Source organism: Aulonocara sp. 'chitande type north' Nkhata Bay, linkage group LG14 (assembly GCF_057382095.1).
Source record: "Aulonocara sp. 'chitande type north' Nkhata Bay isolate Kocher_YH1m ecotype deep benthic linkage group LG14, A_spYH_male_GT1.1, whole genome shotgun sequence".
Taxonomy (NCBI): domain Eukaryota; kingdom Metazoa; phylum Chordata; class Actinopteri; order Cichliformes; family Cichlidae; genus Aulonocara; species Aulonocara sp. 'chitande type north' Nkhata Bay.
This window is the reverse complement of record NC_141357.1, coordinates 32,178,355-32,439,778: the sequence shown is the minus strand read 5'-3', so window position 1 is coordinate 32,439,778 and position 261,424 is coordinate 32,178,355. Positions and strand designations below refer to the sequence as shown.

General features: G+C 38.5%; 2 protein-coding genes across 6 annotated transcripts in view; one reads left to right on the top strand and one right to left on the bottom strand.

Moving 5' to 3' along the window:
- The window catches only part of gbe1b (glucan (1,4-alpha-), branching enzyme 1b), a 99,849-nt gene extending 25,895 nt beyond the window's left edge, over positions 1–73,954 (bottom strand). Inside the window, exons 1-13 of the mRNA XM_086262123.1 lie at positions 73,754–73,954; positions 60,723–60,892; positions 53,737–53,852; positions 51,388–51,513; positions 50,309–50,444; positions 47,384–47,474; positions 44,763–44,972; positions 33,339–33,454; positions 31,450–31,577; positions 31,057–31,155; positions 20,016–20,126; positions 19,750–19,921; positions 4,861–5,045 (exon numbers count right to left, since the gene is read on the bottom strand). Of these exons, the coding sequence (XP_086118249.1) occupies positions 4,861–5,045; positions 19,750–19,921; positions 20,016–20,126; positions 31,057–31,155; positions 31,450–31,577; positions 33,339–33,454; positions 44,763–44,972; positions 47,384–47,474; positions 50,309–50,444; positions 51,388–51,513; positions 53,737–53,852; positions 60,723–60,892; positions 73,754–73,935 (1,842 nt within the window). The 5' untranslated portion in view covers positions 73,936–73,954. The remainder of the gene's footprint in view (positions 1–4,860; positions 5,046–19,749; positions 19,922–20,015; positions 20,127–31,056; positions 31,156–31,449; positions 31,578–33,338; positions 33,455–44,762; positions 44,973–47,383; positions 47,475–50,308; positions 50,445–51,387; positions 51,514–53,736; positions 53,853–60,722; positions 60,893–73,753) is intronic.
- A 23,949-nt stretch (positions 73,955–97,903) lies between these two features.
- On the top strand, positions 97,904–249,776 carry LOC147314987 (cell adhesion molecule 2-like). Of its 5 annotated transcripts, none has more exons than XM_086262120.1 (11): positions 97,904–98,210; positions 202,817–202,843; positions 221,236–221,385; positions 231,191–231,343; positions 231,644–231,781; positions 240,570–240,728; positions 241,001–241,091; positions 241,304–241,482; positions 246,027–246,053; positions 247,644–247,766; positions 247,875–249,776. In XM_086262120.1, the coding sequence occupies exons 1-11, from the start codon at positions 98,150–98,152 to the stop codon at positions 247,991–247,993; spliced, it is 1,227 nt and encodes a 408-aa protein (XP_086118246.1). In that variant the 5' UTR covers positions 97,904–98,149; the 3' UTR covers positions 247,994–249,776. The 5 variants fall into 5 exon arrangements, with proteins under 5 accessions (XP_086118246.1, XP_086118243.1, XP_086118245.1 ...); XM_086262117.1 differs by having other exon boundaries at positions 231,191–231,376; XM_086262119.1 differs by lacking the exon at positions 202,817–202,843 and having other exon boundaries at positions 231,191–231,376.
- Positions 249,777–261,424: the final 11,648 nt, after the last annotated feature.

The following is a 261,424-nucleotide window of genomic DNA, read 5'->3' as shown; positions in this document are numbered from 1 at the left end:
TCATGGAAAAATAAAAATTATAATGTAATAATTTTCAAGTGTGGAACAAGAAAAATACCTATTTAGGAGGCCAATAAATGGTCCCCCGATATGAAAGCAAAACCCTCTAGTATGACATTAGGTCACAGTCTGTCAAATTTCTGTCACTGCCAGCAGGATCCCCCTGATTGGGAGCTGTTTTGACTGAAACTTAGCCAGGCAATAAGAGCTTATTTTTGAAGTCAGCAATCTGAATGAGTAAATTTTTGCTAGTCCACTGCTAAAATCCAATATTTGCACAAAATGCTATCCTCTTCTCTGCTCCCTTTTCTTCGTTAGAACTTATATTAAGTCAGCTGCAGTCCAGCGCACCCAGCGCAGTTGGCAGAAAAATTGGATTTAACTTTGGATATGCCACAGGCAAACATTTTCCGTTTCCGGAGAGATAGGAGACATCGAAAATACATTTGAAGATGTAACCTGCTGCTGGAAAAGGCAAAAATAATGATTTGACTTTTGCCCCCAAGGTTTTCTATTGAAAACTATGTGAATGAATCACTGCCTCACGTCCAAACTGCTGATTCCAATGACCTTATTATTAGGAAAAAACTATGCAAAGTGCATTTTTTCTGATTTGCTGGATTTATAGACCATTTTTACGATTTCCATCAAAAACTGACTAAAGTTTCATTGCAAGCGATTAAAAGCATCTTGGGTATTTCTAATGGTTGGTGTCAGAGCTATAAATTATTTTTGCTTTATTTGCTAGTGAGTGCTGCTTTATCGTAAAATACATTCAGAGCTGCACACCTCAAGGAAGAGGAGTTTTAGTTCAAGCCCAAAAACTTTGGCCTTTTAAAACTCACAGATGCACATCTTCAAAGACACATGCACAAATCTCACTTTTCAGCAAAGTCCCTGCATGTTTCCATTTCTGCTTAGTTCATTTACACCAGGGACAAAAAGGAGAACTGCTGACATATCAGCTTATGCTTCTTGTTTTAACTACAAAATGCCCTTGGATCCTTCCACTACAGTGAAATAGTGAACTAACCGAGCTATAGAATTTTCCCCACTAAGAACAATTACCTTGGCAATGTCACTGATGAGCCATACAAAGGATTTCGCCTCATCTGGTTATTATAGCAGAATCTCTGAACACTTATTGGCCTTATCTGCGAGTGATGTTCTGATGTTCTTTTTGTGATATTGTTTCATTCTGTGAATAAGAATTTCTTGTCTCAGCTGTTTCTGTGTGCACAGACACTGGAACACAGGGTCAGCCACACAAACCACTAGAGCTGATTTATTATCTCTTGTCTGGTCTTCAGGGCACTTACTCAATATCTTATGAGTAGCTTAAGTTTTACATAATGCCTATATTGATTAACGCCTCTACTTAGAAACTTCTTTTTTTTAGAGATAATATCTGTGTGTACCATTTTATCCAAGTACTGACTAACTGATGTAATGCTACATGCTATTACAAGTAAAAGACAGGCATACATACATATGTATATAAGGCAGCATCCATGAAGGCATAGGGATGCATTCGTGCATAGAGTATTGGTTACTTTGAAGATTTTAATGCTATATTAATTAAATGTATTAATGTTAAACCACATGTTTATATTTTGGAGCAACATACGCTGCTTTTTCTACACAAGTACTTGCTTATTTCAGCAGGATAGTGCTAAACTGCATTTTGCATGCACTACAAAAGCACAGCTCCATATTAAGATCTGAAATTCATACCTGTCACTCAGTGACAAATATTTTGATATTATCCAGAGCCAACAAAGGATGCCTCAAATCCAATAATAAAAACTTTGAAAACAAGTGGTCTCCTCATATTTCGAACAGCTTCCTGTACAAGTAGTAAGAAAAGAAGACGTGATACAACACAGTGATAAACATGCCCCATTTCCCCATACTATTTTTAATGTATTTCTGGCATCAAATTCATGAGTATATATTGCTAAAAACAAGAACATTGTATTATTGAGAAATATAGGGCTTATATGGACTCAATGGTGGCCAATCTGAAAACGATGTCTCGTATATCTTCAAACGCATGATGTCTGCTGGTTTATTTGTTAGTACATATTCTGATTAGTTGATTTATAGACTTAGATTATAGCAGCAGAGACAGGCTATCATTTCTCACCAAATCTGTCAGTTTGCTGCCAGTGGACGTGTTTCGCAGTATCAGGATCACCCGTTTGATAAACCAGACTAAAACGGACAGTGAGGATTAAAAATTTGCTAACATCCTGCCCTCCGTTCAAGAGTTAAACAAATCCAAAATCAGATATCTGTAGAGTTTCTTTCTGCAACCTACAACTCAAGACATCATGTAAATACTGTATATACAGTAACCAGTTATCCATCCCTTATTTATTCCATAATGATTCTAGCAGTTTTGCACCATTGCATGTATAAATCTGGTAATATTCTGTATTGGTGTTGTTATATTCAATGTTTGTCCTTATTATATTATGTGCATTGAGAGCAATGAAAAAGTCCAAGACATTTTTCCCCAAGATAATATTGCTATAGTATGTCTGTGAAGGTTCTCAGTCATCCAGGTCATCGTAGTCAAAGGAGCTTGCAAAGAAAAGCGTCTGGACTTCTTTAAGTTGCTTGAAGACGTTTCACCTCTCATCCGAGAAGCTTCTTCAGTTCTAAGGTCAAATGGTGGAGAGTCCCAGATATAAACCTAGTGGGAGTATCCCCCCACAGAGGGACAAAAGGACCCCCTGATGATCCTCTAATCGCCTGAGCCAAGGTGTGAAACTGGGTGTGGGTCCCAATCAGCCAGAGTTTCGGGTGTGTTCATTGTGAAACCTGGCCCCACCTTATCATGCGAATTCCTGAGATCAGATGTGAGTGGGCGTTAAGGCGTCTGGGAAGGGATCTCAAAACTGGATTATAGATGGTAGAGAGTTGGTGTCGTAAACCACCGCCTCTGTTCAAAGAAGGTCGCTCACAGTGGACATAGATGGCTTCTTTCACTCCTCTTTCAAACCATCTGTCCTCTCTGTCCAAAATGTGAACATTGGCATCCTCGAAAGAGTGTCCTTTATCCTTAAGATGCAGATGGACAGCTGAGTCTTGTCCTGTGGAGGTGGCTCTTCTGTGTTGTGCCATGCGCTTGTGAAGTGGCTGTTTGGTCTCTCCAATGTAGAGGTCTGAGCATTCCTCGCTGCACTGTACAGCATACGCCACATTGTTAAGTCTGTGTTTTGGAGTTTTGTCTTTCGGGTGAACCAGTTTTTGTCTGAGCGTGTTGCTGGGTCTGAAATAAACTGGGATGTCGTGCAGGGAGAAAACTCTTCTGAGTTTTTCTGATACACCGGCTACATAGGGGATGACAATGTTGTTGCGTCTGTCTTTCTTATCCTCCCTCGCTGGTGTCTGATCTTCTTTTCTGTGCCTCTTTGCTGACTTTAAGAACGCCCGTTTAGGATAGCCGCACGTTTTGAGTGCTTCCTTTACATGTGTGTGTTCCTTCTTTTTTCCTTCAGGCTTAGAGGGAACATGTTCTGCCCGGTGGTGTAGGGTCCTAATTACTTCAAGTTTGTGTTCCAGAGGGTGATGGGAGTCGAACAGGACCTTAGAACTGAAGAAGCTTCTCGGATGAGAGGTGAAACGTCTTCAAGTAACTTAAAGAAGTCCAGACGCTTTTCTTTGCAAGCTCCTTTGATTGCTATAGTATGTTGAGACACTCAAATGACTATTTAAAGATCAGATGAAAGCCAGATTGTTCCTTAGTGTTCTTGACATAAATACATCTCAACAACCTTTCAGATATTTGTTTGGCAACAAAACGCACAAAGTGAAAGTCTAATCACATATACATGCTCTTTGACCCTCCATAAGACACATACTGCTAAATCTGGCTGTAGAGCACAGCACAACTGCTATTACAGAACATCATTTATGTTCGAGATGTCTTAAGTGTACATTATATAGCTGTGACCTACTGTATGATTTTACATTAAATGCACAGAACCAAGAAAAACAGCACTCACAGTATGCCGCAGGTCAGCTCTCGTGCCAAATGTATTCACTTTCCCTGCCAGTAGCATCATTTACGATCAGCATTCCTTCTCATTTACCCAGCAGGCAGCACACAAATCAGTAAGGCTGTGCTTTTCCTTTGCCTTACCTCCAAAGCTCTGTCTCTCATCTACTTCTAAAGGATGTAGGAGCCTCCAGTAACTCAGAACACACTTTTGACTGATAGGCCAATATGCAGAAATTATCCGTGTGAACCAGGCATGTCTCTAATTATGCCCTCTGATATTTTTTTCTACTCTGCTGCATTTGTATGTCTGTCGAGCAGCACTCCGCAGGACAGAGTGTAACATAGCAAGGTGAAGTAGCTTTAATCTGGGGACTGATTCCCAGGGATGTGAGGGAAGGTATTTTTGAATCAATTACACACACTCACTTCTAATCCCTGTCAATTTAGCCAAAGTCTCCATTTGCATTATCCCATTACTTTGCTACCAGCACCTCAAGAGAAAAAAAAACATTTTTTTTCCTTCTCCCAGAGGCTTCAAACGCAGGCAAAGACACAAGCTTCAGGAAATCTATTACTGTTCAACCTGACAGCAGCCAGAAAAACAAGACATTTACAAAATGAACTCTAATGTGTGCAGGGAAACTTTACAGGTATGTGAAGATAGTGAGCTGAGACTACATTTAATCTTGAAGAAAATAAACCTTTATCAGACTTATAAACAGCTGGTTGAGAAACGACGGGCTATTATTGTATATGTGTTTGAAAAGTTGCTGCAGCGATTTCTTTTTTTTGCCGTTTCATCACATTGCGTGCATAAAGCCTACTGTACAGTCAACGTGTGACGTTCTTACAGGTGGAGCTGCCAGCCAGCCGTACTTGTCTTCAGTACGGTTCATGTCCCGGTCAAAGGCATAGAGCTGACAGTAGCGCAGGTGATCCATATCTACCAGGTTAAACTGCCGCCGGGCATAGTGGTAACTCTGATTGTTGCCCTCTCTGGGGAAATCCAACCACTCAGGATGGCCAAACTCATTTCCTGCAACACAGAAAGTTTTATTAAAAAAGGTACATAATGAACGGAAAGGCACAGTCTTTGAATCAAAAGACCCTATTATACTGTCCTATATAAGGTGCATTTAGGGTTTTGTGCAATTTTTAACAAGATAGAAAAATAAAAAGATAGAGATCACACTTTTTTCATAACCTGACCAGAAGATACTTACTTTCCTGTTTTAAAGAGAGCTAAATTTCACCAAGTGACAATCATCTTATAACCCAAGAATCTGCCCCAAATCCAGTAGCTTTCATTTGAGCTTCGCCCTTTCAATTTGTGCAAAATGAATTCACCAGGATACATTTTCATCATTAGAATTTAAATCTCAGTTCTTCATAACAACATGAATGTTTCAACTTGGTGTTAGAACCAATACCAAGAGCTATTCAACTCGCACACAAATGAGACTATAATAAACAGATTCATCACTCGCTCATCGCTGTTTAATTCGTGTTTGTGAAAACAATATCTAAATTACTGTCTTATTCTGCCACCTTTCAAATGCCTGTTTGTTCATTTCATCTTTTCCTCATCTTTCACTTAATTAGGAGAAACAAGCTGGAATCTTCGGACTGCGCGCATTTAGCAAAACAGAACACACTCGGTGGAACTTTTCTGATAACAGACCTGATGCTACTATCAAGACACGCCAGAAAGGAGATGAGATAATGAATCCGTCACTGGGTGTCATGACAACATCATAAAACAACAGCCAGGATAATTGAATTCCTGGCAGTAAAAGAAAGACAAACCAGAGACGGAAGATGATGGCAACAAAAATAAATAAATAAAAACGAATAAATAAGGGGGGGGGGGGGGGGGGTGATGGGATGAAGTGGAACAGACAGGGACTGACAGCAGATTTTAATGAAATACATTATGTAGGTGTTAAAGTAGTAGCAAACAATAAGACATGAACTGCCAACAGAACAAGCACACTGCAGCACTTGCCTAGGAATTAGGGCAGCAGAGAGAGAGAGAGAGAGAGCGAGAGAAAGTGAGAGAGTGCTTTTTCTTCTGACATCTGCATGAATAACAAGCCTCCCACACAAGTGAACTTGAAATGTTAAGGAGAGAATTACACCTCAGCACCACCAGTCAAAAACAGACTTTCTTCCCTGCACTCAACCAAGAGGATTGTGTACACTACTTTATTGAATTGTACTAATATTTCATATATTAAAAGCACAAAACCTATACTTCATTTAGTTGGAGATTAGTGAGAAAGTCAAACATTGCACACTGCATGGATTTGACTTTAAGTGTTTATTGTGCAAAAAGTGCACAAACCAAAGTTGAAACCTTTTATTTCCCACATGTTAATGCTGAATACTGTAATGAAAATGGTGACTACAGTTTTAGTATTCAATGAGATTTAGTTACTGCTAATTGTTTTAATTCATTTATTTTTCTCAGTATTATTGTACAGGGTGTGTATCAAAACCTTTAATTTTACACCAGTTGACCAGTCCATTTTTCAGATCTCATGGTCACAAATTACAATAGTAAGTAGGTGGAACATATAACACTATAAGGGTGCAGAAGTGCTAGTTAATTTTGTGGCAAACAAGTATAGTGTGCCACCTTGGACACCAAGGTCCTGTAAACTTCTTCAGAGATTTTGGTCCATATTGACATGCTGATATTCTCAAAGTCACTGCAGGCTGACCATTTGTACATTCTTGATTATGCAAATTTCCAATTCTACAAAGATCCTCTATTGGATTTAGTTCTGATAACTGTGGAGGCCATTTGAGTAGAGGCTGTGCTGTTTAAATAATGTTCAGTTAGTACTAAGGGACCCAAAGGAAAATATAGAAAATATCCACCACAGGCAGCTTAAACTCTTTTTGGACACCAAACTCTGACCCTGCTATCCAAATGTTACAGCAGAAACTGACTCATCAGACCAGGAAACATTGTTTCAGTCTTTTGTTGTCCAATTTTTGCTCAGCTAGTGTGAGTTGTAGCCTAAGTTCCATGTTCTTAGCTCACAGGAATGACACCTGCTGTGGTCTTCTGCTGTTGTAGCCCATCAGCTCTGACTTCACGTGTTGTGCATTCAGAGATAGCTTGATTGTATGGCCCAGAGAACTGAAACTCACTGGATACTTTCTCTTTTTTGGACCACTCTCTGCAAACACTAGAGATAGTTGTGTGTGAAAATCCCAAGAGAGCAGTCGTTTCTGAAATAATCAGATCACCTCATTCAATACCACATTTTCTTTCAAATTGTGATGCTTGGTTTGAACTTCACAAGGTCATTGTAATACTCACACCCCTAAATACATTGAGTTTCTACCATGTGATTGGTTGATTACAGTAGATATCTGTGTTAATGAGCAGCTTTGTGAGGATCTATTCTGTACCTCATTAGGTGGCCAGAAATTGTATACAGGTGATGGCTTAGTTTCTTTTGGTGTTGATCTTGATTCTGTTTACTGATTAATGAACAGATCCTGCATTGTAGATCTACTGAGATAGGTTTCTCCACTGTTTGAAACGCCACTCCTGTTTTCACAAACTGAAATTTGCCTACACTGTGTGAGCTATAGACTATAAAACCCTTCTGGAAGGCCATGATGTTGATATCATCTGACTTTGTTTACTCATGTTCATTGCTGATATTGATAATGTCAGTCTTGTTCCAGTCTTGTCCTTACATCACTGGGAATTTTGTATGTGGGTGCGAAAAGTTCCCGAGTGCTCTGAAGTTTAAGAGAATAAACAGCAAAATTTATCCTTGCCACCTTCTTGAGTTTATTTATAACACACCTGAAGCCAGTTTTCATCAGCCTGTGAGCTAAAGAAATCTAGGACTGTGTGAAGGCACTAATACAGGAAGTAAAGGCTCTCCTCTGGACATCATCTTTGGTTTTTTTTTCCTCCTGTCTGTTTTATCAAGACAGCTGGGCAATTCCTCCACTGATGTTACAGCTGCTGTAGGCTATGTCTTGGCCCTGGCCACAGGTGGCAATGGATATGTCAGTTGGCATTAACTGCCCCTAAGCAAAAGGACAAGTTCTTCTGAGTGTTCTTCCTCCACTAGGGAGGCTACCTAAAATGCCAATCTCCCCAGTGATCAGGTGTCGTATGAGTCTTAGGGAAGAAATTGACAGTTTTAAGACCATTCTTAATGCATCAACACAATCGTTTTTCTTTGCTCAATAGTTACACGCCATACGTTTCAAAAACAAACAAAAACAAACCAAAGACACTAACGAGCATTTAACTGAAAGGCTCGGACTAAGTGATGCAAAATGATATAATGCTTTTTGGAAGTGCTCCCACGCAGTAATTTCCACTACAGGATTATTGCTGTGCTGCTAGAAGGCTCGAAGATCACGGTCATTTACTATTGAGTCCTTCCCTTGTCCCTTATTCTTACTCTTTTGATGATATTATGTACTACTGATCATAAGACATCCCAACATATTTGCAGTTTTATGCAAGAGATGTTATTCTTTTCCCATTTGTGGCATTCAGTATGTTGTATTTTCACTATTTGAGTAATTGAAAGATTACAATACACATGAAGATATAGTGCTATCCCCATGCTTTGTAAGTGGAGTTGTTTTAAATAAGCATATTAATGCATTTTCAGTGTAAAGAATGTATGACTTGTATACCGAGAACTGGAATAACATAAAAAAAAAAAATTACATTGTAACTGAGCTGACAATGTAAACTATGGAAGAGAAGACTGTGCGGAATGAAATATATCATTCCCTCATGAAAAGATACATATTTTATTGTACAAATATCATCACAGTAAGCATATAGTAATCTCTGAGCCAATACATGTAAAAAGGCACAAAGCAATACTCTCAAATGTTTTAAACCCCTCAAGGAACTCCTTCGTCAGAAAGAAAGAAAGAAAAAAAAAATCTAAATTTAGATGTTATTTCACTGTCAAACGTCAATATTTTATGTCTGATGCATAATGTACTATTTTGCTGTATCCACCCTCAGCCTGGCTCGTTAACATCTACAGCACTTTTGAGTTCCTACATGTCCCACAATGATTTTCAACACGCCCAAGGGAAATGGCTCTGTGTTGCAGTATGTTGCATACAGTATGGGTAGGTGTTGGGAGTGAAAGCACCAAAAGAATCATTGTACATTTTTCTGGTGTAGAAAGGGAGAGGAATGGATCAATGCAGTGGCATGCAATGCACAGTTCAGACTGCAAAAAGCCAAAGAACCTGTTGTAATTCATATACCACTGAGAACACATCCACAAAGATACAAGCTACAAATGCTTTACACAGGTATTCCACCATGGGCAATGTGTATCACAGTCACAGTTCAAAGCCAGTTTTGAGTATGTAGTGTACTCACGGTTGCGAAATTATTATCAAAGACCATGCATTATTGAGGGTCCTCCATAAAACATTAGGGCCCTGCAGGCCAAGGCAGAGACACTGGTAGCTCTACTGCACCTTTACAGACTATTTCTAAATGTGACGTTTTTAGCTTCGTGTCAAGACACTAAACCATAAAAAAATAAATAAAATATTGACACTTTTGCAATACATTGCAATTAAAATGAAAGAAAGGAGGAAAAAAGTATTCTAAAGGCATTAACGGCCTCTAAAGCATGATCTCTACTGTCATTTTTGTATTGTAAAGAAACCTCAGTGGCTTTTATTCATTATATAGCACCAATGCAGGTTTACGCAGGATGAAAGTAACAAATATTGATTTTTTGGTAACACCATTATAATTAAAAACAACAACAAAAATATTCCCAGAATATCTGTACACAAGATATCCACGTCTCTTAAAGGAAACATCAAAGAATGCAGTGTGCCATAGATAGCCATCTGAAAAAAGGTTTCTGTATATGTACATGTAAATAGAACAGCTAATGTCATCATATACGATATACTGTATGCACAGGCCAAAATGCATAAATGAAACAATTTTAGTATTGTACTATTTGCTGTTTAGGGAAATGACGACTCAATCAAACTGAAATATGAATAATTTCCCCAATTTCAGTGGGTTTTCCAATAGTTTTTCGATGTTTACAGACTCACAAACAATGTGAGTCAGTAAATACGATGTTGAAGTTAATGCAAAAAATATATATTTGGTTTTCGCATTATCAGCAAAGATGTACCATACAGTACATGATGCACAACAGATCACCAAAACTGTGAAATGAATGATAACTTTGTGTGTACACCTCTTGGTCTGCTTATAAGAAATAACAGTGAACTCTAAATGGAATAGAACCCAAAGGAAACAATGGATTAAATTTCTGTTTCAGACAGAAAGAACTTAACCATAGCTCTCAGGACTCATTCTCATCCCTGGGGTATAATACCAAGGTGACTTAATCTCTATACCCTTATAAGGTAGCTGTCTAATGCCTAAACCTGATAAGCGAGTCAATGTGAAAGTAAAAAGCAAGTAAAAATAAAGCATATAAAGCCCCAAACACGAAGGTCCCAATAGGAAGGGGACCACAGTCAATTGCAACTTAGACCACTGACACCACTTTTCCACCCTTCTAACTTAGGTATCTTAAATAGCACCGTTATCGCTAAGCAGCCAATACTGCTGATGCATCAAGGCACCAACGCCAAAGGACACCTTGCGCGTAATGGGGAGACGCAGGAGGCATCTGGCAAGATGGCATTATATTACATGCTGGGATGAGAAAGCATTAGTGAAAGCACAAGTAGAAAAAAATAATTTAAAGAAGCGCTTACACCAGGCTGCACTTGCAATATTTCAGCATCATGTGACTTAATTTATTGCCACAAACTGCACAAATACAACATACAACAGAAATCTTCCCAGAAATGCATAATATTTTACTAACTTTGAGAAAATGTTTCGGTATGAATTGCTTTTTATTTATAAGCCAGCAGCATTAAGCTTTTCTTTGTCATACTTTTTTCCTCTGGCAGCGTGGGTGCCATATGGAAGCAGCGAGGGCACGTTCAAACACCTGCATGCACAAAACACCAGGGTCCGAGAAAGAGGGAAAAAAAACGTGATCTGCCTGCTAAGCTCTGTCCTAGACAGCAAAAGCCGGGATACTGGCTGGTGCTTTGATAAAAACTCTTGAAAGAGCTACATTCATTAACGGGATAAGTGCACATGCCTCTTTTGCCTATTTACTTTCAGTTTTCCAGTGTTATTATTTTATAAAGTCTAGTGGAGATGATTGGTTTCCTGGAGAAATTGATTCAGTAACCTGTGGAAGCTTTTGACTCTTCTTTGATTTCAGCTTTAAAGAAACACATTAGACACACCTCCATTAGGTAATCATTTTCCTCTCTTCTACGATAACACGGCAAAGTTCCTCCCATATGCCCGCATTAATCACCATGATAATCACCTTCCTCTACCTCCTCACAGCTGAAATAAACCAGATAGCACATTCTGTTCAAGGATGAAATATGATGGATTCTCACCCTAATAAGCCACAATGTAGCTTGCCATCACTAGTGTGTGAATGTGTGTGTGAATGGGTGGATGACTGGATGTGTAAAGCGCTTTGGGGTACTTAGGGACTAGTAAAGCGCTATACAAATACATGCCATTTACCATTTAATACACAGATAAACAAAATCCTAATAACGTATGAAAGGCACGCTGTCTCATATAAAATATGGAGACGTGTTTTAGTATTATATAGATGGATTACCTACAAGGATAATACCACAAAGCAAATCTAGATTTGTTGGGTAAACTTCGCAATACCCTTTAATACTCTGAAAAATATAGAAAGCTGGTTCAGTGTTCCACAACTGGGACAATAACTGTATTGGTCCTGCTGCATGCAAGGTTCAACTAATGGATAGACTCTACTTTCCGGTACCCTGCCGTAGACCATCCCAGGGAGGCTAAAGAGTGGGATACAACTAAATTTGGAACATACCGTCCAGCCCTCTTTCTTGAAAAGGAAAATTGCCATCCCAGAACTGAATTCCCACACCCAACTCCAGAACCACAAGCCATCCAAGCTTCACAGGACTCCTCCTGCAGCCTGCTGGCTCCCTTTACCTCTGGTTTCCACCTGGCTCTGGCTCAGTTGCCACCACATCAGGTGCCAATCATCTTACGTCAATAACTGTTTGGGTGTGCCATCAATGCTGACATCCTCCCCCGCCATCTGATGCAACTCACCATAAGGTAATGAGCAGAGATAGGGAGTAACGCCTTGCAAGTAATGGGTTACCGTAATCTGATTACTTTTTTCAAGTAACGAGTAAAGTAAGGGATAACTATTGCAAAAAAGTAATAGATTAGAAAAAGTAATAGAAAAATACATTTAAGAGCGACAGGACTTAGTGGCGCAGAGTCTTTGATTTTATTTATTTTCTGCTGTGTTTTACTTGCATTTATTTGAAAGAGTGAGTGTAAAAACAAAAAATGTTATTTTATATGCTGGAATATGCAGAAAATAGGTTTAAATGTTAAACAAATTTCTTCAAGTCAAAGTCTGTTGCATATAATTACATTTTTGCTTGATGCAGTGTCCATAAAGTTAAAAGATTAAAACTAATAAAACAAGTTTTAAAAAGAGACTTTTTCATTTGATTGCAATTTATATGATGGATTATGCAGAGAAAGTAGAATTGGTCTCAAAGGTCTATTGCTTTATTACCTATTCAGGTTGTGTATCGTGTTTTTAAAAAGTAACTAAGAAACTACTTACTTTTGAAATAAGTAGTTACTTAGTTATCAGTAAAGTAGCGGAATTACTTTTTGAAGAAGTAATAAGTAATTTGTTACTAATGACTTTTTTCAAGTAACTTAACCAACACTGGTAACGAGCACATAAGTGCTCTGTTCCTGTCTTCCCCAGTGTCATTTATATGTATTTTTCTGTTACAACACTTGCATGGTTGAAGGGTGTTTCTCCTGTTTCTTCTTGACCATTACATTTTTCATTTATTAGATATTATAAATGCTAATGGCAATAGATAGACTTTACTAGATGCAGCTGGAATAAGCTTCAGTCTCATGCAACCCTGAATGGGATAAGTGGGTTGATGGAAATTTATAAATATCTAATACTTAAATATTTTTATATTATAACCTTTAAATGTTTTAAGAAAAGGTATATGTAAGCAGTTGTACTAAGGCAAGACTTTATACACATACTTAATGCTGGAACAGTGTCAGAAAGCTCATGGAGGCCCTAACAATGATATGATTAATTGAGGGCAACTATGTTTACACAAGGTTATGTCTCAGGCAGCTTTTCAGGTGGCACGTTCCATTACTCCTCTACACAGCTCTGCATCAGATAAGGGCTTGACAGTGACACAGTCCCCTCAGTAATTAGCAGCCCAAGAAGCAGCCAAGGATCAATCTGTTTTCCATTGGAGGGATTCTGGCAAAGTAAGATCAATGAGTGAATCAGAAGAGATCAGAAGGCGAGTCACAGAAGGTTTTAGATGCAGTACAATAAAATAAATAAATAAAACAAAGCTAGACATGATGCAATGATTATTTGCACCTGCTAGATTGATTTCTTGTTACTGTGTTAATATGCACTCCTGCTCCAAGTTTGCACATTAAATAAGCTTTACTGGTCCAACAGCAGGGATGGGACTGGCACATTCATCCCGAACCACAGGCCTCAAAGCACATTTAGCTCTCAGTGGGATTATGTATTTGAAATGTATGAGGAGAAAGAGCTGGTTTTCAATTCATTGTCCAAGGCTGCAGTATAATAGTTGCCTGTTGCATTGTAGCTCTCTATGAATGCAAAGTGCTCGGAGAAGTTTTAGCTCAATAATTTAGACTGTAAATCTGCAAGGTTATCTTAAGTCTCTGTGAGCACTGAAAGTCAGGAAGTTAGAGCACTTCCATTTTGTCCCTGCTGATGTAATGATAAAACCACTGAAGCGTTTCATTACTGCCACGCCACTTGGTGCTTTAATGTCACTCACACTCCAACATCCTTTACAGTATCCGTCTCTGAGCCCCTCAAATGCGGATGCTCCCTTTGTCCTCTTGCTGTGTAGTGTTTGCTTTTGGTCATGAGTAAATAAATGGGTTTTTCTAGTCTAGGCACTTCAAATTGATTTGCTTGCTCAAACAATTTGCTCTTGCTCAGCACTGGCTAAATGACTCTGCCATCATTGATCCATTGACACGGTGTGTCATCTCAGATTTACTTGATATTTTTTGTCCCGAGCATTTTCTACCACTCGTCTACTGGTCTGAACTTGGAAAAGTTCGTAATAATCAACTTCAGCGTCTTGTGTTTTTGTAGACTTTCATGTTTCATCAGCTCCCTCATTTTATGTTCTTTTGAAAACACTTTCACCCACTATTACTTATCATAATGTGATAGCAGAATTATTTTAGTCAGCCTGACAGCAGTTTTCAAAAGAGAACAATATTTCTTTCTCTGCTTCCTTTATACTGGCCTTCTTTCATATATCTGCTCTTCAAACCACTGAGTTTTACTTGACTGGATTGTCTCGACTTGACAGAATGGTTTACATTTAAGTTTGAATTCTGGGTTTGTCTCACTTGTCTAATTCTGCAAACTCTAAATTTAGAAAATCAAATAACTAACAATTTTCAATAGGGAGATTTCATTTTTATCTTTAAGCATGTGCATTTACGTAAATGACTCTTTTGAAGCCTTTTGCCGGGTTGAGAATACTCAATGGTACATGGTATGAGCTCCACTTATATACAGGTCATTTAAATGTGGATGACTTCAACCTTCTTTGAAAATACTCTTGAACCTCCTGCCTTTATGAAAACCGTCAGATCTCAGTAATAAGTCTCCTAAGACGATTTTCTTTTTCAGTCCAGTCACATCCGCCTCTTATGAACAGAAGACTGGTTTAGCTATATTTATATCCAATTCTAACTTTCACCTTCAATGTTGATTTACTGACTGAACTCCAGATTTGCGAACTTGTGACTTCAATTATTAAGATTGTCATTTTTAGTCTAGAGCTAGAGTAATTTTATTCCAACATACACTGTAAATGTTTGCATAATGTAATCAATATAGAGGACAACAAAATAATGACTTGTGTATCATTAATTCAGCCCGACTGTTTTCAGTTGAAGATGTGGCTAACGTTCATGACGGATTTATACAGAGCTTCAAATGCCAATATCTATGTTAAAATGCCACAGAGAAAAAAAAAAAAGTAAATAAATAAAAATAGTTTACTGTCTGGTGACTGTTTTGATGTCTACAGCCATTTCTTTCCTCATTGTATAAGCATATTTTATTGTTTTTAAATCACCCATATAAAATGTATTAAGGCCCAATGTTATAGGTGTAGCTTCTGGGACACAGTCAAAACAGATATAGCCAGCTAGCTTTGTGTTTCCCATCATTTCTGAAAATTCCTGTCAAAAGGATTTCTGGACTCGTTACCTTTTGAGCAATTGTAATGCAATTATGTGACAACCAAATTGACTCCCTGTGTGGGGTTAATTGGACATATAGACCATCCAACTAGTGTGAGCCAGTGCTGGTGAAAGTAATTATGTTATGGACATATACAGTTAGGTTAATAGGTTTTTGTAATTTTGCCTATGTAAACAATTACTTACCATACATTTTTTTTTTTTTTTTTTTAAATGAATAATGTGTGAAGTGTAGACTTCCAGGTTCAAATCAAGGGGTTAAATAATTAGGAATTACAGTTCCCCATTTTCAGATAATGAAAACTATTTCGTCAGGTGGGTTGTAAACAGTTTTATGGCCAGGTGAGATCTGTTCTATGGACTGACATTTGTGTCAAAAGAAAACATAGTCACAAGAAAATAATTTCCTTTCACAGGTGAGAGTGTTCTTTGAAACTTGTACAATTAAATTCCAGGTAGATTTAACAATATGCATGTGTGGAACTCAGCAGCCAAGCTCACAAAGAAGCAGTCACACAGGGCAGATTGCCTGGTTGGCAAGTGCTACAGCAGATTAACACTGCCGCATACAGCTCAACCCTTCAAGAGGAATTCCACTTGCTTGGTTGGTTAAAAAAAATAAAACAAAATAAAACAAAAAACCTCCACTATTGTGCTTGGTCACTTTCAAAGCAGTGATGCTACAACCTCTGTGGCTGACAGATTAGCATGACAAATGGAATCAAAGTTGCACCAATTTTATAGCAACAATTATAACAATTTGGAAAATGAAGTTTGTCAAATTATCTATCAACAGTGATTAATTTAATTGTGTGCAACACAACAAATATCTGTGATATGAAATTATTTGCTTGAGGTTATGATTTTCTGGCGTGCCACTTTTAACACAAATGAAATTCCAGTTCCCTTAATATTGGCATGTCATCTCAAAGACCTTAAGTCGATTCAAGGTGTTAAACTTGTATCTGGTAGCTTTCCACTGGAACTTTCAATATGAGCTAAAAACGAATTTTGATGTAATAAGGTACATTATTATTATTATTATTATTATTATTATTATTATTATTATTAATAATAATAATAATAATAATAATAATAAGCAACACAAAAAGGCCAGAAAGACCAATGAAAACAACTAAAGTGCATGGCGATAGATTTATTTCAATGGTTGAGAAATCACCCTTCACAACATCTAGCCCACTCAAGAACACTCTCAGGTGGTAAGTCAATCTTTGAAAACAAGAGATGTTTTCATGAATGAAAATACAGTGAGTTTATAACAAGGTGCAAACCCACTGGTTACACTTAAGCTTAAGAAGTCCAATTTAAAGTTCACCAAAAAAATCTCTAAAAGAGCCTGCACAGTTCTGAAAAAATGCCTTGTAAAGATGAAACCCAGATTAACTAGAATGATGGGAAGAGAAAAATATGGAGAAGGAAAGGAAAAAGTCATGATGTGACTCATACTGGATCATCTGTCAAACATGGAGGAAGCAGTGTGCCGGCATGGGCTGTATGGCTGCCAGCAGAACTGGGTCACTATTGCTTATTAATGATGGGACTGCTGAAGTAGCAGAAATCTTACATTCATCAGTACAAGTGCAACACTGATACCCAGGAAAATACTCTATACCATACATACCAAAAATTAAGAGGCATTATTCATTTTATTTTTATTAGAACAATACAAACAATAACTTAAATGATGATGCTATTTTTTAAGTTAACTGACATAGTGCAAAGATATGAAAGCTCTTTAGTACTACAATGAACTGGGAGCACTGACTTCTCAAAATTCCTTCTAAAGCATTGTTAAGTGTCAGTGAATGTGAACTACTTCTGCTGCTACTGAGTGGAAGAGCCACGTACCTGCCTGAATGCAGGTGCTGTGTGAAGCTGTGTATCAGCTGGAGGAGGCGAAGACTGCGCTGTTCAAATCGATACTGTTGCAAATGAGTCCATCTAATCCGATATCAATTTTTAGTAATGATTTGTATCTGAGAGTCAATTTCTTGACCGCTGTAGTCCTGGCTCAGATTCAGCCAAATGCAACAAACATGGGTTCTAGACTTAGGGCAGACTTTCATTCAAGGATTAAATCCAGTCCTTATACTTAAAACACTGTAAGTTTGTTGAATTACTTTTGAGCCTCTGAAAACAGAGGTCTGTGTATAAAAAACAGATCTAACTCCTAAACTGTTGTAAAATCCTTTGAATATAAATTATTCTTTGAATAATTTATTGTTATTGTACATGTACAACAAAATAATGGGTGCTCCACACCATCTCTCTCTATATATCTATATCTCTTACTATTTATCTAATTTCAACCCACAACCTTGTTGCTGTGAGGCAACAGTGTTTCAATGTAAAGCTGTTGAAATTGTGTTCACACAACAGCTAGGTGTGATTTAGATGTCTGCTAAACTTTCCCTTTTGAACTAAAATTTAACCCACTTTGAGTCCACACATTGATGCACCATTCCGACCTCTAATCAATGGAAAATTGCTCCGTGGGTGGGTTTAGGCCGGGATAGCAAGTGAGCAAATTTTGTAGTATTTGCCACAAAAGAGTGATTGAATTAATGAAATCACTGTCAAATCGACTTTTCAAGTATTGTTTTGTCTCATCAACTCACCGTGATTCTGAAACTGCCAGAGTGGTTGAAAGTAAACGTGGCAGCAAAATCCATGCGAGACAAGCGCCAAGAGTGCAGCAACGAGTGCCTCTGAGCTATACTTTAGCCAGAGAATCAGATATAATTACTATCAACTGTCCTGCAGTTGTCTTTTCTGACATCCTAATCATTATGGACTGCCCTGTTATGATTGTCCATTGAGAACAGCTGTTTTGACTGTGCTTCTTTTCAACAAGCACATCAATCCACTTATCAGAAGTCGACAGTCTTTTCCCGAGGTAAAAATTGGACATCTTGGTGAACAGGGATTGATAACAAATTCAAATGGTCAGCACAGGAATTGTTTTATTGTTTGACCTGAGCACCTGGTCACCAGGTGGAGCTAAAATGCTTTGGATCACACGTACAAGCAGTATTTACATTAAGTTAGTGAGTGGCACGTTCAAGGAAATCCTTTCCTTTGAACCAAGGTCAACTTCCATCATCATTAATTATCACTTTATTATCTTTACCAGCAGGCCTTGACAAAGTCATGCCCCTGGCTCAGACGATGAGTTGAAAATGAAGAGCATTTCAGCAATGACTGAGAACCGACTCCATTTGAGCAAAGGGGAGGGGACCTGTTTGACGGCTTTTGCCCTGTATTTTATGATCAAGTCAGCAAAGCGATGTCAGCCCCACTTCAAAATGGCCCTTTGATGCTTATCATCGGCCTTGACTTATTGGCAGCAAGCTACTTCAGCTCCATGAAAGAAATACAACAAACCATATAAATGAGCACTTTCCCCGAATGAAAAATTCATCGAGTTATTTTTAGCCTTGATGAATTTGCATTTTCATTATTGAAATGGTAAAAAGAATTCATTTATTTATTTATTTTCTATTTCACGCTCAAACAAAAAAGCACAGTATGCTACAAGGGTATACAGAAAATAACTGTAGCTAGAGTAATAACAGCACTAGGTAGGGATAACCTTATCAATTAAATATTTATCCTAAAGCCTCTTACTGCTTGTTGCCTGCGTAACACTTGGATGGACAGGAGAATAAATGAATATTTATATCAGTTCAGTGAACACTAAGGGATTGTTGTGTCTGCCTGAGGGAAGAAGTTCAAATTCAGGAAGAATGCGGTGCATGAGGGGGATCTGAAATGATTCTCCTCGCCGTTTTAATAAAAAATGAGCCAAACAGAGGGGTGCTGCCTCACAATCATGACCTTCATCACCTCTTGACTGTTCAGCATTTCAATGTTAGCTGAACCATGTTGTTATGTGGTATGATTATCTAACAACATTGCCTAATCAAATAGCAAGAAGTCATGTAGTCTGTTTTATTTTATCTTATGTAAAAATGAGAATTTATGACATACATATTGTATTTAGTTATGCAAAATCACTCTCATATTACCTGCAAAGCATATTAGAAATCTTTAAGCTGTCATGTTTGAATAAACGGCAAGGAATATTTGAAGATTTTAAAGGTTTGAATTTGCTATGATTGTTATAAAAAAAGTACAATAAAAATAACAGAACTATACTACATGACACGAAAAAGAATCTTGTTAAAGATAACAAGTTCAATGCAATATTTCTTAAAGCCTGCTTAAAATATAAATCTGGCATATAAAATCCATGAAATGTTAGATTTTATGGATTAGCATGGTGACTCACCCATGAAGTTGAGGTAGCCTTCTCCACCCAGGCCATGAGTGATGAGGCGGATCATCTTATGCAGCTGCATGCCACGGTCTATGATGGCTGTCATGGGGATCAGGAAGCTCATGTTGGTGTACATCTCCTTGTCCATCAGCCAGAAGGCCAGGCTCTTATCGCCAACCAGAGCCTGCAAAGGCAGTCCGTGTTTCATTATTCATACGTTCACGCTGAACTAATGCAGACTTCACTGGCACAACACAAGACGTTGTAGAAAAGTTTACCTGATCGTGACTTTCGGCATAAGCTATGCACTTCTCTCCGTATCGCCTGTTGGTCAGTGTGTGGACGATATTGCCTATGTTCCAGTCCTCATCCTTTAACTCCTTCAGGATCTAAACAGTGACAGAGACGGGTTATTGAAAAAGGGTGTGATAGATGTGTAGCTGAGAGAGCTGTTCTGGCCCTGACTGATGCCTAAAGCTCAGTGTTTCAGTTCAGTCTTTCTTCCTTTCCTGAGTTTTCTCTGGGTTACACTTCTCTCTCAGATCAATCTCTGTTTTGACATCTCTATATCCGCACTGTGAGTTATGTCTATCTTTGAATGGTGGTAATGGAGTTTTTAATAACTTCACTACAGCCCATGGGTAGTAAGGCATCAGCTCTCTCCACCTGAGATGGGCAAGGTCAGAGCCTCTCATCCAAACGGAGGGATTCAACAATAAATCCAAACATGGAATCAATGCCCCTCCGCTAGCCTGCCTACATGCACACTTTCTGCCAAAGGAGTCATTTACAGAGGTCAGAAGCAAACACGGAGGTCACCAAAACATGCACCCAAAGCCTATCCTCCCACAGAATGTTGCTATACAGTCGTACTAACTGGCTGTAATTGCCATTCCATTAACAAATAATAGTAGAGCTGAAATAATTATATGTACCGCAGTTGGCAGAGAGTGGGTTTAATAAATAAGAAATGCTAGAAAGCTACAGTAACATTATCATTTCTAAAAGTGCCCTCCAAGAACCCTTGGCAATAGACATACAGCCTGTCTGACTGGTGGGGGAGTTGGAAAACCCATTTCAGTGACAGGCTGAGGTCTGCTCTGTGGAATTGGCAGTGACAGCTGATTGACATGTCAGGAAACCTTTATATTACTCTACAGAGCCATAATCCTCTGAGTAAAGAGAGTAAATTGTGCCGATCAATATGTCTGAGATGAACTGGCTGGTCCACCTAAATAGAGGCTATCCCGCTCTATATATCACCATCTGTTCACATTCACTTCTCCTCACCTTAGCCTTGTGTGGCCATATTAGTCATTGCCAGTGCTACCAGAAAACCTCAGTAAGGTGCTTATTATCTACATGTACTACAAATTCTCAGATGTTTTAACTGCTCGTGGCTTGCCTTGATCCTCGAGCTAAGCCTTGTCCACTACTCTCTGGATTGAGGTCAGCCGCAAAACTGAGCAAATAGCACATCTAAAAGTCACTTACAGTTACAAACAATATCTAATATTTTTATCACCTAAGCTTCCCACTGATCAATGTATATTAAAGATGACAAAACAAATTAGTTATTAGTAGTTCATTTAGAGTTTCTGTTTAGTACTTTTGACTCTTAAACTACTGTATTTTTCGGACTATAAGGCGCACTTAAAAATCCTTTGATTTTCTCAAAAATTGGACCTTATAATCCGGTGCGCCTTATGCATTAAAAATGTTTTAGTACGACTTTGGTAAGCTATGATGCTTACGAAGCGGGCAAGTTAAGCCACTATCTGCCAATGGATCGTGGATGCCTGGGCTAAGGTATCAGTCTCAAGTGTCGTCCGAGCTTTCACGAAGGCCGGAATCATCGTTGAACAGCTGAGTAACGGTAACGAGACTTACTCGGATAATGACAAGACGGATCCGGGCATGCGTGATGCCGAAATCGCCCAACTGTTAAACTCAGACACTGAAGATGAAGAATTTGATGGATTTGTGGAAGAGGAATGAACTGAAAAAGTGAGTGTAATGTTCTCTATTTTATGTGTTACAACAATGTTGAGTGTTGTTGTGAATGAGTTGAATAAAGTTCGACTTATCTGACTGTTATGTTTCACTTAATGCGCCTTATAGTCTGAAAACTACGGTACTCTTTGGTCTTGAATATTTAGGCAGAAAAGAGAACAACTTCCGTCATAATATTTAAAAGGTAACATCTAGAATCAAAGTAAGTAAGTTTTTCTTGTTTTTTTTAATCCCAGTTCTATTTGTAAAATAATGTCACAAAATAAACGGCTTTATAATGGAAAACATAATGGTAATAATAATTGTAAGGCAAACAGTCATTTCAGGGAGAAGTGGAAGTCAACCTAAGAAAAACATATCACATGTTGAGGTGAGTATAAAAAAAAAAGATTAAATACAAACCGTTAATTTAATTCAAAGTGTCTTGTTAGGGAGGACGGTTTGGTCTAATAACACAACATGCAGATAAATTCAACTATAAATTACACATTAAACATCAGCTAAATGAAAATCTAAAAGATTGGCATCTTTTTGTTCACCTCCAGCTCGAGTATCACAGCTAGAGAATCGAATCTACAGGATATGCCCCAGAGATCATCCTAGTTGCCTCCACATCCACGTACAATCAGACATTTTACACTTCCTTATGAATCATTACAATTCAATTCAACCACAAAAGTGGTCTGGGAGCAATTAATCTGGGAGTGGGACTGTTGGAGCAGAGACAGAAGTGAATGGGTTGACGACTTCTCTACCACCAGCTCACCCACATCAGCCCCGACCAGCCGAGCTTCCTGGCACCACTGACACTCCACTTCATCAATGATAATGAGCAGTGCACAAATCTTACTTTACAAGCCTGCTGTCAGGAGCCAACCAGAGTGCCCAGATTAATTAGGCAGAGCCAAAAATAAAATTTAAAAAAAAAAAAAAATCTTGCAGCGCAGGATGAGGTCATCTCACTGTCACAGACATGCTGTGACTGATTCAAGAGGCTCTCTTCCACCATCACATAGTGCTGGCAAGGACTTGGTGGGGAATGTGAGTCTAAAGCTCTTGTTTTACATTTTGTGGCTGGCCTGAGCATCCTGCCTCTGCTCTCTCTGCAATCACATTTGCTGAAAGTGTGTTTGAGTTTGCGTTGCTATGGGCACATCCTCTCTTTGCACATACAGTGCCGCCCCCAGAGGTGAAAAGGGAACAAAGGTGTGCAGTTCTCAATCCAGTGGATCAAGCTAATTTCATCCCATCTTTATATGTTCCCTGTTTTGAAAATTAATGAACTTTTCTGCCCACATCGGCAGGCTTCTCTCAGCTGAAAAACACTTGTTAGCTCACCTCACAGTTTTCCTGCAAAAGCCCTCGCTAAAGAAATCCTGCACCGCCAGTTAACACCACACAAGGGTGGCCTCAGAGTGCAATTAGCTAATAAAATAAAGCAGGACGAACCTGAAATGGTGCTGTCATTAAAGCAGGCAAGCAGAGTGTGACACTGGCAGAGGGGGTCAGACAGAGTGGGTGCCCTTTTAAGGCCGGCAAAGAAATCGCTGACATGTTTACATAAACAGGCTGAACAACATCTTTGCTTTCTGGCAGTCTGAATTTTATTAAGCCATTGTAATTGAAAGTGTTTCTGCTATGATGGGCAGAGCAAAGTATGTGGTCTAGAAATAGATTTTCCCCCTGAAACTAATAAGGACAGAGGTGTGCGGACTGATATTTTCATTCAATTAAAATAAATGGAGGAACAGAAACAAGAATTGGAACAATTGACTCAGAGGTCATTCGAGTTGAACAGCTGAGAGAAGCAGAGGGCTGCTGGAGAATTCTCCGTGTCACCTTCTTTTATCCGAGCTGCAACCATGGAGCCCTCTACCTCTGTCGCCTCTAATTGTTTCAATTACATCTCAATCCACTGTAGCTGGAGGGAAGGGTGCTTGTTAAATTAAAGGGCTTTTGTAACATTATCCATTAGGAGTGACAGCATTTTATGGTGATAATCAGATCGAATCATCCAAACTTGTGCTGCGCGCCTTATCTGGTCCTCTCATTAGGATATCTTAATTTTTCACAGTCTGTTGGTCCTAACAGCCTTGTGCAGCCAAGTAAATGAGTCATATCAATCAGTCATGCTGAGGACGAAACACAGCGTGAGGTCCCAGCCAAAGAACTGAGAGAAATTCATCCGTGCACACATGTGAATCTATAAATAAGCTCACGGTTCTGTTGCTCTGCGTCTTTGTCTCCCTTTCCCTCTCTTTCTTCCTGCCTGTCTGTCTCTCGCCGTCTGTCTGAATGCCTGCCCTCCGCGCTTCACGTCTTCCTTCTCTGCAACACACACCTCACTGGAGGCTCCACTTCAGTCCATTCAAATCCCTCCCTAATTGACACTCTGTGAGAAGAGGCAAGGCTAGCCCTGAGTGCACTCCACTGACTATACCAAGGCATGTTCATATGAATGCTTCCCTGCACAGAAATACAAAAAATAAAAAAATTTGTTGCTCACTTGCTCTCCTCCAGCTTCAAGTCTCCTGAGGGAGGGAACAAATTTAATTGAAAATTGCAACCAGGAGAAGAATCTAAACAAATATTGCATTGCCAGCAATATTGTTTGGAAAGTAAAAGCAGCAAGAACCTCTCCAGAGGCATCCTGAGGATAATCCTGTGAAACCTCGGTGGTACAGCACTGCCTGCTGCACGCCTATTGCAAGTATCACAGAGGAAGGTCAAGTCTGGGACGATCTCTCTCTCTCTCTCCCTCTTCCCCTCTCCTCTACCTCCACATCCCTACTACTGAGTAAAACCCACTGCTGTGAGAGACAGACTTGATTAACGATGCGTTGACTTCCCCCACTGAGAAACACAAGAAACCATAGAGCAAGAGGATGCATGCGGTGCCGAGGTCAGACTCTTTATATTTTGCTTTTTCTCACCAAAATATGAGTAAATAAAACTTCTAGTGTGGGCTAGTGGATACATTTAAAAAGGCACAGTTTTACATGAATTTTAAATCAGACAACCTCTTTAGGCATTCTGCATACAGACATTTTCCTCAAATGGAAAAAAAAAAGCCTCTACTTTCTCTGAAAATGCTCAAGTGCACCAGTAAAAAAATAAAACATTACTTTTAAAAACAGTCTACGTTCATCTACTGGCTGAACCCGACAGACAGACACATCCCCAGAGAAAACTCACTGCAACTGTACTTTCTAAAGTAATAATTGCTGATTTCATCAAAACACATTCTGTCATCAAGCACAAATGGGGTCAGGAAAATATATTAGAAGTTGCGTGCTGGTTCCAAGTACTGTAAAGTTATCCAAGTCCTCCAGATGACAGACAGACAGACAGACAGACAGACAGACAGACAGAGACACACACACACACACACACACACACACACACACACACACACACACACAGAGCTCCAAAGCAGAAATAGCTGCTTGAACCTGTCCATGTTCATTGGGATGCTGGTGCTGTCACTGTGGCTAAAAAACTAAAAAAAGAAAATTATTTAATAAAATCCATAATAACCTTATTTTGTCTCTGGGTGGATGGTGGGGCGGGTATGTGCTTTCTGCTACTTGGCTTCAATATTATATAGTTATGGACTTCCATACCTGATGGCTGAACAAATATAAACAATGTTTTTCCAGTGTGGGCCATCAAGCACTTTCACAGTGGCAGTTTGGGCTGGAGTGCCAAACTAAAGGGTGCTTCAGCAGTTGTTGTGGAAGAAATGAGAATATTTGGTGCCCAGAATTTTCCATCCAGTCTGAAGCAGTGTTGTATGATAATACGTCGTTAACACCCAACACTGTGATACTGTTATCAGTTATGCCCATAATGAAGAGTTATTGGAAGCACTCATGAAGCTGCTTTTGTTAAGTAAAAAATTCGAGTTACTGGTTGTGTACTCATCAGGAGTATTAGCATACTAAATATATACAGTACATAAGTCTTGTTGACCGATACCTATAGACATACAGCACAACGCAGCTCCTTTTGTAGCGTCATCTGCCAGACAGGAAGCTAATGAATGCCTTTCCTCCAGCAGGTTTTTCTCTGCATGCTTTTTGTTTGAGCTTCCTTCCCTGAGCAAAGAGCTGTGCATCATGCTGTATTGGATAACTGATGGTGGGCTTCACCAAAAACGAAAAAAGTAAAACCTCTTCAGTCAACATGAAGACTGTTTTACAAAAAAAAGGAAAAAAAAGGTAAAGGGTATAGGCTTTTCTCAATGCAGCATAAACAAAAATAGACCAAAGCCTGCAAGCTAGTTCTCCCAGACAGCTCAGGCTCTGCTGTATCATACACATGTAACATGCCTGGTTTTGTTTAGGGCTGCTCAATTAATCGAATTTTAATCACGATTACGATCTGGGCTTTCAACGATCATTAAAAATGACTGAGCCGATTATTAGCCCCTCCCTCATTTATCCGCGACACCTTAAAGGCCGGTCCGTGAAAATATTGTCGGGCATAAACCGGTCCGTGGCGCAAAAAAGGGTGGAGACCGCTGATTAAGAGGACCCGAGGGAAGCTCGGAAAGCTATAGTTATTTGGAGAAGAGAGTGACTGCCGTTGGTTGAAAAGAGTTTAAAAAAAAAAAAACTTCAGTGGTGTTGCACACTATTTTATATTATTTTTTTAAAGTCATTGTTAACCCTTTAAAGCCGGTCAGAGCAGCACGCTCCGTTTTGCGTAACTATTTTTAAATCCCTGTAGAACCTGAACCGTGTAAGCTAGCACAATAATTTGTTTTGCATATGAAACCGGAGGAGTTGTACTTACATCTTATGCCATCAGCTTGTCCTCGGTCACGGTTTCGTTCCACATATAGCTTTGCAAAAATTGCATAAAAAGTGCTTGCAGGAACAAAAACATAATATTCCAGAAACACGCTTTGCCGTTCCTATCAGCTGTTCGTAACACTTCCCACAGTGAAATGATGCACATGCTGTTTTCTTTGCAAATTTGCATCATAGGATTGTTTTTTGTTTTTCCTGCAGTATATAAAAATTGCTGTATCTCCAAAATAAAACTATGAAGACACTCAAAATAAATTTCCTGTGGTGGGAAACTATTTTTTGCAACTTTATTGTATTTAAAGTTTTGAGGGATAAACCTCTTAAACTTCTCCAAGTAGAAATATATGTAAACAAAACAAAAGCGATTTTCATTTTTTTTTTGTAGTTTATTGCACTTTTTTGCAATTTATGTAATTACTATGCACTTAATGCATACATATTATTAAAATATGGGCTATAACAGTTGTATTGATGTATAGCAACTTGAAATGCTCCCACAAATGGCACTACAGCATGTAAAAAAAATAAATAAAAATAATATAAGCTCTGGTGGACTTGGTTCTATAGTAGGTCTTAAAGGGTTAAATAAATATCGTCAAATAATCGTGATCTCAATTTCAGTGAAAATAATCGTGATTATCATTTTTGCCATAATCGAGCAGCCCTAGTTTTGTTCATGTCATATACCAAACAAACTTACCCAATTTGGTTGCCTATGCTGCAAATTCCTTCTCTCTCCCCCTGACATCTCAGTGATGCTGCAGCCCTGTATCACTTCCTGCTGATTCAACCCTGCCATCACCCCAGCATCCCCCTGCATGTTCTTCTCAATTTTGTGTGTGTATCATATATGTGGTGAGTGAAGATATGTGTAGCAGAGATACCAAACTCTAACAATGATCATCTGGTGCAATATTTGTCATAATGAAAAATAAGACAGAAAACGTGGATAAATAAAAAGGTAAACAGAAATTAAGATCTTTGATGAATTCTATTCTAGTAGTGGGATTGCATTGAAATAAAAGACACGACCACAAAGCAATTAATAATCAAGAAAAAATAACTGCTTCTCATTTCGACCTCCAACTCATCAATTTCACATTTTATCTTTAAACACAGAGCTTTCATGGTAGACCAATATATTAAAACTCTACAATGAGTATATAGCTAAAGATATCTACGGTATATCAGCCGTCCCCAACCTTTTTTGTGCCACGGACCAGTTTATGTCCGACAATATTTTCACGGACCGGCCTCTAAGGTCTTGCGGTTAACAAAATAAACAAAAATAAAACCAGTACCGGTACCAAAAAAATAGACGATTTATTCACAACACACGGGAACAGACCCAGGGAAACAGAGTTAACGATAAGAAATGATTTAAAAAAAATAAACACTAAAAACAGATAAAAACCCTGAAAACCACGCGGCCCGGGGGTTGGGGGTGCACTGCTATATATAACTAAAGAAAATGTACTATGAAAAGAAAGATTTCTGTTAGACCCATTTTATTTTTAATTTCTTTAATAATAAATAGATAATCTTAAATTACACTGCAAAATATAAAAATCAATTGAAACCTGAATGGCAGAGATCCACCTGAGGAAAATATAAATGTCCAGATTTAGACACTACAAACAATCACTTCCTGCATAGTGTCATTTGAATGCCACTGTTGGAATTAAAAATGCATTTTTTGCACATCTTCACAGCACAGCTGTCTTTGGTTATAGATGACAATAAGCGTCCTCTTATTCAGCCTACCTACCCTGACAGTCAGCGATGGGTGATAAACCTTCTAGCTGAACCCTTTCTTGTGGCACTCTTTAACTATTAAGCTTGTATAATCGTTTTGGAAAAATCAAAACAGCACTGAATACAGACAGAAAAATAACCCTTGCTTTGATATCATAAGCTACGTCAAGGACAGACATTCAGAGTGAATAATGAATAATGTGAAATGTAAAGGTGACTGCCAGCCTATTTAAAGCCTCACTTAAGAAAAAGGAAAAAAAAAATAAAAAAACATCACAGAAGAAATTTCCGCCAAGATCAGTGACTAGATGACCTTCACATTATTAAATCTCATTTTTCTTCTCATTCACGGAAAAAAAAGAAAAAGAAAAAAAAGAAAAATGTGCACACATCCATGCAAAGGACTTAAAAAAAATTACTGATCTAAGAAAAAGGTCATTATGAATGAATAAGTCAAAAGCTTTTCTTTTTCAATAACAATTGTGTCGCTTCCATCATTTATTCATAGCTCAGTGTTTGCATGGATAAATACTGACCTTCCCACTTGCACAGTGGGTAGCATTAAGAAGGGGAAAAAAATAAAAAGGGTTGCACTGCTTTAGAAAAAGCAACAACAAAAAACTTTTTCAGTTTGAATACCCTTAAAACCTATGTATAAAAAAAGATTTCAGAATTAGGTTCAATGTTATCTGTTTTTTTTTTATATAACAGAAAGAATACCAGAAATATGAAAACATACATTTCATTCTCACGTTAATCCTCCTTAGGCCTTACAGTCCTGGGTTGATTTAGTGACTGTTGCCCATCTTGAGAAAGAGTTACCAAAACAAACCCTTACTAACATCAAAGCCACCTTTATCATGAAGGTATTTATAATGCACAGGCTTTAGGCTTTACTGTAAACACTGAAAGGATTTAGCCAGTGACAGTGGTTCTTATATTTTAGAAATCAGCTACTACAATCATTTCTCCAGAAAAGTTAGGATGCTATGTAAAATGTAAATAAGCTGTAAGGAAATTATATGCAAACCATTTAAAATAGTATTCAATGGGAAGTGAAAAAAGACAACATATACATTTTTTATATAATATAATTTCTATTGTAATAATAATAATAATTGTAATACTTTGAAATAAATAAGGCTTTTTCCTTAAAAAGAGCACAAAAAACTACCTATTTTAATAGTTCAAACACTAAATATATATTTTAAACTATCATACTACTGAAAATAATTAGGGAATAGTTCAGATGTGCTGTGTGAAAGAAAAATCGAAAAAAAATCAGCAAATACTTGACTGCGAGTAGGCGAGGTTTGACTGTATATCGGTCAACACTGATGGTGCCTTATGAGAGATGTGCAAAGTAACCGTGCCTTGTTCACTTAATTGCTATACCATCACCAATGCTTGTTTTGCAACTATCTGCTCTCAACAAGCCATGGTCCTTTTCTTTCCCCTTCCCCTGAGGCTCTGGTGTCCATGATATCCAAAAATAATTTAAAATTTTAAGTCATCAGAGCTAGTGTGGCGTTCCACTGTGTCTCAGTCAATCATACATTAGGACTGTAACCAGAGAAGGCATTCTTTGTGAGTCTTGTTTATCTGTTTTTTTTTCTTTTGGTATAATTTTAATCATTATATACGTGGATGCAGGGACAAACTGCATTTGCTGACAACTGTTTTCAAAAGTGTTCTTAAGCCCACGCAGTAATTTCCACAACAGGATCATGTTTTAATGCAGTGCTCCCTGAGGCCTTGAAGATCACAGTCATTCATTATTGGTTGTCAGCCTTATCCCTCGAGTACAGAGATTCATGTTTACTCTCTTAATCTTTTAATGATATTGTGTACCATAAATGACGAAATCCAGAAATTCTTTCTTTTTTGTTCTTAAATTAAACTACTTTGCCTACACAGTTTTTCACTGAATAGTAAACCCTTCTTCACGCTTTTTTTTTTTTTTAAACTGAGAAACCCTGGCTCTGTGGGATGTTCTTCTCACACCCAATCATGTTAATGACCTGTTCCTAATTAACCTAATTAGTCGTGAGAAGCTCCAACAGGTGTGTATATGTATGTGTGTACTTTTGAGCACACAACCTTTACAGTCTTGCAGGCAACTTTCTGAATTATACAGCTATTTCTGCTATTAAATTTAAAATGAATACACAGTAGAAGGCTTTTAAAAAAATAAATGTTTGTAATTTCAACATTTGAAATGCTGCCTTGAATGCCGAGTTTAAACATTTGCACTGGATGCTGTTCACATTTTTTCTATATCACAAGTTTTTTGGGGGGAATTTTTTTGTCATTTTAGGTGCATCAACTCTCCTTGTCTATAATACATAAAAGCGCAGCAGTGCACAAAATCAACCATTTTTTAAGGCTTTATTGGATAGGGACAGCGAAGATAGACAAGAAAGCGGGGAGAGAGAGAGCAAGACATGCAGGAAAGGGCCAACTGCTCTCCGGCCATACGGCATGTAGTCGCCTGCTCATCCACTGAGCTAAACTGGCACCATATCAACTGTTTCTCAAAGTTGCAAATGTTTCCCAATATGTCCAAGATAGATTTAAAGGAACCACATGTGCTTGCTCTAAGGGGGTCATCTGATTGTCAGGACTTTTCTCTATTGTAGGGTCTTTCCTTACACTTTAAACCACCCCAAGGTGACTGTTGTTGTAATTTGGTGCTATATAAATAAAAATACATTAAATCAATTTAGAATCACCTTACCTGAATCCACTTGTCAGGGACAGCCATTGCCAGTCGGTAATCAAAACCAAGTCCTCCCTCCTCCACTTTTCTGCAGAGAGCTGGCATCCCTGACACATCCTATAGGAAAGTCTTATTATTTAATATCACATTTCTACTTTGCGGGCACAGATTTCAACAAAGATTTTATCAATACCCACAACTCACATGTTAAGGGGTGAAATTCCTACACCACAGGCAAAAAAAAGGAAAGAGCGACACCCCATTTCCTTTTGCATTACCTTTTAATTACAGCAATGAATACGCAAGTAAGCTATGTCTAACTAATAAGTTCTTTTAATTAATAACAGCTCTGGGCAGTGTCATTGCAAAGTTAGTGAATGCAAAGATGTGTGTGTGGCAGTGGGTTTTTACCTCTGCAACAGTGATGCAGTCAGGATAAAGGGTATGAAGAATGTGATTGGCAAGCATCAGGTAAACCAAAGAATCTTCATCTACCTGTAGGCCAAAGTATTCACTGTAGTCCCCTGTGAAACCTGTGCCTGTAAACACCCACACAGTGAACACTCATCATGTTTTCACCCAAACTACAGATTTTTTTTTTTTAACTGATGCTACCGCTTTGCTTTCTCTTCTTGACATATTTCTAAAATGTCCTAAAATTGTGAAATAAATGTAATCTTAATGAAGGCCGAAGGCTCCTTTGGATAAGAAACTAATAAAAATGCCTCTAGAGACTAAAGAGCAGCTCTTACCAGAACTTGTAGGGTACGCGGAGAGATTTAAACTCTGGAGCAATTATTATTAAGATTAAATACAGATGAATATTCTTGATCTCACTTTATCTCACTTTTTGGCATGTTTAAAAATGTGTTTTGTTGGCATAATGAGAACTAAAGTTTTATTTTTAAAAGGTGGAAAGTATTAATCACTGAATATTATTCAAGTGCATCCAAGACAGTGTACAGTCAAAATTCTTCCAAATTAAAAGTAGTTAAACTGTACTAATTTTGAGTTGCAGAAACTGAAAATGATACTTAAAATTATTTGTTGGTTCTGGTTTTCATGAGCATGCTAGCAGAGCAGTTCTAACACCAAAAATACATTCTGACCCCTGAATTTTGGCAAAAATGAAGGTAAGCGCTAATTTTCAGACTCAGCTCAAAATATTAATCTAATTTTGCTATAATTAGGCTTGTTTGAACTGGATTTGTATCAAGTATGACACAGTTGTCAAAGTTCAGATATTATCATCTCTCCATTTGACCTTTTGCCCTCTACTCTGATCTTGGATTTGACATTTCTAGCAGAAGGAAAACTATATTGTTGCCAAGTAATGTGTTTTTCCATGAAACAACATCTCATCTAGACCTGCTCTGTCAGGCAATTTTCTAAAGACATTCAGTTGTTAAACATATATTTTTGCATATTTCTTTATTTATTTTTTTACCTTTAGTTACTGTCACTGCTACTTTGTTGCTAATACTACCATTATAACTGTTGCTGTTGCATCAAATGTTATAACATAGGAAATTCCCAAATATAGAATAAAGATTTTCTTATCTTATAACCCTGCTATATATTGTTACATAAAGAAATGTTACATGTTATCACATGAAGCAATGACATACAGATGAGAAGACATAAAACTACACATTTTATAAATTGTAGCTAATCAGATGTTTTAATTGGCCTATTTGCACTCAGCACATTAAAATCCACTATGCAGACAACTTCTGAAAATCGTTCACCAATGTTGTCTAACATTTGCTAAACAAAATGTATTGTTTACCTCCATGACAACATTTCTAATGGTCCTATCCCAACTTTTGACGGCATACAGGTTACGTTTTACACCAAGTATATTTTAATTTCGTTTATTTAAAATCTCAATTCAGACAACAGTCTTTTTGTTTTACCAGACCAAATTTCTCTAAATATAATTTGGTAAAAAAACAAAACAACCCCCCCCCCCCCCCCCCCCCCAAAAAAAAAAAAAACCCAAACAAACAAACAAACAAAAAAAAAGAAAAAAATTGTTTTGATGACGTTTTTGACCTTTCTATTAACCTTTCACCTTTATATTAAGCCTTTACATTAACACTTTGATAAAATAAAATTAAAAAAAAGTTCCCTCATGATGGATAGGATAAGTTAAACCTCTCAACAAAGCTCAAATTAATCTTTAACACTCGGGAGTGTGTGGTGTACACTCCACTGCGAGTTATAAACAAGAGCAGGATGACAGGCTTTACTCACACCACACAGCTCTGAAATATAAGGTGCACACAAACCAGTCTTACCGATGCCATGGTGATGGTACAGCATGGAAGTAACACCATCAAATCTGAAGCCGTCAAAGTGGTACTCCTCCATCCACCAGCGCAGGTTTGACAGCAGGAACCGCAACACTTCCCAGCTAGAAAAACACACACACGCGCACACAAGCACACACATTCAAGGTCAGGCAAAGCAAAAGCTGTGAATTATTCACACATCTCACTGTGCACTTTAGGCACCAGAGATTAATTTTCACCCCTACAGGACATTCACATATTGATAACCAAACTTATATTATGTCGGAGATGGAGCGCAAATGAGAGTGAACGGTGTTTTCATTAAGTACAGTGACTAAATTGAGGAGAAAACCAATTCAAATAACCAGTTGTCAAACTACAAATCAGTGGCTTACAGTGTACGGTTAAGTTTTCTGATTTCCATCACATGCTTTCACTCGATCACTGGGCAAGCGTTTTATATTACCAAGCCCATCTCTGTGTATTTGAAGTGATAGGATTTCACGCCACACTTGGGTAAACAAACACTGCGCAAGGAATGGAGTTTCCTCTCTTGAGGATGAGATAAATCCTACACTTCTACTTGCTTTGGCCTCATCTTCGTTGTTTTACAATGTCCTACAAACAAGAGGTCAAAGACTGTACTACAAAAAAAAAAAAAAAAAAAAAAAAAAAAAAGAAGCCAATAAACTATTTGAATTTGAAAGCGTTAACTGTGGTTGTAGTGTAGCCCACGGTGTGCTACAAAGCATGCAAATGCTCACTGTGTCTGTTGACTGGACTGTGTCGGTGGAGGACAGAGGAGGTGGATTCCATAAATGGCCCCAGTCTCCCCGTTCCTGACTGGGCGAGTCATCCGATTTCTAACAGCCTCTCAAGGCAAAGTACACTACACACCTCAACTCTTTCCATTGAGAGGTGTGTTGCCATGGAAACATCAGTAAAAACTCAATATTTGGTTGTCTATATGCAGTGTGTGTAATGAGGACCAAATGAAACACTGCATACATGGATGCCAAACTGGGAGGCAGCAGCAAAGCACCAGGGATGAGACACGAATGACATTCATTACACTGATTAGATGCTGCCTCTGCTTAGGCCAGGCCCAGATCTTCTCCATACTCCAACAACGGTTTGTAATAGTTTGTGACTACTATGTGTTTATAAATATAAATCTAATGAAGGTTTCTGTTTTTGCGATAAATTTGTATCCACGGAGTGTCTTTGTAGTACGTAAAATATGATTCTACTTCCTGAGCTACACTTCAGAATATACAGCATGTAAAGGGTTTGTTAACAGAAATTATTCAACTGTATGTATTCATGGTGCCAGTCGGCTGGCAGCTGTATAGGCCCACCATGAAAGACGCTCCTGTCTGACAAATGTTTTACCTCATCAAAAGTATTTTTGCTGTGTTATAGGGGGCATTTCACTGTCTAGTTAAATAGAGTGAACCACATAAGCTCCTAGTAAGGCTGATTTCCTTCATCAATTAAAATGTTAATGTATTATTGAATGACAGTATCCTGAATTACAAAGGTCAGACACAGAGTTTTCCCCCTGTCTCAAAACCACACCAAGGGCCCTTCAATTCTTTTTATTTTTTGCAATTTCATCATGTCAAAAAATTGGTGAAGCAGCAAGAAGACCCAGATTCATGCTTCAACAACACTTCAATAACATCTAAAACTGAAAAATTTCACACAAACACTAGACAGCTCATGTCCTTAATAATGCTTTATCTTTAAAATGAATTATAGGTTTATCTAACACTAAAACCTGAGGATTACACCTCTGTGGCAAAAACCCCCCACAAAATCCCAGTTTCTTTTGGCCAAGAAAGCCATGACACAAAAATACATTTAAATGCATTCCCTTCTGTGCTCCATTCCTCAGGGATGACCAACACCAGCACTGTTTGACAGGTGTGAAGCTGCATGTTACATCGGTACTTCCTCCATCCCTAGAGAAAGATCACAAGAGAGCCTGGTATGATCCGATATAGCAGGCTGGCTGGGTGGTCACGCAGACCCTGTGATAAATAGATTAGGTCCTCCACTCCACTGCGCAGAGCCAACAAAGGCTCAGACACAATGTATCCTCACGGGATGGAGATAATAGCCATTGAGAGCCAGAGGCCCAAGATGAAACCATACTGCCACATTAGGACCCACAATGCCATTTATGATCAAGTCCAATTACGGTGAGAAAGTTAGATCTCTGTACCAATGCAATGCACCACTTATCTATGCAGTTCAATGAAGTTATCACTTGGTCTGTGGTGTTAATACAAAAGCAAATTGCATATTACACTGTCCTCATAGTAAAGCTCTGCCATGACAGTGAAACCTGGTTAGGGAGCACTAATAGAGTAAAAGCCTAATATTGCTGCTTGTAGGGTAAGACAAAGTAATCTGTCATGGGTGTTTCTGTTCTACCTGCAAGTGCACACTGCCAGAATAAAATAAAATAAAATAACAAAAAAAATCATGTTTAGTTGCTCCTCATCAGAGCTTATTTGCCCCTCATGCTGGCTGTAGCTGTGCCCGGTATTACAGTGTGTATTTACACTCAGTTTCCAGCCAAAAGAAGCCATAAGTTGCCGTGTTTCTAGATTTTGCATTAGGTGACATGTCAACTTGTTAGGGTTGGCGTGGAGAGAGATTTAAGTCCCTGTTTTACCAACATCACAGGTAAGCTGCAGATAAGACCAAATCAATTTTAGAAGCTGACAGTTCATTCCACGAGAAGTGTGATGCCCAAACTGTGTCACCAGACAACCCGATGTATGGGGTGCATTTGTTAGACCAAAAAGGACAAATGAGGTGGCTCGTTTAACGCATTTCAAAACCTTCTATAATCTAACAGGGGACAGAGACACTGACAGGAGTGTCAACATCAATGAAACCACATTCTGGGCTTAAACTTGATTTATTTATCAATCACATTTCTTTCAAATTCAGATTTGCATGCATTAACTAAAGGCAATTTTGGGAGACTATGACTTACTTGGACACCTTTTTTTTTTTTTTACTTTTGAGGCTACTACAGTGTGTGCTTGAAATGTTCTCTAACAGTTTGATTTTTTATTTTCAGTTTAACCGCTCTCCAGTAAAACAGTGATTTCAGTAAGCCAAATCACACATGCCTTGATGCACACAGGTGCTGTGTTGGACTTGTGCAGAAATTACATCTTTATACTGTGTAGCAGAACATTGTAAGCAGCCATTCCACGAGTCTGATAGTACTGGCTGCCTTGCTGGGTAAATTCTCATCTAGAGGTCTGACAGACTGTCCCTGTATTGCTTTGCTTTGTGTTAGATATCTGCCATTTGTCTGGCATTCTTTATGCAGCCTGGCAGCTATCTGCTCTTGCTTGGCATCTTAGGAAGAATATTCTGCTGCCTGCGAGACTGTTTGTATGTTTAGCAACCTGTAATTAGTATCACTTTGTACACAGCAAATTCAAAAGTGTTAAATTTTTTGGTGTTAATAGTCTCCTTGCAAAAGTAGAGTTAATTTTACTCTAAGCAGAGTCACATTCTTTTAATGTAACTCTGAGGTGTAAAATGATAGTAGTTAAAATAGAGTGTTAAAAATGAGTGTTTCTCTGTCAAATCTGGAGGTGTTAAAATGGAAACATTAACTCTTGACCTCTTAACTCTGAACTCCTAGAGGGGCTATGACACCAACAGAGTAAATTCACAGACTCCGCCCCCAGCACGGCTCCAATCGAAGCTGAAGTGAAGCCGTTTCAGAACATTTTGCTCTACATATTTGAGTTGTTTGCCATGCTTGGTAAGTCATTTTTTTCAAAGATTGTTTCAATTGTTATTAGCTTTTACTTCTGTGGCTCTTTGGAGTTGAGACAAAGCTGTGTGAAAGGCATTAGCCATGTTGCTCGCTGATAGCATAATATTCTGTTTTAGCTAGCTGAAAGGTATTGTTTGCGGGCAAATACCACAGCCTTGAAAAAAAGCTTGCATGTGAATTTTCAGTCAAACTTTTGGTCAAATACACCTAAAACAATGTCTAGAATGTGAAATGTTGGTGTAATGGTGCTACTTGAAGCCTGAAAACGATCGCCCATAAAAAAAAACAACAACGAGCAAACAGCAGTAGCAGACGTCCTGACTGGATTCTACGTTAGCATAGATCCCTCCAGAGTTTTGTGCACACGGTTTAGGTAAAAATTAAAAAGGTTGAGGTTTTACATTTAGTTCAGTATTACCTGTTGCCTGTGTCCTTGTCTTTTGGGAAAATACTTTACACAAGTAATGGCTCAAAGAGGATTCCTTTTTTTTTTTTTTTTTTTTTACTGTGCTGCAATTGTTTACTGGATTATTTGTGCCATTAATTAGTGTCAACTAATTTTTATTCAATCTCCACACAGGATATGCTTGTGAAGATGGAATATGGGGGAGAGCAGAAGTGCGTTGAAGTTCCACAAAGGGATGAATGAAGGACATGCATATTGTATTGAAGAAATAAGTGATGAGAATGCTGTTATTTGCATTTACCATGTCAGACCTTTTGATAAACAAAATTCTAATGAAAGTGAGAACATGTATACTGTTACATCTTTCAGAAAATGTTTTGAAATTGTGGTGCACAGTTCAGAATAAATGTTTTTCAAAAACCATTGCATCTTTTTAGTAAATGTTTATTTCCAAAAGAAATTTCTAGAAGTTCAGAACAGTAAAATTCCCGCTTTTTAGAATGAATTAGAAGATAACTCTTACGTAGTTAAACTAAAATACTCTTTGAGAGTTAATATATAAACTCTTAACACCAAGTGTTAAATTATCAACTCCAGACAGATTTGGTGTTTAACACTAAATCAGAGTTAACGTACCAACTCTCCAAAAAGAGTTAAATTAACACTCTCTGGTGTGGACCCATATAGACACTTTAATAGTGTTGAAATCAAATCCGACAGTGTTAATTTGGACATGCTGGATTTGCTGTGTACTTGCCATCTTTCAGGAATCAGTGGCTGTCTGTAAGGCCCGTTCTAATTCTTCAGAGTTTTCTCCAGTGGACCATATTTCAGGAGTTGCAGGACATTTAGAAGTGATTTTCATAAGGAAGCCGTTAAAGTAATTTAAATAACCACAGTAACAAAAAAAAAAAAGAAAAAAAAAAGATAATAATTACTAGTCTTCAAACTTTGTTATCTAGTTAGCTAGAGATCCTGCATTACAGTTGGTAACATAAGACAGTGCTCCTGCTAGTTTTTAATTACTCCCTGTTCTGGCCATGTTGACGTCAATTTGTGCAGCAAACATCCGTTTCTATGACAAAATTGCCCATCCTTCATGTGTATTGTCATCATTGGTTAAAAATAAGAGCTTTGAATCTTGAATCTTTCAGAGTTAGGTCTCGGACTTCGACCCAGAAATCATACAGCAGTTTTCAGTGGAATAGTACGTACTGTTCAAGCATAAAGGTGGTACGTCACTTTAGGAGCATGACCAAAGGCAATCAGTGCCTTTCTGGAGATCCAGTTTTTAAAGTCACAGAGTACACAAACTCCTTCCTCCGTTCCATCCATCCATCGTTTAACCTGGACACACTAAGGGCTCCAACATGTTTACATGCTCAACATTGTAGAGGTTTACTGTCACCAAGGGGAAGAGTCACAAAAACCGGTCTGTGGGCTACTCTTGCTTGTGCTGTTGTTGGTCCTTGCCAGCTAGGAGAAGACTAAAGTTCTAACATGCAAAGAGCTGAAGTGAAACCAAGAATTAAAAACAATGAAAAAGGGCCACTGCGGCCCACCATCAGGGCTTCTCATGCTGTATTTTTCTACAAACCAGTTAGGATCTGACCCATACATAGGCTACGTTCACACTGCAGGCGAAAGCGCATCAAATCAGATTTTTTTGACCTTATGCGACCCATATCCGATCATGGTATGACAGTGTGAACGGCACAAATCCGATCTGGGTCACTTTCGTATGTGGTATTGAATCCGATACATATCCGATGTTTTAGAAAGCGACTGCTGTTTGAACGGTCATGTCGCATTAAATCCGTCTTTTATGTCACCGACACAAGACAGATGCCAATTATCAGCTCCGGAGAAGCGCCCGATAAGACATCGCGAACGCTTCCTGGCCATCCAGTGTAGATGTCAGTGAAACTGTTGGGAAGACAACGTGAACATTTTATTTGTATTTTATAATCTGCAGATTCTGACAGAAATCTGCAACTATCCTTTGAAGCACCGCTCCTCTCTAAAACAGCAATAAGGATAATTATTAGGTTATTTACATTATTATGTAAATAACAAAATAACTTAAAGCAAAAATTGGGAAACGTAAAGTCCGAAGTCTTTATATTAAGGGCCATCAGTCAAACAATATTGTTTGCTCTGGGTCTAAACAGAGCCGTTGTGTGTGACTTCTTTTGCGCATGCGGGCCGCTTTGAGCGTTCACACTAGAGAGCGTTTGCTGTTGCATTTTATTTGTAGTGTGAACAAGCAGACAAAAAAAAGAATCTGATTTGATCAAAAAATCGGAATTGAGCATTAAGACCTGCAGTGTGAACGTAGCCAAAGTGTCATCCATAACAAGCTTTGGGATTTTTTGAATAACTGCACATTAGCGTAAGATAAGAGACACTATACTATATCATAAATTAAACACAACAGGAGGAAACATTTTCACATTCACACCTCTGGTCAGTTTACTTAACAATCATGTCCTTGGACTGTGGGAGGAAGCTGAGGTACAAACAGTGAACTCACATAAGTACAGGGAGACCATGAAAATACATCAAAACCAGGACCTTCTCACTGTGAGGCACCAGTACAAACCACTGCACTACTGTGCTACCCCAGGTACAACACTCAATTTAAAAATTCACAAACTATAGATATTTTCTTCCTATTTGTCTAGTTTTCAATGGTTAAGGGGCATGAAGGTAAAGTGTTTGTATCTTATCCTATCCAGTGACTCCATGAAGCACCTACTGGTAGCAATACAGGGAGTTCCAAGAAGCCAACTTGCACACCTACTGCTAAGCTGAACTCATTAGCCGAAGCTCACTAGAGGGGAAAAACTACTTTTCCCATTGCTGTGTGACCTGATGGGATAGGGGAAATAACTCATGGGTGTTAAATACTGAAATGAATGCATTTGGATTGAGTGACTGAGTTTTCAAGTGTGGGTTTAGTGATTGATCAGACAGTACCAAAACCCCAGCTACAGCACAAAGTTGGTCCAAGTAGGAGCATTCATGTTTTTACATAAGGGAAATAGAGTTTTTGTTGTTTCTTCTGTGATGGTTTCTGCTCCATTTCTTTCAAATAAAAGCATGCCAGTTACCAGCAGGGTGATTCCTTGCTCCCCTAGATGTCTTTCCTTGGGTGTAGTTTTCTTATTCTAGAACTTCAAAATTTAAAGGGCATTTAGCTGGTAACAGCTGGAAACAGATTTTGTAGTGTCATCTCATGCTTGAGAGAAAATTGCATCATTTGTTGTGTATCTAGTTTTATTGGGCACACAGTGGAGGGTTACATGGATTCAGGTCTAATTATATAACTTGATCAGTGTCTTAGCATTATATTATACATCAAACAAACAAAAGAATGATATATGCATACATACACACACATGCACGCGTAGAATAATACTGTCAAAGTGAAAATAGTTAGTCCTCCCTTTCAACATGAACATCAACAGAGAGAAAAGCTAAAAAGCATTTTCAAAAGCCTAGCCCCAAGCCCATTTTTCATATCTTAAGAATTCACACAAAAATTGATGAAAAATTGATGCAAATGATCCTGAGAGAGGTTGGGGATATAGAATGGACCCACAGCAAGCTCTTCAGAACTCTCACTACTGATCTGCAAAAAGGCTTGGCTTCTTTGGCTGCTAACCCCCCTACAAGCACTCTACTTACCCGGTCACTGTGTCAAGGTGACTTTGACGTATTTAAAAAGGTTCATGAAGGAAACAGACACCGATGAATGATGTGGATGTCCCCAAATTAGTTTCTGTTCGACACATACCCATGCGTTTGGTGCAGCACACCTAGTACATTCACATACACCACATCTTGACAACTTATTGACCTATTATGCTACATTCCAGCTCCAAATTTGTATTCTATTAGAGCCGCTAATATAAAAAACCCATATTTATCTTATTCTCTTTAAATTGGGGAGCCTCTTATTTTGTTAACTGAAACAAACCATTTTAGCTCTTGTCACGTTCAGGCCACCACCTTACCTTCTTTAACCTCCTAATACCCGAACTCTTTCATGGCATGCTTGAAATCTTTGCTATATGGGCTGATTGGGACCTGATGAATGTAAAAACATTTTTTTTACTGATTTTTGTTTTGGAGAAAAATGAGATCCACATTCAAGGACATTCGTTTTAAATTTTGATAGAACAGTGGCAGTATAATGTCCTCGTAAGTGGATATCAGGCACTTGTAGAGCAAAAATCTTGTATTTTGGTCTAGACAACCCAAAATGTGATGTCCATATATGTGGATGCCAGGTCCTAGGAGGTTAAGCTAACTGTCTTTTGATTGGCTAGCCCCCCCAAACAGCTAATGTGGGAAGCCAGTGGATGAGACCGCTGTGTTCTCATGCATGGCTGCGCATGTTTAATATGAGTGTCCACCAAGTAATTACATGAAAGAAAAGCCATAAAAAACTTTATTATGGGGCCATGAAGTGTAAGCATTCCCTGTAGGTTTTAAGAAAATCTGAGACATCAAAGGAAATTTTCAAGCAAAAGTTGGCTGTTTTTGCCTAAAGTCGAAAAAAAATGAAAGACAATTCTAAGAAGTAGACTACTGAAAGTTAAGAATGTTTTCCTTTAAAACAAATTAATAAACACAGCCAATATCAGAATGCTGATTATACAGCATAGACCTGAAAATATGGCAGGTGGATGGATGACATTACAGCATGAATGCTTAAATATTTTTTTGTACATTTATTATTTACTTGGTTCAATTTAGCAATTATTTAAAAATGGCTTAACAACCACCAGCATATGCATGTGTCCTTATAGTTTCAATGCAGCTCGCTTCTTGGATAGCCAAGTTTGTATTCAGCAACAGCAAACCCACTTCTAGCATTCCTAGAGCCTGGAACCAATGTTTGCAAAACCAGACATTCTTAATACCGAATGCAGACACATTTGACTCAGAGGCAACTCAAGTTAACAAATTGGATAGCAGGTATCTATCTAAACAGCATTCTCTCTGGACTGTGTTGAATGTTTTATGAGGAAAAGCTGAAGTGGAACACATACAACAAAAAAGGTGTTCTTTGATAAAGATGCACAAGTGGAAGCAAAGCAAAAAAGGCAGCAACAAGGAAAATGTGCATTTGCTCTGATAGCTTGTATCAGTCAGCTTCTGTCAACCTAATAAGAACATCATGGTCAGAATGTGATGGCTGATAGCAAGGCTGCTTGATTAAAAACAGACTGTGTATCCCACAAGGTTCACGGGTAGCCTCTGAGGTTCATTTCCTTCCAAAGAAAGTAACAGAAAGCTTGACACAAACGACGTGTCCAAACATCTTGCGAGAGGCAAAGAAGACAAATGAACTGGCTATGACATTGCAGAGCTCCTTTGGGCTTTTACAAATGACTCCTCATATGCCTCCCAGTTGTGGCATATGTCTGCACCATGTCTAATGAGTGCTTCTGATACGAGGAGGGTTCAATAACTAATGAAAGAAGAACCTTGTTCTCTTATTATAGCCCCCCTGCCTGACACTAAGCATTGTATAATGTATTGGAAAGTGGTGCACACTGACACACACTTATTAAAAGCGAGTTCAAAAAGGCATTTGATAGACTCAACAGTGCCTGTTCCTCTTTAATGTGTGCTGGGATCATTTTCAGGGTACAGAGGCAAGAGAGACACCCAATTAACAGGGCGAACAACAACACCAGTCGATAGTTTTGGTGCACATTGAGCACCAGCAGAGACAGAAAAAATAACCTGCCTATTTATGGCCTTTCATCTGTTTTCTAACACTTTTGTAATTAGTTGAAACTACGAACATCACCAAATCTCTGTTACACTGTGACGATCCTAGCTGAACAAATGTACAAAAAGGTAAAAAAAAAAAAAAAAAAAGAAAAGAAAAGAAAATCAAGGCAAAAGGAGGAAACTTGAGTTTTCAGTTAACCACTCATTCACTACACTTCACCTATATATCAGTGCCTTACTTCACGGCCGTCTGGTTGAGCGATGTAATCTGCCATTTTTGAGAGCATGTCTTGGTTTTGACCTTCAACAAATCTTTCTGTACAAGGCAGTCTGAGAAACTGTAACAAGTGATATGGCAGGTTCCCATTTATCCTCATTCATCAATCTTTACACGTGTTTACATTTATATGTAGCTGATGCAGACAAAGTGTCTTTTCATCATAAGTTCAATGTCTAACAGTATGTAACATTCAAATCTCCACGGCAGGTACAGCATAATGGAGGAGTAGAAATAGCAGGGATGTGTTTGCTTTCAAATCACGCTAAAAAGATCTTGAAAAATATATAATGTCTAATCAGGACGATGTTAATCACAGTAAATTTAAATGGTATAAAGAACAAAAGTAAATTGGTTCTGTGGTTTTGGTTTATGGTTTTTAATATTACACAGCATGTCCATTTTTACTACTACTTTATATGAGTAAGTAATCACATTGTCATTTAGTTATATTGTGGAAACTCTTCAACACTTTTTTCCCCCCACCAATTGAAAATGACACTGTATCAAAGTGACTGAATAAACGTGAATTAACTATTACCTCTCAGTTTCAGACATTCACCAGCAAGTCTGTTAGGTACGCTTATTCAACTGTGTTTTAACACAAATGTCTAATTAGCCAATTACATGGCAGCAAGTCAGTGCATTTAGGGAGGGTCAGACAACCTGCTGAAGTTCAAACTGAGTATCAGGGGAGATTTGAGGGACTTTGACCGCAGCATGGCTGTCTGTGCCAGACAGCTTAGTATTTCAGAAACTGCTGATCTGCTGGGATTTTCCCACATAACCATCACTAGGGTTTACAGATAGTAATCTGAAATGATAAAAATTTTCCAGTGAGTTGTAGTTCTCTGGGGAAAAATGTGGTGTTAATGCAATAGGTTATAGGATAAGGGCTAGGAGAAAAGTCTGCAGGAGAACATTTCTGAATGCACAACACATCAAACCTTGGAGCAAATGCATTACAGCAGCAGAAGAGCACACCGGATACTACTCCTGTCAGCTAAGAACAGTAAACTGAGGCTACAATTCACACTGGCTCAACCAAGACTGGTCAATAGAAGACCAGAAAAAAGTTGTCTAATGAAACTTTATTTAATTGCTGAAACATTCAGATGACATGGTCAGAATTTGTCAAAAACCTGGATACTTATTAAAAAGTTATAAAAACTATACAAGTACCTGGAGTAGTTAAAGAGACGGCTGTCCCACAAGCTGTGCACCCCTCTGGGTGGAGAATGGAAGAAACATGAGTCGGATCCATCAAACCGATTTAAGCCATCTTCCGTGTTCTTGGACGCGTGGCTGTGAACGACATCCAGGAGCACCATAATCCCCATTGAATGAGCCACATCAATCAGCTGCTTCAGCTCATCTGGGGTCCCATAGCGGCTACAAATGAACACACACATTCAGATTCACATTAGGTTACTACACAAGCTTAACCCTGAAGTTTAGGTTGATTCAAAATTGCCACTCAATGAAAATCATCCAAGTTACAACTGGAATATGTCAGACTAACCTTTTTCCCCCCTATAATTGGACCATTTTGAGCACATAACTAACAGCATGCACATATGCAAACACAAGCTTAAAAAAAATTCAAGGACCTAAATTACATATATTTTCTGAGTTGTTTCAATTTCCCTAACAATAAACCTGTCAAGCAGATCTTAACTCCCACTCAATGGTTTTATTCTTTCTAAAATTGCTGTCACATTGACAAAAGGCCCATTTAAGACTAAGTGCAAACCAACACTGAATTTATATTTTCATTAAAATGTTTGCAATTCAAATAATCACAACAGCATTGAGCAGTATATTATTGTACAAGCATAGCCGCTTTGTCTAAAGTGAGCTTTTGTCATTTGATAGATGTTTTTATATTAACCTTTTCTACAGGACATCTACAGTAAAGTCAGTGGAATTCTCAGGACACTGAAAAACACAACTGTATGTGTACGCATCCATAACCCACACCTTATATTATCCAATCTCTAACATCCCATCCTCCCAACAATCATCATATCAGCTTCCTTTAAAAATAAAAATAAAAATAGGACACATAGTGACAGGATTATCCTGCTTTCCGGTATTCAACCACTGAGGTTTTAAATGACACTAAGCGATCAATCAAGGGTGAAATTACAATATATATAACTATGCCCTACTCTGAGCAAGGAAGGAGGATCTCTGAAAGAAGATAAAGACTCAGACTAGTCCACCTTTATCTACGACTCTCCCCACTCTGTGGATTAACAGAAAATGTATTTACAGAGAGATTATTGCTGGTGTCAGACTTCCTAACCTTGATTTGAGGTGACTGAGTTGAGGAGAAAGTTGCTCACTCAGTTTGTTTTTGTGACACTCATTCAACCCTCAAAATAAAACATCAACAACTTTAAAACATTTTGCAGCCGCTTTAAAGATAAAATACATTCAGGTGGTAAAGTGTGATACTGGATACCTTAAAGCTGAAATCTTTTAGAGTCTGTCTTTCAGATATTTTACTGGTTCACAATTTTACTCCCAGTATGATTACACTTCCTCTTTCTTTTTAATTGACAAATATATTAGAAGAAGGACTTCATTTATATATATATGTATATATATATATATATATATATATATATATATATATATATATATATATATATATATATATATATATATATATATATATATATATATATATATATATATATATATATTTGTCTATTCTTTTAATGCAGTAGTATTGCATTTGATATATACTCACTTTGGTTGTTTTTCTCCTTAAATCTGCTTTATGAAGGTAGCATGACAGAGATTTACTCCGATTACACAAACATTATGTAGGAGAAAGTAACGGAACATGGGTATTGATTTGTAAATAACTGGACATGATAATATTATACTACACTGTATTTCTAACCAACTAGGCAGCGGATTTATTTATCTTGGCAATACTTTCTTTGAAGATATAATTAATTTTGGGGTCAACTTGAAAGAGAGACAGTGTAATGTAAAATGTGCAAAAATTAGACCAGATTTTAAATAATATTTGGATGCAGACTACTGTATGATGTGATGTTTAGAATCCCCAAGACATTTTGTGAAAGTTTGACTCTATTTGACCCTGAAGAAGTGGTCAGAGGTCTAAAGTATTGTGAAATTTCAAACCCCAACATATCATTCCCTATAACACGACACTGCATCTACAGCTTTTATCAGAATTCCAGGCCAGCCGAGAGATATAATCTCTGCAGCGTGTCCTGGGGCTTCCTCCCGTTGGGACATCCCCAGAACACCTCAACCAGAAGGCACCAAGGAACATCCTTGTCAGATTCCAGAACCAACTCAACTGGCTCCTTTTGATGTGGAGGAGCAGCGACGGCTCTACTCGGAGCCCCTCCTGGATGTCCGAACCCCTTCCCCCATCTCTAAGGGAGAGGCCAGCCACCCTTCGGAGGAAACACATTTCCGCCGCTTGTATATGCGATCTCGTTCTTTCGGTCACTACCAAAAGCCCGTGACCCGAGGGTAGGGATGTAGATCGACCAGTAAATTGAGAGCACTTTTACACTCAGCTCCTTCTTCACAACGACCGACTGGTACAGCGTCCGCATCACTGCAGCCGTAGCAGCAGTCCGACTGTCGATCTCCGGCTCCCTTCTCTATTAGAATTCCTTCAAACCTCAAGCTATCATGTTTATAGACAGAATGATGACACGCTACCAAAAACATAACCTCCTTGGCAGAGACAAGTACCTTGTACAAAATACAATATATATATATAAAACTAGTGAAATGATGGCATTTACCTGGAAGCAGCAAAGAAACTTGTAATCTGATATCCAAAGCTTGCATAGTAGGCATGCTCCATGATGGCCATCAGTTGAATACAGTTGTAACCTGGACCAAGAGAGGAGACACTGCAATTATCATATTACAAATTTCATCCCCATTTCATGCCTTAAAAAGCATATTATACCAGATTAAACAGCTAACCTTATCTAGCTGTTGTGAAACTATTAAAATATTCATCAAAAAAAACATGTGTTTGGTGTGTATGGCAGTGGGATACACTGTGCTTATTTGTTCCTTATTTGTATTTGGATAGCTTAATTTCCCTGCAGTAACTAGAGGGGTTATTAATTTTGCAAATCTTCATCTTCTTTTCTAATGATTAATTTTAATAAACCCCTGCTGTTCAGCTTGTATTTCAAACATCATTTAAAAATGCAAATAATTCTTATGATGTGTGGGTTGGTTGGCCACACAGAATAAGACACGCTTAGAAAAATTCTCTGAAACGTCTCTCTTTTTGTGTTTTGGCCACTATTTGGTACAGAAACAATCTGGAAATCTTTAAGAGTTGATACTATTTGACCTGTGTCAGTCACACTGTATGTATGAGCTCCAGGCATTTCCTTTTTGACACAAGCTCCAGTATCCTAAAGACAAGCTGTGGCAACAGGGAAACACTAGCTATCAGTCAGGAGGTCATATACCACAAAACAACCTACAAAAACTGCCTCTATGAATAAGAGAACAACAGGCTTTTAAACTGCCACTGAGGACTCTAGAGGGAGGCCCTGCGGTTTTCACTGTTGTATTGAACAGATTTATTTATATATATCTCTTTTCAGGCTAGAGAGAAAGGAAACAAAACTTTGCCTTCTGAAGGATTGTGACAAAGCGCTGGGGTGAGAGGAAGTTTCTTTTTTTTTATATATATATATATATACTCTCTTTCAGTCAAGAAAATGAAATGGCAGGTAAAGTCACCGTCACTAGAGACTGTGGAGTTTAGCCTCCTGGAGAATCCTTATTGTATAGAACCCCTCAGTTGCTGCAGCAGTTACTCTGCCAGTTTCCTTATCCGCCAAACAAGATGACACAACCGAGAAATTGGACTGATCACATTTCTCTTGGTCTGCTGTGTCAGTTGTGTCTGTACTTTTAACGATGTCAGTGCAGCGTGGCGTTCCTGAATGCAAAATAACACCAACGCTCATAGGGGTAGAGAAGCAAAATGGGTACTTCTTTCATAAGGTTGCAGCAACGTTTGAACGCTACTCTTAGTTGAGATAACTTGAAAATTAACTACTTAAAAATTAGTGAAAAATATACATTTGCATGATGTTTTAGGTCATATACATAAGATCATAAGCAAAATATAGGGTTGCTCGGTGACTGCGTTTAATTTTTTTCTTTGTTGTCTTAGACCGAGTTCAAGTAGTTGCAGTGACCAACTTTCAATCGTAAGGCGATAGCACAAGTCAATTGGTGAAAGGCAACCTCTCTCCAGACACTTGCAACCTGACTACAATCACTCTTAGACAGACTGACAACAGTTTGTAAATAATTGTTGTTTAATTTATAAAAGCAGAAATTGACAGCACGTTGCAATCAATCTGAGTCAGTCTGCACCAGTGAGTGCAGATGCATATCACTGCAATAACGACATGACAGGTTGTCAACATTGTCAATATTTCTTTGTAAAATCAAGGTTGCCAAGTGCCTGTGTCATTTTGCAGTTACATCCCCGTCCTGCAAAAACCACGTTACCATCTGAATAGAAATGTTTCAATTTTGGGCTCAAATCTTTGAGATTTTAGATGGACTAACTATGAGTAGCTAATATAAAATTCTTTTCCATATAAATTTTTGTATATGTAGACAGAAACCAATTTACAACAGACCAAAGAAGATCAATTTTTGCTGATTTATCACAGTTAATCATGGTATTTTCACAGATAGGTGGCACTACTGACAGAGACTGACTCAGTCTTATTGCCGTTTTACTCCCATCTCGATGCACCAAAGTTGCTTTGCAGACAGAGACTGACTGAATGGTTAAATATCTGGTCCCTGACTTCGAAGAAACCTTCTCAAAGGCAATGAAAATGCAAGCTAATTATACACGGTGGGAATAATTTTGGACATACTGCGGTCTCCAACCACTATAGTCTCATGTGTGAATGTACCCCATTGGAATTATTTTTCCAGTTCAAGTAAATGCACATTACTTATTAGGTAAACCTGTGAGTTTTACATTGAATTAATCAGAAGCCCGAGGAATGAAACACACACACTTACACATACACTGTTAAAGAAAATCTGTCAGGGAAAAAATGCTTAGGGGCAGAGGCAGGCAGATAGCGTTTCTCTAGTATTGACTTTGTGAGTCATGAGTATGAAGAAAAAAAAAAACCCAAGTTGTCATACTTAGAGCCACAACTGCTGTGCAGTTTGGCTTGTGCTGTGGAGCCCCTTTTACAGAACACGATCCACTGGTCAGTGATCCCTTTAGGTCATACCAGTAAACAGGATGTTGACTTGCTGATGTGGTATCATCTAGACAGTGTGACAGGTCTGCCACAGAAAATACTGTTTCTGGTGGAACAGTGGTACTCACAGTTGTACGACATGTCTGCTATGTTATGGACTAGTGGTGACAGTTACTAAATAAATAGATATTAAAAACCCCTCAAATGTTTTGTTTCGCCCACGCTGTCGGCTCAGAATTGACATGTATGCAGGTATGTGACCTCTATACATTACTTTCTGTTCTTGGCTGGAGAACATACGAAATATTTTCGAGTTGAAAAGCTCTTACTGACTGTTAGAAGAATGGGATCACAGCATGATGGCTGCTGTAGACGTCTTACAGACTTAAAGAGCTGAAGGATCCGGCAAAGAATAATCTTGTAGAGCTAGGGTTTTTCCATCTCACATCTTACCCAAGTCTTTTATGCGAGGCAGCACATTGGTTGTGAAGTTGTTGTATGAGGCGATCTTCTCCTCTGGAGAGCCAATTCCCACATGAGATTCGTATATTCTCAGGCTCGTGGGCTTCCTGGGTCGAGGGTGGATATGCTGAAGAGGTAACCAAAACGTCATGCACAAAATCATAACAGAGTCTGGGGCTTTTCCCCCCTTCTAGAAACTACATCTGTTGAGCGCTTATGATCCATAAAGACAAAGTGTGGGTTTTTGCACAAATATCTCATCGCCGAGATGAATAGCTGCACACACGTAAAACAATAAAAATATTTATGATTCATGCTAGCAGTGTTACACAACAGGAGAAGCATTTCTTTTTATACATAGTGCCCATTTCCTGATGGCTACCCACCAAGCCTTGTGAACACAGCATTTCAAGTACATGATTGAACTACTTGTAAATAAAACAAATATACTGCCAGTAAGAGGGCCCCTCTAATTAAAATGGTGCCAAATAACAAGTGATAAAGAAGGCAAGGTGGCCTTTAATAGCCTCTTAGTGTTTTGCTTGTTCACTCTTGGGCTAAGGACATCAAGTAGCATTGAGACACATTCAGCCTCACTCAAATCAGCAGCATCGAGCACCCACATTAAGAATGGCCACAACAGCTTTGCATATGAGAGGCAAAGCTGATTTACAATGACTGTTCCTCATATCGAGAAGAAATGGTGAATGTAGAGGGTAGCACCACATAAACTGTGGTTTTAGTAACACAATATTCAATGATTAACATCATCTCAAAGCTTTTTTAAAAAAATAATCATAATAATTAAGGGGATGAGCTGTTTTAAAAAATGATAGACATTTAATTTTCATTTCCTGGCACTCACTATTTGTTATACTTAGTACTGCAACAAGACACTGATCATCTCTGTACATGAAAAAAAAAAAAAAAAAAGCAGCTCGAGCTCCAAAGCTGGTAGTAACTAATACAACATGGAAATGAAAAACACTGAATGTGCAGGTGGTTTTCATGCATCTATTTTTTCTTTTTTTTAGGCAAAAGTCATTTTTAAAGGATATTTTGTAACTTACAATGTAAGGCTGAGGGGGATCCCAGTGAACCCAGTCGTAGATGATGGCTTTCTCCTCCCTGGTCACATATTTTGCCCAAGGCGAGATCCGGTAAAGACGCTGTCCCTCCTTTGTGTGAACCACCACCTGGGAAAATAAGACAAATGAGTTTTACGTTACAGCAAGGGCACCTAAACAATGACAGGGCATTGAAGAAAAGAAAAAAATTGGGTGGGCATGACAGTCACTTTGCATAAGCGACATGGACATCTAATAAGCAGACAGATAACAGACACCACAATGCATGCTGAGGTGTCTACATTCTGGATTAAAAACCTACAGAAGGGGATGAAGGATATCTGTATGTAATCTAAAATGAAATGGAAAAGACAAAGCTACAGAGAAGTCAGGGGAAAAAAGTAGAAAGGATCAGCAAAGCACAGTCAGAGGCCTCAAAAGGTCTTCTTTGTTTGCTGCATGATGCAGCCCCTGGATGTATTTGATATTAAAGTCAGTATTTATTTACATCTGTTAGCCATGAAATGCTTACATCATAAAACTGTGCTGTTGCTCCCTATCCATTATAAAGAAAGATGGTGCAAACTGTTGATGAAAACTGCCTCTTTTCCAGAAAGCCAGTTCCTACTCTCCAATGCCAAATTCACAGCTTTAAAAGTGTTATGCATGGCTCTCTGGGAGCACTGCAGACATGGCACGATGTAGGGGACAGAAAGCCACAGTACAGTATTGACTAGAAAACTTGTTGCAGTAAATTTGGCTTCAGTGGTGATTTATGCCGTTGTATTTTGAGGGGTGCAGCTCTTTAATTGGTTTTAACAAAGCCACAGACCCATGTTGAGAGGGGATTTGAGCCAGGGAGCAATTTAGAAAAATAGGAAATCTAAATCATTATCCTTTGCCTCTCATCTATTATGTCTGCAATTCGGGATTGGAAGGGGGTAAAATAAATATAGTTTGGAAATCTGACAAGTTACTTTGCCTCCATCAGTCAAATAAGAAAGGAGAAAGCCAGCGTGAGAGTTGGAAAAACCCACCAAGAAATCGATCCTGTAGTGTTTCCCACAGTATGTGTTCACCCTGTTTTGTCCCCTGCAGAAACAGGCATTATAACCCAACTAATTCTGGCTACTGTTGTGAAGTAATGACTGTTCCAATGCCACCTGCCTGTGAGCTGTTGGCCAGACTCCCCTCTGGGGTTTTTTCATTATGGCCAGGCCACCTGGGGTTAGCTGCCTGGCTCCCCTTATGACATGCTTCACAGTTTATAGGATTAGGAAAAGATAGTTGGATAAATGGACTGGCATAAAGCCTGACAGAGCAGTGGTCCTTCACACAAATTGGCCAGAATTAGGCACATTAAAGAAAAATCAGATGGCTGGTAAGGCTGAGGGGTGCATAAACAGGAAAAACAACTAAGAACTGGGCAATATACAAGTTAGGTGTGGACAGAAAAGCATTTTTGATCGGTTAGATAACGCTTCTGTTCGTTCTCTACGGTCTTGCATAGTTGCATCATAAATGGCCCATGGTAAATACTGTACCCACATAAGGACACTGCTTGTTTATGGAGACAAATTGGGCACTGAACAAAGGGGATGGAAGGGCAAGCTGCTCTACATGAGAGTGATTGGAGCTAGGCTTGTGCTTCCACGAGGGAGTGCTGTGGAACTAATTCTAAAGTGGGGCTCACAGCAAGACAGCTATTCATAGGCAGCGGGGGTGCACAACGAAAGGCCAGGTGCCAGCGTTTCCATCTGCTTCTTATCGTCCTTAGACTGACCTCCGCTGACAATGGGAGCCGGGCAGCCTGTCCAGGGCGCAGGAGTTTGCCAACGATGACCCGGTCCCAAGGAGAGTGCCGCGGCGATGCCATCCACTCCATGCCTGGCATCTCATTTCTGGGTTATTTCTCATCCACGCTGTTTGTTTGGGAGACAATGCATAATGGGAGGGTGCATTTTTGCATTTAACCCTGATGAATTATTTACTAGAGCTTAAAACCAATCATGTACACCCACTGTGGACTGTGTTTTGCGCCGAACAAACGGGGCACAATGTCCTGAGGGATACCCGCAACAGATGGGAGCAGAAATAAAAGCCATCAGTTGGGCTCCTCAGGTGTGTCTACTCTCCACTGTGCAGATTGTGTACATACAGTAATCTCCCTTCTGCACTGTGAGTATGACATGTTGTTGATGGCGACACGCCAGGTTTTCACTTGGTTCATAAGACACCACACATGACAGGGAATCTCCCACGAACATTATAGTGACAAGTCCCTGTGCCACTGAGGCAAGATGACACCTACTGAAAGTGTGAAAATAAGCATGAAGATGTTTTGTTCTCTACCTTGAGTTTAGAGTTATGATCCACAGCTGGAGAGTTGTCATGCTTGGGTGGAAGAATCAGTTCCCACTTGCCAAATTCTTTCTTCGTGTAGCGGTGGGAGAATTTGTCCCAGCCATCTATAGGAGAAACAGACAGCATTTACACACATCACTCTAATTGGTTTGCAATGTGGACACAAACATGAATTCTAATAAGCTGCAGCTGGAATAAAGAAAGTTGCATACAGTGGAAAGAAAATGTATATCTGTCTTTTTTTTGGATCTCTTTGGCTTCTTTTGCCATGAACTGGTCACAGACCTGTAGGAGTAGCTGGATTTTCTTCACATTAAATTATCTGATTCCTGGATTTTTAAATGAACAAGTTTGAAAAACATGTCACAATTTTGTATGTGTCATTTGTTCCAGTGTAAAGAATTCGTTTTCAGTCTCAAATTGTTTATTTGTATAACATTAGAAGTCTTAGGAAGCTAAAAATGCATCATATTAGAGGTTAGCTTTTTTGGGAAAAAATACATTTTTTCAAATGATTGGGGAAAGTAAAAACAAGGCAAAAAGATAGTACTGTGCAAAAGTCTTGAACAACTTTTCTCACACACACACACACACACACACACACACACACACACACACACACACACACACAGAGAGCCAGCCTTTCTTGGAATCTTTTTCTTGTAATTTTTATTCTTCAGTCCCAAAACGTTGATGGGTATTTAGTTTTTTTTTAACTTAACATTTAACTATGAATCATTCAGGCCTTTTCTTTTTAAAGCACCAAACTCAACTAAAGGGATGAACAAGCATTGTGTCTGCAGACAACTTAGCAAAGAGCCAAATTTAAATATATCTTTAGACACTTTGATACTAGCTGCCTGTCTTGAAAAGACATCAGTTGTTGTGATTTCTTTAGGTGAATCTTTGAAAAACTCCAAAGATACCACAGTTTGACGTGCATAAAACAGAATTTTCGCACCAACATGGTGATTTCCAAAGAGCTGTTAGCTGTAAACATGGCATCTCTCTGGGTGGTTGCCTTGTGTCACGTTAAAAAAATATGAGCAAACAAGATGCATTTCTTGCACTCCATTTGTCTTGACAATACTTTTTAAAGATATAAAGCATTTCAGGATTAACTTAAAAGAAAGGCAGACGTGAAATATAAGAGGAGATCAGAGGTTAAATGGAACATGTTTGGATGCAAACTATAATGCGAATCCCCATACAACAGTATAATTTCCTAAGTGTCACCAATACCAACAAAGGCAGCAGAATGTAGAGCATAGTTTTAAAGATAAAAGGCCTTTTATGAAAGTTTGACCTTATTTGAGCCTGAAGAAGAGGTTAGAGGTCCAAAGTAATGTGACATTAAGAATTCCAACATGTCATAGTTTCACATATAGCATTATTATCACTTTTACCTCAAGATCATTCTATTGACCTTGAGGACAGGTCAAACGTCAAATGTGACACATTTAATCTGTATACGGTACTTTGCATTGGTTGATAACGCATACCATTATTTGTAAGACTCATAGTTTCTAATTATAAGGTTATAAACTTTATTCAACCAATAAATCGTTCAAAAATTTTCAGGCCCTCCTGTTTACAGACAGAAAAAAAATGACACCCACACATGCACATACAACCAAAAACAAGAAAAGCAGAGGGCAACACAAGAAGTGGCAGGCCTAAAATCCTATCTATGACTGGTGAGCAATATCTGAAAGTCATGTCCTTACAAAATAGGATAAAACACAGCAAAGACCTGACACAAAAAACCAGAGAGATGCAAGTGGCCTTTCAACTGATCCATCATCACAAATAGTCTCAGTGGAAGAGTGGCTGTCAAGAAGCCATTCTTAGGGAAACCCAGAGAAGAGGCTGAAGTGGGACAAATTACACAAGAACTGGACTTGACTGGAAATGTGAACTTTTTGCTTCAAATTGTGGTCAATGAACAATGACACCACACACACAGGCAACACGAAAGTGGAGCCGAACAGAGACACCAACAGACATGAGATGGCCTCAACTACTGAAGCAGTGTGGGATCCTCTTGATGGAGAACAGAACAAAAGGAAGCCAACATCCAAAGAAGGAGCTGGTGTAGTGAGTTCCTGAAGACTCCTTAAAGAAATGACAAGAAAGCTTGCCTAAGAAAGCTCAGCCTGTGCTGAAGAATAAAAGTGGTCAAACCAAATATTGATCCATTTTGCTTGTGGTCTTTTTAAAATTATTATTGTTATTATCGCTTTTGTGAAAACAGCATCTTATAGCAGACTTTTCATTCTACAGAAGAAAGACACTGAAAATCCATGTGTCCTATATGTCTGTGCTTTATTTAACCACTAGGAGGCACAATGAGAAATTTTAGTCAGACCACAGGGTGTTTCATTAATTTTAATAGTAAATATAACAATTAGCAGTTTCAGTCTTCCTTATTACTGCAGTGTGTTGCCACTTTGCCTTGTGCTAACAACAGCTTGTAGTTGTAGTCATCACTGTGGCTTTTGTTCCATTTCAATATCCCCCCCTGTGGTCCAAACACCACTTTATTTCTCTGACTTGTACAATCTGTCTTTGCACAATTTATCCCCCCCACTCCCACCCCGCCCTCCAAACTCTCTTACATAATTGTGCTTTTTTTTCCCTCCTCCCTCCCTTTTTTGTTTTGTTTTTTTCCCCCAGCACTGTTCTCCAGTATCTTGTGACTTTTGCGACACCGAGTAAAAGCAGCAGGCTCAGTCATCTAAAAGAAAAACTGATAAAACACCACTTCACTGCTCACTGAATTTTATCTCTGAGACAACAACAAAAAGGCATATTCATAATGTGCCGATTCCACACTCACAACTGCCACTGACTGAGGAACACATTAGGACACAAAACATTTATTGAAAAGTGACCACCTCGGCATGTCATTTTAGGATGTTTTATTCTGTAAACCCACATCTTCTTGTTATTCATGAGCAATAACAGTTGCAGGATAGAGAACAAATCAAAAGAGATGCTCGAGAAGTGACCGGATACTGCAGCAACACTTTCCACAGGGAGGCCAAGTCATATTTTTTTAACAATTTATTTATCTCGCTTTTCTTAAACTCCTCTGAAAAAGAACAAACAAAAAAAAAAACAGTGCATTATGCACCCAACCTGCACCATATTCATGACTAGGGCTACTGGGGTGTTTCCACATTTACTATGAAACTGAAATCAAATAATATAACTGAGCCGTGTCAAAATGTAATCTCTCACAGAATTGAATGTTGGAATTGGGCTGCTGCCCAAGGTCCTGGGAAGATAATTAAAGAAGGAAACGGAACAGAGGAACTATGGAAAGAGGGGGTGGCAGAGACAGAACTAAGTAGTAGAGCAGGGCGATATGACCAAAAATATTTATCGCGATATACATTTGAAAATTTGTGATAATGATATAACTGACGATATAATTGACACTAGACAAAATACTTTACAACTCCACAATTATATTCGTTAAAAAAAAAAAAAAAACATCAATGTATTTTCACTTAAACAAGCAGCTGTTTTTTTTCTGCATTAAAGTTGTATAAAAACGTAACAGTGCGAATGTAAATTCCTTGCTGACAGTTTAACCAAAAGGCATTTCCAGTGGAAATTGGCCGACACATCCTCAGCATAACCATGTACAGGGAGTGCAGAATTATTAGGCAAATGAGTATTTTGTCCACATCATCCTCTTCATGCATGTTGTCTTACTCCAAGCTGTATAGGCTCGAAAGCCTACTACCAATTAAGCATATTAGGTGATGTGCGTCTCTGTAATGAGAAGGGGTGTGGTCTAATGACTGGACTGATGAAATGAGAGTGAGTCTTGATGGGCCAGATGGATGGGCCCGTGGCTGGATTGGTAAAGGGCAGAGAGCTCCAGTCCGACTCAGACGCCAGCAAGGTGGAGGTGGAGTACTGGTTTGGGCTGGTATCATCAAAGATGAGCTTGTGGGGCCTTTCCGGGTTGAGGATTGAGTCAAGCTCAACTCCCAGTCCTACTGCCAGTTTCTGGAAGACACCTTCTTCAAGCAGTGGTACAGGAAGAAGTCTGCATCCTTCAAGAAAAACATGATTTTTATGCAGGACAATGCTCCATCACACGCGTCCAAGTACTCCACAGCGTGGCTGGCAAGAAAGGGTATAAAAGAAGAAAAACTAATGACATGGCCACCTTGTTCACCTGATCTGAACCCCATTGAGAACCTGTGGTCCATCATCAAATGTGAGATTTACAAGGAGGGAAAACAGTACACCTCTCTGAACAGTGTCTGGGAGGCTGTGGTTGCTGCTGCACGCAATGTTGATGGTGAACAGATCAAAACACTGACAGAATCCATGGATGGCAGGCTTTTGAGTGTCCTTGCAAAGAAAGGTGGCTATATTGGTCGCTGATTTGTTTTTGTTTTGTTTTTGAATGTCAGAAGTGTATATTTGTGAATGTGGAGATGTTATATTGGTGTCACTGGTAAAAATAAATAATTGAAATGGGTATATATTTGTTTTTTGTTAAGTTGCCTAATAATTATGCACAGTAATAGTCACCTGCACACACAGATATCCCCCTAAAATAGCTAAAACTAAAAACAAACTAAAAACTACTTCCAAAAACATTCAGCTTTGATATTAATGAGTTATTTGGGTTCATTGAGAACATGGTTGTTGTTCAATAATAAAATTATTCCTCAAAAATACAACTTGCCTAATAATTCTGCACTCCCTGTATAATATCCACAAAACTTAAAAAGAGGTTATACACACTAGGGCTGCCACAAACGATTATTTTGATAGTCGACTAGTCACCGATTATTTATGCGATTAGTCGACTAATCAGATCATCATCCACTGGACGTAAAACTACAGCTTATTGCACCAGCAGCATCTGCTCTTATATAACTATCATTAGCTTACAGCTTTAAGCTTTTAAGGTGCTAACTAAAAATAAAGACAAGATGATAGTTTATTAAATTTTAATGAAATTTGCAGATTGTTCCGGTGAAGTTTAATAAACTCCTTGCTATCTAAAATATAACAGGACAACGGAGTAAATTCTCCAGCATCTCACACTTCTGATAATCAGCTGTCTGCTTGACGTTTATTCAGCTGTGTAAAAACTACAACTTTAATCTCAGACAAACCGATTTACTCAGGAACAAATAAAATACAAAAAAAAAAAAAAAAGCCAAACAACAACATTTTTAATTTATCTAAGTGACTCATATATTTAACCTGAGTAGCGAAAGACGGCGGTGGGTTTGAAAACAATTTGCCGGGAGTCCGGTGTTCTCACCGCGCTAGTGACCTAGCCCCCGGCTAGCTATCGAGCTAGTGGGTAACAGACGTCTCCGAAAACGTCGGAGCGCTTTTGAAAATATGTGGTGTCCTGATAAACTGAGCCAATATTTGAGGTTTACACAGCTACATTCTCGCCTGAAAATATGTTAAACGTTTATTTTGTGACCCAGAAAGAATAATAAGAGTAATATTAAAACTAACTAGCTGCCGCCATTGTTGGAAACTAAGCTGGGCCGCGCTATGAATTCTGGGACACAGCTGCTTCTTCTTCTTCTTCTTCGGGGTTTAACGGCAGCTGGCATCCTTGTACATGCAGTGCTGCCATCTTCTGTTTCAGTCCGTTATTACACTCTTAAATCCTGCTACTTATTCCTGCGTCTTTTGGGATCTTACAAAGCTTCAAACGACGCGTCGACTATTAAATCAGTCGTCGACGATTTTGATAGTCGACGTAATCGTGACTAGTCGACAAATCGTGGCAGCCCTAATACACACACACAATAAGTAATATTATGTTGAAGCACAGTACGTATCACTCTGCGAGGCTCCTGCCTACGATAGCCGTAATGCTCCGACAATCCATCAAGCGGTGCGGCTTCGTAGCTTAGCAAAGTCGTACTAAAACATTTGACAGATTTTCGAGCGCCGTGTACCACATAAAATCGTTTCAAGGTCAGTAAACACAACCAGAATTCATACATAAGGCACACGGGATTATAAGGGGCACTGTCGATTTTCAGAAAAATCAAAGGATTGATTGGGGGAGAGACAGGGACCAATAATAATAATATTACTAATAATAAAAATAATGGTTGTGAAAAACACTTGAGAGACGAGAGCTTGTCTCAGTCAATCATCTTAAGGATGATACAACGAAACAATGTTGCTCTATTTTCCCACTACATCCATTAACTAAAAATAAAATCCGAAAGTCCATTAAATTACTTCCAAAGTTGGGACCAGAGGGAATAGAGATTTCAGTGCAAACACAGAGGTTGCACTCTCAACAACTTTGCAAGCGATGATGAAATAACTAGCTGCTAAAATATTAACAAACACTCCCAACATTCAAAAGCTACCCTTCAGTATGCAAGTTTATCCTGTGTAATCAATATCTTCCACATTTCCAACTCCCATGTCGGCTGTTCAAAAGTGATGATACTGTTGAAACACGGCACACTGTGTTTTCTTAATTTCTTGCCCTTTTGTGTTCAGGAGCGCAAAAATGTCAAATTTTTTATTTAATGCACTATGGAGACATGCAACCTTTCGCTCTGCACTGAAATCTCTTCTCTTTTGGGGGGAGGGGGTGTCAAACTGTTTATGCAGCTTCAAATTAATTTGCATTTTCTGTATTTTAATGTTATTTAGAAAATGATTGCTACTGTAGAAATTTACCAGCTTCACCTATGTTTTTTATTTTAAGGATAATGAGGATTTCTGCTGGGAGTAAAGCAGATTCCCCAGCACACATGAAGCACTGAAAAAGAAATAGCATTAAAGTGACAGTGACAACTTTCCACCTTAAGGGTGTCCACATCCACATTGTGTCAAGAATTATACACAGCAAGAAAGTACACTAAGCTTAAAGGAAACAAACTCTGATATCACATGCACAGCACCCTGGTGTCACAGACAGAACAGACGGTTCTTCTCAAGCTACTTACTGAAGTCGCCTGTAAGGAAGAGGGCTTCTGCAGCTGGAGCCCATTCTTTAAAATACAGGCTGTTGTCAGGCCTTCGCTGCACACCGAAGGTATTATAACTGCGTGTGAACTGGTCAAAGCCTCCCTCAGCCTCTTCCAGCAGGAAAAGTTGCTTCTGTAGCAACTCATACCTTCAAAGCACAGAGAACACATAAAAACATGCATGAATGAAAGTCCTCCAGTTAATGTACCATTTGATGATTATATCTGATATTATACAGTATATTATGCTGAATAGATTTCAGGAATTCTGCACAGAATAACTTGCAACTGATTTTTCCTCCCATTGCATCAAGCTGTCTCCTCTGCTTCTACTTCAGCGGGCATGTTCCCTTTTTTTCTCCACACTAACTTTCTCTGGATCGAATCAGCTGTGGATTTATAATAAATCTGAGGTTAATTCCTTAAAAACTTACCCATTTATCTCATTTGGGTTTTCTTTTAAAAGATTTTTCATTTTTATTAATGTTTAATCTCTGTAAGTGGAAGAATTACCGTTGTGTAACTTTTAAAATATGCAATAAAATCATTCTTGCGAAATTCATCACTGTGCAGTTATTATTTTTTATTTAACTGTGTATTCGTGTATATATTTATCTAATTATTTTTTTAGCTAGCTGTGTAACTGTGCACTAACCATGAGTAGCTCTCCTAATTTCTGCTAATTGTATTTTGAAAGGTACCATACAAAGGCTTTCTATTTCATTCTAGTGTCATAATTTACATATAAATAAAAACAAAACAAACAGAATATCATATATTATTTTATAAACATTTTCCAAGTTATATAAAGTAAAAGATCATTTGAAATTACATTGATTCAATTATTTACTTGTAAGTAGAGCAACACAAGAGCAAGGGCATGTAAACACACACAAAAAAAATCATCGCTAAGCACCAAATTATAAAATCAAAATCATACATAATTTCCTTAGTGATTGATAAAGTGTTCTGATTCTGATTCAGGTATGAGAAAATGAAGTCCCTCTGCTGTACTCTGTCGATGTTCAAAAATTCTTCTAAAAACAATCACAGTCAGAAGGTTTCACCATTCATTTGTGTTGCTCTACGCTAGATCATACATCATAACTGTTAAAACATTCTCTTATGCACTTCATGCATGTATCGATATGCATATGAAAGTCGTCCATAGAAGATATATTTGGGGGAGGGACCCAAAAAACAAGCACATTCAGCGGCTCATAATATTTCTGTGCTCACAAGGTTCCAAGGTCTACCCTCAGGATGCAAACCTGCCTCATAGCATCAAGAATGTGTGACTACAGACATATCCTGAGAGATAAACCTGTCCGTTACCTTCAACTGCAAAGGACAGACTAACTACTTTGCAATTTATCTCACTTGAGTTCCAGCAGCCAAGCCGGTGTCCATATCAGATCCCCTCCCGGTAAAGAAAGCCTCTTGCAACCAGCAGAGTTAAGTGCACTCCCTCCCCTATAGCCCTGAAGCCAAGCTCAGACTGGCCTATGAATGCCCTGGGGCTAGTGATGATGGGCTGAAGTAACAGCGCCATTTCTCAGCAGCTGCTCCCTGTGTTGAGCATAGTGGGTACAGACAGTGGTTGCCAAATGTAAACCTTTTAAGTCCAACGAACGCTGCCACATGCTTCCTTTGCCATTTTGTCACAGTTTCAAGAATATACTGAGAAAATGGACAAAGGATGGATTCACACTGTGGCAGTGCTTCAGTGCCACAGTATTAGAAGGCATGAAAGTCATGTCTGTTATCATTACTAATGGGTTCAAGGAGGTTGGAGCAGAGGGACTCAAGAGCCAAAATCCAGTAGTGTATGAATGCAGTCATCTTTTACATTGGTTCTACTTCAGATAAAAGATAGTGAGTTTGGTTGGATGGGTTAAAGGTACAGCAAAAACAAATGTTACTCTTATCAAATATAAATCAAACACATGCAGTATATCTCTCCTTTCCGCCCTGTGCATTTATCTAAAAATTGAGTTTGGATTAAGTTGTTAACTCTCCTCACCTCAATCCTCACACTGGCTTTATATTTCCATAAATATCCAAATGTTTTACATTAGTTGCAAATTCTACAGATTACTACAGTACTGGACTGCACATGGTATCCATAGTCAAAATTTGTCTGCGAAACATTCTACCATCTCCACCCACTTTTCTTCACTGTTAGCCATGAAGTCCTGAAGCTAGCAGATCAGAATCATGACTGCAAAACTAGCGGTCTCCCCACAACTTCTCTCTTCCTTCTTACATTCCCTGAAAACTAGATTATTTGTCAGACAATGAAAATATGTGTGTATTTTATATTTTCAATTGTAGTCAGATGTTTAACCTCCTAGGACCTGGCGTCCACATATGTGGACATCACATTTTGGGTTATTTAGACCAAAATACTCAATCTTGCTCTACAAGGGCCTGATATCCACTTACGAGGACATTATACTGCAACTGTTCTATCGAAATTTTAAATGAATATCTCATATGTGGCTCTCATTTTTCTTAGAAACAAAAATTAGGTTAAAAAAAAAAAAAAAAAAAAAAAAAAAAAAAAAATCGGGTAGTTCTTCGTTTTTACATTCATCAGGTCCCAATATGCCCAAATATCACAGAGAAATTAAAAATGCATGCCAAGGAAGAGTTCGGGTCTTAGGAGGTTAAAAAATATAATCATTATGCAATGTGATATATCTTATTAGTACTTGATCTCTTTGCATATTAAGAGCCATGAACCCAAATAATGCCGTTCTTAGCCCTTTGACCACAGTGGAAAGAAGCTGTACACTGTTAATATGCCCAAACTAACAAATTCTATATAATATTTAGTGAAGCTTAAAGTATGATATGAAAGAACACTGTTTACTAATCCACTCCTTTTACATAATGCTGGGGTCCATTATCAATACCAAAATATTGATTATGGACTAAGAGAGATGAGACAGACCTCTGGTACATGACTGAATTTTATAACAGGCTTCTCTATAGTGCAAAGCAATATTTCAGTTTCCGAGAGATACACCGCTGCTCATTTTGAGGTAGCAAACCACTAGAGACACTACTAATCCCTGTTGCTTGAAATTACAAAAGTGTTTTGTCCCGTCTCCCATTCAGTGGTAATAGAGCAGTGGGAGATTATAGATGTGAAGAACAGATTTCTGTCCTGGATCTCTTATCTTTTGGTTTAGATAACTTCTCTATCTACAAAGATATTGGAAAAGAAAAATATCCTGTGGCACAATTGAGAGATCACACTTACTGCAACACCACTTCATACAACAAAATTCTCATCCCCGTGTCAGATAACTGACAGTTTTAGACAGAAAACACATTTTCACTTAAAATATCAAGTTGGCCAAATATTCCTTAAAGGCTATAAGTTTGGTTTAAACTGCAAAGACAGAATATTCATTCATCAATGTTTGTTTAGAAAGTAACTATGTTGTTGCTATGTACAACTGCATAAGGACACCATAAGAATGATGTTATTTTTGTACAAGATGAGCAAATATGGATTAATTTAGAATATATGATATATGCATATCTGTGGGATATACATGGTTTAATTAACAGCAGGCATCTGTACCTAGTAGTCTTGTAGTAGTCTTCATTGGCTTTATTAAATTGCCTGCAACTTTAGAGTACTAACTGGTCACAACCAAAGTGAGTTCTAGGTATTAATCCATAACTTCATCAATCATCCATACCTAATAATGACTCCGGACACAAAGAAAAGATCAGTCAGAACCTTATGTTTAATACATTTCTGTAAATCAAATGTAATGTTTTAGAGTTATGTTCTCACTCTCACTGTCTTGGGAGGTGGTACTGACATAATGTTGCTGACAATCAGTTGACTTGGATGGTGATCACAGCCCTCCAGGGTCTTCTAGGCTACAAAAGCTTGTCAAAATAAACAGCCAAGCTTTTACTTAAATCCCATGTGGTGTCAAGTCCTCTTGGTTTATGTTTTGGTAGTTTCTATTCAATACTAAAAATCTGCATTTTCCTTTTCAGGCTTTTTTTTAACATTATTGTGCACATGGGTGTTTTACACTTTATTGGTAATTACCCCAAGTACCAAAGTACAGCAACCGACGCCAATAAACACTTAATAGTATCATTAATTAAATAAGGTCTCGCTACACATGGACAGAACTTTGTGCTTATGAAGTCATAAATTAGTAAAACTACTGTATGGCATTAATTTTATGTGTCCCTCAAATACACTGAGGTACCACTTCCTTTATGCAAGGCTGTGATTTCAAACAGTAAAAATAAAGTAAAAATATTTGCTCTTTTTCTCAAAGTTACATGCTGAGACCATGAGGACAAGAGGGAAAACGTAGACCTTTGGATAAAGCTCTGCTGAAAGCAAGACCAAAGTCCAGAAGGCACAAAAGGAAGCTAATGAGCTGGCAACAGCTCTATTGAAAATCAGAGTTAGGGTTTAGCAGGTGCTTGAGAAGGTAAGCCAGAAAAGAGCTCACCATTGAGAAATCTGAGGCTCAAATATCGTCCAAGAAAGCAGACCAGCTGGAGACACTCTCCTGAATACGAGAAATGGGGCTCAGAAACAGCTGGAAAAACTTGACTTCAACTCTGAAGCACACAGAGAAGCAGTGGAGAATCGATCATCTCCAGTGGGAGAAGATCTTCCCTCCTCTGGGCCACAAAAGAAACAAACTCTGCAGGAGACTGAAGTGGAGTGGGCAAAAAAGCAGAGCAGCATGACGTCGAGATTGGATAATCCGAAGACAAAAAGACCATAAAGAAAAGTTGAATAGTCAAGCTCTTCCCATGCCCAGCAGCAGGAATGGATGCCAACTAGAATTTCTCTCTTGGGAGCTGGGCAGGAGGGTCTCTTTGGAGATTTTGTCACATTTATATTAAGTTACAAAACTTGGGCTTGGTTGAAAACCTTTTTCAAGGAGCTGTTGTTCATCTTAACACACTTATACTTTACCATGGCACCTTTCTTTTGATTCTAGTGTCAAACGCCATTTTTTCAGTGCAACTGTACAATGACAGTTAATTTTGAAATTAAGAAAATGAACCAAGTTCAAAGAAATATCTTAGCAGTTAAAGTAAGTAAGAAATTAATAAAGCATTTAAACAAGACAGCTTAAAACAACATGCTTTGGTAGTAGGGTTTTTCTTGCCTTGGAAAACGCACTACGGTGAGCACAATCAGTACGTTTTACTTTATCTGACAGAAATCAACACAGTTTCACAGTGCTCACAGTGACAATGCTAATTTGTTAATGTTACAAGGTCTAATGTCGACCACACAACCATCTATTTTTGTGTTTTGTTGTGCTAATGAGCAGTTAACTCAAAGTACATGTGAGGGTCACCTTCACTTGATTAGACATTGCACAAACCTTTATCTTGCCTCAAAGCTCTAATTATAAAAGCATAACAATGCAGAATTTTCTTTCTGGTGTTGACCAGAAACATAATAATGATAACCAGCAGACTTTACCTAGTCTTCATTATATATATCAAATCTACCTTATGGAATGTCCTTAATGAATCTACTAACTACAATAATTGGATTATAATTGGAATCATGTGTTCATGTAGTTTCATGGCTGAGCCTGATTGTGCGTGTAGAAAAATTCTGAAACTAAGGATAAATTATTTGTTCTCCTCTCTTCTCTCTGTCTCCCCAATCATGATGGAGTAGATGGAAATAGTTCTCTGAATCATCTGTTAAAGAGCCTGATGGCCAAAGTGAAGGCCTCGGCGATGTGCATTTGTCACTACATCTCATGACAGAGCAGAATCGTGATTCTTCCATTGCCTCCTCGTATGACCTTGCTGTGCCCGAGGACGAGGTTGCAAAAAAAGCATCTGATTATTTTTGTAAATATGGCATCACTGCTGGACACTGCTGTCTGTGTCCATGCAAGAATGAATGAATGGAACATTATACTGTAGCTCAGGTCATGTTCAGATTACTGAAGACAGTCATCTTCGCATTTCTGGCACGAAGGAAGTGGTTCAGGAGTTGCTTGGCTTGAATCCAGTATGCGTGTGCGGCCTCTCAAACTGCTACAAAGAACCACAAAGTATTCTTAATCACGTCGTTGCCGTTCTGAACTTCACCAGGTGCGCAAGTTGGGAAAGAAAAATGTGTCTACAGCACAGATGATGATGAAAGGTTGGACTGACAAAAAAAAAAAAGCGCCAAAGCCAGACAATTTGAAACAGCAGATAAAGTGTCAGTTTTCTTGCCCAATTCTTTTCCAGTCTGCATGGGTGTTACAGCAGGCCCTATGCTGTGAACGGATTTAGATTATCACCACATCGGATTAGCTGTGTTGAAGCAGACAATGTCACGTGAATAAGTTAAAAGCATATCATTACCGAGAGAAGACTGTGTCTGATTCAAACTCTTGTCAAAAATAGTAAAGCTGCCTTGATGTTGTCCTCTGCTGCACTTTTGCTGTGTCGTAATCGGGTGTTGACATTTCCTTTGCTGCAACCATGTAGTTTTCCTGCATTTCTGGACTTTAGTAGTGAGGAGGTGGACTGCTTGAAACTTGTAGTACACATCCGATCAAATCCCAGTGAATACAGGTGTCTTTAGATCAGACAGTGAATCATTAACCATGTTTAATTTATTATTATCATTATTATTATTTTTAGATTTTTGTTGTGTGTTTGTTTCCCTGAGGTAAGTTTTACCCTCTCAAAAGAGATAATAGCTACTGTAACTAAAATACGGGTCAATCCTTTAAAGAGGGTTGGTGAAGATGCATGCATGAGGCCGCCTACAGGGAGGAGGTGGATCGTCTGGCTGAGTGGTGCGACAGAAACAACCTGCTGCTTAACACCGAGAAGACCAAGGAGCTCATCATGGACTACAGGAGGAATGCTGACCCACATCCACCCATCCACATTAAGGGGACGGCTGTGGAGCGTGTGAGCAGCTTCAAGTTCCTGGGAGTCCACATCTCCGAGGATCTCACCTGGATGACCAACTGCGCCAAGCTGGTCAAGAAGGCTCACCAGCGCCTCTTCTTCTTGAGGACTCTGAGGAAGAACCACCTGTCCTCAGACATCCTGGTGAACTTCTATCGTTGCACCATCGAGAGCATCCTGACCAACTGTATAACAGTCTGGTATGGGAACTGCTCTGCCTCGGACCGGAAGGCGTTGCAGAGGGTCGTGAAAACTGCCCAGCGCATCGCCGGAGCACCACTTCCTGCCATAAAAGACATCTACAGGAAGCGGTGTCTGAAAAGGGCTGGGAAAATCATCAAAGACCCCAGTCACCCATCACATGGACTCTTCACCCTCCTGCCCTCTTGGAGGCGCTACAGGAGCCTCCGGACTAAGACCACCAGGTACCGGAACAGCTTCTTCCCCACAGCTGTCAGACTCCTGAACTCTGCCTCCTGACATCTGACCCACGTTAACACACGGACTGAACATACACACACCCACAATGGACAACTGTACCCTCAAACACACAATAATAACATGGACTGAACCACCACTCACAACCACTAGCACTTTATATAGCCTCTGTAGAAACTATCTACACCCTCACTTATCTTAACTGCACTACTGTATAGCTCTGTGTAAATAATCATTCTGTACATTCAATAATTTTTAATCCTACAACTGTTTACAACTTGCATAGTTCCCATTTCTGTATAGCTGTATATTTCAGATTCTGTAGTTATTTATTTCATATTCTGTAGTTTTTCATATTTATATCCTGTTCATAGCCTGTACATAGCTTGTACTCACTACAGCCTGTACATACTTATAGTTATAGAATATTCACAACATACTTCATACCGTGTACATTATAACATACCATAATAGACCCATTTCTGTAATATACTTACATATCTATACTATTGCTAATATATATTGTAATATATCTATATCACTAAAGCACTTCTGGATGGATGCAAACTGCATTTTGTTGCCCTGTACCTGTGCATGTGCAATGACAATAAAGTTGAATTCTAATTCTAAGAAGGACTAATCATGTATCAGTTCAGTTCTTTATTTTCTGATGTGACAACCCAAACTCATATCTGCAACATGACATTCATGCCGGACACACTCCTCCTGCATGAATGTCACAGCATTCATCTCGTCTCCTGGCTGATAACTCTGAGTGGGTGTGGCTGTTTCTGTATAGGTGGCCAGTTGTGTCACAAAAGTTAAACTGTTACCCTCGTCCTTAAAATGGAAGAACATGCAGACAGTGTTGAATTGGCTTTGCAGCTTTTGTGACCAGGCCAGACATCCTGAAAGTCTATTCCATGCGCAAGTGACTCCCAAAGTGAGGTATATCTACATTTGTGAAACAAAATGCTTTCATGCAGTATACAGTCATGCCCTTTCATGTGTTCCAAACACCTGCCACATTTCAAAGAATGAGCAACACATTTTTGGCATGAATGCAAAGCGTACCTAAAATGATACTGTTATGTACCTAATGTTGTAGAATAAGCACGCTGGGTGGCTGAGGGCTGACGGCTGGTTGAGTCAAGCAACAGTGGTACATCTTAGAAAAATAAACACAAAAGGCAATCAAGATGTTTCTAGTGGCCTCCTCCAAGAGTAAGATTTAGTCCTTTTTGGAGGATGGTAGCTCTAACTGAAGTTTCTTTAAGAACTTCTGTTGCTGCTCCACTCACTCATTCCTCTGTTTGAGAGCATTAAAGCCCTCCTGAGTTGCACACCCATGTGTGCTGTGCCATTATTTTCACTGGCATTCTGGTGCAGTCCTGTTGCAAGATCGCACTGATGAGGTGATACACCACTGAAAAGTAGGTTGGTAATAATGCGTTGGATGTTGTTTTTACAGTCCTCTAATGCTGAAGACAGAAGAAAAGACAAGAGTCTTAGTGGTGTTGAATAATGGTTAATGCAACCCTGTAATTCAACACTTAAGGCTGAAGAAGTTCCACACGCCTCAATTAACTGGCACATTTAAGAAGTGGGAAGACACCTCTCCTGCGCTAGCAATGGATTTTGCTTAAGCTGCCTTTTATTAATTTTGTTTATTAATTATTAGTTCAGATGGGAATTATGGACAGTCTTGCTTTCAGTCTAGATTTCATTAGTTTTGCTTTTTGTTATTAATTTAGGGGTAAAGTCTAACCCTAACAGTCCAATGCATTGCTGGTTCAAGGTCTTCCCTTTTGTCCCCCCCCCCGAGCTGGTGCTTCCATCTTCTTTATTTGCGTTTGATTTTTGCAAGTAAATATTTTTTGTCTGATTAAAAATTCTCTGCAGCAACTTTGTGGCATCTCATGTGTCGTGTTCCTTTAAGCCATGGATTCGGGGACTATAAAAGTGGTGTTATTTTGATATCTTAACCAAATCAAGGTCCCAGTTTAATATTTTCCGTCTGATTACAAAGCACGTCTTGAAATTCTCTCCACAGATGAGCTGAACTCTGCACCCTTTTCACACACTCACTGTTATACAATTGGACATCTAAATTTAGAGTGAGTGTTAAGGTCTGTTGTGTTGTGTATGACTGATGGTGACAGCTGAAGCACAGAAGTGTCAAGAAAGTCTGCAATAGCCTGGAGAAAGACAAGAATAAGCTTTTCTGCTTTTTATCTTCGCTCACATAAAAAAGGGGCTTCCATACAGGCCAGGAGCAAGGTGACTTTCAACTAATGTCATTAACGTTCTTCTAGTGAAGCATTAATGGGGCTAAAGAGAGACCTGAACATTTGCTCAGAAGTTGATTGATGAAAGCAAAATTCCTCTGTTTAACTCACATCTTTGTCGACCCTCAGGCAAAGACAATAAATGCTTCCGAAGCCACTTTCAAAGAAGGTACATAAAACATCAATTTAATTTAAAACAACAGGCAGTGTTCCAAATCTTCTCTAGCCTTTCTTCTAATAATTCTTATTAACCAACCAAGTGTGCATGTTATCCCCTTTTCCAGCTTTAACTCCTCCTTTACATTTCCCCCAGTCAGAGCATCTGCATTCATAGTCATCCCTTCAAAGTCAATAATTAGCTTTTCTGTAAATATATTACATCACCATCACAAGCAGAAAACTGAGAATTATTCCTTTTACTTTGAGAAGAGTTCTGATGACATACGCAAATCTGTGCAGTACTAAGGAGCATTCCCAATACTCCCTACTTTCATTTGATCCAATTTAAGAGATGCATAGGGCCCAGAGCTGCAAAATCCTAGCAGCACTTCCTACAGACTTGCGCAACAGGAAGAGTAAATAATGAACGATATCAACACGGCACTGCTCACTGGGGCTGTAACCTGCGTGCAATATCAACGGCTGTTTTCACAATCAATCTGAAACTAGCATCCTGATAAAATGAGAGCTGCCTGCAACCACAGAATAACTAATTAGAATGGCAGACCTGCAAAATCTACTGGAGTCATTTCAACTGTGCACAGTATCTGTCTTGAACCACAGTTCAACAAACCACAGCCTGAGCAGCCTTGAGCAATGACATCACAGTGAAATCTAAAGCATCAGCCTCTGTGGTCATAGGTCTCTTTCTGATAAGCCAGCTAAATTCTTAGTACTGGGACACAGCGTGACACCACAGCCTGAGAAAGCTCCTGATTTCTGTGCCTGCGTTCATGATACGGTGTTTGGACTCTGGGCCTTAGAACACCAGGGGCTTATCAAGAATTAACCTTCACACAGCAGCGATCCTATATGTAAAATAATTTATGTGCAACTTTCATCAGCAGGACAGGTGTTTGAGACACGTCTAGGGCTCGGTGAAGCCTAAAAATCTCAAGCTGTGTCTGAGATGGAGCTGACACGCTCATCTCTCTGCAAGGCTAGAGCCCTGCTTACATGCTTGAAATACAAAGCAGGCGGTCCCTTACCTGCCACATTAGAAACCAGATTTGACATGGTAATGAAAATTGATAAAACTATATAGCCCCTAAGCAGAGTTTTAAAGCTTAGTTTCAGGCTCTGACCCTGCGGTGAGCAGAAATGATAGCAATCTGAGCTGTAGATCATCATCACCATTTGGCAGCAAGTTAAAAAAAGAACATAAGCATGACTCCCCCCCACCCACCGTTTTTAAATGACTGAAATGAGCCTGATGCCGTCACACCTATAAAACAGTTCATGCTATGATCATCATTGTGTAATATTCTCTCATTCTGCAGGGCTTTATTGTTTTAACAAAATCCATCCCTTCTTTGAAATCTAGTCGGATTATCAGGTTAAAAACACTTGAAAAATAAGAAGGACATTTAAGTAGCAAGCAGAAAGATTGCACAATTTATTGACTTACAGTGTCTATTTACTGTTGGAGGTTCATGTACATGAGGTCAGTGCATGTACCAATGAAGGACAAGGTTTTGTTTCCCCCTTTCCCCCACACGCCATCAGACTGTTTAACTCCTCTCTGGAGGGGAGAGGGAGGGGAAACAGGAGGACAAAGGAGGGAACAACTAAGCTGTAGTGCCTCTTCACCTCACTGTGCAATACCTTTTGTGCAATACTTTTGTAAATAGTCAACGGTGCAATAGACTCAATACTTGAAATGTGCAATTCACTTGTATTTTTATTTTTATTCCTATTTATTCTATTTATCCCCTTTGTATATTTTATTTATATTGTCTCTGTATTTATATATATGTGTGTGTGTATAACTCTGTAACTTCTGTCGGTGCTGTGCTTTTTTGGAAATCGAATTTCCCAGAGGAACCCACCCGAGGGATTAATAAAGTTCTATCTTATCTTATCTTTTACCATCTCGTGTAAAGTGCTCCAGAAATGCAAGCTTCTATTCTTTTTAACTGAGGTTTGTTTTAATTGTCACAATAAGCAAACAGTCGTTCTATAAATCCCTGTAATTTTCACTGTGTTCCCTTTCCCTTGGGTGATAAAAGTGACAGAATAAACAAAACTAGCAGTCTCTAATTAGAAAAGAAAAATGACATTAATTAGCTGAACTTTAACTTGAGCTAATTAAAGTTGAACAAATTAATCTGTTTTAGGATTTGTCAAAACTTTCCACTGATTTTTTATTTTTTATTTTTTTTGTTAAATCATAAGCATATGACTCAGTGTGGCCTGGTCATAAAACTCTAGGAGTCTTCTTCTTTGTGCATTTCAAGTAACATGATCTAAACTGCTACTGAATTCATTAACCCACTCACACTTTATACATTTACAAATACCACGCACACACACACACACACACACACACACACACAAAGGCGAGTTCTGAAGTCGTGCATTCATACTTATATATGTCCGGAGTTCAAGTCTAAGCTGGAGAAGAACATCATGCAACATAGCATAACCTAGTCCACTTTGCATGAAGGGTAACTCGTATTGTAGAACCTTTAACCTTGATAAACAAACCACTAGCTGCAGCAGCATCTTTTCTAGCCACAAGCCTCCTACGTTGCAGAGCTACTAAAGGCGGGATACTAAGACGGAGAAAGAAAAAAAAACCCCACTGTTATGAAGAGCAAGGCCAACAGAAAGAAAAAGATGCCCTGAAGATGCTGGACCCACTAAACAACAAGCACGCATCTGACAGCATCACCTCAGGAAGCAACGTGGATGTCAGCTGACTGAGAAATACGTGCCTGCTCTCGAAGTATCACGCACAGGAAGTTAGGAGACGACTTGCCCTTTATCAGCAACTTGTCATGTAAAACGAAGAGTTTCTGGTAGCGGTTCATTATTTTTGCATAAGCCGAACACCTCTTATCTCCTATGAACGCGTTTTATTCGGCTGACTGGGAGGAGAAAAGGGGGGCGGGGGTGTAAAGCTACTGCGCACGGGTGGGAAACGTAGCTCTATACGACCTCTATTCGCTTGAAGTGTCAAACCTGAAGACGAGGTTGTGTTGTAAACAACGGTTTTTTTCTAGTGTGTGTATGTTTTTAATTCAAGACACGAATGCCACTGCGAGCGTGGGTCTTGCTCGCTTGCCTGGGGACTGGTTTTGGCGACAAGCTGTTTACAAAACCGCCGTTTGAGCCGTGCTTTACCTCCTCCTGAAGTCCTTTTCGTACGGTTTGAGGTAGGGATCCATTTGGAGAAGGCAGCTGAACTCAGGAATTGTAACATTATCTCCCAGGTCTGCCATGGTTTCTCCAGACCAAGCCAATCGAGCACCGACTGCTGCTAGCCGACCGGACGGACTGACAGCTAAAGAACAGAGAGCAGGCATGCACTGTGCGCGAGGCTTTAGTATCCGGAGACAACAGCGAATCAGGGTGCCGCATGCCAAAGCCCGTCCCATCACAACGTGCTGTGTTCCAGCAGGTCAGAGAGGAGACAGCTAAACTGTGCAGTGCTGTAGTGTAACTTTAAGGTAACAGCACAGGAAGCATCTGGCGCGTCAGAAGAAAATGAGGATGTTGTATACACATGAGCAGCTTTGTAGGCTGTGGGTTTGCCTGAGTTTGTGGCTCAAAAGAAATTTCATCTGCACAGAAATCGGATTTAACACAGATGTTGAAACATGTGGTAGTCAATTGTTGGATTCACTGTTAGCCTAGAATTACTGTTACTTGGCTGATAGTATCCTGACATGTAGCCCACTGGCTGTACTTTTATCCTCACTAAATGTGGACATTTATTGTCATAAATGATCTTTCCAGAGGCTGCCACTGGCATCTATAACTAACAGGAATTGGCCAACAACTGTGTATTTGAAACAGGTTTAGCAGTCAGCTCCCAGTAACTCCTGTCTACAAGCTGTTGCAGGCAAATGTCACATTTTCCTTCACTCTCATTATCGTCCAAGTCTGTCTCGAGAATTACTGGCTAATATGATAAATATGTTTTTGTAGAGCAGCCACCAGGCTGCAATTTTTCATGAAAAATAAATTGTTTTTGTCTGTGTGTTTGTTTAATTTGCTAGCCACATTAATTTCCCACAGTGTACAGTCCTGTCTCATTTTGGACACTTAGTGAGTCTTTCACTTAAAACAGGAAAACATAAATTTCACAGATGTATCCCAATTATGCTCACTGCCTTTTTATGTCTCGAAAGAAACAAACTCTTTTGATTTGAACACTCCCTTGACTTAATCTTGCAGTTCACAAAGGATATTTTAAGTCCGTCTACTGGTAATGTCTGACAATAAAATCCACTTGTTCTTTGTTATGTCCAAGTCTTTAATGTGGGGTGCAATGAACAGCTCTCTCGGGGCCACTACTGGAGTTTTAGGCCATTTTTAGTTTTTTGTGATATGTTTTTTTCTTTCATTATGAAAATAATTTCTTAGTGACATGTATCAGTGAAATGCAGTATTATTTCACAATTAAACAGGATTTCCCTCAATTTTTGGATGCTTTGTAAATTAAAATGCTGTGCAGTGAGCCGTGCTTATAAAAACGCAGATGAAAATGCATTGCTGTGTGAAAACTTTTTTCTGTACATAACTTCATAGTAAAAGTGCAGCTTTGCATATATATATAAGTGACCTGCCAATCTTCAGTATGCGCTTCTGCATTTCATTTAAAGAGATCCCATGGTAAAAGCACATAAGCATTAGTGTATGTGAGGTGGTGGTTGAGGAGAATGTTAGGTGTTGCTGAACTCCATTGTAATGCAGTGAATGTATGCTTTTCTACAGATTCAGTATCTACTTCACCTGCACTTACTCCTGTTTTGAAGCTATCTTTCTAAAATGCAGAGCTCACACTGTTTTGATCTAATTGTGGCCTCAATAAGTTTTAGCCCAAGCTACTTCACTGAAGTGGCAGAACTAAGTTGAACTCAAGAAGGATAACCTTGCAATAATTTAGATTAAATCCCTGTTGGAAAGGGCTGATAAATATGCACGCCGACTGAAGAAATGGCACAGGTCTTGAAAGCGTTGTCCTTGTCACAAAATAAAACTGTCCCAGCTAAAGGTCATAAAGCGAGTGTCATTCTAAAGAGCCATCTGTTGGTAATAGATGGAACAAGTGTGTTGCCGTCCACCCCAGAAGGTTATGCCAATAAATGTTGTCTCTTTGATTCATAGCTAAATAACACATGTTTATAGGTATCTATGGAAAGACACTTGACTCAGTGATAAAAAAACAGACAAAAAAAATATCATTTAGCTGACAGATCTTAACTTGGCAACCTGGAGCAAGTAGTTGCAACCAGTATATGTGCACAACATCATAATACTTCATATTACAAAAATAGTTTGTTGTCTTAAGTCAAACATTGTTTTTAGCTGTAATGGGTTATTATTTTTTCATTTCCCACAATACCAAAAATGACATTTGTTTTGCCTGCAGATTTCACAAACATAATCATTTATTCTGCAAAGTTCACAACATTGTTTGTCTATGTTTTTTTGACCGTGACAAGAAACTAATGTAAGCCATCTGAGATTGGAATATTTTGTTCGATAACATCAAGATTAATGGAGATCTAACAAAAACAACAGAAAATAGCACTAAGATAGAAATACTAACTGATCTAAATGGGCATAAGCACAAATTTGGATCTAACTTGCAACAGCAGATTGTATTCCATGGTACTGTGAAAAGTTCCTGATTTTTTTTATTTTTTGCATATTTGTCACACTTAAATGTTTAAGGTTATTAAATAACTTTTAATATTAGACACAGATAACCATAGTAATACAAAATACTGTTTTTGAACGAGGATTTCATTTATAAAGGGGGAAAAGGTATCCAAACCTACCTCACTCTTCGTGACAAAGCAATTGGCTAATAACTGGTTGTGCTACGCTTGGCAACAAGAACTGCAATCAAGCTTTTGATTGGCAATGAATCTTTCACATTGCTGTGAAAGAATTTTGCTCCACTCTGCTTTGCAAAACTGTTTTACTTCAGCCATATTGGAGGGTATCTGAACAAGGCCATGCCATGCCAATAGGACTGGTAAATGGTAAATGGTCTAATATGGTGCTTTTCTACAGTACTTGAGCACTCACTGCTTTACTACATGCCTCATTCACTCATTCATACAAGCACTGTTTTTCTAAGTGTTTTCTAACATTCATCAGAGAGCAGATTGGGGTTCAGTATCTTGCCCAAGGATACTTTGGCACGCAGACTGGAGTACCATGGGACCTAACCGTCACCCTTCTGATTAGTAAATGACTTGCTCTGCCTACTCAGGTACAGCGACCCCTTTAAGTCCAGACTACTACACTGCTCCAAAATCTTCATTTTGTTTTTGGTTTTTTAGCCATTCAGGTGTGATTCAGATAATTGTCCCTGCTGCATAACCAAAATGTGCTTGAGCTCCAGGGCACAAACTAATGGCCAAATATTCTCCTTCAGCTTTCCTAGTAGAAAGCAGAATTCATGGTTCAAATAATTATGGCAAGTTTTCTGGGTCCTAAAGCAAGAAAGCAGCCTCAGCCCTCTTCATCTTGGGACTCATCAGGATGATTTTTGCAAATGTGAGACAAACCTTTATGTTTTTTTGGTCATCAGTGGTTTTTACTTTGACACTTTTCTGAGGATGCCATTTTTGTCCAGCCTCTTTCTTATTGTTGAATCAAGTACCTTAAACGAGGCAAGTGAGGCCTTCTTTAAATGCTGTTCTGGGCCTTTTGTGACCTCCTGGACTATCTTCAGTGCTCTCTTGGAGTAATTTTGGTAGCCTGGCCACGCCATGGCAGGTTCACCACTGTTCCATGTTTTCTCCTTTTGTGGATAAGGACTCAGCATGTCCCAAAGACTTAGAAATGGCTTTATAACTCTTTCCAAACAAATAGATGCCATTTACTTTTTTTCTTAGGTATTCTTGAGTTTTTTAGATAGTGAAGTGCTACTTTTTGAGATCTTTTAGCCCGCTTTACTTTGTCAGGCAGGTTCTAGTTACATGATTTCTTTGTTTGTGAAATTGAACTTAACTTTCCAAAAATGTGGTTAATCACAATAATTCCTGATTTAACAATTACTTACTACTACAAGTAGGTTTGGTGAGCTTTTTTTTTTTTTAACTTAATACAAAAAATCTTTATCTGGTCTAATATTAAAATGTGTTTGATGATCTTAAACATGTAGCTGTGACCAATATACAAACAAATGTAAGAAATCAGAAACACAAAACATCCCATTCTTGCTATTAAAGTTAAGGCCTTATAAGCATGTTTTTACTCTGTCTACAACCTGAGGATGCTTGGTTAAAGGGAGCTTTATGGATCCTCTATTCCCCTTTGATCAGTCAAAATTAATCTGATGAGTTGATGAGCTCATCTGATGAGTTTATGCATCACAAATAGCACTGCAGATTTCTGAGAAAACCCTACCTTCCATCCTGCCTCTCTTCTGGCCCAAATTTCACCCCAAGAAAATATTATTTAACTTTCCCAAGACACTTGTAACAACTCTGGGTAGTTTTAATTTATTCATTATGAAGAATTCAATTGACATCTGAAGACAAAACCCTAAATATTCTTGGGTTTTGAGCATTTCTTCCTGAGCTATATGTTCCTCTGCAGAATCATATTGAACCAGAAAGACATCACATCAGAGATTCAGAACACAACTGAAATGCCAGCTCTGTGTGACTTAATAGAAGCTGACACAAACAACCTTCTCATTCAACTAAATTGACGTGACTACGCAAGCATGCTACACTGATATCATTTGCAATGAAAAAACACAATTAGTCTTTCAAAACCTATAATTATTCATCAAAGCATTATAGTGCCTCCAAGCTGAGAGAATTACTTTGCAGGGTGTTCAACCAATATAAGACACATCCAGGGCAAAAATTATAGCTGTTAGAAGATAGAGAATTGAGCAGGGATGACACAGAATGCTAAGACTTTATTTCTAAAAGCATGGCTTTGAGAAACAATAGAAAAAAGTAGAGAAGCTGAAACGTTTTATAAACAAACAAAATGTATAAGGAGAACATCCAGGCGAAGAAACCACTGACTCGAGGAAAAAATATGTAAATTATTTTAAGTGCATCTCACAGAAACAGAAAAACCTATTCAGAGGTCTTCAGTCCTTTTTTGTATATGACAATTCACCCTTGTAAAGATTTTTTTTTATAAAATATTGCAAAATATTAAATTTTGATCAAAAGTTCCTTTGTTCAAAACATATACATATAGATTTACAGGTGAAATGTCTTATTTCATTTGCAGCTCATGTAACAGACATGACCACCTCATATGGAAATACTAAATCACATCCAATGATTGTAATGGTCATGAAAATAAACAGTACCGACAAAGCTCATGAGCACAGAAAAACAAGACAAAGAAAATCGAGATTTCTAAAGGGTTAGGGTTAGCTACTCACATGGAAATCCCAGTTTTCAATTGTCATAGCCAAGTGGCAAAGCGAAACGGACAGAGCATTTCAACATGAATATAAATGAATTTTGGATGCCTCTCATTTTCTTTGGAAGTCTCTCATTAAAATCCATATTTCGAAATTAAACACATTCTCCAAGGATTGTAGCTCTGAAACTGTCTGTGCAAGACCCGGTTAAGATTAAGATCATGTATTTTGAATAGTGAATAAGATATCTGTGTTTGTGTGTGCACTGCATCCCAACAATCGATGTGAGAAAAAACCTTTTCAGGGAGCATATTTTCAAATAAAAAATCATCTTCAAATTTTAGCTGTGAGACAAGAGCACAGTCGGCACTTGTGTTTGTGAAGAAGATTAAAAGATCTATTTTATTCGCATCGATGCAAACTACATTACTTAAAAGTAATAAAAAGATAAGTTAGTGATTCTGGAAATGCATCCATCCCACATTATAATTAGTATACATTTAGCATAGAGTCTCAAATTGGTACCAACTTCAGAGTCTGCGGAATTGACTATTACCTAATTCCTCATCAGACAATTGTGTTCAAAGTGTTTTGTGATTTATTGTCCATAAACATGCAATTAGCAGTACAGTTTCTTTGGCAACAATCCTGGGAAATCAGAGCAATACAAATTAAAGTGCTCATGCACTTATTGCAACTGATTTCAGAAACACAAAGAGGAAAAGAACAATGAAAGAAGTAAAACAGGATACAGAAATATGATTTAGACATGAGACAGACAACCCCCTTCTATTGAAAATCAAATTAGATGTCAGGGATCAGTGTGCTGAAATACTGCAACCTATATAATTCCTTTGAAAGACGGATGACGCTGCGCCATGAATGCCACCAAGTGAGAAGGTTAGCACTGAGCAATAAAGGGAACCAGAGAAATGGGGATGAAGCTAATGAGAGGTGATAAGATTCACTCCAGCCTTCAATTTCAAGGATGAAGGGATCTCAGAAAGGACCAGAGACTGACACGAGGATAGAGATCTTTAATGAGAGTCAATAGAGCAGATGGAAGCACCGATATTGGTATGTGAGGCTGAACACAAAGCATGTGCTAATGACAGTTTCGGAAACTCTGAGCTACATAAAACATTTCGCGGGGTTGAAAGCTATCCAGATGATAGAAGATTTCAAATATGTGGTGCGATGTGGTCACGGTTGCTGATGTAGGTTGAGGACACGAGGAGGCAAGCAGAACCTATATCGGCACACTCAGGGTTTTTGGCAAAACTCATTTATGAATTTCAGACTAGTCAGCCCCTGCAGCAGAAGTGAATTGTTAACACCTGACCCCACAATATAACAGGCCAAATGGCTTAAATCAAGCAGAAAGGGCTCAGGGGACACTGTCAAAGGAAGAGGGCGAAAAGGCCGAATTTCAGCTGGGCGTCAGCAAGGGGAAGTCAAGACTTCTTTAACAGAAACAATGAGACAATTGTCAAGTAAGGTTAGAGAAAAATAATTACACTGGCCTTTCGGTATTAAAGAAAACACATATCCCGATGACTAATTCAGTATGTGCTGTGTGATTATTGGCTTACATGCACAGTTTGAGAATACCATTTCCCGTCTTCCTTCCAAGCCTTGACAATTATAATCCCACCATGTCTAAAACCTGCTGTGTTTCAGATATTTTCGAATGGCAATATGCTGTGTGATTATGTTGCAAATCAAAAAGGGTTGAATTCAAGGAGTCAGTCCATCTACTGAAATGCTGAAAAGCATAAAGAAATATTCTAGATTAGATTCGAAAATCAACATAACCCATATTTTGACTCTGAGACTAAACCTTGAAACAGCACTGTATTAAATCATAAGTGTCCAATTTCCATTTCATTGCCAAGATGAATGAGGCTTCAAACAATGAATGACTGTGTTGTATTTATATCTAGTTTGCAGTGTGTATTTATGTTTCCACGGCCCTTCAAGATGAAGCAGTGAAACAAAAACAACAATTCTCAGTAAGGACAAGAAACAAAAGTAGATTCACACCTAATCTGAGCAGACATAATAGAAGATCATTTATATTCCTGCGTGATGCTGCTATTCAGGAAGACGTACCAAAAACACTGCAACAAAACGAATAGATATTCAAAGTTATGTTGTTGCGTTTCTTCTTTTGTTTCAAAGAAGACATGAACTAAAGAAAGAAACTTTGGTGTGGTCCTCTGATTTTCTTATTTGAATATTGTCTAGAAATGTTGTTTAAACTGCAACGTGATAATGAAGTAAACATTTTCACGTGAGGCTTTCAGGTTCCTTTCACACATCTTTAAGCCTTAAACAGCGATCAAACAACACTGGCATTAAAATAAGTAACTGAAAATGCACAAAGCATATCTTACATTAACTGATGTATGTACTCCCTATGCTTTAAACACATAAATCTCTAAAGTTGAAGAGCCCACGATTTAACTGAACATGCCGATGACAGCATAGGATGCAGTTCATTTCAAAGAGATCCCCAGTTCATCACAGACTTAATACAGAGACACTATCTTTAGACTGTGGGAGGAATCTGTTCTGTTAATGTAGGTCAGCTATAAACACAGAATATCTGTTCATTTTACTTTTTATTATATTTATTCATTTTAGCATTTTTCCACATAATTTACATTGGCATCAACGGGACTCACCGTTGCATCATATTTTGTATTTGCGTCAGAGTATCAGTAATACAGTATATCTAGTGTATACAGTCTGACAAAGAGAGACACCTATGGGCCATTTGGAATCCCACTCACTGCATGTCTCGAGACTGCTGGAGGAAGCCGAAGCATCTAGAGAGACACGAGAAGAACATGTAAACTCCACACAGAAAGGTCCCGGACTAGATTTGAACCCGGGACATTCTGCAGCGAGGGTGTTAAAAATGTGATGACTTTGCATCACATTATGTAAACTGCCGAGTTCCTGTTCAAAGTTACTTTATGTCGAAGTTGAGCTGAGCCATACTGACTGCCATCTGTTTCCAGTCAAACCTACATGCTGTAAAAAGGAGGAAATACTGTCTGTATACTATTTATTAATTCGATGCAAATATTAGGAGACCTGGCATAGCTGCATGGTGGTCTTGATATAGTAGTTACATGTCTCTCTCCCAGTCTATGCTGTGCAAAATTCATTGTTGGGGTGCAGCCAGAGCATACAAATCATCAGACCTGTTAGAGTTTAAAATATGGGTTAACAAAACATCACACAATATGCTCTGAATATCAACTTATAACAACAGGAGAAATCATTGCGGGAGCAAAAATCCACACACTATTTATATTGTCGATTAAAACACAGACCTCCAGATAGAACAAGCAATATTTAGTTGTGATGGTTGTGAAGGATTATTAATTATTAACATAACACTGCTTGTCATGTTTTGAAATTATTTTTCAAAAATGTCTTGTTTGGGCTGAATTGGTATTTGGTAGAAAAGATTCTGTAATTATTTGACATTACTGAGTACCCCACTGAAAAGCATGGATAACAAAGATTATTCTGCAGAGTTTAAAACTGCTTATCTTTGCAGACCATAATTACCCCACCCCTCACACACACACACACACACACACACACCCATCAGCCTTTTAATTTACCTGTTTACCCAAAGTTTTTATAAAACTTTGTTCATCCATTTCTGTCATTTCATTTCACACGTCTAACCTCACTGTGCTGTAAATCAGGCTTTAGATTTAGTTGACTTGTCCATAATTTTACAGTCACTAGAGGTATATATAAAGGGAGCTACAATTAAGAATCCCTCAGTCACACCAGCTAAATACAACATTATGTTTACAAATGTCTGAGAACAAACATATATAAGGAAGGAGACAGGACTTGAAATTGAACCCTGTGGGACCCCACAATTTATGATTGGTGAGAGGACGATAAATTGCTTGCAGCGACAGAAAAGGTTCTATAGGAAATGTAGTAACTGAGCAAGCACAGTGCTATATCTCTGATACCCACCCAGTGCTTGAGGCAGTCAATTAAAATTGCATGATCTACAGTATAAAAAGCCTCACTGAGGTTTAAAGGATTAAAATCGAACATTCCCCAGCATACACTTTTAAAAGAAGGTCATTTGTTACTTTAAGAAGGCAATTCTTGGTGCTGCATGGACATTTAAAATTTTACTAGCGCTTTAAGAACATGTTGATCTATTTCTCTAAAAGAGCAACTTATTTAAAATGTGTCTTTAAAAAAATGAAGGGGCAAAGAAATTTACTGATGTAGTACCTTAAAATATTTTAAACTCTGATCTGTGAGAGAGCTGCTGGAAAGTTTTGGTTTTAGGCCTCAAAAATAAATCCAAAGAGTCAGCCTTATACTCACTTTGAATGCAAGGATAGATTTAAAAGTTGATTGGAATACCTGAAAAAAATAATCCACCTCTAAATAGTTAGAATCTCATATTTTCAGGATTTGATTGAAAAATTAGTGAGCCCTTAGTGCCATTACTGGCACAGTGGTTAACTATGAGGTTTGTTTCTCTCAACGGGACTCAGAAAATATGACAAGGCTTTCGTTATGTGATAAAAGGCAGTTTAATAACCATCCATTCAGTATCCAACTCTTGCTCTCCCACTTTAAAGACCATCTTCTGTGGCCTCATGCTACCATTCAAATTTGCTTGGCTGCTTTGAAAGAGACCCATTACAAAGAGTGATATATGATTATCTCCACAAGTCTCAAGTTCAGGTTTGCAGAGGGTGAATTAGTTGTCATTTCCTCTTTGGCCTCTGAACTAGTGAAAGCTTGCAAGGCAGACCATTTGAAAAACTTCAATTGGTTGATGATGTCACAGGAGTTTAATTTAACAGCGCCTTCAAAATAAGAGAAGCGTGGAGCATGTGGTATAGAATGTAACAGAATCAAGGATGCAGCTTCACTGTGGGTTTATTGTCCCTCAATATTAATGCTGTGGTAAGGATATATTCACAGAGGTGCAGCAAAAATGAAAATAAAGTATTCAGATTTACAAGTATGTTCTATTTAGTATTTAGAACAAAGGTCACAACATGTCATAATGATAGTTATCATATATCTCCAAACATATTAGCCTTTTTACAGGAAATTAAGAGTTTCTAATTAATATTAACTATGAACAAAGCAAAGGGATGAGCATTAAAAAAAATAATCAGCCTGATTTTAAACTGATATTCCAACATTCGAGTACAACAACGTAAAATAAAACAATCAAAAGCTCATTTGTAGGAATTCTTTAAGGTTGTTTTTTGTGAATAAACTCTGACAATGACATGCAATTTTAGGAGAGCAGTTACAATGCAGCTGTGAAGAGATATTAAACTTCGGATTGCACAATAAATCTTTTCCATTCAAACATACAGATCCTGTGAAGGTTTCTAAGGAGATCATATCCCAGCATGCACTGTGCAATAAACACCCTTGACAGGTTGCCAGTCAAATGGACTCCCAGCATGTCTTTGGACTTGGAAGACAACAGGGAAAGAAATCCGCAAGAAAACTGTGTGAAATGCACACAGGAAAACCCAAGTTACAGCTTGATGTTGTATTAGCCATGTGAGAGATCTGAGAGATCAGATCATGGCGAAGCTGGAAACCTGGACCCTCCGTGGCCGATTACCAGGACTATGTGAAGTACCCTCTGAAGGTTTACTAGAAGATTTGAATGCAGCATTACAGATACAGATACCCTACTGCAAACATCAAAACTAATCATCTGATTCTGATCTACAACATGGCAGCAATGATTACAGAGATGCTTGGCTATAAGACGAACAGCCACAAGGAGAAGTACCCTCATTGAAGAAGGAGAGTAGACACCAAAATCAATGCAGTTTGGACGGAATTTAGCCAACTATCAGAGTTTTGTCATGAAGAAAGTGGTGCCTAGGAAGTACAAAGAGTGTTGAATACATGAGGCATTGAAAACTGCCAAGCAAAGACTCACAGTCTTGACCAGTTGTTTGAAGAGATATACAAGAGAGGTAGAACGCAGGAGACTAAACCAGCTGTACTCCACTGAACATCCAAGGTATACTCTCAGTGGCAGGGGAACAACATGATAACAGCCCCACCAAGGCTGGAGATGGAACAATACTGGTAGAGCATAAGGGATGCATCACATAGGTCAGTAATTTGCACCAGAGGTACACTTCAACTGTGAGAGACAGAATGTGAAAAAAAAATAATCCATGAATCCACATGGTAGGATTTGTAAAGAATTTATTCGTAAATCAGGGTGGAAAATAAGTATTTGGTCAATAACAAAAATACAACTCAATACTTTGTAACATAACCTTTGTTGGCAATAACAGAGGTCAAACGTTTACTATAGGTCTTTACCAGGTTTGCACACACAGTAGCTGGCATTTTGGCCCATTCCTCCATGCAGATCTTCTCGAGAGCAGTGATGTTTTGGGGCTGTCGCCGAGCAACACGGACTTTCAACTCCCGCCACAGATTTTCTATGGGGTTGAGGTCTGGAGACTGGCTAGGCCACTCCAGGACTTTCAAATGCTTCTTACGGAGCCACTCCTTTGTTGCCCGGGCGGTGTGTTTTGGATCATTGTCATGTTGGAAGACCCAGCCTCGTTTCATCTTCAAAGTTCTCACTGATGGAAGGAGGTTTTGGCTCAAAATCTCACGATACATGGCCCCATTCATTCTGTCCTTAACACAGATCAGTCGTCCTGTCCCCTTGGCAGAAAAACAGCCCCATAGCATGATGTTTCCACCCCCATGCTTCACAGTAGGTATGGTGTTCTTGGGATGCAACTCAGTATTCTTCTTCCTCCAAACACGACGAGTTGAGTTTATACCAAAAAGTTCTACTTTGGTTTCATCTGACCACATGACATTCTCCCAATCCTCTGCTGTATCATCCATGTGCTCTCTGGCAAACTTCAGACGGGCCTGGACATGCACTGGCTTCAGCAGCGGAACACGTCTGGCACTGCGGGATTTGATTCCCTGCCGTTGTAGTGTGTTACTGATGGTGACCTTTGTTACTTTGGTCCCAGCTCTCTGCAGGTCATTCACCAGGTCCCCCCGTGTGGTTCTGGGATCTTTGCTCACCGTTCTCATGATCATTTTGACCCCACGGGATGAGATCTTGCGTGGAGCCCCAGATCGAGGGAGATTATCAGTGGTCTTGTATGTCTTCCATTTTCTGATGATTGCTCCCACAGTTGATTTTTTCACACCAAGCTGCTTGCCTATTGTAGATTCACTCTTCCCAGTCTGGTGCAGGTCTACAATACTTTTCCTGGTGTCCTTCGAAAGCTCTTTGGTCTTGGCCATGGCGGAGTTTGGAGTCTGACTGTTTGAGGCTGTGGACAGGTGTCTTTTATACAGATGATGAGTTCAAACAGGTGCCATTCATACAGGTAACGAGTGGGGGACAGAAAAGCTTCTTACAGAAGACGTTACAGGTCTGTGAGAGCCAGAGATTTTCCTTGTTTGAGGTGACCAAATACTTATTTTCCACCCTAATTTACGAATAAATTCTTTACAAATCCTACCATGTGAATTCATGGATTTTTTTTTTCACATTCTGTCTCTCACAGTTGAAGTGTACCTCTGGTGCAAATTACTGACCTCTGTCATCATTTTAGGTGGGGGAACTTGCACAATCGGTGGCTGACTAAATACTTTTTTGCCCCACTGTAGATCAACAGTGCCATAGGTGCCTTCATCGGGAATTCAATAGGGATGTGGCGAACAGCACTAAAGGCCAACTTTAAGCTAATTGCACAAGCCACCGTCAAGTGCAGGATCTACCAAGGAGATCCCCTGCCCCCACTGCTGTTCTGCATTGGCCTGAAACCCCTCAGTGAGATCACTGACAAGACTGGCTACCGATACTGATTAGGGAATGGAGCAATCGTCAGCCACCTCCACAACATTGATGACATCAAGCCGTATGCCAGGAGTGAATGAGATGTTAATTTGCTGATCCACAAGATTAGGATCTACAGCAACAACATCTGAATGTTATTTGGACAGGAGAAATGTAGTTGGATTGCAACAAAGCGAGGGAAAGTAGTTAGAACTGAGGGGACTGCGCTATCAGAAGGCAACGTTGCAGACATCGAGGACAGCTACAAGTACCTGGGAATCCCTACAGGGAGCCACAAAAACCTGGAAAGGCTAGGAAACCCACAGCCACCAAATACCTGAAGAGAGCAAGGCAAGTCCTGAAGAGTCAGCTGAATGGAAAGAACAAGATCTGGGGAATCAACACCAGTGATCATATACTCTATTGGGACAATAAGTTGGCCAAAGGAGGAGATAGAAGCCATTGACATCAAGACAAGGAAGCTCCTCATCATGTATGGAGGGTTTCACCCCAAATCCAGCACCCTGAGACTGTACGGCAAACGAAAGGAAGGGGTCCGAGGACTAGTGAGTATCAAAACCACTGTCCAGCATGAGACAACAAACATCCATGAGTACATTAGGCAGATTTCCTCAACTGACCCCAATATCTCAGACAAAAGCAACACAAGAAAGAAGGGGAGCAAGAAGAACTATCATGGAAGGACAGCACCCTGCACGGTATGTACCTCTGGCAGATAAACGAAGTGGCTGACATTCAGAAATCCTAGCAGTGACTGGAGAAAACTGGACTGATAGATAGCACAGTGGCACTAATCATGGTGGGTCACTGTGGTTCAGGGGGTTTGGAAGCTCATCTTGTAACCAGAAGGTTGCTGGGTCGATCCCCAGCTCTGTCTGTCTTGGTCATTATGTCCTTGGGCAAGACACTTCACCTACCGCCTGCTGGTGATGGCCAATGGCGCGATATGGCAGCCTCGCTTCTGTCAGTCTGCCCCAGGGCAGCTGTGGCTACAACTGTAGCTTGCCTCCACCAGTGTGTGAATGTGAGAGTGAATGAATAGTGGAACTGCAAAGCGCTTTGAGGGTCTTGAAAAGCGCTATATAAATGCAATCCATTATTATTATTATTATGGCAGCACAGGAACAAGCTTTGAATGCAAGATCCACAGAGGTTGGGGTCTACCACAACAGGCAAGACTGCAGGTGCAGACTTTGTAAAGATGTCGCTGAGACAATCCAGCTGTTTAAATGATAAATTCTGTACACATGCATGTACTGCAACTGTATGCCACTTCATTACTAATCTCATTGTGAAAACGATCTAGAAGCGGTAGTAGATGTTCAAGATTTCTACCTGAACGGAGCACCTTTACTGCAAAATGTTCTATTATTGTCAGTTTAAAAAAACCCAAATTTGTCACTACCAGATGTCACTGTCAGATGTGCTGACAGTGTTTGTCAATCATAATGAGTATTTTTTGTGACAGCTGTCAGTCAAAAGTCAATCATGTTATTTTGCAGGTTTCAGAAAAAAAGGCTTCCCTTTTAAATCGCGACAAGAAGATCTTTATCTGATAAGAACTGCTGGAATTCTGTAAGTATATTGAATTTTTGTTGTCCTGTTTTTCATGTGAAACCCTTTTGGGTTGCAGTTGTTCGAATTGCATTTTGATTACAGAAATGACAGGGTTTTGAAACATTTACCGTTACTTTTGTTTCTCTTTCTTAACAACTGAATCTATGAACGCACAATATTAAAACCATTTTTTTCTTTATAAAGGCACATGAGGGCAATGTTGCTAGTGTGTGTGTGTGTGTGTGTGTGTGTGTATGTGTGTGTGTGTGAGAGAGAGAGAGTCTTTGCTAACAGCCCATAATGGCGATGACATTGTTCTGCAGATGAGGTGAGAGCAGCCCATTATATGTCAGTCTGCCTTTGCCTCCTCCTCTCAATGCCCTGATAGGACTCTTCTCAGTGCAGACCTGTTTTGGAGTAATGCCACAGATGGTGATGAGCCTGTGTAATCCCTGTAGATTTCCACGGTTTATAAACAGCAAGACAAGCAGCAGGTCCCGCCGATCTGAACAAACACTTCTAAATCAGGGGGTGTTTATCATGCCTGTTTGGGGTGGAGGTTGTAATTATTGCAAACAAGAGCAAACATGCAAAGAGAAATGGATTTCACAGATCTAATTGATTGGGGAACAGCAGTAGATTTAGCTGCTGTAACCAGCCTCCCCCCCCTCTTTCTCACTGCAATATTGCATGAGACTATTAGATTTATTATAGTTTCTATCACCTGAAGTAATCCTCATTCTAAATGAGATGTATTCAAAGCGATATGGGGTGCATTTCCTAGGGCTAAATCTGAAAAAAACTTAAACACAGTTGGAAATGGCTCATTGCTATGTACCTCACAGAAAACAACAGATTTCTGGCTCATAATAGTCAAGACCATGAATCTCACCCTGCATGCACAGACAGAGAGAGTGTATCGAGATAATTGACAAATTCCTTGGCGAAATGAAATGCTGCGCATGCTGAAAGTAACATCAGTGTTTGCTTTCTGTCTGGCAAAAGAATCACAGCATTTTGATGTATTGCCTCACCCATGCACAAAAATACATTCATTTTGTCAGGTAAATTCCTTCCCAATTTCCCAGGGAACACGGGGAACATAAAGAAATTGGTTTGATCCATGACATGTTGACATTTCATTTGGAGAAATCAATCAAAATCTACCAGCAAAAAGGGCATATTAAATGTGTCAAATGGAACTGCTGAAATCAAAAGTTTTATGTGAATGGCTTTGGAATATTCATCAGGTAAATGAGATATATCAGAGCACAGCACAAATAACAGGAAAACCTATTGAGGTTTTTTTCCCCCCCCTTCAGTGTTACAGGCGCTAATACCCAAGGGAAATTGTTATTATCTGCACGAATAAGTTTGCTTTCTGGTGCTTTATTGTAAAAATAATACAATAATAATTGTATTAAAATTACCTATTTGAAGATCTGTTTCGAAAGACAGCCTTTGACAGCCTAAACTAAAATACAATCTTTGTGTTTAGTATGCTTTTGTGTTTGTGGTTCACCTTGTTTTACATGTACAGCATCCAGAGAGTCATCTAAAATTAGCAGCACAGTTTGAGAAACAGCAGGTAGTGCTCCCTACTAATAGGCTCTAGAGGTGAATTAGCCATTAGCTAAAAAGGCTAATTCACCTCTAAACCAGATGTCTTTGTGAAAGTGAAAAAGTAAAATTGAAAATAAAACACAGGGAAGCATTCAGAGACAAATAACTTGACGGTGGCTTGTAGACATAGTCAGGAAAACCTGCTAAGGTTCAAACTGAACATCAGAATGGGAAAGAAAGGTCATTTAAGTGACTTTGAACTTAGTATTGTTCTTGGCGAGAGACGGGTTGGTCTGATTGTTTCAGAAACTGCTGATCTACTGGGATTTTCCACACATTTATCTCTGGGGTTCACAGAAAATGGCCAAAAAAGAGAGAAAATATCCAGTGAACTGCAGTTCTCTGAGCCTTCTTAATGCCAGAGGTCAGAGGAGCATGGTCAGACTGCTTTGAGCTGATAGGAAGGCAATGTTATGTCAAAAAACCTATCTCTGAACGCACAGCACGTCCAACCTAGAACCAGAAGGGCTGCAGCTGCAGAAGACCATACCGAGTGCCACAAAGAACAGAAAGCTAAGGATACAATTTGAACCAAAAATGAATGATTTCATTTGTTTGATTTGTAGTACCAAGTGTGAAATAAATAAAAATGAAATGAAATGAAATGAAATGAAATGAGGGAAGACTGGAAAAACACTGCCTCATCTGATGGATCTCTATTTCTGCTGCCAAGAATTTGGTGTAAACACCAAAAGAGCATGGTTACATCGTATTAACAGTTCAGGCTGGTGTTGGTGTAATGTATAGGAATATTTTCCTTGGCACACTGTTCCCTTAGTACCAACTAAGCATCTTTTAAACACCACAGCCTACCTGAGCATGGTTGCTAATCAAATTCATCTCTTTATGACCACAGTGCCCATCTTCTGATGGAAACAGTGATCAGAGGATGAGTCAACTGTGCTGCCATGTGACAAAGGTTAAACTTTTTTATTTTTTATTTTACAATAAGCTCACTATGCTCTAATGATCTCCATGGTCAAAAGATCCCAATTCTATAGAGCACCTGTCTACCATGCTGTCATGTCAATATGTACCGAAATCTCTACAGAAATGTTCATTTTTAATTTAGACCATAAAGAACTAAGACAGTTCTGAAAGCCTAAAAGGGGTCTAAGCCAAATTGGAAGGTGTACCTAATAAAGAGTCCAGTAAGTGGCCAGTAGAAACTGAATTTTAGCTTTTTCTATTTGAAATAATAGAAATAGCTAATAATTCTCTACCTGTCATTGCTGTCTCCTGTGTGGATGTGGCAAGATATCTCTCACATCTGCAAATGGAGCGAAACAGCACAAAAACAAACTCTAATCACCCTGCTGTGGTCTGACAACCTGTTTGAGGAACACATCTTAAAGGTTGAACCAGCTAAAACACGAGTGCACTTTCAAACTCTGGCTGGGGGTAAAAATAAATAAATAAATAAATACCAGCAGGCTGTTTTATACTGTATTAAATTGTCAGTGCGATAGTGCGCTTGACCAAAAACATCATTACACAACTTTGGCTTCTCATGGAGCATCTGAACGTATTTCCTTATGTACCATCACTTATTCATATCAGATTTTTTTTTTACTTTGATGTGAGCCAAGCTTGTAATTGCGTGTACCTCGGTCATCATGTTTCCTTGATGAAAATTTCATTTACATGTGAATTATGTATTAGCTATGCATAATGCACTGATGGAATTTCACTTTTTCTCCTCAACAAAACTCATGAAAGTTTTTTTTTCTTAAGTATTATTTTTCCTGGTTATAACTAAAGCCACGTCTGATGCTTGCAATAAATAAATTCACGCAAAACCTTTTCCAAACACCATAACAAGATTTACAAACCCTCCTGATCGGCACGATACAAAATAAGCCGACCTCTGTGAAATGTGTTGACCATAATATATTGCCTCACCCACATGCATCGCTCTGTTTAGGTTGAGATGCTTTACAGCAGTCTTTCAGTGGTTTGCAAAGAGTGTATTAGTCATTCCTTTAAAAGCCTGAGGCAGGCACTGAGATTTGACCACACTTGAGTACGCGCCAGCCGCAATCTCCAGAAGGAAGTTTGCAGTGCAGGGGGTGTAGGAACAGGTACAGTATTGTTTTCTGTGAAAGAAAGCAAGGCTGCTTATTGAATTAGACAGCGTGCAATCTTTTTTGCCAAACACACACATTTAAGTGTAGATTAATAATTGACATGAAGAAAAAGAAATCTCTTCTTAACTGATGTTAGGCTGTAGCCCAGTTCCAAGAACCCGATAAAGAGTACTGGGGAAATTTAGTTAAAAAAAGAAGGAGAAGAAGAAGAAGAAAAAAAAACCTTGACAGCAAGCAGCACTTATTACCACTGTGGGGACCATAATTTCTTTCCCCTGCATTAGGCTTGTCAGTAGTACAGTAAAAAATAACAGGAAGCTGAACCTTTTCACACTTTGTTGAAGTTTTTTCGTTCTATTAAATTACAGCTAAAAATATCAGGCTTGAAAAGTCACTCATTGAAGTAAAGTGAATAGTTTAGAGTTTTTCTTTTTTCTTTTATTTATTTTATTTTTTAATTACAGTTATGAAAGAAACCTGTGTTTCTAACATTATCGTACTAAAATGTCAAAAAGTCTGAACAATTCTTAATCCTTTCTCTGCCCATGTTTAAGATAAAAATTGCAGTTTAAGAAGGTCAGAAAGTGTGAGACATTTCATAAATGCAGTATTTTCAAACTTAGCGTGACGTCTATTTTGCAGCTCTCCCGTACGATACGTGTGAAAGAGAGAAAAAGCGAACAACGACAGAAACAGAGAGGAAAGTGGAGAGGGAGAATATGATATCAATACTAAGATTTAGCCAGCAGGGAGAGGATGTAGAGGCAGTAGCTGGCACGTTCAGAAGATTGGCAGCAGGGAACAGATGGTCAGAAGGAGAAAGGAAACATGACCAGGATGTGTAGTTATGCAAAGATAAGCAAAGGAGGTGCCGAGAGTGCTGATGAGCTATGAGACACAGGCATCCTAATTCTGTGCATAACACAGCTATCCAAGTATCAAAACTTTTCATGAGGTGCGAGACTGCTAAATAAGTTGTGCAGTGCTTGGAAAACTTGGTGCTCATTGTTTCTCATTTAGTGTGTAATGAATAAAAGCTGATAGACAACAGATGTGCCACTGTCTGTTTTGCTTTATGATTGATGGAGCTGTTTGAGCTTAGATGTAATACATCAATATATCTGACAGATATAGTCATAATATTAGGATAATAAAGGTAAACAATAGCAACACTGAGCTGCGTGTTAAGAAAACAGAGAAGGGAGCTCAAAACCTCAGTTTTAATCTTTCGCAAGTCCATAACAAAGTAATTCTGGACCCAATAAGAAGCAAGTGAGGAAATCACCACGGGCAGCTAAATCCTGAAATCAGCCCATTTTCCATGCAGTGGTCTGTGAGAACACCAGCTGCCGTGGGCTATCGTGGACGTGAGCCCTGAAATAAAGCACTTTACTCTGCATAGGGCACCAGGTTTTGTTTGTATCGGCATGGACGAAGAGACGGAGAGGGGAGCGTCTGCTTAAATGTGGCTCAGCATTGGTCCCACAGGGCAATGTGTGCCCTTGAAAAGATCCTTGGTTTGTAAAGTTAAAACGAAAGGAAAGTATTGATTCGGTTATTATAGCTCTGCGCTCCGGACCTGTGCAGTAATCATACTGTAATTACCAAGCTACTCTCCTTGCCTAAAGATGACTCTTCCATCAGTAGAAGTTTCATCAGAAAACAAGGCGGTGGTCTTTTGTTTTACAATGTTTATTTATCTTTTCATTTGGAATTAATGAGGCAGTCTAACTTTCTACTCTGTGATGTGAGGAATATGGCTTTGCGTTGTGGTGCTGTTCTCTGTATCCTCCTTCAGATTAAATGGTGATGAAATATTTCACTGAATCACAAACACTTTCACAGCCAAAACTGTAATATATCAGACTACTTGAAATCTGAGGGCATGTTAAATAACGGGGCTTTCAGGGAATAACATGTAAATCTTATTACTCTTGTTTAACCTATGAAAAAACTTCAACTCTCATTATACATGAAATACTGCTCAAGGTTTTGCCTCGTGCTTTGTCGGGTTTTATTTCAACAGTGTACTTGTACAGGTTTAATAGTTTGAATGGGGAACATGGTTATCCCAGGGCCTGTTACAGCTCTCTAACTTGCTTAGATAGAACACAGAGAAAGGGATTTAAAAAAACAAAAAAAACAACATCAATCATTGTTCAAGATGCCTTATCGTGTGCATGGGTTTTGGGTTCTGATCTCGACCACCTGTGGACTATACCTGAGTATACTTGGATGACTCTAATTCCAAGTGAAAATTTTATTACACAACTCAGTGGTGTTGCGCTCAAACTACAAATTAAAATTAGTGCTAATTTGATATTTGGAACCACAGCTGTGCAACATCTTAAAATCAATTCCTTGTAATGCAATCAAATCCAAAACCTATCCTTGCCACATTCAGACTTTCTATGCTATTTTTGATTTCTATCCATGAGCACCAAAGGGAAAAAAATTAACCAGTTATTTCTATATGTTATCCGGATGTGTATTGCTTGCCATGGCCGTGAAATTCTGTAACATTCTCAATTAACACGTACATCTGTCCAGGATTGTAAAGAAATCATTAATCAAATGCAAGAGTGCAGCAATCACTGCAATGTTGAGTCTTAACCTATGTTCAGTGATGAAAAAACCGAGTGGGATATTCTCTAAAAAAGCCCTGATGATGAAACCCTCTGCTGGATAACTTGTTTACAAAATGACTTAACCTTCTTTAAGGTTTTCTTTGCAATGCTTAGAGAGAGTGAATCATATGGAAAGCAGACAAAGACCAGCAGCCCACAAGAAAGCTTTACCTTAGTAAAGCATGAATTCTGAGATTTATGAACTGTTTAACTGCACCACAGTACAGTATTTAGTTCCTATGACTTCAGTCTCAGTTACATAGGAATTTTAATCATGTTTTTTTTTTTCACTTGCAGCCACCAATGAGTAATCACCATTCAAGGTCTAAAGTTACTCTAAAGTCATCTCTATATGAAACACAAGTCCAACTGCCATGTAAGATAACAAAAAAGTATATCAATTTGATGACATACTGTAATTGATTTGGATACGAGTAAAAGCAAAAGAAGCACACAAGGATGATTCATGAGTGTCGTGAAGGAAGACATGCAGAGGGTTGGTTTGACAAGGGGAGCATGCAAGGGATAGGGTGAGATGTAGGCATCCATGGGGATCCCTAATGAGAACACCTGAAAGAGGAGAGAGTATAAGAAGAAAATCAAATAATTGATTACACAAATATTTTCTTCTTCCATTTACTGGAAGAAGGTAATTGGAATAAAATTTGTAATATAATATACGTTCCCAGACAGGATGTTTGAATGTGTAGCTCTAATTTTGCTGCACATACTAAAGATTTCATACAGTGCTGACTTGCATGTAGTTTGCCTGGTGCAGAAAGCACATTGTTAGATGTAACTATTCCCAGTGTCCTATCAATAAGCTAATAAACAGATGGAATTGCCTTCTCACCAGCCATTAATAGCAAATGTTCTTACAGGAATAAGAAAAAGGCACAAAAGAACATAAAGCTTTCATTGTGGGCCATTTTTTTAAGTTCGAGCCAGAGAGAACAGCTGTTATTTCCCTGAGGTGCATTGATAGGGTAAAAATATGTATGTGTCTGCTGCACTGGATTATGAAATTTGATATCCAAAACTTCAGCATGAATTTTAAATATTTATCAGGATTCTGTTCTGCAGTTATATTTTTTTTCTAGTGACAAAAGCACTTACATGGTCTCTGCCCTAATCCTGGATTCAGTACTTCATCATTTAGATAAAGCATTCAAGCTTTATGACTTCTGTCATTCATATCCTCACTGAAATTGATTGTGTATACTGCATCTGGATTGGTTGCTTTTCAGTCAGTGAGATCACTGTTATCAGTGGCAGGTTCATGCAAACACTGTAATTCATCTTGGCCTAAACTTTCTTCTCCCTGGTTTTAATATCTCTTGTGGACTTTGCAGTCTTGAACATTAAACAACACAAAAGGGGGGGAAAGTGTGTTGTGTCTTAACAGGTACTTGGAATTCTCAAGTGTACGCTGGTGACCTTGTTAAATCTGACGGTACAAACACAACGGGGCATTTTAAATGGTACAAATCAAAGAATGCTATGCAATATAATGCCCGGGAGATAAATACAAAGGGGAACATGCTCCTCTGCATTACAGATCTGTGTCAGCACCGTGTGCTTTTCTGCTGAACTCACATGGTCAATAAATCCTTGCCGTTGAAAAGGTGCATGAGTAGAATTCTACTCTCAAGGATCTAATGAAATGACGAGGAACTGACCTTCAGGACTCACGGGATTGATTCTTTACCACCATCCTCATGGTAATTGTATAGGTCTGCTTTGAATTATAAGTGAGTTGTACAGAGAATGTATGTCACACAAGAGCACTCAGTCCTTCAAGGTTTACAGGTCAGAAAGGCATCAGTGATTCCCCAGGGATTAGAGATGTGAATGGCTCTAAGTTAAAAGGCTAAAGGCATCAGCATACAAAACAAAATGAGAGCACAAAGAACCGCCCCCCTCTCCATTTTAGCTATTCAGAATGAAAACTTACAATAACCACAAAAAGCTGGAAAACACTATTTAACTTCTGGTTTGCAATGAAAATGAGTGATCCAAATGACTGATTAGAGAATGAACGTGGAGCTTCCTGTATTATTTCCAGTGATTCATACTGCAAAAGGAAAAGCAATTGGTTTAAAATTGGGGGCTATGCCACATCTTTCTCAGGTGGTACAGCCAGGTCAGCAATTTGATTTGAAGTGGGAGTGGCGTAGAAGAGCACTGTGCAAAATTGAACCAAATTCGCCCAGCAGCATGTTAAACCATGTGTAAAATCCTCGCCGTCGGCTTAGAAAACGATCCCTGGCTGGAGCTGCCGTTTCCTCACACCTCTGTCTTTAGGGATGGTCACACTCATTTCTCTGCACCTCTCGTAGGGAACCTTTGAAGGAAGAGGGATGTCCGGGTGCCCATTAACCTCCCTCGTGCCTGCGCCCTGACTCCCGACATGCACCCAGACACCAGGTCACAACCTCTGCGAAAGCAAATGCATCTTCACACAACATGGGCACGTGTTTCTGTTGTTACCACACGGTGCTCTTTAAGCTGTAAAACTTTTTTCAAGTGATAATATGTGTCGCAGTGGCAGTTATTTCGAGCCCTCTGGTATTGACAACAGAGCTTGTTTGGCTGCTCATAAAGCTTTTATGGCTCTAGGGTAGCTGTTTAGAACTGTCTAAAATTGTTAAATTAGCTCTGCTAGCTGTGGGCATATTTTCATGCATTAAATCTCTGGCGTGGTCGTTTTTGCACTTTTTTAGTTCAGTCTACTGACACTAAACAGAGAGCAAGGATCCTCCACTTTAGAGCATTGGAGGCTCGGTGATGTGATGGCCAGGACTGGATCCTTATATTTTTCCCCATATGCATAAACTATAATCATATTCCTGCAGAGGCCTATTGTTCTGCTTTGGTGTTTAGAAAATGATGAGATTAACAAAAAAAAACAAAAAACTTGTCACATGACTACCGATGTCCCTTCTAGAAACTGATTTATCAAAGTAACTGCGCTCTACGGCGTAATTGTTTCGACAGTGTACCGGAGATCAGAACTATTTCTAGGTGTTCTCCATTGGTGAAGCGTCTTCATTAGTCAAAAAGCGTGGGCGGGACTCTTGCTCTCTGCAGCGAGTCAAAGAGAAAGGCAATAAAGGGAGGCAGGATCTGCACTTTGCCGACGAGCATCTCTGCCGTCCTGCTTCACTACAGTGATCACTGCCCCCTGATCTGCGAAAAATACACAGGGACTCCTCAGAAAAAGGCAAGAGTTCATCAATGTAACTCCGGTCAGTCAGAAACTGCGCCGTTCACCTGGATAAGTCCACCTTGACGAGAGAAGAGATAAAGACAGAATAAAAAGAGTCAAACGCCAGTGGAGTGTTGACGTAGAATTGCGAAGGAAAAGAGAAGAATATGATTGTCAAGCAGTACTTGATGTTCATCCTTTACAGCCTCTGTGCAAGCGTCTTTAAAGGTGAGCACTGGATGTTGCTGTGTAGACGGGCGTGGTGTGCGGGGAGGTGGTGGGTGCGTGAAGTGTAAAGATCATATGTGATCATGTCACACGTGAGTGCAAGTATTCGGTGAGGGGAGAGTTGATTTTCCCATAAAACGATGTGTTTGCGCAGCAGTTTTAGGCGCAGGACGAGCTGTCGTTGTTCACTGTCAGAGCCGAGTGTGCTGGAATGCCTGGAAGTTGAATTGTGCGGCGCAATGAGAAGCAGAATGCGGCTGCACAAGTTTTTGCATCGGCGACAACTTATATATTGCACTCCCTCCGGGATTAAGTGACAGATAAAACACCGTGCTGCGGATGAGTCGATTATTGTCGCGCATGGTTGCTTGGTTCATCCGTTTAGGCTATGCCCGCTGAAACTGACAGAGCAAGCCCAAAAAAGAGAAAAAAGAAAGAAGAATGTTACAGTAACCGGTGGCGTGTGTCTTTTTCCCTGTGAGTCCGGTGTCATTGAGCGGATCACGATGAAGTCACGCCATCGCGTTTGTTTGGGCATTTTGAATCATTCCACACATGACTTTAAATGACTGAATTCACAAAGGTGATAACAAGTCTTCGATGTGGCAAAGACTACATTTCCGTTAAGCGTTCGTTAAATGTAGCTCTGTTAAATGTAGCGAGAACTGTGCCTTGCGTGTGTGCTTGTGTGTGTGTGTTTTAGGAGGGATTCTTTAGGAGGCACAAGCCATGTAGTTACTCATTTAGAGTTGGGCGGCTGGGGACGCAGGTAAGGTTGCATGCATGACGCTTCTCTGCAGCCAGGGATCGTTGTCGCCTCATGACGAGTCCCCAACTCCCCACAGACTGTCCCGCTCTTGGACATGCTTGCGCAGCCACCGCCCTATAGGCGACCAGTGCGCATAACGCCTACCGGAAGGGGTGGCGGTGGTGGGGGGGTGCTGTCAAGGGGCTTCATATGAGAAACTACCATATCTAAGCAGTTATATCCCCGTCTTCCCCAGTTTAATAACGTGTTGTCCCACATGACATTGATGACATTGTCAGTGCTGATTCAGTACACTGTGCTGATAATAACAACGAGAATGACCTATGATCATCCTCATCACATTAACTCGGCCTGTGGTTTAATTTCCATAAGTCTGAGGCTGACTTCCTTTATTGAGCAACTCCATGAATGATGCCACTACCACCACAGACCATCAGATCATTAGAGCACCTTTAAACAATAATATATGTGTCAGGCTTACTTGCACATCACATCATTGAATTAAAAATCAGTTCTCAAATGAATCAGTTTTTCCAGTATCAGATCACGTTACTGTTAAATAGCCTTTTTCTCTCATGACTGTTATGTGTTCAATAAACTACGTAGTTGGATCGCTTTACTGGACAGCCTAATGGTGAAAAATCGTGTAAGTTTGACTTGAAATGTATCTTTAAATTGCAAAAATACTTATTTACTTTGCCCCGATGCACGTTGCCTTGTGCTATTCTTGCTGTCCTTTCCTTCAGCAGGATTTTGTCCAACACTTTTACCTGATCTCACTGAGCTGTGGAAATTGAAATTCCATTACGAGGTGTGTACAGCTGTGATCTAATCATACAGACAGCCACTTCCACTTCCCGCCATGTTGCCTTAAATGTGACCCCACTGAAGAGGAATATGAATTCGAGTTAAATGACCATGCGTGATTTAGCATGCTTTGGAGTCCATTAACTATAAACTGTGTAATGTTATATAACTGCTTATTTAAAGTGTTCTTTTTAAAAAAGCATGCCTTTTTAGCTGACTTTCCATTGTCTCTGCAACCCTTTTCATCAGTTCAAGTCAGTGTAGTTTGAAAATTAATTTGCTGACACACAAAACTTGATTTTTGTTTTAAATGCTGCCTGGTATTGCAACACCAACCACTGGGAAAACGTAGCTTTAATAGTGCATTCAGTCTGAGCATTGACATTGAAAGCATTGCTTTTATAAGCTGTGTTGTAGGAAATGTATTTACCTGTAAATATAACTATCAGTCATGTTTTTAAAGGAGGTGAAAAAGACTCGGCAAACATCCAAATGGAAGAGTTTATCAAATAGTCCTTGCTTACAGAGCCTTACAAGAACACATAAGTGGATTTAAAACTCTGTGTCCCAGATTTACTTTCTGAAGCATATTAAATATTTTTGAAGAAGATTTTCAAAGCTATATTGAAATAAATAAAAAAGGGTTCATTGGTAGAAAAAAGTACTTGGTCTAAAAACCTATGGTATGCTTTGGAAAAGAACGATGTGAATTGTAATTATTGGGATACATGGAAAACTCCTTGTAGTTAGTGTAAGCCTGTGCTGATGCTCAATTTATGAGTATTAAAAAATGTTTGTGTTGCAGGTTAATGGTGGTTTGTTTACACAGTGGACACCAATTGACTAATCATTGAACTCTCTCTTTCCTCCAAAATACATTTGCAGTTTAAGGGTTAGATGCAATTTCACAGATTATTTTTTTCTGAAATGGCACATATATCCCTTTGAAATTTTCCAGCAATTAATCAGGTACACTTCTGTCATAAACAAAGGTATCCACCTTCTACTCTCAGTCTGGATTTTGTAGATTTTTTTTTAACCATGCAGTACTGACAAACACTCTAAAATGTTGTAGTTAGCACATTCATCCAACGTGAAAATTCCTTGGTTTGAGACCAGGCGTATACACAAATCCCTGGATGCCCTTACGTCAGGAAAGGCATCTGGTGTAAAAATCTGCCAAATCAAATGTGCATCCATCTGCTGTGGCGACCCCTTGTGAATAAGGAAGCAGCTTCTTAATATTGAAAACCACTCCCACAGAAAACAATTACATAGATATGGAATCCATTTTTACAACCTATAGTAAGTTTTTAAAGTTGCCTAGCCTCTAGTGGCGATGTGAACAAGTGCATGTAAAATGCGCCGGTGTCTCACCTTTAAAAATGATAGCATGGCTACCTGTTCCAAAAATGGAGCTTTTCTCATGTGGTGAAAGTTATAAAAGGGTTTGTTTTTACCCAAACCAAAATGTTATGTGGCTAACTCTGACCAAAATGTTTCTTTGTGTATACTTAACTTCACAGCAAGAAAGTGAAACTTTGAAAAATGGTCCAAGATTCAAGTCTCATTTTTCAGTCTCCTTGTCAAAAACTTGGCTGTATTTGTATCCCCTGCTGACCAATCTCCCAAATGCTGACTTTTCCCTCTCTTTTAAAGTTTACATTCCTCTATTGTGGAAGCGCTTACTTTTAGATAGTAGAAACAATTTGATTGAATACTTAGTTTGTAGACTCAGTGTACTCTTACCTTTTCAGGAGACAGACATACTTTCGGTGGCTTTCTGGGAAAATATATCTCCCCAAAATGAAATTAAGAATTTTGTTTTCATGAATGAGAACCTGACTTTTAGGTGACAGGACTGAATTAATGGACTCGTTTTTTTTTAGAGGACAGAGGAGACAAAGTAGTTTTGTTATATTCTAATTTCACTACTTGGTAATTTCAGAGAGCCGCAAAAAAAGTATGCTTTTCACAGCCCACTTTGCATCAGATTTGGGGTAATGAATAGGCAGAGAACAGGGCACAGAGAGTTTTCTCATCTTGCCCAAGAGCTCTGACAGTGCCCACTTCAAGGGCTTCTTAAATATTGATGTTATGAGACTTAGGTTAGACTTAGATGCATCCAATGCCCAGGCCTGTGCCCCAAGACGCTAAAACCTAAAGTTCTGTCTTAGTGGAAATGTAAGAAGTCGAGAAACAAATGAAATCAACAGCTAGAAAAGACAGGGTACATTCTGGGCTGCACAGTCACCCAAATTTGTTATTTAAATAGCCAGATTTTAAAAACCAAAATGCATTGAAAAATGATTTCATGCAAAATACACACAGGTGGACAATTACAAGATACATGTGCCAGGATTTTTTAAAATTGGTTTGTAGCAGTAGTTTGTGGCAGATATTTACAGAATTTCCTATCTGGTTTTGCTAATTCTTAAATGAAATCCTGATATACTTGTACACAGAAATCTGGCGTGCATAGAAAACTGATGCTACACTCATTCATTGCTTACCCATTTAACAAATTTCACTGAACAGTTTTTGCGATATCATAGCCTGTAACAGACAAATAAACAAATGGGACTGAAAACATAACCTCCTCAGTGTAAGCAATAAGGTGCAGCATTTTCTGTGTGATCACAGTCTAATCGACAGTTAAATTGCAGTGCTCCGCATCACACACTGCAGTGATTCTGTAGACGACTTCAGCCTCAGCAGCTCTGTTCATGCTCTGTAATGCTGAGAGTTATTTCATGCAGACTCATCCTTCTAGGAACAACTACACTATTAGAATTTGCCTAAATTCATTGCTGGGCTTATTTATGGCTGCAGCCCATAAACTGCTGTACTGCCCAAATGTTTCAAATGCTTCTATGGCAGATAGATATAAAGAGTGTATGGCGCACCCTTTATTAGAGGGCCTGCCTTGTTCTCCTGCTTTGGGTGTGACAATGATGATGTTGTTCCCATACTGTATCTGCACTGGTGTTAACCTACGTAGCGATAATGGTGTATCACTGTATATTTCCCAAAGCCAGCAAATAAAGACAGACTCGTCAGAGGCAGGTAAGACGGCAGGCTAATGCTAATTAGCCATGTGGCGTCGCCATGCTTAGCCACTTTGCAGACCTTGGGCTGATTGTGTCATAGATGTACTGTAGGTCTTATGATCTTCACATTTCCTTGTTGGCCACAGCTTCTCTGGTTCGGTCTGACATTCCCTCTTCTCAAGTGTTTCATCACTTTCTTTCATACAGAGCCCAAAAAGCTCCCATACCACCAAGGGAACTTTTCTTTTGTTTGAGCACCGAGTCTTTCATCATTTCTTATCTTGTAAGACATTTGGGCAAGTACACCCCTCCAGGTGACGTTGGTATGTGTTTGACCATTGTGTGTGTCTGTGTGATGGGAGATGAAAATTGGGTTGGGGGCTTAATGAGGGCAAAGCAGAAAATAAATGAAATTTATGCATTTTATCCGCTATCAAAATGACAGTTATCAAAACTACAGATAAAAAGAGACAAGGTGATTGAGGATGAATAATTCCTTCATAATGCACAGGAAAAATCTTTTCCCTGATTAGTGAGGGAATTGAGGCTAGTCATTAAAAATGCAAAAGTTCCTTGTAAAGTCTTTGATAGCTTCTTTACCCATTGGTGAAGAGAAAGTGGAGAGTTAAGAGCTGTGTTAAAGGTTTCTTATTTGTGAGCAATATAGTGAGCTTCTGGAGGTAAAAATCCAATTCACATTCTCCATATGGATTTCCATTATGAGCCATAGCCATGTAACCATCCAAAGTAGACTTACTATGAGCTTTGATGGTATGTGCTCCTATAGAAACCACAAGTCTGTATGAAAATACTGTTTTATTCACAACTTTGTGGAATATAAGTACTCTATCCACAGTTCTAAACTGAAACATTGACACTGACATTGTTGGAGGTCGTTATTACTATAGAAATTTTTAAACCTGCAAATGTCAGCTTGCTTAGTGAGCGCAAAACTGCAGAAACCATACAACACACAACACAACCCCCCCCTCCTTCAAAATGATTACAACATTGAAATTATGCAAAGGATTGAATTTGAAAAGGTTATAGGTCACTTGGTTGGGATTTGTAATTCTTTATGGGATGAGGGTTTAATTCTTTACCCCTCGGCCGTAAAAAGGCTGATCGGGCGGGCGACATGGACATCCAAGCATGAACGAAGCAATGTAGGAGTTTTAATTTGATACCATAGGTGTATCTACTAAAAATCTCAGTGACCTTAACCTCAAGGTTAAGGGTCAGAGGTCAATATTTCTGAAAATCTTGTGACAGGTTGCCACCCTGATGCAGGAGGTGACTCCTCTGGTTGCTAAAAGAAGGAAAATACTCTTATGGTCTCATCTGTTATTGCAAGCCTTATTTACTAAAGCATGCCAGTCATTTTGTAAATTATGATATGACCAATTTGAGTAAATAGAAGATAAATTAGGGTATGCTTTAGGCTGTGCCTACAGTTGGATTGAAAGTGCACTGGAATACTGAAGGCTCATGATAATGCTGATGACTAAAATGTTTGGTTTGAGGCTTAGAGGACAGGCTTCACTGGCCACTGGCTGTTATATGTATCATGGTGGTTCTGTTGATTGTTTATATACATACAGTCTTATTGTTTCATCTGTACAACACTAGACTTGATCACAAAGACTGCCCATTACCTATAGTACCCCCACTCCCACCCCCATAAACATGCCTGAAACAACATTTATTAATTTAGTTTCTCAACTTTAGTAAATTTTTTTTTCCAATTTTGTTTCACTAGATTTTATGAAAATATAATTTATTTGTCTTAATAATTATGCAAAAATTATATAACATTAATCATTTGACAGGCTTCATATGTTTTCATTTGCACCCACCAATATGAAAAATTTCAAACACAAGCAAAATAACAAAAATTCAGTTCATTTACTATTGTTGGTCAGTGCGCAAGACTCCCACCTCTAACAATTTTGCTTGCACTAAGATAAAAATAATGCAAACAGTTCCCAAAGTATAAAGCAAAATTCTAAGCAAATGAATTTCGGAGGATATGATTCAATCAAGCGTCAAAGGCTCTGCTTTTTGCTTTCGTGTATAGCCCTGCAGTTGTCTGGGGAAACGATATTGTGTCCTATTATAGGATGCTGTGAGGAGTGTGGTTATTTCTTCCGTTAGAATGTTTGATTCCAACAGCAGCTTTCACTGCTACAACATAGATATCAATAACTCTCCTGCCTGCTGATTTATCATTTTGAGTGTAATATAGGATGGCAGTCGGTGCACCACTTCTCATTTCTTTTTTTCCCCTTTTTTCTTTTTCTGAGCATGGAGTTTTGTTCCAGCATGCACTGAAGTGTATTTAAAATCTCTTAAAAAAATACATATCAAATCAAATCAAATCAAATCACTTTTATTGTCACGTCACATGTGCAGGCACACTGGCACAGCACATGTGAGTGAAATTCTTGTGTGCGAGCCCCACAAGCAACAGAGATGTGCAAACACAACAACACAAACGAGCAAAATACAAGAATGGCCAACCTGAAACTAATAAATATATGTACAATATATAATAGTGTATGCATTTCTGGATGTGTATACTAAATATTTTCCTACGTGTGTGTGTGTGTGTGTGTGTGTGTGTGTGTATACACATTTTTACAAATTAAATAGTAAAAATAATAATAATAATAATAATAATAATAATAATAATAAAATATATAAAATGTACAGAGTTGAATATGTGCAAAACAAGTGGTATTTATATACAGTGTGGAGTGCATAATGTTGAAGTTCCAGTAGTGAAGCTGAGGTGTCTATGACGTGTTCAGCAGTCTGATGGCCTGATGGAAAAAGCTGTCTCTCAGTCTGCTGGTACGGGACCGGATGCTGCAGAACCTCCTTCCTGATGGAAGCAGTCTGAACAGTTTATGGCTGGGGTGACTGGAGTCCTTCATGATCCTCCCCACCCAGGCAAAAGTAAAGCCCTAAATGTCACACACAGGGAACCTGTGAGCGTATGCATGGGAGCATCTCCTGTGGGTTGGAATAATCAGTCAGCAGGAATAAGCTGGCTGAGCTGAAGGCGAGGTATGGCAGAGGAAGGTGGTTTACATTCACGGATACCCGTTCACCACTACTGAGGGTTAGCTTATCCCTGCAGATTGTCTCCCAGCTGCCAAGTGCTGGCTCTGATGCTGTGCTTTATGCCACTGCAAATGGTAATCCAGTAAAGGGGACAAATGTGCTCCAAAAGAGCCACTGCTGCCCTGCTTGCTTTCTGTTGACAGATATACATCTGTAGGGATAAGCCTCAAGCCAGAGGCAAATGTGCTCAGACAAGTGGGGAAGGGGCTTTAAGATTAGCAGCTCACTGCCTCAACTATATTCTGCGTGCTGTCAGTCTCTCTTTGCCAAGCTCTTTGTCATAGCACTTTTACACACCATGCCCCCTCTGAGTGGGTATAAGCTCAGCAATGAAGCTGATAGACTGAAAGGGCAATTACACTATTAAAGATTATTTTGACCTGTATTTAAACGAAAAAGGTTAAGAGATTTTTCTACTTCCCAAGGAGCCTGTTCCAAGATACTCATGATAAGTCTAATGCCACAGTTGGTCACACTGAAAATAGGTAAAAGCAGTGCTTACATCAGTCGTTGCCTTCCTGAAGAGGTGCCCGTGTTCACACATCTTAAAGGGGTATCCGATATAAAACAGAATTTACATATATTCCTATGATTTCAGACAGATGAGTCAAAACATTTCCCACTTCCCGCTAAAGCTGGGACCTATGGAGCATTTGAAGTGTTATGTCACAAATCTCAGGTTTTATACTGTGAGACTTCACAGTCGGGAGAGGATATTATATCATCATTTGCAGCCACATTGAGTATTGTATATAAAATAACTAGACGTTTACTGTGCAGGTGATGATGCTGACCCTGCAATTCACTGTAGCTATCAAGCACATAATAGAAAAAATGAGATTGTGGTGTAAACAGAACTGAATAAACACTCAAAACAAAAATCAAATGTCTTAATGTTGCAGTGTTTTCACTGTTTCTGGGATTCAGTTGTAATGCATTTACCTTTAAAGGTTTAAACATCCTTAACAAACAGCAGAATTGAGCCTAGTGGACATTTATTTAATATTGTTCTAAGTAGTTCAAGGCTCTCTAACTATTTAATGGTGAGCTACACATTCAATTTTCAGAGAAAAGGGAATGGTCGAAAAATATTCTAAAAAAATAATTCACAGACTTGAATAAAATCTTTGGAAAATATAATAAAATAGTGTTGATTTCTTTGATGAATGAGTTTCTGCTGTGCTGCTGAGAAGGTGGTAGACGTGTGTTCTGCAAGAGGTTTATACAGTCCCTACATTTTAGTATTGTGCCTGAAATGAAGCCTATACTTCATTTTATGCCAGTTTGCGGTGTTGACCTTTATCAATCTCTCTTGGCCCTCATCTCTGTTGAAGTGGGCTTTGTGCCCGACTATGGATGAGCCTGTGAATCTCATTTACCCTGTGTGATGATCTCCCCTTTCTCCTTTTGCTGCAGTCTCTATGAACAAAGTTAATATTTTTTTTGTTCAGAGATGACCGCCATATGACCAACCAGCTATATAATCCGTTTTTCCTACCTAGAAGCTATGTCAACTTTCATTCTGTTGTCCTTTGACAACATAGTAGACATCCTTTCAAAAGCAGTTGTGGTTCTGATAGTGTTTAATGCTGAGTGTTGACCATAAAATATTGTGCACATAATTATGTGTTTGCTGTGATAAATGTCCCTCTCTGCTTCTGCTGTGAACGTTTGGGAGGCTTCCAAAGAGAATGATTGACTGCCTGAAGTATGGCACTGCAACCAAACACCTGGCAGCCTGACCAGGAGTGACCATGCTTGTTTTGAGTTATGTCAGGGTCGTTTTGGAGTGTGCAAACAATGGCGGACAACAAGCTGTGGAGCCTTTGTTGGGCTCTGTGCGCATTTTATGCAGCTATGACTATTGATATGCAAGTTTAGTGCACACGAGCTTTTCTTTCCAAGTACAAAGTTTTGATCTGAATTAAGTAAGATGAGTTCTCGGTGCGTAGGCAGCTGTTGACAAGCTTTAGAGAATGCACAATGAAGTGGCAAATGTTGGCGTTTATGAAAATATTAGGTCTTTTGTTGTAATGAGTTTAGATATCACTTCATTCATCATCAAAACTGATGATGTTGTGTGGAAAATGTACATCTGTTTTAATAGGTTTTGATACAAATTGTTTTCTACTTGTGTTAATTATTTTTTGATTAACTAAGTAATTGTCTATAGGTAAAAAACATGTATGATTGCTTGATATGCCTAATCAGCACCATATAGAAGGATATTGGTTTACAGTGGTGCATACCTCCTGCATGTTTTACTTTTTTCCTTTAAAATTGCTGAAACTATTAATTATTAAGTAGCAGCTTTAATTTATTTTGGTTGACAAGGCAGTTAATCTTCTGATCATTTCATCTTGCACCAAGCACCTTGTTTTCAAATAGTGCTTGAAAAATATGTCTTTTCTGGACAAAGTAAAGTTGAGACCGCCCCAAACATATTTGCAGAGAAAAGAATACAGCGAGTTTAAGTGCATTTGGAATAAGTGTGCTCACTTTACCATGAGGATTTAATGCTACTATTTTAATGTATTAACTCAGAAAGCCCATCACCTGCACACCGCCAGTAGAATTTTGCATCGCTGGGTTGCTGAGCTCATAAAGGCCCCTCAGTCGACTGCCCCAGCAGTCAGACTGGACGTCTGAGCTCCAGATAAAGGAGGCTCTGTTGTGCTATCTTTGGAAATTTGATAGGTTGCTGGAATACAACTCGCAAGTAATATACTTTTAAGAAGCAAATCATGGCAAATGCAGTTATTCATTCCAGGGTAGTGTTTTGCATTTTATGGCTTCATGATTTGATATGCTTTGTTCACAGTACAAAATTAAAGACAGTGGAAAAAATAAATAAAGATGAAACGGCAAACGTGCTAAGAACAGACTGTTGACTTGTGAGACAGGCTCGTAATAATTTGTCAGGACAAAAATGAAAACCATTTATATTCTCAGCTTGCTGAATCCCTCTCAGGGTTTCAGGAGCTGTAGACTATCTGAGTTTTTTTCTGAACGTTTTGCTGAATACAGATGGGTGTGGATGGCAGGTCACCTGTCCATCAAAGAGGCTATCATACGGTGCCTGGAAAGATTCATGTCATAAGGAAATTTGGTGTCTTCACTCCTCTTTAGATTTCTACATCTCCGTATTTATGAGAAAACTTGCAGGAAGTTGAAAAGGTGAAAAAGATGCCAATGTAAAGAGTACACAAAGAGGACTTTAATTAGAAACGTCTTCATGTCAGGAAATATTTTATGCCATTTTCCCATGTGTTTTGGATTTTATTCTTTGTCCCCAGTGTGTTTATTAATGCAAAATAAGCAAAGAGCCTGCTTTTGTGCCCGAGAGCATCCGGAAAACAGCACCAATCTAACCTGTTTATTTTCTTATTTTATTAAGCAAACTTGCAAGCACTTATGTGTAGACTAATCCCTGCCGTATACACCGCCTGAAGACAGTTTAACATGCAACATACATTTGCAGTTTTCAAGCTCTGCATGCGTTGGTTACATCGCATTTTCTGTTTGTATTAGGAGAGAACAAACAAAGTTAGCACATTAAAAGGTATAGCATCAAACAATTGATCTAATAAATAAGTATTTTCAGGTCTTGGTACTTAATTAATAAGTATATGATTGTTCTAAATCTGGCTTTTATAAGCCCACTATATATATCTGTTGGTATAGATGATGTCCAGTAATGTTCGCACAAACAATAAATCATATCTTAACATTGATGGTAAACATATCCAATTGATTTAAAAAATAAAACGCATAATTATCATAATTCTCTTAATTCTTTTAAAGCTAAACAACACTTTTCTTTTTTTTTTTTCTTTTTTTTGCTTACAAAAACAGTAATGCTAAAAATTCTAGCTGTGCTTCAGTGCAAGAACTGGGAAATTATTTTGTTTTATAAATCTGCATGAGTGAGATGCTATCCAGAAAATCTAACTTTAGAATAAAGACACCAAAAGCACAAAGTTAAGCTCATGCATGTTTATACCCTTTTATTGACTTCCTCTTTAAAAGCTTCCCACAGGTCTCTAAAGCTGAAGTGTAGATACTGAATGCAGGCATATTTGCAAGGGAAGGTGGGGGATAAAAGCACTGAAACTCATGCCCTCATAAAGAGGGATCAGCAGTGTGTACGGGAGCTGCATACCGATGCAAGAGATGCCAGTGCTCAGAGCCAGAGAGCATGCTTTGCTTGGGGGGGGGGGGGGGGCCTTAAAGCTGCTAAGCTTAGAGCAAGAAGGGGAAAGTAAGAGAAGGTGTGGAGCAGGAAGGCACACTGTAAAAGGCTGAGAGAAGTGTCATTGTATATGTCTGCTATTTCCTTCACCTCCTGTGACTGCCATTATAAAATGCAGGTTAAGCCATTACATAGAGTAGTAGTACAGCATACTGGTGTGTCAAAGATTTACTCTGGTTTTTGGTAGTTTTGTGTGGAAAAGGAAGAAAAAGGAAATCTGTTTCCAAATTTGAGGATCTTAACATTTGAAAGGACACAGATGAATATATTAGAGCCTTCACACCATTGAGAAGAGCAGTTCAAAAATTAACTTAAGAATCAGAAACAGTGTCACCACCTTGTGCCGCCACCACCACGGCGTGAGGGTGACATTCAGAAGGTGTGTTCACACCAAGGAGTTCACTCTGACACGGAAGAATAATCATTCCTTCACCAAGGCAAGAGCTGAAGATGTAAAAGTGCTTTCTGCATTGTCTGTTTGTTGATTTGTTTGTGACAGACATTATGCAAAAACTGCACAGCCAAATTTCACAAAACTTGGTGGAGAGGTGAATCATGGATGGGCAAATGAAGCAGCCATTAACATCTGGTGCAGTCTGACATAAGAGTGTTGGTCTTGTTGGAAGATATGCGCTAGAGTTACCATTCTAGTTGTCTCTTTTTTACTTTAGGTATGTATCTATAAGATTTACACAGATGGCAAAGTGTTTTAACCAGTCACATTTTGTCAAGTATGAGTTTGACTGAAACTGAAAACTCAAGGTGCTAAACTCCTGAGTGTAAAAGCTCAGCAGAGCTGAAGGTAAGCATATCTGTTTGCATTCCATACCCATTTACAACAAAAGGGTCATTCCTTCTTTTTTACTGTAATTACCCAGCATTCACTGCAGCAGTGAATGGCATTTTTTGAATTACAACCACATATACATTTAAAATCATCACGTGGTACAACACATGGTTTCGCATGGGCCTAAACAAAATATAAAAAACATGGCACATATTGCATCTGGTAAGTCACTGAATGTCATGCTTTTCCCTTGCAAACTTGCAAAACCATTTGGTTTAACAGAGATAATTCTCACTATATCTATGGGGCACAAACAGTAGCACGAGGGCTTGGCAAACACAGAGATTCAGCCAGTGTTCCACAAATTTATCTATCACTGATCTAGGCTTCTTAAAAAAGGGTGAACAGCCACATTTGTATGGGACCTGGAGTATTTTAGATTTAGTAATATTACACCAACTGAAATCATAAATTCTACTGTGTAACAGCCTATACATAACGCCACACTGATCTTACAATGTGCACTGAAATGAAGAATAAAGGGTGCAATTAGTTTAGTTTAATTAAATAATTTTGTGTGCTTTGCAGTTCATTCAATTCAAGTAATTACATGTTCTCTGTGAGAGCCTGGGTTTGTTAAATATACCTGCTGATATTTATACACAAGTGGGCTTTAAGGACATACGTTGATTCAGTTCTACATAATTTCTCATCAATTACTCATAAGACCTTTAATTTACAACAGCGTATTTGACCTTGTGGTGTGATATCTAAACTTTAACAACTCCCAGTGTGCATAGTTGTAGGGTCATTTTGAACCTCTTTGAACATTGCAAATTGCTTTTTCTCCCAATTACACCTTCAAAGTGATACTAGACTGTTGTCAGACTAGAAAATCTTACTTGTCACTAGAAATATTTTCCACATAATGCTGCAGTTAAAGAAATGCATAAAAATGTGTACCCAGACTTACTCTAATGGTGAGAATTTTAGAAATTTCTACAAAGGCAGCAGTGTGACATGTTAACTGAGGTCACAGCTCCCTCGTGGCTGTGGCTTCAAAAATATCATCCCTGAAGTTTTGGCATGTGTTATGCATGATTTTATTGGGCACATTTTTTTTCTCAATTTATAAATGGATTCCAAAGGTGTCAAAAATACAAGGTAACATCTTCCAGTGTTTGATACCCATCTGTCTACTATAGGCAGGTATGTCCAGGTATTAGAAAAAAATGATAGTGAAGATGTGCTATTTGGGATGGTGCTGAAATAGCAGGATATAAAGCCAGGATGGATCCTACAATAAGCTCATATAATGATCAGTCTGGGTAGACCCTGCTTTTATGGAGTCAGAGATGATTATACATTTAGTATCCTCCAGTTCTGGTAGAGTGTGAGGATATCTGGTGTAGACCGGGTGACCTTAACTACTGGAGCTGTAGCATCTCCCAGATAATGACCACTCTGAACCCCAGGAGCAAGCCTCATCACCTCATAAATACAGAGACCATATGGACTCTCGGTGGAAAGCTGCCGACAGTCACTTTTCAAATCGGACGCATACTTGTAGGAGGCTTTTGTGCTGAAAAAAAAAAGAGAGATCCAGTTAACATTCGCAGGTTCATGAAAACGGTGTTTTGTGTAGGCTGCAGTTCAGTTACACTGACCAAATGGCAGATGTCTTGAAAAATTGATTGCAATTTTTTTTGAACGGTGGTCTTGACTGGGAGAAAACTATATGGTCAGATATAGAAACTGAGCCAGTGGTTAAAAGAAATTGCTTGTCAGTGTTAAAGTGCCCTGTTTGCTGCGAATTCAGGGTCACTGTGTAAAAGATAGCATAGGATTTCTATTTTACAGCAAGGCAACCTTACCAAAACCATAACCAATCAGAAGTTTGACACGTTAATAAAAAAAGGTTTTCTTTTAAATGTATGGTTGATTTGAAAAAACAAATTGATCTCTGTGAAACTGTTTAGGAGATGATGAAACATTTAAATCTTTACTTTTCTGGAAGGCGAAACAGTGTATGTTCCTTTTTCATAGTTCTAGCCCTGATTGAGCACTCACTTTGGGAGGTAACTGGATATAGAAGTAGTCCCTCTGGACACAATTGCTTTCTATGGTGATGGTATACCAACCAGTTCTGTGATGCTGAGCTCTAAGCATTTTATATAACTCAACGAGGAACTGCCAGACTACAATCTGAAGGTACCCTCCATAGCCATAGCTACAGTGTGCTTGGAGGCACTGTATGAAGAGAATTTTAAGGCATACCTTGCTTTATTTACTTATTTATTACAGATTTTTTAAGCAAATGAATAATAAATAAAAACAAAACAAAACAAGAATACAATAATATTTCAAATCATCTAGATTTTTGAGAATAGCTCTTGTACAATGCCTTTATGACATAAAAACTAAGGGCAATTTACAAATATTGTTGTATGGGTAATTTTATATGATTCATGACGGTAATTTAACTAGGCGAATAAATCGGAGACAGGGAAATGAGTGTCTTGAATGTGATCCGACTTGGCAAACGCCTGTGTTTATGTCTGTTTGTGTCTGTCGCGTGTGTACATGTGAGCGACCTAGATAACACCAAAACTGTAGGTAACCTTATATTATTGCTCGTAACCTTGTGCTCAACCAAACATAATGAAAACTAGGTGCAACAGTGCCCCAACTAAACTCTGTCTGACATTCATGCCTGATGTCACCAGGCAGTCTGTATCTGGGTATGTTCTGTGGATAATAACATCTCTTCATGGTTTTTTGGCATTTGACTCCGCTTCTCTGGAGTCTTGAGCATGTGAACAAAATGACAAATAGTAAATGAACATGGTCCGCTTCAAAATGGGTTTTGATTGAGATATTCGAATGAGGTACAGCTATGTGTTCTCTGGCAAGGAGAATTCATTTTTTAAGAGTGTGCCCAGTCTGTTCTATGTGCTCTTCACCTTGCATTAACATACTTTTTTCCATAAAGATAAGCTATCTCAGCACAGATAAACTGGGTGCAAATTGGGTTTCTGTGCTCAGCTTACCTCCGTGACTCAGGATAGCTTATGTTGGTGTTTCTCCGTCATTGCCATCAGCATCCATCCATGTTCGCATTCAACAAAAAAAAAAGCACTTTTACAGAAGCCTTTCCACAACACATTAAACCTTTTTTTGAGGTTGGGTGAAGTGGAGTCTTTTGTTGGAGTGACTACATTCTTCTCAGTCTGTTTGTGTCTGTTTGCTTGTGTAATATGAGAGATGGAGGAAAAAAAACACATAAAACCAAAATTGATATTAAGGATAAGCAGAGCAACTGACTATTTGCAAATGTTTTCAGGTATTTTAGCTTTGAAGAGATACAATGTTGCTTTTCCCTTTATTTGATAAATTAATAAAAATTAATATGCTGACAATTATCACACTGAAAGTCAATGTGATTATTGTGTCTCTATCTTTAATGTAACAAAATAAGAAAAAGAAAATGGAAGCCAAATCATTTTATCACAAGGCTGTTATAAAAAAAAAAACTGTGTGCGCGGTGCAGATGTAACAGATGATTCTTGTAATTGTGTTTGACTTTAAACCATTCTCAGTGCTCAACTTTTCTGCTTTCTGTCAAAAAAAAGAACCAACAACAACAAGAAGATATTGTTCTCAAACACTGCACTGGGCTGATCCTGAATTACTTACATTTTTGCCAATGGCAGCAGAGAAGCAGCAATAGGAAATATTTCAAGATATTCTTAGCTCTACAAAGGCTTTGTCAAATTTATCCCAGATTGACAGGCTCCAGTGGGGATTTTCACATTCACAACACTGAAACTGTCACTTCTTCACTATAAGACCAGAGTTAACATGGTGTAAAGTTGATACATATTTGATCAGTTTCCTGTGCCTTGCTGAGGGGTCATGGAAATTTTACATCAAAATTTACTATATACACCAATAATGATCAAACTTTTCTTTCTTTTCTTTTCTTTTTAACAAGACCTGTCACTCATGTTAAGAATTTAATTTTGCATATTTTTTCTTGATGCTAGGTTGTTGTTATTGTTAAGACAGGTATTAATTGCTTGAGCTACACTCAAGCTAATAATAGCAACAATAATGAAATGAACACTAATAACTAAGTAAATAAGAAATGAAAAATAAAAAGGGGATTATGATCAAGTAAATGACATGTTTTTTATACTTTGTGCATATTAGAACCATGATCGATAGATGCATATTATTCAAAAGTTAGTCATAATCATAATATATTCATGACATCATTATATTCGCTTTGCATATTTTTCTCTCTTCTGTTTATATCACTTAAGTCATTATAGGCACCTGCTAAATGACATGTTAGTAGGCAGTCTTAGGTGATGTAGTGCATAAATTCGAGCTGAGTGGTAGCCAAACATTTATTATTCCGCACTACAAATTACAAATAGAGTCCACCGGGTTTTCAGAGTATCTAAACTGCTTTTCTATATTTCAAGCTATTGCTTTCATCAATGCATTACAGTAAAGATGATAATGGGAAATATTTCCCAGAGCAGAGTGCCTACACACAACATCATGGTATTGACCTGATCCTCCTGCAAACAGACCAGTGTGAGCTTTGATTTCCCTGGCAATTACGTGACATTTAATGAGGGAACGTGTCCGGTGTTTTTTGTTCATGAAAAATAGCAAATTTTGACCTCTGGTGTCACGTAGCAAGAGGTACATTATGTAGCATCCATATTTTTTGGCCATTGAAATATATTAATAGCTCTCAAATTCTGTGCTTTAAGAGGAAAATAGGTTGATGCATTATTACTGTGAATTAACTGAAACCATGGAAACACCACTTGCAGTATACTGTCACCAAGTCAAAGAGCACAGCTCTTAGTCTTCTCCAATAATTGGTTTAATATTTCAGCATTACAACACATCTCTCCAAAGAACAGAGAACATTGTCAAGCTTGTTACTCCTCGAACCAACATATTCATACTTATTCAGTCTCTATTATTTCTAAATGAGACTTTTAGAATATTTAAATACTTAAATAGGTACTTTTCTTTACTCTATGTTGTTTTTATTTTAAATTTGAGTAATAGTAAAATTTATTTGTAATATTCAGGTGCTAAATATATTAACCATGGATTTACTTCAAAAGAAAAACAGCATTTACATAAGCTCTAATGGGTGAAATGTATTTAGATAGATGATTATTCCAAAAGCACACAGACCTTCAGCAAATCCCTAGTTTATTCCCTTACACAGACGGACTCGCACACATGCACGATAGCATTAACATAAATGAAAGTCATGGTTTAGGACACTTTGATAGGTTGTTTAATCGTGGCATAAACCTTGAAAAACAGAAAACTATGGGTACCTGATGTTGCCATCAATGACACAATGCCATAAACAAGGCTTTTCCTAATATTACAATTTTTTTTCTGTTGTTGCTTATTTTCAAACTGACAAAAACTGTCTAAAGTAACTGTAATCCATCTAAATCAAGCATAAATTTATACACCGTTGAGTTAAGTGTAGCAGCAGTGGGTCTGTTAGGCACTGGCTTGTACATAGGGAGCCAGTCCCACATGGAATTAATATCACAGGTCTAGATGGGAGCAGTCAACCTTTTCATTATTATCCTAAGAATTCTTTTTATACCTAATACTCAGAACTTTAAGGTCCTGTCTGTGAAAAATGTAGTGGTCTTATGAGAACATTTGAAGAGGAAATGTAATGCATTTCATGCACAGAGAACAAATTATTCACAATTACCCATTGCTTTCAATTCTAACATTTTATATATTGTATATACTGACCACTATAATGTTATCAGACCATTCAGTGGTTTTTATTTTCAGTCCCATAGATAGGACTACTGGGATTCATCCCCTACTAGCAGGTTTGAAAGGCAGTTATTGATTGCAAGCAATGATAAAGGGAAACCACACAGACTATGTTTTTTCCAGACTAGTATTTTGGTGCCTCAGAGTGTAAATGTTTTAAGCTACCGTTCATTTCTTTATATTATGCTAGAAAAATTGGAATTAGGTATGACAATTTAAAGCATGCAAAACTGATAGAAATAATATATATATAAGTATAGCATATAAGGCAAAATCAGTTTTGTATAAGTCAGTAATCATGAAACTCAGTGACCATCTTTATTTTGCAACATAGTTTGAACTCTCTCTCCAAGCTTTCTTGTAATTTCTTTAGTGTTCAGAAAGAGTTCTATAATAATAATAATAATAATAATAATAATAATACATTTCATTTTTAGGCGCCTTTAAGACCCTCAAGGTCACCTTACAATAACACAAGAACAGTAGCAGCAATAAAATATAATAAACACGGCAAAATAAAATTTAGACATAGGGTAAAAAAACAAAACAAAACACAAGCATAAAAGTATAAAAGCTGAGCATGGTAAAAATGGACTAAGACAGTTCTCCAGGTTTCGTGAAGGACATTGCAAAGCTCTTCTTTGAATGTTGGCTGCCTTTAGCTCCACTCTCTGCCAAGATGTTTCCACAGTGCTTCAAGAATGCTGAGATACTGGCTGAAAAATGTTGAGGCCAGTCCATGTCTGATAGTGTTTTATTGCGTGTGATTTTTTCTATTCAGGCTTTTAATGTATTGGCGATGTGTATGTTCTCTGACTATGATTTAACCAAAAATAACAACATTTTCCTTGACAGCCACCCTTCAATTGAGAATGTTTTAATGAAGCTTGGGCAAACAGTAGATGGATCAAGTGAACAGGCAGGTGTATCTGTCAGATCTTGTTACAGAGATATTTTTCCTGTTTCTTAACGACATGACCTTCAGATACTGTTCAGTTATTATTATTGCTCAAACTCTTATAGCCTCTGGTTCTCCCACCTTATCATAAAAGCCTAAACATTCACATGCTTTTCTCTCACACGGCGCCTAAGCTACGACCTTGGCTCCCCGTTTATCTGCTCCTGCTGAGTTGGGGCAGAAAACTCCAGCATGTTCTGTTCTCTTCTAATCAGACAAATAAGGCGATGACTTTCTGCAAACAGTATTTCTTATAACATCATAAAACAATATCATTCATCCACAATAAATCAGCAGTCTAATGTAATGCAAATCAGTTTAACGAATGCAATAGTTATCAGCTTCTTCTAATTCAGGAGAATAATGCAAACTAAAACTACATAATAATTCACAATCTTTAGTTAGAGGTATAACGTGGCATAAAATAATATTATAATCTAACAGTAGACAGCCTTTTACAGCTGCCACCTTTTGTCTGCTACTTGTTCAGTTTCCTCAAATTTTGTTAAGTACAGGTGCATCACCATGCACCACCTACACCAACATTTTGGCAAATAGCTCTTTTAGAATAAAGATAGTATTTTTATGCCTGTCAAACTGTTACCTTTGGCATTTTTCATAGATTCAACTGAAGAGAAGGCAACGATTTATTTGTGTTTGTGATAGATTAACAGTAACACAATTTAAAATTGTTTAATTTTAGACACGGCATGGATTCATCCCTTGAGTTAGGTTTTTTATACTTAAATGATTCATAGGTTATCAAAAAGAAAAAGATAATTGTGTGAAAAGTCTGGACTGAAAATATGGGAGGGGGAAGCAGATGTCCAAAGAAAAAACTTTAAAGGACCTTCAGATAGCTCGGAGAACTATCATTTAAGACCACTTAGAAAATTACAAGAAAGTCTGGCTCCTTGGAAGTTGGGTACAAAGAAATGAAGGGTGGCTAACAGAACAAAGACGTGACGTTGAACGTAAACAAAGAGTAAAAGCAAAATTAAAGATTGAATCAAAATGAAAGCTAAATACAGCTGGAAGAACTTAAACTACAGTTATTGTATTAAACTGGAAACATACTCATCATTACTTTCATTCAAATGGCTAAATGTCATGAGAAGAGGAGGCCACTTCCTGGCAATATGCATTGGACTGATAACAAATGGCCATTTGATGAGGTTATAAGATTTAAAAAATGTTATAACTTTTTTTTTAATGTAACCAAAAACAATTCAGTCAGTTCACCTTGACGTGATAGCTGGGAACTAAACTGCCATATGTTTCTTAATATTTCTGCTTAATCACATTTAAAATGCCGCATTTTATTATAGTAACATAAAAAAACCCTTCCCGACTGTTATTCTACATGACTGTTTGCGATGAGAGAAATGCACCACATTTGTTCAAGCAGTTTTTTTTTTATGTTAGGCTATTTATTCCCTAAACATTTTTTATCACTTCCTTTGTTATATTATTCTTTAATTTAAACTTATTTCCCCTGCCTGTACCAAATACCACCCCCGTCATAGCTGCAGAATATGCTGCTTTCATCTCTGATTATGTATACATACTGAAGCGCCATATAAAGGTTTGCTGCAGTCTTTTGTTAAAGAAATTATTCTCCAATTTTATTTTTTATGTGTTTTTTGCATTACAGCTACCAAATGCTCTCCTTTTACCTACTTTGCTCTTTTTTTTCAACAGCACCAAGACCTTAGGGAAGTGTAGTCATACATTGTGGGGAGCTCAAATTCTCCTTCACGTTATGTTATCAAATCAAACATGTATCCTAAAGGATACTTGCAAGAAGGATTTATTTCCATATTCTCTTGGCAGGTGATCACATTACACTTTTCCTTCCATCTCTCCTATATCACAAACTTCAAAGCTAAACTGATTTGCGTTTGCCCTGCACTTTTAAAAAAAACACATTTAGAGTAATGCACTCTCCAGTGAATTGTACATCTGTTTCATTCATTCTGTCCCTGTGAATGATATTTTCTCACTTAAACTTGCTGGAGAATTTATTCCCAAATCACAGCTGAGGCACATAGACAGAGAAATTGTGTAAACTTTATCTCATAGTTTTACAAAGTAAAATGATTTACTCTGAACACAAAACCCGTAGAAGAGCTGTAAACTAAAATTTACAATAACTTCCTGATCTTGACTCCCTTTGTTACCTTTGCACCTGCCTCCTGCGTGAAGCTTTAGGGAAATTTGTATCATCTGTTTATTTAGGGAGTTGTCTCTCAGTTAAGCAAGAAATATGCAGCAACGAAATGAGTCTTAAAGTTTTTGGCAAATCAATCCCAGTATTGGACATAAAAGGTGAATCCAGAGTTCTTTCATTATTCCTAAAACCAGCATGTTTGCGTGCTTTAAGTGCTGTCTGAAAAGCTTCATGCTAGCAGCCTTATAGGTCTATTTGTGTTCACCACTTATGTAAGTGGCTTGCATTCATATGAGATTATAGTGGGATGCTTGTTGCTCAGGATTTTCACTCAAGCTCAGTAAAGACGTACGTCAGGCTTAGATGTGGGAGTTAAAAAAAAAGCTGAGTGCCATTAATAAAAATAGTTTTTCAAAGGAGCTACTCCAGTATATGTTTATCCCATACAGATCAAGTATCATGCTTTCTTAAGTCTATTGGTGAAGGGTGATTCATGGGTCATCCTGTTTAATCTAAACATTACTGCATGTCATTTCATAGTTGTTATATGTGGCAAGATAATCAAAGCGATTTAGAAAACTGATCTAAGCCACAAAGACATATGGACTCCATTGTCACAAATAATTATCACTTGTAAATTACAGAAATTGTGATTCCTTGAGAATTTGCATAGTTAGAGACAAGTGGCAGGAAGAACAAAGTGTCCTCAAGTATTAAAATGTTGGTGTCTGGTATACAGTAAGCCTAGGGGCTTAACATGAATGCATGCTAGAAATACCAGTATAACTGCCGTACATGGGTAGAATGCAGGTGAATAGGTTTTTGGACTCGTATTTATTAAAACAAAGAAACAAAACAAGGAACAGACTTGTTTAATTGTCTGAGAGCAAGCAAGGAATAAATATAAAAACATAAATCAAATGTAGCTTTAGTTTACCTGCAGTTGATATAAAATTCACATGTAACCAAATGACAAAACAAAATTCAAAATACAGATTTAACTTTTGAGGTCCAATGCTCTTCAAGTTGAAATATATGTAATGATAGTAATACACGAAAAGATGTACACAGACACAGTCAGCCTTATGAGTGCGATTTAATCTCGCTGATATAATAGCATGTTGAGGGCTGGAGAAAAGCTCCCAGCAATACTCATGTTTGTGTGCTCATTATTGCCACAGCTCTGAGCTTTAAGAGGGTGCTTATGCTTATCAAAGAGTGAATTATCAAGCATGACATAAACAGGCATAATTAGACCATCAATCAAGTAAATTAGTTATGGATTATCTCTCTGTAATTGACCCTTTTGTATTCCAGGTTCAAAGTGAAACTTAGCTGAAGATTTCAAAAGTGGGCCGGGTGTCTGTGATTTATGTTTTCCTTCCTGCCTCTTATTGTGTAGGGTAGTCTTTTGTATATGTTCATCAAACTGAAGCAGTCATAGTCTCAAATTCAAATTCAAATTCAAATTTTATTTGTCACGTACACAGTCATACACAGTACGATATGTAGTGAAATGCTTGGACAACTGCTCGTGACCTAAAGAGAACAAAAAAGGAAAAGGCTATGAATAAGATAGGAAATAAATATGAAAAATTAAAAAGGGTAAATTTAACTAGGAAGGAATAAAATATAAATTAAGGTTAAAAATGAAATAACTGTACAACACAAATTAGAATGAAGGGTAAATTTAACTGGGAAGAATAAGATAAAGATAAATATATAAATTAAAGTTGAAAATAAAATAACTGTACAACAAAATACACAATACACAATATAGAACTATATAAGAATGTATGAAGAAATCTAAATATAAATAAATATATACACAATAACAGCAGCTGTACAAGTATTAACCGGAAATGAAGAATATAGTGACCAGTGTTGTGCAAAACCAAAGTCCAGAAAGTCACTGTCTTATGCAGTAATGTTGAGTATTGATGATGAATCCCATGAAAACATGTCAAATGGCTAGCAGAATTGTGCAAAAAAAACAAAGTGGCTTTTCAAATGGGGCAGGAGTCAGTTCTGGGTGATGAATCATAAGCTGATACTCTAAGGTAAAGCTTGGCTGGGCGCAGTCTGTGTCAATATGGTGCTCTCTGGATCCTGGAATGTAAATGCGTTCTGGCCAGGCTTCTATGAGATCCCTAAATGAACTTGACGTACTGTATCAGAGGAGATAACAACAAAAGAGCTGCCAGTGTGCAGAGGTGATTTGCATTGAGTCACTGCTGGGCCTTCTGCTATACCTGAGTGAGCTCTCAGACAGGTTTCCAGACACTCTTTGCTAAAGCAAGCAGCAAACCACCGATTGTGACGTCTTGAGATGTTTACTGCAGAACTGAGCTAGAGGAGTTAGGACAGCCGTGTGTTTCATCCTTTGTATAGCCCCACAAGTGTGTGACTGTTGCTCTAAAAGTCACTTGACCAGAAAGTAGTGAGGGAAGAGTTGATTTAGCATTTCCAGGTCTGTGCGTCATTCATTCACGTTTCACTGTGTGTGTGTAGTGTTGCTGTCGGGATTGCTGCCCAACATTTACGCTGATTTATTCAGTCGTTCTGTATACTTACAGAGTATATATAAAATATGGACATAGCCACTGGTTTTAGCACTGGATATATGAAGCAATAGGTGGCTCTGACTGAGAAAGGGGGCATGCTTTACACTCATACTGAAGGAAAAATATCCCATACAAACACATGTTTGTATGGGATATTGTATTTGTTTTAAATGTTATATACCTATGTGGTATGTGACTTTTGTTGCTATGATGCCAGGTCTGTCTTGGAAATGAGATTTTTAATCTCAATGAGATTTTGTACCTGGATAAATAAAGGATTAATAAAAAGACTGTAGTTCAAGGCTAAAATCACCAGAGAAGTACTGAGATAGACTAGAAACACAGCTGAGTCTTATAGAGTGAGACACAGGAAAACATGTCTGCAAACAGAGCACTCTTTCCACATTAGTGTCTTCTGTATAGAAAGGTGTCACATTAGGAAAAAAAGTATCTTTCCAGTGCCCAACTTCTAAAAAACAAATAAACTAAAAAAACAGTTGAATTTCTCTCTCTAGGGGAAAGTTGGAACTTTTCCCATTCACTTCAAAACAGCTTTATTCAGAGCCAGCATCTAGCAGCCATCTGAGCTCTGCATCTTAAGACACGTCCACATTAATTTCAACAATAGTCAGGAATGGCTGTTGGCACTGTGTACTCACAGGATATCTGTGGACCTCCAATGTTTAGAAGTTGATCTAGGAGAATATTTGTTACTAAATGCATTTTGTCATTTAAAAAAAGGGAAAAGATTCTTAATTTAGATCATTATTTAATTTATTTTTCCATTTTTCCAAGCAGGGCCTGCTGTCTTTGTTTCTGCATGAAGGCAGGTGTAGATCTGAAGATTAAAAGAATAGCTCACACTAACACAAACTATAGGACAGCAGATTCTCACTTCAATGAAAAGTGAATCTAGATTGTGTTTTGTATTTTTATGTTGCTAGAAAAAGAATAAAAGAAAATGTGAACCTTATCAAAATGTATCTGTACACAGTAGCAGCGGGAGTCAAATACAATGTTGTGCAAGGCTGCTCTCTCGATGGCTTCAGTTGTTTTTTAGACAATAGGCTTCACAGTGTTAAAATGTCAGCGCTGTAATTAATTTCGTTATTCTGCTTGTGAGTTTTTTTTTTCCTAATGCAGCCGCAAGGTAAGCTGTTCTTTTGTCACATCAGACTTTTCAGGCATAAAACCACATTCCAAAACCTAATGTCAAGATGATAAAACTACACATCTGTCTTTAATGATGCCTCAATTTCGTATGCAAAGAGCGCTTCTTCTGCTTCTGCTTTAAAATACCCATGTTCTGTTAATACAGCTGCATGCATGTAATCAGTTACCTATACCCAACGTCACAAAATGACAAGACACTTCAAGAACCAGAACACATTTTTCAGACTTTCAGACCTATTTTCCATTTTTACAATTGCATTTATTGTAGCAGGAGGTAATTATGTCTATGGTGTTGGATAACTACTGTCCTGTGTTCCAGCTATCAGAGCGGTGCTGGTGGTGATAGTGACGGTGTGTGTGGTTGTGGAGAAGCCTGCAGAGATCTGTCACTCCACTACTCTGAAAAGCTTATTACAGAGAGGACTCTATCTGCTTCACAGTTGAGCTGAGATTCTTTCTTTAGGTCCAACTTATACTGCTTCTAACATTATTACGTTTGTATTGTTAATATGTGTCTTTATGCTCTAGTGAATTTAAATACAAGATGTATCATGTTTCATGCCAAGCTATTTTAAGTTAATCTAATATTGGCTAAAAGTGTGAATAAATGAATAATGCCAGCTGATCTAATCAAAGCAGAAGTGTTTCCAATTTATAAAGTTGTTATGCTACTGCAAAATTTTTGTGATTAATTGATCTTCATTTTACCTTAAGTGTAACCGTGTTAGAGCTACGGGTGAAATGCTTTCCTATGTGGTTGTTCAATGTTCTCACAGTAGGCTTTAATGTCAAAATCACGGTGTAGCAGATGGCAAGGAGATGCCTCAAGTGAACATCCCTTAAAGGCATCTGTTAATTGTTTTTGAAGATGAACATTAGTTGCTGATGTATGCAGGAGCTCTTCATAAATGTGACATCCTCCTTGGTTTGATTTCACAGTAAAGTCTGCTGACCAGCAGTAATTTCTGATCAGTATTGTTCACCTGCTACAATCAAACACATGTCATGTCCTTTAAAAAAATAAATACCATACCATCAATAGAAATTAATGTAAGCACGAAACATCCGTTCTCACTCCTGACGGGTAATATACCGACGATTTGTCACGTCCCAAGGGTAAAATGTTACGCTTTCGGAGTGAGAACGTGTTGGGACAAGTGATGTTGTGGTTATTGAGACACTGGAAGGCCTTTGAATGGAAATGTTTTTGCAGGACCAAATCATTAACTATTAAACCATTAAAACCATTTCTAATTCTTATTTTTTCCTAATTGTTTACACCTAATGGTGCAAACAGATCTGCTTTCGTGTTATGGGCTCACACGGGCTCCTTTTAAAACACTAAAAATAACTTGAAAGTAAACGGCTTATATTCATGACAGTTCAGCTGATTTCTCCAAATGTATCTTAGCAGTTATAAAATGAATAGCCTGCAGATTATCACCGCATAAATTAGTGAAGGTTAAATGGTAGTGATGCACAAATTTCAAAGTGTGGACTTTTGAGTAAATGTCATATTTAATTTCTGTCAATACAGTAGGATGGCTCAGATGTCAACCAAATAACATCAAACTCATAGCTTTGGTCTTTTACTTCACACTTCTGCTTAAATTCATTACCTCCCACACATTGATTTGGCCTCTGTATGCACTGGCAACCCCCACCCTGGAGTAAGATATTCAGCAAGTGCCCTTTTTAAGAGCCCAAAGTTTCTTGACGAACTTTACGTTAATAACCAATCGGCCCAAAAGTCTGCCGTTGTGTTGTTGCTTGGAATTTATTTGTACTCCCATAAATTATTCAGTATTTTGCATCGACTAACTGCCATACCTTTAAGGTTGTGGATCCAAGACCTTGGCACACCTTGAATGTTAATATGGCTGGACTTACAAGGTGAGAGACAATCCCAAAATGACCAGGGCTTTAGTAGAGTTTTCCTAAAGAACAAAACTTTTGGCAATGCCTTCTCATTGTTCCCCAACTTTTTGTTTTGGGGAACAATGAGAAAGCAATATCTATGTCATCTATGTCATGCCTGTTGCTCTCTGAACATCTCAGTAACAGCTTGTCGGACAGAGTATGAGATTATTGCTCTGTGGAAGGTTTCTTTGTTGTCAGGCATAGTGCGAGGCGTTGTGGCCTGTCACCGTCAGGATGTCGATGCCAATCCTCAGTCCATCTGTCTATAGACATCCACTGTGAGGGCACATCCCATCCCCTCTGACAGCCAGTGCAATTACAAGCACCTGGCAGAGTGAGAAACATCGTAGCTGAGCTAAAACGAGATCACAATGATCGACATTGCTTACGTTCCATCTAACTGCTAGACAGAAAAATATCTAAACTTCACTCTTTTGAAGGATATTTGAACAGGCAACCCCTTCAAAAATGCATTAGAGGAACAAGAAGGTTTAAAATTTGCTAGCAGTAATTTACTCTCAACTGAAAGACACATGTTGTTTAAAAGCTTGTAGTCACTTTAGAGCTTCATTATACTTTTATTAGAGAAAAAAATCAGCGGCTGAAATATTAATTTTTTTCGATCTCCACTTCCAGCAGCAACTAAAAAATATATATTCTAGGGCATGTTAGGTATCAGGTAATGAAGACCTTCAAACTAAATTGAAATGACTATCTGCTGCTACCACCTGGGGCTACCATGGTGAGAAGTTTCCTACTGCTGGTCTTAAGTGATGTAAAGACTTCCTGATCAGCAGGCAATAAGCACTTTAGAGAAATATTTGTATCTAAGCCTTAGTTGTAACTATAAGGCGATGATGTAATAAACGTGTTTGTGTGTGAGAGGCATTTGTGTGTTTGAAAGAGTGCGAGAGAGACAGAGAGAGAGAGAATCTTCCACCGGAAGGTGACGTGATGAGATAGCAGGAGTTTAGGAAAATCACACCCACCTTTGGCACAGCTTTAATATCTGGACTACTATGACTCACACTTCGTTCCACATTCCTTTTATATTTTATCTATTGGGATCATGTATACGAGCAATGGTTCAGATGATGTTGTGTTATCTGAATACATTTATCGCTTGCTTTATCAGCATGTCTTTCTCTGAAAAGTTAGTAGTAAGTAAGTAAGTACATAAAACTAACTTGTTTCTATGTTTCCTAATGACATGTATTCAAATGTATTGATTGAGGTCATTGAATGGTTGCACTATAAATGGTGCAATTGAAAACGTAAATTGTAAATTGCCTCATAAATGTCACAACCTTACTAGATTTTAATCTACCATTCGTTGTTGCACATGTCCCAACTGTCATGAAACGCTGTGTGGCAGGCAGGAGATGAGGACTCAAAATGCAGGACTCACAGACTCGAGGGATGAACTCAAAACCACAGCTTTATTTGCTGGTCGCAGAAAAACGAGCATACAAAGTAAACTAAATTAAACTGGGGAATAACACACTAAACTCACAGGGAGATCCACACGGCATGAGGGACAACGTAACACTGACTCAGAGAAACACAGGGTTTAAATACACTGGGAACATAATGCACAATACAGAGTGACAGAAAACAAGAAACTCAAACATGCAAAGACACAGACTTACACAGAACAGAGGGGGCACAGAGAAACATGAAGGGCAAGGGATTAAAACTAGAAACCATAGAATAACTCACAAGTACAATAATACAAAAACCACGAAGAACTAAACACGCTGGGTCAGAGACCCAGGACCCTGACACCAACAGCTTTCAGTGACTTCCATTTTTACAGCACTCCCTTGAAGTCCCATTCTGACCATTTGCACTGTGGATTCAGCGATTTCACCATGAATCTCGAACTTGAGCAGAGAGCAGATGTTTCTGATGCAAACTCAATCAAGTTTCCTGTGAAGGATCATTGCTGGTGATGACAGCTGTGGTTCTGGCTAAGTCGTAGCAGCTTTCAGAGGTTTTAGGTTGGAGGGTCTACAGTTTCCAAGTGCTAAGGCACTGGGTCAGGTTAGGTGAGACTGACGAATTGAGACTGTCAATCTCGAGTTCTACAGTAACCTCCCTGCAAATTCTTGGTGGAGATCTAATGAGCATCACAGAAGCACCAGTACAAGAGCACAGGTGTGGAATCAAGGAAAACTGCAATCGCCAGAAGCCGTTTTGACATAACTAAGAAGTTGATATTGAAACAAAGATAATCCAAATTTAGATAATCTGTTTTTTTAAGTATCATTTTTTTAATGAGCTGATTTGATTGCACCTCATATATCAACACTTTGAAATATATGATTTTAAAATGTAATGCACAAGTGAATAAAATGATGAAATACAAGTTTATGTAAAGCATGTAATACTTTGTCATTCATCAACAAATGTGTGAGTGTCACACATAACAAAGACTCTCTAAAACCCACAGAGTTTAATTGGTGAATGTAGATAAATAATATTTGTAGACATGCACTATTATTGATACCTTTAATTCATAATGCAAGAGAATAAGCAAAAACGCCTGAAGAAACTAAAATGAAACACATTTAACTTTACAGGTTAAAGTGCCCAGTTTGTTCAATCAGTGTAACCAAATAGCAAACACTTGCTCGACTGGCAGATTTTCCCAGGCCTTACAAATTCTTCATCCTCTATTTAGTCAAAATTCTGTCATTGAAAGAAATTTTGGTGACCGTGAAGATATATAAGAGGTACATTGAACGTGACACATGAAACAAACACAAACGGAGAACGTAACATCACAGTGTTAGAGGGTGATAAATATAAAAAAGCAAGTATTCATGACTTGAAGACAAGTGGACATACATACATAGTACATACAGCTTTTGTCCTTTTGTTCCTGGCATTTGCTATGACGTTTTAGTATGCATCTCTTGTTGTAATAACCTTAAACAAATCTCCATTAAGGATGTAGAACTTGTAACTTCTTGTATCCCAGAGGACTTTACCTGGTATCTGTCTGACCATGTGCAGACTCAGGCTGCTGACATTAGCACCTTGCTTCTTTAAATCTTTTAGCTTAAGTGCAGTAATGCTGATGTGGTGACTTTAAACAGGCCAGTTTTTCCTCATCTAAATATATTCAGGCAAGGACTGCTGGCCACACAAGCTCGTCTTCAGTTGCTCCAAATCTCAGATTTGCAGTCACACTTGTGCGCTAACGACTACAGCTGCTGATCACTTAGCCTTCTCGTGGTCAGGAAAGGCCATGCGCCTAGCTTAAGGACAGCTTTAAGGTAATCATTAAGCAGTTAGTCCTAGATCACACTTTTGAACCACTAACCTTCTATGTATAAGTCGGCATGACTAATTTGAGACCCTTTTAAATGTGTATTCCATATAACTTTGGCTATTCTATGCAAAATTAGTTCAGGATTAATGTCATTTATTGGAAAATAATCTGTCTAAAACGAGTACATTTCACCAACTGAAATATTGTTTATGAAGGAGATTGAAATATCTCCAGATAGTAGTGCTTCCTAACGTCTTGATTCTGATTGGATAGGTCTAGTCAATACGTTCTCATTTCAGGGCATCAAATAGTGCTGCCATTTTTAAATTATGCATTAGGTATTCTTTGCTGATTGGTGGGCTTGTTCTTGTTAACCAAGTACCATCTTCACCTTAAATGGGTTGCTGACCCAATTAAATTTAAACATCACTGTGATTTCCTTAAATGCGACCGAGATTTAATATAAGCTTTTCTCAACTTTCTGCGCTCATGTTTTATGACATTGCTTACTCCTAGTTTGGACTATACTGTTTATGTTTGTTAAACTTGCAAGCAAGCAGCTGCTTACACTTAGTTGCCAAAGCAAGTACTTGTTGTTTGACATTAGTTGTTCGGAGGCAGTCATCCTGCTGCCTGGAAACTGGGCTTCGTTTTCTCAGAGCTCACTCACAAAAATCACAGTAAGCTATTTTGTTTTGATTACACTAGGCACAGGGGGTGTTGCTGCCATTGTTTCAGTTTTGGAAGGAAGCAAAACTGCTTTCTGCTTATATTTTGTAGATTAACTGACACCACTGCTCTGTTAAATTTCATTATTTCTATCATGGATTTAGCAACACCCACAAGCTTGTTTGCTTTTGCTTTTGCCTTAGTTGTTAATTATATCATTACACAATAAGTAACTTTAATAAATTTAAGACAAGTGGATTTATGTTGCTTCTTTTTACCCAGCTGAGCTGGGCCATAGTCCTTGTGAAAACTGTTGGTAGCAAGGTCTTTGGATTATCAGAGTACGCAGTACATTGTTTTTGAAAAGGCACAATTTTAAATTTTGAGGAGCACAAACAAAATTACTTCCACTTTAAATTGAAGTGGCAGCAGATGTTTTCGTGTCATAGATGAATTATAAATATCTAAACGTAAATCCAGAACAATCTGTTGTTTTTGTAACTAAGGCTAAGTGGATTCCTAAAGCTTTAAACTTTAATTTCAGATTCATAGACCTGGGTGTACAGCATAAGCACAGTTCATAATGCACATATCTATGTGTGCTCACCTCTATATCACCCGCCAGCTTGTTAAATGTGTTAAACAAGATAACCAGCAAAATTTGCAAATAATCCTCGTGTGGCACAAGAACTCGGCAAAGAAGCACACTTACTCAGATAAAAGAAAGTGTCAGTGGAGATGAGAGGATTATCAATCCAATCTAATCTCCCACGCGTAGTCATTACAGCAATATGTTGCGTTTGGATCCTCATGCACAGTACCTTGTAAAATTCCCTTATATTCAAATAGAAAATCATTTTTAATTTTTTTGCCACTTTGGATATAGATGCTTTTATTGTAAAGGACATTATCCTTTTAAATGTGACATTTTCAAAAAATTAGGAGCACTCCAGCTGCTCCAAAGAACCTGGAGTGTGGTGGTCTGATGGAAACCATCTCAAGTGAAAGTGGATTATTGTGGGATTTAGATTTATGAACAGAGAAGTTGAGAAACGAACCACTCTTTGTACTTCTTTAAGAAGTTCAGCACTAATACAAACATACATACTTATCCTTGTAAGGTTAAAAGGTTAATGGATTCAAACTCAGACAAATAGCTGCTTTTATTTTGTTCAGCTGTAAGTTTGTCTCCATTATGTTGCACTGACTGAGGTCTGGAGCTTGCGCAGAAAAATGCTGAAGGTTGTTTGAGCAAAGTGCCTTCCGTAGTCAACTGAAGGACAGTTTTTGAAAAAACTAGACAGGTAATTATGTATTATTTCTACTGACAATTATGTGTCTTTGAGTCAAACTAAACTTGAGACATTATGTGGGCTGACTTAGCTCTAAAGTGTTAATTAGGCTTACAGAATAAGGAAACTGGCTTTTAATGGGTCTCACTGAGCTGAGAGAATAGGTCTAATCTTTTGCTATTAATATCCTGGTGCAGTATAGACTTTTCTGATTACACATTGTAAAAAGTTGTGAAGAATCAATCATTTAATCACACTTGCATTTTTAAGTGAACTGCAAATCATCTCGGGTCAAATAATTAAAATCTCATGCCTTTAAAAAAAGAATCAGAGCCAGCAATATTCACAGAGACCTAAGTGCTCGTTTTGGCAGTTGAAAGTAAGGACACGTTTTTCTTATTATCGTATTCTTGAATTTCTTTAAGTAGTCATAGTTAAACAATGAGTAAATACAGACAAGACATTGCAGTTTAAATGAAAGTGGGTTTAACTTTAAGCAAAGAAAGACTTTCTTGGAGTCCAGAAAGTGGGATTTAGAATAAGTAGTCCTTTGAAAATTCAGAATTTATAATTTCAGATATAAGCTAAAAGATCAAATGAGAAAAAACATTTTGTATGATATGCAGTTTCAGATTATTGGAACAAACACCAGTTTATTGTTGTCGAGTCTAGAAATGGCTGAAGCTGTTGAAGGTATATTTAGGCTTACTGCAACTATACTGTGCAATTAGATTTTATAACTATTTTGATTTGATGCAAATGGAATTATTTCTACAGCTTACTGTGCTCAACATCTATTGTATAATCCAATCAAATAAGTTTACTTTAGTGCTGCCGATGAGTCACAGCACTGAACTGAAAGGAAACTTTGTACATTTTTAAACACAATGATGTGACAGTGGAATAAACATTGAGGCGGCCGTGATTTACTCATTTATTCTAAAGGTTAAAGAGTTCAATGTTAAGTGCAAAAACAGTCAGTGGTTGACTTGAGGTTGTGATTAAAATGCAATTTAAAAAAGCATAATAATAACTGATCAGGTGCTTTCCTGAATCATCTTTTAAACTAAAATAAACTATATAACAGCTGCATGAATGTTTATAGAGGGTGTTACACATATATGTGTACATATGCAGGGGCGAGAGGGGAATTTTTTATATCCTCTTGCCCTTGTGGGCTGTCCTTTCTCCTTCAAGCGCGGGTCCTCTACCAGAGGCCTTGGAGCTTGAGGGTCTTGCACACTTCTGGACAGAGATCTCGGATGTCGTTCCTGGGATCTGCTGAAGCCACTCGCCTAGCTTGGAGGTCACTTCCCCCAGTGCTCCAACTACCATGGGGACCACTTTTGCCTTCACCATCAAAATCTTGTTGAGCTCCTTTCTCAGCTCTTGCTGTGTCTCTAGATTCTCATATTTCTTTTTCTTGATATTGCTATCATTTGGTATAGCTGTATCTATCACTATGGCCAGCTTCCTTTCCTCTCATTTTCCACCACTACTCGATTAGTAATCACCAGTTTGTTGGTATCTTGAAGTCCCACAGGATCTTAGCTCTTAGTCATTCTCAACCACATTTGGGGTTGTATCTCATTTTTCTGGTGGCTGAGATATACACTAAGCACTCGGCCAGTTATGGCCCTCTTCCTGATGTACTCATGGATCTTTGGTGTTTTGTCCTGGACAGTGGTTCTGACACTCACTCTGCCACCTTCCTTCCGCTCAGCATACAGTTTTAGGATGCTTGATTTGGGGTCAAACTCACCATACATGGTAAGGAGCTTTCTTGTCCTGATGTCATTGGCTTCCGTCTTTCCTTTGACCACCTTATTATCCCAGCAGGGTATCTGACAAATGGCAGGGGATAGGTCTTAATTGCAAAAAAAGCATCTTGTTCTTCCCATTCACCTGACTCCGCAGGACTGGTCTTACTCTCTGCAGGTTCTGCGTGCATGAGGTTTTCCTGGCGGCATTTTCATGTTTCCCATTTGCCTGTGGGATTCAAAATCAAATCAAATCAAATCACTTTTATTGTCACATCACATGTGCTGGTACACTGGTACAGTACATGCGAGTGAAAGTCTTGTGTGCGAGCTTCACAAGCAACAGAGGTGTGCAAAAAATACAATAACATAAAACAAGCAAAATATAAGAATGGCTAAATCTGAGAGTAATAAATATATGTACAATATAAGAGTGTATGCATTACTGGATGTGTATACTAAATATGTTTTTCTACGCGTGTGTGTGTGTGTGTGTGTGTGTGTGTGTATACATATTTTACAAATTAAATAGAGTAAACAATAAATAAAATATATAAAGTATACAGAGGTTGGTAGTTGGATATTGTGCAAAACAAGTGACATTTATATACAGTATGTAGTACATAATGTTGAAGTTCCAGTAGTGAAGGTGAGGTGTCTATGAAGTGTTCAGCAGTCTGATGGCCTGGTGGAAAAAGCTGTCTCTCAGTCTGCTGGTTTGGGACCGGATGCTGCAGAACCTCCTTCCTGATGGAAGTAGTCTGAACAGTTTATGGCTGGGGTGACTGGAGTCCTTGATGATCCTTCCCGCTTTCCTCAGGCAGCGCTTCCTGTAGATGTCTTGGAGGTAGGCAAGCTTACCTCCAATTATCCGTTCAGAGCACCGCACTACTCTCTGGAGAGCTTTGCGGTTGTAAGCGGTGCTGTTGCCATACCAGGTTGTGATGCATCCAGTGAGGATGCTCTCAATGGCACAGCGATAGAAGGTCCTGAGGATGTGGGGGCTCATGCCGAATCTTTTCAGTCTCCTGAGAAAGAAGAGGCGCTGCTGCGCCTTCTTCACTGTTTTGTTTGTGTGTACTGACCACGTAAGATCCTCAGCCAGATGTACACCAAAGAACCGGAAGCTGCTCACTCTCTCCACAGCAGCGCCGTTGATGGTGATGGGGGTGTATACTTCTTTGCACCTCCGGAAGTCCACTATCAACTCCTTTGTCTTTGCGACGTTGAGTGTGAGATGGTTGTATTGACACCAGTGGGTCAGGGCGCTGACCTCCTCCCTGTAAGCCGCCTCATCACCGTTGGTGATAAGATCCACCACTGTAGTGTCGTCCGCAAACTTCACAATGATGTTGGAGTTGTTAGTTGCCGTGCAGTCATAGGTGTAGAGTGGGTACAGGAGAGGGCTCAGTACACACCCCTGTGGAGCACCAGTGTTCAGTGTGATGGGGGATGAGGTGATGCTGCCCAGTCTGACCACTTGGCGTCTGTCAGACAGGAAGCTAAGGATCCAGCTGCAGAGGGAGCTGCTCAGTCCTAGATCCTGCAGTTTCCTGTCCAGCTTCGAGGGAACGATGGTATTGAATGCTGAGCTGTAATCTACAAACAGCATTCTCACATACGTGTCTCTCTTCTCCAGGTGTGACAGGGCAGTATGTAGTGTCAGGGCTATGGCATCATCAGTGGACCTGTTGTGGCGGTATGCAAATTGTAGAGGGTCCAGTGAGTCGGGTAGTGAAGCTGTCCTCCTAGCTGTCCTCAGTGTCTGCAGTGTTGCCTTGTGGTAGTGCAATCCCCTCAGTTCCGACTACCTTCGCTCTCTTTGTTACCATCTGACTACACTTCTCCAGTCTGAATGACATTCTATTGTTGTTATAGTAGATCCCCTCAGTATGGATGAGTGAATCAATGTCTTGTTCACTCCTGGCATACAGCTTGATGCCATCCATGTTGAGGAGGTGGCTAATGTCGGTGTTTGTAGCCAGTCTAATTATATTAATTAATGATAATAAGGAGGTTCAGGCCTGTGCAGAACACCAACAGGATGCATCTTCTTAACTTGCTTGTGACTTGTACCATCGGCTTGAAGTTGGTCTCAGGTCTTGTTTTCCTCATCCACATGAAATTTCCGATGAAGGCTCTTAGGGTCCTGTTAATCTTGGACAGCTCTAGGCATTCCAGGATCTGTGTGTGAATCAATGAGTTATAGGCTTTCTTGTAGTCAGTCCAGGTGGTGCACAGGTCGGTCAGTTGGGTCTTACAGTCTCAAGCAACTGCTCTATCTACCAGTAGCTGATGTTTTGCCCCTCTGGGGTTCCTTCCAGTTCTTTTTTGTGACCCATTCATGTATTATGCCATGTGCCTGTTCATCTTAGTTGCTATGATGCCTGACAGGAGCTTCCATGTGGTGCTGAGCCGACTCCCCATGCATGGAATACATGAAATTCATAAAAATTCAATTTACGGAATGTTAGATGTCCAAACAGTAATCTGTTGAGCTGCACAACACTTTACAATTACAATTACCATCTGATCACTGGGGTAACATTCATATTACAATTATTTGTTATTCAAAACAAAGAAACTGTAAAAAACCTTCTAGTTTGAACTTTGTTTTTTACTTTTGAGTAATCCAAACAAACAAACAAACAAACAAACAAACAAACAAACAAACAAACAAACAAACAAACAAACAAACAAACAAACAAACAAACAAACAAACAAACCCTCCTTTCTAAGATGGAAATAATAGACAAATTTAGATATTTTGAAAATTCAAGTGGCTAATAGGATTTTTCAAATAATGGCCCCAGAGGAACAAACATAAAAATTTTGATGTTTTTTTCTGCTATTCAGACTATTCCATAATTGTTTCAGTTATCTGCCACACAGAAACTGAGGGGCACTAAATTAAAATCCTAAGTATCAGGTTAACCTTTACTAGGTTTACATAAACATTGAATGTCCTGTTTATAAGCTATTGAGAACTGGTGAAGAGATATTCTGTGACCTGCAGAATTTCAGCTGTTGCGGAAATGTATATAAAAAAGTTTCACCTTGCTCTTTAAATTAAAGAGCTAATGTGTTGGAGGTTTGAAAAATTAAATGCAAATACTGCCTCAGTAGCAGGGAATCACAAAATACACAATAACTACTATGAATATTTCATAGTTTTTCAACGGTTGAAAAAAAAAACCCCCTTCAACAGTTTCAGTAATAATTGGGGATATACATCAGTGGTTTTAGTCGTTGACAAATAATTTTTTTGCTGCTAATGGAGGCTGTTTTTTCTTCTTCTTCTTTTCTACATTTGAATTTCAGCAGCTTCTAAAGAAGAAAATTCCTTGTAAGTCTGAATACAGAAGTCTTGATTATAACACTTTGGAGACAAGTTTCCACAGTCAAGCCTCCACACTCGACTTATGATGCCCCCGTTCAGTTATCAGATAATTGGTTAGCAAACGAGATAGTTTTTTCTTCAATTTGTCATGCTTCTTTCTGGTCAAAGTCAACTGAACTGTCAGGAACCTATGAGCTCATTTCCATATTGTTTGCAGTTGTATAATGACTCAAAATGATCTTCTAATTAAATCTGAGGAATTCACACTTGAGTGCATACTGTGTGTGTGTGTGTGTGTGTGTGTGCGTGTGTGCGCGCGCGCGCGTGTGCGTGTGTGTGTGTGTGTGTGTGTGTGTGTGTGTGTGTGTGTGAAATTCATTCAGTAGTTCTTGATAGTGGAGACAGAAAATAATGTCTGGTACACTCAAGTGAACAACACATCATCAAGTTTACTTTGACACAAAGCACATTTTTTATATGTCACAAGCAGATTAAAGTTACAAGAGTCAGATCATTTGTTGTGTTTTTTTTTTTATTCGCTCATTTTGTTTTGAATATCTATTGTATGTGAATACATTAAGAGAAATTTTAGCGGATTGTCGGTAAGCCGTTGCGCCTGTGTCGACATGCACGACATGTCTGTTCTCAAAAAGCGCTTTAACACATTTGACACAAAGAAATTGTGTAGCCTGGCTTTAGTTGTATTGATTCTGTTATTAATGTTTCAACACCCTTGGCATTTCAGATGTGGTTTTCCTACACTTTGTCTTATCCCGCCTGGTTCCTAGCCTGAAACAATCACTTACCAATAAATGCATGGTATGTGTTGGCACATGCTATCAATCAACAAAAGTGGGTGCAGCAAATGTGGCACGGTGCAGCAATATTTGCCATTTTTCCTCTTCTCCCAGGACTTTTATTTTTCCTGTAGAGCCTGAATTGCGTTTATCATTATTCAACTGGCTTTTGTTGTCCCTTTTATGTGAATATCACTTTTTAGTGTAATTGCACTGTAAACTCATCTAGGCAATTTGCTAATTTACTGCACAATGTAAGTGCATTTCTGTAAGCTACTTCGGCTTTACGGAGGCAGATGGTTTCATTTGTATGTAGTCATTAAACCACACATCCTCCTCACCAATCGGTTATTTAAATTTGCATTTAAATGTGTTTGACCTTGAGACTTTGCACACACTGGTGGCTCCTCTCCGTTGCTTCACACCTTTAATTGGCTAATTATTTTGGGTTTTGTGTTCAGCCTGCATCATTATACTTTGTGTGTGTTTTTGCTTTCTCATGTGCTCCTGGTCTGAGCTGATTAGGCAGGATTTTTCCCACTAATTTTGTCTTTACGGATCCTGAATTATCTTCAAATTTGGTCTTAAACTGCCTGTCCGGCCCTACTTTGTTTACCTCGTGAGGTGCTCGCAAGATACACATCATCCAAAATGACCAACTGACCATGAACATTTAGTTTATTGGGATTATACAAATCTGATAAACAGACTCAGAGAAAGTCTTTGCAGGGGTCACAGTAGAAGAGTTTGTGCAGTAGACTTACTGATCTCAACACAAGCACAGTACAGGTGGCAGGTAACAAACTGAGGCAAGCCTGAAAATGCTGTAGGAAATTAAACAAATATTAAAGCATTGCTGCCTGTATTAACATAGGCTTTTGAGGATTTGGGGGCTTTAGAGACTCAGGGGCTGCTATACTGTGCTTGCTCATCAACAATACGATAGTGTTTTAAAATCCCAGACTCTACTCAGCATTAGTCACTGTAATTGACAGTAACTGACACACACTCTATTCATTTTGTAGTGTCACCTATAGCTGATGGATGATGACATTTGTTTTGCGTATTTGACAAAATTGCCTGTGACAAATGTTGCAGGAAGAGCCTGCAATGACGGGAGCTTTCCAAGTTTGCAGAAAAACGAACAAAAGTGCCTTTTAACCTGAAGCACAGCACTAGAGCACTACAGCATATCAGTGTGAATAATGAATGAGAAGGTGTGTAAATATATATATACACACACATACACATACATATCTATATCTATATCGATTATACATATATATGTATATATAGAGGACCCGAGCTTGAACGATAAACCGCCCGCAGGGGCAAGCTGGGTGTTTTTATTTTTTATTTTAATATATATATATGGCACTTACTGTTTAAGGCTAGCTCCCAGGTGAACCATTAATAAATTTGCTAAAAGACAAATGATCCACCTGTCCAGCACCAGGTTACCCTGGCTGAGAGGTAGGAAAAAGTAACAAATAACATTTTAATTTGACACCGCAGCAGGCTGTTCAGTCACCACTGAAGTACTGTGCTGTGGTCAGAAAAATTAGCATGCAGTGACGATCCCAGCAGCCTTATAAGCTTAATGCCAAAGAGCTGTTGCATCACAATAGCGGTGTGTCATTTTCCTCTGTCATCCACCTGGGCACAAACCATGGCCACAGTAAGAACTGTTTATATCCCAGTAAGAAAATTAGACTGATAGGAAAACCCCTGTTTGCTTAGAAGGTGCATACATGGGTTTGTTTTAGGTAACATAAATATTCTCAGGGGATGGAAATTTGGCTCTTGAGGATCAATGATGAAAGCCTTTGCAATGGCTAAGAACTGTTCAGGAGGAAGGGATCTCTTTCAGATATAGACAAATATCGCTTTTAATGTCAATCATATCAGTCTCTTTCTGTAGATAAGATATAAACACAGATTGCAGGTTTGAGGAGCTTTTAAGTCTCATGCAGGCTTTCAGTGTAACTAAATAGTCTTGATAGGCGGGAATAAAAACTGGTTTCTTTGCCTGTATTTATATGCGAGCAGTGCTCTGAGTAACTAGGGCACTTTGGATTTACATGTGTTGGCTTGGCTTTTCTGGATAGAAACAATAAAATCCAGATAAGGTTCTTACATGACACAGTTTTCTGAGCAATGGCAATAAAAACTAACACATTTTTATTCAGGGTTTACAATAAAAAGGGTATTGGGTTATCATTGCTACTGTAACCTGGATGTAGGCTCTTTTTGCTGCTTGAGAAAGCTTGTCCTGTACACAAAGGACAGACTTGGCTTTCAAGATAATAATGTGCATCCAGATGTAGCAATTAGATATCTGCAATGAGCAGCCTTTATTGTGGCGAATGGACACATATTAAAAAGTGATGCAGGCCTGAATTTTAAATTAATATCTTCATAACAACTATTGTTTTATTTTCATCTCCTGATTTTTTTTTTGTTTTGTTTTTTGATTGGCTAGTATATTTGGGTTTTTAAGGCTTTATGCAATACAGACAACATTTGTTCATCAAGTTTAAGCTTGCATCTCAGACTGAGCCTCTTTGTCTTGTTTACTCCCAGTGCCTTTCGGTATAACAACTGCAAGCAAGACCATCTGGTGGGTGTCAGGAAGTGGAAAAAACTAACCAGCTTAAGTTTCAGCGAAACAGGAAGAATTCAGGAAAAATAATTAGTGCTTTCTGAAATTCATTTCTGCAGACAGCCAGCTGTCTGTGTTCCAAATCATTCCAAAGTCTTAATTGGTGGTTTTATATCCTGAAATCCAATACATGTGGCGTTTGACCCTCTAAACATATAACGCCAGCATCAGCAAGTCAAACATTTTTTTTTAAGTTTTTTTTTTAGTTGTTTGCCGCTTTTCTTTTCTTTTCTTTTCTTTTCTTTTCTTCTTCTTCTTCTTCTTCTTCTTCTTCTTCTTCTTCTTATTATTATTATTATTATTATTATTATTATTATTATTATTATTATTTGTTTTTAAATATTCATCCCATAATATTATTAATTCCAGTTACTTGCTGCCATGTTTAATAATCCCAAATAATGAATGTCTGAGACATCAGATCACCAAATGTTCCAGACTTAGAAGCACTGAAAAGAGAAGGAAATACAAATGAATGATAGATGTAAGACAACAAGATAATCTTAGTCCCATATTCATATTTCATATTACCACAGAGCAATGCTTTGTCCCGTTTTCAGCATAAAGACAGAACAGGGAACGTTTTTGGAACTCTAAATTCTGACAGTATGAGAAAACATTGTCTTCCATCTCATTAATCTATACTGTGTTTTTCTCTTTTTTTTGAGTGGGGGTGGTGTAGCAGTATAGCAATAGAATATCCAGGCCTCCTCTCTGAACTAATAGAAGTCAGTGACCTCATTCTAAGGAGACTATAAAAAACGAAAGATTAACAACATGAAAACATAATGAAATCAGCTTCCAAAAAAGCTACGGCAGCAGAGTAAAAGTCATACAGGAGGTTGGCACTAGTCTGTGTTCTGGTCGCTCATTATGACAGGCATTTCTCTTTTTAAATTAATCTAACTATGTTATGACTGTGAATGAATGGCAGATGTGCAGTATCCAATATTTGCTAATCTGTTAATGTATCATGTCCTTGGAGGACACAAGCTTATGTTATGGTCTCTCTGTGTTCAGCTGTGATATCTTAGCATAATTGCTGAAAGTATCTGATGTGAGACTTTTAGGAAGCCAGGACACTGCTAATTCAGAAATGTCAGCACTATTATTGTGGCTGTCAGTTCCTCTGAGGACATAAAGGTTGTGTTTTTTATGTTTTTGTACTTTCTGTTTTCACTCTGGATTTGGAATGAGTGTATGCAGAGAAAAATTGCCTCGCCACCATAATCGGGTTGAAAATTTATTTAGTGTGGGGTTTTTTTCTTTCTTTTTTTTTTTTTTTCTTACTGTAACCACTCCAAAAACTCTCAGGAGCAATGGATGTAGCACCTCTGAGGGCATCCTTGTTCTATCTGGCACCGGGTTTTTTGTAAAGGATCCTTGAGGTTCTGTGGGTTACAGGATAGGACATCCATGGATTGGCTTTACGGCATGCTTGACTGAATTAGAATCTAGGGAGTGTGGAAACTGGGGGAATGCCTAGATCACTTTGTCATGTTCATTGGGGCATTCCTGAGTTTTTGCTGTATGGGAGCTGTATATTGGCCTGCTCAAGCAACCTGCCACTGAGGACTTTTTTTGCCATGGGGTAGTCTGGTTGGCTGTAACAATGTTAACCCGGATGATGCATGGAAAAATGTCATTCACGTGAATGCCAGCACCCATGATTTTCCTAGCAGGACATTGCATTGTAACAAGATAATCTGTGTTTCTCATCTATCAGTACTTTCATTGTTGTTGTTAATCAGTGCTGAAAAGCATGAGAAACTGATATATAACTAAATTAGTTCTGGGCTAAGACACATTGACTCAGATTTCTGTTCTGCATTTCTTACTAGGTGAACAAAACAATTCTTAGTTCTCTTGTTAATAATTATGTCTAATTATTGAAGCACCACTTGGTAACAAATTTACCACAAGTGTCAAAAGGCAATTAATTACAAAGTTTGATAGCTCATACTAAGTTATTACACTACTTAAGTTAACTAAGTTATACATTTACACATGTACAATAATAATAATAATAATAATAATAATAATAATAATGATAATAATGATAATAATAATGACAATAATAATACATTTTATTTATAGGTGCCTTAAAGACCCTCAAGGTCACCTTACATTAGTAATAAAAAACCCTAAAAACATCAGGTAAATGAAAAATAAAAAAACAAGCATGAAAGTATAAAAGCTAAACAAGGTAAAAATAGACTAAAACGGAATCATGATGAAGGGTATGCAATTTTGAATAGATGGGTTTCAAAGTCATTATAATCATTATATTTTATGCGCAACAGGAGACTGAATTTAAAAAAATAACAACTTAAGTACTGATTAACCTAACACACCATGATGCACGAGTTTACTCCTGTTCATTTTCATTGAAGTGTGAAAGTTGATTTATTTAATATGACCAAAAATAAATGAGGAGTTTGCTGAACAACATTGTTAACATTTAATGAAGCTGTTCCGAGGTCAAAGGTTCTGCTCCTGCAGGACATATTTTTTTGCATTCAGCCTTTTATTTGATGATGAAGAATAAGATTTGGAATTTGTAAAGTAGTTGTAGAATTTTGATCTGAGTGTTAGAGTGCCACTTTTAGCAACTTTATTAGCTTTGGCAATGTTACCTAAATGAACTACAGCAATCCTATCTAATTTTAGTTTTAGCAAAGTGCCCTTAACTCTAACCATAGAAAACCAAAGACAAGAGTAATAAAACTTGCTTTCTGATATTATGATGCCAGAAAATGACTTGAGTGGCAGTGCTCATGACAAATTTCTTTGTGTAAGTGTCAGACATGGCCAAAACTTCAGACCACGCAAAAGTAGTTTGAGAAGAACTTTACTGTAGCAAATTTAAAAGTTTTCATTCTGTTTTAAAGCTACTTTTGATCCAAATTTTCACAGAAAGAAAAGGTGACTTACATTGCCTGTTGAATTATTCAGCGTTACAGTGGATATTGTTGCACACCACATGCATGTCATTGTATCCTTACAGCTTTGATGGATGAGATTCACAAGTTAAAGTCTTATAGATTTTGTAGGGTTCTGCAATGTTATTTTAGCAGTCTCTTCCGGCTTTCCCTGTTTTTTGGAGTAGACGGATGAAGGTACGTATGGGCACAGTGAGGGCAATGGAGTGTGGCTTGCCTCAACCCTGTCACTTTGATAGAGTGAATACATTGTGAGAGATAATGGAAACTTTCTATTCAGCGAGGGCTGGAATAAAGAGAGCCTTCCTAGTCATTCATCAACATTGATTACTGTACAGCCCATGGCCTGGAAAGAGCATGGGAGCACTACTTCTCACAAAGACTCTGCTGAATTGCAGGGAGAAGAATCAGAAAACAACAAAAGTGCAATACTGGCCTTTTAAGATACATCACCTCAATTTGTTTTAAGGTGAAGCTGTACAACATCTGATGCACTGAGATTTGAGGTTATAAAGAAAACTGTACTATGTATGGCATTGCAGAATCAACCTGCAATCATTTTCTTTCTGATATTCATAGTAAAACAGGGTACAGTAGCTTATCTGTTTTTGAAATTTACATGTGCAGTAGAAGATGCCAATATTAATGGTGATACATGAATTGAAATTTAAGCTAAGACACATCCAGATTTGTTTCTTTGTTCCACAGGGACACCATGATCGTCCACGTATGTGATGTTACTTAAGACACAGTAAAGTCATTACATGGACGTGGTTTTATAGCTTTGCCGCTGCCTCTTACTACTCACACTGGCCTAGAGACCAGTCAGCAACCACTCGCCAACTGGGTGGGGATACACATTTTTTTCTCGTGATTGCTTGTCCTTAGGGGGTCTTTGACCAGACCTTAGGCCTATGTGAATTGGGCTTAAAGTTCTCAAGATGGCGAGACGCCCTTAATATGTAATATGCTAATGATAGTAATATGTTTCTATGACTTTTAAGGATGCTTGTCAGAGAGACGTGACTCCATGGTAATTTATAGATTTGCTTGGCAAGTGAAAGGGCACTAGTCTGATTCCAGCTGGAGACACAAGTCCCTTTGGAGTTGTGTCAGAATCTGGCATAAAACTGAAGATAATCCTGTAATGAGCCAGTACCTGGTAGTTGGTGCAGGCCAAAAGTAGCTTAGCCTAGCTTAGCCCCAGTTAGCTCTCCACCAGCCGGCAAATCTGGCTCACTGGGTGACTGTGAGCAGGAAGCATAGTTTGAAACAGAAGCCTCAGGTCCCCTCCCCAACCGAACCAGTGGTGACAGCATGTTCTCATTGGTGTCTGGGCAGTTTCCAAAAATTATGCAGGCTTCATAGATAAGTGTGAAAAGTTCTGGGGAAATCCTGTTGTTGTTAGGAGTGATGACATTCATCCAATGAGCAGCTCTCATTTTTAGAAATCTGGACGAATTTATTAAATACCTAAAAATGTTACTATCCAGAGTTGGGACCAGGAGACAGACTTTCAGTCTTACACACCTTTCTGCATTTTCTCTCTTTCTGTTATCTACGGTGGCCCTGAAGTGCAAATCACACCAACAAATTGCTAAACACAACAACAAAAAAAACCCAACCCCGTAGAGGCTGTGCCTGGTCCCAATTACCCATGAAACAAAAAAAAAAGAATAACACTCTCAACTAAACCCAAGATTAAATCAATCAAATTTGTCCTATTAAACAATAGGCCTCTATCTTCTAAGTCCTTGTTAATAACTTATTTAATAATTGATCAACATATTGATTTATTTTGCCTGGCAAAGGCAATGAATATGCAAGTTTAAATGATTGAGCAGCCCCAAATCACAGAGAAGAGAGGCAGCATCATTTATTCGAGCTTATTAATCACTCAGGTCTGCAGAGAATTTTGAAACTCTTAGCCTTATCCATTCTAATTGGAAAAGTAAAAAAAACTGTTTTACTTGTTGTTATCTATTGTCCTTGTTGACAGTAATCAGAATTTCTGTCAGTTCTGATAAAGTAATTATTGTAGATGATTTTATCATCCACGTAGATGCTACAAATGTCAGTCTCGACACCTCATTTAATTTTTAATTAGACGGAAGTGTATTTTCTCAAAATGTAAATTAGCCTATCCCACACTTAAATCACATTGGATCTCGTCCTGACATATGCCACATACTAGAACATTTAACTGTATTTCCCATAAACCCTATTTTGTCTGATCCTTTCTTAATAATAATTTAAATGTACAACAAAAGATTACACAGCATTAGACAATAGATTTCAGTACATTTTTTTTGTTATTGTTTTTATCGTTAACTCTGTTTTCCTGGGTCTTTTCATGTGTGTTATGAATAAATCTTCTTTTTTTTCGGTACCGGTACTAGTTTTATTTTGTTGTATTTATCCGCGACACCTTAAAGGCCGGTCTGTGAAAATATTGTCGGGCATAAACCGGTCCGTGGCGCAAAAAAGGTTGGGGACCGCTGCTTTAGATGGCATTACCTAGGCCTTCAGCAACACTGATCAGGATATGTCCTTCTGAGAGCACATCAAACAAATATGTAGAACTGCCTTAATATATTTGCACCCTGCATCCCATGCATTTATTACTTTGCCCTATATTACTGTGCTGTATTGTAATTCATTATTATCAGGTCGCTCTCAAAGGTCTGCGAAAAGCCTTGAGTTTATCCGAAAAGCTGCAGCAAAAGGACTAACTGGAAAAGACCTTATCAGTCCCATATTAGTTTCTCTTCATTGGCTCCTGTAAAATTCAATATTTAATTTAAAATCATTCTCCTCACAGACAACATCTTGAATAATCAGGCCTCATCTTATCTAAGAGCTCATGGTACCTTATTATCCTAACAGATCACTTCACTCTTAGACTGCTGGTTTTACTTTAAATAATAATAATGGTAATAATATTGATCCCCATGGGGAAATTACTTGTTTTTCTCTGCATTTGACCCATTCACTCAGTGAAGCAGTGGGCAGCCCACTAAGCAGGCGCCCGGGGAGCAGTGTGTAGGGACGGTACCTTGCTCAGGGGTACCTCAGGGTAGCCGTTAAGTGGATTCGAACCGCCGACCTTCCGATCATGGGGCGACCACTTTACCTACTGAGCTATCCCTGCCCCTAAACTCTAACTCTCTCTCCTGTAGTGGGTCTTTTGTTCTGTTCCCTCTCCCCAAACTGGTTATGGTGGATGGCTGCCCCTCTGTGGGCCAGGTTTAAGTTTTCCCTTACCACTTTCACCAAGTGCTTGGTCCTAGTGGCTCATGCAATTGCTGATATTTCTTTCCAATATTGAAGAGTCTTTACCAAACAATAAAAGTGCCTTTCAAGTGACTGTTGTTGTGAATTTAATCGTGTTTCTTTGTAATCAGCAAAGATTAAACTTTTTTGACTATTCTTTCACTATAAAAGAATTGTTGGTATATTTCCTTAACATCAATATCTCAATATTCTATTATATCACATAAAGAAATGCGAACAGCTATGTAAAGTCAACTTTTTATGAGAGCTCTATAACCTCCTCAAATTGGCTTATTTTTTTGACTAAAAAGAAAAAACAGAGATATTAACATTTACATTGAAGAAAACACACAAAACTAGAAAATTATATTTGAGAATCTGGAACCAACAACTGTTTGGCATTTCTCTTTGATAAATAACCCAAATTTATTTGACCTGTGTTATTGATTTGTTGCAGCTCTATTTTCAAGGTGATGTGGTGAATGTTTAGAAAGTAACCCCTTTTCTATAAGGCTTGTGCAGTTTAGGAACTTATGTAAAGATGCTCTTGAGTTCCTGCAGCCCACGCACCCAACCCAAAAGTTTTCAGTGTTAGCAGCTGAATGTGAAGTGCTTCAAGCTTCAAGTGACAATCAAAAACGATCCTAAAACGATTTTCCTCTGCTGCTTGATGAAGCCGAGGCAGCAGCAATAATTGCCATTATATTATAAACTGCTCAGTTTGTTTTGACACACTCTAGGGGCGCTTGCTTGTCAGGATTTTTCTGCCTCCTTGAAGCAGGTGCTGTATATTGCCCAACGTATGTTTGAGAATCTTGTGCTCTGCACCTCATTTAGAATCTGATCTGTCAGCATTACTGAGGTGTCATGTTGTATCACATTGCAGGATGGCTAACATGTTACAACTGTTTAACCTAAATGGAGCTTGTTTCCTTATTCAGTCATACGGGCCCAAGAGTGAGAGAACGTGACTGTTGACAAAATATGCATCAGCGCCCCTTCTTCCCTCTGGGTGATGATTTTGAACCCCTATACAGCATGAAAAAAATCATTCCAATCAAAACAAAAAAACGATGTCATACTTTAAGAACATTTTGCGTTCGTATGCTGTCACAAGGATTTAAACTAATTTGCTGTAAGCTACAGTATGAGGAAGGAGTATCTTATTTTTCATAAAGTGATGGTGTACTTGATAACAGTCCTAGTGTGTTCAAATCATTTCACGACTACATTTCACTATAGTTATATGGAGCATAGAAAATCTCTGCTTTGTTATTTCTCTATGGCCAGAGGCCCATAGTGTATTCTGAACAATGCACAGAGCTTTTTTTCTTGCTGGATTTAAAATAAAAAAGAGACACCTTCCATCTTCTATTTTTTTAGTCAGAACGGAAATATTGTTGAATAAGCTGTTACTGTATGTCCATATGAAAGAAAGAGCTGTGTGCTCGCCCTGTTCACATAGAGTCTCAGAATAAAAGTCGATTGAAAATCCTTTCTCCCCTAGTACACAAATGAATCTTATAAAAGCATAACGTCTTTAAAAGATCACACTGATTTGACTTTGGAAGGCAGGATTCTTTTTGATTGACATCTTAATGAAAGCACTAAATAGCAATTCGGCAGCCAGTGCTGTCAGCAGGTAAACAAAGGCGTGAATATTAAAATGAAGAGTGATCTCTGTTACAACAGCTGGCACTTGCATACTGTACATGCTTTGGCCTGATTGGTTTGACTGCTTTGCATAATGCAAGTATTGCAAGGTGGCAATTCCCCCGAGTGAAATTGTTTTGGAGGAGATGGTAGCCAAAGATGCACTATATGCACCAAGGACGGTGCATATGCAAAGATTCAAATGCGGCTTTCTGCAAAGTGTGTGTCAACTCGCTTGCATAAGCAATTCCACCCAGTGAAATGGGAAAAGAAAATTCAAGATAGTGTGAGAGTTATTTATGAATAGTTGTAGCCATATTTGCTTGCCAGAAGTTGTAGTCAGGTTACAGCTTTAGATGTACAGTGGGGCAAAAAAGTATTTAGTCAGCCACCGATTGTGCAAGTTCCCCCACCTAAAATGATGACAGAGGTCAGTAATTTGCACCAGAGGTACACTTCAACTGTGAGAGACAGAATGTGAAAAAAAAATCCATGAATCCACATGGTAGGATTTGTAAAGAATTTATTCGTAAATCAGGGTGGAAAATAAGTATTTGGTCAATAACAAAAATACAACTCAATACTTTGTAACATAACCTTTGTTGGCAATAACAGAGGTCAAACGTTTACTATAGGTCTTTACCAGGTTTGCACACACAGTAGCTGGTATTTTGGCCCATTCCTCCATGCAGATCTTCTCGAGAGCAGTGATGTTTTGGGGCTGTCGCCGAGCAACACGGACTTTCAACTCCCGCCACAGATTTTCTATGGGGTTGAGGTCTGGAGACTGGCTAGGCCACTCCAGGACTTTCAAATGCTTCTTACGGAGCCACTCCTTTGTTGCCCGGGCGGTGTGTTTTGGATCATCATCATGTTGGAAGACCCAGCCTCGTTTCATCTTCAAAGTTCTCACTGATGGAAGGAGGTTTTGGCTCAAAATCTCATGATACATGGCCCCATTCATTCTGTCCTTAACACGGATCAGTCGTCCTGTCCCCTTGGCAGAAAAACAGCCCCATAGCATGATGTTTCCACCCCCATGCTTCACAGTAGGTATGGTGTTCTTGGGATGCAACTCAGTATTCTTCTTCCTCCAAACACGACGAGTTGAGTTTATACCAAAAAGTTCTACTTTGGTTTCATCTGACCACATGACATTCTCCCAATCCTCTGCTGTATCATCCATGTGCTCTCTGGCAAACTTCAGATGGGCCTGGACATGCACTGGCTTCAGCAGCGGAACACGTCTGGCACTGCGGGATTTGATTCCCTGCCGTTGTAGTGTGTTACTGATGGTGACCTTTGTTACTTTGGTCCCAGCTCTCTGCAGGTCATTCACCAGGTCCCCCCGTGTGGTTCTGGGATCTTTGCTCACCGTTCTCATGATCATTTTGACCCCACGGGATGAGATCTTGCATGGAGCCCCAGATCGAGGGAGATTATCAGTGGTCTTGTATGTCTTCCATTTTCTGATGATTGCTCCCACAGTTGATTTTTTCACACCAAGCTGCTTGCCTATTGTAGATTCACTCTTCCCAGTCTGGTGCAGGTCTACAATACTTTTCCTGGTGACCTTCGAAAGCTCTTTGGTCTTGGCCATGGCGGAGTTTGGAGTCTGACTGTTTGAGGCTGTGGACAGGTGTCTTTTATACAGATGATGAGTTCAAATAGGTGCCATTCATACAGGTAACGAGTGGGGGACAGAAAAGCTTCTTACAGAAGACGTTACAGGTCTGTGAGAGCCAGAGATTTTCCTTGTTTGAGGTGACCAAATACTTATTTTCCACCCTAATTTACGAATAAATTCTTTACAAATCCTACCATGTGAATTCATGGATTTTTTTTCCACATTCTGTCTCTCACAGTTGAAGTGTACCTCTGGTGCAAATTACTGACCTCTGTCATCATTTTAAGTGGGGGAACTTGCACAATCGGTGGCTGACTAAATACTTTTTTGCCCCACTGTATTTGTAGCACAGAGTTAAGATGTGCGAAGATAACTCAAAATTTCAGTTCAGAATCAGAATAGAGAGAGAGTTTTTCTTCCATCAATGTGTTGATGATGTGATATCAAGACACAGGGTCAGCATGGGATATCTTGTTTCCTTCCCATCTACTCTACAGCTCACACTGTGGTAGAGTTATGAAGTCTTATTTGGCTCCCCAGGATATGGGGATTGATTTGCAGGCAAAAATAACCTAGATTTATATTTGACCTAAAAGGTTGAATACAAGAAGATACATTGATTGTGGCTTATTCTTAGATTTGTGCTTAGACAAATTACAGTTTTAAGCCTAATTTGTATTCACACGATTTGCAAATTATGTTAATCCTCATAATGTGTCATAGTTTTAAATGGCACTGAGAATGAGCATGCATGCAAACAGCCTGCACTGCAGTCAAATTTCAGCAGGAAGTTGTGGGTTTGTTAAACATATTGGATACTGGGTGGGAAGACTAATATGTCCTTCACACAGAGGATTAGACATTATCAGCTTGTGTTTCCCACAGCTTGCCCAGGCCTCTCACTGTACACCTCAGGACTGCATAGTTAAGCAAAGAAGCTTGGAGTCAGGTGTGGTTGCTGGGAGGCCAAGGATGAGAAAATCTAGAAAGGATTTATAGTTTATGCAAATTTTGTGTAAATGTTGTGTGTTCATGTGTATAAAATGAGACAAAACACCTCTCAGATCATAGCTCTTTTTATCGATTAGCTTTTACTTTTGGTCCATCGCTGGTTAATTATTCAAAATGCCTCCTGTATTATGTACATGATGATGACATAGTTTTATTTTTAGTTTGTTTGTTTTTTTACTGTAATACTTGTGCCACACTCTCTTTTTCCTGCTTGAGCTTAAAATGTTTATACCCAAAGCCAAAAAAGAATACACAAGAGTCAACAAATATCCTATTATTTGGTTGGCTAGGAAACAAGAAGCTGTAATTGATGGAGCAGGTCAGCCTATCCTTGTAGCAAACAGGGTTGGTCTCCAGAGAAAAAGAAAGAAAGAAAGAAAGAAAGAAAGAAAGAAAGCGAGAGAGAGATGTTAGTGGCATTTATTATCATACCTGGTTGAGTATCATTATTGTCCGTCAGGCTTCACTGATAATTTTCTTTATGCTATCTCTGAACCCACTATCAAACAGCTATTGCTGGACCTGCTTTTTTCCCTGATTTTGTATCTGTATTATTACTTGTAGTAGTGATCAGGTGGATTATAATATAATGATTTGAGTTATTTACTAGTGTTTGCAATATTTGCCTTGTAACATTTTCAAAAAATGATATGGATAATTATTAAATACATGTATTCGTATTTAAAAATTATTTTGAAATGAGTAGTTGGCAGGATAATGGTGAAGGAAGGACATCATAATTGATTGTAGTGTATTCCCAGAATGATTATGTGGGCAACACAGGTCATGAAATGGTAAACTCTACCGCAAGTACAAAAACAAAAGCTTTCGTTTCTGCAGGCATGACAGAAGGTACGCTGCAGCGTTTGCTCCTTTCTAATTAAGTTAGTTTGTTGCACTGGGATCCAGGGCTTGCTTGTCATGACCACCCACTGGAAATTAAACTTGTCATACTTTCTTCAATGCCACATTCACTTGATGAGATAAAGAAATTGAGTGAATGTAGGTCCAAAGACTTACTAGGCTGGATTCGCTTGAACTCTCCCATTATGTGCCAAGTGGGACACAGAGATTTAATCTCCTGTTGACTCGTGGGTTTATCAGCAGCCACATTGCCCTTGGCGAGGCCTCCTGTTGCTCGACTTAAGCACCGCTTGTGGCCATGTTTGTCTTTCTTGAAAAGATATTAGCCTTTATAATTGAAACGGGAGAGTTGGCATCTAGGCCTTGATGTCCCATTTCAAGGCCATTTCTTAGCACTCCACCAAGCAAATTAAGTTAATTTTCGGAAAGCAAGACTGCAGCCATGAGCATCATGAGCACTCAGCTTTCAATCTTTGTGTAAATACATAATCAAATTATCATAAAGTGAAAACCTTGCAGAATAAAACAGGCTATTACATGCTAATTTATAATAAAATTGCCCCATAATTTAAATGACTGTGGTTTCATCAATTGCTGAAGCTTGTCACAGTTTAATAAAAACCTCACTGAGATTGCTGCACTGTTTGCGTCAACAGTCATTAGATAAATATGGTCAGTGACAGATCTATTACATCTCAGAAATACCATCTTGAACAGCTTTTCTGTGATCAAGCTTTTCGTACATCTTGTTTTCAGTGGGCACAGTCATTTAATTACAAAAATGATCATCCTTGATTAAAGTATAACTATTATATTAGTCGGTGGTGGCAGAAAACAGATGATATCTATCTTACCTGATTATATGAGGCTTATATAAATGACCTCATTATAATCAGGGAGATTGAACAAACTTTAGATTTGTGCTGAAAGCTTGAAGTTGTCTTTATTAAGTGTGCTGTTTGACCTGAAAATCACCAAAATCATGGTTGGAGGGCTCTCAGAATCCTCTGTATAACATCTTATGCAATTTAAGGGAGGTAGCACAGCTGCGGTAGAGTTTTGGAAGTTTATCAACAGAAGAGAAATTAATCTGAATCTGCTCAGACGAGTAAAGCTGCTCCATTTTTTTTCTTAATATTAAACATTTCAACATGAATTGTGCAATATTAAAAAACATGCACGGTTTAAAAATGATACGGTTTTTCCAATTAACATAAAACATTTTAGTTACTTCAACTTGAATAGTTAAACATTTTATTTTTTAGGGTAGTTGCAGATTTAAACAAAGAAGTGATTTGTTATGCTTCACGAAGTCTGTTGTATATCACAACTATTTCTAGTGTACTTTTTTTCAGAGGTTCAGTGGTTCGATCCCTGGCTTCCCTGGTCCACATGTCCAGGCACATCCATCAGATTGTAAAAGTGCTTAAAGGAATAGTATAGTGTCTCAGAATGTGGCTTGTAGTAAAAACCCCTTTAAGTGCTCAGATGGAGTTGAAAAATGCTGCAGTGTTTTAAGGATGTACATGCTTTGATACAACACTGCCGTTACCTCTTTAAGACAGTGTAATGATGGCTGTTTGCTGCAGGGTTGTGATTTAATTAAAATGTGCTGATGATGTACTCGGTGCTTGCTTGAGTTGCAGTTAAAGTACAATTTTGCTTATAGTGCTTTAACAAATGAGGAAACAATTTTAGAAATGATCCAGTATAGAAAAAATATGCATATATATTTTTTTTACCTAAGTAATCCTGTTGGAATGATTGCATATACCCACAAACACAAATATATACACACGCACATATATATATTTCGTAACACACTGAGGAAAGCGTATAGCATTTTTGTCACGTTCCTCTTGCACAAAGCACAACACGTTTAGTCTAGTAACAAGGTTTCGGTTCGTCATTGAATTGAATTGTATTTATATTTATGGTCAGTTTGGTTGTCACCTACTGAGACAGCTGAGACTTCTGAGATTGAATGTGCAACACACTGCAACACTTTAAACTAAGTCTTCTAACTCGGGCGACAAGACATTATCAAGACACCGAGTCCTGTAAGGACTCCTCTACAAAGGGGTGAATTATATGTTTTTATCTATATTTTTCCAGTGTCCACAACATTTGCCAGAAATAGCATCTGCCTCTGCCATATTAGACATGATGCCAGTGGCTGGCACTTTAGTCGAAATGGCACTAGAGTAGGCCAGGGTATCAATGCAGCTCTTTTTAGACTTGACAGATGGATGTGAGTCATAGGAAAAGATTACCCCAACTATCGGTCGATGAAATAGCAGCCGGATGGGAACTTGTAAAGGATCCCTTTGAGTATGTGGTATAACTGTTATCTTCTTAACTACTTTTTCACTTTGGGATCATTAGGGTGACCATTTCTAGCTGAGAAAAGAGAAGGGAAAATAATGCTGACTGGATACAGTGTTTGCTTTGATGCAAAGCTATTCATTGAGATTATTTTTTTTCTGGAAGAGACATTCAAATAAATGAAATGAATACATTGGATAATACAGCTCAAATTATCAGCATTAAGCTGGTGTATGTCTAAAAATCCTTTTAGCTTACTTATTCAATTAAGGCTGAATTGTCAGGGGCTATGGGGAAATGATAGTCCACTGATGTTGAATAATTAGATTAGGACAATAATAGGATTCAATATATTTCTTTGTCCTCTGTGGCAGATATTTTAATAGGAGTTGAGACCCTACCAGGCCATTAGCCAGATGGGTCAGAGCAACTTAATCTCCAAACAATGTCTTCAATGGAGCAAATGACCTAATTAGCTTCATAATACAGGACATACTGCACAGCGACTTGCAAATGAAAAAATTAAATTGTAGTTCTCTATTAGGTGTAATTATACTTGCATGCTTTGTATGACAGCAGTAAAACAGTCGTGAGAGGCACAGTGACACACCCTGTCAAACCAAATACTCACAGAAGTAATAAAATTCCTTTTAGTTTGAAAAAATATTCTTAATAATATCAATTTTCTTTTTCTTTATTTATTTAGCTGTTGACCCTGACAAACTCTGACAGTCAAGGATAAAACACTCTAAAATAAAAAAGGAAAAAGAAACCCTTTTTCTTTCTAATGTTCTGAAACATTTGAATATAGAAAGCATTATTAAGATGTGATAACCTGCTCAGTTAACCTCCACTTGCTTTTTTTTTTTTCTTTGGAAGTGATTTCAAAATAGTTTCCATAATTCATGTCGTCCCCCCCCCCCCCCCGGAGTTCTACTCATCTGGTGGAGTAAGATGGATCATTTGCTCTGAGATACAAATTTTTATTTACTGAAATTGAGTCTGTTTTGACAATCTGTTCTGTTGAGTCAGGAAATACAGTATAATGGGCTTGACACATGGTGGGCAGCAAAAGACAAATCGCACCACCCCCTCATGATGACCTTAACAATCAGCCACTCTGTAGCAGATTGCAGGTCTAGTCGTGCTTTGTATTGTCTTAGAGAGGAAACAATGCATTTCATTACATTTGTTAAAATGTTTAATACTGCAAGTGTTATTTTTTTATATAACACAACCTTTTATTGGTTACCATGTTTAGTGGTTACCAGATTTTAGATATTGTCAAAACGAACAATTCTTTGTGTGTCTGTTTTTATCTGGCAGAAAGTCACGAGAGCAAACATATGGAGAAATAGACATTAATGTCACACAATTACCTTGCTGCATATAGGAAATGTATGCATTTTAAATCTGTAGAGAACCCAAACATCCTGCTGTCTGGCCTTTTGTACTGAAATAAATTTAGGAGAGAAGACTTGCTCAGCTGTCTCTAAATGCCACAATGCTCTCTATGCTTAAAAAATGTAAACACTGCAAACAGTTACTAATCACTGTTGCTCAAACACAGAGAAACAACTAAAATGTGGAACTTTTTCAACAGATTAGCAAGTAACCATCAGCTGTCTTCCAAATGAGGTAAACTGTAATTTAACTGCAGTTATCCAATTATAACACTGGAGGGACTGCAGCATGCACCTGCTCTGTAAATCACATAACTATAAAAAATAGCCACTTAGAAAGTGTGTATGTCCATGAGAATGTGTGTATGTCTGCATGTGTGTGTACGTGTGTATGTGTGTTTTTTACCTAATAAAACAGTAGAACACAATAACTGTTATTCTGAGTGACAGTGGCTGTTTTTCCCATTTATGAGCATGGGGGAGTGTGGGAATTATACAACTTTGCACTTTCCTAACACCTATCCACAACTTGATATCACCTCATGCAGTCTGCTGTTACTTATGAATGAATTGTGTTTAACTAGGGAAATGGTGGGTGAATGATTGTGAGATATTTGTGAGGAGGCATCACTGAGTCTTGCGGACAACCCTTCTGTTCACAGAGTAGGTGTCATTTATATTTGAATTGGGAATGGAAAAAGTAGCTAGATAATTATACCAAAGATTAAGTTTAATGCTGAGCATAGATGAGAGGCGAAAAAATGCAAACCATGAAAGATAACTTTTTATTTTTTTAATTGATTTAGTCAGATTTTGCCTTTAGGTAGTTTTAGAAGGTCAAAACTATGCTTGTTTTCAAAGTCAGTTTTTTAATCAGGTGGCTTTTTTCAGTAATAAGAGACTTGGTATGTAATTAAAAGAATGCAAGGTCTTCAGCCACTAGGCGAATACAATGAAGCTGAATCATTAAATCACAGGAGCTGCTTTGTATTAAATGAGAGCTTTCATAATAACTAAAATAAAAGAGAGTGTTTTCAAAGAGCGCCTTTTCTTGTTGAAAAATGTTTTTGTTTGTCTCATGAATACCTTGAGAGTCACAAGGTGACGTCGTGTCATAGCGTTTCACTATTGAAAGCACATGCAAGTTGCATTCATTGCCTTTAGGCGTAAATGTAAGTGAATGATTGTCTGTTGTAGGCCTGTGATTAAGTGTTGCGTTTTCCAGTGTTTTGTTCAGTTTGTGCCCAGATGACCGTGTGACCCTGAATAACAACACGGCAGTGAATGAATTATTTATTGTATGTGGTTCACTTTGAAATTTGATTGAACCAGCTATGCGTTATATAGACTACTGACGATTTTGGACAGTGCGTCATTCTTACTGTGAATGATACAGCTTGAAAGTCGATATCCAATTGGACAATGGCTCACGTTTGCTGTGAAATGAAATGGAACTTCTCAGTTGTATGCAAGAAAGCAAGAGCCCCATTAGAGAGGGATTTTAGCATCTTACTTGCATATTAACAGTAGTTTGCATGGTTTTAGGACATTTTTCCAGTAAGAAGTCCAAAATAGACTTCTTATCTGTTCTCTAATAAGGTAAAAAAAAATTTTCAATTCGTCCATGGATCATGAAATGTTTTTTTTTTTACTTGTACATTTTGAAAACAAGATCCATTTGTTTTGACAGATGCTTGTTCTAGGGCAGTGGCCAAAGCTCAGCTTGATTTTCTGGACCATCACGTAAGACTTGTGGTTTATACTTTGTTGTCAGACAAACAAAATTGCACATTTGGCACATTGGGTGACTAATTATCTCTCTCCAAAGGGATGCGATTGTTGAACTTGTTTTAGATTGGAGGGAAGTGCAGGGCATAGATTTTTGTCTGGAAGAGAGCTTTGGCTGTAATTTGGCTGTCATGTAAAGCCCAGATGCAGTTCTAGTGCTGTTTTAAAACTTGGAAGGCTGCTGCAGAAAAATAAATAAATCAAGATGGATTCCAGGGATGTTTGGACGGTAAAATCAGAGGAATAACAGCGGACATATTTTGGGAGATTTGAAAGCTCAGTGGTTTAGTTTTTGTATTTCAGCTGATGTGTTTTTCGGGAGAAGAATTAAGATGGCCAATCAGGAATCGCTAGAGATTTGACAAGTCATGCCCTTCATGCAGAAGCTGTTAATTATGTGTTTAATCATTTAGGATGTCTTTACTTTCCATCTTAATAACTCACCCTTTCCCCTCAAGCACTTAGCAAACGCAGTGGATTAGCAGTCATGTTTGAATGTATATCTCCAAAGGTGACAGCAATGTCATTTTTCAGGAGGAATAAAAATGTGTAGCCTTGCTGATACTTTTTTTTTCAGCGATGAATAATCTTCATTGGTCTCTCAAAAGTAAGATTAATTTAATAAAGGGAGGGGCTAACTTCTTCGCAGTTTATGGTACGAACTAAACTTCAACATCGCCCCAGAGAATATCCACAAATATTGTTGCAGTTATTGTAAGACTGAATTCTCTTCAGCTTTCAAGCTTTGATAATGTTGAATGGTAAAAAGCTTTTTATCCACGCAGATGTTTGCAACAGCAATCAGTAGTTAACAGTGCACACAGCTCTGCTTCAGCAGCTGGCGTTACCTCTGAGGACTGGTTCAATCACAGCAGGTTTTCATGTGTCAAAGAATTTGAATAGTGACCTTTGTGACTCAGTGGCACGCTGTAGATGTGTTCTGCAGGTTGCAACGCTAATCTTGGCTGAAGTCTAAACAGGGAATTTATTAGCACTGCTGCGTACATGCATAACAAATTCCCATCAGCCACATTTTAAAAGCTTTTGAGTATTCTGGAGGTGTCGGCAAGGATATTTGGAGGTGAGTTTAATTAGAGCACAACTCCCCTCCGCAGCACTGGCAAAAGAATGCATAATAGCTTGAAGACACAAGAAAGCTGCTTTATAAGCTTGTCATGGTTTTAATTTCTTCACTCTAAGTCTTCAATCTAGTTTGTCTTTAGCAAATCAGTGCTATCATTTACAAGAAAACAATATTGGTTTACTTAAGGTAATGTGTTATCTACAATATGTCTCAGAGTGTGGGTGTCCAAACTAAATAAGTTTCGGTTATGGGCAGGACAAGCATTATGCCAGACATTTGGTAACCTTTTCACTTCAGATTCTAAGTATAACCACAAGAACTTTTTCTTACAAAAAGTAGATGTCTCTGTCTTTCTCTCGCTCTCTCTGTGTCTCGTATGAGTGTAAATGCAGTGCTCAAATATGAGCCAAGGTAATTGATTTTTCTTTTCCGCTGGGAATGAGCAAGCACAGTCTGCAGCACTACAACACAAAGGAGGGGTAATTATTGGTCACGTATATCTTGGCCAAATGTTGGCTCCTCAAACATCACATCAACTAATGGAAGTGGGCCAAAGAACAACTCATTATCATACACAGACCAAAGACATTTCTGCTATGACCTTATAATATCATGACAGCATTACAATTAGTATGAAGATTCAAATAGCAGCAGCACAAATTTAGAAAAACGTTCATTATCCTAACAACGTAACAGTCAGATTAATTACAATATGTATGTCTTGATAACTGGATTGATGCGAAAACAAAGAATATCTCCCCAGTTAAAGACTGTGGATTGAGGAAAAAATGGAGCACACCTGCGAGAAACCGTTTTCACAGTGACACGCTTTTTCACAGATTAGTCGGTGAGGATTAGTAGCAGTGAGCTCTCCCTTTTAATATGGAGATTGTTAGTGAGAATGGCCCATTTCTGCATATTTTACTGAGCTACAGGACAACATGTGAAATTGCTCTGACACCATACTGATGTCATGTACCTTTTTGCAACTCCGTTGGACGAACGTTGCCGTGGGACTTTTATGATACACAGCATCAAGGTTTTGTGATTACTTAACCGTTTAAAAAATATTGGTAGCACTTTATTTTTTAGTCCCAAAAAGACGTGACACACGTCCTGAGAGATACATTTCATGAAGCCTTATCAAAACTGGTCACAGTGGCTGTCAAGATGCCATTCGTAAGAAAGAGAAAAAGGGTAAAAAAAAGCTGATGTATGCCAAATTTCACAAGAAGTGGACTGAAATTCAATGGCAGTGTTATGGAGGGATGAATTTGAGTTTGAACGTTTTGGTTAAAATTGTCAAGACTTTTGCATAGCACTGTAGTGATATGCTTTTTCTTAGATCGGTTAAGAAAAAACGTGATTAGCCATAACTTAAATCATTATATAAGGTGAATAGAGAAGTAGAGATGTAATTAATCCCTGCCTTCTTCTATTATTATTTCCCCTGTTTCATGGACCATTCCGAAAGGTATAGCATATGAGAGTGCTATTGTTTTCCATAGAGAACACTCAATATGGAAACATAGCAGAAAGCTAAAGTCTCTCCATCTCTCTACTGATGTGGCGTTCAGGTATGAATCAGACAGCCAGCTGTGATGGCTGATCATGGAATCTGTCAGCCACACAAGTTTTCAGGCAGTCCAGGTTCATTGCCAACCGCTTCCAAGAAAGATTAATACCAGGGCTCTGTTGAAGGATTGCTCTGGTGCAGTCATTGGGCACGGAGATTGAAGCTCACCCATGGCAGAGCAATGGTGACAAGACTCATCGCCAGAGAATTATATATGGAGAGACGGGAGATGGAAACCACAAGTCCCCCTTTCACTCAATTGTGCGTACCGGTGATTTAAATGAGCACCAAATGGAAGCGTTGATTACAGGAAAAAAAAGGATGGACTTTCTTTTTAATCACTGTGCTGCTGTTTGTGTGACAGCAGATTTGATTCTTTTTATTGAATGTTGCTTGATGTGCTGAATAGCACAACATCCCAAAGGTTCACAGACACACCAGCAAAAATAATGGCTTAAACAAACAGCAGAAAAAGCCCAAATTCCCCATGCATTTCACCATTCTGTCCAACAATGCATGATAGTGAACCCTAGTTATATGTGCAGATGGAGAAAAAAGCAACAGGGGCTTGAAAAGATGCATTTCAGCAGAAATTTGGCAGTTTTGCTGATTCTGAATACACAGATGCTGACCAGAACAGGCTTGTTTACCAATGTGTGGTATGGTTGGAGTGCCGCAATGTCATTGTGGCACAGAGAAATGTCAGTGCTGTGCTAATATTTGGTTATAGTGCATCCATAATTCAGCTTTTGATAAGAAAGGCATTTGTATTCTCACCGGATGCAGAGTTTGAAGAGGGAATTTTATTCAATACCAATTTTTCATGAAAGATAAAAACATGGTCATTCTGTAGATTACAAAGTGAAATATAACACGGTTTCTTCATTAGTCTTATCCTCTAATTGTTTCACATGACTATAAAGAAAAGTGTTGGTTTTTTTTCAATATACAGATGGATTATCTAGACAACAATTTTACTGAAGTGAGCGATTAGCTCTCTAAACAAATCCCTCTATCTATTCCTATCAAGGAGGACTGAAGGTCATCCATCTGTCTGGCTCTATTTTTCCTGTCCTTTGTTGTCGAGTTGCTTTTCCAATATGTGAGGAGAGTCATTCCGTTCAATGCACCGCCTGCCTCGGCACTACTGCTCGGCACAGTGATAAATCACAACACACAGTAACAGAACTTTATTTGCATTCAGCTTCCATCCACTTTTGAAGCTGCAGATTTGGAATTGAATTTTTTTCCCTCCCCTTCCCGGCTCTTTCTTTCTCTTCAGTAAGAGGCTATGATCTCCGAGGTCTGAGCTATCTACCTTGTTTTTCCAGGGAAACCTGATTTAGCCTGAATCTGTTAAAATACGTAAACATTTCCATACCTGTATAAATGGCACTTGGCAGGTACCATTTTTTGGCTTAATAATAGGAAAGTGTTTTAAGGTAAAAAAAAAAAAAGAAAAAGAAAAGCAAAGCACAAAATCAGCAACCGCATGGTCATTTATGTCACCATAAGTTATGGTGATTATGGTTAGAGGAGAGCGTCTGGGGCAGACCCAGAGGATGCAACCCGCCACCAGATTTTGGAAGATAAACAGCAGGGCATGTGGCAGGATGTTGACTGGCTCCCTCCTGGCTTTGCAGGCTGCAAAGGGAATCTATCACGTCAAAAAGGCCATAGCCTCCAGCACACTCCAGATTGCTCCCTCTGCATACATACACACACACACACACACACACATTCACATTCACACAAGCGTGCCTGCTCAAGGGCTGGCCTCTTCCACTTGACCGCTCTCGGTGGCAGAGAGGGTATATACTCTCTGTGACAGTGGCACTCTGTTGTCCTCCTGGAGATGGAGCTCAGCCCCTCCATCCTGTCTCGATGCTGAGAGCTGGCCCGCATCGAGCCTCGTGCGCTGCGACCTTCATGTCCTACAAGCAGAGGTGAAAAGCCGAGCGATCCTGGAACAACGCCTTCCATCCAGCCTAATGCTGGACGATGTTTCATCTGTTTGCTCGTTCCGAACGAATTAGAGATAATTTTGTATTCATCTGTGAGTCAAATGAGTCAACAGTGTCGCCGGTGTAGAGCCAGGCTAATCTGCTTTGCTCGCTGCTGTTTGAAAATTACTGACAGAGTGCTGATAAAGCCCAAGCAAATCCAAAGCTCAGGCCACTGTTTCATTGGAAGATTCAACAGATTGTTCCCCCTGGATTGTATTTCAGTGTAAGCCACCAATTGTAAACATGGAGAAACATGGTGATCAGTTAACCTCCAGCCATATTCTTTTTCTTCTACAGCATTTTGCTTATTATTTCTCTAATACCACATTAAGACTCTTTTAAATAAAAACAAAGAATGTATTTACAAACTACTGCTTAACCGTAGCATCTACTCTCACCAAGGCAAGGCAAGGCAAGTTTATTTGTATAGCACAATTCAACAACAAGGTGATTCAAAGTGCTTTACAGAGACATTAGAAACAAGAACAAATAAAAAGCATGATTTAAAATTGATTAAAACAAGCAAATAAACTAACTAACTAATTAACAAACAAACAAAGAAGAATTTTATAAAGAGAGAAAATATTAATTGGCCATCTCTGCCGTACAGCAACACAACTGATATTCCTTTTCAAGCTGTAAAAATTTGGAGAGTTTCCCAGTTTTCAGAGAAAAATAAAGGTTCTGAAACAACACACCTCAGTTTTACTTGAAAAATGTGCTTCCTTTTCCTTTTTGTTCCTAATAACATGGACACGAATGATGAAGCAAACAACAGGCTTGCGTAAGAGTGTCTTTTGAAGTGTACACATGTTAACATTGAATTAATAACAATGCAAATATTAATACTTCTGCGGTACTTCTGGAGACGTAGCTCGATAAAAGCCCCTCTGCTGAGTTATTTCGGCTATATTCGTATAAATTCTCATTTGCAGTGTAAAAATCTTGTTATGAGATTGTGCATGTAAAAATGATTCTGCAATTAAACTCGGAGGCTGTGGAGAAATCCCCGTTTTTGTTTGTAACATGCTTACAAACAAGGATGCAACCACACTCGGGTGTGGAGATGGTACATATACTCTCACTGGTGATTTCAAGCTTGTCCACTGAATAATTAAATTATTTAATAAACTGAGAGGATATTGACACATTCTTTGGACCTTTAATTGTTTATTTCTGTTCGTTTCATAGTTGAAATTGTCATGGTCCTGGGTCGTGCGACCCAGTGTTTTGTGTTTTAGCCTATTTTGATGTTTATTCTTTGTTTAGGGTCACTAAGGCAGTCCAGCCATTTGTACATATTACCCGTGTATTAAGTCTCCCTTGCCCTTCGTGTGTTTATGTCTGCGTGTCTTATATTGTCAAGTCCATGCTGTCGGTTATGTCATCTCCCCTGTACTACGTCTCCCCGGTTCATGTGTCTTGTCTAATCTCCATGTTTCCTGTTTTACTTTGAAAGTCTGTATTCACGGTCAGTGTATTCAGTTTCACTCCTTCTGTCCTGTCGTTAAGTTCATGTGTGTCAGCTGTGTTCCCATGTGTGGCCACTTCCCCTGATCATCCCTCATGTGTATTTAGTCTCTGTGTTTCATACAGTCTGTCTCGCGTCGTCTGTGTTACCACCTCCTGTGTTCTGTACCTCCAGCCATAGTCTTTCCTTAGTTTTGTCCAGTTTAGGTTTTCTGTTGAGTACTACACGTATGCTGCCCTCATTCGTTTGTGTTCGCACCTGGGTCCACCACACACCTTTCCGCACGGTCTGCCTCCGCAGACCGTGACAGAAATAGTACACGGAACAAAGGGGGTGGGGGGGAGGAAAAGAAAGAATGGGAACAGAGTGACCCATAACTTTAAATCTACCAGCAGCTTACCAGCATACCAATGTTTTCTCAGTAAGTTCGGCCTAAATGCTTGTACTTGCTCTGGTACCAGAGGTTATTTCTGTTCTAGGTTAAAAGATGTCTGAACCCATCAGGAGAACATGCTAAAGCCTCAGAATTCATATGATTTAAAAAGACTATTCATTTAACACATGCTCCAACAGAGTAGGTGCTAAAAGCAGACCTATAGTTTGAATGACAGACCTAACTGTTCAGTATAATTAACACTCTGAAAATTTTCTTAATGGAATTTCACTGTCTTAACATAGCAGCTGTGGTTATAGGATTTTCGTAAGATTCACGAGTTACTAGGGTCATTAACATCTCCACCTTCACATGGATGGCTCTATGCACTGCTGACCTTAGAGCCATTAAATACATTCAGCATGCCGTGATTAGATCTTGAGTGAAGGCATTATGTGAAGAATTGATTTGATTCTTTGAATAATCACTCTAGCCCCCCTTAAATTTAGTCAATACAGTGGTCAGTAATGAGTAACATGTTAGACTGCATTAGAGGTCCTTTGACACTTCACTGGGTCCTCGATTGCTTCGGGCACTGACATCTATCCTTACTTGGCCTAATGAAGCATTGTGCACCCCTGTGGCAGACTACTTAATCTATCCACCATGCTTGCATTGTTTGAGAAGAAACCCTGTGCTGGAAGGTTGAAGGTGTGAGCTCAACTTCCCATCAGGACCTCACAGAGTCGACACATGGTGCCACCTGGTGAAGTGTTACAGTCAGTTGAGAGCTTAGTTGGGGCTGAATTTTGTTGTTTTAGAACGATTGTTCTAAAATACCGGCATTGTTAAAACAAAAAAGCCTTTGATTGCTGAATTATTTACATGGCTCTGTAAAAACTGTGACTTTGTTGTCTGCTACCTATTGTTTAACTTGTTACTGGACCACTGAAAGCATAAAAATGATGGAAAAATATTGTCAATTTTACAGAAATGGTTTGGGGTTAGGTTCAATAGAAAAAATCCTTTTTATTCTTCGAAGGTAGTTTAATTTTCAGTCATAAGAGCTAAAGGATGTCATTGGACACCCTCTTCTTCCCAAGGGCTTCCAGTTTTTTACTGCACACAAAAGCATCGGGGATAACATGTCTGTGTGACAGAACCACCCCAAAGATGAATGAAAACTAGCCAAATAAACCACCCAAAAAGACAGTGTTGGCATGAAGTGAGTGCCAGGTGTTATTAAGTATTACATGTTGTGTTTATATGTGTGTGCAAAGTTGGCTTGGTAGGATTTGGGTGCAAATATGCTATTTTATTATGAGTAAATATGGATTTACAAAATAAGCCTGCCCAACTCTTGGAAAAAGTCCAGGGTGATGGCAATTTGTGAAAAAAAAAATGACAAAAAATGTCATTTTTTCCGTACTCATGGATATGAATCCTTACATATTTTTTATGTCAGTGAAAACAAATTTGTAAGAAATATATTTTTGTAGGAAATACCACTGTATTTGAACCCAAACAATAAAACAGGATTTTTTAGTGCCTAAACCTAACCATGTGATATGTGTGTAAGAAATAACATTATGTGAAAATTTTTGATGTATATAACTAGAATTCAACACATCTCGAACTGAATAAAAAGAAAATTTATAATCAGCATCAAATATATATATATATATATATATATATATATATATATATATATATATATATATATATATATATATATATATATATATATATATATATATATATATATATATATATATATATATATGTGTGTGTGTGTGTGTGTGTAAACACAAAGAGGGTGATAGGTTTGTAGCTTAAACCTATTTGCTGGAGCGTTCAAGATAATTTAATTACCCAGCAAAGCAAGACACAAGTAGGCAAAGTTCTTTATGTTTCTCGTGCACGGGAGAGAACCGGACAAGCGCTGTTCCTTCGCTTGACCCCAGTTGCTCTCATCCGCTCCCCCCTTAACACTGCTCTTTTATTGAGGTGACATGAATATACATACGTTCATTGACATATGATGTCTACATACAAACAAAGAGTACCTTGCCTGTGCGTTGTGTAAGTGTGTGTGTGTGTGTGTGTGTGTGGGGGGGGGGGGGGGGGGGGGTCAGAGTGTGACCCCATAAACAACTTCCCTAAACCTACTGGTCTGGAAGTCCAGTAGTTCTTCTAAACAAAAGGAAATTAGATACAGATATAGATACGTTTATCCTACCATAAAACAATAAGACAAGGTACGACCTCTCCCATGCTCCCAGAATGTGGGTGTGAATGCCAGAACACTCTGGAATGCGCACAACATCTCTGCAGACTACTAAGGATCAAACCTCTATCAATCTACAACTAATTATAAAACTCTAAGCATATATAAGTAGATATTTCTAAGCATAAATGATAATCAACAATACAAATCCAACAGAGGGTTAGTAGTTGTTTGGTTGCTGGTTACAGCACAGTTACAGCAGAGCAGACATTTTTGTTAATGGCTAACAGTGCATGTTGGATTGTCAAGATCTTTTCTCTTTTTCACACTAGAAGCCAGGAGCATGCATTCAGAAAGAAGTTTGACAGCTTCTTTGTTCCTGAAAGCTGAAGCCTTGACACTGCTGAAAGATGACTGGCTTTTCTTCTTTATGATTATAGAGTTAAAGAGTGCTTCAACCAGATGTCATCACACTGTCCTGTTTATGTTGGCATGTTGAAGGGTGAAACATTGTTATAGAAATACATTACCATCCTTCATTAAACTGAGACCAGTCGCAGGCAGTATTATGTAAATGAACCCTGATATGAGAATCAGTATGCCCAGGACAGAGAGACAGCAGTGCCAAGAAGAGCTGGCTGGGAAGCTCTCACTCAGAGCCAAGAGTCCCTGGCTCCAGCAGTGGAGAACATGTGTTGGTCTCAGTGTTGGAGTTACTTTGCATTTTTGCTCCTGACAGTCTTCATCACCCGTTTGGAAATCGCTGAAGTAATTGGGGAATATGTCAGCAGATAAAAAGCTAGTCATTAACTCTTCTTAGGGAAAGCTTTTTTTGTCCTTATTGTTCTACAAATTCAGTGTAATGGACCATTTTTAAGAACAATCGTAATGTAAATCAATCAAGCAGTGACCATAGCCATCTGTGTATCTCCCTGTTCTTTTATCACATCAGACTAGACTAGCTCGTTACAGTCTGGCATAAATGCAAAGGCACATACATACAGACACAAAAAGGGAGGGTGACACCCAATCATTAGCAGCATATTTTTGTAGAGACTGTTTCTGTTCAGTTGCTTGAGCTTCTGCAATTAATCTGCACTGCTTGTTATTTCACAAAGAAATGAAAACCTCCATGATAAGTCAGCTCCATGCTCGGCTGAAACAAAGTAAGGGATAAATTAAACAGTTAGAAATAGACGTGTTAGACAGTACAAACAGTCTAATTCAGCATTTTACAGTAACATTAAGTGATCTCTGCATAGTGAGACTAATCCTGTCAGCTCAGGGAGATAGCAATACTTGCGCATTAAATCCAAGTGTCTGCTTACGTCCCCACACAATAAAGATGGCCATCTTCCCAAGTGAGCACCACTAAGCACATTTTTATTATTCCTGCCATAAGGATGAACCTTCATAAGGAGCATCAGCATCTCTGAGTATGTGGCTGCCCAGGGTAGTAAAGCTCCACAGGGCTGAAGGTAATGGCCATATTGCCTGCAGCTCTGCAGAGGGTTGAGTGTTGCCGGAGGCCACTGTCAGGAGAGGAGGGCTGAGCGCAGTATTTGTCATGGCTCCGGCATATGAACCACTGAAATCCCTACCCCAAAAGAGTGCTTTCTCAAGTATCGGTGAAGAAAAATTCTACTGATAATAACTGTTGCTTTATCAAAGCTCTGAAGTCTTCTCTGCGAAATGATGATTAGATGACAGCAGCTGGAGGCATGCTCCGGTTTGAAAATTAGACCTTATCAATTATTCAAAGTTTCACCTGGCTTCTTTCCTCACTTCCTGTCCCTAAGATTCCGTGATGATCTCTTCAATTCTCTTTGGGATGGTCACGGTGTGTCAGAGGCAGCTTGTATAGATGGCCGTGTAAAACAAGAAAAACATTAACTTTGACTGATGTCCCATGTATCCATAATTAAACTGAACATCATCCCTAGGGCTAGATATATATCAGAAAAGATGAGTCAGACTATGGGCCTGTGGAACAGGATGAAATGTTGCCCTTGGCTGTTAGCACTTCATCATGGAGCCACAGATCACAATGTGGAGACCCCATGGCACCACAGACCACCACTGGGCAGTGGACATTACAGCATGGCCTGTGGTTTTGATGTGATATAGAGTTTACCCTTGGGATGTGCTCCACAAACACAAGTGCAATTTTTCTTTTATGGCTGGTCTGTCAGTGATGTATCGTAGATAATTCAAAATGAGTGGAAATGTGTGGCTTTCTTTAATAGCATTTCACAGTGAAGTGTTGGTTTAGTGATGTCTTTTTAAGTGCGCTAGCTCTTTCGGTTTCTTCGGTTCTTGTCTTTTGTTTTTTTTTTTTCTCACGCCAATGGCGGTGCAAACTTTGTTCAATATATTTCTATCTGCTATATGTTTACACTTTACAGCCTGTCTTCTCAAACTGAGGACAAGCCAATTGGCTCTTAGAAAAGAAACTGGAAGGAGAAGAAATGGTTTTTGATGGACAAATCACTGAGAGCTCCAGAGGACTGTCTAAGCTCTCTGTGAGGGATTATACAGAGGTTAGTGTAAGAGGTGCTTCTCACTTCAGCTAAGTACTTATGAGCCCAGGCAAATGATGTAAGATATTGTATATAGGGCTATGGTACAATACCGCTGATACTGATAAAGTTAAAAGAGTTGTTCTTTTCAGTTTTTGCATTGTTGTGCAAATTCTCAGAACCACTTGTTAATACAGTCTAAATTAAAATGCCATACGTCTGAAAGCCCAAGGGTTCTACCATTTATAGATATCTGATCCCTTGCATAAGTATTTAGCAGAGCTATCTGGCATTGCAAATGGCAGATAAATCTTAGTTCAAAGAGAAAAAGAAAGGGAAGCTGTGAATTTGGTGCATTTGAGTTATGATGCTCAATGGCAACATATTGGGCAGCTCTGGTTGCTCTTTCTGGAAGGCTCCTGGACCCCTCTGGGAGCACAAATATGATCAGATTTATAGGGCAACAGCTGCCACCCCGCTTTCTTGAAGCCACTTGGCTGCAGGGAGATTTGTTAGTATTCACTCTCATCACTGATAATCTGATACCCATTTCTGACAGAACATTATAATGATGATAATTCTTAAGAGTGTCAGCTTATCCCTGACTGCTCCAGTAGACCAGTTAATTTAGGATTGTGGCTTTCTACCCTCATACAATGGAAGGGTGTATAGTGAGTGTGTGTATATGTGTGTGCGAGAGAGAGAAAGACCATATGGATGTTTGTGACGAAGCCAGAGGATTTCACCGTTGGGAGGTGCTGAGGTGAGGATCGCACACCGGCACATACAGGCTTTCTGATGCACATTGATCTCTCTGCACGGTACATTGACTCGACGAGCTTGTGTTTTTTTTCAAACTCTCAGTGTATAAATCTGATTTCTGTAAACCTAGTTGGTATTTTGTTTCAGCTAATCCATACACTGATTTGTTTGTGAAAGGTGATCAGTCATTTTGCATCAGGCTTTGGAACAACTTCTGAGGTGATCAGCCATGTCAAATCTTCAATTTTTCCCTGCTGCTATTTTATTTAATACTGTTTCCCTCAGTTTTTGTCATTTATGGCTGCTGCATTGTGAAAATACAAGTATAAATAAGTATAGCAGCAGTACGTGCTATTTCAGCACAAATGTATGTCAGCAGCTCAGAGCACTTATTTGTAAAGTAATGCTTGACTGTGGTTTTCATCAGTTGCTTAAATCTCTCGGGCACTATTTGACCTAGAGTGCTTGTGACTAATCATCAAAAGGTGTAAATGTCTGTTTGATTAGCAGGCAAATAGCTGTTTTTCCTTATCATGGATTGTTTAATCTGAATCGCTTTAGAAGTGCATTCTCACTAGCCCTGTGAGTTATCAGATCCAAGGTTGAAAAAAACTCATTTATTTTAGGCCTACATTACACTGACGTAGCCATGTTAGTAAATATAGAATTCCCTGAGTAGAATATTTGCTACTACCACCAATATCTCCACCCGGGCTTGTCACAATGTAGCCCTCGCAGCGCCGCTCCAACGCTATCCATTTTCAGAGCTAGTTGATTCAGTTGGCTGTAGCTTAGGTGATAGAGCAGGTCACCTACTAATCGAAATCGGTTGGTAGTTTGATCCTTGATCAGTCTGCATGCCAAATATCCTTGGGCAAGATTTTAACCCCAAGATACTTTCTGATGCGACCATCCGAATATTAAATGTGTCTGAATGTTAGATAGAAGCACTTAGAAAGAGCATAGAAAAAAGTGTTTGTGTGAATAAGGCAAGGTGTAAAGCGCTTCAAGTGCTCAGTTAAAGTAGAAAAGTGCTATATAAGAACCAGTCCATTTACCATTTGCCAACCAATTTGCTGATTTGCCTTTGGAAACAGTTACCCCATAAAACAATGTCAAGTACTTGGAGAAGGAGGTCCGAGAGTTGTGCCCAACTGGCACCACCAAGTTGTCTGAGCAGTTTGTTTGGCTGATGAGATGGAGGACTTGTTGTAGTAAGTCACTGCTTAGTTCGGGAAAGTCAAGGCTCAATAGTTCCAGTGAAAGAGAACTTCATGCTGAGCTGATGATACAGTACACTGGAACTCCAGCAATTTTTGTGTCTCTGTCTCCTGCCTGCTCCTTCTTGCCAAAATTGGATGCTATCCTTCTGTCATGAGTTGTTGGTTCTTTTCAGAGATGTGAAACCTGTTCAGTCTGGCTCCTTCTCATGTGCTGATGAAAGTGAATTGACAGAGTGCCTGCAGAAACAAAATAATTTATCAGTAATGAAAGAGCGTCAGTTTGCCGGGTGGTACGGTAGTTTTGCTTCAAGTTCTGTCTTTAAACTTGTAAACAGACAAGAAGACCAAACAAATGTTATTTCACAATAGCAGTTGGTTGATTTCTGAAAAGTAGGTCTTAGGGGCAGCAAAACATGCTTTCATCTTGCCTTGATGCACACATGTAGTGATAAACTGATCTTACAGTTCAGTAGCCTTCTATCAAGAAGAAAGAAGGATTGATAGGTGCACCTCAGAAAATGAGGAGTAAAAGTGTAATAGTTCACAAAAAAGCACTGAGTAAGTCTTGACAGCAAGCAGCCTGAAGTCAGCAACAGGTGAGTGGGAAAACAGGGCTGAGCAAGAGCAAAAGATTGGGCAGAAAAGAGGAAGTAAAAAAAAAAAAAGTCAGGTAAAGAAAAGCTGCCAAGATGATCTGACAAAGACTAGCTGTCCCTTTGCAGTGATTTTGGAATTTGAAAGCCATAACTTTATACTAGTGAAGTACCGTGGTAAAGGCCACGGTCTTCACTGTATTACAATGTTCTTGTATTTACTGTATAACAATAATGGGCAGTGTAAAATTTTGACATGCACAGAAATTTCATATGAAGTAGTCACCTCTACAGACCAAGAGGAAATAATTTCATAAAATGTTACAGATTGTGCTGGCTTCTGTGACTTTTTATGAGCACCAGTTTAAGAATATAACTGAAATAAGGACATGGGAGGCATGTTAGTCTGATTTGATCATGTTAAAAAACCCAGCTGTAAACACTGGTAGAAAAATATGTTATTTGCCTTTTGAATTGCTCCTTTGGAGTACCCTGAGAGGTTGCAAGTCTATACCAAGATGGTACATAAAATGCTCTGAGATGTGATTTCCTATCCTATTTGGTGGCATTTCTAGTAGTTTCAATCATTTTGAACTTTTATTACACAAACAGAAGCTTTTGTTCACTGCAGAACCTCCTAGAATTATTCAATAATCCTGACACCATTAGGTCCTTTAACTGGCTATATGACTATAAAATAAAATAAACTGCATAAACTCCAAAATACCTGTACGCCAGTGGCACTAGAGTGCTTAAGGTGTAGGCCGGATTAAGTCTGTACTGTATAAGTTTGTACTGTATAAGCATTGCTGTTTGCCCCAATAAAGAAAACAGGAAATAAAACTAACCAATAAATGCAAAAATAAATATCAAAAAATCAAAATATGAACAATGCAGATGGATGGCATGAGCTTGCTCTCATAGAACTGATTTTATTTCCATGTTAGGATTTCAGTTCACCACACATTCAGACAGGCTGACTATGTGATATCATGGTGTGACACAGATGGAGCTCAAGATTTTTTCACACAGTGTGATTTGCAGTAAACATACACAATCAGTTTGGAAGCCCCTTAAGGGAAATTTGGATGGTGTGAGGGGAATCCTTGGGGTGGGAATGATAAAGGAGTGGTAACTGCAGAGCAGGTGACAGAGGAAAACAGCAGGCTGGAATAAATGAACAAAAACAGAGAACCACAACACCTACAGCACTCATTAGGCAGACATTTTTTTTTACTGTAGATCTTAGCCCAGATGCTTATGCTACAATAATTATGTCTGGCCACGCTGCTGGTCTCAGAGATAATGGTACTGTAGGTGTATAGGTAGGAAAGGTGTGATGAGTGCACTTGCTTTACTTCTAAAAGACGAATAATGAAGTAAAGCAAGTGGTCCATGTTTCCCATGGGAAGTGTAGTTTTGTTTCCACACCTGACACTGTGTGATCTGCGTTTTCTGCAGGACCAGAGAACATGATTTATGTGCTCTGCTATTTTTTGTCTGACCTAATTGGACATTATCTGCATCACATCAATGACAGGTGTAAATGTACTCAAGGAATCGGTTACAAGGAGAAGGTAAATATTTTTCCCCAAAGGCTGGGGAAAAAAAAGAAAAAAAGAAAATGTCTTCAGGCCTTTCAGTAAAGCTTGAAATATTTTATGTTTGCTAGCCTTGGTTAGCGTTATATTTCCAGACTCTGTCAGCTAAACCACACAGACTCACGAACCAACTGTAAGATGACAGAGACATAGTGTTACAACTGAGTCTCATCCCCGCACCTCCTCGTAAGTTTGTTACTGGATTGTAGCACCTTGGCTGGGGCCGCTTGTGCGCAAATAAACTAATGTTCTGTCACCTGTGTCAACAAATCTTTATAAATGTGTGGTACACTTTTGATGATTCTGCTGCCGTTCTAACCTTCACTTTTACAGCAGTTCATGTGTAAAATTTTGTTTGGGCTGCAATCTATGCTTCAATCTCAGCTCCCCTGTAAAACCAAAGCAATCTCTCTGTGCGGCTGAGTTAAATGATGTTCATTTCCTGACAGATGTGTCGGTAATGTGGCCCAGATACTGGACAGATAGGTATTATGGGCAGTTGTATAAACTGTGGCCTTTAAAGTCATGCATAATTTCATTAGGGATATCATCTGTGACCAGCCCATCTTGAATCCATGATTCAGCTCCTGATATGATATTGAATTGAAACTTGCAGCACATACTTATGTTTATCCCCCACTGCTACCATTCAAAAGACTTTTAAAAAGGGCAATTGTGAGAATAGAATTTGCAATTTTGGTAATTATTTTCTCATGGAAATGTGTTTATTTGGGTGGCTTGTACAGTGATAGTGTGAATCGGGCATTGGCTCCATACCTACTCACATCCATTAATTTTACAGATCATCTCTTTTGGCCACAGTCTCAGAAGCGTATTTCACCCTCATTAGCTGCTGAGAGTAGAATAAAATTTTACAGTTTTTTCTTTCCCCCAAAGGATGTGTATGTTCACCATATGGCAAGACACTTGCTACTTGCTACTGAGAAAATTCTGTGCTAATAGTGAGTTGCTAAGTTCAACTGAAAAGAAAGTTGCTCTTTCTTTTTTCCCCCAAAATGACTTTAAAGGTTAATATTAGCTAGGTTAGTCTATGCTTCTTTTATATTAATCAAACAAACAGCTATGTAATGTAATGGAGCAGCACATTTTTCTTGTTTCACCATATTTTCTGAGCGATTCAGTCTGATCAGCAGCAATGCTCGCAGCATTTAGTTAAATCTCTTAGACAGTTGTCTAAGCCTGGTGTCAGATTGATGCCCCGGTTGCAGAAAAAGGAAATGAATTTTTCTTTAAAAGAAGCATATATGCAAACAGTATTCCCGACACATTGTTTTGTCCTCAATGTGTTTAAATATAAAACATTACTGTAGGTTTAGCTGACTCAGACTCCAGACGAATCAACACTCAAGCAAGGTTTTAGGGAAGAACAAATGGGGCTGCAGGTAATACGTGCTGTGTGTCGCTATGTAACAAAAATGGTATTTAAAATTCTCATAATATAAATTTTGATGCCACACAATAGTATAGGAATAGAGGGAGTCATACTATTTGAGATATTTTAGAATATTGCTACAATAGGGTTAATTTCTCTCCTATTAAAATGTATTGAAATTTCAATTTGTATCACAAATAATACTGCTTCCCTTTCTGGAAGAGCACACCGATTGATTTAGGCATAGCTGCTGCTGTATGTCAGTTCTTTTGGTTTTGGTATTTCAGAGTGGCCTTTTAGAAGAATCACCACCATTGAATTTTTTTGTAATGTAATTGGTTTTGTTAATCTGAAACTCTGTGTAAAAGCAAATGAAGTGATGCACTGAGTTAACATTCTATCATTCACTTGACATAGAAACAACAGAAATCTGTATTAATCATCATCAATAATGAAATCTGTGAATTCCTTTGATGTAGCATTTGGTAGCTGCTTTTGTCTCTCCTGTATTTCCAGCTGCAGTGTGTATGGTGCTAGCACATGTTCAGGATGCTGAAATGTGACAGTGATTGCTCTGCTGAATCCATGCAGACTGAATCCATTAGGAACATAACAGACTCAGAAAAATGAGCCCATAAGTACTAATTATGTGATACAGATGACATGAATCTCAACCAAGTGGAATTTTTTTGAGGGAATGGTGATCAGTATTGAAACAAAACCATAAGAAATGCGAGACTTTCTCATATCTAATATATGGAGCTATTTTTATGTGACTAAGTTAACATTGTTTTGACCATTTTCTAGGGTCCACTAGTAATGGCACCCTCTTTAAGTAAGAATATTAAACATTTACAGATCATGCATCTACAGATTAGAATTAGATTAGAATTTAATTATATTATATTTGTTTGAATTTAACATAGGTCATGAATTTGAAGAAAGTTTTCCAAATTCTCAAAATTAGCAGAATTTAAGTGACATAAACTGGATAAATTAAAAGGATTTATGCAACAAAAATTGGATAAATGTGCTTACAATGTTGCTTCAGAGGGTGGAAAGAGAAATAATAATTTCCCTTTAATTATCATCCATTCCTACTCAAGAATGGGTGTGCAGAGGCAGCAGTGCCTGGCCACTTTTCTGCTTCCTGCTCAGTGCCTTCCCAGGTCAGAAAGGACGTGACATTTTTCTAACATAGCCTTAATTTGCCCCATGGGCTTGTCTAGAATACCTCCCTTAGTAAGGATGTAGATAGCATCTTAGTCAGATGCCCGAACCACCATAGCTGGTTTCATTCAATCAAAGCTCCCCCTTGTCTCCGCGTTCTTGACCTTGTCTCTGAACAGCTCATGGACCTATGGTTCATGGTTAAGGTGCCTTAAGGTTTTTTTTTGTCACTGCCGAGAATTATTGATAAAGATTAATCACAGCTCAACTTCTTGAGCTTTGCTTTGCAGGCTCAGCTTCTGCTTTACTATGACCGACTGTATCAACTATCCACATTACTGAAGACACAGTTCCAAACGTGCTGTCGCTGCCATGGACAAAACACGAAGACACTTGAACTCTCTCCCCACGTGCAATGGACAATCCTCTGTTTTCTGGCAAAGCACTGTGGCATCAGAGTTTGAGATGCTGATTTTCATCCCAAGAGTTTGACACTCTGCACCTGTGCATGCTGAAGGTCAGGGTCAGCACCACTGTTCACTGCTGTCTTCAAAAAGCAGGGATGTGAATCCCTTTTTGGGGTTGATTTGTTTGAGTGATTGTTTGTTTGTGTTTTTGTGAGGTTACTAGCTTGGGCACTCTCCAGCTGTCAATAAATCAGCAACAGAATGGGAACCAAAGCACAGGCCAACTGGAATCCAGAAATACAAAGAAAATATAGTTGAATTATTACAGAATGAAGCACCTCTATAAAGAGCAGATGGTACATAGCAACAATACCCCATTGTCCCACTCCCCTCATTACAAAAATGCTGTGAGAGGCACAATTTCCATGTTTGCAAAACTCAAGAAGAAAGGATAACCATGTCCCATGATCTTTACAGCACCTTTGTAAGGAAAATGACATGACCAACTGTTTCATATTTACAACAGAATCTGCATTGCTCCTCCTGAAACTGAGGCTCGACAGTTGGACGGACTCTTCTTCCCAAGACAGAAGTGGGTGATGCAACTAACCATATGTTGGCATCATTGCTTCAAGGGTCAAGGCCTGAATACAATGTGCCCAAGCGTTCTCCCTTTTTCCTCTCTTTGTCCCTGTCTGTTTCAAAAAGGTCCATTGTTGTGACATATGTTTTTCAGAAACATATATCACTGATAAATTTACAGAAGTACACTCATCAGCCACTTCAGTAGTTAAAGCTTGTTAATACTTGAACTCCCTTTTGCCTTCAGCACTGCTTTGATTCTTTGTGGCATCGATTCAACAAGGTGTTTTGAACATTTCTTTGAGATTTTGGTGCATTTTGACATGATCACACAGTTGCTGCAGATTTGTCACCTGTACATACATATGTGGTTAATTGTTCCACCACATACCAAAGGTGTTTTATTAGATTCGGACCTGGTGACTGAGGAGGCCACAAGAGTACAGTGAGCTCACTGTCATGTCTAAGAAACCAGTTTGAGATGATTGGAGTTTTGTGGCATTCGTGTTATCTATCTAGAAGCAGCCATCTGAGGATGGGTATAAAGAGATGGACATGGTCATTGTCAACAACATACTAAAAGTAGGCTGTGGCATTCTAACAATGCACATTTGCTAGTAAGGGGCCCAAAATGTGCCAAGAAAATAGCCCACACATCATCACATCCCCACCACCAGCCTGAACCATTGATAAGAGACAGGATGGGGCCAAGCTTTCATGTTGTTTATGACAAATTCTGAACCCTCCATCCAAATGTCGCAGCAGAAATCAGGGCCCATCAGACCAGACAGCATTTTTCCAATCTTGTATTGTCAAATTTTGGTGAGCCATCCACTTTCAGAGTCACTTAAATCACCTTTTTTCCCCCATCCTGATCTTTGGTTTGAACTTTAGCAGGTCGTCTTGACCATGTGTAAATGCACTTAGTTGCCACCATATGAATGGTGATTGAGCTACCTATGAGGTGACCAGTGAGCATATACGACAGACACATCATCCAACGTGCGAACAGCATAGTGAAGGACACTTTCCACCACTCACATGCACTGTTCTCCCTCCTCCCATCTGGCAGATGGTTTTACAGCATCAAAACCGTAACGACCAGATACTGCAAGAGCTTCTTCCCCCAAGCAGTCAGAGCCCTCAACTCAATACCACCAAAGAACTGATATACAAACACACCTTTACAAACACCTTACAATACTCACCCGAAAGACTCAAAAACAACAAAAACTTACACAAATCCACCTGGGAACAATATGCTTATTTGCACACTCAGTCATATAGTTACTGAACACATATCTAAACTATACTACATTTGCAAATTTTGCACCTTGCACATGTCTTTGTCATGTCTCGTCTATAATAACTTGACAATAACTTGAACCTGGTATTCAATACCAACTACACAATCCACTTTGTATTGTCTTTGTCCTGTCGTATGTCCTGTCCTATCGTATAGATAGTATTGTATAGTTTTCATTATACTATTATTTTGGATATCTATATCTATATCTATATATATGTAACAATATGTAAAAAAAAAAAAAAGCCACCACTAAATATGTAAAAAGCCACCATTTGCCATTTATAACTTAGTTGTAATGTATAGTTTTAATGTTTTAGCTTCAGTATCCAAATGTCCTACATAGATATTGAAGGTCTCAAAAGGTATCAAACTACCCTGAACACCAGTAGAACCTTGCTATTCTAAACTTGGAAGGTTAATCTCTCCCAACAGCCGACTGCAGGTAATCAGTCTCTGGGGAGGAAGGGTATTCTCTCTGTCCATCTCGTGAAAAGTGTGATGGAGGGCTCAGTCAGGGACATCACTTGGCGAACACCCCACATCAGCTCTGCAGAGAATGATACTTCACTAGAGGTGTGTGAACAGCCCCTTCCAACACCAGGCATCCATCACTATAGCCAGCCATTCAGAGACAGTAGACCAAGGTGATTTTATTTTAATTGCGGAGATTTTCGTAAGATGCTTTACAAACAGAAGAGTAAATGCCATTGCATTTCTTTTTTCTTTATGTTATATAGTGAAGAAACATATGACTATTAGCCTACACCCAAAAGTTTTTTGTATTCAAGGACATTCACTGTGGGACTTGACTGTGATGACTGCTGAACTGGCAATGCTGATAAAACTGAAGATCTTGTTTTTCTGTCAACATGGGGACATGAGCAAATCTGATGATTGTTAGTCTATAAAAGGAACGATCAGCAAGACTGTCATATGTATCAGTTATGACAGCGCAAAATTACACACAGCACAAGAGGCAGAGAAGCGAGTGAAAGAGACACTTCTTTGGACGAGGAGGCTGAGATTAGAACAAACTGAAGTTTATGTATTGAGAACGTATTGTGAAAGACTTTCCTGGCAGCAGCAGTCAGTAGTCATGTGTTTCCTATTTCCTCTGGAGTAAAGCGCAAAGCTATGAATACATAATTGAACAAAGGGAAAATAGTCCAGTCCAAAAAGCAACCCCTGCAAGACCCATTAGTATGAGCTGCTTGTACTGAACAAAAAAAAAAAACCCCAAACAAACTAATTCCACTTTTTCTTCAATGCTTCTGTTTGGGGAATAAAAACTGGCACCAACATGAAATGAGAGTTGTACAACGTTGCCTTTTTTTTACACAATGGATACAATTTTTTAGCACAAAAAGGAACAGCTTCCATATGATTGCAGTAATGAACATACAGAGTTTTATCTTGAACTAGTGTCTTCACCCTTAGACCCCGGCAACTGGTGGATTAGAGAGCTATAATTATCGAACATGGTGTGAGAAAATGGTATTTATTGGCATTATCTCAGTTCATGATGTCAGCCTGACTCGATTAACTCCTGCAGCGAAGAGTGAATGAGGTTATGGGCCTTATCAGGTAGGATTGTGACTGTGAGCTGTTTGCTGTTTGCCTGTTTGCCTTTGTCAGTCATGAAGACCTTCTTATTGATGGCTGGGGTCTGAGAGGCTAAACCGATATTACAGTTTTTAATAGCAGCCCCGCAGATACTGTGCTCCTCTTACAGCACTGCGAAACCTTTGTTCTTCCTGCCTCCAAGCAAACATGCCTTTAATCAACTTCTAGACCTTGAGCTGAAGAGTAGTTTTAAAGATATGTTAATGAATGCAATGAAGGAGCAGTCAGTATCCACAGGCAAGGGCTGACGGTTCAACACATTGTGGAAGCTGTTTGCAAAGCAGTCATTCGAACAACTCCCTTGTCCTCTTGCGCTCTCAACTTTCTTGTCTTTGGTGGACAAACCAAAAAATTGTGCTGCAATGACTGATGTGGTGCTTGTCCTCAGTTGAAGATATCTGAGACAACTTAGGCAAAAAGAAAAAATTACATGTGACGATTGGGAAATGCTGACTCTGGTTTGAGTCCATTCTTTTGAAAAATCAATGCGATCTAACCCTCTTTACCGTAATGTCACAACATTACATTAAGCAAAGTAACATCAAGGAGGACACGACGATACAAGCGGCATGAATGTTTTAAATAAAAAGTAGGCCTGGCTGGTGGCTAATTAACACAAATATTGTGTCACAGAAATGTAAAATGTGATACCACTGAGGCTTCCTGACAATATGTTAATACAGTACGTACTAGAACTGCACCCATTATGAAACCGATCCTTGGATGTCCCCAAAACCACTTTTGTGATACAACAACAGGTGCAATCATGTCCACATCATGACATGCAAGCATACAGGTGAAGGTCAAAGTAATAGCAGCCACACTTTTGGTAGTTTTGTAATGAAGGCATTGAAGACATGGGCAGCGCTTTCTGAATTTCCTTTTCCAAGAAACTAAACACAGTGGACTCAGCTGTTTGATGCCATGCTTATCTTCATACATATGGATCTCTCATCTGCTCCTGTGAGCATTTTCTTTGCCCATCTTAATCACTGTCATCTGCTCTTTTCTGTGATTGGAACAGTTTTGCTCTTGCTCAGAGATTAGAGAATGTTTATGTTAGTGTGCGAATGTGTGGGCTGAATAGATATTTGTCGACAAAATAAATAGGAAATGCCCTCACAGTTAGCCAAAGCAAACGTACATCCATTATTATAGTGATAGGTTATTCAAAAATGTATCCTGCTGCCAAGATGCTTTACAGCTTATTTCAGTCGCTCTAATTTGTGGATGCTGCAGTCTCAGTCTCGGCGAATGTGTGCTGTTTCTCTTTCTTTTAGCGGTGACATGTTGCAGAAAGAACGGATGCCCTCAGAGCACAACTTTGAAGATACCTTGTGATGGCCTGCCCAGGTGCGAGAATAACATTAGACCTGCTGGACAGGTGGCAATGGGAGAGAGAAGGGCTTAGAGGCGCAATAATGAGGGGTATGCCAGTTAGACCCCCATCTGTTGCCATGCACAGAACTCTGATCCATTAAATTGCAGCACATTTAAGTTTTGTAACAGATGAGGAAATGTCTGCTCCTCCAATGTGTGTTTGCAGAGTTTTTATTACCTTGAAATCCTTTTAAGTTATCAGTTAAAGCACATATTTTAATGGGATATTTGCACCGGCAAATTCTTTTCACAAAGAGTACTTTTAAAGACAGAGCTTCTGTGCGTGTTTTTTTCTTTATTTTCAAAAGAACATCATATTATTCAGCCCATGCTGTCCTTCTCTTTACTTATCTCCAGGGAAGCTATTTTTAAAGTGCCCAATCAGCCTGTGCATTCACTAATTAGAATGCAGCAGTACTTTGAGGAAGATTCCTCATAGGCACTGAAATGCGGTTGAGGCGAAGCTAAAGTGTCCTTAAAAACAGCAATAAAAACACATAGTCCTTCGTCTCTAACCTGTTTTCAGAGGGAAAATATTGCCATGTTTACCCGACATATGTAGTACAGAAACACTATAGCTTTATTTATGTAGCTTTATAAATCTAATGAGTTTTCAGCAATATATATATCTATTAGTGTTGTCAGCGTTAATCTCGTTAAGGCTATGGCCGTTAGTAACGCCGTTACTTGTAACGCCGTTACTTGTAACGCCGTTATTCCCATCACTGCACTTCACATAGTAAATGTGTCATGAATAAGGCACCATATTAACAATAATGAATATGGATAAGTACTGTCAGTGTAAAATGGTCTTTTCCTTAAAGAAATCTTGTTGTTTTTTTTTTTTTTTGTCTGGTTCTTTCTCAACCATGTCCCTTCATGGCCATAAATTCAGCAATGAACAAAATGGTTTGCAAAAGTTAAACATGAGGCATATTTTTTGTCTACCTTGTGGCTTTTCTTGGATATTTTGCATTGTTTTAGAGAGGAAAGAGAGAGTCTTTTAGGGATTAAGAGTAAATTATTGCAGCTGGGAACTGAGCTACTGGGAATGACCCTAGCAACAGTGATGTTCGTTACTGCTATGTTTCCAGACCCCGCAGTGTGGCTGTTGTCAAAGGAAAGTGAATTCCTATATACCCTGAATTCAAAACCTGTCTGGGGACTGCACTGAGTGCAGCTCTTGGCTCATTTCCAGCAGACACATTGTCTCATCCTCAGCAAGGCGTGTCTCTGGTCACGGTGGTCATTGCTTCCATCTCTCCCCTCCTTTGTAATCCACAAACTGACTCCAGCAAGATCTGGATGGTTCTTGACTTTACTGGCCAAGATGGAGGTTACTCGTTCACTCTCAAAATAGGGCTGCTTTTGAAACAGTGATATTAATGCGTCATCCTTCTAATTATGAACAGTTACTGTATCACTACCACGGTAACTAGGGCATGAAAAGACATGTAACACAAAGAGATTAAAATCTTTATGTTTCTGACACAATTGTAGCTGATTGCATTCACCTCAATCTACTATTCACGTGAAAAGTTAAAAAAAAGATATTACTATTGCTATTACTTTGGATTAAATATTAAATTTCTTCTATTGTGGTGCTTATTTGTAGTTATGAAAAGGAAATAAAGATTGAAAAAAGGGAGAAAAAACAACTACAATAATATTTTTTTCACTAACTGCCTAAAATTGATTTTGTACTCTTATTAAAGATGAGAATACCCAAATCATTTTTTTTTTTCAGTGCACAGACAGACTTTCTGACCAGCTGGCACTGAACAGTCCTGTCATAAGCCAAAAAAAAAATGAAAGCTTCTTTTGGCCACGCTGATTTACTTTTATCATGGAATGGTTATATAGTAGATTACTGACAGCACTCCACAGGAAGTATTTAGACAAGAACTCAAAATTATACTTAAGATTGTAAGACTAATCAAGACCAAAGGGTGTCATTAAACAGTTATACTGTTATGGTGCCCCCTCCCTTATGAAACCATGTTACCACACCAGCATGTTGTAGGAAAACCAAGCAGTGTGATTCTTTTTAATGTATAGGGTTTTTTTTTTTTACTTTTTTTTTTTTAACATTTGTTAAAATAAGAATGGATTTTTTTCTGCTCCATACTGTCCCCTCAATAGCACAAGGGTGGGCAAATGTATTTAGCAGGCCTTGCTACCCACCAATAGCTTATGAAAATATTATGCAGAAATTATAATAATAATAATTCAATTATAATAATATCAAAATAGATGGTTACACCATAACCATGACTAATGGATTTTAGACGGGGGCCACAATAGCTGTTAATTGCATTACTTAAGCCAATGCTGACATGAAAGAAGCTATTAGTTTCATTAGGTTAATTTGTTGTGATGGTATTGAGCCGTTACCATATTTGTAACAAGTAGTAGTCTAATGCAGTTAGATATGTTTGAATTTTGAGACACAAAGCATTCAAAACCACTGACCATCTGAGACATGGAAAAATTTGCCCTAATTTCAAAGCTGTTTGAACCAGGATCACTGTCTGACTGTTGTCTTTTTTTTTTCTTTTTTTTTTCCTTTTTTTGTGTCCCGTTTGGATCTTTAGCCATCAGAATTGTTGTCTTAAGGCTAAGAAAGATGCAAAGTGGATTTATTTTACCAAGTGGATCATCATGGCCTTGCCATATTGGTCCATTTGATTGACCTTTATTATAATTATGAATTTATTTTATTTTCAGTTCCTACAAACGGGACAGACATGACTGGGGGATAGGACAGGGAGAAAGAATGAAAGAAAGAGAGGGAGAGAAAGAAAACCAAAGGGGAGAAGAGATGGTGAGAAGGGGGGGAAGAAAGAAAAAAAAACCAAACAACAAAAAACCCCCAAAACACCTGGGTCACCTGTATGGAGAAAAAAAACAGAAGAGAAAGCAAACAACAAAGAGCAACATAAAAAAAACGGCACCATCACAATAAACTAGCTAGCAGTAGATATCAGTAGATACTAAGTAATAAACGATATTGTGCAGCACGCAAGATAGAGTCCGCCACTGGCAGGGGAAGTGGTGGTGGGGGGAGATAGGCCTCCAAACCTTGGAGGGCCTGAGATGTCCCCAGAGAGGTGGCGTCTGATACCCAACCTGATATATAGACACAGACATACAGGCACACACAGACACAAACATCCATTCCCACCCTCATGCTCTCATATGCACTTACTCCACACTCAACCGATGTGGAGACAGACATAAAGAGACGCTGTACACACAATCACACTCCCCAAGCGTACTCTACGAACCGGGTCTAGGTACCCTTGCCCCTGGAGGGGGGAACTGTACCCAGACCCAGGTGGTGTTACCCTTTTCCCTGCGGTGGGGAGAAGCAGACCGCCCCGACTCCGCAGCAGCAGGGAGGCCCCACACTCCAGACCGCAGTCGGACGGCCAACTCCTCCTCCTAGCCCCCCGCTCCAGCAGGTCGCAGAGAATGGGGGTGAGAGAAGACTCCAAACCTCCCTCCACCCGCTCATTGTAGTGTTGATGCATGTGTGTTCTAAGGTGCAATTAAAACCCAGGAGGGCATGGAGCTACCTGCCAGAGAGCAGCAGGTAAGCGCATGGTCCCTCCTGCTAGCCCTCAATGTCTACGTGTATTCAAAATTGAGAGGTGGGCAACGACGCCAGGGGTGAGGTGTACACCCTGATGGTAATTTGGACTCCGTGTATCATGCCCACCCCCAAGATCCTATATGTATGTGTAATGAGAGTGTGAGTAATGTGAATGTCTAAGTTGTGGGATAAAATTGAGGCAGAGGCAGCTAGAAGGGGACAGGGGGGGGGGGGGGGGGGGTAGCCTCCTCTGCACCCTGGTGACATACCCCTACTCCAAGGTCCTGCATGTGTGGGTGGTTGTGGTGGAGCGGGAGGAGGGAGGCAGCTGGAGATGGGGAGGGAAGGAAGGGAGGGGCAGGTGACCCCTCCCTGGGGCCAGCTCCCCCGCTGACCCCAGTAGGCACTCCCACACCCGAGAGCCAAAAGAGCCCCCAACCGGACATGACCGCTACCCCGGGTTGAGCCCCCCATGGAATATGCCTCCAGGGAACCCCCTGACGCCCTAAGCCTGTCCCTACCCCCACACCAACAGTGAAGGCGGGACCAAACTATGACCCCCCACCCCCACTAGGTGATGGAGCTGATCAAAGGAGCCCAGAGCAATTGATCTGATGTGGTGGCAGAGGCTGTATCAAGACTAATGTAATCTAATAGATCATTTCTATATTGGTTAGAATTAAGATTGTTTTTATTTTTCCAGTTCATGAGGACAGTTTTCTTGGCTATGCATAGGGCAGTGAAAACCATATGGGCTATATTCTTTTCTGAAGTGACATTATCTAAGCTGCCCAACAAACACACTAAGGGGGAAGTTGGAATGTTACATTTCAGACACTTTGATAAGTCTTCACATATCTCCAAAACTTCTGCACTGGTGGACAGAACCAAAGAGCGTGAATGTAATTGTCTGGTGTATTGCCTTGACAGTGTGAGCAGTTGTTGGAAGATGTAAAGCCCATCTTGAACATCCGATGACCTGTATAGTGCACTCTATGCAGACTGGGATTTTTAATCAATTTAAAGGTTTTTAAGTATACCTGAGACCAGAAGTTTTGGTCTAAACTGACTGATAGATCTGCTTCCCACTTTGCAATAGGAAGGGATATTGATTCATCTAATTTAGAAAGTGTTCTGTATATGACTGTTGTCTTACTAATTGCCCCTTGGGGATAAATAAAGTCTTTCTGATTCTGATTTATTGTTTAATCAATTAGCATTTTTTTTAATTATCAGAAGTAACAAAAAACAGAATTGATCATTTCAAAATAAAAGTTAGATCCATAAGTACCTTTGTTTTTCTTTTAGATCATCAGAGACTTTCTGGAATTATTTCTAAACATTAAGGTTGAAAGGCTTGCAGAGCTGGAGATTGGTAATATTAAGTGCACTAGACAGTAAATACTTGACATTGAAAATATTTTGCATTAACAATAAGCGACTTGGATTAAACCCAAACCATAAGCTAAAATGGAATCACTGGAAAACATGTATGTGTAAGTGTCAGAAAAAAAAGTTGAACATATGGATTGCAGATACATTATTAGTTTACTATGCTTTTCTAAACAGCATTGTTTTTTTTGCTAGCTCTTACTTTCCCTTTTCCTGTATTTATTTATTTTTTGTTGTTATTTTTTTATAATTCAGATATAACCTGTTTTTGTTTCTTCTGTCCACCTCCTGGCTCATCTGTAGCTGATCCTGGCTGCAGCCTTTTAATTTCCTTCAGTGGCAGCTATTGTGCATGTGCAATGCAAAGGCACAGCATGCAGATGTAAGATAAAGCAAATGGTGAAGATGTGCCAAAAATAAAAATTGAGTTTTTTAACATACACTTAGTCTGTCAAAAAATATGTAGTTTCTACTGAGTGATATTTTTTCCAAAACTATAATTATCTTGGTAATTTTTTGTTGAGTTTTCTTTCTTAGTGCTCATTTGTACAGTAGACAGATGTTCAAATGTTTAATTTGATTTGTCTGTGGCATGCGTGTCATCACTGCAACAGCTGCTGATGCCACTTTAAAACAAAGCTGATATATTCAGGGTTTTGAAGGTTTTATTAAACTCCATGCATTTGGTGACCTCTTGATTGGCATTTAATTTAATTAGAGTACACCGTGTCTTTCTTCTGTTTACCTCTACTGATTATGCTGAATGTGATTCCCTTTTCTATTATATTGGTAGTGGCATCATAAGCTTGCAGGCCTGGTGGGAACAAGGAGAATGAGACGTTAACTCCAGCCCATATGAAGAGGTTTTTTTTGGTCTCCATTCATTTCACCTGACTGGCAGCTGGGATTCCCTGTTGATCTATTGTTTGCGGTGTCATAATCTAATAACAATCTGGCTAATAATCTAGCCCTGCATTAGCTAATACATCACACAGATGTATAGCAACATTTGATCATCAGATTGCTTTTCCCATCCTATACATGCTGGAAACCAAATGGTGGCTGTGGACTCGCCATCCTTTTTCCTGCTCACAGTTGTACTGGTGTCAGGGCCATTAACCATTGCAGAAGACATCGTGTCAAGAGGTTTCACAAACTTAACTCACTAAAGACTCCATTGCAAAATGGTCAAGGAGACCCACTGTTGCTTTTGCAGGTCTGAAGGAGACTTAATAACTTCCACAGAGTCAGCACATTGTCTCTGATGAATGACAAGCTGCCTCTGGGGTGTAATGTTCTGGCGCACACATGGCCCCAGGGTCTGCTCTACACTTTCACTAATTTGACTATCCTGCAGCTTATTCAGGTAGAAAGAGTGAGACTGATTGAGGTGGCTCCTCTTTTGCCCCATTTGCCATGGTTTCACCAATTCTGCCTCTCTTAGACAGAACACAGTGGGAGTTCTAGCTTCGAAGAAACCTGCTGTCTCAGGAGAGCGGGATGCAATTTCACTCCTTTCCTTCAGGGTTCCTTGAAATCCCTGAGAGAGACAGACTGCTGGTTTTAGTTACCAAAGCCTTTAGTGAGGACTGGTCCCATAAACTAGGGCTGCATTGGGAAAACAAGTGGGTCTTATATGCTCTGACAAGCAGGGTCACCCCTCAGTATGTTAAATGAAAATTCATTCTTAAATGAAAACTATTTATTAGTTAGTTAGTTAGTTAGTTAGTTAGTTAGTTAGTTAGTTAGTTAGTTGCTGTCAGTAATATTATTTAAAATATTTGAAATTCTCTAAAGATCAGATTTTCAGAAAACCAAATGATCATAATTTTAATATGAAAATTCAATTTTGAAACAAAAAATGAAGTCTGCTGATGACATTCAAATTTCATCCTATGGTAAAGGAATGAACCTGATGAATGTAGCAGAAAATGCAATAGTAAAAAAGTGAGGGGACCTTGTATTCTTCTGTGCTTGAATTTCATATCCAGTCCTGTGAACTGCTGAACTTACAACTCTTGCTTTGAGCAACTGCTTGGTGATACTATTAGTATCTGGGCTGAGCAGATTACCACTTGCCTTACTTAACTCCCTACTGGGAGACTCTTGGACTATCCACCTGTAGTAGCTGATTAATGACATGTGGCCTCTACTCTTCAAATGCAACTTTGAAGAGCAGAGACCAAGCCCTATTTGAAAAGGAATCCATTAAAAAGCTATAATCCCAAAAGGTAGAGTCACTCATGCCATGGATAGTTGGTATTTTAAAAGGCAGTGAGGGCTTGACAGCTGTTATTTAGAGCAGAGGCTCAGCAGGTTAACCCACAAAAGAAAGGCCTCATTACTGATAAATAAAACACAGTGCTCTACAGTTTCAATAATAACATGAGTAGTAAAATTCCCGGGAAGTGCTGTTGGAGTCTCTGAGCAAAGGTAAATTCACTAAATGTACCAGGCTTTCTCCCCTTGCCAAAGGCAACTCAAAATCATTGACTCGGAAGCACTCTTGGAGTCATGTAAACTCTAGCTTTTTATTTTAATACCCTAAGCATGATAGCTCATGTGCCTTACAGCCAAAATGTGCTAGTTAACAGTCTTTTTTCAGAAAATATGCATGAAAACCTACAAGAGAACTTTACAGTTGTTACCCTTTCCAGTTTGACTTCTTACCATGTTGTTTCCATTGGTTCTATCATAAGGAAGGTTCTGCTAGCCCCAAGGTGAATCGTTTTAACTGAAAAATTAATTCAATTTTTAAATAATTGGAAGTACACATTGAATGGAAAGCCAGTGACAGTTATTGCTATTCTTCATCTTTCATCTTTGCTGCATCTTGTTATCCAGTTTCAAATTGTAATGCTAGTATGAAATAACAAAGTCACTGTTTGACTTTAATGTTAGGTTGGATTGTGTTCTTGAACTGCTCAGAGTGTTAAGTGCCTCTCATTGTAACATCTCCAACACATCACCTTGTCACTCTCAACAAGTTTTCAATTCAACTGATCGTAAAGCATAAAAGTCTTTGCAAGCCCAGGTGATTTATGAAGCATCTATTGTATATCAAGGTGGAAAGATTTAAGGAAGACACTTGTGTGAATGTGAGCAAATTCATCAAAGTGGATTATCTTTGCAGCCAGAAGTGCTCTCCAGAGATTGACCTTCTTTAGAATTTCATCAGTGAGACATAGAACACAACTCTGAGTATGTTTTGAAAGATAAGGGGCTGATATACAAGGAGGGTGACCATGTGTGTATGTGCATCTGACATGTAGTTACATATGACACGGAACAATCCTGTTTTGTCAAAGAAAATTTTGATGAATTATGTTTATAGTGTTTACCAACACCAACGGGGTGTCTCCCATTTTTAGGCATTAGAACATCAAGTCCTCTTCACCGCCTCTCAGCTTAATTTCATGTGCTAAAGTGAAGAAGCTTGACCTAACATTTAAACAAAACATTTAACTTTACACTTGATTTTCACAAATCAGACCCATAACTTATACTCTGAAACAGCCAGCTTATTTAGTAGATGTCACATTTTCACAGTTTTCACGGAGTTTAGGTTTGCATCAAGTGCAATGCTTAATATAAATTTCCTTTTACTCCAAGCAAACTACAAAAACACTATTAATAGTCTTTTTCTTTTTTTGAATTATGCAAAGAAGTAGAAAGATGTAAAATGTAAAGTTAAAAAAAAATCTTTCTAAAAAAACAAACCCTAAACCCTCTGTCATGGTGTGCTGTGTGGAAGGCTGGATAGGACGCAAATGTAGGTCTGTCAGAGATGAGACTTAAACTCAAAACACAGCTTTATTCGCTGGAGACACTTTGCATAAGAAATAAACTTTACCAAACTAACCAAAAAACCTCGAACATGAACTCGAAAATAAGCTGGACTCAACAAACTAAAACTAGGAGAACTAAACCAGAAACTAAAAACTAGAATTTCACCAGGAACACAGAGCGAGAAAAGCACGGAGAGGGAGTACATGAAGGTTAACAACACGACAACAAGCAGAGGAAGACTGAGGACTGAAATACACAGGTAGAATCATGAGAGGATGGGGAACAGGAAGAAATACAGCTGGGACAAATCAGACATAATGGGACGAGGGAAGGCAAAACTAGATACGCTGGCGTAGGAGACAGACTATCAGAATAAAACAGGAAATACGCCACGTACGCACAGACACTGACTCAGAGACACAAGCTTAACCCTACAACATAACTGACATGGTAACAGAGGGAACATAGAGTACAGGGACAGGAGTGACATGAGACACAACTGACTGATGACTGAACAAGAGAATAAACACGAGGACAAAGTACTAGAAAGACAAAACAGCAACCAAAACACGAGTAGACATAAACCAAGATAAAACCAAAGATTGTTGTTATTATTATTATTATTATTATTATTATTATTATTATTATTAACTCATTCACTGCCAATGGCTGGCAGTGAATGAGTTAATAATAATAATAATAATAATAATAATAATAATAATAATAATAATAATAATAATAATAAAAAATCAAAACACTGGGTCACCAACCCAGGACCGTGACAATGTCTCTGTATGAAGCAGCACTGTTGCCTCACAACAAGGTCCTGAGTTCAATTCTACCATGAGGGTCTTTCTGTGTGGAGTTTGCATGTTCTCCTGGTTTTTTGTGTGGGTTCTCTCCAGGTACTCCAGCTCCCACACTCCAAAGGCATGCAGTTATTGGGTTTAGATTAAGTGGTGTGAGTGTGAATGGTTGTCTGCACAGGGTGTACCCTGCCTCCCGCCCTAAGACAGATGGGATAGGGTCCAGTCTGAATTGAATAAACGTAAGAAAATGGAAGGATGGATTTCCTACTGATCCAATGCCACATCTCTTTTTCCATAAATATGCTCATGAAATATCATTTAAAGGAAGCTTTTGTACCATGAGTCATTCTGCCAATTAAGCAAATGAGCGGAGTTATGATTATGCATATGTAACCATTATGCTGTCTTTTAGTTATTCTGTTAAAGGTGCTCGATTGAAATATTGTCATTTATCAAATAAAATAAGGAAATGTCATTCACTTGTTTTCTGAATTAAACTGGTTATAGGTCTCATTACTGTTCTTTGCAGATTGTCAAATTCATGTTTGTTATCATATTTTCCCTTGTGTGCCATATGAATACCTACAGTGTCACCCACCGTCATGCTAGACTGAAACTAGAGGAGAGTAGTGGAGTGTATGCCTGCCATTATCCTCGGGGTTGGCAGAGAAAGACTTAGGAGGTTTGAGTCTTGGATTGCCTTAAGCAGGGACCCTCATCTGCATGCAGAGGGCTTCTACAAGGCATTGGCACAGCTACATAATGTCAAGCAATTTTGTGTAACTGAAGTATTTGATTTGTGGTAGAGCAGCACGTATAGAGATGGACACAATCTCAGTTTATATCAAGAACAGCTAAACTAGACTGAAACATAACCTCATGTCATGCATACCATAACTTGCCTAACAGGTAGTAGTGAGTGACAGACTGCTATGTTGACATCTTCGCCTTATTGTGAATGCCACAGAAAAAGGGCTTTTATTACATGACAAACCTTTAACCTAATGTTTTGGCCAGTTAAAAGATTTAAGCTACATCTGAGTTGTTCAGTGTGCAGGCAGGAAGTAAAGGTACAAGACAGAAGTAAGCATTTTACGTCTTTTCATACTAAATTGCAAGTCTTCGTGTTGCTGTACTGCAAACCACTTACAACCTCTACTGAAAAGGCAATTTTGTGTCGAATGGGCCACTGAAATGGTAAATCTTACAATGTTGTGCCTGAAGCAAAAACAAAGATTTGACTTAAGTGCTGCTATGGAAAGAATGAGATAGAAGAAAACAAGAAAAAAATAGAAAAATGTAATAAATATCACAATCCAAGACCAAGGCTGAAGCTGCATGTTTCCTCTATCTGATGCTATGACTCATGTTTTTGCCAACATTAAAGTAGGTATACAGACTAATCCTTCAGAGCTACTATTGGCCAATGGAAGCGTTTCTCTTTCTCTCTTGTATTTTATAATCATATAGTCAGTTAAGTGTAATTTCAAATCTCAAGTCCAATATTTATCAAAGAAGTGATATGACTTACAAATTACATTAGATAGATGCTTCATATGACCTAGTTCTTTGTTATTTTTCCCTGGCGTTTGAGCCTTTATTGGACAGAAATAGTACAGAGTTAAAAACAGAAAGAATGCCAGCAGAGATCAAGGGACGGATGACATGCAGGAAATGGTCCAGAGCAGAATCAAACCAGGCCCTTGCAACCTTTCAGCATATGGGTCTCTTGCTCAGCCAAGTAAACTATAGCAGCACCCTGTCGTTAAACCTTTTAAAAATCCATTCTTACCATTGCATGTGCAGAGGTGGCTTGCTAGCTAAAAGGTTAAAATTAGTGTCAGAACAGGACTGGTGAGCCAAAGCACAAAGAACAGGGGCTTCAGCTTCATAGGCATGCACCTGAAAGCATCGGCCAAAAATGTATAACTAAGCCTATCATTAAACAGCATATGTATCTCTAAGTTTGCATTTGGTTTGATTTATGTAGCATGAAACAGTAACATGGAGTGACAACATGGTGTTAGACTATTTTTGAAATTTACTTTATTCATGTACATCAATGAAATTGCTAAAAAAATATAGCAGTTAGCCATATGCCACGCGTGTGTGTTAGCCGTGTGAGTGAGTGTGTACACATTAACGCAGTATTTCATTACCGAAAATGACATTTCTAAAGTTTTTTTCATAGTAACACTACATCTAGTGATGGTCTAGCTTTAACAACAGGTTTTACAGTAATTTATACAGTAAATTGTTTATTTTGTAAAAAAAAAAAAAAAAAGAAAGAAAGAAAAGAAAAGAAAAAAGAAAAATAATGACAGGAAAAATAAATCAAAATTGAAAGAATATTAGCATTGTAATACATTGTAAAACATGACTTGGATACTCACAGACATAAAAAATTAACAGACACATAATTTTCCTTTTCATTCTTGTAGTGCCTGGTCAGATTTTAAAAGCAACCTAAAAATAAAAAGATTAGTTTAAATATTACATGATGTTACATTTTAATTTTTCAGTACTGTGGTAAATATTGTAGTTGTTTTTTTTGTGTTTTAAACCTGAGTTTATTTGAAAAAGTTCTTTAAAACAATGCTGTTGGGAAATGGCATAAATTATCTGTCAGGTAGTAATATATGCGAATCGTATATATAAAGATAAATAAATAATTTGACTTTCTCTTTTGTGTCTCGGCTTTCTAGAACCTTCACCCTCTTCTTCTCATCTTCTGGCTCCGACTTCTACATTTCATTCCTCCTGTTCATTTTATTCTCCATTGCCTTATACTCTTTGTTCTCTCTCCCTTTGTACTTCTGCCTCTTTTCTGTCTCCTGCCGAAGTGTTTTAAAGTATAATTTAGTAAAATGATATAGCCCTTCTTCATTTTATCAGTGTCTGAGTTGACGTGCCACTTTGGATTTAAATTTTCAACAACACATAAACAAAGGCAAAATGTAGTTTTTGCAAACTTTTATTTATAATATTAAGACAGTATAATTCTACTTGGTGTTTAGGTGTTTGTTGTTAAAATAAGCCTAAAGCTTCTATTGTAATTACCAAAGAACATATATCTCTCCATTAATTAGGCCTACATTGATTATGTATTCTTAAGTCTATGTACTAATGCTATAGTAAGTACAATACTAATCTTATTCTGGGAAAAGATGGTAGTACATCCCTTAACTTCCCTTCTATCTTAATCATCTTGTTGTTATTTTCAACATCTTCACGGTTTCACAGTTTTTCCAAAGCTGATGTAGAGATTAATATTTATGTGCAATAACAGATATTTTTTGGACTGACTGTCACTAGAACCTATTTTGTTGGTCCAGTTGAATAAATTAGCTCATTGCCTGCTTTTACATCGGCTGAAAAAAGATGTTTTCGTTTTAACTAAGGTTTCACTTATGAGTTATTTATTTGGGGAAATTTTGATTCTTTGCACATATTTCCAACCAGATGCACTGCATTCACGCTTTGGGGCAAAGCCTGCTCTGCTGTGCTTGTTCTCCATAAGTTTGCGTATTGATTGCACCCAAATTAATCGAAAAAAATATAAACATATCAAAACATCAAAACAAATTTTGCATGCAAGCACCACATTTTGAGTGCTGAGTGTAGTAAAATGTGCTGTCAAATAACCAGAGCCAGTGAACCATCTTATTACAGTATTTTCTACACTCAAAAAAATAATTCATTGGATGAACGTAATTTTATCTTGCCACTTATATTCCATCTAAACAAATCATGTTATATTAATCATTTCTTGGTTGTGTTGTGTCAACACGATATATGTGTGTAGGTTTCACATAACATTAACATTAACATTCAATTAATTTGACTTTTGTTCAATCAACATGTTTGCACCACATTAGTCTAATTAAATTTATTTAAATTCATCTTAGATTGTTTAAACACTTTGGCACATCAAAAGTGATTTTCCTGTGGTTTGACATCTAATGTGATCTTGTGAATTTAGTGAGTCGACTCAAAAAAATGAAATTGGGTGGTTGTTACTACAATCTAGTAAGGGTGGTTAGTTGCCTGGATCCAGCCACTCTTACTTTATTGTAGCATGTCATCTCAACAAGAACAAATTAAGTTGCTGAATTTCATGCAGATACTAAATGATTTAATTACGTTCACCATAGAAACATGGAGTTATTTAGTTCAAATGACAAGTTTGGATCCTGTGCATGTAACAACCACCCAATTTCATTTTTTGAGTGTAAAGAGGATGTTTGATTTTTATGTTTTTTAATTGGATGAAAGGGCTTTACTTCATACATGTTTGTATAAGCAGTTTGATTAACCTCATCTTTGTGACTGGTGTTCTCTTCAAGTATGTTTGTTATATTTTCTATTAACCTTTATTGGTTGAAATCCCTTTTATAGTTCTAACTCTTTCTTACATCTCTAACTATTACATACATCATCTTTTAGCCCATTTAGAGAATGTAATAGGCCAAAATAAACTTATAAACTACTACTGGATTTTGGTGTAGTGTATTTTTTACTGATGCCCCTATTACTGTGTACCAGGATTGTATGTTGCATTTACTTTTACAATAACAGTGTGACATGGAAAGATGACTGGGTCTTATTCATCATACAGTGGCTACACCTTGATACAGCTGTGTTAAATCAGGTTTTTGCAATTACTCTGGCTTGCCTTCCCCTGCTTGTGTTCCTCTAACTGGAGGGACACTTGCAGGCTTTTGTTACATGAAGTGCTCCAATTGAAACACAGTAGAGACAAGATGAGAAAATTGAAGAAGGAATTGGTTTGGGGTGTCATCAGGTACAATATGTGTGTCTGTAATGCTACCTTTCACAGTGTTCTACCAGTGTGCTTAAATTGTGGTGTTTTTATTGGACCAGCAGTAGAGATGTATGGGGCCGTGTGCTCCCAGGAGAAAAGTAAGCTTGTGTTTCTCTGAGTGGAAGTGCTGTTATTAATAGAGGGGTAAAGCAGGAGGCTCTATTATTAGTATAATTTATTGGTTATTATCAATACATAGAGCTGAAGACACTGATCATTGAGTACAGCTCGACACTGGTGATAAACACAAAGTATTCACTGCTAAGAGGATTTTGCAATTACACTTAACTAACTGCACAATGTCATTTTCAATAGGCTGATTGCTGGGGTCACCAATCTTTACTATTATAAGAGCCATTTTTAAACTTTTCTAAACCCTTCAAAATCATTGTGGAGCTGTAAAAACTGTTTGTTTAAACTTGGCATAATGAATGTAAAACAGCTTCTTGGGTATAATTGAGCCTGTCAATATTACTAAAAGGTAAAATTAAAATGCTTTACCACATGTGGCTAGATAAGTTATCATTATTTAATTTTTGATTATAATAATACCTTGTTTTTGTTGAATTCATGGAATCACAGACTAGAACTACAATAACTAATTATTATTTACTTGTTAATTTTATTGTAATGCAATAAAAAATATCTATCACCATGTTTAGGCCTACTTTGATATATGGGTAACTACAAAGCTGTCATGTTTAGGCTGTGTGCAGGTATGGAGGACCCAAAGTGCAGACTCAACTGAGGTGGGAGTGAAAATCAAAAAACAGAACACAGAACACTAACAAAGAAACCAAAAGAACAGATAAATAAAGGCAAAATCAAAGTACAATAATAATGAAAACTCAAAAGTCTGGGTCAACGACCCAGGTCTCCTTACACAAAGCTGTGCAGCCATGCATAGCTGCAGCTGTGAGTCCTACTTGTTTTTGTGCAAATTAATCAAATTAAAAGGATCCTGTTTTGATAATACATTTCATAAAAGGCAGCCCAATAGTTTTGAAAAGACAACAGTAAGTATAATGTAGTTGTTTTTAATTGTATTGTAAGTCCAGCAAAAGATCAAGCATACTAGTAAACTGTACAATTGGCAGCGAGCGTAAACACATTTGTCTTGTTTCCTGCTCTAGTTTCCTCCTTGACTTTTTGTTTTATTTAAATTTAGAATTCAGAGTAGGGGGGCTCTGGACTAGCCATTTATGTGTATTTACCCAGGCTAACCAATGCAACTGAGGTTAAGGATAATTTTCATATTTATCTAGCTTTTTGTTAAAGCCATAAGGAGATGCTGGTAAGAGAGCCACATGTGGTCGGGGAATCATAGGAATCTTGCACTAGTGCAATCAAACTGTTGCATAAAGTGTTACAGATTGTACAGAATGTTTGTTCTGTTGTAGTTTGCCACACTTTGTGCAGGTCTTTTGTAATTAACTCAAAGGTAAACAGTAATCTTTTAATCTAGAGGCTCCTTCTATAAAATGTTGCTATGGTCCTATAGTGATTTTTACAAATACACTTCAGCCCTAAAATTTTCTGAGCATTACATTGCAGTTACATTACATTATGAGGTGTTACACAGTGCAAAGTACATAACTCAGTGTGAGGTCCAATTGCATCCATAGTGCAGGTAAATAGTCCAGTGAATTCCCAGAAAGCTAGTGCGCGACATGTTTGCTCCTGCATGCTCCTGCATGCTTTACCCAGGCAATTTCCTACATTTCTCAAGTTATGCACATGCAAGTTATGTGAACTATCTCCTGTTGGGTGCGAAATGTAAAAAAGGCTTTCTATGGACAAATGTCATGTTTATGTTTATCGAAGCTGATCAGTAACATTTAAATGAGAACATTCGCCATATTTCTTCAAATACGTTTCTGGCACTTTTTAAAAAACAGTTGTTGGTAGACTTGGATGTAGGGACATTATGGGAAAAATGTCCCGGTCCTGGGTCGGTGACCCAGTGTTTTGAGTTTCTTGTATCTCTGAGTTTTTGTATTATGCTCTTAGTTCTTTGTCGCCCCAGTTTATTCTATAGTCTAGTGTCTTAGTTTGGCCTTCTTGTATTCTGTTTAGTTCTCTGAGTATTTAGTAGCTGCCCTCTGTGTCTCTTTGTTGTTGTTCTCTGTGTTTCTTAGTTGCCCTGTCTCCCCTAGTCTAGTTTGGATCTGTGCTACTTCCTGTTTTACTTTGAAGGTCTGTGTCTCATGTGAGTGTATCCTACTTTGCTTCCTTGTCTTGTCAGTTCTGATTTCTCCCAGCTGTGCCCTCTTTCTGTATCTTATTCCCCTCGTTACTTCCCAGTGTATTTAAACCCTGTGTTTCTCTGAGTCAGTGTCGTGTCGTCCCTCATGCTGTGTGTGTTTTATTAGATTCTTCTCAGTTTAGGTTTTGTAGACGTTCTTTGTTCAGCAACAAAAGCTGCCATTTTGAATTCAATCCCATTTCTAGTGAGTTTGCGTTTGGGTCCAATTCCTGCCTGCACACAGCCGAAACGTGACAAAAAAACTGAAGCATCAAATTAATAGAAATTTAATGAGCAATGATTTTGATCATCTTCTGATTGTCCTCTGCTCAAAATGTTCCAGCTCTTTCTCAGTTTAATGCCATTCCAAATTGGATATTGCTGGTCTGTGAAATGTTGGCTGATCAAAAACAAGCATTTTGAAGACCAAAAATTTCAGTTACCTGCCACTGATGTTTGAGGGCCACCCACATGCACAGCTCCCCAGAACAGCTATTAAAACTGCCCTGTGATTCCACTTGTGGCTGTGTGGATGTGAGCTGAATATGATGAAGTACTTCCCTGTCAGAGGGTTACTTACAGCCACGCTGTCCCAGGAGAGTTTGCTGTGTGACACTGGCAGAAGGAGAGCAGTGACCCCAGTGATGGCCAGCTGAGGGACAAAGTCCAGAGCTGACTGTTAGAAGGCAAACCTCTCAGTGGTTGCTTAAGCTAATCACCACAGGGATCAACAACCATCGCTTTGTTAAAGCTTATATTCCCACGTTAGGAAATGAGTTTTAAAGATAAGTGAACAGACTATTTCCTGACACACTGTAAAAGTCACAGAATGCCTCTGGTGGGTGAACTGGCCAAAGTCCCATTGTTCTGCTTTGTTATATCTCTCCTTTTCTTATTGCTTTCCTATGTCATTGTCATTGACATGCTATTATCAGTTTTATTGTTCAGTTCTGGCAAATATTGGACTCATTCAGCTGGTGTGGGATCCCTACTCATCTTGAACATGGTTTCATCAGTTCCTGCTGTTTTTGGCTTGTCTTGTTATGTAAAGCTACTTTAGATAAGCTGTGGTTCCTTTATTTTTGTTTTGTTTTTTTAACATTTTGCAGTCTTAATTTGTTCATCATTAAGTAAGATTATTTTAGGCATGGTGATAAATGAGTGTAAGTATAAACTATGCCTAAATAAGCAACAGTTGTGTATATTTATTAGTACTCTTTTATCTTGAAAGCGGCGTCTTATGTTATTTTAAGGGTTATTTTCTAAACCACTGTTATTTTGGCATTTTGCTATTTGGGACAAAAGGAAAATGCATTTTTAAATCCCACTCAGGAGGCAGCAAAAATGAACTGTACAAAGGAAAACAAGTTAATTATATTATGTGGTTTATTTAACTAATTACAACAAGTACTTAATAATAATCCACAAGGATAATTGTAAAATACTCTAAAACTGCATAAGAAAACGTGTCCATATTTGGATACAGTTAAAAACATGGATGGCTATTGTTGTTATGAAAACAACAACAACCATAGGCCAGCTTAATACCTTGACTTTAATGTTATTACATTTATAGACACACTGTTTTCATCTTTCATTTTTAATTCTCATTTAAGCCATGCAGAATTCATCAGTGACATGTCACTTAGCAACCTAAACCTGGAGGTTTTAAGGGATGCATAGACTAAAACAGTGTTTAGTAGCAACTTCTCTTATATGTTCAACTTGAACTAATAGCATTTCATCCATTTAGCTTCTTAATTTCTCAAGAGTCCACTAAAACGCAATGTTTTTCCATAATAAATTAATAATAGGATTACTTGCAAATGAAACACAAGGAGCCAGAAACCAAAACAGCAAACACAGGAGCCCAGAAAACAACTCAAAACAACCAAACAAACAAGGTCCACAAAAGGTGCAGGAGGCCATGAAAACAGTTCCGAAAAAAAGTTCAGGGGGCCGGCCTGGAGGTAGACAGCACAAGGTCCAAACCCGGGCAGTTCAGGAGGCCGACCGTGTGAAAAGCAACAGCGGCGAAGGAGGTCCGGAGACCGGCCGCGCGGAAGGCAGCGGCAGCGGCGGCGACGCAGTTCAGGAGGCCATCCACGATGGCAATGAAGTCCAGTCATCAGCCTGGAAGGTGGCTGGCGATGTTGAGGTGCTGGACGTGGACTGGACGGCGCTTGGCAGCGGCAGGACCAGGTGAGGCAGGACCAGGCAACGATGGCGTGGGAGCTGCTGATGGTGGCGCTGCAGGTGACGGCGTGGGAGCCGCAGATGGTGGCGCTGCAGGCGACGAAGACTGGACGGGCCCTCGGACCCTCCAGCGGAGACAGAAAGGCAGGAAGGCAGAGGAGCAGGCTCAGCAACAATTGACTCAGCTAAAATAGGTTTTAACCCCTTTTCACCATGATTAACAGTTTTCAAAATCCTAGGTTTAACAGTCTTAGAGTGAGCTGACTTGGGGATGACTGAACCAGACTTGACAAAACCTGAACTGACAGAACCTGAACTGAATGTCTTAGTACTAGTAACATTGCTCACAGTTTTAACAGGGTTCATAGTCTTAAGCTGAGGATTATTGTCCTTGATTCCTCCCTGCTCAGAGGGAGCAAAATGAAAAAAACGCTTCCCAGTCTACGTCATCATCCAAAAGGGAAGTTCCCCACGGATCAGAGGTGAGTTTATTACTCTTAACGTCAGATGGGACGTGAGAATAGGAGAGAAACACAGCTGGGGCAAATCAGGCCTAACGAAACAGGGGAAGCAAAACCAGACACATTAACATAAGACATGCACCTCCAAAGTAAAACAGGAAACATAACACAGACTGAACTACAGACACAGACTCTGACTGGACACAGGGAGACAGCAACTATGGAACAGAACAGAAACCAGAAGACAACTCTGACAAAGAAACCAAAAAACTAGAAATGATAAATGATATAATAAACTCAAAACTCTGGGTCAACGACCCAGGCATCCTAACAATTACCTTATTGTGTGTGTATAACCTCTTTTTAAGTTTTGTGAATATTATACACAGTTATGCTGAGGATTGTCGGCCAGTTTCCACTGGAAATGCCTTTTGGTTAAATTGTCAGCAAGGAATTTGCATTTGCACTGTTAAATTTTTATATAACTTCCATGCACATAAAAAACAGCTGCTTGTTTAAGTGAAAATACACTGATGTTTTTTTTTTTTTGCACTAATAAAGTTGTGGAGTTGTAAAGTATTTTGTCTAGTGTCAATTATATCGTCAGTTATATCATTATTGCAAATTTTCAAATGTATATCGTGATAAATATTTTTGGTCATATCGCCCTGCTCTTCTTGCAATAATTAATCTAATTGATCTAATGATTATATAGACACATATATAGGTGCAACATTGTATTTCATCACGCTGAATGATTTTCAAACCTGCTCACGATTATTCCTGCTTTTGAGAGCGTTGACTCTCCTCATTATGCTATAATAAAGTGTGATTATTAATATAATTACTCAGTTCATTTAGTTATATGAACAGTAGCAGGTGGGCGTTTGCAGTATTTCCACACGCTGTAGCGTTGACCTTGTGCAGTTAACCATGACAAGTGTATTAAATATACTGACATTTTTACAGAAGTGTGTTGTTATGCGCTCTCCTATCGATTTTCAGTGAAAGTCCTCTTAGGAATGTCAAAGTGTTATACTTGTCAGAGAGAATATATTGATATGCTTGCCATGTGCTTGCAAACATTTCCAGTTCACAGCAAGGAGAATCTTATCATGGTGTCTGACTTTGTCAACACTATTAAATTTAGAGAGAGTCTATGATTAATAACTTCCACATAAGGAGAAAATAGGAAGACGCGCAGGCTTGAAGGCTTACAGAAAGATTAATGAGTGTCAAAAACAATGAATTTTCCATTAGATAGTAGATTGTCATACATTACTTGTGTGATCTTCCAGGTTTCCTCATCAGATAAGTTTGTTCAAGGATCATCAAAAAATTATCCATTTTTTATAGATAAAAATTTTGTCCCTTGTGCACAAGTCAGAAATATTACTTTTTCCAAAATACCACAACTAGCAATCTAATCATAGTTTTTATTGAACATTTGACCTGACTATTAAGAGAGAACAAATACGAATGTGCAGAACTTGCCTTGTGAAGGCTGGTTGCAAAGGGGAAAAAAGGACTGATTACAGGACACTCTTTTAATTTCAGCAGCATTATTTAAAACACACATGCACACGCAAGAACACGGGAAGTGTCATGCCTCTCTAAGACCTTTCTCTGCAACTGTGTTATTATTGTTACCAGCGATGGCCAGCTGATATCAAATATCAGCAATGGGGAAAACAAACACGCAGCATTCATGAGCATGTTGAATACTAATGCAACTTTGAGTAGCAGAAAAATGATAAGAAGTGAAAAATTATTCTTCACAACAAGAGAATCAAATGAGGCATGCATAGCGTGAACAATGCCACTGGCACCAGCAGCTGGAAAGGGATAGTGGTCTGTTGGATATTTCCCATAATAGACCAGATGTGTCAGCATACAGTACATTTGTGGACCAGAGAAGAGTGGTAAATTGTATAAGTGAGGCTTTCTTGACAATTTCAGAAGTGCTTTTTTTGAGTTATTTTCTCTGTCCACAAGTAGCAGCGCATTGCATGACCTTTAGTCTGTGAAAATCTGGGAGAAATTTGTAAGTAAAACATTAATTTTCAAACAAAAATAAATCACTAATGCCAAAATAAATAAAAAAATAAGAAAAAAAATAAATTACAAATGCTTAAACGTTTTTGTTTATCCTTCTGTTCTTTCTAATGCAGACTTTGGACTGTGTAAACTGCACCTTAACATCAGGTTCCACAGATTTTTCAGGTTCTAGTTACATTCCCTGAGAAATCAGACTTCAGCTTATAATAGCGTAATAGTTTCAGTTGTTGCCAGGATATCCAGTTCAAAACCGATTTTTGGTGAGGTGGACACTAAGGAAGGAAAAAAGGAATTTTATCAGTTGGTTACGTAGAGAGATTGAGCTGGAAAGAATCTGCTGTGGGTTAGGGTGGTTAAGAATAGAGATAGAGATGTGTGTAAAGAGCATACTGGGTACGTGTAAGCAGTATTTTGAGAATAATGAATGCAGAAAATGGGAGAGCGAGGAGGACAGAATCCAGAGAATTAGTAAGGAGGAAGTAAGAGCAGCTGTGAAGAGGATGAAGACCGAAAGGCAGTTGGTCCAGATGACATACCTGTGGGAGGTACAGTATGTATATGTCTAGGGGAGATGTTTGCGATGATTAAAGCTGGGTGACATACAGCATTATCTTGCTGGCAGCAGTAATCAAGGGAAAGATATGGTCGCCAACAATACTCAGGTAGCCTGTTAAACCATTGTTCAGTTGGTACTAAAGGCCCCAAAATGTCCCAAGGAAATATCCATGACACCAACCACCACCAACCTATACTGTTGACGATTTCATGTTTTCATATACTTTTGGCCAAATTCTGATCCTACCATCTGACTCTCGCAGCCGAAATTAAGACTCATTAAACCCAGCAACATTTTTCCAATCTACTATTGTCTGGTTTTGTGAGCCCGTGTGAATTGTAGCCTCAGCTTCCTGTCCTTAGTAAGTTAAGCTTGGGAGTGGCACCCAATGTGGTCTTCTGCTGTAGCCCATCTGCTTCAAGGTTCAACTTGTTTCCATTCGGTGATGCTTTTCTTGCATACCTTAGTTGTAATGAATTGTCATTTGAATTATTGTTACCTCATCATCTCGTCATCTCAAAGCATTCTAGCAACCCTCCTCTGACTTCCAGCATCAACAAGGCATTTACACCCAGAGAATTGCCACTTAATGGATATTTCCACTTTATTGGACAATTCTCTGTAAACCCTAGTGATATTTGTGTGGAAAAATCCCAGAAGATCATCACTTTCTGAAATACTCAGACAGGCACTTTTGGGGATTACATACTCACCTCTTGTACTCATGTGATGACATCAAATAACTGCTTTGCATAAAATGATTACATTAGTTGGCTTTAACTTGATCCAAAGACCCTTGGTGTTTTACTGTCCTAACAGATGCTGCTGTAAAGCTGTATTTAGTATTTAATCTTGTCATATGCAACACTATTGCCAGAAAAAATAGGCAGTTACAGTTGCCATAACTATATTGGAGTGTTCTGACTTTCGTTTGACTTTAATTCTAAGTAACTACATTACTTGGGACAGGAGCTACAGATGCATGTTTTAATGAAGGATTAATGGTACAAATAAGGTTGTAATAGAGTTAAAACTGATAAAGATGTAATAGTCAAGTCTTTTCTGTTTCTTGGTAATGTATTGGTGATAACACTTGACACATCATCAAGTTATGTTATAAATGAGTACTGAGTATCCTACTCCCATTTCCATATTAACAACATTTAATCTTATACTTCCTGTCACCATGGAGCAAATAATCATTATGCTATCAATTGTATTCCTTCACACTACCTATCTAACTTCCTGTCTCCTTCCTTTACCCCCTCATGCTATCAGTGGCTGGGACAAAAAGCAAAGCTAGAGGTGAGTTATTGCCTCCATTTTCTTGCTACATGATTTATGTTGCACGCAGTTCCCAATAAACAATGTTTGGATCACCCTTTTATCTCCACCAAAAGCCTAGCAAGCATTAACATACGCTGCTCCTCCTGAACCATTCTGGGCATTTTTTTGTTGTCGTTGTTAACCTTTCTTTCTCCAGGAAAGGTTTGTTGAACATCCTTGCTGTTTTCAGATACAACCTTCTTCACGTATGTATAGATTTCACACTGAAGTGCTGCCTGCCTCACCCAGCCATGCTTTCCTGCATTTGGCCTCTGTGCAGCTCATCTGGAGCAGCTGGGGGTGGTTTCCAGTTCAAGGACACCTCATATTTAGGGGGGATCATTTCTTATTTACTCATCCTCGACAGATTTTCTTAGCTGTATTGCACATTCAAACAGGAGATGTTCTGGTAACCAACTTTATTTTTTTTTCACCTCTGACCATCAGTATTTTACACTTTTTCAGATAAATATGTTCACTTCAATGAGTCTTATCTATTGCTTATTAAAATCTGCTTTCAAATGCATTATTAATTTAGATATTTGGTAATTTTAACAATGTTTCTTTAAGTTCAACATACATTTTGTGTTATTGGACTTTTTTGTTTGTTAGTTTGCTAGCATTTTTTTTTTCATTATCTAGGTGTTACATAGATATTATTTGCTTTATGTCTACCTTACCATTTTTTATTGGAATCCCTCACTACAATCATACACTCATACATTAATTAGTTCTCAGTCTATTTGTTTTGCTGTTTGTGGTTGTTTTTTCTTTTACATATCCTCAACCAAACTAAATGATTAATTTTTTAATTTTGTTTTTTTCTTAAAATGAATGTTAAGCCCCACACTCCCTCCTGGAAAATACTGTCTTTTCTAATTACCAAGGAGGTTTTTTTTATAATTAACAGAAGATACACATTTAGCCTTTGTACCCGTAGAATGGGACAGGCTTTTTCAGCAGCACCTTTGTAGCTGATTAGTTGTTGATTATATATTATATATGTGTGTGTGTGCGTGTGCGTGTGTGTGTGTGTGTATGGGTTCATATATATGAACCCATGCATCAGTCTTGAATATTTATTAATGGATTTTGTAATGCTGTAATGCATGCTGATGATTGCTGTGTAATTCATGGAATAACTGTAAGAAGTCAGTATAAAAGATCCTCCTAGCAGGCATCATTATAATGGAAAACATGCCTCTTGGCTTATTTACCGAGACCTTATGAATAGATTTGTTTGCTCTGCGAGGATTCACCTGAGCGTATGAAGCAATGGTTTGGCCAGTGCAAGCAGAGGGAAAAAGAGGATCATTTATTAAAGTGAAAACATTGTATAAAGAGAGAAAACTGAGGATAAACTTTTTCGTGAGAAAACTTTTTATGGTCACCTCAAACTTAGGAAAGAAACTTGTATTGGCCACTATTTTTGGTCAAACAATGAGACTAATGGGACTAAAGTGCTCCAACTCTGCTCCGACAAACACGTATGGCAGCAGTAAAACATGAAGTTGAAATAGCAGAGGTTGTTTTCACAGTTGTGTTATGTAACCTTTATGAAGGGCACATTCAGGCAGGTGGAATGTGAATTTAAAAGCCTTTCAAATACAGTTAATCTAGGAGAGGTTATGTTACATTAAAGAGAAAAGGCCGAGGATAGGGTTTACTGAACATCTAAAAGAGGAAATGTACGTTTCTCAAAGAGCAATCTCAAATGGACTCTAGGAACTAGTCTTACTTTTTCCTGTCATGTGCCTTCTCGACATTTTAGAGGAAATCCATAGTTGGGCTTACTGAGAAAATATTATACTCAAGCTTGTGCTTAACCGAATTAACATTGATTAAAACATTTCATTTGGCAGCCCTCGAGAGTTGGGTTGATTACCATTAGACGCTTTTCTTGTTGTCTTCTTTGTTGTCTTAGTGGTGCTAGTTGTTATCACTTTGTAGCCTGAATATCCTTAATATACTGTCACTTTGGCAGTTTTATTTTTCTGTGTAGTGTAATACTTACACGGACCTTGATTTTACTTAATTTGAGGCACGTTAAGTGTACATATGTTAAGTAACTACTTAAATATGAAATCTCCTGTTTCACGTGGAGACAGTACAGTATTTCTGACACACTTTCTGAAACTGATGTATTACCACTTTCTTCTTTCCTTTTTTTTCGTGCACAGCAGAAAAAAAAACATGGCTAAGAGTTTCCCCCAGCAGGGATATTTATTGCCAGTTCTGTGGATTGTCCACCCCCTACTTTTTCCCCCACCTTCCCCACTGCGGTAAATTATAGGGGAGGACGACGCTCAGTACCACCTCTGTGTCGAGGAAGGTTCACTTTTGCTCAGGTGTTAGTCTGTAACAGGTACAAAATGTTCTTTTTGATGAAGGGTAAAGCTAACAGACAGCTCACTCTGTCTTGGTTATTTCCTTTCTGAAAGACTTCATCAGCTCAATCAAATGACTGCATCATTTAGGATCACATTATCAGTGCAGACCATGAATACAATACAGCGCTGATAGTCATTTTTTGTGTGCCGGTGGGTTATCTCATCACATGCATTGTGTGTGTCTGAGTTCTTGTTTACAGATGATGGAGCCACTGTAAAAAATCACTGTAATCCTAGTGCAGATAGAGGGTGCATAATATATCTTTGTACAATCTACATAAACAAATTTAATGCAAAGATGACAACTAATTGATTTTACAAAAAGGAAGGAAAAAAAACAAGAGCAATAAGTATGAGCCCAGTTGCACGTGAACGTAGACACCAGATTATTTTATGGAATATACTATACTGTGTGTAAAAAAAAAAAAAAAAAAAAAAAAAAAGATACAAAATGATACATAAAGACTCTAATATTCATTTTGGTTAAATGAATATTAGATGAATGGTTTGGTTAAATTTCCTTTAGCATTTTAAACTAGTTACTTTTGGTAACTATCAAAAAGCATCTGACATAATTCTGGCTGGATATTTGACCAATCCTCGTGGATTAGGTAGAGTTTCTTTCAGTTGGTTGGTTTACTACCATGGAACCAGCTTTTTTTCAGTGTCCACAAATTTTAAATAGGAATAAGTTTGTGGCTTTGAGAAGGCTATTCTAGAAGCCTAATATTAGCCTGCGTTTTGGTTTTGCGTGTGTGATTTGAGATAAAGTTGAACAATTTGGAGGTAGTCCTCATTCTTCATTATTCCATTCACATTTTGCAATGTACCAGTACCACTCGAAGCAAAATATCCCCAGCGCATGATGCTACCACCACCGTGCTTTACAGTTGGCACAGTGTTCTTATTTCTGAAAGCCTCCAAACATTCCTCTTTTGGCCAAATCTCAATCTTTGTATTGTCTCACCACAAAACGTTTGTCCAGAAAGCACTTGGGTTGTACACGTGTGCAGCTGAGAAGGTCAGTTGAGGTTGAAGGTGTCAGTTTTGGAGTAGGGGTTTCTACTTCTTCTTTGTTGGCACCCTCCAAACCCATGGTGATGTAAACCTCGCTTTGCAGCGATGCTGATGTTCCAGGAGTTTTCAGTTCATGGCACACTTGTGCCTTGGTGGTTCCTGCAGTAAACAACCTAACTAATTTCCTCCATTTGAGGATGACTGACTTTGGCAAAGAGGTAACAAATCTAAATGACTTGCATTTACACACATTTGTTTGAACTGTGTGTAAGTCTAAGTTAAAAGTTGTGTATATGCAAGTGGAACTGATGATCTTGAAATCTGCAATTGTTTGAAAATGGCTCCAAGAGACCTTCCTACCTTGTATAAATTTCCCTTCTTAGGTCTTCACTGACTTCCCTGCAGTTCTGAGCATTGGTCTATCTAATGAGTGCTGCCAAATAAATCCTTTATGCTGGAAAGGAGAAATTACCAGGAATCATGATTGCTAATGAGAGGTTAATCATCATTAGAAATCATTAAAAGCTATCCCAAAAGGTTGATTCTGTTCATCTGGACGTAGCGTTTTCAGTGGGAGAAATGAACAGAATCAACCTTTTGGGATTTACTTACCTGGATGATTGAGCATGCATCAAGTACGGACATAAAAGCTATCTATCTGTTACCTACATACCTCACAGACATTAAATACATGACCAGTTTGGCTACATGTAATCAAAATATTTGCTTTTACTATAATTATGTATAGATTTCAGTGTCTAAATGCATTTTATGGTGAAAGGCCTGTATAGTTTCAAATACTGTATTTCTTGCAGTTTCTTTTTTGTGACATTATCTGCAACTAAGTCTATGGTGTACATTTACAGATTAGCTTCAGTTCATTGATCAGATCTAGATTTAGCGCTAATTAGCTGCTGTCCTTAAATAGTTGCTTAAATCTTTAGCTACCGACTGTAGGCAGGTAGCTGTTAAAATAGCACACAATAGCATTTCTTCAGTTCAGTTCCTCAGATCAGTATGTTTATAATAAGCATGGTATGCATTTATGTGGATGTCATACCAAGTTAAATTACACTGTCAGTGTAAGTGATTCTTTTGTGTGAACGATGTGACCTTTTAGTCAGATTTAAATCATATAAAACATGTTTTTGCCCGTGTTCAGGAAAGGTCACTCGGCAAACAATCAGATCTCATGGGGTTACTTTAGCAGTAAACTACAGCTTGTCTTATCTTTTCTCATTATCATGTTATTCCATAGCGTTTGTTTTAGGAAAAACAGTTAAAGGTAGGTAATGAATGTGTCTGCAAAGATACTAATATTTAAATCATAGATGTGATGAGCATGGTGTTTACATTACTTCTGTGTTTGCACATTGCATTCATTTAAGTAATCCACACACTACTGTGTTGTGAGGGTGTCTTCTTCAAGCTCGGGTCCTTTGCTAAATGCCTATGTGCAGTATCTTGGCTTTTTGTAGAACTACATTTCCTCACCCCTCAAATGTTATACTGGAAACTGACTAAAGCGAGGGGGAACAAGCCCATAATGGTCTGTGTGAATTTAGCACAAATCAGGCTGAAAATCTTCTTGACATGTTTCACATAGCTGAGAAGGGTTATGATGCATAATTAACTCATACACTATCAGCTTTCTAAGCAATCTAAGCAGTTCTATCATTCAGTTTCCCACAATTGAGCTTGAAGTTACCTCAGTGTGCTTGTGCAAGTATAGAAGCAAACAATAACAAATATGGAACGGACCATAGCGGATATTGTGTGGACAAAATCTCTTTAGACCAGAATAATTGAGCTCTGACAACAACACACTTGCCTGTAAAGCCTCTTTTTTTCTCCCTTTCAAAGATGTGTCATCTTGTTTAAATGGAATTTCCTTGGAATTGTCAATAGAAACCATCCGAGGGACAACCCTGATCTGTTATGTATCTTGTGAAAACCCACACAAAGAGGAGGAAGAACTCATCTGGGGTTTTCATGTATACAATCAGTGTTAGCATTATGCCTCCAGGACTTGTGCTGGGCTGTGCAAGCTCATTCTTATTCCCAGACTGACATATACTGCAGTTCTGTCAAAACTGCTGGCATTACAGAGAGTGTCTTTTGGGGTTGGTGCTTTAATGCACTGGTTGTGCCATAGTGAGACCAGTGTCACTCATCTTTCAATGGTTATTGTTGTGAACTGTTGTATTTTAACCCAGCCCACACTCTTTTCCAATGTAGCTTTGCTGCCAAACTAAACAGCAAATTAAAGAAACAAATTTTTGTTTGAAAACCAAATCGGGTCGTGTTAGAGTGAGAGAAAGAAACTTATGCTTGTTTAACAACACGTCCATCAACAATCCATTAAAATGTTCACATGGACAGATGAAGATGGAAATTTTGATGTGAGTGCTCAAGCAGAAAACTGACCTGCCGCAGGTTAAAATATACTTTATAATTATCATAATAATCCTTTAAAAGTGTGTGTTAATGCACTCAAATAACAAAAAAAAAAGGAAAACAGAATATGGAATATTGATGTGCAGCAAATGTACAGTTATGTAATCTATTTCTAACCAGTAGATTAGCTGCAGGCAGAGCTGCCATTTATAACAGAAGCTGCTCTTGTTTTAAAAATTTTGTCAGATCTCCTCATTATACCGTCATTATTATCATGGTTACATTATTATACTAATTTACACATTGAAATTTAATGAGATGCTTTTCATTTTGCACTACAGACTCTAAATTGACATATTTTAGCGGATTAGTACAGTAGAGATTGCGTTCTTTAATAGATTTCAAACTAACTGGTTTCAGTGCTTCAGAAATAAGGCATGTTTGTCTTCAGTTTCAATAGCCTTTTACAGCTTTAATAAAATCCACTTCCTTCAGCATGAGGGAGGGCTGTTTTTCATTTTAGAAGGGAGACTACATAAATGCTGTACTAAACAATAATATCAATACCATGTTGGTGAATAATGTGACAGGCAACCATTATCTGGACAGCTTGAGACAGATATCCTCGGGCATGATTATATCTTTTTGAGCTGAGACCATCACTCTTGAATCTAGTCTGGCTCTTTAGTACTACATATGTCTGACAGTGTCCTGTTAATGATGCTGAGTGAAAGTGTAGGGTTCAACAATCTGTTCATTTTTGTGTCATGTCATTTAGTAATTATAAAGTTCAAAAGACAAGAGTGAGGAAGATCAAATAAAGTACACCTGTGCCAGGCCTGGTAGGTCTGTCAAGTCTTTTACAATACTGTGCAAACCTTTAGGCCATGGAGGTTGATCATCCACCAAATGTGAAGTGGCATAATCGTGTCTTTTCAGCAACTTGAAGAACAAGGTTTACTGTTGCAGATGGCCTCCACATCTCATTAAGTCCATCTACTTAAAAGAGTAGATCAGAGTAACCTACATGCCTGGTACCTTAGAAACTACTGAGGATGATTGGTACTGGTTCTCTGCACTTTATATGGAGTCAGTTGACAAACAAAAACTAGTCTTTTAAAATTATTCTTTTTTACTCCTGGGTCCAGAGTCATCATTTGTTTGAACCAGTGCAAAACCTTCTTCTGGGGGCTCAAGAAGAGGGTTTACTCAAGAGGCACAGTGACAAGTTTGCAACTGAAAGGCATGCAGCTTCATTTTTAGTGTTTGTCCTTATTGCAAATGTATTTGTAAGAGTTCAATTTTTCAGACAGAATAAAATTAACCACAGAACTTTCCACTCTGATCTTTGCTTTCCTGCGATCCTATCCTTACTCTCATTTGCCCAGCTTAGTGCCGTTGTTCAACCGAGATCAGGCACAGCATAGTTTAAACTACATATTAACAAGAAAATCATCGACCAAGCATCCAGTGACGGTCAGAGTTAAAACTTCCTTTTAGCAGGAAGAACCCGGAAGTAGAACCAGCCTCAGGTTGAATTGACCAGTTGGGTTTGGAAGAAAGCAGAGAGAGAAAAGATGAGCACCCTAGGATAAGATTCTCTCTGGAGTTTTCTTTAGACCCTGGTCTCCCTAATGGAAACACAGATAGTTAAGGGTCATTCATCCTGAGTCAGTCCTAAGCACAAGTTTTATTCTTTGAAATGCAAAGTTTTAAACCTAAAGTTATAAACCTAAATGTTTTGTCTTCCATTCAACATTTGGAAACTCTAGGAACCACAAGGTAGCCAGATCTGGTCTGAAAGAGAAATGTTTCATTGGGATAGACAATACGAAAGAGGTTTTCCAATATGATATATATATATATATATATATGTGTGTGTGTGTGTGTGTGTGTGTGTGTGTGTGTGTGTGTGTGTGTGTGTGTGTGTATGTGTATATATATATATATATTAGGGGTGCAACGATATTCGTATCGATATTGAACCGTTCGATACAGTGCTTTCGGTTCGGTATGCATATGTATCGAACAATACAACATTTGTAATTTATTTTATCAACTTTCCTTCCGACGATGCTGTCTGTGTTGAGCGCTCAGTGAATCTGCGTTCGACTACTCCGCCTAGGCTGCACTGTCGAGCGCAGATCCACTGAGCGCTCAACACAGACAGCATAGTCAGAAGGAAGAGCGCAGGGCAAGCTAGCAAGACACATGGACCTCCCCCACCCTCATTCAGATCTGGCGTTTGGAATTATTTTGGTTTCATGTGACGTATGACCCTGAAGGTAAGCGAGTCATGGACTAAAGTAAAACAGTATGTTGGATGTGCCATGCAATGCTCAATTACATGGGTGGGAGCTAGTGTGTTAGCGCAGTTAACGTGTTGGCTGTCTAGCCCCACACACGGGCGATCGGCGGTAGCTCATTAACGGAGATTTGCCGTGTTGTGGCGTTAAGGTCATTTCAACGAGATTAACCTGAAAGCACTAGTGGGAACACAACGAATATGACTGCACATTTACACATCATCCTAGTGCAAAGACCAAAACAACAAGCATGCTACTAACTTTAGCCGAGTCATTTAGACAGCTGTTAGCACGTGATTCTCCTTATGCTGCTGAGAATATAGCCCAGAAGAAGCGGATAGTATAGCTTTTATTTTGGAAAGAGACATTTCTCTGTAATAAACTCTCTTTTCCAAAGATGAGTGATTCCTCAATCAGATACAGGGCTTGCAATATCGCTAGCCCGACGTCCTGGAGCTAGCGATTTTTTTCAGTCGGGCTACCAAAATCTATCTCTGCCCTGCCCGTCGGGCTATTGTAGGAAGGAAAAATATATGTCAATGATTTTGCATTCTTTCAGAAATGTAGCTGGGTAATTATGTCATTGGCATCTGTGAGCCACTGTCAATATGTGACATATTGAAGTCGCGTTTGAATTTGCGCTTGTTTTTTTGCTTTCACTTTGCAATCATGCGAACTGTGTATAGAGAGCGACAGCACTGATCTGTGAGTGATGATAATTTGCGCACCAATTCCTCTGACATCGTCTTATTAATCGTTAGCTTACTATGCAAACATGACAAGTGAAATCTCCCACAGCAAGCTTAAACATGTGAGAGGTTGATTGCGCAGAGAATCGCTGAGCTTATGTGAGTGCGTGTGTAAAAGCAGCAGGATATATATATTTTAGTTCTGCTGAGCCAAATAAGACAGGTCAGGGTGAAGAAGTGACAGCCAAAGAAAAGCTTACCACAAAACGGAGAAGTTATGACAAATCAGACTATAAGGCAAAAAGAAAGTGCAGCTTTATGGTTTCATGGACAAAAGAATTTCTGTGGCTGCAATATGACGAGCTATATAACCAGGGCTGCACATAAGTGGTCCGCAGGTGCGCATTCGCTGTCAAAATAAAAAACACGCACAAGGGTTAGGGTTAAATTTAAAAACTGTACTTTTGAGTTAAAATATAAATTTATAATTTTAATAAATTAAAAATTAAAAAGGCATGAACATTTTTTTTGTATCGAAAAAATATCGAACCGTGACACCAAAGTATCGAACCGAACCGAACCGTGAATTTTGTGTATCGTTGCACCCCTAATATATATATATATATATATTAGGGGTGCAACGATATTCGTATCGATATTGAACCGTTCGATACAGTGCTTTCGGTTCGGTACGCATATGTATCGAACAATACAATTTTTTTCAATTTTTTTTTTTTTTTTTTTTTTTTTGTGTCCCGTTTGGATCTATAGCCATCAGAATTGTTGTCTTGAGGCCAAGAAAGATGCCAAGAGGATTTATTTTAAGTGGATCATCATATTGGTCCATTTGATTGACCTTTATTATAATTATGAATTTATTTTATTTTCAGTTGCAAACGGGACAGACATGACTGTGGGATAGGACAGGGGGAAAGAATGAAAGAAAGAGGGGGAGAGAAAGAAAGAAAACCAAAGGGGAGAAAAAAAAAGAACAATACAAAATTTGTCATTTATTTTATCAACTTTCCTTCTGACGATGCTGTCTGTGTTGAGCGCTCAGTGAATCTGCGTTCGACTACTCCGCCTAGGCTGCACTCTCGAGCCTAGGCGGAGTAGTCGAACGCAGATTCACTGAGCACTCAACACAGACAGCATGGTCAGAAGGAAGAGCGCAGGGCAAGCTAGCGAGACAGAAGTGGACCTCCCCACCCTCATTCAGATCTGGCGTTTGGAATTATTTTGGTTTTCATGTGACGTATGACCCTGAAGGTAAGCGAGTCATGGACTAAAGTAAAACAGTATGTTGGATGTGCCATGCAATGCTCAATTACATGGGTGGGAGCTAGTGTGTTGGCCGTCTAGCCCCTCTGTATAGGGTAGCTCGTTAACGGAGATTTGCCATGTTGTGGCGTTAAGGTTATTTCAACGAGATTAACCTGAAAGCACTAGTGGGAACACAACGAATATGACTGCACATTTACACCGACATCATCCTAGTGCAAAGACAAAAACAACAAGCATGCATGCTACAAACTTTAGCCGAGTCATTTAGACAGCTGTTAGCACAGGATTCTCCTTATGGAGACCTGATATGTTTAATATGCTGCTGAGAATATAGCCCAGAAGAAGCGGATAGTATAGCTTTTATTTTGGAAAGAGACATTTCTCTGTAATAAACTCTCTTTTCCAAAGATGAGTGATTCCTCAATCAGATACAGGGCTCGCAATATCGCTAGCCCGATGTCCCGGGGCTATCTCTGCCCTGCCTGTCGGGCTATTGTAGGAAGGAAAAATATATGTCAATGCTTTTGCATTCTTTCAGAAATGTAGCTGGGTAATTATGTCATTGGGTGAGCCACTGTCAATATGTGACATATTGAAATCACGTTTGAATTTGCGCTTGTTTTTTTGCTTTCACTTTGCAATCGCGGGAACTGTGTATAGAGAGCGACAGCACTGATCTGTGAGTGATGATAATTTGTGCACCAATTCCTCTGACATCGTCTTATTAATTGTTAGCTTACTATGCAAACATGACAAGTGAAATCTCCCGCAGCTTAAACATGTGAGAGGTTGATCGGGCAGAGAATCGCTGAGCTTATGTGAGTGCGGCAGGATATATATTTCACTATGATGACCTGGATGACTGAGAACCTTCACAGACAGATATATATTTTAGTTCTGCTGAGCCAAATAAGACAGGTCAGGGTGAAGAAGTGACAGCCAAAGAAAAGCTTACCACAAAACGGAGAAGTTATGACAAATCAGACTATAAGGCAAAAAGAAAGTGCAGCTTTATGGTTTCATGGACAAAAGAATTTCTGTGGCTGCAATATGACGAGCTAAAAAACAACACGCACAAGGGTTAGGGTTAAATTTAAAAACTGTACTTTTGTGTTAAAATATATATTTATAATTTTAATAAATGACAAATTAAAAAGGCATGAACATTTTTTTTGTATCGAAAAAATATCGAACCGTGACACCAAAGTATCGAACCGAACCGAACCGTGAATTTTGTGTATCGTTGCACCCCTAATATATATATATATATATATATATATATATATATATATATATATATATATATATATATATATATTTATATATATTAGCATAATTTTATTTAGCATTTACACACTGTTAGTTAAAACCTTCAGTTCCCATTTAGCCTTTTCATGCTTTCAGTCCTGAAAATAGCATTTCTTTCTGACTTAATTGCAGCATTAAATACATTTTCAAATAAAACACACACTGTTATGAAAGATCTTAAAGACTGTAAAGATGAGAGTGAGACAGGTCCTGTAGTTATGCTGTAATGTACCCTACCTGTACAGGAATCAAGGTCACTAAAAGAAAACATTTTCATTTCTATTTTTGCTACTCTCAGAGACACCTTTCATCTGTACCTTCTCTCAAATTAAATGATTCATAACTTTGAGTGGAATTTTTTAGAGGTCTTTTTCAAATGTGTTTCCTTGATGTTTCGTGAAAAACACACATCTTAACTGAATATCTGTTTTTGTCATCACCAAGAATTGCCATGAAAGGATTTTCTCCATAATCATTGAGATAAAAGCAAGGTTAGTAAGGAGGTTTGAATCAAGGCTGGGTGTCTTTAAAGGAGCCAGACTGGATTGTAAAATATGTGACAAAACCATTAGTCACTGAGTTATTTACAACAAAGAATATAGTTGGTGAAATCACCTCTGTGACCTCTTTGAAGAATTTAGTAGGTAAAATTTCAGGTTCACTGCTGTGACGGGGTATTTATGACAGCATGTATTAATTTATGATGAGGTTGAAAAGATTTTCCAAAGCAAGTTAAAGAGAACCTTATAGGATGTTACTATCACAATGTTTTTCTAAACCTTCACACTGACCCGGGAGCTGCCTGTATTTGTCTTGTGCAAGAGACAGCAAGCTGTTATTTTTTTGTTCTTTCCACCACCAAATACACCCCACAAGAGGTCTTCACAGCTTTTAATTAAATGGAATATTTTTACACTGCGGATATGAAACTTCCTTTTCTCTCTCAACGTGGCGGCATATAGGCCACGCAGTTTAGACTTAGGCAATTAATTACAATTTTGTCAAGTGACAAGCATTAATTACTATGTTCCCAAGAGTATATTGTCTAGTTAAATAACATGTAAGCTTACAATGAGATTTAGGTTTTATTTAACATCTGTCTATTTATCTATCTGATTATCTGTCTATCCATCCAACATCATTTAATTTGACCTTTTGAATAGCAGCAAACAAATGTTTCCATTTTTGTTTTATAGCAATTTTATAATTATAATATGTTGATGTCTGAGTTATCAAACACTTAAAATATAGATATATGCATAATTAGATCATCTACAGCATACATTCATTTCTCACCATAAATCCATGTGATTTGTAGACAAACTCTTACATAGCATTTTGTTACCGGCATCACTCTGCGAAGTTACTGTGTCTCATTAGTATGCAGTGGGGTGCTCAGAACCTCTAAAACCTCTATTTGCAAAGAAGTTCTTGTAAAATCAAGCACCAGAGGTGAACTTATGGCTTGATAACTGCCGTTCATATGAAAATGAATACTTGTTTTCATTTCTTAATGAATGGAGGCATTTTTGCCACTGTTTTTTTTTTCCTGAGTTATTTGTTTTCTTTTTATCCTGCCTGCAGTTTATAGTTTATTCTGCAGTGGTGTGCTTGACTGCTCTCCAGCCATTCATCAAGGCACTGCTTTCCATTATTTGGTGCAGTCAGCTGAAACTGAGAAAGGCTTTTGGGGTGGTACGGCTCATTCTTCCTCCACCAACTCTCTGTTCTCCCAGACAGAGACGTTTCTGGGCTTTTTCACCTTATGGCCTGGATCAGTGGTCGTTAGACGAATCAGTGAAATTATATATGCAACACTGTTCTCCAATGGTTTGGTTTTCTGACCTAGTTTCTAAGCACGGCATGATTTTCCATGAGTATTATATCAAAACAGTAAAATGAAATCTACAGAAATAGTGATAAAGGGCTCAATTTACATTCATCAGTGAACCGTCTTAATCCTCTATTTAAGTATAGTCACAAAGACTATCTTTCTCATATTCACATTTTCTAGATACCCACCAGATCACAAGACTTGCAGAATCAATAACCTAAGTATCATATTCTTGGCTTCTAATATTGTCAGACTGAGATTCCATCAGGCTATGGTCTGGTCTGAGCTGCATTCTGATAACAGCATGAAAAGAGACTGGCTGAGATGAAATGAAATAGTTTATTGCTAATGTACACTCAACAGCCAGCCATTCTGCACATCTGTATTCATATTTGTACTCTACACCTGCTGTACAGACCTCATCCCTCATAGAGATGAGAAGTACTTGCATCCAGCCTGTGTTTCAGCAGACATCTGTTCCTTTGGTTCCGCTTTAAAATCTAATCATCAAATATTTGTGTTTACAATGAAGACGCTATCCTCTCTCCCCATTTACATTTCTACCTAATTTTAGCTGTGCAGGTAAATATTTGATTCATGAGGCAGTGTCACTTGATTCTGCATGAAAGTTAATGCCATGGTTGAGAGATGTGTCAGCAGCATTCTGACTGTGTGAAGCACAGCAAACAACTTGACTAATCTTGTGTTTGCTGACATTGTGAGTGATGATCAGTGTCCTGGTGGCCCACCTGAATGTGGACCATAAGCTCTTGGCTCAGGGTGATATTCCCGGTTTCAGCTTTTTCTGGCCTCTTCGCTTCAGCACAAAAAAAAAAAAAAAAAAAAAAAAAAAAAAAAAATATATATATATATATATATATATATATATACATATATATATATATAGCAGATCCACATGATCACTAATATATATATATATATATATAAAGCTATATTGCAAAATGGGAAAGGGCTACCAAGGGACCAACTGTAGTTTAAGAGGTAGGCCCATAAGCAGACTGATGCCTTAGAGATATTTTTAATTAAAGCAAGGTCACTATGGCAAAACAATAAAATCTTGGACTTTAATATAATAAATTTTGAGTGAAATGGGTTCACTCAGTTAAGGTTTCATTATTTTATGTTTTTAATCTTAACCTCCCTTTCTGCAGAGCTGTAGGGAGGCTGGATTGGAAAGCGGGGGAGCGAGAAGCACCCATGACATCAGATATTGACTTTTTTTTTAACTTTAGCACTCCATGGTATTCTCACATAAAGAAGCAGAGTATCCAGTTTGAAAAAGCAAACATTAATGGTATTCATGTATCACAGGGCAGCAGTTAGTTTCATCAAGACATCTTGGGTCACTCAATCCTCACCTATTCACTGTCACGGCAGGCAGGTTGCATCCTGTCTGCTGTGAATATGTGCAAGCTGTCAACCTTCAGCTGTAACTGCCTGAAAATAACTACCCCCCTCTTTTTCAGTATAATACACCTAACCACTGAGAAAAGGATATAGCAATGCCCAGTATTGAAGTTCTTTAGCCTGCAGAAGTGAAAAACGTTGTGTATAAGGGTGGCCTATCCTCCCCCAAAACATCTTGCAAAAGTGCAGGCTTATTCCTCATTTCATCACTGCACTTCACGGAGTCGTCTTGGCTCATCAGTAGAGCAGACAACCTTAATACCTCTATTACTTCTACAGTTTGTTTTCATTCACTGGGAAATACAGCCATGACTCAACACAAACTACACATCCTTGCTTACTTTTTTCAATATTTTTTCTTTCATTCATTTGGAGACAGATAATACTTGACAGACAGACAGACAGACTACTGGACTTTTTAAAATTTGACTCCAATAAACCTGTACCTTTGAAAAAATCTCATGAAAGCTTCTGCTGTTTAAAAATAATTCTGTCTTTATTTCACTTCCCACTTCATATAGTCATTTTTCTAAATAACTAAATGCTCTGAAGCTACAGTTTTTAAAGGACTCCAATATTTATATCACTCTGTTTCTTATTTCCATCAAAGAAAAGCGAATACAGCCTTTGTGCTTGTAACAGTGTTTATCTACAAAGCATAATCTGATACTATGAAGATTCATGTCGATGTAGCTTGTACTTTTTTCCCAGTGTGTGCCTGTGTTCTTCTTAGGGAGATGTTCGATTAGGCATCTGTCTGTCCACTTCAACAGTGCAGTAGTCATTAGAAAAGACCCTGCACACCGATCATTTTACCTCTGCTCAAGTGGAAGCTGCGATTACAAGGTCACCAGACTTTATTACCTTAAGTACAAAATGCACATCGCATTTTTCATTGTGCCATGTATTTTATGCCTTGTTCCACTCATTCTTTAACTTTAGCAGATGCTATTAAAATGATGGGATTTTAGTAGAAGGCAAAGCAGTATTATCACTGTCATCACACCATGAGAGTATGGCTGAGACAGTATGCCTCAACATACCAGGATCCTGAAACTGAAACAGCTAAATGCAGTTCAGCCATTACTTATTTATTTAGACCTGTGTTTTATCAGCTGTAATGTGCTAAAATTCTTCAGAAATAGCCTATTGCAGGCTTTAACAGATATTAAATGAACAGTATCTAAATTCTTGCATGTTTTTGAAGACGGTTATAATAAGGTAATTACAAGAATGCTTAATTATTCTCCCTACCTTACCTTTAAAATCCTTCATGGATACATGTTGTTACACACACCTCTGTGCACCTGTAGTATGCTGCTGAACCATGCTTCTTTAAAGGTTAGTGTACATGGTTGCACAGGACAGTGTAGTATCCTTTTAGCGGTTTGTGATTCATTGACTTTCTAGAATATTGTTTGCCACTGTTCTGTAGAATTAAAGCCAGCCGCCCTCCACTCACAATCTCAAAAAAGAAAAAAAGAAGAAGAAGAAGAAGAAGAAATGAAATACACTATGTAGCTGGCACTGGGGATTATGTTTCCTCAGAAAGGACAGCATTTTCTCACTCTAGACTCCTACAGAATGTCAAGACAGTGGAATTTCATGAATTTATTAAGTAAAGATCAGTTAGCTCCAGTGCACCTGAACCATGAAAACACCACCAAAAACAATATTCACAGCATAGCCATACCTCTGAATATGTGAAAAGCCTTTATTGGCTTGACAGGCATAATTAAAAGAAATTTTAGGGTTTTTTTTTACTCAAACTGGGGTAAAACCTGAGGGACTGACAGTGATATTTATTACTGTTTGGGTTTTTACCTATTTTTATAGCATTCTCTGTGAATAGTGAACAGTATACTCTGGAGACATGCAGCAAAGATACCGAAGAGATTATATGAAGAAAAAAAAAAGCTAAGCAGAAACTGACAACAACACCTCCACATGGTACCCCCCACACAATGTATTTGCATCAGCATTTCCTACCCAGCTGCATTTGAATTATTGTGATGATGGCATTTTTAAGTCACATTTCATTAGTAATTTGAGCAATAATAATAATAATGATGAGATTAAATGATGCGGCAATACACAGTAATAATAGATGATAAAAGCCAATAATAAATGATAAATCTGTACAAATATCAAAGAAAGCGTTTAAAAATGCATTTTGAGAAGTGTTACTGATTGAGCAGTGAGCAGGTAGTTGATCAATAAAGCCACTGCCACAATATTAAAATCAGCAAATGTGTGCTATTGCGTTGGTCCCTTTCTTGTTGTTAAAACAACTGGTTCTCCTATCGGAATGGACACAAGAGCTGTGGGGGTATCATGTGGTCTCAGCACTGGAATATTGGTAGCAGGACCTTTAGATCCAGTCGATTAGAGGGTGGAGCACTGCTGGTGGAGACTGATGTGCCATTGCTTTTTCTGCAACAGACTTTATGCAGGATGCGTCAAGTTAACATCCGCATGAATCCAAGCAACTAAGGTTTTCTATAACAACATTGCATTGCAACAGCATTATCAGTGTTATTCACCTCACCTGTCAGTGATTTTACTGCCGTGGCTGATGTATATGGTGTATATGTAATGTGTGTAATTTGGAATATTTTCCTATTACTATTTATAGTCAGCCTCACCTTCACCTCTTTCTGACAATGGTCTCCATCAGGACAATCGAGGTCAAGGAAGGTCCACAGACCTATGGCTGTCCCAGCCTCTTCTGCTCCCATGTGTGAGCTGGACTAATGAGGCAGACAGCTGCTCCCGTAGTTGAAATGTCCCTGTGGTGAACTGTACCTGGGAGAGACAATGTCACCTTCAAATTCAGGCATATTACTGTACTAATGGAAACCAAAGCAGACGTGTAAAATCAAGAGAAAAAAATGTGCAAAGATTAGCTTTTAGACAGTGAAATGTATCCAGGAAAAGGCGGTACATTAGTTTCAAGCATGAACTCGAAAGCTTTATTGCTTTAACACAATTTATCCTTTAAGGGTATAGCCTGCTCAGGCTCATATTAGCCTACACTTTGTCTTATCACAATTCCCTACGAAGGAGTATTGTTTTAGACATCTGTTTCTGAAGCGTGGCAGAGTTCAATAAAACACAGGCGGGATAGAAATGCGTCTGCAATGTAATTAGGGGACTATGCTGAGACGACAAGTACAAATGTGGAATAAGAAGGTAAAATCCAGCAAGGCTGAGTGATTAGGCCTCATTTGGATGTCTTCTACACACTGTGACGAGCGGCTGTTTCAGGGCACGGCAGTCACTCGGATCGAAGGCCCACGGTGTCTAGGATTATGTGTCAATTTACCACCCAGCTGCAGCTATACACTCTACAGCAGAACATGACTACCTCTAATTAGGCCATGCTACCAATTAGAGCCCAGCAATAAGGAAGCAAGGAAAGCACTTTGGGAGATTAAAACCTACCATTGTTTCCACGATAAAAAATCACTGTCTTCTACAGCTGTCAAAGGCTGGGGACCATGACAACCAGGCTCCCATTAAGCTATCTTTGGTTTACTGTGATGTAATGAAGACGTTAATGGAACTGGGCAATATGACAGAACATTAAGTTTGCAAGGTGTCAAGCCTGAAATGGTACATTAATGTGATTCTGTGAAAGGACAGTAAAAACTATCCCAATACAGCAATCTATTCATGTCACAACCATGACCTCAAACTGTGTTTTATAATCCTACAGGTATCCTGGGTCAGATCCCCATAACTCAGAATGTGACGGTGGTGGAGGGGGCCATAGCCAACATGACCTGTCGTGTGGATTACAATGATAACACTTCCCTCCAGTGGTCAAACCCTGCACAACAAACTCTCTTCTTTGGGGACAAAAAAGGTAAGTAATACTTACAGGGAAAATGCTTGTGATGATTAGATAATGAGATAAAGACGTCTTAGGCAGATTATATTACAAGAGTCTTATTCATTAATTCTTTTTAATTTGGAGCATTCAAAATTGCCCCTGCCTGCAAGCACGCTGTTTGATTGAACACGGGGAAAAAATGATACGAAAGAAATAAATGCATCACTCGTAATGTTGAAGGAGACTATTAATGAATGTGTATCTCCATTGATGTCCCAGGGCACAAACTAAGCAGAAATAGACTGCTTTTGAATTGCACTTTTGTAATCATGAAACACTGACAGTGTTGTTTACAGCACAGTAATGCCTGTGGATTGTAAGATGATTGGGCTTAATTAGTATTTTAGTTGCCCTACATTTGTATAGCTGTTTGTATGTCACTCTGGAAAGGAAGTACAGTGTTGCAACCTTGTGAAACACGGCCTCAGCCAGAATGAATTATAATGTGCTCTCACCAGCCAAATCCAATTTAAAGGTGACAAAAAGTCCAGAGTTGATAAATTGGAATTGGGGTGAAAGGGAGTAACATTGGACTGGTATGGAAGGGCTGGGGTGTTCATCTTTCAGTGTTTCTCACAGCATATTACCCATTTCATTTATGGTGTAGCTGCTAATACAATATCATTGGTTCAGTGATTGAAGATGAACTTTCCCTTTGAATAACAATTGATAAGAGGCAGAGATGCCAGAGTGAACCAGCAGAATGAGAGTCACAGTCTGGATTGAAGAAATACTTTCTCCCTCACAAGTGATTGGATTTAGTAATGAGGTCTAAGGTGTTTTATTAGATGAAATTACTTCCAAATACAATTAAATGAAAGTTAACTGAATCTTAAACAGATACTCTTATGTGAATGGTGTAAATGTGACCAAAGGATCCGGTCTTTGAGCCAAACTGTATTTTTGGAGAGAATAATAGTTGTGGTATTTTAACATGTCAAAGGTAAAAGCCTTTAAAAATCATTTGGAATGGATTTTAAATGTTTCTGATTACGTCACTTTGATATTTTCCATCACATAATGCAAATGTTTTTTCCCTCCCTAGATTACACAGTGTGACTGGCTGCATCATTAACAGTTTAGGGCAACAGCTGGGTGATAATATACATTAGCTAGTGCTGTAGCTCATGCTTATAAAACATCTTTCTTATGTAGAAATTCATAATATTTGATGGGGCGTTAGTTTAGGCCCAGTGGCCATGCATGCCAGTCGGCTATTAAGCCTGTGGAAATGGGAAACTGCAATTTCTGATAAAAACATTTTAAACACAATGGCATAGTGACACGACAACAATGATATTTTTGTTTTCTTACCTTGAGGCAACTGTTGTTGTCTTTTGGTGCTATATCAATAAAATTATATTTTCACGTTTGACTTGTATTTCCATTGCAACTTGACTTTTATTAGACTTGTTAGACACCTATAGTTTCAAATGAACCAGATCATACCTGAAAAAGACTTTATTATCAAGCGATGTGACGTGATGAATCAACTTCTTTTTTTAATTTAACATAAATGAAACCAGCTGGCTATAATATGTTCCTATCTCCTGTGAGTGCAGAGCTGCATCTACTTGTAAATCTGCAATGCTGTTGCTTTAAGCATGTAAGGAGAGCTTGGGGAGCACAATACGTGTGAGCCATTTTGCCCTTCTTGGGTAACAATTTATATTGGATGACAGAATCCTTTTCCTGAGCAATAAGGATGACAAAATGAATATAGTCCATTCAGCAGAGGTTGCCAGGGCTAAGTGTGGGAACACTTCCTCTTCATCTCCTACAGCCAAATGAAAAGCCTTATTGGCACAACAAATACGATGCCTGTGAGGCTATCAGGACAAACTGGAGGCGTGGAATGACACAGGCTTCATATGACGAACAGGGTGGGACACCTGGGAAGAAATCTCTGCTGTGCCAAATCACCAGTTAATTGCTTGGCAGAGGGCTGCAACTGTCCTTCTTCTGCCGTTTGTTGTGCCTTGTTGTAGAGCCAATGAAAAATGTTAAATTCAACCTTATGCTACCTTTCAGTCCAACAACTAGCTACAGACTGGTTGAGCTTGAGGCAAGCTGTTCTCTCCCTCTCATGAACAGCTGCTTGTGGACTGCTGTCACGGAGTAATTTAGATTTTTGTAGCCCTTCTTGTTTCTAGTGTTTAGATTTATGGCTTTATTTTTTTCCTGATGTTCTGATAGATATCTCCTTTCCTTTGTGCTTGTTGTCTCTGTGTGCTGTCCACCTCTGCATACTATAATCCTCTTGGGAATCCATGACAACATGGCCATATGTAACCATTTGAAGCTCATGCAAGTTCCCTTTATTCTCTCTTCACAGAGAGGATGGGGGGAGTTTGTCATTGTGCATGTGTAATCCAAAGGCGATTCAGCTTTCACCGCTTTTATGTGTGATTCTGGATGCATAACACATAGAAGTAATGATGCTATGAGGCATATTTTTTGAAATCTACTCTTGGTCATTCCCTCAAGCTTGGTATTAAAGATAAGGGCATGTGTCTGAATGTGTTTGGAGTTTGATCTAAAATTGTGCGAGAGGAAAAGGAGTATTAAAATGACCTTTTAAATTCCTTTGAGAAGTTATAGCAGAGTAAAGTGAAACAACTAAAAAAAACCTGACATTCCATATTCAATTGAGTTTTACAGCTTCTGGGTAAAGTAAGACAAAATCTGATCTTTGCCCGAGCTATAATTTGTTCCATTTTAATTCAGGTCTGACAAATTAGATTTTTTTAAAACTGCATTACAGCCAAGGACAAAGGGATTTCTGTGTCTTTCAAAAACACTGAATATCATAAATCTACTCCAGTTTAACAGAACTATATGTAGTGTGTGCAATGTCTTTGGAATTATTATTGACACTGTTTGTTTCAGTTACATCAGTTATGGCCAGGAAAAATACTTCACTTAAAAAAACACATCTTCCAAGGCACAGCTTTCTGATTAGCCACTCCTATGGTAAAGGTAAGTTATTTGTAACTGTTCACCCTTGCCAACATGGTTTACTGTTATTAGACGACAAGCAGACGTGAGCAAGCTGTATTTGGTGTTATAATACAAGGGATCACATTAAAGGATGCACTCTTGTGCTTCAGTTTTGTGCATCATTTTTAGATCTTTTGGCTGATAATTGGGTTTTATGTTACTAGAATGAAAAACTTGATAGCATGCCAAAAAATAGCAAAGATTTGGAACAATAAACACCTATGATCACTACTGTACTGTATTAAACTCTGTCTAGTTTTCTAGTTAATGCTTTACTCTGGGATTTTACAAGAAACCTTCCACTTCTTACACAAAAAATAGTTTTTCTTATCCAGTTAAATGAACATAGTCTTTTCACATTACAGATCGGCAGTACTCATAACCCTAACGCCAACATTAACATTATCATTTTATTATTAGCTATGGCCACTAGCCGCTACCCTAACAGTGGGCAAAAATAATAACTGTTTTAATGATGGCACTAATTATGCACAGTTTTTCCCCAGAGTGTCTGTAACTCATAGAGGCCTGGCAGTTTTACAACTGCCTTGCCAAAGGGGTTTGAAAGAAACCATCAGGGGCTGTTGGTATAGGAGACCATCAGACAAAGTGCAACCACAACTTTGATCTCTGGAACTGTGGTTGCACTTTGTATAATTTTTCTTTGTTGTAACATCTCACACAACTTTCACATTTTGATTTGCATGATTACAAAAATGTCAGTCACAAAAAGCATTTAATAATCAACTATTGTTAATTATTTCATGGTGAGTATTATACTTAATCCCAAGAATACTCCAGTTGACCTTTGGCTGATTTAATAACAACATGCAGCAAAGGAAGGATCACAACAGTGCATAATTAGATTATAAACCCACTGGGATTCCTTAAATGAAACACAATTCCAGCAGTGCATCATGCAAAAACTAAAACTTCTCTACACAGCGATGGTGTGACAAACCTACAAAAAGGATAAAAGATTAAACAAGGCCTAGGTTGCAGGTAGGAACGAGACAGTGCAATTGGTCACAACTAAAGCGATATGTATTATGGGCGAGAGAGCCGATGATATCTCATCCTGTCCCATAACAGGCTCAGTGAAACCTTGAGATTGTTAACCTTGCTAGATTTCCACATCCGATCCATATGTGTTGGATTGTCTCTGCATATTTGTCTAAAGCTGAACACAGCCCTCTTCTTATTTCATGCCAGCTGGCTCTTTGGCATGCGCCTCCTCATCCATTATGAGCATCTGAGTCTTGGTTGATTGTTGCCACCTCACAGGCTTCAGACAACACTAAGGCAAAGACCAGCATTCAGACAAACCACAGACCTGAGACAAGGGAGACAGATAGGCTTAATAGCTAGGCCAATGCATCCTTCATTTATTAGGCTGATTAGTGGTTACTGAAAGCAAACAGCTCTGTGGTGAGTTGCCACAATGAAAAAAAATTGATTTAGACCATATGTCTTTTGTAGAATTATCCCTTTCATATGCTGCTGGAGTTTAAAATTACTATTCCTGAGCAGGGCAAATGAGAACAGAGCTGTCTTTTACTGTCTTCATTATGATTAACTTCACTTTTGGCTTCTGTGAGAAAAGGATAAATGTAAGCAGCAGGGTTGTAAAGAATGGTAATGACATCTGTGAGGCATGCAGAATGGAAACAGAATATTTTGTCAGATATGGGAAATATGAATAATGCAATTAATGGAAAGCTGCTGCAGGTTGCATGTCAAAGGCAGATAGCAAATTGCTAATTTGATCTACAGCGCGTGGAGCAATGTAGAGCAATATACGGCATATACATGCCATAGCAGATTGTTAAAGACTTCTCCCCATTTCAGTTCCATCTCTCAGAAGTTCATGGTTCTTCATTCATGACATTTAATTGGGGCATTCAGTCTGGATCATAAAGGTCACAAAGCAAAATTGATCTTAATTGGCTTGTAGTAATCAAAATGCTGTTATGTGCTAAATGAATGCTCTAATGTGAGCATTAAAACATTCATTAGCTTGAGAGAATGAAGGATAATTACCAAGGATGCAATTACTGGAGTGAGCACCAATGAAAGCCCATTTAAGCCTCCTTTCTAGAAAACACATATTTGATGGTGTGTCTGTTATCAGCAACTGAGTGACACTTACCTTTAAAATTCCAGTTGAACTACATATTATTATTAGTCTCATTATTGCTATTACAATTATTATGACTGTAGTTCTGTATACTTCATTCATAGACTTAAATTATAAGATAAAATAAAGGACATAAACATACAAACAAAAAACATTTAAGTAAGATGTAAAAGATCAAAACATAGCACGATGTTAACTTCATAAATGTAAATGTCACATAATATTTTTCCTAATCTTCTTGGGGAACTAATTTTTACATGTGACGAGGCATAGATTTGCTGTTCCCAGTGTAATTGGCAGCAAACATTTAAAAAGTGCCTCATGGCCTCAACTAATGTATTTCTTTGGGGACTAATGGGCTTTTAAGTGTACTCCTTTACCTCTAGCTTCACTGAAATGTGAATCTACCATTAGGGTACTCTACACTCAGCTAGGATCACTTCTGTGCACAGCTACTCTTCTATGCACTAAATGATGATCTGTGCCACACTGCACTCTAATGTATAAAAGCTACTTTCAGGTGCTCCCTTATTCACAAGGGGTCACCACAGCAGATGGTGCCACATGTTTGATTTGGTACACCTGATGCAACCTCAAAGGGATTTGAGCCTCCCCCTGGTCTCAGTCCAGTGAACTTTCATTTGTTAGCTAAATATGTAAACCACTGTACTATGAAACCTCTCATGTATAACTTATAAGTATTTAGTGTAATTATCTGTTGTATTTAAAGGCCCTTAGAAGTTTAAGGTCCAACTGAAAGAAGTGAAAAGACTACATTGTAAACTATTACAATTATATAATCCTGCTTGGTACTTGTTTTGGTCAGGATTTAATCTGGAGAAACTGACAGCATAGATGGAGGAAATTCCACAGTGTACGATCAAGTTAAAGCTAGTTAGTTGAGAAATGGACAAAAATATATTAAATCTCATTATTCACTGCATGAAGAAGGTACGCAACATAGCTGCTGGAAAAATTCCTCCCTCTTTGCTTAGCTCCCTCAAGTGCCGGAAATTAGTCCAATTTGAGCAGCATCTGCTCTGTGGGATCTTTGAAAGCACGGGCAATGACAATGGCCCTTTGGAACAAGGCTCTTTCCTTTTCTTAATTGCAGCCACATGTGTTGTGGGAAAGAGCCCCCTGCCTGCACCACTATAGACCTGGAAGACATCCAGATTCGCCCACACAGTCACCGAGCGTGCACAGCTAGCAGCAAACACACTCTAATTGCAAAGAGTGGAGCCCCTGGCTGGAGAACGGGTAGGGGTTAGTTGCCAGGATCCTGTGTTCTCGCTTAAGGAGAGCTAGTGCTTTCACATTTCAGCAATAGCTCAAAGTGGTTACAGGCCATTCAAAAAAGGCCAAATGGGGAAACAGTACACATGTAACATATTTTGGCTGAACCCAAGAGCCATCAGCTTCCAAGACTAATGAGTAGATGTGGAATCTCATTTAAAATCAGAACTGTCGGTGGATACTTAATTGTTTTGAATTAAAAACATTTTAACACCCCTCAGTGTTGTGGAAACGTGAACGCCATGTGATGATTGCTCTTCGAGGCACTTTTATTTTTAAGGTCATTGCTATTCTAACCAGACCGCCTGTTCTTCTTATGTGTGTCAAAACTGGGCATCAGGTTATAGTTTCACGTGTTAAAACCATTTTTGGAACATATTACCTGCAGGTGATATTCAGTAAAGTATGCCTAGATTGTTAAAAGTAAATATCAAAAACTTTGGTTATGCCCATTGACCTCACTTTGGTCTTCCACTGGTATGGTTGGTAGTGCGAAGGACTGTCAGGGAAATGAGCCAAACATTACTTTGCATCAAAAGGGCAAAGCAACAGCGTTCCCTGCCCTGAGGGAGAACTTGGGTGTCAATTTTACTGATTTGAGACAGCCTTGGTAAGGCCTCCATCGCAGAAGACGTACGGCTGCCATGCTATTAAGCTGCCATCCTGCAAGGCTGGAGCATACACAAGGTCAGGGTGCAGATTTATGTTTGTGCCTTAGCAGAATGAACAGCGCAAGAGCTGTCTAGGGTTTGGGGGAAATGAACCTTTTCATCACATTGATTTCCTAAAGCACCTGGAAAAAAGCTTTGTCAGCCGTTGGCATTTGGGTCTGATTGTGACAGATCTGGCCACATTCTAGGCCTCCAGCCTGGATTGGATTCTGGTAGTATGGTTTCCTGGCCATATGCCGTTTGAGTAATAGATAACCCCTGTCTTTGGGTTATTCAAACCTTTGTACATCTCATTCTATCAATATGTCATTGACCCATGTGTTGTGTAGTACCAGTGAATGTCTAACAAAAATGCATCAGTCATGACCATCTTTTATTCAACTATAAGTTGTTTGGCAGCTTTTGCGTGGGTTCAGCCTATCAGAACAAGTAATTCGGCTACTGACATTTAGATATATTTCAATTCCGAATAGTAATATGGTGTTGTGCAGAAGATACAGAAAATGAGCTGTATCCAACTTGGTCCTTTAAATGTCATTTGAAATTATCACTGGTCTGTACTGTACTTCGGTCACTGTTTGGTATTTAAACTGATAGCCTATCTATTTAGTAGCAGACTTTGTTAAGAGGTTGGTTTTATTTCCACTACGTAATTTTTGCGAATAGCAGTCTTAAATTTAATTGTCAGAATCCAACAAAATTGTGGTTTACCAAAGAAATATAAAGAAAGTCCCCCTTGGAGTATAATAGAAATGATTGTTACTGCATTTGTTGAAAATATGTGTAAATAAGCCACTGTGGAGTTCTAAGGGTGCTAATGGTGCAGATTGGAAGGAGGCTAACTAATCACCATGGAGAATCAGCACTTTTAATTATTCTTGTCGCCCGTGAAGAAACATAATTTCAAACTAATCGTAGCTGCTGTGGTAAACCACACATTATTCTGTATTTAAACACCCAGATTGTGTGCTAGACGTAATTTTAACCAAAAAACACCAGCTTTCTCTGACCAGTTCCCTTTTACATAACAACAGCAGACCATTTATCGTCATCTCAGAGATGTTTAAGGAGCGGGGGGGTTAAGAAGAAAAGTTGGCCTGTTTCTCCTGACTTTCTTCAGTGCGTTGCAGAGATAGAGGGATATGGGCCAGGGGAAGACTAGCACTGTATGTCATCTTGTTGAAAGCTTTGATCCTCCCAGCCCATACTGCCATATCTTTCAAGTTCCTGTACAGTGTTTGCTTAGACCCCATAACCTCTCCAATGTATCCATCCACCAAAGGGTTTGCTGTTTTCTGCCAGAGCCTCTGGGCATTTTCAGGCTCTGTAGTGAGGATGCTTAACTACAAAGAACATCAGGCAGCTTTGTTTCAGGATGCTGTTTGCTACAGTAAGACTATCAAATGTTTGTATTAAGCCCTGTAGCACATAATAAGCTTGCTGTCTGATGGCACAGACAGCAAGCTATTAAATTTTAATTCTTGCTTGAAGATTGTTTTTATTTACACAAGTCCTTATTCTTGGATTACAAAAAGTCTCTAGTAAGAAACTTCTTAGGGGCATCAATGTCTTTTTTTTCCCTCTTTCGTTTTTTTAGCTTGTGTGATTACACGATAATGATCATCAAATTATATGCTGTAATTGAAGCTGAAGAACAGCATTGTTGATAATGAACTATGCCTGTGTAAACCTAATAACCACTTCACCCAATCTAATTTAATTGTGTATCACATGTATGCTGTGTATGTTTATCACTAAAATCAAATGGAAATAACACTGGTGATTAATGATTTTTATATAGATTTGCTCTTTATCTGATAGGGCAGCACATTACATTGGTCACAATGATTAAATCCTAATCAGCACCTATTCCTGCTGCATTTTGCCAGGTTTTGCCTGTGTAGTACAATTCAATAGAGTTCAAATTGCTTCAAATGCAAAAGGGTGCAGGGAAAGCGCTGGCCAAGCCTCGGGGGACTGAGGATTAAGAATGTGCAATTTATTCAATGAAGGGCACTTTCCTTCCTGGCCTCTGTGGTTGGTCGCTTGTCGGAGCAGGTGATTTTGAATTTGAAATTGTATAGAAGATGACATGAACAAGATCACCTTTTTAACTATAGATATGTTTCTATGGGTTGGTCAGGGTGCGATCTACCCATTGCTTTTGTCACTGCTCATGTGTACAACACAGTCCTATCAGTGCAAAGATTTGAAAACATGTCCATGTCAGTATTAAAATTTTGCCTTTTGCACTGTAACTGTTGCACGTCTCTGAGCACAAGCAGAGGCAGCTGCTAAAAGTGTAAATGATTACCCTCCAAAATATTTTAATCTCAGATTGTATTTTTTTTCTATCGCTACGCTTCAGTGCGTCCCATGGATGCCTACTGTATTCTCGTTGAATGTGAATAAGCCTGTCAGCCTAGAATGGAAATCAAAAGAAAATGTTTCAAACCACTGGCCACAGTATGTGTTTGCAGCATTTGACAACTATTAGAAATAACTGAAAGCACAGTGTATTCTGCCTTGTTCTGGTAAAGGTCATCTGAATTTCATAGTACCTCTACACGTTTGCTGCCCTCACTGAAATTCAGTGCACATTTGCTCATTAGTTAACTGTACGTCTTCTTTCCTCTGCCCTCTATGACTCTTTGTGTCCTCCTTTCTTGCATAGCTCTGAGGGATCACAGAATTGAACTAGTTCGAGCCTCATCGCAGGAGCTCACCATCCGAATCAATGACGTCAGCCTGTCAGACGAGGGACTGTACACTTGCTCGCTCTTCACGATGCCTGTCAGGACCACCAAGGCCTTTCTCACTGTTCTGGGTGAGCATGTGCATTTTGGTGAAGTCTCCATAGGTGAATTACTTCTCAGAAAATAAACACCTGCACATGCTTTTAGGTTCTGACATTAAAAAAACTGCATGACTGTAACATTGTCTGCTAGATGAAAAATAGTAATAATAAAGTTAAACTATCTTGTAAAGAAAGATTGATATCTGAAATAAATTATTTTTGTTGCTGTTAGAAGAAATCCACCTAGAATTCCCACTGAGATATTACTCAATGTGCATACAGTATTTTTTTAGTTGTTAGATTGTAGATTTACATTTCTGTGCACTGCAGGAGTGCCAGGACGACCAGAGATCACAGGCTTTACCAAGCCAGCAATGGAGGGGGACGTAGTCACTCTCACGTGCACCACATCAGGCAGCAAACCAGCTGCTACCATCCGATGGTTCCGAAATGACAAGGAGGTCCAAGGTAAGTGTGTGGAGTGGATTTAAGAAGCCATTGTATTCTCATTGTACTCTCTGTCCATTTCTATCTGTTAGTAGGTGTCCTTACCGTCAACTCACTCCGGTGCTATATTTCTTTATGCTAAAATATTCATGCATTTTTCCCGTGGCTGTATTGCAATAGTTCTGTGAGTTGCATGGTGCATTATCAGCAATGCTATTGTACTTGGAAGCTGTTCACTAGCTAACTTTTATTGATTCTAATTAAAAGTTAACTGTAAATAAAAAAAAATCTCTGCATTCAGTGTTCATTGTCATACAAATGAAATTAAAGATGCATTCAGTCAGTCGATTCATAAAAAGCAACAGCATCCAATACAACAGTTCTTAAAAAATATAAAAATGTCAAATCTAACGTTTCTTCTTGGGCTTCAGTAAACAAAATTCCCGAAAATGCCGTTTCCTTTGAAATAAAACAGAAAAAGAAAATTTTAGAAACCCATATGTTTGTGTTTTGCTGAATATTTTATACAGTATATCTAACATATTTTCACAAGCTTTTAAATTTCTTCTTTTGATTGAGTGACTCCTCCATAAACTGTACAATTACTGTATATTTTGATTTTAAGACAAAGAAGTTATAATTGACTGAATTGATCTATTGCATTTCAGCTTTTTCAGTCTTTTGCTAATTGATTGGCAAGGAAAATCAGTAAAGAAGGGCACAAGAATGTGTAACAATACAAACCTGGAAAGAGCAGATACCTAATTTAATCCAACTACCCCACTGAAACAGTGCAATATCAGATGGTAAACCATGATGTGCAGTGATTACAATAAACCAGCAGTTTAGTTTTCAGTGGTTCCACAGAATCATACAAGCTTTCACTTTCTTGTACACTGCTTTCCAAACTCTTTGAAACTCTGCACTTTATGTTGTATAGCTTTTATCACCTTCTTATTTCTGGTTTTAAGAAGCACAGGGAAGACAAAAACATTAAGAAATAGGAGTGGAATGTTTTTCCTCAATTTGATGGCTGAGATATGCTGTTTGGAGCTCTTTAATGTAATGGAGCCTGCTGTGGAGGCTCAGTGTGACAGTTGCTCTTTATTGAAGATTTGCACCAGAGAGCTTTTTCTTGGTGGTTCTGTCTGTGTCTGGCCAACATGGCATGATGATTGATGGGAGAGGGGCTGGGATATGAAGTTTTCTTGTTGAAATGACATGCACGTAGATTCCTGAAAGGCTAGTGGAGAGCTGGCACACAGCATCACAACCAGACTTGCTGTCCGTCTCAAGATGCAGTGAGAGATGAGATGATATTTTTGTGCTTTATGTTTTAGAATGCAATTAAATCCTTAAAGCCTTAAAGCATATAATCTTAGGATATATGGACATGTGCACATAAGCCGAGTATAAAAATGCAATCGAGCAGAGTTCAAAGAGTGATGCATGCAAATATCAGGATAATACCTTTTGCTGTGATATAAAAATTTAATACCTTATTGTTCACCGGGGTTTCACAAGCAAGCATAAAGTGAAGATAAAATGAAAAAAATCCCATTATTTATATGTGATATAGAAAATGGCATTTAAATATGTAGAAATTGCGCGTCTCTAAAAAAGATCCTGTGCCCCCAGTCTGCCCCAAACTGGTATGTTGTATACAAATGTGCTTTTATTAGTTTTACTGGCATACAGTGGATTTTATTAAGTCGCTTGGGCAAACACATCAGGAGCGTTGCATCTCCAAGTCAAAGAAAAAAAAAGAACATAGCAGAGACTGGAGGGCTTGACTTAAAAACTTCATTTCCATGTCAAAGTGTCAAAGACAGGGAATGTCAATCAGTGCTCTGGATCCAAGTCTTTTGTAGGTGTGGCTTTAAAGCTTTCTTTAGCGAGTATGTTGTGGGAGCAGCATGTTTTGCCATTGGTTCTTCTGTGGAAGATCATTGCCGCCAGTGTCTGCTGTCAGTCAAATCTATCCCCACTGGGGGACCAGTCTACAAAGCTCTAAGACGACAGAAGGTGTAATAGCAAAAACATGTCATATTTATTTCATGCTCTGGTGATTTGTTTTTCGACAATTTATATTAGAGGCACACAGCATTACAAACCTCAAAATGCAACTGTCATCCAGTGTCAAATAATTTGTTTACAGAGTATAGAGTCATACAAGTTACTTGTGTCGCTGAATGACAGCTAGACTTCAAATTGTAATCTATTGAGAAAAAAACCCACCCACTGTTACTCTCTTTGCATACATAAAGTTATCCTTTTTCCACAGCGGTTTGAGATAAATTGAAATTTTCTATTTGGCATATTAGACACTTAAATTGTCCAGCTATCCTACAGTACAGTTCGACAATACATTTCTGTCCTCTATTTTAAATTAGTGCTCACTTCTTGTTGAGCAAGTTTTACTCATTTCTTATCCATATACCTTTCTTAGTATATAAACAGTGTCTGCAGCAGCGGTTACTGTAGGAAAGAGCAGGGATTGCAATTTCTAGCCTTCTTGTGGTATCAGGGATATATTTGTATAATTGTGCTATCGTCTTACTGACAAAAGCTGACATCCCAGTAGTACACAGTGAAATGTATATCTATCATACCAGTTTCACCTTTAGTCATTTATTTATTCATTTTGTCCCCTTTCCTCTACTTTCCCCATTCCTCTCACAATTATCTCACAAGAGCTCTGACAAGGAAGCAGTTACCATTTTTTTAATACCTGTGGCCATCAAGGCTGTGTGTCGCTTCATATACTGAAATATGTTTCCTATATAGCCAGTGTCTCACTGCCTAAAGTAAGATACGTTTTAAGAAAAGTGTTTAGAGTTATTTTCAGTGCTTTTCCTTAAGTCCAACATTAGACCTGACTGCTTTTTTACTCATTACCAGTGTTGGTCAAGTTAATTACTAATTACTGATTGCTTCTCCAAAAGATTAGTCCTCTTACTTTACTGATTACTTATTTTCAAAAGTAATTAATTACTTAGTTACTTTTCAAAAACATGATATACAGCCTGAATACGTAATAAAGCAATAGACCTTTCAGCCCAATTCTATTTTTTATGGATAATCCATCATATAAAATTGAATCGAATGAAAAGCCTCTTTTAATTTTATGCACATTGCATTAAGCAAAAATATAATTATATGCAACAGTCTTTGACTTGAAGAAATTCTTTAACATTTAAACCTATTTTCTGCATATTCCAGCATATAAAATAAAATAATGTTTTGTGTTCACACTCACTCTTTCAAATAGACCCAAGTAAAACACAGCAAAAAACAAATAAAATCCTGTCGCTCTTAAAGCTATTTTCACCTGTTTAGCAGGAGTGGGGCCGATGGAGGTTTGCAGCGGTCATGTCAGTGGAGAATTCTGGGGGTTTCTCTGTGAATTTCACATTCCCGTGGCGGCTTGCTAAGTGCTTGCTCAGATTTGAAGTTTACTTTTTAACGTCACATGTGCTTACGTCACTGTCATGAGACTCTCTCACAAACAAAATCACAACGGTTTAGTAACGCAGTAATGCAGTGTGCTTACGGGAAAGTAACAGTAATCTAATTACTTTTTGAAGTAGTAATCCCTTACATTACTCATTACTCGAAAAAGTAATCAGATTACTTGTAATGTGTTGCTGCCCATCTCTGCTCGTCAGAATGTAAAAGGATATAGTACGTATACCTACCCATCTAAAGAGAGATGACTTGAGAACAGGCTACATTTTTTTTTGCCCCAATTTTAATATTAATTGGTGTTTTTACATTTTTAATCACTTATGATATTAGATTAGATTAAAATCTCATTTAAAGACAGAGCTCCTTAGCTAATTATCCCAGTTGTGTGGTGGAACCAAAATACAGCATAACACCCTCACATTCCCAGTCACTCAGAATTTACACTCTGAGCTAGAGGATCACTGGCTGTCAGCCGGCTGCAGTGCCCTTCCCAGCCAATTTCCAGCTACTGTCTCACTCCTCCTCTTGTAAGACTACCTATATTCTGTCTATATGTTCTGTGCTATTCACTAAATAGCTGAATGCATCAATATATAAACTACCTAATAATATTTTTAGCGCATGTCTTGCACACAGTGTGACAAAATAATCTGTAAAAGGAATGTAATTAGTAAAAGTATTAAAAGTAAAACCAACAATCACTACAGACTGATTTGTGGCCAGTATTTGTTATTTGTGCATTTTAACTATAAATTTTATAACTTAATTTCACCCTAACTCAGCATTCATCATCTTCAATGATGAATGCCGATGCTTCACTGGCTGATGAGCTGAACACGTTTTATGCTCGCTTCGACGCCGCAGCAATTAAAACAACAAATGGCTGCGCGCGCTCGGAGTGCACCAGTGAAGAAAATGCATTCGTCATCACAGAGCATGCCGTGAGGAACACCTTCAGGAGGGTGAACACCAGGAAGGCAGCAGGACCAGATGCAATCCCTGGCCGGGTCCTTAGAGCCTGCGCTGATCAACTAGCACCGGTGTTCACGGAGATCTTCAACCTCTCCCTGGCCCAAGCTGTGGTTCCCACGTGCTTCAAACGGTCCATTATTGTCCCTGTTCCAAAGAAACAACAGCCCGCTTGCCACAATGACTACCGTCCAGTAGCACTGACTTCAATTGTGATGAAGTGTTTTGAAAGACTGATGAGAGATCACATCACTTCTTCACTTCCTCCCACCATCGACTCACTTCAGTTTGCTTACCGGACTAATCGTTCCACAGACGATGCCATATCTCACCTGCTCCACACATCCCTGAGTCACCTGGACACTGGCAGAGGGAATTATGTTAGGATGCTGTTCGTGGACTACAGTTCAGCATTCAACACAATAATTCCCTCTAAGCTTTTCACCAAGTTGACGGATCTAGGACTCAGCTCATCACTGTGTCAGTGGATCCTCAACTTCCTCACAGACAGACCCCAATCAGTGAGGGTAGGAAAACAAGTCTCCCCCTCCATCTCACTCAGCACTGGAGTGCCTCAGGGCTGTGTTTTAAGCCCCCTGCTGTACTCACTGTACACTTATGACTGTGTAGCCACATCCGACACCACCTCCATTGTCAAGTTTGCTGACGACACTGCTGTTGTGGGCCTGATCTCCGACAACATCGAGACGGCCTACCTGGAGGAGATTAGGAACCTGGAGACCTGGTGCCAGGAGAATAACCTCCTCCTAAACATCAGCAAGACTAAGGAGCTGATCGTGGACTTCACTACAAAGCAGGCGAGGAATTACAAACCCCTCATCATCAGTGGCACGCCAGTGGAGAGAGTGGACAGTTTCCGATACCTGGGTGTCCACATCACTCAGGACCTGTCATGGTCCTGTCACATCAACACCCTGGTTAAGAAAGCCCGTCAGCGTCTCTTCTTCCTCAGAAGACTTAGAGACTTCCATCTGCCACTGAAGGTGCTCAAGAACTTCTACTCCTGCACCATCGAGAGCGTCCTGATGTCAAACATCTGCACCTGGTTTGGGAACAGCACCAAGCAGGACAGACGAGATCTGCAAAGGGTGGTGCGCTCGGCAGAACGCATCATTCAATCAGAGCTCCCTGACCTGCTGTCCATCTACACCAAGCGGTGCAAGTCCAAAGCTAGGAAGATTATGATGGACCTCTCCCATCCCAACAATGGACTCTTCTCACTGTTGAGGTCTGGGAAGCACTTCCGCTCCCTTAAGGCCAAAACAGAGAGAATGAGGAGGAGCTTCTTCCCCCAGGCTATTCGGGCCCTGAACCAGGTGTAGGACTGGACTCTCCCAAACACGTCACTATAAGACTGGACTCTCACACACGTCACCACACGCACCACCACACATTTCCTATAATCCTATAATTCCTATAATTTATAATCCTTATCTTTATAATCTCTTCTGCTATTTGCACATTCTTTACTGTAAATTCCTAAGTTAATTTGTAAATTTTTGTAGTAAATTGTAAATATTGTAAAACTTTTCTTCTGTCATTTAATGGTCGGGCATTGTACAGCTACAAGCATTTCACCCCCATGTCATACTGTGTATGATTGTGTGTGTGTGACAAATAAAATTTGAATTTGAATTTGAATTTGGTTAGATGTACAGATGGATGGATGAATGCTCATGTTTGGCCAATTGTTGATTGATCTTTGATCCAGTAGTGCAGCCACATTATACACTTATTTACACCGAGATAATCCAGTACAGAACAGACTCAGCTGTCATGGAGCACTACTTGTGTAGACTACACCTAAGACAGGAAGTTCAGTGACACCAACGCACACCTACTCCAATTTAGAATCACCAGTTGACCTAACATGCTTGTCTTTGGACTGCAAGAGGAAGCCAGAGCATGATAACGGAATCAACACAGGCACAGGGAGAACATCCAAACTCCACACAGAGTTTGTAAGGTGAAATTACATTACAAACACGTAATCAATCAGTGGGTATTAAACTGTGTAGTGTCAATGAATATAATGTATACGAAAAAAAGGACATGTTACTTCTGGTTGGTGGGCACACATGGCTTCTCTACATTTCCATTGTTGGGGCTTATTTACTGCTATCCTAAGCTTGAGCAAAATGGGTAACTCAGGTAGCAAGCATTTGGCTCTGGAGGAATGTCACAGTTTATCTGTTCTAGGCAAGGTCAAAGTTTAAATTCTTCCTTTATTTAAAGGTTTACTAAAGTTTGTCTAAGTCTATATATTGGCCCCAGGCCTGTGTGTCATGGGAGACACCACCAAGAACATTTCCCAACAACCCACTACTGAGGATCACTAGACCACACAAGCCTTTCTGCTACAACAAGCCTCGGATCCAAGAAAGTACTTGGATCGGGAATAGCCACTTGGGTGGAGGCCCCAGGGACAATGTGAGACGTGCAGAAGGGATTAGAACTCCCAGCTAGCCTGAGACTCACTAGCTCCCTCCGAAGGAACTGGAGGGAGTTGCTGGAGAGACAAGAATACCTGGTCATCTCAGGCCTCTATTACAGCTGTGACAGTGAAGTGAAAGAAGTATTTTGGAGAATGAATGAGAATGAAGAAAGGAAAACACCAAAATAAAATGATGACTCCAAAAGCCCCCCAAAAAAGCTGAATTTGAGTTAGTACTATAAATTACTTCATTAGCAATTAAATAGAGAAAAGTAGTCACAGAGTAAAAGACAAAATCAGTCCAAGTTCAAGGTTCATCTGCCTTTAATTTTCCAAGATATACCTCAGCAAATCAGTTAAGGTCAGAGAAAAACACCAGAATCCTGTCACCGACACACTTTCTTGTTAAAACAGACACTGAGGTGGTGCTTACAGGAGTGCCTCCAGTTGCCTGAATACAGCTTTACTGGCCTCTTGGGGTACTTGTTCAAAGCAAGCACAATTGGGCACATTCCCATTCTTACGAAAGCTACCTTAGCGTGTTCTCTGGCAATGCTAGCAGCCGCCTTAAAAGAGACTGACAGTTCCTCTGTTGCAACCCTGATGCTGTAGGCGACTTGACGAATGAGAGAAAAAGCTGGAGAGATTTGCGCTTAATGCCACAGAGGCGCTTCCCTTTCCCCTCCTGTACTCCAGGGCAAAATCCAAGGCATCTGACTCTCAAATGTAAGGCCTCCGACTTTCCTCTTTGCTCAAATCCTATGTGATGCTTGGATTTATTTATTTTTTCAAAATCTTGACATTTATGATGCACTCTGTTGCTCTGTGCTTTGCATTCTTATTCTTAGCGTTATTAATTTCAGTTTTGAAGTTTGACTTTTTAACATTTGTAGGCTACTCTGCAGTACATTAGGATTTTGTCAGACCATTTCATGAAAAATGGAGTAGTGTGGCACAAACAGAATAGATTAACCCAAAATGATGATGCTACGGGTAATCTGGGTTTCACTGAAAGGAGCTTTTAGTGTTTAATAGACCAATATCAGTGTGTAGGTGTGTGTTTCTGAAGGAGCTGAGTGAGCACACACATATGTATTGATTGACTCTGGTTTGCTGTGGATGGCAGGCAGTCCAGGGGGAGATGGTTGGAAGTATGTAATGTGAGGAGGATGCAAGGAGGTAGGGGTGAGTGGGGGAGCATCTCCAAAGAAAAGTCCTTCTGAGGCCATTGTCAACTAATGTCTTGTTTAGATCCAATAGCCTTGTACAGCAGATTCTAGGTGCCACACTAAGTGCTGACAAGAGAGTAGCCACAAACGGCAATGAAAGGCTTTCAATTACAAGTTAAAAGGCATAGCTTAATGAGGACAACATCACAGGGCAGGGGAAAAATGAAAACAAATTGAGATAAGTTGAAGGCGAATGTTTTGGTATGACAAAAGACAAAAAAGAAAGAAAGAAAGAAGAAGTGTCACTAAAACTATGGAAATCTATCACATACTACGGAAGGGGGGAGCATGCCTGTTTGTGTTGGCTGGGATGTCTGAGAGATGGTCCTAGAGGAGCAAACACACCCAACCAACCGAGTCAACTCTCATATTGCTCTCCCTTCACTATTCACTCTACTTTGACTTGACTTTCAAAGGCTAAGGATTCTTTCCCTCAAAGGAGATGCAGAGAAAAACAACAACAACAACACTGCAGCTGTCTATGTCAGAAGAGCAACATCTTGAAATAAATTTCTTTCTTTTTTTTTCACAGTTTTTCAGATTTACAAGATGATTTTTGTTTTGCTCTGCTTCTTTCTCCAAAATAATTTTCCTGTAAAAGTCTTGCTCAAAAGCTAGAACTGCTCCCCAAAACTATAAATAATTCACAAGTACATTTCACCCTGGTTCATATTCTGATTCCCCACAGGCACTAAGGAGGTGAACGCTACAGGAAAGTCATTCACAGTGAGGAGTAGCCTTCAGTTCCAGGTGGACAAGCGGGATGACGGCGTTGCCTACACCTGCAGTGTGGAGCATGTGTCTTTGTCCAAACCCTACATGACAACCGAGGTCCTGGAGGTCCACTGTGAGTGGGGTCATAGCCTGTAAAACTGGGTAGATTAGCATTGCTTAGATTAGCGAAATACATGGATTGAGATTACAGTTATGTGTCCAGGTTTAGTCTTGCATTTGTTCTGGATTAATATGGGATTATCTTGCAGGTAAGGGATTAGTGCCTAAACAGAATAGTGATATGGGCTATAGCTAAGAGCTGCTCAGTAGGCACAGAGCTAACTACTGTTGCATTTTGTGTTAGAACCACTTTTTTGTGTTTCTTTTTTTGTCTCCTCTTTGCAGATGCTCCCCATCTGGAGATCACACATTCACTCATCATCCCACAGGAAGGCCAATACTTCAAACTGGAGTGTGTTTCCATAGGCAACCCAATGTAAGTTGAAAAGCATTTACAACTTCAATTTCATATCAGCACAAATAGTGCAAATTGCACCTAAATGTAATTTGTTTTGTGCCTTGAGATGACTTGTGAAAATGAATTGAAGTGAAATCAAATTCATTATGGTTTGTTATTGTTTTTTTGTTTTTTTATCACAGCAGTTTATTCAGTTGCAGTTAAATACATTTTCTCAAATTCTTTCCCAGACCTGAGCCAGTGGAGTGGTCTAAAGATGGAGGAGAGCTGCCAGACATTGAGCGTATGATTGTGGAGGGAAGGGAACTTACCATCACTACGCTAAACAAGACAGACAATGGCACATACCGGTGTGAGGCCAGCAACCATCTGGGGTCCAGTAGTGCTGAATACATACTGTTTGTATATGGTGGGTACTTCAGTAAGGGCTTTTTTTGTTATGCTTTATCATTTCCCTTTGTTGCTGCTTACAAAGCTTTGCAGGCAGTTGTGTTCAAACTCAAAGGCAGATGGTGTTCATCACAAAAATACAAACCCAGTCCATGTCAAAAAAGCGAGAGTCAACTGGTAACTGTAACTGTTGAAAACAACCTGTTTTAAATATGAACGATTTTTCAATACAGGGAAATCAATAAATTGATCATCTTTGCAATATCAGATAATCAGTTGTTCAAAGTGGAGACACTTTAGGTAAGGAGTTTATGGGAAGGTAACTTCACTTCAATCATTTAACAGTCATTGATTAATAATTTATGAATTTCAGCTATCAAGGTCTCCACACCCACACATCTCTTTGAACGATAAGCAGATAGACTTAATGAATGGATATTTGGATAAGCATAAATGGGTAAACATGTTTCAGATCTTTTTCATCAAAAATAAATAAATAAATAAATAAATAAAAATCAGATTTCCCTGAATAATGTTTGGCATTAATTTGAATGCCATCTAGATTAAATTGGTTTTAATATTTCAGACACTTTAACCACACGTTTTAACTACTATTACTACTGCAACATATGTTGGCGATATAATGGCTGGCAAATATACAGTTTTAACATTCAACACAGCCATTGGGTTCAATGATTTCAGTGTATTCTAACATGGCCATTAAGTCTACAACCATGAATAAAATGACTCACCAAAGTTGCTCAGCTAAGATGTCTGTATATTTCATTAGAAAACTGATGGTAGCTCACAACAGAGAAGGAAATTTAATTATGTGAAAACACACTGATGTATAAGGTCAACACGACACTTTACATTCTGCTTCCATCTGGATCATCAGTTGTCATTCGCAGATGACACACCGTCTTCAAATGACAACCTGCACATCCTCATCAGCATGTTGGCTTTTTAGTTTGTGAGACAGCTCTAAAGTGAGACATGTGTTTGTAGTAAATGAGATAAAATATTTATTATTATATAAGAAAAAAACTTGCTATATGGGGGTTTTATATTTCTGCCAATTAGCAATAAAAGATGGTGCAGAAGAGAGTAGATTGTGACTTGCAACAGCTAAACGGTATTATTTGACACAAAGGTGGCATAATAAGAATGATAAGTTAAGTCTGTTTAAATATCATCAATTTGCAGTTCAAATATATATTTTCTTTATAAGAATAATACATATCGTGCAGCACAGAGATCTGTAGTCATGCAGTTTTCCACTCCATGTACTCAAGAATCCACTTTCAAATTTCGCCTTGGCACTATGCAGGATAACACAGTTTTCCTCACTACTTATCACGGCGTGGGTTTAGCTTCTGGACTCTTCCTGTGAGGAAACAGAAAAAAAGTGTTAAGGATGCAGAATTTAGCTTCCAAGTACAGCCTGGAGGAGAGATAAGTTAATCCTGAGACAGTGAAGGGGTTGAGAGAATAAAGACGACATGGTCCAGAAAATGGTTCGTTAAGGCCTCTGCAGCGCATGTTTGTAACATTTATCAAATACGGCCAAAAATAAAAAAATAAAAAAGGCAGAAACAAGAGCAGAATATTGCAATTCAACATGGATTTATTTGTTTCCACTTTTGCCAGCTAAACAGTGCCACTGGAGATTGTAGTTTGTTTGTGAACGACTTATCGCAGCACAGACTTATTCAACTCCCGAGCAGTTAGTGGATGTACGGCAGCTTTTCTGTGTGATTTTTAAAAGCAAAGGCTTTGGGGAAAAAGAAAGCTCTTCATTGGGAAATATGAAAAGAAAAGGATGACACATTGGTCTTTTCAGCTTTTGTTATCTTGTTCTCTCCTTTCAGCATGTTCATTGAACAGGGGTAGGCAGTGATGCCAGCCTAGTGTAGATCACTGTATCACCCTGTCATATCTAGACACCATGTGCTGATCTAAGGTTTCCTTCCTCGCATAAGATGTTTTTTTTATTTATTTCAAACCAGAAAAAAGAGAAATTTGTTGAACTAACCCAGGTGTTTAGAATTATACATACCCAGAGGGTTTCTAGCTTTTGTAATACTGGCTTAGGAAATAACAGATGCGATAACCCTCAGCATCCATCTTTTACTAAATACAAAGGTTCTGGTAGGGAGGATTGAGAAATTGAGTTGAGCAGGTAAAAAGATGTGTGAGACGGGCTCATTTCCACCGATGATGACAGTCATTTTTCAGGGCTACAATGTGTCTGGCTGGATACTTACCAGGTCTCTTTGGATCGTCTCAGCCTCTAAACCTAATTTGCTAATGACAAGAGAGATGAGAAGCCATAAATGTCATCGGTCTGAAGCAATATATCACAGACTGCAATTATATCCTTTAATATACTGCATTAAGAAAAAGAAACACTGTATTAGATGACAGAGCGGTAGTAACAGATACTAGTTTAATTAAATAGAGTCTGCATACATCTGTGAAGCTGCAGACTCACTCATGCCTGTTTCTCTCACATTTCATTGTGATTGATTGTACATTTTCACCTCAACAAGCATGACACATTGTAAGTTTCACTTTTCCTGTGTGTGCTCTATTTACCAGCCAATCATCAGTTGCTTGAAATTTTAACAGATGTAAAAGTCCTTCGACTCCTTCATGCGTGACTCATCTTTTACGGGGTGATACTGCTGAAAGACTTTACTGATTCAGAGCTTGATTCATTGTGCAGCCCTTGTATTTTAACGTCAGTTCATTGTTTTCTTCTTCTTCTTCTTTTCGCTTGTATTTACTAAGGTGAAGTAAAGTCATGAATTAAGCTGCACCAGCCACACACAGTAAATCACCGGGGCTGTGTGACTGTCCTGTCAGTTTCTCACACCGACGCCTGTGCTCCTCAGAGTGGTTTGTTTTCGCTTCCAGTTGTTCCTATTTTTGCTTAGCAGACGTCATCGCCTTCGTGCCTCCCTCTCTAGCCTCAATCCTTGCAGTCTTCTAATGCCTACATTGCCACATTAAGCATAGGCAGTCACAGCTGCGTTCACTTGCACCCGCTGCGTGGCCCCGCCTCCCCCGTGCTCCACGCACTCACAAACGTGACAATGAACACACGGCTGATGATTGATGAGCTCAAAACCAGGCTTTGAGCTAGAAAGTAACATTGTTTCATTTGATGAATTCAGTATCCTTTTCACTTTCTATTTGTTTGTTTTTTTCTAACAACGCTGTTACATATGGATCATTTTTGTTACTGCATGTGATTAATTCTGTTATTGATAGCTGATGTTATGCAGATATTGTAAAAATAACAAACCCCATTGTGGAGTTACTGCTGGTAAACCACTGCATACATAAAAGTCCAAACAGGAAACATGACAGTGTTCATACTTTTGTTCTTGGGCTGAAAATGAACACATGCAATTATCTTAATGATAATTAATAACAATGTTCAGCAAAACCACATGCTTCATGTCACTATTTCACTCTGTCTCTCCTAATGGAATTACTGTTGCAGTGTTTGTGTATTATGACTTTGACATACTGAAGCACAAGAGCTGTCTGCAGGTAAAACATGGCTGCATTAAAAGAAAAAACAAGTTTGTTGGATGAGAAACTGCAAACATTACTTAGACTTAGGCTGTGCTTTGTTTTGGTAATAACTCGCATTAAAGGTGCCGATTAAATTTTCTTGTAAACAAACAAAGGTTATATTATGTTCCTGCAAAAACACATCGTTTTTAACTTTGACTAATATTTTCTTCCTTGTAAAGTATTTGCTCCATATTTATCCCCTGGCAGTACCTTTGCAAACGCAATTTTTGGTCAGTGGAACAGCTTAAAACTGGCAAGAATGTGTAATGACAGCATGTGCTAAAAAAGGAGGGATAAGGAGCCTTATATAGTAACCAGAATATTAATCACACAGCCACACACACACAAACACAATGTGTGTGTATGATTTAAAACATTTAGGTGATGTTTGAACGTTTAAAGCAGATTCAAGTTCCCTCAGTATTAACACAATGGCACGCAGTACAAAAGAATTTGTTTTTCCATGTATCTCTACTGCTCTATGCATTCAGATGGTTTGGGTTTTTGGCACAGGTTTTGACATATTTGTCTCTCAAATATTCTGCATATGCCTGCCATAAAGAGTCCTGGGTAGTAGAATTTTATTTGTAATGTATAAGCAGGAAAAAAAGAGCAATATGCTCCAATGTAGACGAATTATTAAACAGGTACCAGTTAACTTAAAATACCCAAACCATCTGAATACTTGTGGAGGTTAGTGAGATAGTATTTGACCAATTAAGAAACTACGCACTAACTCTATACGTATACAACTTTCTTGTGCTGCTCTCGAAATCAACATTTATAGCAAGTCCAGTTAGGCATGTATTTGGCTCATGTGACAGCAAGCTGTGCATACCTGCACACTGTCAAGTAAACCAGAACCATGGAAATCTCTTTGTGTTTTCCTTTGAACTTTGTGGTCACCTTTTTTATCACGGTGTTGTTCCCCTCGTCTTCCCTTACTGCTGTCACTGTCTTCAACCATGGCAACAGCCAAAGACTTTCCAGGGCCTACAACAGGTAAATATCCCAGTAGATGATCATTTCAAGCCAGATTTAGAGTGTGTGATCTGGATCTGGCTCTGGGTCAAGACACATCACGGCCTCACCCAGCATGAGCCAAATCATCACCATGCATGGATGCTCGCTCAGTCGTTTTCTCTCCAGCCATGTCACAGGCTGCATAAGTCATCACACAATATGTTTCTATTTTGCTTTGTCTTTGCCACTGAAATAGATGGTTCTCAAAGGACCTCTGCTGAAGATTGTATTTGTGACAGTATCTATGTATATGATCCTGTGGTTACAGTAAATCAAAGTCAAAAATTATCTTTCAAATATCTGATCACAGAGCTCTTGAAAAGTATTTGTTCACCATTATTTGTAGATTTGATCTAAGTGCAGAATTTCTGTTTGCAGGAATTTAGTTATTTTTCTTTGTAAGACATTTTGAGTGGGATTGTGTCTAATTAATGCAACATGATTAAAACAACTTATCTCTCTTAATGTAACTGAACATCAGATCAGGCAAAATATGACCGACGAAATTACTCTTGTCCCTGTGTGCTCTTGAAATGACCTTTTGTTGTTGAATGTAGCAACTTACATCCTATCTTATCTTTTATGCTGCTTTATTTTAGTTTGTTCCAGAGCAGTAACTACTGTATCTACACAATCAGTACCAAATTCTGTTAAAAATGCACCAGCCAAGTGTGATATAAAAGATTCCTTATGCTCCTTGCTGACAGTGCTGTACAGATCATTCTATCCATTAACATGCAACCAAATTCAGTTAATTCAGATCAAAAAAAAAAAGAAAATTCAGAGTTTGCGGTGCCTGCTTGTGAGTTGATGAAACAATCGTGGTGGTCTATTCTGCATGGAGTTTAATAAACTGCATGTTGCACAGCTTCATCCCTCTTTTTTTTTTGAACGTCCCGCACGCTGGGATTTTAAAAATGAGGGTTGCATTCGTTACCAGCAGAGTATAACAAGGTTTGTAGAAACATCGCCGCAATCATTTCCCAGGGTCACTTTGGAAAACCGAGCACAAGCCATAACCATTCATCAGCCTGAGATAATGAGAGCACACAAGGTGCACAGTAAAGACACAGCCACTCACAGTTTATCACAGGACCGGCACAAAGGCATGCTCCTGCCTGGGAAACCCTCTGTCTGCTTTCTGCCCAGAGGATGCACAGTGTTAAATAACGCTTATTTAAAAACCTAGTCCTGAGCATTATGAAAGTAGTGCTAGGAAAACAGAAACATGAAAGACAGAAAAAAGGAGGATAATGCCAAGCTTTTTAATTGTATAGAGATTTGTGGTATTTCCTAAGATTACTTTTTTTCTTTTTTTAACAACTGTTCAGGTACTTCAAAGCAGTCGTTTCAGGTTGTTCTAAATCTGACAGAAGCTCATCTGCTACTCTTGTGCTTTGTTCACAAGTGTAAAAGCAACATCTGGATTTTTTCAGGTTATTTGCAGCAAAATACCTTTAATGCTGTTTAATAAACACCTACAGCTGCATTGACAGTAGAAGCTTCCAGTTGTTAAGTTATCATTCCTCCACTTTTTCTCATCTCCTCTCTCTATCTGTTGTGTTTCAGATCCTAATGCTTTAGGACAGCATGGACCTGACCACGCTTTAATCGGCGGAGTTGTTGCAGTCGTGGTCTTCATCACCTTGTGTTTGATAATAGTCCTTGGACGATATCTGGCCAGACATAAAGGTAAAAGAGGTCTCCTGAACTGCTCTGAATATCACTTTGCTTGTTTGCAGTAAATGAATATGTCTTGCACTCTCTAGCTGGTGGATAACTTGCTTTTTATGTCTGCAGGGACATATCTAACACACGAGGCCAAAGGAGCAGAGGACGCCCCTGACGCTGACACAGCCATCATCAATGCTGAAGGAAACCATGTGCATGCAGAAGAAAAGAAAGAGTACTTTATTTAGACTTCTTTTTCCTCACTTCTTTCATTTCATGACAACCTTTGACAGCAGACGTGCAATTTTAAGCTGTCTCAGACTCACTGCATTGTCTTTTTTAATTTATTGTTCTGTCTTTTTTAGAAAGCAATCATGCTTAGATATGCTTGTTTTCAAAGCATTCACTAACAAAATAGCCTTCGTCTTTTGTAATATAATCCATGTACAATTGGATTATGTCCTTTTCAGTTTTTTCTGTGCCTAAATGCTGTACATTCTTCTGCATTTCTTTCATTGCCTGTATTTTTCTCTACTCTTTCTTACGTTACCTGTTATACAACCTTTTGCAGATTTTTAAAATTCAGAAGTAACAACAGTAATTTTGTTCTCCAACTCAACTCTCAGCATTTGAAAAGGTTTTTCTGTAGGAGCAAAATATGTTAAATACATCAGTTTTTAAGGATTATACATGATTGGCTTGGATGTTTCCCGGAGCTAACCCTCCTCAGACATGCCGCACACGTTTAGAGCATCTTAAAACAGATCAGATACTTTAACAAACACAAAGCAGAAGCACAATCTGAGTGATTGTCTCGAGATGAAATAATCGCCCTCTTAGCATTGTCTGTATATTCCTGCACTGATTTTTTTTTTTCCCTTTTTGTTACACTGTTGATTTATAACCAACAAAGAACAAGTTAGAAAATTAAAGCACAAAGTCTGAGGACTATTACAGAGGGGAAAAAACATCAACTGCTTTTTGTCTCAGGATTCAATATGAGTCTAGATGGAGAGATGGTGTCAGACATGTGAAGAAGACTTCAGTTCAATCGCAGTTATTGTTGTGGATGAAAAACGTTTCCTTTTTGTTGGCGATTTGTTGTAATATCCAAACTGAATGAGTGGAACCTTGTGTCGGTTCATTATTTATGTTGAGTTTTATTGAACAACTATGCTAAATGTGTGGATATTGCTGTAAAATACTTTGCTAACGTGAATATTAGTGACCAATATTGTTGAATCTTGGGATCCCTGACACATTGCAGTTTGTATATTAGCATATACAGCATTTAACGGTACTTCACAGATCTTTCATGTTTTTCCATTTCTTTCCAATTTTGTTTTGCCCGAAGGCATGTAAATAATATGTAAGTATTCAATTTTAGTAAAAGGAAGAAAAACTCTGGTTATAGCCTTTAATTTCAGGTCATATGAGTTCCAGTCACTTCGAGGACAGCGTTTTCACATTTTTGAAGATTTCTTCAAACAGGGATTCTAATGAAATGCTTAAAATGTTACAAAAAAAAATCTGGGTAAAAATATATGTATTTATTATTATTATGGCTGATTGACTTTCTTATATGATACTATATTGATTGATATTATTGCTGTTATTATGAAGTAGTTGTCTGACATTAACTTTTCCATTTTTATTTCTGTAAGTTCTCATAAAAGAACAATACAAGGATCACCGTTATGGCCTTTGAGTTTGCTGCAAACAGTACTAATGACATGTTTAGGCATTGGTGAATCAAACATCCCCTCACTGTATATAATCACTGTATCAAAGACATTGAACCACATTGCCAATGCTCATACATGTTATTTTGTTAGTTCAGTATGATCCTATAAATAACTCATTTTGTACAGATTTCAATTGCTGTAATTAATTTGCTTTTTATGGGGGATGTGTGAGGTTTGCTTTTTTTCACAGTATTGAATATTCATTTTTCAACTATGCCACTGTAAAATGAAAAAAAAAAAATATGCGAAAAAAGAGAGATGAAGTGCGGATTAAAAAATGAACAACTTGAAAGATGTCCTTTTGTTGTTACTAAATTTGCACCTTGAAGGGCCTTGCCGTGATGAGTTGGAGCGCTATTACCTGCACTCAGTGAATCAGTCCACGTAGCTGCCGCTGAGCGAGAGAAGCATATGTGGTAGGCAGTGCTGTGACTTAAGTTGCACTATAATTGATATTCTATACTACTATAGTAACTGTTAAGTATTACTTGCCTTTAGTGTTAATAATATATGCAAAGTGTCTGACTTGTAGAAAGATTAAAAGTCCATGAAGCTCCTCGGGAAGATTGCCCGAGGCATTTAGCTTCAACTCATGATTTGTGCATTAATACAGGGCGACAAAAGGAACACTTAAGTCTTCCCAAATTCCTCCGTGTCTCAGTGGACCTGAGTTTGTTATGCTTCAAGTGGCTTCAGGAAGCTACTCGCAGACACCCACACAGCAGGCTGCTGTTGCCCTTGTTTTAACAAATTAGACAAGAAGTAGGTTGGGTTCGGTCAAGGATGCTGAAATGCAGTTGATTGCTTTAAAAGTGAAGAAAAATTCTAATACTTGAGATGAAACTTTATTTAAGCCAGTAGCCAGAGAAAAACGAAATAAATATTCTTTTTTTTCCTAGTTTTAAGAAGCTGTTACAGTTGAGACAATTGTAGAGTTAAAGCATGTGCCGCAGATGTTGTGTTTACTTTTGTGAAACATAGAAGAGTCGTATAAATCACAGATATATTAACTGATTGATTGATGTGCGTTACCGCCATTCATGTTCACTTAATTACTGGAAACAGTCATTTCTGTGGGATAAATATTTACTATGATATACATGAAACCAAATGATATGCCTTTGAAATACCCTGAATATAAGCAACATATATTATTACATATATCCATATTATTTATTTAAATATGGCTCAATGTATATCTGCAGATGAGAATTAAAAATTCAGCACCCTACCAAATCTACACTGAAACAAATTTTCATTTTCATAGCCTACATTTAGTAATATATAACAGACAGCGTGCCGTAGCAATTTAGAAAAATACAAGAAGACACCTTTAATGGTCCATTATCACTGCTTCAGTGACACAGATGTACTCTTGAAATGTGAGGACGAGACGATAGCCTTGCACAGATTACTGAGCTCATATTAAATGTCTCAGCATCCTTAAAGGGAGATCTCGTTCCAGGACACAGGACCCAAGTCATTACGATCCTCTATTCTTTAGCTCCCATTGACCTTGAGCATAATGTTGCTTCCCAGCAGACTAATGTTGCTATTATCAACACACTGTCCGACCAACCATCTGCCTGCTTCACACAACGCCCGGCTCCCCCTCTCCTCGCACACAGACGGTTCCCAATGCTCACTTCATAATCATTACCACCAAAAGCCCAGCCAGTTCAAATAAACATCAGCTCCCACTATTGCACCCCTTCACATTATTAAAAGCTCAGTGCTTCATTAAGCTATGTAAATTGAGATAGACTGTCTTGAATAATGCCTGGCAGAAAATAATGCTAAAAATCCATCATCATTTAGTAACTGGATATCAAGAAGGCAAACATTTATGTGTAATAGTAAATTGTGAGTTGGGAAATGGATTTTCGCTTTACCCTTGAAATGCGAGACCCATACCCTGGGCAATGTAACAATCACAGCATGACCTCTGAGGAGGCCTTGTAAGTCTTACTAAACTGAAGAAACTGATCCCCACTGTACCCTGTAGGCAGGGTCCATATCAGCTCACAATAAGCGCTTATCATAGCAGAACAGAAGTGTCTGACAAAATTCTTCAGGGACAAACGGATATCTTAAAAACACAACACTTAAACACATTGGGCCTACATACTGATTTTAAATGTCAAAAGTTATTCCTTTAGTTAATAGTCATTACAAGTTTCATTTGTGCATTTGTGTGTTATTCATGAGTGTTAAGCTTCTCTTTTTTTTTCGAGTTTTATTATCAAGGCTCTGGAAGAAAAGTAAAGTTTTTACAAAAACATGAGCCCCGCTGCTGTCAACATATTTTTTTGTTGTTGTTTTTTTCCTTTTCATTACACAATTCTGCTGTAGATTAGTGACAACTGGCAGAACCATTGAAACAAGGGGCATAAAAAGCCCTCCAACCATAGCACAAATAATGGTCCTTCTCTTGGATTAACAGTACAACGTTTTATGCAAAAATAACAGTTCTTTCACTTGTTTTCACTATCCAAGCATGTAAATTGCCTTGTGTAATTCACAGGGCGATTTGCGTAGGAAGCAAAAGGATAAAAGGATTTCAAAGATGGGGTGTGGTGCAGTATGCTTAACAGAGGTGATGGAGAAGTGTTTGTCCTCTGGATCATGTTTTTAATTACAGATTTAAAAGGTATTAGTGATTCTGCAAAGTAGCCTGCTGATTCATGCAAACATTTAGTCAGTGCTGTACTTACAGATACTTTAACTGTGACATCTCTCATATTGCTTTGTAGGACAAACGGTGTGGAAGAGTTAGCTTATAATTGTTGCCCTGCAGCTAAAGGTTTGGTATAAAAGATGAAAAGCAGGATATTTTTCAATATTCTGCTTTTTATTTTCAGTCCTTTGAATAGAAACTCTGTTATCACTGGCCATAGAAGCCTGGGATTGCATTGTTTGTGCAAATGGATTTTGTCTTTGATTGACAGCTCACTCTAATGGAGAATCGGGAAGAATCATAATAGCATGTTTACAGCACTGCTGCTACCTTGGAAAATGGCCCATTGCAGAAAATTCTCACAACGATACAAACTGTAGTTACCGGTAATCTCCTAGAACATTATGGATTTGTCAAAATACCCACAGCTAGATTATTTTAAGGTTTTCTCACATATCTATAAACAGGTTTGTGTTGTTTTTGTAAATATAAAGGGAGTACAGGTTGAGCACAGCTGAGGCTTCCTGTAGCCCCATTTCACTTAACGTTTACACCTCATGAGTATCTGTACTGCATCGGAGAGCTATGGGATATTGTCTTGAGATGTGTTATGCCTAATCATATTTGATGAGATTAAACAGATCACTCACGCTTCTAGTTGTGACAGGGCCGAGTGGAAGTTAGAACGAGTCAAATGATCTGGAACAAAGAACATGAGCTTGTGTATCCCCCCAGATGCATCACCATGCCATTAGTCTAGATGAATGTGTACAGTCAGACACAATTCCCTTGTTTGCTGCATGAGGGCTTCCACTTTGTGAGGCAGTAGCTCTGCTGTGCGAATCAGGCCACATGCAGGTCCATGGATTGATGACTGAAACAGGGCTACCCACTGTATTTTAAACTCATTCATCCACACTGACTCACATTCTCTGTGGTGCATCTTTAAATAGCCTTCCCTGGGATTGTCTGCCTGCCAGTTGATTAATTCTATATTGCATGTGCATGTGTGTGTGCGTGAGTGTGTGCGTTTGGTTTAATTACAACAAACTTTTCTGAATTGTTTAGGTGAAATTTAAATCATGCAGGCACCCGAGAATACACAAGCCAGCCTTGTTCTGGTTAGTCTTTTGGGGCGGGGGGTAGGAGAGGGTTGAAAGAGGAGAGTTGTTGAGTGTTTGGTGGTGGGGTATAGTACTGTACCTGTGGCATAAGGTATGCAATAAATAGCTTGCCATCTGTTTGGATTTGAACACTTGAGATTCTTCCAAGAAACTCACCAGAGACTTAATTAAAGTTGGAATATTAGGAGCGTGAGACTGACGTTCCACTAATAAAATGACAGCTAGAGGAAATTCTTGAATTAGTTTAAAACAGATATTCTTTTTTTTTTCTTCAAAATAAAAAACGAAAACTGTGACTGTAAGGGAAGCGTTTCACCTTGTAAATTATTCCAATCGTTTTGATGATTTTTTATGATTCTAATCTCCATTTATTAAGGACATCTGCTCTTTCCAGCAAATAGGCACATTTAATGAAGACACAGGAAATGATGTATGTTCATACAAGTAATATGTTGAATACGGAAGCGCTGCGCTGTTGGTTAAATGAGTGATTAGCCAGTTAATCGGTGGATAAAGAACAATATTTGTCATGGAAAGATGATGTGCTTTAAGTTTATTGTCTCTTAAAAAAGGGGCTACTGCTAAATAAATCAAAAATAAATATTCGATATGCTTCTGAAGGCAAATAAATATTTTATCAAAAGCAACAGTGAATAACTTTTCTGAAAACTACACATAAACTATCCAGAACCATTCTCATAACCTTGTGTTGCTCAAACAATGGTTGCACCTCTGTCATTGCATACGTACTTGTATTTGTTCAAATCACTCCCATGACAAGAAAATAACTGTTAATTTTTCAGCAATTTGTTTGGGCAGGAAAATCCAAAAGCAATGCATAGTCTTTAATTTCATCAAGAGTATGGTCCTCCATACAAGAGAAGTGGGGTTTTATAAATGAAAAAATGAGAAATGTTCATATTTTTCAACTACCTAATTAAAGAACATATTGGCTATTATAAATTTTCATCTGTATATTGCATATTCTAAATTTCTTGTGCAAATTGCAACCCTTTTCTAGTAAACACATGATATTAATCAATACACTATAACATACTGCAGTTCTTACAAACTGTGGTACCTGCAGACTGCCAGCTGTCTGGATGTAGGTGGACATGAGATGTTGGCATCAGCCTCAAGGTCCTCCTCTCCCTTCCCCAGTTGTTCTTTTTTCGGTTTAAGCAATAATACAATAGGACATCAGATTGGATGATTTATTTTTATTTTACACTTAGCTTTCTATTTTTAAGTCGGGATTTTAATTAACCATGTTGTAATGATGGCAGAACGCGGAGCACATTAAGTTGTGAATGATCTTCAGAGAGTGTGAAATTGGGTGGTTGAGTCAGAAAAGCTTTAATTGTACAGATAGCGATTTAGAGTGGAGACTATTTTAACTGAAGTACTGTATCTATTGTTTATTTAGAAGCTGTGCAGCCGTACAGAATGCCATTAGTTTTTTCTGACTAATGACCCAGCAATCAATTTTACATTTTTAATTTTAGGTTGTTTTTTAGGATGCACAAAATCACGGTTATCAATTTGCTCCTTGTTGTCAAATCCACCAGCACAATAAAACTTTCGAAAGTTTCCTACAAGGAATACATTCGTATGAAAAAGAAAGTGCACAATTTTTAAACTCTTATGTATCGGGATGTTAAATAAATAAATAAATAAATCATCTGGTCTTTACCAGGTTAAGCATAACTTTACTGTTTTCATAGGAATGAAGAGGTTAAGTACTGATCATCAGCAAGTGTGACCACTTCTATAATAGCAGAAGTTTTAGCACTTTGCTGGGATGGGTTATAAGACCATTTCGACACTATTTAAGGTCCATCATTCTACAGTAATAAAAAATAATTCACAACTAGAAAACATTCAAGACAGTTGCCAGTCTTCCCAAGACTGGATGCTCATCCCAATGTGAGACAATGCAATAAACAGGATACTGCAATCCCCAATAAATCCCCAGTAGCTACATTTCAGACTGTACAGGCCCCAATTAGCATGTCAAAGTTCATGATACTAAGGTTAGAAAAAGGCTGTAAGTATGGCTTGTTTGGAACAGTTGGCTGGAGAAAGAGGGACATGGGAACATGACTTTGGTTTGCAAATTACCATCTGAACAAGACTTGTAGGGCAAGGTCGTCTGAACTGTGACCAAAGTAGAGATTTTGGCCATAATGCACAGCTCCACATTTGAAAAGAGCAATACACAGAATATTAGCATTAACACTTCATACAAACTATCAACCACAGTAGTATACGACTGACTTGGGTGTGTTTTGCAGCCAAAGGACCTGGGCACCTTGCAATCATTGAGTCAATCATGAATTCTTCTGTATATCAGAGTATTCCAGAGTAAAATGTGAGAATCGGGTTATGTAACAGACCACAACCCTAATGAAATGACCTGGTGAGAGCTTCACAAAAATAAACACAATGAACTAAAGTAATGCTGTAAAAAAGAATGGGTCAAAATACCTTTATAAATAATATAAATCTTTTAAATAAACATTTCCTCAACTATAGTGATGCCTAATTTGTAAGAGACTGACAAAATCATGCAGAAAACTACTTTAAGTTACTGATAACCATGGGTCTACTAATTCAAGTATCGCTTCTGCATCTTATCGCAGTTTTTGTTAAATAAGTGGTGATACAATGTAATATGTCATGTATTTTTTGTTTATCTGAGGTTGTGTTTGAATAATTTTACAACTTAATAAGGGCCAGGTTTTTAGAATAGAAAGATGGTATACTATCTTTTTCACATGACTGTGTTTCTCATATTTCCACTAGACGGTGCTTTAATGGAAGGGAGTAATCATGGAAAAAGACATCTCCTACAAATCTGGATCTGTATCAATGCATTTTGCAAAGATAAATAATACCTGAGACTTGGTCGGGAGGCAGCCTAGTACATTTTAAGTGTGTAACATAGCTTGTTTTGATTTACAATGTGGTAGGTGCTAAATAGCGCATACAAAATGAGTGGAAGGACCAATGAGATATCTAAAGCTTAAATACTTCCAGAGTAGCAAACCAGTTGTCTTTATGATGCCAGTCAGCTTGATGGTAGGCCTCAGGGATTACTCCAGACAGACAGCTCAGTAAGACAATTGATTAAATAGTAGTGAGAAGAGAGAAAATGTTTAATTCAGCCATATTTAGTATTCATGGGATGAAGAGCCATACAAGAGTTCACCTTGAGGGGTCATCAGGAGAGCAGGTCCAGAATCCCAAAGAGCAGTTAGGCCAAGTTTCCACATAACATTTGAAAACACAACTGATTGTGTTTTTAATTACTTTGATTGTCAAGTTTACTTTAGCTGAATTGAAAATGGTAATGCAACACGCACTGAATTGACAAACTGATATGCTGTGAAAAGGAGATCAGTTGTGCAGCTCTTGTGACATTGTGATAGATTTACCAGAATAAGAAGTGCTGAACCTCAAGCAGAGGATATAAATTAATATTTCGCACATATTTAACCTCTTTCATCATTACAGAAAACTTAAGCATTCAGAAATATACCATCGATTATCTTACAAAAATCTAGTAAAAGACTACCCAAATAATTTAAGTATATTTTAGTAACTATAATTCACCGCTTATTGCATCACATTTATAATATCACAGTAAAACTAATGTTAAGGAAAACAGTATGTGTCACACTGCATGTGAATAGTGAATAGTGTATACAGAACAATGTAGTATGACACCGCTATGGTGTACATCTGTTTCAATATTGCAAAGACTCATAAGCAAAAGTTTGGAAATTTTTTACTTCTAAACCTTCTGTTCGGTGTTTTCTGCCTCACACAATTTAAAAGAATACTATTTCTACTCGCCTGACTCCTGTGAAAGAGTGCCAGCTACAGACATGATGAAATCCCTGTGTTAAAATACAAAACCATGACGTTAAAAACTAATTCAATTATATGCATGACCAGTTCAATAGACCTACAGAATTGAGTTATTGTCTGAAATGATGGGAAAAAAGAAAAATACTAGTAAATCATGAGTGAATGAAGTGTAAAGTAAAAATTATTTTCACAAAGAGTTGCCAAAAAAGGCTTCAAGAACAAGGCATAATGGTTACTGCAGTAATCTTCCAAGCTATTTGCTCTTCATCAACAAGAGGTGCATAATGTGAATCTTCAAAGGTATTTTATCATTGCTATAGTGGCTATAGTGAAGAGGAAAACAGTGTAGGGGTGAGGTAGGGCCAAAAACAGCATAGTGGAAGCTTTTTTGAAGTCTAGTGTATATACATACAGAAGGCATCTGTTGTATAACTTCTCTGAATCATAATAAAAAAGCATTAGGCACTGCTTTGAAGGAATAAACATTAAAAATGCCAACAATATTCTTGTTTCTTACTGAATAGGCAGAATTATTCAAATTAAGGCCAGATTTTTGGGGTTTCGATTGACAGCTCATTGCATCAAACGTGGGATTTGAATGTATCAGTGAAAAGTCAATATGAGTGTTAAGCTTCATGATGAGAACCAGGAGATTCCAGAAATCTTGTCTGAGGGTATGAGAGTCTTCAAAAGCAACACTGATTGATTTTAAGGTTAAAAGTCTGATCATGATTCAGCTTGTAAGCGTCGCATTAGAGATAAAAGTACACAGCCATCTCACCAGTAATCTTTGCCATTTAGTTAGAGTCTACCTGCCATTTATTTAATGTGGAAAGCATTAATGCCACAGAAGAATAAAACTCTATGAGGAAAGTAAGTGGAGGGAAATAAATGCCACCATCGTCCCAGCCTTTGTGTCTGCAGTTTTGTGACACTGATGTTAGAGTCGCAGAGGCTCCAGAGAAAGGAAAGTGCCCAATAAATTTGCAGATCTGAAGAACTTTGATCTCTTGAACTGTCTCCTTTATCATCCATCCATCCATTTAATGCCTTTTATCTTGGTCCAGGTTATGGGGACAGCAGTTTAAGCAGACACTAACACCTCTTTCTCCCCAGCCATCTCCATCGGCTCTTCCGAGGTTACACCAAGGCATTCCCAAGCCAGCTGTGAGATGTAATCTCTTCAGCGTGTGCTGGGTTCCCCCAGTAGGATACAAAACACATCACTTAAGTGTGATCACCTTACCGTAATGTATTCCTTTCATCCATCTTTTTACTTCTGCTTATTCATTTCAGGGTCAGTCGGGGGCTGGAGCCTATCCCAGCTATCATAGGGCAAGAGGCAAGGTGCACACTGGACAGGTCACAAGTCTGTCTCAGCACTTTTCCTTTCAGTTGATATCACTTCAATTTTATTTATAAACCATTAATTCTAAGTTGTTTCCTCAAGGTGTTTTAAACTGTAGAAGAGAAAAATCCAAAAATCTGACAATCCCCTATGAGCAAATGCTTTTCGACATTGCTTTTCGACATTGAGAAAGAAAAGCTCCCTGGCAGAACGAGACTCAGTGAGGGGCAGCCATGTGCGTTGATCGGTTAGATGTGAGAGGAAAGAGAAAAGAAAAAAGGCGAGCTTAGCTAGGCAAGGATGAAACACAAACTATGAAAGCAGATAAAAGTTAGGGACATGCATTAGTGGAACATAAACACATCAGAAGTGAACTGTGTATCACAAGTCCCAACAAGTTCCCTATGCAGCCTGAGCCTAGAACAGCATAACTAAGAGATGGTTCACTGTCACCTGATCCAGCCCTTCCTATAAGCTTTATCAAAAAGGAAGGGGTGAAGCCAAAGCGGGAGTTGGCCCACAGGAGAGGAGTCTAATAGCTGAAAGATATCCCTCCCATTCTACTTTTAAAGCTCTAGCAACCATAAGAAAGCCTGCAGTCTGAGAGCAAAGTGCCGTAGTGGGATAACATGATGCTGGGGTCTTTAGGACATAATGCAGCCTGATAATTCAGGGCTTTACATGTGAGAAGGAGGATTTTAAATTCAATTCTGAATTCAACAGGGAGCTAATGTAGATAAGCTAATATGCGAGAAATGTGATCTTTTTTCCAGTCTCCGTCAGTACTCTCGCTGTAGCATTTTTGGATCAACTGAAGGCATTTCTCCCAGCTCTTAGAACAGCCTGATTAGAAGAAATTACATAAACCGAGTTGAGAAGTAACAAATTCAGCATCACTATGAGATGGGATGATTCTAATATCAGCGATACTGTGCAGATGAAATAATGCAGTCTTCCATATTTATTTAGTGCACACATTGCAGGACATATCCTTGTCAAAAATGCCTCCAAGGTTCCTCACAGCAGAACTGGAAGCCAAGGTAATCCCATCCAGAGTAAGGATCAGGTTAGATACCATGTTTCTAAGAATTTTAGGGACAAATGAAATAATCTCAGTCCTATCTGAATGTAGAAGTAGAAAATCGCAGGCCACCCAGGTGCATTCAGGTCCACTGGGGCAATTTTTGCTATTTTGCTTTTGTGCACTGCCAGAAGTAAAATGAAGCAATCAAGGTGCCACTTAGAAGACTTGCAGCTTTAATTCAAGGCACTTGAGAAAAATATTTCCTTTATTTTATAGGCTTTACAGCAATTTAAAAATTGTAATTAAATAAGTGGACATATATAATGCATCCCATTATATTAGACAAGGTCATTTTAAATGTTGAAATTGTTTTAACATATCAGCTGCATACTCTTTGTAGCCAATAAATGACTGAAGTTTAAAACCCACTGGAAACACAAAATGCATTTTCCTACCTTAAAATGCCTCATGCGGTATTTCTTGCAGTTTCTGCTGCTTGTTTATCAACTGAAAAGTTCCAATTTTGCATTGCTTTCAGTAATGTTTGTTTCAAATAGATTTTAAAGACTAATATTCAAAAGATCATTTTAATTTGTCCACATTCACTCAAATTTTTAAAATGTCTATTTATTTTTGAGTAAGCACTAAAAGTAAAATTAATGGTGAATGCAATAATATTGTAAAACCCCTTGACTGTAAATCACATCTTGATTGCTTCATTTAAAAATCCTTTGTGATAGTCACAGAGGCATAATTGCAAAAATTGTGTCCTTGTCCTAAAATTAATGAACTTCACTGTAGCTACACAGTGCAGTGTGACTGTTACTGTGACCGACAGTGATATTTCCCATAGCTTTGATTCTGTACTCCTGAGACAATCTGAAATAATGACTTAGCTGTGCTGACTTGCAGCTTCAACAGTGCATTGTGTACACAAACTAGATATCTTGGCCCTTAAAGTATTTCACACAGGAAATTGCATAGTGGAGATGGCAAGCCACTTAGATCTTGATGAATCTCATATCACATGACAAGCCTAAACAACAGTCACACTCCTATGGTAATTGCTGCATAAAAGTGATGTGTGCCTCTTTCCTTGATCGTTTATGTTTTTGGTTTCATTTTTTCATAAATGTTTATCGGTGTTTGTGTTACAATTGGCCTGCCAGAGATTTACTGTATACACACCTTTTTGAACAAGTCCCCACAACATTGCTTGATGTAGGGATTTGATAATTGCAAAGCTACAATATGATATTCGCTGGATCGTATACTTTTATGTGACAAAGAATTTGAACTCAAATATTTTTCAAGTTTATCACAGTTGCCTGTATCTTTATGTGCATCTAAAAATGTGCATATAGTGGTCGTTAGAAGCTTGCAAACCCTTTATAGTCTTTTTAATATATTTCATAAGTATAACCTTTAACATAATTACATTTTCACACAAGTACTGATAGCAGTCGAAGAAATTTAAGTAAATTAAAGAAATAATACATTGTTCTTATTGAGGACAATGATAAAACTTTACATATGCGTGAGCAGCAAATGTGTGAATCTCAGGTATAAGGACTTAATTTGAAGGTGAAAGTCAGGTATTCAATCAATGGGATGACAATGAGTGTAAGTTGGCACTCAGATTTATTTAAAGAACAGGGATCTATTAAAGTCTGATTCATAACACATTTTGGAAAGTGTTCAGTGACAAAAAAGGTGACTTCTGAGGACCTGAGAAAAATCATTGAATCCACAGACAGACAAATACAAATGGATGGGATTCAAGATCGCCATTTCCTTTCCCAGAGTGTTCAACTATATCAAAGATCACTCTGAGAGTTCACAAAGGAATCCAAAGTGTCTCAGAGGGCAGGTTTCTCATCTATTTCAC

Coding starts and splice junctions, on each gene's coding strand:
- LOC147314987 (XM_086262117.1), top strand. CDS start 98,150: ATGATTGTCAAGCAGTACTTGATGTTCATCCTTTACAGCCTCTGTGCA. Junction 231,377..231,643: donor TTTTGGTGAAGTCTCCATAG/GTGAATTACTTC, acceptor TGTGCACTGCAG/GAGTGCCAGGACGACCAGAG. Junction 246,054..247,643: donor CTTTCCAGGGCCTACAACAG/GTAAATATCCCA, acceptor GTTGTGTTTCAG/ATCCTAATGCTTTAGGACAG.